This window comes from Miniopterus natalensis, chromosome 8 (assembly GCF_054644295.1).
Source record: "Miniopterus natalensis isolate mMinNat1 chromosome 8, mMinNat1.hap1, whole genome shotgun sequence".
Taxonomy (NCBI): domain Eukaryota; kingdom Metazoa; phylum Chordata; class Mammalia; order Chiroptera; family Miniopteridae; genus Miniopterus; species Miniopterus natalensis.
In genome coordinates, this window is record NC_142088.1 from 76,428 (window position 1) to 354,928 (window position 278,501).

Consider the following 278,501-nt stretch of genomic DNA (forward strand, 5'->3'; position numbering starts at 1 on the left):
ACACTGGGGCTGGTGCCTTGGAAACACTAAAGTGCCTGCCTGTCCCCAAAGGGGAAGGCTGGGGGTCCCATGGGTACTCTTTCAGCCCCAGGACCCTACTGCAAGAGGGAAGGGTGCTGCCCTGCAGAGAGCAGAGCGCCTCGGCCCCTTGCTTCCCTCGCTTCCTGCACTTCGTCAGTGGGTCCCGCAGGTGGCAGCCACAGTTACCGGATAAAGTGGGTTCACCACAAGTACAGGAACATGCACACCACAGCACCAGCGCCCAGGGGACCACTCCCGGGATAAAGGCTGACAGTAATACTTACACCACACCCAGGCATGGTCACTAAAACTCAACAGAAAGGGCCAGGCAGCCATTCAGCCACCCAGAGCTCTGCTCTCCTGAAAGGGGCCCACAGGGACACGTGCTCAGGGATAAAGGCCACGTGGCCCATCCCAACAGGCTACACTCAAGTCATTCATTTATATGCAGAAACAGAGAAAGTCATAGAGGTGGAAGACAGAGGAGACAGATGGCCACAGGGACTCTGGGCAGGAGGAACTCTGTGGTGATGGAGCCTGCACATGGCTGACACTGTACAGCAAACACACACACAAATTAAGTCCCTAAAACAGGCTCTGAATAGATCAGGGGGTCATGCCCATGCCAGCATTCTGACTGATAGGGACGGTGCTTGCACAAAGGGGTCACTGAAGACACTGAGATGAGGGTGCAGGGTCGGCTCTGTCAGTTCTTACACCCACACGAACCCAAGATGACCTGCTAACAACATGCACCCTTCTCTGGGGGACACCCCACAGAGCTGGGGTCCTGGGCTGTCTCTGACGACCCTGCCCAGGATCTGCTTATTGGAGAGGGTCAGAGGTGAAGGAAAGAGATGGGCCAGCCTATCTGTGACCCCAGATGCAACCTTCCAAACCTGAGGGGTGAAGCCAGGACACAAGGCAGGGAGGAGAGGCCAGCAAGCGGGGTACACAGGAGCAGGGCCAAGGAGCCCCTGATCTTCCCACCTTTCTTCAACCAGGGACCCTGTCCTGCCCCTAATAAGGGATGGTGACGGAAGAGGACAGTGCATGTTTGGGGGAACAGTGTGCTGATCAGCTGTGGGGAGCTCACCTTGGGCATGCATCATTCCAAGATTCCCTGGGCCTCTTGTCCCTGTCCTGCCTGTGCCAGGCCCCTCCCCAGGCTCTGATCCACTCATCCTGCTGGTCCTGCCCACCCCAGGTGGGCGTGAGGCTCTTCCAGGCCCTGTGTCCCCACCTCCTTTCACAGTCTCTGGGTCCCCCCGGAATTTGCCTGCCAATCTAGAACCTCCCAGCACCCAAGTGCCCCTTTCAGCTTCCTGTGTCCCCCACCCAGATCCACCTTTTGGAGGTGGGGAGGATTATAGGGAAGGCAGAGGGATAAATCAGGGGAGGAGGGGAGGGGAAGGGGTGAATAGGGGGGAGAAGAGTGAAGGGAGAGGGGACAAGAAGGAGGGGGAGGGGAAAACAAATCGGAGACCAGGGAGGTGGGCAGGAGAGACTCACTCATCCCTGACTTTCGGCCCCTGTGGACAAACGCCCAAGCTCTTGCAGAGAAAGTCACAGGAAGGGGGCTGCTGGGGTGGGGAGAAGTCCTACAACCCCATGGATCTGACTGTCTCTTCCACCCAGAGCACAGCCCCACCCTCCCCCACAATCCCCTCAGCACAAGTCCTGGGAGGACAGCTTGTCCCTAGCACAGGGCCCAGCCCCATGGGAAAAAACCATTCTGTCCTGGACAGAGGGTAGACAGAACTGAAGTCCCTGGTCCCCTGCCGACTGGACACCTGGTGACCCTTAACCTGACCTAGCTCTACCCCCAGCCCCCGGCTAAGCCCCATCCCATCTCCAGAGTGCCAGTCCTCTGAGGGGGGCACAGGGTAGCTCATCCTGGCTCGCAGGGCCTCCTCGCCCTCCAGCCACCCACTCAGGGAGTGGCCCTTTGTTCTAGACTGAAGCCTCCTGCTCGCTCCGCCTGCAGACATCATCTTTGATGCTGTTTCCACCGTTTCTGTTCTTTAATGTTTCCCTTCACAGCGAACCCTGATCGGCTGAGCCGGGCTGTGGCGCCAGCTGCCAGGCGGTTTCTGGGTTTCTGTCTGGTTATTTTAAGCAGGTGAGACCTACGCATTGCATCACTAATATCAGCAGTTTCTTTTGCCCTGTTTTCCGTTCATTATCATAAAATGCTTAGAGCAAAACTATCTCACAAAAGTCTCGCTGTCTGGTTGGGCAACCAGACCAGAGCCCCCTGCAGACACCAGGACCCCCACCCCCAACCTGAGGGAGCTCTGGGGGCCGCGAGGGGATTGTGACAAGGTCAGGCCTGGATGGCAGGTCTGTCTCACAGACAGCCCCAGACAGGTCAGGCTGTCAGGAAGCTGCTGACAGTGGAAAGATTTAGAAATGGGGGTCCCCAGCCTGGCATGGGGCCCCCTGAAAGCCTGAGCTGAGAGGGGGATGCTAGGCACCCAATGTCCTTCAGTAGAGTGCCAGCAGCAAGGCCACCATGGAGGCGGAGAGGGCAAGGGGGAGGACAGGATAAGGGTCTCAGGTGAGCCTGGCAGAAATGCCCCTGACCCAGGCCATGGTGCCCCCCTGCTGCTGGCTTACAGCAGGGGATGGGGATGTGGTGGGGGTGTCTCTCCAGGAGCAGGAGGGCCAGGCAAGCCCTTGGCAGGATCAGTCCATGCTGCCCACTGCCCACTGCCCAGAGGGAAGGTGGCTGGGTAAGGGCAGCAGAGCTCTGGCCAGGCACTCCCCTGGGGCCCCAGTAGTGGCAGAGCTGTTGGGTTCAAACACTGCAGCCCTCAGGGCACCACAGAGGAGCTAGTGGGCTGTGAGCATTGGGCCGAGTCTGTCCTTCACTGTTGCCTGGTGGACCTCAGCCTGGAGTGGGTGGCCCACCTTCCCAGGGACAGGAGGATGGCTGGGAGGGGAGGAAGGAGCCACCCCCTCCATCCTGTGGAAAGAGAAAGAGGCAACCACAGATAAAGAAAAAAAATTACCCTGGATAGCCAAAATTTACACTGTATTTATTATTTCAGTCATTCCCAGAACAGGAAGAAATGAGAACACGGTTCCGCAGCCAGACCCTCCAGTTGCAGGTGCCATTAGCCTGTGTCTTGGGTGAGATTTTCAAACTCAGTGTGCCTCAGTTTCCCCACCTGCGACCCAGGCTCAACAGCACTGCCGTGTCCCATGTGGTGTCCTCCTCAAGCTCCCATCCAGACTCGGGTGCTCTGGGCCCAGGGGACCTTCTATTCCATGTCTTCTTCCTTCCTAATTCATTCACTGTATTTCTTATTTTAGTCATTCCCTTGGAAAACCCCTCTTTATGTACATGTGTTTCTTGCATTTTATGAAATATCCCAAACCCAGCAGTAGGCCGCACCCACCTTGCCCTGTGCTAGTGACGGCGGAGAGTAACCAGGACAAATGACAGTCTGGAGCCACACGAGAGCTCAGAGGAGCTTCCTGACCTTCCTCAAGCCACTTACCCTCTCTGGGGGAGAGTAACCAGGACAAATGACAGCCTGGAGTCACATGAGAGCCTCAGAGAAGCTTCCTGACCTTCCTCGAGCCACTTACCCTCTCTGAGCCGAGGGTTTTGGGGAGAGAAGCACCCAAACACCCCTTCCCTCTCCCCCCCCCTTCCCCTCTCTCCCTCTCTCGGTATTTCTCTCTCCACCCCCCACCCCCACCCCGCCCCGTGTGGAGGAGGAAGAGTGGGCGGGGCGGGTCCCTTCAGCCTGAGGGAAACAGTTTCCTTCCTTCAGGCACCTCTGCTAGAGCAGAGGAGAGGAGGTCGACAGTGCACCGGTGCTTGGGGCATGGGGACCCCGTGGGCTCCATGGCCACTCATCTGGGCAGTGCTGCAGCTGGGCTGGTGGCCAGGATGGCTCCTAGGTACGTGGGTCACTGGGTCCCAGTTGGGTGGCGGGGTCAGGGCTGGGAACGATCTCCCGCCCTCGGCCTCTGGTAGGTGGGGAGGGGACTGTGTGGCAGTGTGCTGTGTGGCTTTGGGCAAGGGAAGTGCCCTCTCTGGGCTCACCTGGTGGCAAGTCCCCTGAGCAGGCAGGAGTGTCCCAGCTCTTTCTCTGCGTCCAGCGGGATGGCGAGCCTGTACCCTCTCTGTAGGATGACTGGGCCGGGCTGGTCAGAGCCTCAAACCTGGGCCCAGCTGCCCCAACTTGTGTTTTCCTGAGATGGACCAGCCTCACAGGGGGCTGACTGGCTCCTGAGGTGACAGGCTGTATGGCCCAGAGACTTACTCTAGTTATATCCAAAGTAACCTTGCAAGTAAAGACTGTTCCCCCAACCCCCTGGGGGGCCTGGGGCTAGCCCACCTGAGGTCTCTGGATGAGATTGCCGGGTGTAGAGTCTGGGTATGACCACAGCGTCCACAGCAGGTTCTGGGGAGGGGGCCCTGGCTCTGAGACCCCTGTAGGAGTGTCCACTGGACAGCCCTGCAGGCCCGTGGCCAAAGTGTGATGGTCAGGGAACGGGGCTCCTCCTGGCTATCCCATCCTCAGCCAGCACTGCACGGGGGAATGGGGGGAGGTAGATCACCCACGTCTGCCCAAGGGCCTTTCCTCTGGACCTCTCTGGGATGGGGGGGTGAGGACACCTGGAAGGACCAAAACGAGGTGGGGGTGCCCTGGCACCTGGGGTCCCGGTGCCTGAGGGCTCTTGGTTGCTCTGCCCCTGCAGGGTCTGCTTGGCGACAATGGGGGTACCAGGCAGCCCAGCTTCTCCTCCTGGGCATAGGTCAACAGAGAAACTCAAAGCTGGAGTCAGTGGTCCACGGACCTGTGGCTGAAAGGTGCTTGGTGGAGGGCCTTGTGGGGACTCCAGGCATGGGAGCAGAAGGGGTGCCCTTTACCTGGGAGGAGGAACTGAGGCATCAAGGAGGCTGTGCCATGGCCTAGTCCCCGCCAGGACCCCTTCCCAGAGCAGGGAGCAATGCAAACACGGTTCCGCAGCCAGACCCTCCAGTTGCAGGTGCCATTAGCCTGTGTCTTGGGTGAGATTTTCAAACTCAGTGTGCCTCAGTTTCCCCACCTGCGACCCAGGCTCAACAGCACTGCTGTGTCCCATGTGGTGTCCTCCTCAAGCTCCCATCCAGACTCGGGTGCTCTGGGCCCAGGGGACCTTCTATTCCATGTCTTCTTCCTTCCTAATTCATTCACTGTGTTTCTTATTTTAGTCATTCCCTTGGAAAACCCCCTCTTTACGTACATGTGTTTCTTGCATTTTATGAAATATCCCAAACCCAGCAGTAGGCCGCACCCACCTCACCCTGTGCTAGTGATGGGGGAGAGTAACAGGGACAGATGACAGTCTGGAGCCACAAGAGAGCCTCAGAGGAGCTTCCTGACCTTCCTCGAGCCACTTACCCTCTCTGAGCCGAGGGTTTTTAAATTTTTTTTTTTTCTAATCCTCACCTGAGGATATTTTTTTCCATTGCTTTTCAGAGAGAGTGGGAGAGAGAGAGAGAAACATTGATGCAAGAGCGACACATGGACTGGTTGCCTTCCGCACCCACCCCAAGCAGGGCCGGGGATCAAGTCTGCAACTGAGGTCCATGACTTTGGCCAGAATCAAACCCGGGACCCTTCAGTCTGCAAAGCCGATGCTCTACCACTGAGCAAAACCAGCTAGGGCTGAGCCAAAGCTTTGAACCTACAGTTTGGGGACAATAATGCCTTCCCTATAGGGTCATGAGAATTAAATCATTTATAAAAACTGTCTAGCACAACCCGTGACACAATTAAGTCGCATTGTTTTATTTATTTTTTCAAATTACAGTTTTGAAAAATATTTGAAACATAAAGAATAGTTACAAAACCATCAGTGAACACCCTTTACCCAGAGGTGCCAGTTGATAATATTGGCACATTTGCTGTGTGTATCAGCAGCCGTGACAAATGCCACAGACCAGGCAGTCTCACAACTCAGAGGCTGGAAGCCAGGATCCAGGAGGCGGCTGAGCTGGCCCATTGGGAGGCAGGTGGAGAATCGAGCCCAGAGCTCAGCTCCTGGTGGTGGCCATCTGTCCTTCTTGTCCCCTGGTCCCCTGGCTTGTAAATCACCCCATCGCTGCCTCTGTCTTCACATAGTCTCTCCTGTGTGTCTGTCCAGATGTCCCTCATTCTTATAAGGACACGGTCATGTTGAATGAGGGCCACCCTCTCGACCTCATTGTGGACAATTATATGCACAAACACCTGTTTCCAAGTAAGGCCACCCTGAGGTGCTGAGTTAGGACTTAGAGTGTTAGCCTGGGCCCATGTCCTATCTGTGCATGTTCCCGAGATTTGGGCTGAGCCACAGAGGGTTGTTGCTCTGATCACGCTGCAGACGCCCCCTCCTCCCGGGACAACAGTTCTCTGTGTCCAAGCTGAGCGTTGCCTGCTTGTTTGGAGATCACGGTCCTCAGCTCCCTCTGACCAGCGCAGGCCCCGCCTCTCTGTCTTTGCAGTCCCTGGAGTTCTTTTTCCTTTAATTCAAATCTCAATCTTATTTCACACATGGGACCCTAATGGAATATTTCTATTGAGGTATAACTGGCACAACGCTGAATTTGTCCCAGGTGCACAACGTAACGATTCAGTATTTGTCCATACTGTGAAGTCATGAGCCTATTAACGGCCATCACCAAACATAAAGATTTTTTTCTTGTGATGAAAACTTTTGAGATCCACTCTCTTGGCTGCTTTCAAATGTGCAGTGGTGGTGCCTCAGTGTCCATGGGGATGGGTTCCAGGACGCCCTGGAATTCCGGTCAAGTCCCTTATATTGCAGATGTACTATAGTTTGGTTAGTGAAGGTGTTTCCTACCGAGATGTGAGGCAGCAATTCTGAACCTGCTTGTATGTACTAAGATTGAACAAAAAAGTCATGTATTGTAAACTCTGAGATCCAGTTTTCTAACCGTCAAAGAGCAATAAACCTGTGGTATAGGGCTAGAATTGGATCAGGACTTGAAACTCGTGGTTTTTAACCAGCTCTCACAGCAGCCATACTTGCCAGGATGTCATCACTCCCGTGGCCACTTAGGGTCACACCACTATTCCTGCGCAGTCGAACAGGACTATCATCAGATCTTGAACATTTCTGGTGTTCTTTCCTTTCCTTGCAGCCACCACCTGGAGAGCACTTACTGACTCACACCTAAGACATGATCACATTTTCCTAACTAGTCTCAAGATTTCCGGAGGCAGAGAAAGGAGTCAGAGGTGGGCAGACTGTTGGGTGGGGACTGGGTGTCCTGGCAGGTGCCTGCTCTCCTGGAAGGGGCAGCTTCGACTTGGCCCCAGAGGTGGGAAATTGTTGCAGATTTTCTGACATTTAAGGAGAGGTCAGAAATTCAAATTTTTATGTGACATCTTCTGCGTTTTATGTGCTAATTCTAGGCTGTTTTGTTTTGGTTTTTAAAAGTTCTATGTGAGGTAAATGGAAAAATCATATCTGGAGGTCAAATGTACCCACCACAGACATTTTGCTAGCTCTGGCCAAAAGCTTATGAGAGGAGATGACATTTAAATAAATAACTATACACATTACTCTGTACTAAAATCCGAGGATGCTCAGCATCCTTATATTGAACGACGTGGCATTTGCATATAACATCAGTGGGTTCGCCCACACATCACTTGTTTCCCGTGGATTCAGCAAATGCTCAACATGTGGCAAATTCACGTTTTGCGTCTTGGAATTTTCTGGGATTTTTGGTTCTTTTGAATATTTTGACCCGAGATTGGTTAAGTCCATGGATGCAGAACCCATGGATGCGAAGGGCTGACTGTTCAGTGCTATTAAGTATAGTTGCCGTGCTGTACACGACACTCCTAGGAACCGTTCATCTTATAACTGGAAGTTTCTATCTTTTTTTTTAACCCTCAGCCAAGGATATTTTTCCACTGATTTTTTAGAGAGTGGAAGGGGAGAGAGAGAAACATTAACCAGGCCAGGGACAAACCTGCAACCCAGGTACGTGCCCGTGACCGGGAATCGGGCCCTCGACCCTTAGATCTCTCGGCTGACACTCTGAGCAATGCCTGCCCAGGCTGGAAGTTTCTATCTTTTGACCCCCTTCACCCACCCACCCCCACCTCTGGCAACCACCTCACTTTTCATTTTGTTTTGTGTTTGCATTTTAGAATCCACATATAAGTGACATTATGTGGTATTTGACTTATTTCACTTAGCATAATGCCCTCAAGATCTATCCAGGTTGTCAAAAATGGTAGATTCTATTCTTTTTTATTGCTGAGTAACACCCCGTCGTATGTATGCACACACCTTCTTTATCCCTCTGTGTCTGCGGGCACTGAGGTGCTCCCATGGCTTGGCTCTGCAAATGCTGCCACAGTGAGCGTGAGGGTGCACGTGTTTTTTGTTGGTGGTTTTGTTTTCTTCAGATAAATACCCAGACATGGGATTGCTGGACCATATGCTCTATGTTTAATTTTTTGAGGAAACTCCACAGTTTTCCACAGTGGCTGCACCAACTTACATTCCCACCAGCAGTGCTTGAGGGCTCCCTCTCTCCATGTCCTCACAGCACTTGTTTGTTGATTTACTGAACAAATGATGATTAGCGGTGACGAGCATCTTTTCATATGTCTGTGGGCAAGTTGCATGTCCCCCTTGAAAAAAATGCCTATTCAAGCGCTTTGTCCATGTGGTAATCAGATTGTTTTCTTTGTTTTTGAGTTATATAGGTTCTTCATACATTCTGGATTTTAACTCCTTATCAGATATGTGATTTACAAATATTTTCTCCCATTCGGTAGGCTGTCTTTTCACTTTGTTGACATTTCTTTGCTGTGCAGAAGCTTTCAGTCTGTATCGCGTCTAATTGTGCTTGTTGCCAGCCCTGGCACTCTGGAAGACTCCAGGCTGGGTGTGCAGCTGCCCACCCCTGGGTGTCTCTGATGTTTGGTCATGGAAGATCACAAATGTGTTGGTCCTTCTTGGGGCACCCACTGGCGACCCCACAACGGGGACATCCTCTCTGAGCCCACAGCAAAAAAGGTGAAGGCACCCTGTCCCTTTGCAATGAGTGAGACTCACGGGGGCAGCTGGACAGAGACCCGCCTCGTCAAGGTCAGATTCCCCGAGAGGCGCCACAAAGAGCCAACAGACAAGTGACTAAATTGGTCACAAATTAAGGTTGGGGGTGGGGCCAATGAGATCCAAAACTGAAGAGAAACAGCACCCCCCTCCACACAGGGCCAGGACAGGGTCCCCGGACCCATTAGCAGTGTCCACTGGGCTAGGCCTGCTAGAGGGACCCGTGCAGGAAGGGGAGGGGGCTCCATGCACTGTGTGGGCTCCCAGGGGAGCTTCTTGGGCTGCCTCGGCCATGAGAGGGGGTTCTGCTTGGAGGCCATGGCAGGGTTGACCCAGGTGGAGGCATGGATTTGGGGAAGGGGTGGGACAGTGACCTCAGGTGGCGCTGTCCAGAGGGGGCCTTCCTGGGGCATTTGTGAGGGGGGCACTAAACCACCACTTGGGGAAGAAATGGGGGAGCAAGGGCAGGGGTCAGAGCCAGAGGCAGCCCAGCCCCAGGTCTCTGGACACAATCAATGGACAAGATCCCACCATGGTATCACCTGGTGAGAGGTGAGCTCCCCGTCCCTGGGAGTGTGCTAGGAGGAGCTGCAAGGCTCCATGGCAGAGGCTCTGCAGAGGGGACCACAGCATGGGCTGGGCCTCCCAGAACCTTCCTATCTGACAGACCCCATGTGGGAAAATGGGAGAGGGGTCTCGGTGGGCTGTCATACACCCCTTCCTCAAGGCCCGCTGTTCTCTCTCCACCACCCCCCAGAAACCCCCGACAAGCCCTGGAGTTCTCTCACCTTCAACCCGCCCCAGCTCACTGTGGCTGAAGGGGAGACTGCCACCTTCACCTGCAGCTTCTCCAACACGTCTGAACGCTTCGTGCTCAACTGGTACCGTATGAGCCCCAGCAACCAGACAGACAAGCTGGCTGCCTTCCCTGAGGACAGCAAGCAGGCCCACAGGGACCAGCGCTTCCACGTAACTCGGCTCCCCAACGGGCGGGACTTCGAAATGAGTGTCCTCACCACCCAGCGCAACGACAGTGGCATCTACCTCTGTGGGGCCATCTACCTGCCCCCCGAGACACAGATCCACGAGAGCCCCCACGCAGAGCTCACGGTGACAGGTGCAGGGGCAAGATCTGAGGACAAGGGTGAAGAAGGGGTCAGGGGTGAGCAGGGCAGGGAAGGTGAGGCATAGTGGGCAGGGATTCTCCAGGCTTCACTCCAGGACTCTGTCTCATGCCCAGGACCACAATGACCAATGGCTACAGGCCTCTGTGCTCAGAAACATCCCAGACCCACTTGTCCTGGGGGAGGGGCAGGGGACCCTGTGTCCCCATTCCTGAGTCTCTGTCCTCTGTGTCTCCAGAGAGAGTCCTGGAACTGCCCACTAAGAGCCCCAGCCCCCTGCCCAGGCCGGTAGGTCACCTACAGGGCCTGGTCATCGGTGTCACAAGTGTCCTGGTGGGCGTCCTGCTGCTTCTGCTGCTGACCTGGGTCCTGGCCACTCGAGGTAATGCCCCAGCCAGCCCCCACTGCTGTCCCAGCCAGGCAGAGCCCGAGGCACTGCCAGAGGCCTCTCCTGGGAAACCCGGGCCATGCTCCCAGGAGGGTCTGAGGTAAAGGCAGCTGTCAAGGTCACACAGAAGGCAAGGGGAGTCCCCCCAAGGCTGAGGTAGCTGTGTGGCTGCCCAAGGCCGCCCCCAAGCCTCAGGCTGCACCTTAGGCTGCAACACACTGTGACCATGCTTCTAGCAGCCACTGGGGCCTGTGATGACAGCCACAGCCACCTCTTACCACCAGAAAGAAGGCTGTGGGTGTCTCATTCCACGCACATACCCTGACAGGTGGTCCCAGGCAGCTGGTCCTCAGTCACTCTGATGATAGGTGGACATCTTTGGGGCTGAGAAAAGGGACCGCTACCCAGAGGGGACCCAGCCCAGGGTTAGGTCAGTTCCTCTGCAGGCCCTGCACACCAGAGGCTCTGGTCATGCTCTCCCAGGGCAGGCACCTAGGGGTAATGTGGCAACAGCAGGAGGCCACACGAGGGCCTGGACAAGGGCAAGCACCCGCTTCCCCACCCTTCCCCTGAGCAGTTCGGGGCAGCGGCTGCTCTAACCTGCCAGGACAGGCCCTGTGGGGTTCATCTCTCCAGGGATCACATTTCTCTCCTTCAGATATTTTTGAGCTGTGTGCCCCAGGCGCTGACACTAGTGGAGATACATGTGGCGTTCCTGTGGGGCACGGACCAGGGAGATGCTGCCACAGCATCACTGACTATGGGTCTGCTGTGTGCTTTATGGCGCCAGCTGGGGACCCAGGGTGGGTGTGGTGCCCTGCAGTGGGCGCCAGGCTCTGCCAGGTTTGTAACCAGCAGGAACCCTAGGCCTGGAAGCCAGGAGGTCCTATATGGATGTGTACCCATATAACTCACGTCCAGACAAGACCCTTGGAGATGAGCAGGGGCTCAGGTGGTTGCACAGGGGGTGGGGGCAGGCAGGGAGGATGCTTGGCCACCCAGGCCTGAAGACTTAAGGCCCTTCCCATGGCCAGAGGCCTTCCCAACCCCACTCTCTGCTGAGACCCCCCTGAGACCCACCCCTGCGTAGGCCTCCTGGGCTCCCTGACCCCCATGTGTTTCTCTGCAGGGGCCTGTGCCTGCTGGAGTGAGAACCAGCCTCTGGTGAGTTTCCTTCCCCTTCTGGCAATGGTGCTGGGGGCACTGCAGGGAAGGAGGGGGGACAGGATACTCTGCCCCAGGGGTGGGTGGCCTCAGGAGTGGCCACACCCATCCCCAACCATGACGGGTTATGGGGCTCAGGCCCTGCCCCACTGTGTATGTGTGTATGTGCACACTTGTGTGTGCGTGTGCGTGCATCTGTGTTTTTCACCAGCCACTCAGAGAGTGCTGACTCCTTTCTCCCTCTCCGCTAAGAAGGAGGGCCCCTCCCCAGGGCCTGTTTTCTCCGTGGACTATGGGGAGCTGGACTTCCAGTGGCGGGAGAAGACCCCGGAGCCCCCTGCCCCTTGTGTCCCGGAACAGACGGAGTACGCCACCATTGTCTTCCCTGGAAAACCAGGCTCCCCCAGCCGCAGGGCCTCTGCCAACAGCCCACAGGGGCCCTGGCCTGTGAGACACGAGGATGGACACTGCTCTTGGCCCCTCTGATAGCTCCTCGGCCGCCATGACCTTCAGGCCCTGCAATAGTAGGGTGGCCACCCGGGGCTGAACCCTGTGAGGGTCACACCCCTGTGAGCCCTGCCTGGCTCTCCTTTTAATCCTCAAGGGATCTGGGAACGGGAGAGACCACTGTCCCATCTGGGTGAGGAAAGGAGACTCACCCAGGACTCCAGGCACAGACGCGCTGAGCTGGCGAGGTCACTGTCCTGAACTGCTGCTCTGTGCCTCCTATACACCCTCCCTGGGTGTCTGGGGGCTTTGGGAGTCACTGTGACCCGCTGCCTCTTGGGGAGACTGGTGCCTGGACTGGGGCAAGGGGGTCCTGGCTGGAGATGCTGCTGGGGCGCCAGGTGAGGTGCCTCCATAACAAGGAAATCCATCTCACACCTGAAGGACACAGGGGGACATGCAAGAGCCTGATTCTCCCCAGGCCTGGCAAGAGCTCCTGGCCGTGCAGAAGTGGCTTCCTCCTTGGCACCCTGTCATGGTGCTATTTAAAGGCGCCTTGGAGGCTCCTGCCTGGGATGCTGGGTGGGCGCCCTCCAGCCAGGCCTGCCACTCCTCGCCCACCACACACAGAGCACTGGCTGCCTGGCAGGGTGATCTGTGGACACCTGGGCATGGGGGCTCAGAAGCAGGTGCCCTCGTGGGCTCCACATACATGTGAGAGGCCCTTTCCCTTTTCTATTATATTATAATTAAATAATGATGGAAGCTCAAAGAAAGGCCTGGGTTCTGTGCTGCTCACAAAGTCATGGGGGAGGGGAGGGAGGCGCTGCTGTTGCTGGGCAGATGGAGGGCTCTGGCTCTCTACATCACTATTCCAGAAAGAGGCAGTCCCCCTGAGGCCCCTCATCTCTGCTCCCCCCTCACTCACTCAGCCTCTGACTTCAAGGAGCTGCTGGACATCACCCCTTAGAAGCCCTTTCTGGGCTTCACAGTCCAGGGTCCCACAACACCATGCCCCCAGCCCACCTCAGCCTGGCACAGGGCATCCCTGAGCAGTTGTGCCTGTATCTGCCACACTGCAGACCCTATGAGTCCCCATACCTCAGGGTCCCTCCCAGGCAGGGTCGGTGCCCCTTGCTGGGGCCAGGCCAGGCCAGGCAGTGGGTGGGCTGCACCAGGCTACCAGCAAGCAGGTTAGGGTACAGCAAAGAGAATACCTGATCAGTCCTCTAGAGGGGACAGGACATCACCACACCGGTTCCCTGACTGTAATGACAGAGGCCCCCAACCTGCCGCCTCCCAGTGTGCCCCATCCAGGACCAGCCAGCTCCCCAGCCCTCTGAACTCACAACCTGTGCCTGGCACCCTGGAGTCCTGTCCTAGGTGGGGCGGGAGGTGGAGCCACCTGTCCAGGCCAAGGCAGGGATGCCAGACAAGGTGGCACACCCGAGGGAACACCGCCCAGGAAGTCTGCAGTGATGCAGGAGCCTGGAAGACCCAGTAGGTTTCCTGGGAAAGTACTACAGCAACAAGCAAATCCAGGCAAGGAGCAGATGTAAACTTAAGAGGGCTGTCAGAGTCTAACATTAACCAGCTGGCAGAAAGTGTGGAGAGTGTTCCGTCTACAGCAGAACAGCGGAGATCAAATGCCTGAGGCGTAATTTATCGAGAAATGAGCAAACCCGCAAGAGAGCTGGTGTGGGCCTGGCTGACGGGAACACGCACCCTGGTTAGGATGACTCGACACCACTGAGGTGTCAGCTCTTCCTGGGTTACTTTATAAATCTAACAGGATCCCAACAAAACCCCACACATCTGACCTATGAAGTTCACATGGAAAAATGAGCAAGTAACAGCCCAGAACCGTGAAGAGAAAGCGAAAGACCTGCTTTCTCAGGTCTAAACTTACGGTGAGAGCAGTGGGATCAGCCCACGAAGAGACAGGAATGGACACCCCGGGCAGAAGGCAGACCTTCTGACGACCGGTGCAGGGGCCACACCGTTACCTGGAAAAGCATCCAGGTAGACTCACCTTATGCTGAGCACCTGCAGAAATCCTCATGAAGCAGGGACATGAGTATGGAAGAGAAACCCTACAAGGCAGAAGCCCATGCGGTGAACTGTTCCTTACCAAGGCGCCAGGAAAGAGGGCGGGACACAGCCTGGCAGCAGCAGCACAGGCCGGCGGGGGCAGAGTGCGCAATGTCACGGACCTAGGAACACGGGGAGCAGCTCGCAGGTGTCACGGGAAGGTGAGGAGGAGGTGCGGCAGGCAGTGCACACATGTACACACGCACGCACACACGTGCACACAAGGCGCCTGCCACAGGTGCACACACCACAAACACATGTGTGCACACTGGCACATATATATGATATGTATGTGTGCTGTGTGCGCACTCCTTAAACAATGAAAGCATGTTCAGTTTTACTCATAATGAGAAAGGTGCAGGTTACACTGAAAGCTCCCACCAGGCCGCCGGCAGGGCCGCCGGGGCTCCGGCGCACCAAGCGCCAAACGGAGGCGCGCGGGCGACATCCAGCAGTCAGCAAAGCGCCTGGCCTGGGCCCGGGGCCCGCCTGGAACGCCTCCCGGCGGCTGGCGACAATACGAACCGCGCTTGGGGTCACTGTGCTGGGTCTGGGGTCACAGAGGACTGGGGGCAGGGCAGCAGCAGACGCAGGGGGCCTGGCCGGACCCTGGGAGACCGCTCCTCGGCCGAGGACAGTGCGGGCGGGCGGGGCGGGGGCAGGAGGGGCGCAAAGGGAACGAGCAGCTCGCTGCCCGAAGACGAGGCCGAGGATGCGAGCATCACGACGCCCAGAGCTGAATCACCCGTCGAGCGCCGGGCTCGGAGGACGGTTGGGAGGCCGAGGCGCGGCCGCCGGAGGCGGGGACGTCAGCACTTCCCGGCCGCCTTCCGGGACGCCGCCGCCACTCACTTTTTCCGCTCCGCTCCCCAGCCGCAGGTGCCGGCCGGCGGGCAGCGCGCCCGCCCCGCCCACGGCCCGCGGGTCTGTCCCTGCGCCTCCCGCCGGCTCGGGAGGTTGTGGCGGGCCTGCCCCCCCCCCCCCCCGGGGGCCTGGGCTTCCTGAGGCGCGGCCGGCGGGCAGGGCAGGCGGGCAGGGCGGGCAGGGCCGGCGGGCAGGGCCGGCGGGCAGGGCGGGCAGGGGGGCACGGCCGGCGGGCAGGGCCGGCGGGCAGGGCGGGCAGGGCCGGCGGGCAGGGCGGGCAGGGCGGGCAGGGCCGGCGGGCAGGGCGGGCAGGGCGGGCAGGGCGGGCGGGCAGGGCGGGCAGGGCGGGCAGGGCCGGCGGGCAGGGCGGGCAGGGAGGGCAGGGCCGGCGGCAGGGACGAGGGGCGCCCGCACCGCCCCCCTCCGGGCGCGCCCCAGACCCCCGCCCTGCAGCCCCTCTGCCGGAGACCCGCCCGCCAGCCGCTGGGAGGGGCTGGACACCTGGGCGAGGAGGGAGCCCGAGGTCCCGCGGAGCAGAAAAAAAGGGGACCGGGTGAGGCCGGTAGGGCCGGGTGAGGGCTGCGGCCAAGGTCTCCCGGAAGGAGGAAGGCTTGGACCTCAAAGGGAACCCAAGGCTGCTGGCCCGCGTGGGAGCTCTGGGGTCTCAGCCCTAGTGGGTCAGCGGTCCAGTGTGAAGGGATCCCCTTTACACGTGGGTGAGGTTCCTGAGTTTTGAGGACTTTAGGATGTGGGGCCCCCTCCTGAGGGTGATCAAGGCAGTGTGGCCAGCACAGTATTCACCCCAACCACTGGAGCACCCTGACTTGGCTCAATCGAACCATTTCTGGGGGTCCTGTACCCTCTAACCCCAGCCAGGCTGCCCTGCCTGCCTGCCTGCCTGTATTGGGGCTCCTGAGCCGACTGACTCTGTGGACAGGGGTGTGTGGCCCCCTTCTGCCTTCAGCTCCCTCACCCTGGGGTGCCCTGAGCTCACCATGTGTCAGGGGCACCTCCAAGAGCCACTCAAGCAGAAGGGTGAGTGGCTGAGGTGTTGGCCCTCAGGCAGGAAGAGACTCTGGGCAGAGGCGGCCATGTGTCCACTATGTGGCCTTGAACCTTCATGTCTGCCATGGGGTAGCTGATCCCCCTACCCCAGGAGCCACTTCCCAACCTCTCCCATACCTTTGGCCCCAGCCAGAGGTCCTGGCATGGCCACATATCCCCAGGACTCAGCTCTTGCTGGTCTTTGGGCAAAATGAAGCCAGCCTGGGGGGGGGGGGGGGGGGGGCCTGGATGGCAGGAGTTGCTTGGGGCTCAAGTTCCCCAGGCTTCTGCCTTGGGCACAAATCAATGGTTGTTTTTTGTTATGTTTTTACCTCAATCTGAATTCCAAAAATAAATTTACATGGAATATTATTCACCTGTTAAAATAATTTTTGATGTTTGTTCATCAATGCACAAAACATCAATCCACAATAGCCAACAGACGGAAGCAGCCCCAGGGTCCCCGGAGGGATGAAAGGACCGACAAATGGGGTCCATCCACACAGCCCAGTAAGATTGAGCCTGAAAAGGGAGCACAGTCTCACACTTACTACACATGATAGGACCTTGAGGACTGACACTCAGTGCAATAAGCCAGGCAGAAGGACAAACACTGTGTGATTCCACTGATCTGAGATCTCTGGAGGAGTCAGGCTCAGAGACAGAGAGTAGACGGTGGGGGACAGGGTGGGGGGAGGAGGGGAGTGAGTGTTTAATAGGGACAGTAGGTCAGTTGGGGAAGAGGACATCTGGGCTAGGAAGTCAACCTCTGAGCCACAGGGACTGGTCAGAGCACCTGCCTGCCCTCAGAAGGCTGGCCCCTAGACCAGGTGCAGTGCTGGAAGGCCCGTAGGTGGGCCTGCAGTTCAGAAGGGGACTGATGTACAGAAGGGGGCACGAGGCCCAGGGAGAGGTTCCTGAGTCAGTTGGGGTTCTCAAGGAAACTGAACCCACAGGATGGGTGCACAGAGATTTATTTTAAGGAACTGGCTCATGTAATTGAGGAACTGGAGACCCAGGGAGGAGTTGATGTTGCAGCTCGAGTCTGAAGGCCATCTGGAGGCAGTTCCTCTTTCTCATGAGACCTCAGTCTCTTCTCCTAAATCTCACATGACTGGATGAGACCCACCACATCACGGGCTGGGGGGGGGTGGGGGGGGTGGTATTTGCTTTACTCAAAGTCTGCTGATTTAAATGTTAATCTCACCTTTAAAAAAAAAAAACACCTTCCCAGAAACATCTAGACTAGCATTTGACCAAATGTCTGGGTACCGTGGCCTAGCCAAGTTGACACATAAAATTAACCACCACAGCATCTACAGGCCAAGGTAAGTGTAGGCAGACAAGCGTGAAACCCAGATTGCCATGCATCCCCAAATCCGCAGGGTTATGGGGGCAGCTGGGCCTCCCCACAGCCAGAGCAGGGCCCAGAGGTCCAGCTGAGTAGTCAATACCAGGTCCACAGACTGAAGGACATGACATCTTGGTTTCTTCTAAGTTTTGGCAATTATGAACAAAGCTGCTATAAACATACGTGGGCAGATTTCCATGTGAACGTAAGTCTTCAATTCCTTTGGGTAAACGCCAAGGAGCACGATGCTGGATCATATGGTGAGAGTCTGTAAGAAACCACCAGTGTGCACTCCCACCAGCATGAGTAAGGTTCCTGCTGCTCCATGTCCTCCCAGCACTGGGTGTGGCCAGTGATCGGGATTTTGGCCACTCTGATAGATGTGCAGTGGCATCTCACTGCTGTTTTATTCTGGGTGTCCCTGATGACATGATGTGAGGCATCTTTTCACATGTTTGCTTGCCATCATATGCAAATGATTTTTAAAACTCAACACTATGAAAACAAGCAACCCAGCTAAAACATAGCCAAAGATCTGGACAAACACCTCACCAAAGAAGATACACAGACGGTATGGCCACTGTGGAAGACAGTCTGGCACTTTCTTATCAAATACGAGTTTTGCAACAATTTTCTCCCAGTCTGTGGCTTGTCTTTTCATTCTCTTAACGTGTCAACTTTTCTCATCACATTTTCCTTCATGGATTGTGCTTTGGGTGTTGTGCTAGTGTACTTTAAGAACTTTGCTTCTTAAAATGTACCTAATTCCTTAGCTCTTTGATGGTTTCTCCTCCAGGAGCAGCGCCTATAGCGTCAGCCCCGCGCTCTCCACAGGAACACATGATGCACAAAGATCCTTAGTGTTTGACAGGATTCACTAGGAAAGCCACCTGGAGTGTTCTTAGTGTGCAGATTTTAAATTGTGGATTCAATTTCTTTAACAGGATTCTCCAGATTTCCCCTTTCATCTTGTATCAGTTCTAATAAGTCATATTTTTCCAAAAATTGTCCATTTCATCTAAATTTTCAAGTTTATTGGCATAAAGTTGCTCTTGGTGAGCATCTGTAGGATCCCATGTTTCCTCTCTCATTCCTGGCATTGATTATTTGCATTTTCTTTTTTCTTTTTTTAATCTTCACCCGAGGACATGCCGGGGGGGGGGGCGGGGGGGGCATGGATGTGCCTCCTGTACACTCCTGACTGGGAATCAAACCCGCAACCCAGGTGTGTGCCCTGACCAGAATCAGGCCAGCACCCTTTCCGTGCATGGGATGACGCCCAGCCCACTGAGCCCCTTTGGCTGGGCTGTTCCTCCTTTTGTTCATGATCAGCCTCAACAGGGGTTTGTTGATTTTATTAGTTTTTCCAAAACCCAACCTTTGGCTTTATTCCCTCTCTGTAGGATTTTTCTATCCCACTGACTCTGCTGTTTGTCACTCTCTTCCTTCTGCCCTGGACCCAACTTGCTGTTCTTTCTCTCCAGAGAGCAGGACTGTCACCTTTCTCCTAATATATTCGTTTCCCTCTATCCCGGCTTCAGCATCATCCTACAAGTTTTATGTAATGTTTGCATAATTAATTTCAAAATCTTTTATAATCACCACTGTGACTTCTTTGAACCATGAGCTATTTAGTGTTTCTAAATTCTTGAACATAGGAGGATGTTTAATTATCCTTTGTTTAATTTCTGGCTCAATTTCACTATGGCTTTTCAAGCCTCTGAAGTCTGTGGGGACTTGGTTTTAAGATCCGACATAAGTCAATCTTTGTATCTGGGTGTGTTTGGAAAGACAGCACCTCCTGTGGGTGTTTTGGGCCGAGTCTGAAGGTGTCAATATAGTTGAGCTTGTTAGGCAAGTTGGCCAAAACAGCCCTCTGCCTACCGGTTTTATTTTTGTCTGCTACCCCTCAGTTACTGAGAGACTCATGTCTAAAACTTGCTATTATCATGAGTCTATTTTCCCCAATAGATCTGTCCCTTTTTGTCCCACTTTTTGAGGCATAATATCAGGTACACACAATTTTAATTGTTATAATTTTCTGTTGAACCAAATGTTTGTGATTTTGAAATGTGTCCCTTTATACTAGTGATGCTTCTTTGGCTGTAAGGTCCTTGCCTGGTAGAAACACAGCGCCACCAGCTGTTCATCTACATGTTTCACGGGCTATTTAACCTCAGCCTCCAGCCTTTCTCGTATATATTCCGGGTGCTGTCAAGGGGCTATAGCTGGGTTTGGGGGAGGGTTTGTCGCTATTGCTTTGCTTTCTGCCATGACCATTTTGTCTCTTAATAGGAATATTAGTGAATTTACATTAATGTAATTCTGGTATGTTTCGACTGGCTTAATATTTGCTTTCTCTTTTTCTTACCAGCTGGATGTGTATTTTCTCTCATTCCTTGCCTCTTTTGAATTGATCACCTTCTATTTTATTTTTCCATTTGTCACCTACATTAATTTGGTGATTATGCAGTTTTGCTATTTGTTTGTATTTGCCCTGGAGATTCCAGAGGCCAGCCTTGGCCAACATGCATGGGTGTATGTCCCTCTCCTTGGACAAGGTTCTCCAAGCTCTTCTGTCCCATTTGTCACCCCCTCAGCTTAATGCTTCTCTTACTATGTATTTAAGTCTATACCCAGCTGAAACCCCATGAGGAATCATTATCGCTTCACACAGTCAGGATGCGTCCAAATTTACCAACAGAGTGCATTGCCGATACCATCCCACTGACATTCCACTGAAACAGCGAGTTTTCACGCTTCCCTTAGTAGGTCTGCTGGTGACAAACTAATTCATTTATATTTATGGGAGAATGTCCACTATTCTTCCTTCATTCCTGAAGGATAGTTTTGCTGGGCATAGAATTCCAGGGTGGTGGCTATTTTCTCTCAACACTTTCGGAAGGGATCAGGCCATTGTTTTCCAGTTTCCATGGTTTCTGGTGAGAAGTCAAATTCTATCTAAGCCTTGCCATGAACTGGACACTTAAACAACAGGTGGTCATTTTCTCCCAGTTCTGGAGGCCAGAAGTCTGAAACCAAGGTGTGGCCAGGTGCACTCCTAAGAGACAGTCCTTCCTGCCACCTCAGTATCCAGGGCCCCATATGCTCCTCCAAGTCTCTGCCCCCATCTTCAGTGCCTTTTCCCAAGTGTCCTTTTCTGTCTCTTATAAGGACACTCCCATAGAACTTAGGACTCATCTTCATCCAGGGTGATCTCATCTCAATCCTCATCTTAACCACAACTACAAAGAACTTATTTCCAAATAAGTCACAATCTGAGGTTCTGGGTGGACATGAACTTGGGGGACATTACTCACCCAGTCCAGAGCTGAATGAGAGGACATGGGCCGTATACACCTGTGAGTTCTATACCTCAGACTGGCTATCCCCCCCCCCCCGGGATGGGTGGAAGGGGTGGTCGGCCTGAGGTGGGGGTCCCTGGGTAAGTGCAGGCAGCCTAGAGGCTCTGAGGGGCCCTGGATCCAGGCTCCTGTCCTGCCACTGTCTGGAGCCCAGAGGTGACTCCAGAAAGGTGGCCACCCTTACAGGGGGCTGAGAATGAAGGTAAGCGATGAGGGAGTCACCCTGCTCTCATGGGGACAGGCTGCTCTGAGTTCCCTAGGCAGCCGTGGGCCCTGGGCAGCCCCAAGGCTTCCTGGACATCACCCAGTAGAGGCCTTATGAAAACATTACATCCAGGCTGGGTTGGGGGGCACAAACGGTAGCTGACTGGAGTGTGACAGTCAGGAAAGCATCTGTGCTAAAACATAGTTGAATTTTTTAAAAAAAGAAAAACTCAGGAGAAATGGAAAGATGGTGGCTGAGTGGGAGCCACACGGACACTCTCCCGGGACCCAACTGGAATTACAACTAAAACAGAGAATAAACCATCCTGAATAACCAACTGCAGCTGAAGACGAGCTGGAGGCACCCTCATAACCAAGGAGGAAAAGGGGAGACTGCACAGAGACAAGTAGAAAGGGCAGAGGCACGAGAGGGCTGCCTGGGCTTCCACAGGCGGCAGCTGAAGGTCCGGAGGGAGATCTCAGCTGTGGGGGGTTCCCACTGAGGACTCTGGGGCCTAAACCCCAGGCTGGGCTCCCCAGCCCAGAGCACCAGACCTGAGACAGGTGCCCACATAACCTCTGGTTGTGAAAAGCAGCCGCGTTTCTATCTGCCAGGGAGAGACGGCTGGAAATGCAGACACCCCTTTAAAAAGCCAATGCACAAAGTTTTGTGTGCAGCCACTCACCCTGGGCTCCAGCGGAGGGAGGGCAGAGTGAACTGGAGCTGTGTGAGGCGGGTCCATGATGCTGGCTGGGAGAAGTAGAGCTCAGAGGGCAGCCATCTGGATTCCTGTGCCAAGTCATTCCCCCAGACTGCAGAGGACGTCTTTCTCAGGCAGGCATTTAGCATCCAAGCAGAATTTGTTTGCTGGGGAAGCAATTGCCCCACCCCCTGAGAAACCTCTTGACCCGCCCAGTGGAGTTTCTACAGCCTGAGGCTCATTAAGAGACTGAATAACAATCATCTTCCCCACCCGTGGAGTTTCTACAGCCTGAGGCTCATAAAGAGACTGAATAACATTCAGTCTCTTGGTGCTTTGAGTCTTTGTCTGATCTGCTTCTGGACCCAAGGCTTAGAAAAGCAGACCTTGGTGGGCATCTTGGTCCTTTCTAAACGCACCCAGTCCCAGCAGAGGAAACCACAAGCTATGGAGCATGGTAAGCTTCTAACAGGGTACTCAAGGCCAGTCACAAACAGCATCTGACATTGACCTGCACCAGAGACCCTCCAAAAAGACTGGGAGTCCTAGCAGATCTACCTAATACATAGAAACAAATCCAAACAGGCAACCAAAATGGGAAGACAAAAAAAAACACAAGCCACTGAGAGAACAAAAGAATTCTCCAGAAGAGGAGCTAAATGAAATGGAGGGAAGCAATCTATCAGATATAGAGTTCAGAATACTGATCATAAGGGTGCTCAACAACATGAGAAAAGAAATGGAAACTATGAAGGAAATGAAGAATGACATAGAAATAAAGAAGGAATAAACAGCAGATTAGAGGAAGCTGAGGATCAGATCAGCAAATTAGAAGGCAGGGTAGAAAAAATCACTCAATCAGAGAACCAAAAAGAAAAAACAATTAAAAAACAGGAGGACAGCTTAAAGGAGCTATAGGACAACATGAAATGTAACAATATTTGCATTACAGGAGTAGCAGAGGAGGTCAAAAGTAAGTACGGGTTAGAGAACCTGTTTGAAGAAATAATGGCAGAAAACTTCCCTAACCTGGTGAAGGGAAAAGTCACACAAGTTCAGGAGGCACAGAGAGTCCCAAGCAGAAGAACCCAAAGAGGCCCATCCAGACACATCATAATTAAAATGCCAAGAATTCAAGACAAAGAGAGAATCTTAAAGGCAACAAGAGAAAAGCAATGTGTTGCCTACAAAGGAACTCCCATAAGGCTGTTAGCTGACTTCTCATCAGAAACCCTACAGGCCAGAAGGGAATGACATGAAGTATACAAGGTAATGCAAAACAAGGATCTGAAACCAAGACTACTCTGTCCACCCAGGCTATCATTCAAAATAGATGGTGAAATAAAGAGCTTCCCAGATTAAAAAAAAAAAAAAAAAAGAGGCTAAAGAAGTTTATCACCACCAAACCAGCATTGCAAGAAATGTTAAAGGGACTGCTATAATAAGAAGTAGAAAGAGAGGGAGAGAAACATAGGCATAAAGAAATAAAATGGCAATAGATAAGTATCTTATCAATAATAATCTTAAATATCAATGGATTAAATGCTACAATCAAAATGGATAAGAAAACAAAGCCCAAATATATGGTGTCTACAAGAGACCCCCCCCTCAGAACAAAAGACTTACACAGGCTGAAAAATAAAAACTTCTCAAGGACATTAAAGGAGAGACTGACAGCAATACAATCATAGCACTTTATTGGATAGATCTTTCAGACAAAAAATCAACAAGGAAACAGTGACTCTAAATGACACACTAGATCAGATGGATTTAATTGACATTTACAGAACATTTCACCCCAAAGCTGCAGAATACGCATTCTCTTCAAGTGCACATGGGACATTCAAGTTAGGACTAAAATAAGTCTCTACAAGTTCAAGAAGATTGAAATCATATCAAGCATCTTCTCAGACATTTACACCATGGAATACTATGCAGCTGTTAAAAAGGATCCTTTACCCTTTGAGACAGTGTGGTGGGACCTGGAAGTATTATACTAAGCGAAATAAGTCAATCAGAGAAAGACAAGTGTCACATGATCTCACTCATATGTGGAATCTAATGAACAAAATAAACCGATGAACAAAATAGATCCAGAGACATAGAAGCATGGAACAGGCTGATGAATCTCAGCGGGAAAGCAGGGGTGGGTAGGTGAGTGGGTGGGGAGAGATTAACCTAAGAACTTGTATGCATGTATGCATGACCCATGGACACAGACAATAGTGTGGTGAAGGCCTGGAGGGAGGGATCCAGGGAGAAGGGGGTCAATGGGAGGCAAAGGGGGACACTTGTAATACTTTCAACAATAAAGATAAATTAAAACATTAAAAAAATAAAGTTAGTTGTACACCTGAAATTGATATATTATTAATCAATGTTATCCCAATAAATTTAATTTAAAAATTTTTTGAAAAGTCAGAAACACCATAAGGATCGTCATGGTTATGGCCTGGGGAGGGGTCCATGTGGGGTCATTTCTATTTATTTATTTTTTATTTTTAATTGATTTCAGAGAGAAACATCGATTTGTTGTTCCCTTTACTGATGTATCATTGGTTGATTCCTGTATGTGCCCTAACCAGGGATCGAACCCGCAACCTTGGCATGTGGGGACGACACTAACCAACTGAGCTACCCAGCCAGGGCACGCTTCTATTTTGTCTTTACAGTTTCCTACATATCCAAAATTTGCTACTATGAGCATATTTCACTTTTATAACCAGAAATGAAGAAGAAGAGGGGATCAAAAGGTGCTCCCAGGGGCCCTGCTCACTACAGTCCAGTGGGAAATCCAGACAGGCAGGGCAGCCCATTTGCAGACAGCACAGGTCTGGGGCTGCCATGCTAAGACCTGTTTCCTGCCCTCATCCTGCTCCCACCTCTGATGCCCCAGGCTTTGGAGAACTTGGCCAAGGGGTTGGGGGTGGGGGGTAGACAGTGCAATGAGACTGGGGGAGCAGTGGTCAGAGAAGTGAGCTAGAGAACTGGGTGCTCTCCTTGGGGTTTTGACAGGGAAATAAGAGAAACATCCCTGGACCCAAATGCACAACCTCTTTATTTCCCATCCAGAAGCCAGAAAGCAGAGCAAGACTTAAGAGCCAAAGACCAGGGCAGTGTAGCACCTGTGCTAGTCTAAGGGCCCCCGAGTCACCCTTGGCCATGGTCCACCACCCACCCCTACGAGGCTGAGCCCACCTCCCTTGGCTTCCAGCTGCACGCACCCTTCTCAAACACCAGCTCGGCTTGTTTAAAAGTATTAAAACTGAACTTCTGTGTCACTGCAGAGGGTCCTTCATGGAGACCCACCCTCACGACTCTGTGAAGAAGCCAAGGGTCAAAGGCGCCTCTCCAGGAGGCACCCAGAGCTCCATCCAGGCCCCTGGCCCCCTTCCCCCTCATCTTGGGTGCACCTGGACAGGCCTGGTCAGAGGACTCTTCAGGAGGGCCAGCACGGCTCCCGAGGCTTGCTCCCCAGGCTGGTTGGACTGGGGCCGGGAAGTACGTTCTCCAGGACCTCGCGCAGGGAGAAAACACAAAAGGAGATCTCCTCGTAGGACACCCTGGCTCCATTCTCATACAGACAGGCGAAGGTCAGGGAGCCCTCAGCAGTGGGCCCAATGGATGCCAGGTCAGAGTAGCCACTAGGGCCCTGGTAGATCACCCAGGGCTCCGTCCAGCTATGGGGGTCCAGGGGGAACCTGCTCAGATGGATACCCATATGGAGCCGAGCCCTGCGCCCTGCTGGGTGGGAATACAGCAGCCATGTGGGGCTCTGATACAAGGCAGCTGGGAGCCTGGTGAGCTGTGGGGTACAGGCTCTCCAGTCCCCACCGAGCCCTGGCCCTGGGCTAGGTTCCCTGGGGCCAGGGCCCCATGGACCATCCCCATGTCCCTCTGTCCCTCCCAGACCCCCACCCCCTTGGGTGTCTCCAGCGCCCTCCTCTGGGGATTCCTGGACTTCAGGACAGAGGTTTGGAAGAAAGGGGGTCTTCCTGGAGCCCAATGACCATCCCTTATCACTGGATCTACTAGAGGGTGGGGCCGGGAAACCCAGGATGCTGCCCTGGCAGCCCCGGGCAGTCTCAGCCAGGGTGGGCACCAGCTCTCCTGGCAGGAAGGAGGTGCCCTGGTCTGTGCTGAGGGCCTGCACACGGCTGCCCAAGGGGCTGCGGGCGTTGCAGTAGAGGACACTGCCCGCCTGCCCTCTGTCCACCACAGCCAGCTGGCACTCGCCCGAGCGTAGGTTGGACACGAGGCCTCCATGGTGCCAAGTCTGGCCATGGTCATCGCTGTAGAAGGCAAAGGCGTGGGGGCTGGTCCTGCAGATCTTGCCAAAGCACTCCCGCCGGTCCACACGATAGGTGTAGGCTGGCACCAGCAGGCGGCCAGAGCGCAGCTGGATGCCATGGCCAGGGCCCACGGCAAAGGTGGCCCAGTCTGCAGATGGGAGGGGCTGCTGGTTACCTCAGAGGGGGACAGCCACAGCCGCAGGGGTTGGGGAGGATGGGGGGCAGCGCCTCAGATCAGGGGGCAATTTGTGAGAGACCCACCACTGACTGTGCCTCCTCCACCCTTCACTCCTGGCCACCCTGAGTCCTTTGGGGCTGGTCAAACCTCCTAAGGACATCAGCAGGGGTGGGGAGCCCAGGTAGGCCACCTGGCCAGGTTAGCAGCATGTGAGCAGGTGGCCAGTCCCCAGACACAGGTGGATAGTTAACAACTGTGCGCAGGGTGAGTGCTTTCAGACAGGGGCGGCCAGGAGAGTGGGGCGCGGAGCTTCATGGCTGGGTAGCCCTCCTGGCCCTGGCTCAGCTCCCCTGGGGTGGGGTCCACACCCACAGGAGGCTCTGTAATAGATTCAGGTCTCAGAGCCGCCGCCAGCCGCGGTTGGGGTGGCCCCGCGGCAGTGGGGGGTTAGGCTCTTGGGGAGGGGCAGCTGGACAGGAGGAAAAGCTCTGCGGTAAAATCAACCTACCCACAACCCTGGGGTGACACCCGCCCCCCCCCTCCCGCTCCCGCGAGAGGCTGAGGAGGAGGAAGTGGAAAGAGGGAGGCCTTGGGGTTTGGGGGCGCAGATTAAGACGCAGCTCAGGAATAAGAAGAGCCTGCTCCTGCAGGTGCGACCAACACCGTCCCCGGACTCAGGGCTGGCGGACCGACAGCCCAGCAAGCTGCGGACAGGGCCCTTGGCTGGGGCCGAGGCTGGGGCGGGCAGCCCAGGGACCTGGCGCCAGACCCGCCCCACCCGCGGAGAGGCGGCGCCCCGCGCCGTGCAGACGCTGCGCCCCCCCCGCAGACTCTGCCCCCCCCGCAGACGCTGCGCCCCCCCCCGCAGACGCTGCGCCCCCCCCGCAGACGCTGCCCCCCCCCGCAGACGCTGCGCCCCCCCCGCAGACGCTGCGCCCCCCCGCAGACGCTGCCCCCCCCGCGCCGTGCAGACGCTGCCCCCCCGCAGACGCTGCCCCCCCCCGCAGACGCTACACCCCCCCCCAGACGCTACACCCCCCCAGACGCTGCCCCCCCCGCAGACGCTGCGCCCCCCCCGCAGACGCTGCCCCCCCCGCAGACGCTGCGCCCCCCCCGCAGACGCTGCCCCCCCCGCAGACGCTGCCCCCCCCCGCAGACGCTACACCCCCCCCAGACGCTACACCCCCCCCAGACGCTGCCCCCCCCCCCCCCCCCCCCCCCCCCCCGCGCCGTGCAGACGCTGCCCCAAGGCCTAGACCCGGCCCGGCCCCGCCTACCGGGCTCCGCGGCGCCCACCGCCTCCGCCGTGAGGTCCCGCGCGCGGCTCCAGGTGCGTCCCGCGTCCCGGCTGGTCACGCAGCAGAGGCGCGCGGCGTTCCTGCCGGTGGAGATCTGCGCGGCCTCGGGGGTTTGGCCGCGCACGGCCACGAAGAAGAGGAAGACGGTGCCCGTGCGCGCGTCGAGCACGGGGCAGGGGTTCATGGACCGGTGCTCCTCCAGGGCCGCGGCGCCCAGCACTCGGGCGGCGCCCCACTGCCGGGGGAGGGCAGCCTCAGTTTCCCGTCCGCACGGGGCCCCCCCCGCCCCCGTCCCCCCTCACCTGCACGGAGCCCCCCGCCAGCGTGCCGCGCCTCTGCACCAGGCGGTGGGCGTGCGCGTCGTTGGGGCTGAGCCGCTGCTCCGCGAAGGCCAGCAGGGTGGGCCCGGGGCCCACGGGCAGCAGCGCGGGCACGCGGTAGGTCAGGCCACTCCTCTCGCTCCGGAAGAGCACGGTCCGCACGGGGACACGGGGGGTCCCCATGTTCTGTGAGCCGGGGGCCAGCGGGTCAGGGGCAGAGTTCAGGCAGCCGCCTCTCCCAGTCGGATGGGAGAGGGAGCTCCGTAGGCGCAACCACGCCCAGCTGCCTCCTTATACCCACCTCGGACCACCCTGCCCCGGGCTCCCTACCCACCCCTTCTTCATGTCCACTACGCCCCCAAATGTCTGGGCCCAGCCCCTTCCATCCTGTCAACACAGCCGACGGAGGGAGAGCAGGGAGTCTGACCCTATACACCCTTGTGCCTGGGAGAGATCAGAGCCTGCCCAGGAGGCCAGGGCAGCCACAATCAGCATCCAACGTTTTGGACAAGGGTGGTTCAGTGACCCCAAACAGGGGCCCCACAATCTCGGGAGCCAAGCCACACAAACACAGAGAGGCACAGAAACAGACACACTAGACGCAGAAAAAAGACAGACTTACACACAAAACAGACCCATGGGAGGTGCGCACACATTCACACAGACATGCACCTGGGGACAGCATATACACTCACGTTCCACACACAGGAGGAAGGCACCCTAGCTTCGGCCACCACCTTCTCAGACCTGCAGAGTCACCAGGGTCAGGTGATTCTGGGAAGTAACCAGGAGAGATGGACGGTCACCTGCTGAAACCAAGGTGGCCCCAGAAGGTCTGCAGAGAAGGGGCCCAAACTCCAGGCCCCAGAGGGATGTACATCTGCAGGGGCAGGTGACCTGCCACCCTGTCCCTCAGGCTCCTGAGGCTGGGGGGCCTGGGGAGGTCCAGCAGAGTCACCACCACCCACAGCATGCCCCTCAATAGCTCCCCCATGTGCCTCAGAGACCTAGGATCTGTGTAGGCCAGAGGGGCAGTGAGAGGGACCCCAAAGCAGCCAGAGAGGCCACCACCCCACGGTCCTGCCCCTGCCCATCCCGGCAGAGAGGAGCCAGTGTATTGAACTTGAAAGCAGTTGCCCCCACACAGTAAAGGGAGGAAGATGAGCACCCCCTGCATCTGAGCCCTCCCCTGGCTGAGCCCCCCCAACTGGTGCGCACACAGGAGAGGAGCCCTGCTGGGGGAGAGTGTGTGGGAGGCTGAGTGGGTTTCCTAGAGTGAAGAGCTAAGGTGGAGGAGCTGAGTGGAGGCAACATTCCAGGCACCAGGGGAGCCCTGGTAAGGGATCACCCAGTGATGCAGCAAGGGTTAGAGGCCCCTCCCCCACAGCCTTCCCCCACAGTCAGGCCTGTCTCCCACAGCCCCCCCCCCCCCCCCCCCCCCCCCCCGCCCCTGGTCCAGGGCCCCTGCCCAACACAGCCCAGTTCCCTAAACCTTGCTGGGCTCCCGCAGGGGTGACAGAGTGGGCCTGGGCAGCCTTTCTGGGGGCAGCCTACTCCTGGACACATGGTCCTGAGGGGGGCTCAAGGGCAGGGCCTCAGTGGGGGTGAATTTGGAGCACATGTGGGGTTGGCAATCCAGATAGCCCTCGGCCAGGGGGCATCTTTCTCTGATCTGTTGGCCTCAGGGAGGGAGAGAGATAAGCTGAGACCGGCAGTGGGGGGCCAGGGGCTGCAGACAGTAAGAAGAGGTGGTGCCTGGGCACTGAAGGGAGGAGGAGGGACTCAAGTGGAACCCCTGTGCACAGCACATTGGAGGTGACAGTTGGGATGCAGAGCAGGGTGACAGGAATGAACACACAGCAGGACAGAGGGCCCTAACTAGAGGTGCCTCACTCAGGCACACGGGAGGGTGTATCCCCTGCCTGAGGTCCCCAACACAGACACCTCAGCCTCCGGCAACCTTTGCCAAAACCACCTGCTCCTGGAACCACCTGCCCAGCAGACTCCCTGTCAAACCCCAGGTCTGCCATCCCACCGCAGCCTCTGGGGGTTCAGAGACCGCTTCCCATGTCCTAGAAGCCCTGCCCCCCCATCATGTGCATCCAAAGGGCGGCTGTGCCCAAGCAGGAAGCAGGTGTGGGTCCCACGTGTCGGTCGGGGAGTGAATGGACACAGAAGGACATTCTCTCCACTTGGCTCACTCCCCAGGGCCTGGGACCACCCCAAATGATGTCAGCAGAAACAGGGGGTACAGGCCCACATCCGGCCTGGGGACAGAGCAGCTGACATTTCTGCTTGCTGCACAGAGCAGGACAGGGCTGCCAGGTACTTGGAGCACCCTTGTCCAGACCAGAGCCCCAAAGTTCTGGGGAGGTCCCCATTGTAGGAGGAGGAACCAGACCTCCCAGGCAGGCGGCCCTACCCAATGTGGCCAGCTGAGCAGGTTCTGGGGCTTTGATTTGATCAGTTGGCTACATCTGAACATGAACTGGAGCCTGAACCTTTAAGTCTGGGTGCCCAACCACCCTCCCCAACAGGGGGTGGCACATCACAGAAGAGGAAGCTGAGGCCCAGAGAGGCCATGGGACCTCCAAGAGAACTTGGTCCCCTGACCCTGGACCCCGGGCAAGCCATTGGGCTTATTCTGCCTCTGCAGGGGCTTGCCCCAGACCTACCTGCAGCCTGTCCTGTCCAGGCTCCGCCCTGGAGCACTGGGGCCAGCCCAGGTCATCCGCTAGACACCCTCCCTCCTTTGGACGTTTGGACCTGTTACTGCTGGGCCAGCTCAGCCTGCTGAAATGCCGAATGTAAACAGCCAAGATCCTTTGCATAGAAATCAGGCAGAAAGACTGTGGCTCTGTCACCCCCGGTGAGGGCTCCAGTCTAACCTGTCTGCCCTGTGCTCTGTGTGGACAACAACTCAATTACAGACCCTTCTGCCTAGTGGAGCGTCACTCACAGGCCCTCTGGTCCTGCAGACTAGACACCCAGTCTGCATCCATCCCATCCTCTGAATCTACCTCCAGGGCCCTTTGGTGCCACACCTGCACCCTGAGCCATTGGGGATCCATGCGCCCATGGCCCTCAGCCCGAAGAGGGGCAGCCAGAGAGGACCAGAGGAGTCGGGTCCTAGCCCTGGGTGGCTGGGAAGCAGGGAGGGGACTCACCGGGCACCGCAGGGAAGCAGCAGAGTGGGCTGTGGGGCGGCCACAGGACTGCCTGCCTGCCTGCCTGCCCTTCGGACACAGCGAGCTATGCAGAGACAAGGGCCCACTGTATGGGAGGGAGGCGGGAGCTGGCCTTGTCCCAGGGCTGCGTCAGGACCCAGGACCCTCCTTCCAGCTGTGCGGCTGTGGTGCAGTAGAGCAGTCAGGGGATGCAGAACGGTACCCAGGGTGGGGGCCACACAGGGCTCCTCTCTTCTGGATGACCTGCTCCACCCTAGGGTGCTGGGATCTGAGGGCACGGGGGCCACAGCTGCACCCAGGCCTCCTGCAGAGATACCTCAAACTACATGAAACTCTGTACCCTTCCATTGCCCACAGAATGTGGGTGGCCTCTTGGCCCTCACTGGGCTCCCATGTCTGTGCTCAGGACCCTGGCTCCAAGCAGGCAGGCCAGCATCCCACCCCCTCCCCAGCACCAGCCACCTCCCAGGGCTCCCTCCTGCCAACTGGCCCCATTCACCCTCATCTGCTCCCCACTGCTATCCCCACGGTGGCTTTGTGGGTGACTGCTACTTGGGTCACCACTGTCCAGGTGACCACTACCCAGTGACCACTGCCTAGGTGACTGCCAGCCCACTTACCTCTGCCCAGGCCAGGGCCTCAGGGGAGGTGCTGTCAGTGAAAGGGGCCCTCGGAGGGGCCAGCCTCCTTAGGCACACCCTGAGCCCAGCACCTCTCCTTTTCCTGCCCCTCCCTCCAACGTGAGGGAACTTCAGAGGGAGAAATGGGCTCTGGGAAAATTAAACCATCATATGATGTCCACACGGAGATGACAAACCTGCTGTGTCCCTTCAGGTCCTCAGCCACCAGCCACTCAACACCCAGCACAAGCACAGCCCCAGGAGGACTGTCCGCCCATCCTGCAGAGGCAGCTGGACCGGCACCCATCACCTCTGCCCACCTCCGTGAGCCCCAGGGCCATCCTTAGCCAGCAGCCGGTACCCAGACCAAAGCCCAGGGGTTTGATGTGAAAGGAGAGGGGAAGTTAACACACCTTTCACTCAGAGCCCCACCCAAGCCCATCTCCACCCCCTGTCCCCCAAGCCTAGGCCTGGTACAGTCTGATGGAGCCCAGGGGAAATGGGGCCTACAAGCCCCTGATCACCTGTGTGAAGCCCCCAAGTCCAGGCAGAGCCATCTAACCAGGGTGCCCCCCAGAGCCCCGGAAGGAGCCCAGGTGGCCCACACGCTGCTCAGGGTTTTGTTGTTCTAGTTGGAGCAGTTTCTTTAAACATGGAGATTCCACATAAAGACCTGTATTTTCAGCTTCTCTGAAAAAAATCAGAGGGTCTGCCTCCCGGGCTTCCCGCCCTCCCCCTGTTACGAGCACATGTCCTATGGCCGCCGGCAACCCCTCACCTGCTCCCAAAAGGAGGGTCAGGCAGAGTCTGCTCCCAGCTCTCACTGGCCTCACTCCCCTGCTGTGTCCCAAGGGATTCGGCTCTGCCTGTCCCCAGGTGAGGGTGGGCGGTCCCCAGCTCACCCTGGCTCCCTGCAGTTCCTCTTCCTCCCTGTCTCTATTCGGTTTTCTGGAGGTCACTTTTTCAGAGTTCAAATATATATTGTCTTTTATTTTCAAATTGGTTGCAATATATCCTCTAATATTTGGGGGGGGAGGTTGAGAGCACATTCATTAAAGCTGGGGACAGTGAAACGAGGAAGGGCTTAGGGTAGAAGCAGCAACAGGAGAGAGACTAGTTGGGGCCACTTTAGCTCTCTAGGAACTTTACGGGAAATCCGTGAGCCAAGGCGGGGCGGCTGTCAGCTCAGGGGAACCTCAGAGGAAAGGGGCCTTGGAGACGGGTTCGGGGTTAGCCCAGGATGAGCTGCTGCTGCCCGTTGCTGCCCTGGTGGCAAGTCTCATGGGGACCCTTGGGGGGGCCTGCCGGTGGCCGAGGAAGAAGAGGGTAAGGCGTGGGCTCCCAGGAAGAAAAGCTCACACAGTTCTTTGTCTCAGGTGTTTTAAAGGCTGGGAGTTTAGGGGAGGATCTCTTTGTTTTTATTAAATTGAGAGAGAGAGAGAGAGGGAATTAGAGAAACGTGGATTTGTTGCTCCACCTACTCATGCACCATTGGTTGCTTCTTGTATGTGCCCTGGCCAGGAATCGAACCCACAACTTTGGCGTATTGAGACAATGCTCTAGCCATCTGAGCTACCCGGCGAGGGCCTAGGAGAGGATTTCAATGGAATATTCATCAGATTTATGCTGATGCACCAAAATGAGATTTATTTCTTTAACTGCGTCCATCCTTGGGTGTGGCTGGTAAAGATTGTACTGATGATTTCTGCTCTCTCTGAGTCTAGTCTTTTAAGCTGTTTACCCTCTGGTCAGGAAGACGTGTAAACCATTTACTCTCAGGTGTCGTTAGTTACGGAAGATAGGATTTTGTGTTTTACTAGCTGGCTGTAAACTGCTTGGTTATTTAAATATTTGTCTCAATTTTCCTGTTCTACTTTCCCTGGCTTACTTGCCTGTCTTAACTGGACCAGGGTTTTCCTGAAGAGACAAAGTCACCTAGTGGTATTGCCGTGTAGAGTGTCCTCCTAACAGAAGCCATGGCACTAAAAAACCTTAAATGTTGCTTCAAAGGCAACTCTGTCGTTTACCCTGCTGTGTGGGTTAAAACACTTTAAAAAGGTTTGCCCCTATGTATGGTTGCAAACACACTCCTGTGTTTCCCCTTTACTTTCACACGACTCTCACCACACGTTTGTGTGGGTTCCGTTCACACCAAGCAGCTCCGCAGCAACAGCTGGGTGTCCTACAGTTCAGTTAATTCTGGCACTAACTGCAACTAGTGAGAACCCTCAGGGTGAGGCTCAGTTCCACAAGACTGCTCCCCACGTCAAGCTCCAGGCACAGTCAGTGGGTCCCCGGGTCTTCTCCGGTGTTGTTCTACTGAGCGAGGAAATAAAACATTTCCACCACATTTAAAGCTTTTCTCCAGGGTGAATTCTCCGGTGTTCAATGAGGTGAAATTATCAGCGACAGCATTTCCCACAATCACTACATTCACACGCTTTCTCCCACGTGAAGGCTCCTTTTGAATGAGAACAGCTTTGTCCCACATTCTCAACACTCATAACCCTCTCCTCCAGGGCAGGCACCCTGACATCGAGCACACTTATGGTTGTGGCTGGCAGCCAACTGGTGATGCCTTTTTCCACCATGAAAAACCTGCCTGCTCTCATTGCCACTGTTGGAGTGGCCTGGTGCTGGAGAAGGCCTGAGATGGCTGGAAAGTGCTCCCCAACCTTTCTACCGATGAAAGGTGCCCGATACATAGAAGCTGCACCTGGTCACAAACGAGGCCCTGACCATATCTCCCTTCCAGGGCTCCTCTCCACTGGCATCCCTCTGTTGCTGGTGAGGGTTTGCACAGGACAGAAGCCTCTCATGCATGCGTCACTGACAAAGGCTTTCTGCTCAAGGTTTGCTGCTCGGCCCTCAATCAGGTGCAAAATATATTTCAAGACAGAGGCACACTGCTCACAGGATGGGTCTTCTGGGTGGCTGGAGCTGTCCTAGAAACCCCAAATTGTGACTCCCCTTCTACAGACACACTCTGCTCATCTGTGTTATACCAACAGCCCACGACGCAACAGTGCAAAGATCTCCAGCATCACATCACAGTACAGACGTCTCTGAGCCTCATCAAGGAGCCCCCACCCCTCCTGGGAGAGGCAATGGCCACGTCCTCAAAATTCGTATCTTACAGTTCCCAGTGTCCAAGGGAGCTCCTGCCTGTTCTGATCCTTTGGGGGTTTCCCCTTCTTTGAAATGCTGATTCACCTGAAAAGTGCGGACACACCTACACACAGGAATACCCACAGCAAGTGCCCGGCACAGCTGCCAGAGTCTTCTGAACTGCGGGCCCTGAGGTGAAGGGAAGGGGTCCCCCAACACCAGGCAGGCAGGCCAGGCTGAGCATGTGAGAACAGCCCTGTTTTTCCAGTACTCCAGGCACCCCACTTTTTGAAGGGTGCAGGACATATGACACTGAGTGTGTGCACCCCACTCTAACCGCTGGGCCCCCAAGCAACCAGGGATCATGTCCTGCCAAGCAGGGCATCCTAAGTCCCTCCCCATGAACAACAAACAAGGGTACCTGCAGGCTGCCCTCTTCTGGAACTGCATTCAACTCGATCTATACGGCAGCCAAGGGTGAGCTCCTGTTGCAGGTGTTTTCCCTCAATGGACACTGGGGGTGGGGGTGGGGGGAGGTAATCCCAACTAGGGCTGCAGCACTGACCCTCCACCATTTATCTTGCAAGCAATCTGAACATTTCTCAACCTAAAACCATTCTTTGGTAGGAAATAAGCCTCCTACCACCAAAGATGGGAAGCTCAGCGTTCCAGACCCTTGCCCCCAATCCCAGCTCCCCGGTGCCAGCGCCATCTTCAAAACATTGCCCCTGGTGCTGTGCCAGCTTCTCAGCGACTAGCCTGTGTCCCCATGGCTGGTGGATGCAGGGGAGCCACTCCAGCTCCATCAGGAGCCCACAGCCACACCGCCCAGGCCCCTCCACATTCCCTGGGCTTGTCCTGCTGACCAGTGTTGAGTCCACAGGTGTTCTCTCCAGTGGGCATTGTGCTGACATGTAGTTAAATATTCCTCACGTCCCTGCCTTGTAAGACTTTTCCTATTTGATGAATGTGTTCACATCCTCACACGCCATGTGCGCCTTTTGTCCTAGACTTGGGGCCCTCACCACGAGGGCAGATCACTGGTGAGTGTCTTTATAGATGCTCACCCAGAAGACCCGGGTCCAGCAGGGCTGGGTCTCCTGATGCCCCAGGAGCCCAAGTAGGAGCGTGAGGCCCAGGGCCTCCCAGGATGACGGCAAAGGGACTGGTGTCAAAAGGAAGGGCTACGCCTCCAGGAAGGGGATGTTCTTGGGGGGCTTTTCGGGGAACTGCAGGGTGTACAAGCGGGCCATGTACTGGAGCTCTGGCATGACCATCCTCTGACACATGCACAGGGTCTCGTTGTCCAAGTTGGTCCTAAGGTTGTAGCCCAGGATGTCGGCCTCCCCCGACTGGAAGGGCTGCAGCCTGCGGTCAGTGATCTGCGTCTTGTTCTTGGGCGCGCTATCCTGAAGGCACAGAGCTGTGAGCTCCCGCCGCCGCGCCCGCAGCTGGGCCACCTCTGAGTGCAGCCGCCCTTGGCCGAGCTGGGTGAGCAACGAGGCCCAGAAGGTGCGGTTGAAGTGCTGGTAGAGGAGCCAGTCCAGGGCACACCACCGCTTGGCGCGCTCCTGGCCTTCCGGCGTCAGGCTGGTGACGCTGTGCTGGCTGCGCGAGTTGAGCTTGAAGGAGACAACGTCGTCCAGCCGCCAGCGAAGCCGGTGCCTCAGCAGCACCATGGACTCGTCGAAGTGCTCAGCGATGAGCACCAGCTGGAAGCGCTGCTCCACCTCGGCCAGGCGCGCGCTGACGTAGCTCTCCTCCACCGGCGCGTTGGGGTCAAAGCCCAGGTCGAACCACATGTGGTTCCTGGCGTAGGCGTTGCTCAGGCCCAGGCTCTGGTTGTAGTAGGTGTGCGGGGCAGCGAGGAAGGCATCCAGGCTCGCCGCGGCCTTGAAGGCGGGTGCGGCCCTTCTGTAGTAGCTGAAGGAGGACTCCAGCTGGAACACGGGGTTTCTGAGGATAGTAAAGTAGAAAGTGTCGTTGGGCATCACTTTCTGCACCTGTGTGGAGATGGAATGAAGGCTGGTGACGCTCCTGGCTTCTTCCAGACACTCAGGGGGCAGGTGTCCTCTTCTCCCCCCAGCCCCCAGCCCACTGCACCCTACCCACCGACTCTCCCACTGGCTTCCCTGCACCCTGTCCATGCCACCTTGCTCCCCTGACTGCCACTTTCCACCAGTATCCAAAATGATCCTAAAACACCTGAACCTGGCCACTCCCTTCCCCCAAACTCTCTCCACTTCCTCCTCTCCCTCCTGGAAGGGAAGTCAGGGAAGCCTCCTCGGAGGAGGAGGTGACTTCTAAGCTGAGACCCAATGACCCACAGGAGGGGGTGTGAAGAGCATCACACCAAAGGGGATGGTATGTGCAAATGTCCTGGGGTGGGAAGACTGAGCAGTTTGGGAGCCAAGAGGAAGCTGGAGAAGGAGAGGGTGGCAGACTTGGGGCACCCACATCTGTTCCAAGAACAACCGCAGGCCCCTGGAAGTGGAGGGTGCGGGTGGCAGGATCTTCCGATGGACCGCTACCAGCCCCCTTCAGCCAGGTCCCTGTACACCCCCGCACAGCCTTAGTCTCTCCAGTGGCCAGGCCGTGACCCCTCCCTCCAGGGTCATTTCCCTAATGGTTGTATTTCCCTAATGACTAATGACTAATGATGTTGACTATCTTCTTTAGATAAATGTCTCAGTCATTTGCCCAGTTTTTAATTGGGGTGTTTCTTATTGTTGATTTGTAGAAGTTTTTTATAGATTCTGGATGTTGGTCCCTTTATCAGATAAATGATTTGCAAATAAAAATTTTAAAAAGCCACAAAGTAATCCGAGGCCTGGGGCTGAGCCCTGCCTCTCCATTACGCCTAATCACCCACCTGCAGAGGGCCCGCCCCCCTCACCTCTGTTGGGTTAAACCTCAGGTGGTTGCACATGATGTTGAATTGCCTGAATTGCTGCTGCGGGCCGTCCTGCTGTGCGCCCTCCACATAGCGGGTCTGGAAGAGCCAGGGGTAGCCCAGGTGGAAGCTCGAGCTGGCTGGCAGCGCCACCGACAGGTTGTGCGCCTCGGCGAAGCGGAAGAGCATGTTGAGCACCGTGCTGCTGGCGGTCTTGTGCGTCTTGAGGAACATGACGTTGGTGATGGGCGGCCCCTCAGCTTGGCCCCTGAGCAGGCTGGGCGGAGAGCATGCTGCCCTCAGTGAGGGACACCACCCCTCCCAACCGGAAACCCACTCAGAGAGCCCAACCCAGCAACCCCAACCTGCTCCCCTAACTGCATGACCCCCAGCCCAGCAACTCCCCAACCCACATTCCCCATAGTGGTGACACACCCCAACCCTATAGCCCCAGCCCCATCACTGTGGTCCTCCTAACCTAGAGACACCCCCAACCCTGCAGCCCCCGAGGACCCACTGGCACAAAGAAGATTCTTCCTAAGTGGTTGCACCATCTGGCCCCCATGTACCACAGGCTGGGCCCCCAGGCCCGGGCACCCCTCTTGGCCTCCAACTTCTTGTCTAGCTCCCAGGGCACCTGGCATGGCTCTGGCCCTGTGGTATGGGCCACATGTCTAGCATTTCTTGGCTGACCCTTAGTATCAGGATGGGCTGACCTGACCACAGGGCCAGAGTGGAGGCTGGTGCCCACCCAGCTGTGGACTCCAGTCTGGAGCAGCAGGGCCCCAAAGCAGGGCCAGTAAGAGTGACCCAGGGTGGGGGTACAGGGTCTAGAACCTACACTGGCCCTGGGGACAGTGAGGAGGTGGGGTTGGCAAAGAGACCCGGGGACTTTGGCAACCCCCCATCTCCCATGGAGATCCAATCAGAGGGGTGGGGACAAAGGGAGGTGGCCTGGGGCCACAAAACCCTCCCAGCAGCCAGGCTAAAGTGCTGGGCCTGTGTGGCCATCCAGGTAGACCCTGGGCCTCACAGAGGACACACCACTGGCAGGCAAGTAGCAGGAGTCCTGATCTCTCCAGACCCACCATGGGCCCCAGCCCTGCCTCCCAGCACAAGGTCTCCCTCTGGACACAGCAGCTCTCCCCCCAAGACACCCCCAGCCCTGGCCCAGTCTCCACCCTCCCAGAGCCCTCCTCACTGCCCACAGGACTCACTGGGAGGACCTCAGGAAGCTAATGAGTCCCCAAAAGGAAGGGCCCACCCAACCAGGCAGTGTGACCCACCAGGTCACAGGCCAATGCTTGGAGGTAGGCAGGCTGGGGCCCTGCACTGGTCTGGGAGGGAGCACCTAATGCAGCACTCACGGTGTGAACATTTTGATGTCCACGTGCAGGAGGCCGGCCAGCAGGAACAGGATCAGGGTCAGGAGGAGGAGGCTCCAGAAGCACCTGTGGATAAGGGAACCAGTGAGCCCCCCAGTTAGGGGCACAGGAGGGACCAGTGCTGCCCAGCCCACCCACCTCCACTCAGCAACCTTCCAGGTAGCAGCTCCTACAGTGTGTGGCCTATGCTGGCCCTGGGTGGATGGATCATCAGACTCCACTGCCCCTCAGCCCCCCTGTCACACCACCCACTGCCCAAAGCCAGGAAAAGCCAAGAGGCATATCCATTCCCAGGAAAGTGGTCAGGAATCCGACAGATTGAGATGAGAGCAGGTCATGGGGTGCCCAGAGACTGGCCTGACTAAGACCCCTGAGCTCACACGCCAGAGGCACATCTGGGGTGGGGGCCGAAAGGAGGTATATCCTGACATCCCACTCCCGCAGAAGGGAGGAGCCCCACAAAAGGGGACACTTAGCGGGACTGCCTGGGTGCCAGGAACTCAGCAGGTGGGGTTCAGGCAATGGTCCCTGGGCTGGGACACCCAAGGGAGACACTGACTAGATCAGGGAAGAGACAGGCTAAGACAGGGGTGCCCCATGGTATACGGCTGTTCCTCCCTGTCACTGGTGTTCTGATTGACACTTCTCGCGACCTCTTAGTCAACGTGCACAGAGCCTTTGTCCAGAGAGAATGTGTCCAGGGATTTGTCCTGCAGTCACCAAGTACCCCTGTATCTCGATACCCAACCTGCTCTACCCCCTGGAGTCCCAAGAGGTCACTGGTACCCAGTGGGCACAGGAAGACCATATGCCTCGCCGGAAGGCGCACACTGGAGAAGAGGGTTATGGCCCAGAGCCACATTAACCAGCAGGCTGTCCTGTCCCCACCCGCACAGCATCGGTGTCCTTCCCTGTCCTTCCCCACGGGCAGGTGGGGAAGCCTCCTGGAGGGCTGGAAGAGCCAAGACACATCCAGCAAAGCACGTCCGGTGGAAAGAATCAGGTCAGGACAGAGTGGCACCATTGTGGGGAGGGGCAAGCTCGAGTTGATGCCAGAGACCCTGAGGGTTTGCCCCAGGAAGGGAAATGAGGGGGTGTTGGTGGGAGCTGGAGAGACTGGACTTGGTTACATTGTTGCCTTTTCGTGGGAAATGCTGTCTCTGTGTGTCCAGGGTCTGTTTCTCTTGATAGCCAGATTGTCTTTTGTTACATAGGTCCTGTGCCTCTCCTCGTATTTATTTTGATTTGCTAGCTTTTGTTGCCCTTGTAAATGAAATATTTATCCAAGTTCCAGTTCTATCACTAGAACAGAAAAACATTTTTTAATGTACACTATATCCAGTCACTTTACCAGGCCACCTGTCACCTTTTATTTCAGAATCTGATGCCTCTGTCTTGGTGGCGCCCTTGCTGCCTGGTATGACAAGGTGTTCCAGGCTTGTCTTGTTCACTCCCTAGCCCCGGCCTGGACCAGCCACGTCTTCTAGAAGCCCTGAGTCCTGTTGGTAGGGACCATGATCGGTGGCGGGGGGTGCTCACTGCTCTGGGTCCTCTCGGTCACAGAGCTGAGAACTACACACACCAAGGCAGAGTCCTGCATGATTTGCACCCACATATCCAGCTCTAATTCAAGACTGTGGCTTTTAAAAAAAGAACTTGAAATTTTATTTTTCAATTACAGTTTACAGTCAATATTGTTCTGTATTAGTTTCAGGTGTACAGCATAGTGATTAGACAATCATATACTTTACAAAGTGGTCCCCCTGATAGTTACAGTACCCACCTGGCACCATACACAGTTAGCACAATGTTATTCCCTGTGCTGGACTTTACATTCTGTGACTATTTTGTAACTGCCAATTTTTAAAAAGCCTAACCTGAGGATATGTTTTTTTAATTGATTTTAGAGACAGAGGAAGGGAGAGAAAGAGAAACATTGATGCGAGAAAGCAACATCAACCAGTAGCCTCCCTACCCACTTATCTGGGGATCAAACCCGAACCCTAGGTACGTGCCCTGACGAGAAATCAAACCGTCAACCTTTTGGTATACAGGACCAGGCTCCAACTAAATGGGCCTCCCAGCCAGGGCATAACTGCCAATTTATATTTCTGAATGCCTTCACTTTTTCACCCAAGACTGTGGTCTCAAAGACACAGGGGTGTAGACGCAGAGCACCCAATAATTATCCCTGCCTCATCCACACTGAGCACACTGGGACACCACACACACTGTAGACACTGCACACACTGTGGACAGTATGCACACAAAGCACACGCGCTGCACACACTGTGGACACTGCACACACAATAATATGGACACTCGATACGCTTTTCCTCCCTCACCTCAGCCTTGTTCTCCAAGTAATTCCCTCCCCAACTCCCCCCCACCGTCCTTATGACAAGTGGGAATAGCTGGTCCTTAATAAGCAATGGAACAGCAGTGGGTGGGGCCCAAGTCAGCTGGCAGCAGTGACCTGTGGGCAGTAGCACAGGGACCCCTTGAGGTGCAGAAGTGAACAGAAGGAGCAGGTGGGGGGCTGCGGAGAAGAGGAGCCCCAATAAGGTGTACAGGCCTGGGGGCCCAGTAGCCTGTGCCAGGCTGAGAAGGGACAAGTTTCTAAACCCCAAAGGGTTGCCCTTCTGGAAGGTCACACTGTGGCCACAGGGTCATGCATAGGGTCACAGGGTTTCTGTGCTAGTCATTTCCACTGAACCCAGGAGACCCTCCCAGGGAAGCGCTGTGCTGTCCCCTGGTGCCTGAGCGCCTCGGAGCCGCATGGTCTACGGCCCTGCTGGGACGTTCGCCAGGCTGGTCCCTTCTGATCCCACCCAGGCGTCACTTTGTTCCACCATAAAACTCCCTCCCACAGACACTGCAGGTTTCCGGGTTTCCTGGCTCCTTGCAGAGGAGTTTAATAAGATTCTGCCCACACTGACCATCTGTTTGAAACTTGCAATAACCCCTTTGGCCTTGAGGCAGCACGAATATGTCTCAGTTCTTCGCAGCTGCCCAGTGAGAACCATAAACTCTGCCAGAGAACCCCCCCCCGTTTCTAAAGAGGCTCTTCCTTTACCAAAAGACCCCTGGTCCCAATGCCCGCCCATGGGATAAGTAGGGCCACAGAGGCTGGAGCAACTGGGGAACATGGCAGCTGTGTGGGGACCGGTGGTCAGCCCAGAGGAGCCTGTGTGCTTGACCAACCCTCAGGGCCGAGGAAGGGAGTCCCTCTCAGGCCTGTCCTGATACCGGGAGTTACTCACAGACGGTCAGTATTGAACAAGAGCCTAGGGGTTGCACAACGTTAAATGGATGAATTGTTTGGTATGTGAATTACATGTCAATAAAGCTGTTTAAAAAAGTAAATTTTTAAAATATTCTAAATTACTTCAGCTGCTAAAAAATTTGAAAGCCAATAATTGTGCTTCCAAGTGCTTTCAGCTGGAAGGGGCCACCTCAAACCCCAAGAACCTCGCCACTCAAACCGACACTTCTCTGTGGCACCCCCTTCCCTTTGGGAGGTGGCCTGCATCCTCAGGAGCCTCAAACTCCCTGCCTTTGGAACCGAGAACCGGATGTGGCGTTGGTCCAGTTCCACTGGGGGCCAGGAGTAAGTGTAAGGCCCCCAGGCCCAGGCCCCAGTGAGCCGCAGGCTGACAGGTGAGTGTACCCAGGGTGCGTCTACTCCCAGGTCATTCAGGAAGAATTGCTGGGCATCTGATTGATACCAACCAATAAAATATATAAAGCTGAGAGCAATAAAGTCAAGACAGCCAGCTTCTGAGCAAGGTTCACAGTGGTTTTATAGCCAGGATTCCACATACCCCTGCGGGCCCATCAGACCAGCTCCGTAGGGCTGAAAAAGGGCATAGAACCAAGTGTCTGACCATCATTCAGTGGTCAGTCAATTTTAGCTGGAATCTAGAAAAACAGCTGCCTAATCTCTGGAGCTTACAAGTCACCCCCCAAAATCCAGCACCACAGGTAGAAGGATCCAGGAGGCCCCAGGCCACACCTGGTCACCTGCCCCACCCTCTCTCAGCAGCCTCTCTCGGAAGCAGAATGGACTGGAAAGGGCTACTGCCCTCCCCCCACCACACACACAATGGTCAATCGTTATAAAGCTCTCCATCTATCCTCTGGTCTCTGGACCCAACCACAGGCTTTCTTAGAACAAATTCTTCCTCTGCTGATCCAGGGCCCCCACCTAGGGCTCATGCGTAGGATCTGACATCATCAGCTAAAGCCACCCCCCCCCCCCAACAGCAGTCACTGCTCATCTATCCACGTTTTGTCCCTTCACTGGGTCCTCACTGAGCCCCAAGCGCACTCTGGGGTCTGGGGACAAACCGAGGGCGTGAGGTCAGAGGGAGCATTTAGTTATCAGGGGCCCAGGACAAGACTGAAGAGTTTCTTAGGGCTCCCCTGTGCGCACTTGCACACACACACACTCACACACACACACACTGGTGGGAAAGGCTGCATCCTCAGGAAACAGGCATCCAGACCACTTCCCCATTCAGTGACCTGAGAAAAAGCAGTGAGGAGCTGGCCTCCAGTGCCCCCACAGATGGATCAGCTCCAGGCCAGGTGCAGGTCTCCCTGAGGCCAGGGGCAATGCCCAGCGCTGGAGACCCCATCCCTGCAGAGTGAAGGCCATGGGCCAGCAAGTTTGGAGCACAGAGCTATCTGTATAGAGGCCAAATCAGAAAGAAACAGGAACGGGGTGCCGGACATCCCTCAAATAACAGAGGGGAGAAGTGTGGGCCACCCTGCACCCAGGGGCTTCTTCTAGAAAAAAAAAAGGCCACCGTTGTCACCACCTACAGGATGTGGCAGAGGAGAAACGTGGCCACACACACCTGTCCCGCACCCACCACCTACCTTCCACCCTCCCATCAAGATAACCCCCATTTTACTGCCATTGAATCAGGAATGACAGGGTGTAGCTTTGGCAAATAGGATGTGCTAGAAGTGATGCTACGCGATCCTGAGCTCAGCCTTAAGAATCCTGCAGTGTCTGCTTCTGCTCACCTGAGACCCTGCTCAAGACAGCCACCCAGGGAAGCTATTGTACTGCTGGAAGAGAAGGGCCATGTGGGGGGAAACTGAGGCAACCTCGCGTAGAGCCAGTGAGCACAGGGCTATCCAGGGCCTTCCAGTCCCTCGACTGTCCAGCTGAACGCAGCCATTGGGGGGGGGGGGGCAGGCGGGGCCTCTGAGAAACAGCAGGCCCTCACTTCCAGCGGCTGGGTCCCGGCGGCCTTGTTAACAGACTGCTGGTGCAAGGAAAAATAGATATAGGATAGAAAATAATAATCAGAATAGATGGAAATAAATATAGGACAGAACAGGAAGTATCAGGGCTGTGGGCCTGCGGTGGCCCCTCCTTTGGCCCCACAAGTGCCGGTGCCCAGAGCTCAATCCCCCAGGGGAGGCAGCACCGTCTCCACCAGCAGGGGCAGGAAAGTTCTGCTGCCTAATCAGCAAGTGGGGTCCCATCAGGGTTGGGTGGGAGTCACCCACACAGCCCCCCACAGGGCCATAGAGCCCCCACAGATCACGCAGCCCCCACAGGTCACACAACCCCACAGGCATAGATCCTCAGGGCTCGGCTCCCAGGGTTCTTTGCTCCCCACAAAACAAACAGAAAGGCAGGTTCTCAGAGGCCCCGGCGAATATCTCAGAGCCATCACCCACTGCCAGGCAGCCAGCGAGTCCACGGCCTTGGGCTGGGGTCCCCAGCAGCCATGAGAGCCTGGGGAGATGCCCCCAAATCAGGGGTCACCCAGAACCTTAAAGTCACTGAGTAGAGTTTGGGCCTAAACCCATCACAGGCTGAGACCCCACAGCCCATCCTGCCAGAGACTCAGCTCTGCTCCTACCTCTCCTCTGACCACCCAAGGCCACTGGGCTGCCAGCCTGGCTGCCCTGACCAGGGTTATTCCCTCTCTGTCCCTCAACAAGCAAGCATGCTTGGCGGTCCATGTCAGGGTTGTGCAGACAAGGACTCAGTGTGGCTGCAGTGATTGGGGAACCCCTTCCTTCAAGGACTTTGAGCTGAACCCATGAGCCTGGGACACTCAGAGCAACCACTAAGCTGAGCTTTGTGTCAGAACAACCATCCTGCTATCCAAATGGGCAGCCGATACCCTGGGGCTCCCACGCAGCCTCACCCGCACAGGGTGCTGGAGAACTGGCAACACCCAGCTTAGGCACACTAATGGGGGGATCTCACCCCAGCCTTCAAGCCTCCTCTTCACAGTGTGGTGACAATGTCCACAGGGAGGGGGACACCTGGGACCCTTCCCCATCTCTGCTGGCCCCCAGGGCCCACAGGGAGGGGTGGGGATGGTGGAGAGGTGGGCACCAGAGGAGCTGGAATACCCCAAAAGCATGTGGGATGAGGCAGAGAAGTAAAATGCAAAGCATCTGCAGACCACGCCCACCTCCCTCCCAAGCTCAGCGTGTCTGAGACTCTGTCTCCCCTAAGAGGAACAGCCACGTCACCCGGAGCTGGGGGACCCACTCTCGGGCACTCAGCCCCTCAGCAAGCATCCTAAGTGCAAACGCAGGTCACTGCCAACACCAGGAAGCTCGCCTGGAAGTTCTCTGCAAATACAGCGGCCCAGCCACTGGAACGTCACAGCAAAACCGGGCCGGGGGTCTCAGAGCCCAGCAGCCACCCACCAGGGCCTCCAGCATCTTCTCCTTGCCCCTGGGCCCTCGTCCGCGAGACCCAGGCCTGGGGGGCGAGTTCAGGGAAGTGTTAGTGGGAAAGCCCTCAGTGACTTCCATTTAAAGACAGACACAGAAGGGCTCCTTTCTGCCATATTCTCAGAACATTCGATGATTAAAGAAGTGAACCACCTCCCCTTGAGGACTCAGCATCCCCCCGGCCCCGCCCCACCTTACCTCCTCGTGCCGCCCAGAGGGGACGGCATGCTGGCGGGTCCTGGGCGCTGGCACAGCAGGGCAACTGGGCTTAGACTTCCTGCCGGCCCTCACCCCCTGGGCACAGGCTGCAAGTGGCACCTTGCAGAGTATGAACTTGACTCCCAGAGAAGCTCAGCTGCCAGCTCAGGTGTGAGGCCACGCCCTCCACCCTCCAATGGGAGGGATTAACACGGGGCCAAAGGAAGAGGGCCACAGGTGGGAGCTCCTTCCTCCTCCTGCCCTCCTGGCTACCTCGCCGCCCACCCCAGGGGTCAGTCGGCCCAGGGTGAGCTTGGAGGAGCTGTGGGCAGCCTCCAGGGCCTCTGGATCCAGAAGTCAGGAGGTGAAAGTACTCGCGTGTGAAATGAAGACAGTCAACAGCTTTGAGTGGGAAGAAGGGAAATATTAGACCAAGTTCAGTTTTCCTCCCTCTCCTTTTCTTCTGAAAAGCATACTTGATGCTAGGAAGAAATTTACTGTTTCTTACATCTTGGGCTGAAAAAACTTTCAATGAGGTACCATCATAGAAGTGCAACAAAATATCAGTAGATTTTGCTGCAGAACGTTTCCTTCTTCAGGAAATAAATAAATCTAATTCAAAGACAGCCAACAGATGACAGACTGGGGAAATGTTTGCAGCACTTGACTACGTGTAAAGTCCATAAAATAAAATTTTAAAGGCCCCATAGCCCATGGGCCTGCCCCACAGAGGCTCCTCCCACACCCAGCCTGCCTTTCCCTGGTCTCAGCTGTGCCTTCGTTCGAGGAGAGGTGCAGGGCTGGGGCTGCACAGCTTTCTGTGGGCCACCTTCCCCCAAGGCTCCCTCTCTGTGCCACTGAGTCTCTGCTCCCAGATTGGTCCGAGCCCACCGGTGGTCCCCTGTCCTGGCCAGTGGCAGGTGCAGTTGCCAGCTATATAGGAGGTGAGCTGAGGGCTTGGACAGGAGAGACAGCCACTGAGGACGAGTCCAGGCTCTTGGGGAGACACTGCCACACCCTTTGTAACCCTCGCCTAGCCTGGCGGGAGAGGCCACCAGTGTGGGAACGCCATCTCTACTGTGGCATTTCTCCGGCATACACAGAGCTCCAGGGGCCACGGCTCGGAGGGCAGGGAGTCTGCTCCCCAGGAGAGCCCTCAACTAAAACGGGGTGAGAAGTGTGAGGCCCTGCCTCCATCCTCGGAGGGGAGCTGGAGCCAAGCACCCTGTGTTTCAGTTCTAAAATGGGGGTGGGAGTTGAAATAAGAAAAATCAGATACCGCCAAGGACAGACGGGCAGTGCATGAGCAGGACCCACCTCGCCAGGAACCCAAGCAGCACCAACCCACAGGTTAGGACACGAACCTACACACTGGCCAGCGAGCCCCTCGCTCGTGCTGCGTGACAAACCACCGAACCGCGGAGGCTCTGCAGCAGGGGCCGCGCCTCAAGCTCACGGTCTGTGGGGCAGTGGTGGCCCTGCCATAGGTTCTGTTTCGGGCAGGGTGTTTATTCTGGGCCGGAGCGGCCACCAGGACACACTCTTTATTGGGGGATAGTCGGGAGGCTACCTGCACGTCTCACGCCCAGAGGCCAGCGAAGCCACAGGGCCAAGTCGGAGGTCAGGGGAAAGGCATGAAGCCAGGGTGAGCTCTCCTACAGGGAGCCTTTCTTGGGAGTGCCACGTTCTGGCGGAACGTTTCAGGCAAGCACTGGGTAATGGCACATGGCACCACTCTAAGAAGCTGCTGAGTTTTCAGCCCCAGCCCAGGCGAGAGACATGGCGCTGGAGATACCAGCCAGCCCATGGCCCCAGGGAGGGTGCTCACTGCTCACTGACCAGTGGGAGGTGGGGCCAGGCCCTAGGCAGTCTGTGGGTGGTCCTCCCCTCTGTCCCCCGTCCCCATCCAACGTCCAGTCCCCACCACTGTGCCCACCTCCCTCATCTCCTCCCAGAGGCAGGAGCCCCAGGGTGCAGGATGTAGGGCTTCCAATGCTTTCTCAGGGCCAGCCCTCCCTGGGCCCGATGCAGGCACCAGCCTAGCTCCTGGGGGAGTTCCAGTGGGGCAAGTGAGTCAGGGAAAACCGCAGCAGTTACTGGTTACGAAATGCATTCCTCTGAGTCATCGGGGCACACTTGTGGCGCTGGGCTGGAGAAAAGGGTAGTCGTTCTGACCAAGCCACCGACGGACTGACCAGCCAGCCAGACCCAGGGCAGCCAACTGTCCACCTGTTCAAAGACGGGAGGGAGTCCCCAGGGTCGGGGGGGGGACACTAAGTGCAACATGTGGGGACATCTCAGGACAGAAGTGCCGAGGCCCCACCTCCCACCCTCTGGGGCCTCAGACTTTGTTGTTGTTACAAATGTTTACTTTCCTCCAAATTTGTTGTATTTTTCTGTAACCCCAACTCTAACCCAACACCCTGGTGTAGACAGTGACCACAGCCCACAAGGTCAAATTCTCCCAAGGTATTGGCACAGTTGGTGATGGGCTGGGCCCAAGGAGTGGAGCCTCTGGAGAAAGACCGCAGCTGCATGCTGGGTCCAGGGCGAGGCCTGGGTGGAGGCCATGGCCTCAGCACCTGGTGTCCAAAGCTAGGAGTCCCCAGGAGGGCCCCTCGGGAGCAGCCAGCAGGGGAGAGAAGGAGTCCAAGGGCCCAGCCTCAGCTGGTGGGGGCTGGGAGGCTGGAGGGGAGGAGGCAGCAGCTAAGGACACCGAGGCTGAAGGATCTGGGGAGTCAGCTGTCAGGCAGGTGAGGAACAAGGAGGGGAACAGGTGAAGGGGGAGCGAGGCCCCACCGGTGGCTGCTCGGCAGTAGGGGCTGGGGCTCCAGGAAAGGAACTGACTTAAAACCCTGTAGGCAGGGAGGGGAGCTGGGTGCCAGGGTTGGGGTGGCAGGGACTCGGCCCTCCCATGGCGACCAGGGCTGGGGAGCAGCCATGGGCAGCCTGGTCTGTACCAGCGAGCGCAACCCCCCTCCTGGCTGGACCCTCCCACCCACCACCTGAAGAAGGCTGCGCACCCAGGCGGCCTGGCTCGCTGACTGAGCAACCTCGCCTTGCTCACACCCCAGTCAGGGCTGCAGAAGGCAGGGAATGGAGGGCCAGGAGCCATGCCGTCCCCTTTCCATCCTTCCACCCCCATCAAGAGCCCTCCTTGGACCCCCTGAACCCCACCTCCTCCCTTCCTACCCCAAGGGGCTCAATGCCCCTTTCTGACCCTCCAAGTTGGGGGGGGGTTGGGAGACGAGCGGAGGGACGGGAGAGGGCCCTTGGGTGGCCTGAGCCCCGGGACACCCCTACAGAGGGTGATGGGCTCGGTGACAGAGCAAAGAGGAGTTCCTTGCGTAGCACCCGCAGAGGTCTCTTGTGGGGCCTACGTCTCCCTGTGTCCTCTACCCTGGGAGGTGGGGGGTCCTGTAGTCAGGGTGGGGACAGCCACTCACCTTCGATGCATCCCGGATCTGGGCATCACAGAGGAGGGGTCTGGCTGGAAGATAGCCAGGTCATCCACCAGAGGCCAGCCCCGGGGGGCATCCAGAGGGCTGTGTGGACATGGGCTCCAGGAGACACTCAGGCCTGGCCTCCCTGGCCTCAGAGGCCCTTGGCAGGCACACAGCCCCTCACACCTCACCCACAGCATCCGACTAGGGTGGGAAGTCCATCGTCCCTGCTTCCCTCCACCTGCACCCTGAGGTCATGGTGTGGACTCCAGCCTGGGCAGCTCTCCACCTCAACGCTCCCTGCCCCCTCCGCATTCCAACCTCTAAGAAGGTCCGGGGGCTGCCTTGCTCCATCTTTAAAGGGAACGCTCTCTTTCCACCCAGCAGCCCGCACCTCAAGCGTCGTCATGACTCGGATCCCTTGCAGGTGCTGGGGCCTAGGGACACCCCACTCCAGTTGGGTCCCAGGTCCCGAGATCCAGGCAGGAAGAGTGAGTTGAGGCAGGAGGCCCAGAGCCTTTGCTGCCAGCCAGCTCAGACAGAGCCCATGACATGGACTTTTGAGGTCCAACTGCCCAGGTGACCCAGGGAAGGAGGGAGAGGTCCCCTGTGACCTGTGTGTTCCAGCTGGAGCCCCCATAAGACCAGGGCCAGAGGTGTAGATGGAGCACGGAGAAGCCACGAGTGAAGTCTGGGGGCTGGCGGTACCCCTGCAGGCAGGGCCAGAGCCGAGGACACAGGGTCACCTCCAAGCCCACCCTGCCACCTGCTTGCGAGGAGGGACCTTGACCGTGGGCAGGGCTGCCTCTAGCCACTCATGCTCACACTTGTGCCAGGTGTGTGGCCTGGATCCCGTGGGGATGGACAGCCTCTGGGGCCGACCCAAGGTGGGAGGGGAGGCCAGCCAGGCTAAGTGCTTCCTCCTCCCCTGGGTGTGGGTGGCCATGGGCAAGGAGCTGGCAGGACCCATGGGTGGGAGGGGCTTCCATCCACAGAATCAGAAGTCACCTCTTTGCCAGGAAAGCGGGCACCAGGAATCCAGCTGGCGACATGCGAGAGGACCCTCCAGGCAGCAGCCCCTCCGGGCCCTGGCTTTGGCCAGAGCACATGAACTGACCCCAAGGCCTGAGTCAGGAGTAGGTCCAGAGCCCAGACCTCTGCCTCAGACCAAATGAGCTGGAATGTGAGCAACCAGGTCCAACATTCCACCCCTCACACCAGTCTCCCTCAGACCCACATGACCCATCCCTCTCTGCGAGGCTCAGGTTGCTGCAAACTCCGCCCAGAAACAAGGGCATATCACGCACTTCCCAGCCCCGTCCACGGACACCTATTTGCACACGTCTGGACCAGGGCCAGGGCCTGTCCCAGAAGCCCCTTCCTCATGCACCCCTGCACCAGGAACTGATCCAGAAACTTTGGTGACTCAGTTGTCCCCACTCCCCATGTGGCCTTCATGGCCTGAACTTTTGCTGGAAGAGCCTGCCCTCCCCTGGGCCCCTGAGTCCAAGGGGCCTCGAGCTGAGGATGGTGGGTGGTGTCCTAGGTGGAGGTGGGGTGGTGAAGCCAGCTGAGCCACCCTAGTCCTCATGGGGATCAGGGAGGAGTTGGAGGGATGGCCTGGGACTGCGTCCAGTGTGAGGTCAGCGGGGTCGAGGTCAGGGGTCAGGCACATTGCGCTGTGACTTGTCATCGCCCCTCTCCATAGAGCAGCATTCCAGTGGCTGCCCTCAGGAGCCCTGTGGGCAACACGACCCCTAGACTCTTCCTCAGAGCCCTCTGGATCCAGTCATGGAACACCCCAAGTCCTGAGCTAACAGGAAGCCTGCTGTCCCCAGGGACTCCGTTCCCTACAGGCCTGGGCAGGGCTTCCCATCCCCAACCACATCCCTGGGGTTGAGGGGCAGACGCCTTGCCCCCTACACTTTCCCAACCTGCTCCCCGGGCTGAGACCACAGACACACCCTCCCTCCCTCGCCACTCCCTGGGCTCCTCCAGGGAGTGTCTCCACAAGGGCCCCTCTTATATAACCTCTTCTCACATTGCACAATTTAGAGGTTTTAAAGCAAAAATCATAAGCTTTTCCTCATCCAAACCCAATGGCCACCCCTCTCCACCTCCGGCACACTCGAGATTATCCTCAGCAGAAGTCAGGCCTGGTGGAGATGGCTTCTGGAGGGGAGTTGTCTCTCCACCCTACAGGCTAGGGGGCTAGGCTCAGGGTTCAGGGCTCGGGCCTTGGGGTTCGGGGACTGGAAGGCAGGTTTTGGTTTGCTGACATTCCCGACTGAACTGCTCGGCTTCCTCTTTCCACGTGACACTGAGTGTGCAGCGTGGCCAGGATGGTGTGGGATTCACTGTGCTGTTCTCGTGGACACTGCACCAGCTTTCATGAGATCGCGGCCACGGAGTGCGTTCCCCGTGGGACAAGGGCATGCTGCCTGCGCCCAGTGGGTCTGCGGTGTCATCCAGACAGAAGTCTAGTCAGTGTTTCCCGCTGGTTCCAATAGGATTTCCTGGGTATGTGAACATTCGAGACCTCCCTGTCTTTAGGGTGCACATTTTATGATCATAAACATACTTTGCCCCTCACTTCCTGTCCCAAGTCCACTTTGCTAGGCTGTGTTGTTTCACTGACTCTGAGCCACTGACTTTCAGCGGCACAAAAAAAAGCCAGATGAGTAATTGGAGGGAGGGGTCTAAAAGACACCCGGCTCCCCAGTGTCAAATAAACACCATGAGAGCAAACAGCTGCCCACCCCCACCCCCCAACACTGTGAGCTCCCAGAGACCCAGCCCTCACGGGCCCACTGCCCTCCAGGTCACATTGGTAGGAACTGCCTGACCTGAAACCATGTCCCATGTCCAGTAACTGCCACTGGGCGGAGCAGCCCCAGCCTCCAACCCAGAAGCAGCTGGAAAAACACCAGCCTCAAACACCTGGCTTCCAGGGGGTCAGAGGCTATGTGCCAGGAGCTGCTTGCCAACCTCGGAAGGACAGAGGACAGAGAGAGTGGCCGGTTGCCAGGCTCTGAGTGTCAGGCACCACAGGGTTTGTCCCGTGCCGTGGCCGCCTGAGGCTGCCTATGGGCACCCAGCCAGGGTCAGTGGAACAGTGGCCACAGACATGGGAGTCTGCTACTGGGGCCAGTGGGGCAGGAGGGCCCAGGGAGCTGCCACAGCAGGCCCCTACCCCACCCCACTCCACCCCACCTCACCCCAGGAGGGAAGGTGGGGGCCCTTGTTTTAAATCCTGGCAGAGTGGGAGGGAGGAGACAAAGAGGGGACAGAGAGGAGGCCGGCCACTTAGCCCAGGCAGTCACAGCCGTCCTGATGCAACCACTGCTGGGCCAGTACAGGGGCTCGAAACTGGCCCTTGACCTGCGCCCTGAAATCTAGCTGGGTCAAAACACCCCCAAGAGAACACAAGCCTCCACCAGGGTGTGGCCTATCCACAGCCTAGGACCCTGACCAGGCAGGTGGCCCCAGGGACCAGATGGGGGAGCAGGGACTCCGCTTGGGCTGCACTCCCTAGGGTATGGGGGCAGGGACCATGGGTGCACCTCCAATGAGGCCTTGCGGGCAGCCCAGCGGCAGCTGGCTCCCCTGACCCGGATCTCTCAATCAGCTTGTTGCCAGGTTTGTCCTGTGTGGGATTTTTTTTAAAGTGTACATGAGCTTGGCCAAAAAAAAAGTGCAAGTCATCCAAAAAATACAAAAACAATACCTCCTTCCTACCCTGACCTCCAGGTACCCTCCCCAAGGTGAGCCCAGCTACAGTCTCAACACACAGGAAGGTTCTGTGTGTAGCCAGCTTCCTCAAGCCACGTTCTCTCTTGGGAGCAGGTGGCTGTCCCTTTCCAGTTCTCCCTACCCCTCTGAGGATCTGAGGCAAGTCACCTCCTTTTCAAAAAGCCAGCCCCAACCTGGCCAGCAAGACCCCACATGCAGAGAGTGCTCTGTGCATGTCCCAGGAACAAGCCTGTGTATGCATGTGACCCCTTCCTGGGGTCAGAGCCCCAGGAAGGATTAGTACTCTGGGCTGTCCACGTGTCTGTGTTCAGTGTGTATCTGTGCATGTGTATGTACTGCATACATGCGCATGTGTGTGCACAGGTGGATTCTGCAGGAGTGAACTGTAGGGCACTTCACATTTTGACATTTTGGGGACCAGCTCATGCCCCAGGGAAATGGAGGTTCCTCTAGCACTTGCTCCCAGAACCCCCGTCCTTGGGCCGCCTTGACAGAGCCCTGTCACTACTCTATCAAAAATGCCTCAAAATTCTTAGCCGTTTAATATTTCATGCAGTTTTAATTCTCAAAAATAAACAATCTGACTTAGTCGTAAAACTATTATTGAGAGTCATTGCAAACATGAACTGACCTGCCTGACATGAGCCTAAGCCTTAGGGGCCCCATGAGACAGGGCTCCAAGCAACAGGGTGGGGCCAAAGCTGGGACAGAATAGGGTCTGGGAGAGGGCCAGGCTGGTCACTCTGGCAACCCTATGTCTGGTGCTTAGGGAACGTGGCACACAGGCACTTCTCCACGGGCTGTTGAGATTACTTTTCTAGTAACAGAAGCAAGGAACGTGTCCTGATTGATTCTACTTTTACTGGAAGTTCACAACAGCCAGAAAGGGAAAGTGCGTCCCACCTCCCAGACAGTCACCACAGCCCAGAAGCTGCCCAGGGGCCACAAGTCCACAGGGACAACCAAGCTGGGGGGTCACTGAAGCAGGAACACAGGAAGGCTGTGTGGTGAGCATGTACATGTGCCTGTCGGGGCCTCGCCACGGATGGCCCATCTGTCTGGACTCATCACAGCAGACAGCCAAGTGCAAGAGACAGAGGCCTGAGCTCTGACTACTGTGGAGGGAAATAACACGTTCCAGGGCCCAGCAGTCACTCATTCCACGTCACCGATGAAGCCCCTGGTGAGCCAGGCTCTGGGGTTAGAGCCTCAGGAAGGATTGGTGCTCTACGTTGTCCATGTGAAGTCATCACCACCGCCCAGGCAGCTGGGCTCGCACTGTCCCACATGGGGGGTGGGGGAGCAGGACCACAGTGCTCTTCCCAGGGCTGCGGTCCTCAAACAAAGGCAGGTGCTCCTTGGTCTATTTCTGAGTGGGCAGAACCACTCATCCACCGACCTGTCCAGGATGTTCCGGCAGGAGACCCCCTCCCTATATGTGAAGGGAAAGGAAGTGTCCATCTATAGGCTGGGCAGAGCAGCCAGGGCAGCACACAGCAGCTCCCTCCTCTCTGCTCACAGGACGGTTCCTGCCCCAAGAGTGAGTCCCAGCTCCCTGGAGCCATCTCCCAGCCCCTCCAACCAGGAGGCTCCATGGGACAGAGGCCCGAGCCCACACCAGCCCTGTGCGCTCATCCCAATGGGCAAAACCAAGACTGGACCAAGGCCACTCCCACTGACCCCGACGCCCATCAGGCCCGGGCAGGCAGTGTCTTGTAGGGGTTCAGGATGCCCTTGGGGTCCAGGAGGGCCTTGAGCTGCTGCATGAGTGACAGGGCCGTGGGCGGCTTGCTGTACCCAAGGACGCTCTGCTTCCTGAAGCCGACACCGTGCTCGGCGCTGACGCTGCCCCGCTGCCCTGCCGTCCATGTGTACACGTAAGGCTCCAGGTCACCCAGCAGCGATGCACTGAAGGCCTCTGCTGTGATGTTGAGGTGCAGGTTGCCGTCCCCTGGGGGGACAGGGACCCACGGGTTAGGCTGCGCAGGGCCAAGAGCCCCCTCCCTGTACTCTGTCTGGTTCCAACTCTTCAAGCCACTGGCCACTGACCTGCAGTGATAAAAGCAGCCTCTTCCAGGGGCCCAGCTCCCTGGGCTTCTGCTCACTTCTCTCTCCAGTTCTCCCCACCCCACCCTCCACCAGCTCGACACATTCCGAGGGCTCCCAACTGAGAGCCCCCAAAGCCTCACCTACTGAGAGCCCAGGGGTCTGACCACACTGTCAGCTGTCACCAGACTCACATCACCAACAATGCCCAGGATGGCCCCATCCCCACCAGAGGCCCCCATGGGCAGCATGGAGGCCTCCCCCCACCCCCAGGATGCCTCCTCCGTCCCCGAGGCTGCCCATCCAACACCCACTGCAAACAAAGTCCTGGTTCCCCAGCTGCCTCCTCTCAGGTCTGCTTGGCCCCACTGCTCTCTGGCCTCGGGCCCCCTCACTAAGACCCCCAGGGCCCTGGCTTTCCAGAATCATCCAAACACATGCTGGCTCTGGCCCTGGGGACGGCGGGCTCACTGCCCACATGCACCCTCTCTCAGGGGTTCCAGAGCACCGACAAGACACAAGATTAACCCAGATGGATCCAAGTCAATGCAACCAATGAGCTGGGTGGGGCTGTGAGCTGGATGGACCCTGGCTGGAGGGAGCCCAGGGAGTACCTGGGGTCATGAGAGCAGGCAGTGGAGTTACCATGGACCGGGAGGAGGGATGCCCTAGGGAGCAGGCAGGAGAGAGGCAGGAATTGTGCTTGCCCTGGGAGACGTGGGAGGTAACACCCTGGAGAAGCTGGGTGTGGCCAGCATTCATGGGAGCCAGCACAAACACACAGAGAAGAGGCCCACACCCAGAGTCAGTGGTCAGGGAGGTGGAGGGGCTGAGTGGACAGTGGGCCAGGCCCAGTGAGGGCTACTGTCCACTCTGAGGGGAAGGGAGCCTCAGAGCCTGAGGAAGGGGCTCCCAGAGGCTGGAACAAACACAGCAAACCTGGGGCAAAACAGAGGGCAGAGGAGTCACAGGAGGGTGGGCCTGTGGCCTCTGATCCAGAGACCTTCGGCTTCTTATACCCCCTCCCTTCATCTGGATGTTTCAAATGTGGGGTGCATAACAGGGACCCCTCCCACCAAAAGTGGTCCCCACTGATGCACTCAGGGCCAAGGCAATTGAAGATGCCGCCGGGGCCTTGCCCAGGGAACTGCGTGTGGGAGGAGACCTACCTCCCCTGACCCCTGGATCTTCCCCACCATCAACCAGCACAAAGTCTGCAGCTGGAGTTCACACTACCTGGTGGTCCACAGACACTGAGCTCAGAATGTGAAAATGCTGAGGTTCCAGGCTGGGGGCCCAGGTCTGCACCCACCCTCCCCACCCCCTGCACAAACAAGCAAGTCACCTCCAACCCAGGCCTCAAACACTCCCACAGGCAAAGACCTCAGGTACATGAGCCAGGCCACAAATTACATCCACACAAAACGAAGCCACCAAGAGCCAGGGCAGCAGAATCGACCACAGGACTCGAGATCCTGCCATTTCCAGAAACAGAATATAAATGCTTCACGTTTAAAGAAATGAGATAAAAAATACAAAACACTGCCTGGCTGGTGTGGCTCAGTGGCTGAACGTAGTCTGGTACACCAAGAGATCAGTTGGATTCCTGGTCAGGGCACGTCCCCAGTGGCGGGGGGAGAGGCAGTTGATTGATGTTTTTCATTGATGTTTCTATGCCTCTGTCCCCCTCTCCCTTCCTCTCAAGAAATCATAAAAACATATTTTTAAAGAATACAAAACATTGGCCAGGCAAAGTTTTTAAATTTGCAAATCTATGTTCTAGAAATAAAGTATGATGCTGAAGCACATGCCTCAGCAAATAGGGTTAACAAGACACTGCGCAGAGCAAGGCGAGACGCGTGACCTGGAAGATGGCAAAACGCTCTGAATGCAGCAGGAACTGAGGCCCCGACCACAGGTACGGCGATCAGCAATGGGGCGGGGGACCATGGGCAGGGCACTGGGCTGCATTTCCAGAAACAGGGCCGGGGTAGCAGGAGCAGGAAGAACAGTGTTTGAAGACACTGTTCCCCTTGGAGACCCAGCAGAACACACGCTGTCACCCAGATGAACCAGAGGGACACAAGGTTGTAAAAGCAGTGAGAAAGGAAAAGCAGATTCCTTTACATGGAACACATGCCCTCGCAGCTAACTTTGCAGTGACACAGTCGGAAGACAGCAAAGCGAGACCTCACGCTGCAGAAAGAAAAGAACTGTCAACCCCAAACTGCTGAAATCCATTTCAGAACAAAATCAATACGTTTTCAGGCGAATAAAATCTGAGATGTTCTGTCACCTACGTCCCTAGTAGGAAACTCTGAAGATGAGACCAGGCGGAGGCTAAGAGCAGACAGAGCGGGACTAGGGGTATGCGCGGGTCTGGACCAACAATGACCACACCAATACCACAGCAGCACAGCCACGGGGGCCAAAACACAAGATCAAATTGAGATCTACTCCAGAACAGTGTACGAACCGCGGGTTATAACAATCGAAGCCACAGGGTCCCAAGGTCCTTGCCCACGTTACAGTCACGGCTCTCCAGATGAACCACCGACAGGATGTGTACAAAGGGGCGGGGGTGGGGGAGGACCAGGGAGAGGGGCGGTTTAAGGAGCTGGCTCACACAATTGTGGGGACTGGCAAGTCAGAAACTGGCAGGATAGACCGGCAGGCTGTAGACCCAGGGGCAAGCTGAAGGCTCAGGAGTCCCTCCTCTTAGGGGATGGACCCCAGTCTTCTTTCTCTTAAGGCCTCAACTGATTAGGTGAGGCCCACCTATGCTATGCAGGATCATCTGCTTTGCTCAAAGTCTCCTGATTTAAATGTTCATCCCACCTAAAAAAGACCTTCACAGCGACATCTAGACTGGTGTTTGACTAAACATCTGGGCACGACAGCCCAACCAGGAGGACCCATAAAATTACCCCACTCGTTGTTTGGAGGAGGCTAATGACACTGGTTAATGTCACACACGGCTCAGCTAAGAACACCAGCTGCACTCCAGGACTGCAACCCAAGGAGCAGATATACACATACAATCCCCTACTTGGTAAATGGAAAAACCTTAAATGAGAAAAAAACATCAACCAAAAGAAGACTGAAATAGGAAAAAAGAAATAGAGGAGAAATGGGACAGACAGAAAGTCGAAAGCAGGATGAGACAAACCGAGGGAGCGAGTGACGGGAGCACAACCACAGCCAACCGCAGGCGAAGGGAGCAAAACCACCCACACGGGCCCCCGCAGCTCGAGTCGTCTCTGAGCTGAAGGCAACTAAGCAGCACAGCTGTCCGGCCCCCCTTCACCAGAGCAGGGCGTCCACGTAAAGTGGTCCCATCGACACCCCTCCAGGACAGAGATCATCGCCAGGAACGCTGGGCCCTGCTCAGCCGGAGGCACCAAAAGGATTCAGGTAACAGCACGTGGTCCAGTTCCCCAGGGAGCTATCGACCTTCCCAGTTTGCTGCCCAGGAAGCTGCAGGTCCTTGTCCTCTTGCTGCGACTTTTCTAGGGGGCACTGTTCTCTGTTGAGATGCCCGCGCCCTGAGCCCCCTTGAGCGCCTATCACTGAGTCCTCTGCGTGCGAGTTGCATGCGTTAGTGAACTTGTTTCTCTCATGGGCTCTGTTGTGTGGATCTTATTTCCAAGGCCTCAGACGAGGAACTTAGGAGGGTAGGGGGAGAAGTTGAGCCTTCCCTGCCCAACACAAATAAACCAAATGCTGTAGTTAAAGACAGAGTGGCCACCCTGGCCGGGCGCTCAGTGGTTAGCGTGCTGGCCGCGGACTGAAGGGTCCCAGGGTCAATTCCGGCGAAGGGCACACACCTCGGCTGCAGGCTCCACCCCAGCCCAGACATGAGCAGGAGCGAACCAAATGATGTGTCTCTCTCATATTGATGTGTTTCGTTGTTGTTTTTTCTCTCTCTCTCCTCCCACTCTCTGCGGAAAGCAATGGAAAAAATATCCTCCGGCGAGGATTAAAAAATAATAATAATAAAGACAGAGTGGCCAATGATGAAGAAACCCCAGCTCTGTGCTATCTTCAAGACACAAGTCTACGTCACGGACAGAAAACAGCTAGCTGAGTCACAGGAGGAAAACCAGCAGGTCAGGCAAACCGCAAACAGGACAGCCAACGTTCCTGTGCACCAAACAAAAGAGGCTCCACGCAGAAGAAACTCTGGAGATAAAGAGGTTCATTTACAGAAGAAAACGACAGCTCTAATCTCCTATCTTCTAAATTGGCAGCTACCAGGAGAGACAGATTGGACTGTCCCCTGGGGGCTGAGGCGCCTGAGCCAGCAGGATGTGGATCTGTGCAAACACGGCCCCAGGGCCTCAGAGCAGCTCTCTCAGGCAGTCGTCACAGTTTTGGAATCCTACCGCACACTGGACCCACCAGGCCACTGACTAGTTTCAGAATGACACAGTCCCTGACTGACACAGACGAGGCATGACACAGACCAAGTGTGACACAGGCCTACCATGACATAGAGCAGGTGTAACCCAGTCCCCATGTGACATAGGCCTGGCATGACACAGGTCAGGTGTGACACAGTCCCCATGTGACACAGGCCTGGCATGACAAGGGCCAGGTGTAACACAGACCAGGTGTGACACAGTCCCCACATGACACAGGCCCAGTCTCTTGCTCCAGTGCAATTAACAGCAAGTTAACGATTTTTAATACAGCTAGAAAACTCCCCTATATTTGCAAATTAAAAACACATTTCTGCCTAACTCATGGGTCTAAGGAGAAATGACAATGGAGATGAGAAAATGACTCCTGGGAGCCTGGGGCCAAGGTCAGGGCTGCAGAAGGGCAGGGCAGGGGCATGCCAACCACAGAGGCCAGGAGACAGAGTCCCAGCGAGGGGGCTCCAAGCATCACACCCATGGACGCTCCACCCTCCCACTGCAGTCCGTAGAGAGGCCATGTGCGTTGTTCACGATGACACAGGGACCTGGAGCCACAGTGGCTAAGTGATGGCTACTCCCTGGCTGGGGCACTTCCCTGACCACACGAGCACCACGAAAGGAAACAAGACATACAATGAGCACCATTATGCCAACATATTCTAAGTTCTAAAAGAAATGGACAAGTTCTTAGAAAGAAAAATCGCCAGGACAAGCTCAGAAAAAAATGCAAACTGGACTATCCTTTAGATATTCAGGAAACTTGTCTGCAGTCAAACTTTTGGCCACTGATCTTCACTGGAAAGTTCTCCAAACACAGGAGGAGAAAACTACTGCGTACAGACTCCCAGCGACGGAAAAAGGGCGACTGCCCCAGCATCAGCCAGGACAGAATCAAGGATCCCGACAGAAAGACTCCCAAAAAGTTCCCATGCAGAATTAAATGGGATCAAACAAGATACAGAAAAGAACATGGCCAAGTGGGGCTCACCCTGGGAACACGGCCCTGTTAGCCTCAGGAGGGTCTAGTGTCATTTGGTCCCTGACTGTTACAGGACAAGTGCTCGGTCATCTTGAAGCACCGACAAACTCAGCATTCACTCCCGATTTCATGGAGGGAGAGACCTCAGCCCACTGGGACCACAATGGTGTCCTCAGCTGTGGCACAGGTTGGAGTTACTATCCCCAGAGGAGCACTCACCCAGTCTGGAGTCTAAACCCTCAGCTCCACCACACCTGTCTCAGGAGGAAGACAGTCAGTACCCCTGCGCCCACCCTCGGCCCTCTCCCCGAATGCTAAGGTTTCTAGTCCCTGGCTCTACCAGCCATCATCCCCATGAAGGTGGTTTGAGGAACAGGGTTACTCACTTTCAACGTAACCAAAGTTCCCAACCCTTACTGATGTCTCACACCGCTGTGCTGAAGCAGCCTTCCTGACTCAAGTCCCACAGACTGTCCCGTGCTGTCCTCTAACTAGGGTCACTGCTGTCCTCACTGGGGGATCTCAGTCCTGCTCAGACTCTAGGTTCAGGGTCCATGCCCTACTGCACCTAAGGAGCTCCTCATGCTCAATGGCACTCTTTCCCCAAATACCCAAAAGACTCAGGAAAATGGTTAGGAATCTCTCAACCCCATGTTTTGTCCATCACTGTTCAGAAGGTGGACATGGCTCTGAGCTAGCCCAAGGTTAACCACGGTCCGCATGCCCAACTCTGCTCACCCAGGTGGCCGTAGCCCACCACGTGCTTGGCCTTTGAGCCGAGGCGGGCGCGCAGGTCGGTCACAAGGTCGTACAGCCTGTCCACAGGCAGGGAGATGTCATACTTGTACACGTAGCCATCCCGGCTCAGTGCCTCCGTGATCCTCTCCCGCAGGGCCCACAGCGTCTGCGTGGATGGACGAGAGGAGACAGGCAAAGTCAACACCTGATGGTGATGGCGTCCACGGCAATGTGTTGTGACAGGCACTGGGCTTCCATCCAAGGGTCCATAGTCCAACAAGATCCTAGACGCGACACCGGGACAGCACTCAGTGCTAGCGACTGAGGCACCAAGTGCCCCCTTCTGGAAGGGGACAAGCAATGACGGAGGACACTCCAGGTACATCCTGTAGGTCTGGGGGATGGGGTGGGGGATGCATGGCTGGCCGGGGCTGCCTGATGGGTGAGGGGCTGGGGAGGCCCCCAAGGATAGGCCCTGGGCTGCCAGGGGGCACTCAGGGCATGGGTGGGACAGGGGTGCTGGTGGCTGGAGCAGGGACAGTGGGGGGTGTAGGGCCTGGGGACAGGGTCTGGAGGGGACTGTCTCGGCAGTGCTGCCCTTCCACACAAACCCAGCTGTGGTTTACCTGTTTGGGTTAACTTGTCACTGTGGACATTTGAAGCCCTTGTGAGGGAGCAGAGACGGTGTGCTGTGCCACTGCTGGGCCCTGCTGTCCCACCTGGGCCTCATCCCTACTCCTGCCCCCACATACCCCACCATCTCAGGAGACATCATGGCGAAATTTATAGGGTAAGGATGCCCCTTTTGTTTTTAACATAAGTATAGTGCCATGAGCACCCCTAAAAATAATGATTTCCCCATTCTTCATTGATGTTTACAGTCCCATGGGTCACGCTGCCCCCCAATTATCAGCAGGTCCTAGTGGCCCGGCCCTTCATAAACCCAGAGCCCAGCAACGTCCCCGCAGAGGTGCCAGAGCCATGAGGACCCCCAGCTCACTTGCTGTTCTACCCACTGGCTCCATGGGCCTCCATTCATGTCCGTCGTACGTGCAGGGCCACAAGATCTGCTCTGCCTACCCGCCCGCCTGTCCCACTGGCTCAGGGATATTCTGCACAAGCCTCCTGGGTGCTCCCCTCCATCCCGCATTTGCTCAATGCCCCTTCCCAAACCCCATACCTGCCATCTCCCCCTCTGGTTGGTCTACCTGGGGGGAAGCCAGCCCAGCTCCCTACCCCCAGCACTAAACCTCTGGGCACCACCATCTGAGAAAAAGGCTGTGGAGCCAGCAGTCCAGACTGGCCAGGACCAGCGCATTCCTACCTCCCCACAAAAGGACAGCAGCCATCCTCTGAGGGAGGGTCCCCACCCAGGTAACCTGCTCCCTGAGCTCCAAGCAGACACCTGGAGCACAGTGGTGTCTGCTGTCTTCTGCAGTGAGACCGATGGAGGGGGCTGTGCCTGGGCAGGGAGGACATTTGTGGGCAGAGCAGAGCTAAGGGGGGAAGCATCAAGCCTGACAGGGGCCTGGCCAGGTACTGTTGTAACTCCGTACGTGTAACATCTAACTAACGTAAAAGTAACTGTAGAGAAAAAGGTTTAATAGTAGAGACATAGAGTCAATAACCAGCCGATCACTGGGAGACAAGATCCCACTCTCCCCTCATCCCAAATCAGACCCACCTGGGCCCTGTCCTGCCACTGCCCCCTGCTGGCCACTGGCCACACTGCAGCACAGGGGACCACGAAGGGAAATGGGATGGAGGGGAGCACCCAGGAGGCCCTGTGATGGTGACATAGCTCCCCTGCCCCAGGCCCGAGCCCCTCATTGTGACCATGGCTCCCCGTCCTAGGCCCCTCACTTCCTTCCTTTGTCCTTGGAGGCCGAGTCGCTCTTGGTGCCAAGTCATACTCAGGAAAACGTCTCACCCCACGACTGGCTCAATGCCGCACTACGCCTCCCACGGCTGCACAGTTCTGTTTAAAACACTGCTGAAGTGGCCTAGACACCAAGAGTGTGTTTCCAAAGAGGTTCTTCTACCAAAGCTGGGACAGCCACTCACGTCCAGCCACAACCCACACTCAAGCGGACACGAGGCCTTCCACGTGGTCCCGGTGAGTGGGGCTGGGCAGAGGATGAGGGCACCAGGACACACACCTTGATTTTCCTCTGGTCAGTAGCCAGGGTCCCGTCAGTCACCAGGCCGGAGCCCAGCACAGATTCCAGGAAGCTGCTCAGCTTTTCAGCATCGTGCTCCCCTCTAGAGCCTGAGGTCTCGACCAAAACATAGAATGGACTTTCTGGAGGGCAGAAGGCAGGAAGGGCAGGCAGGGTGCTCAGGCTGGGTCAGGACAGCTCCGGGTCAGCACAGCCAAAATACCTCTGAGGGCTGTTGTGGTGCAGATGGGCCCAGAGCCTGCAGAGCAGCTCTACTGAGGCTGAATGTCAGATGGTTTGAAGACGGACCTTTCACTGTGACAACCACACTCACTGGAAACCCAGGAACCACCAAGGGGACACTGTGAAGCCCTCACTGTTGGCACCTGGATGGGCCAGGGGTGTCCCAGGCTATAGGAGGCCACTCTTGCCAAACCCCGGGAGACCCACAGTCTACCCAGAAGCCTGCCGTCCACTCAGGGACCCAGAGGTCCATCGCACCCAGAGGTCCATCATCTTTCCAAAGGTTTTATGTGTCTTATTTCTTTACCACTGGACATTTGCATTGTTTCCCAGTTAATAACAAAAGTAGCATTTCATTCAAAATTTATAATTTCATTCCTTATTTATAATTGTTATGGACTGAGTTGTGCCCCACCCCACCCCAATTCCCATAGTGAGGCCCTAACCTACCCCTAATGTGACTGTTTGGAGATAAGGCCTTTAAGGAGATAACTAAGGTTAGATGAGGTCAGAGGGTGGGGCCCTGATCCTGTAGGGCTGGTGCCCTGCTAAGAGGAGGAGTCGTCACCGGAGAGCTCTTTCTGGCCACCAGGTGAGGACAGTGAGAAGGCAGCCATCTGCAGGCCAGGAAGTGGGGCTCTCTGGATATCAACCTGAGGGGACCCAACCTCCAGAACCAAGAGAAATAAATTTTTTTTAAGCCACCCAGCCTGTGGGTTCTGTTAGGGCAGCTAAGACAATGATGATTTCTTTAGGGTGGATCTCAGAAATCAAATCACCAAGACCTGCACCTGAATATTTTTAACCTCTAGGCTCATAATCTCAGCAGGGACTGGGAGCGGGTGCTGCACTCATGACTTGCTCAGAGACTGGAGGGTGAGCATGTCACAGAATGGCATGTCTCTCGGTCCTGGAGACAGGACAGCATTTCTAGCAAGTGCACTTGGTTGTTTCGAAGACACCAGAGCTCTGTCCCACCCGACTGCATTAAGTGAACTGAGGACACATTTAAAATGAAAGTAAATGAGAATTCTAGGCTCATTCAGTCCTGGTGAAACCACAACTGCAGAGGAGCCAGCATCCTCCTTCCCGCCTCCCCCTCTGCACAGGATGAAGACCTAACAGCCTGAGCCATCCCATGCAAATACCTAAAAGGATCAGCGTGGGTCAGTACCTTGCACTGGGCTGGTGAGGGAGAGGTGGTGCTTGACCAGCTGCATGCACTCAGCATCCATGAACTCGTACGCTGACAGGATCTCCCCCAGCATCTCCCTGCAGGTCCTGAAAGTCTGCAAAACCTCAGCAAAGCCTGGGCAACCTGCACAGGGCACAGCACCTCAGGCACACGCCAGCACAGACCTTTGCCCAGACCCATCCAAGTCCCCTGTGAAGCAGCCTGACAACCCGACTCCCAGCTGGCGAGCAAAGTGGCCTCAGAGTGGCAGGAGCACTACCAAGGGAAATACCACCAGTCAGCCAACAAGGACATCACAGGAATGGAAGACAAAGACAGAGAGGGCTCGCTGAGGATGCCCATGGTGCGGGAGGCCATGGGAAATGAGAGGGGAGGAGACCTGGGAAAGTCTGTGCACAGGCCAGAAGCAGTCTCCTCTGGAAAAGGCTTAACTGTTCTTCTTACTAAAGCAGTGCTCAGGTTTCCTTGTGACTCGCTCAAGACACTCACAGAACACCAAGAGGCTGCCATGGTGCCTAGGGCGAGGGAGCTGACCGTCCAGCCGGGAGGCAGAAAGGACCCAGTGGATTGCTGCAGGTGGAAAGGGCCAGGGAAGGGTCAGGGATCAGAGGCCACAGAGAAATCAGGAAGAGTGTATGAGAGAGAAGGGCTTGGGCCTTCGTGGCTAGAACGTGGCTGCAGAGGGGCTCAGCTCACATGGACCACAGCGGAAGAAAGCATTCATGAACAGGTTGGAAGAAACAGGTGGAATGCAACACAGTGAAAGGGATGGAAAGGATGGGAGAGGGTGAGAGACGGGAGGGAAGACACCTTTAACCACAGGCCAAGGAGAGGAAAACGGCGATACTGCAATTGAGAGGAGGCGGGCCAGGGAGACCCAGAGAAATGTACCGAGAACCATGAAAGACCCAGTGTCCAAAGAGAGGTGGACCCCTTCAGAGCAGCCGTGGGGGCGCCCAGAGTGGCATATTTCCAACAGTGGAAGCAACGCGTGCCCGCCTGGAACTGTACACCCAGTGGCCGTGCCTCTCGAGAATGAGCATGGTTCAAAGGCATTTTCAGACAGACTGACAGTGAGAACCCGTCTGCAGCAGGCGCCCCCCACAGGACAGGAAGAAGGGAAACAGCACATTTATAAAACAACGGTGATGACGATCCAAGAAATGAAGACAAACAGGACCAAGAGTCCAGACGAGAACACGGACGTTAGGAGGGGATGGTCCTGACCGCCCAGAGTGAAGACCCTGATGGGACTGACTGGCCACACTGGTATGTTAGGGGCACAGCAGCCTCCAGAAGACTGGCGGTTTGCGCCCCTCCTGACCGAGGACAGGTGGAGATGGACCACACAGCTACCCAACGGGATGAAAGCAAGAAGGGGGGTGGATGCAGACAAAGGGTGGGGCCTGCGGGAAGCAGGTGCAAGGTTGTGATTCAAGTCCCCTGGGAAGGGAGGGCATCTGTCCAGCCCCACCGGGAAGACCGGTGCCCTCGACCTTATGCCCAGCGACCCCGTTTCCCAAAGAACCTGAGGCACATGCTCCTGAGTAACAAATGATAAGAGAGGCAAGGAAGCCGGTCTGGGTGCAGAACAAGGCTGTTCCACCCAGAGCCCGCAGGCCTGACTCCGCACCCAACTGAACACCAAGGCCAGGTCCTGGTTCCCTCTGCAAAGAACAAGAAGCCAGGAAAGCCTAGCTCCCAGTGGCAGGCACTGCACCTACCAAGGAAGGCCACATTCACAGCCCTGGGCTTGGGCGGACACAGGATGGACACGGCGGTAATGACCCCCAGGGTACCCTCTGACCCAATGAAGAGCTGCTTCAGATCATAGCCAGTGTTGTCCTTCCGCAGGGAGGTGAGGCAGTTCAGGATGGTGCCGTCGGCAAGCACCTGGCCAGAGAGTAGGAAAAAAGGGTGTTTATGCACCAGCCCACAGTCCAGGAAAGCAGGGGCCCAGGGTGGGGCCTGAAGTTACCCCATCAGGCTGAAGGAAAGACTCTTCTTCCCTGGCTGGAGTGAAATTCCTCCACCCACAACCATGAGACTCAGAGCCCAGTTCTCAAGGGAAGCTGGGCAAAGGCAGGGTCTATACCTAGAGATGCAGCAGGGCCCATACCTGGGACCTGACAGCCAAGTCCAAGGGGCCTCACTCAGAGGCCTCGTGAGCACACTGACGGCTGAGAAAAGGCCGGAAGACCCATGCCCTCAGACTGGCACGGGGACACAGGGAGCCAGGCCGGGCACCCCTGGGAGCAGAGCCCCACTTGCAAGCATGGCAGTGGCTCCAACTCACCGCTTCCAGGCCCAGGACAGTCCCACGCAGCGAGCCGTATCTCAGAAACCGCAGACCACCAGCATTGGTCGCCAGGTTCCCCCCAATGTGGCAGCTGCCCTTTGCTCCCAAATCCAGGGGCATGATGAAGTCCCGCTCTTCCACGTACCGGCTCAGCTCCTCCAGGATGCACCCCGCCTGGCAAACCAGGATCCCTATGGAGCAAGCAGAGCTACACAGTGTTCCCAGCTCCGGGTGACTCAGAGCCTCCAGTGCAACTTCCCGCTAAGGAGTGGCCACCTCAGAATTTGGCCCAGAACCCAGAAAGGAGCTTGTGCCCCATCCCTTCCCAAGAGGTTATCTCTGTGAGCACCACGAGAAAGAAACACTGGCACTGGCCAGTCTGCTCAGTGGTTAGTGTCGCCTGCAGGCTGAAGGGTCTCAGGTTCAGTTCCGGACAAGGGCATGTGCCTCAGCTGCAGGCTCGACCCCGGCCAGTCAGGGCATGCGGGAGGCAAACAACTGATGTGTGTCTCCCCCTTTCACTCTCTCTGAAAAGCAATGGGAAACACACCCTCAGGCAAGGACAGGGGAAAAAAAAGGAAAAACTAAGCTGGTCAGGCGGAAATGAGAAAACACGCATGCACACGCATGCACAAGGAAGGAGAAGAGAGGGTTGCTGTAAGGCAGTGGTCCTCAGCTAAGGGTGGTTCTGCCCCCCCAGGCACGTGACAAGTCTGGAGACATTTCTGGTTGGGGGTGCTGCTGGTGTTGAACGGGCGGAGGCCAGAGATGCTGCCAGGCACCCTACGGTGCCCAGGTGCCCCCACCACAGAGAATGATCCAGCCTGTACGTCCTGCTCGAGCAGCCAACACCATGACGCTGCCACACCGAGCAGGAAGCCCCTTCATGCCACAGGACCTCACACACCCAGACGCAGTCCTGGCCAAGAATGTCCGAGTCCAAAGGGGCCACAGTGGCAGCCCATCCGCTTCACCTCAAGCACACAGTGTAAGTCACTAAGTGGCCAACTAAATGACACCCCCTGTGAGGACATGTCCAGAGGGCCAGGCATGGACAGAGCTGGTCCTTTCTTTCCCAGGCCCAGGTCCCCCACCGCCCACCCCAGCAGCTGAAAAGGAAGAGGGTGGCACCTAGAGGAGCCAGGCTCACCAGACAGGTTGTGGAAGCTGACCACCTGGTTCATGAGGGAAGTAGACAGGATGATCTCATCAAAGACAGGAACGCTGCCCCCCACCAGGCCCGTGTTGCCCCCCTGGGTGTTCACAGCCAGGTTCCTCTCATGACAGTACCTGGGACAAGCACGGGAAGGGTATCAGTTCCCTCTTCTCCACACCCACCCAGTCCCAAGGAACACGCTCCGGGCCAACATCTGGCTAGAAGGGCAGTGATGGCAATCGAGGGCCCCCCGATGGGTAAGGATTTGGAGAAATGGGTGTGCCCACCCCTGGGAGGCAGTGTGCCCGCGAGCATCAAGTAAACCCACCCGGCAAGGTGCCAGCCTCTAGCGATGGATTCTGAGAGCAGGCGCACATGGAAGCTTGAGGGATAATGGAAACTCAAGACCACTTGGTGTGGTCCGGCAACTTTGGGGGACTGTAAACTGTAGGGCACTTGTGAGGTGGGAACCTTCCATGGGTCGAAAATGGCACAGAAGAAGAATACGCACCAAGAAACGGGCATGGATTTGCAAATGGCAAGAAAAAAACCTACAATGTCTTAAATATAATGTGACAACATTTAAAACCACCAAACGCCACCAGGGGTTATCTTTGGAGGAAAAATTAGCGGTTGCTTTTACATTTTATTTTTGGTGTTTGTTCTGTGAATCCTTGTCTGATTTTTTTTTCCATTGATTTTTAGAGTGGAAGGGAGGGAGGAAAGGGGGTGCAGAGAGAGAGAGAGAGACATCAGTTGCCTCCCACACTCACCCCGACATGGGGCAGGGATCAAACCTGCAACCCAGGTACGTGCCCTTGACCAGGAATCAAACCCTCAACCCTTTGGTGCAAGGGCTGGCTAATGCTCTTAACCACTGAGCCACACCGGCTAAGACTGTATTTTCTTCTTTATGGTTTTCTACGTTTCCCAATTTTCCTATCATGAACATGATAGTTTATTGATATAAAAAATCAAGAAACGTACAGTCCATTTCCTTGGAGTCTGCAGCCACTCCCACACCATGCTCAGTCCAGCACCCAGGTTCTGAGGTCTGAGGTTCTGAGGTTCTGGGCTCAGCCCTGCACAGGATGCTTCCTTGGGTCTGTCTGCATGTCTTCATGAGGAAACTACTCACAAACCACAGAGAGGCACGGTGGGCTTCTTACCTGAGGATGTGAGACACCTCCTCCGATGTCCTGGGCTTCAGCAGCACCTTGCTACAGCCTGAGACAGAAAAGAGCATTACACACAGGAGGGGACCTCCTGGGCCTACGCTCTGGGAGGGGAAAAGAAGGTTCTTCATAAGCACTTTCTGCTTCCTTGGTGAGGTGACCCACACAACCAAGGTCACCCGCAAACCTCAAAGGCAACAGCAGTCAGTGTGTGCACTGAGGGGAGGTGAAGAGGCCGGCAGAGGGTGCTGACTGCAGTACCGATGAAGGTGGCCGGATGTGAGGGGAGGGGCTCCTGCCTGGCTTCTCCACTGCAAGTTACCAAGCATCTTGTAGGCAGCCACTTGACACTCTGTAGATACCCTACTGCTCCTCCAAGCTCACCTGCGAATTTAGCATCTGTTGATTTTCCTGCCAGGAGTGATTCTTAGGATGGTTGCCAAACAGTGATTTTCAGCCACCCTACACTGAATACCGGACCTCGTACTGTAAGGAGGGGTCTCCTCTCTCCCCCATTTATTTACTTAGCTACTCAATCACATCAGTGCGGGCTCAGGGGATCTTCTTTTATTCACTGGGTTATAATTCTCTGCTATCATGATTTGAGGTCCAGATGTGGCAAGTGGGAGCCGGCATAACTAGTCTGTCAGTGTCCCTAACAACTGCCCCCCTTCTGCCCCAGGCATATAACTTTTTAGTAAAAGGCTTATCTTTGCCTTAAGCTAACCCTGTCAATTATTCTTGTGCAGCTACATCAGCACACTTCCTAAATAAAGGTAATAACCACTCTCAAGTGGTTGCTAACTGTCCTGTAATGCAATCCCCACCTTGCTTTCTCCCACTCTCATGTAATCTTCATTATGGTCTTTCCTTCATTTCAAATTCATGAAAGCTTCAAAAGGGTTATTTTCTGGAGCATTTGAGGTCTTGCTCCCTGGCACGTCATCGCTTGGGCTCAAATAAGCTCTTATAAAAATTCTCTACAGGTTTGGGCGTTTCTTACGTCCCATGTGATGGCAGAGGCAGAGACTGGGCAGACGCTGTCATAAGCCAAGCGCATCCCCCAGAAGTCCGGAGAGGCAGGCAGGGTCCCCCGCTCCAGAGGGAGTGCAGCCCTGCAGACACCTGATCTCAGCCCAGCCGCCTCCAGAACTGAGGGATCCATCTGCCCTCTTAAGCCCCGGCCCTGGTGCTTTGTCACACGGGAGCTGAGAGGAGCGAGCGGTAGCAGGGGGCCCCTGGAGCAGCAGGGGCTGTGCCGTCCTTGAGCGCGAAGGCGGCAGGCGCCACCCGAGTCTCCGCAAGCTCTGTCCTCGGAGCACCTGTCACCGCAGGCAGCTTTTCCTCGGCTCACCTCGCAGGGTTCGCAGCCAGTCCACGTTCGAGGCCTCCAGCTCCCCCGGGTCCGTGATGACCCTCCCGGGGACGATGCCCTCCAGGGCGGCCAGGTCTTCCTCGGACACCGAGGAGAAGGGCAGGCGCCGCACGGGGTACCGCTCGCAGGTCAGCGCCACCTCGGGGGCGCGGGGGGCCCCGGAGCTGCCTCTGCGAAGCAGGGGGCTGGTGCCCGCGAGCTCAAGGAGGCCGCCCCCCGAGGGCGTCCCGGGCGCCCCCGCCCACGTCCGCCGCGCGAAGGCTCCAGGAGCGCAGGCCACGCGCCACCGGAAGGGCCACGCAGGCCACCGGGGCGCCATAGCGCGTGCCCTAAAGAAAAGCAAGTGGCGGGGCCGTTAGGAGGCAAGTCTTTGCCCGGGAGGGGCGGGGGGGCGCGGGGCACGGTCGGCGCTCAGGTGCTGCCCCGGCAGGAGCCCCGCCGGCCCTGGGGCTGATCCCCCGGAACGGCACCGGGGAGGGATCCACGGGGAGGGATCCACGGGGAGGGCGCGGCAGCGACACCGCGCTCGGGGCGCTTCGAGCTCCAGGGAGGCGTCACCCCGAGTGCAAAGAGCGCGGACCCCAGACGGAGGGGGCTTCTCCAGCCGCCCACGTGCTGGAGGCGGGTTGCCCCAGACCCCGCACCGGTGAGGGTTAGGGGAGAGGAGGGGAGAGGGGAGAGGAGACAGGAGGGGGGCAGGGGAGAGGGGACAGGAGAGGGGGCAGGGGACAGGAGAAGGAGAGAGGGGACAGGAGAGGGGAAGAGGGGACAGGAGAGGGGGAGGGAAGAGGGGAAGAGGAGGGGGGAGAGGGGAGAGGAGAAGGTGGGAGGGGAGAGGAGAGGGGGGAGGGGGGAGAAGAGGGAGGGGGGAGAGGGGGGGAAGAGTGGAGTGGGGGGAGGGAAGAGGAGAGGTGGAGAGCGGGGAGGGGGGAGGGGGAGGGGGAGAGGGGGAGGGGAGAGGGGAAGAGGGGACAGGAGGGGGGAGGGAAAAGGGGAAGAGGAGGGGGGAGAGGGGAGAGGAGCAGGTGGGAGGGGAGAGGAGAGGGGGGAGGGGGGAGAAGAGGGAGGGGGAGAGGGGGGGAAGAGTGGAGTGGGGGGAGGGAAGAGGAGAGGTGGAGAGCGGGGGAGGGGGGAGGGGGAGGGGGGAGAGGGGGAGGGGAGAGGTGAATACCTGCCCCACCCGGCGCTCTGACCGCCTGGTCCGCCCCCGGCGTGACCTCGGGGATGTGGGCGGGCCCTGCGCCCCGCCCCGCCCCCCGGGCCTGCCGCGGTCACGTAACGGCGCAGCCCGGAAGGGTCGGCCCGCGGGCGGCACCTGCGCCCGCTGCCCCCGCCCCCGCGGCCCCTCCGCCCCGACCCCCGGCGGCCGCGCGCACTCACGCCCGCGTCCCCGACCCGGCGCAGCGCCCGCCGCGGTCCTCCAGCCGCCCGAGCCAGTGGGCGGGGCGGGCAGGACTGAGCGTGCGCACCACCGCCCCGCCCCTCCCGCAAACCCCGCCTCCAGGCCCCGCCCCTGCCCGCCAGCCCCGAGGGGCCTCCCATGCGCCCTGGAGCGTGGCGGCGTCCACAGCCCCCCACTGCGAGGGCCGGGGGGGGGGGGGGGGGGGGGGGGGAGGGGCGCGCCTCGGGGGGGAAGGGGGGGCCTGGGGGGCCTCGACCCGCGTCAGGCACCGCCCAGCAGGGGTCTCCGCACACACTCCCTCTGCTCCCCGAGGGCCGGTGCCACCGGCCACGTAGCACCCACTCCCCGGGCGGCTGAGTCCCAGCTGCAGGCACCTTCCCCACAGGCTGTGCCCAGCCCTGCGGGACCCAGAAACTCCAGCTTCCTCCCTCGGCCTCCAGGCTCGGGGGGTGGCAGGTGCCTCCTGCAGCTGCTGTTCCCTGGGCCCGCCAGTTCCACTTTCCTGACTGCTCCAGTCCTGGTACCAGAGTAGGGTTCACCTCCCGCCCTCTGGCTCCCATGGGTCCTGCCGCGGCATCTCCAGTTCTCAGCGTCCTCCGTGAGGCTCACAGGAGGGGTACTCTGTGGTGTCCCGACGATGGGGCGCTGTGGCCAGCTGACGACAGACAGCAAGAGTGTTCACAGCATCCTGACTCGAGGGGCACTGACGGCATTGCCCAGAACAGCAGGGCCCTTGCCAGGGGTCCAAGAGTGCCCCTGTGCTCGGGCAACACTGCTGCAGCTGTAAATTGGGGGTGTTAAGTACATCCCATGGCACCTTCCTGCCAAGGATGTGTTTGCTTTTGCCTCGAGGTCTGGGCAGGGAGAAGACAGGGTGACCCGGAGACTTCCACCTAGCCCTTGCTGCCCTCAGGGCCCCTGCTCACAGGTCAGTCACTGCAGGAATCCTGTCAGCGATCAGGTGTTTCAGTGATGCAGGCAGGCCCTGGGAAGACAGCCACTCAGACTAACCTGACTTCCCACCCTATGACCCTACCCCGTAGGCCCTCACTCTGACCAGTCGACCAGGGGCATCTGGGACCTCTGGGGACTAGTAATGTTGGGAGCAGAAATATGAATCATGCTCTGTTAACCATGATTGTTAGCTGTGGTTACAAGAAACATTAATGTTTTGTTAACTGATTGTTCTAATTAGAAAAAGCACTTTCTAACCTGGCAGGGAGTTGTGCACCCCAGGACATGGGAGTTTACCTTGGTCCATTCTCTCCTTTTCTTGGAAAGATAACCTCCCCCCACCCAAAGGGTACCTGGAGGTGCCCCACCCTTTTGCAAACCCCCAGCCCCCACTACCTGTAACCTGGGACCATTATACCTTGCCTACTTCCCCATGCCTGTTAACTCCTACTTCTTACTTTCCCATGTGATCTTTGTCCTTCTGCCCAATATAAGCAACTGGCGTATGGGGGGCAGGTTAGTGCAGATTTTCATGGATGACCCCCTGCTCTCCCATATTGCTGGCAATATTGGAATAAACGCTCATATACCATTCAACCCTGTCTCTGCTTAAATGGCTCAAGTGGTGACAGGCAGCCAGGACCCATTACTGTCCGGTTTCAGTACCAGTTCAGAAACACTGAGGATTGCCACCCCTACCCCAAAACAAAGAGCTGGTGTTTCCTCTAACCAGGGTCACCCAAAGGAATGGCTGCAGGTGCCCTTGGAGTGCTTGGAAAGGGACAGCCTGGTAGACTCCAAATCTGTGAATGGTTTTCACCTGGAAAGTGAGGCTGTGCCTTTCCATTGTGGTGACCACGTTGGGTTTCTGGACCCTGACTGTTGTGGGGGAAAAGGGGCTACATACTAAACCTGAAAAGCGAGCGCAGGGCAGGCTTGCGTGGAGACTTAAAATAACCACAAAGGATGGTCTGAAATTAAAACTTTTTAAACTTAAGCAGTTTATGGAGGGTAGTCATGTCCTAAGGCAGTATTTTTCCTTCACAAAGGTTAATTTTCACCCCAACTAGGCCCCTCAGCTTGTATTTGCATCTGAGATAACATACCTGATTAACACAGGCCTTTGCAAAACAAAGTAACTTACCCTTTTTCTGGGCCCTCTGCACCAGGGCATAGACCAGGAATCTTCTCATTGTTATTATTATCTAGTTAACTGTTGACTGTTAACTATCCTGCACCCACCTAAGTAAAAGAAGGGTCTATCATTTTACTTTCTATCCAATCCCAGAGGTTTCCTCTCTTTGTTTTCTCCCACCTCCCTAATCTATCACCAGTGGATTTCCTGTAACCCACTTGTGTCTTCTCCTTTGATTGTAACCTATAAAGCCAGGTGCAGAACTGCCATTCTCAGGAGCAACCTGTTGAGATTCTGCTTGCCAGCAATTGTCCATAGTTCAGCTCAAATAAACTCACCAAAAAAATTCTTCACAGGTCTGAATGTTTCTTACATTAACACTGTTAACTCTCAGGGAATGTCCTAAGAAATAGTTGGTCCCCAAAGGGGCCCTGACACCCCCGCAGGTCTTGATGGCAAACTTGTTCCAGACAAAGCACATCAAGTCTCCATACAGCAGCTCACAGCACTCTTATCCACATGTCTTTCTGTGAGCCTGGGAACCAGCTTCTGACTCTACAACACAGCTAGGGCCCACAGCTGGTCACTGGTGGAGGTGAGGCCAGGGACCTACCCAGGCTCACGGCAAGCAAACAACTCTCCTCCAGTTCACCTCACGTCCCCTTCAAAATTCAACGCAGGATGTACTCATCACCTCTGGACACAACGCTGGAGTGTATCATTTCCCAAAATGATGTGTTCTCTAATGTTTGTTCCAAAAAATACTTTATTTATTAAACAATATATCCATAATCTATAACATGATCCAAAAATACAGATATACATCTTTACATTATTTAATAAAAAGATTTACAATATCTTTCCTTTACAAAGGGAACATAGATAATAATTCCTTGAAAATAAAAGGTAACATTCACGTTAAAGCTGCATCATCTTTTTGGATGAAATGTGGTAAAAGTAACCACCACAGAACACATACGTAGGGAGAAAGACACTTCAGAGGACTGTATCCTGAATGAGAACATTTCTTCCCATTTTAAATGCCTCTCACACAGGTAATGACAACTAATCACTGTTCACTAAGAACTGAGGAAAACCTTAACTCTGCAATGCCCATGAGAAGTTTCTGAATCCTACGACGGGGCAGGCCCTGGCTATGGCATGTGGACAGTGTTATTGCTCAAAGCAGCCCCTGCCAAGGGCTGCCAGGAACAGGGCAGGAGGCAAGTGCAGGTGGCAGCCTGGAACAGCACCGACACACAGCTGGCTGCTGTCCCCACGCACCCCAGCACACCAAGCCATTACGGTGCACACAGCTGCGCACCCAGCTTCCAGAGCCCTGGCCAGTCTGTCTCACACCCACCTGCCTGGGGCCCAGCCTGCACAGTGGAGACAGTCACACAGGCAGCCCCAGCCAACAGCTCCACTAGCACAGCCAGAGATGTGAGACTCAGCTTAACGAACTGTCTGTGCAGATGTGTCCTGTTGGGCAGGTCTCTCAAGCGCTGGCTGAGCACACAGCACCGAGAACAAGAAAAAACGGTTCAGCTTCTCCTCCAAGCAAGATACTTCTTCCTTTACCAGTAAACCCTGGCCATAGGGGCCGCACCCTCACCCGCTGGGCCCAGCCCAGATCCTGCAACCGAAGGGACGAGGTTGGCGCCACAGCTGTCCCCAGGATCAGATGTGGGCAGTCAGGCCGTGGGGAATACAGCTCTGTGTGCTCCACTCGTCCTTGTGGGGCCAGAGCTGGCCAGGGGGCATGACATTCTCTCCCAACCAGACAGCCACTCTTCCGTCGTTCTGACTTGGATGGTATTAAAGGTCAGGAATGGCGTCCAGTCATCATCCAAACAACATCCTCAGGGATCTATCATGCTCGCATTTTCCATTTTCTTCAAAGCTGTCTGCATATTATTTTGGTGATATTATTGTAACTGGCAAAAGTAAACACTAGAAACCGATAAGCACAGTAACTTACAAAAAATCGACACACAGGATGCTACACAGTGACAAGCAGAATGACAACACTGAATTTTAAACAAAAGCTTAAGACCAATGCTGGTCGTCATTCCTGGGAAATATGCGCGGCCTCAGAAAACCAGGTGATCATCAAAACTAGCCAGCCACCAACCTGCACCCACAAACCACTGTGTTCGGTAGCAAGTGGGTGTGCTCAAAAATGACATGCAAACATTCAATCAGCTCCCAAAGAACCACCACAAGCTTACTGTACTTACCCATCCCCTCCGCAAAAACTAGTGAAAGAGTGAAGAAAAAATTTCCACAATTGATTCCCCACAACCTTTGAACACCTGTAACATAGAGCTAAGTAACTAAATACAAGTGGGCCTCGTGTTCCCGAGTCTGAGTCTCAGGTGCGCTCCCAACTTCTTCCTGAGCAGCAGGAAGACATGGGTTCTAAGAAAGCGCATCAGGCCTGGACCCACCAGGGACAGGCCAAGGCAGCTGCTGACCCCCACTCTAACCACCAGCCCGAGACTGGAAGGGGCACACAGGCTGGAGTGACCCGCCTGCAGTCATTTGGAAGCAAGTCCTGCTCCCTTGGGTGGCTCTGGAAAGGACAGCAGTCTGGACACAACCTGCACAGGATAAGACTCGCTGAGAACCGCAGATTCCAGTGGACCCTCCTGCCCTCTGACATCTGCTCTCGTTAGCTGAATATTAACTCATTTGCCGGCAGTGGCCGGTCTAGGACGCAGCTTCACCAGTTCCTCTGCCCCGTTCCCTCTCCTTGGTGAAATACTGGAAGCCAAGAGAGGACGTGGTACACGAGGCCATTGGAGGAAGCAGACGGACCACTCCAGAAGACTCTCTTCACCCCAGAGAAGAGACGCTTCGGATGCTGGTCACTTCACACCTCAATCCCATCTCCCAGGTTTCTTTTTCTAGCAAGAGGAACCCTGACTTGTCTGAACCGCGCGGGGTGGGTCTCGGAGAGTCCAGGGGCACTCCCAGAGGTCACACTGCAGGTACCGTCACAAGTGGATCTCAACATACCAAATGTATGCGATGTCCCCGAGTACCAAAGAGACGGTTCAAAATCGGTTTGAACACTGGTTAAACAGAAAGCACACTCTAGTTTCCTAGCATCATTCCAGAACTTCAATGTGGCACAAGAAATTCACAAATCACATCACATAATTGTATCCCCTGGGAGACAAGGTGCTGGCCCAGTGTCACAGAAACAGGTTCAAAATCGGCTCTCAGTAGACTGGACTCACTTCACACACAGACCCACTGTCTTCATGCAATTACAATAATTTTGTCTTCACAGTAAAAACATCCGGAATTCCCAGAGAAACGGAACATCAGCCAGTCTGTCATGCCATCACCCACTGGTGCTGGTTGTGGCACTGACGGCCGTCTACCAATCCAGAGCTGTTTACTCCAGACAGTAAAACCTTAGGAGCTGGCAGTTCAGATTAAAGGGCAGTGCACAGCCAAGTAGAGCTCCTCCTGGGGAGTGCAGCCCTTTCTGCGCAGCTGCCGCTCAGAGCGCAGGAGGGCGCCTTCCGGCAATGTCCACCAGACTACAGACCGTGTACACGGCGTGGACGATGTACACCAGTGGCGTGGGCTCTCCGGGGGAAGCCCAGGAAACTGCAGACCACGCAAGGCTCACACCTCTAGCTGCAAAGTGATGGCAGTGTCTGCTCCCAGCTGGCAGGTCCCACTGCACCCAGCATGCCGCACGCACACACCCACGGAGCCACACGGGTTCCTTGTGGGACCGCCGTGCTCAGTGCCGGGGTCTGTACAACAGTCACGAGAACAAGTCACTGGCAAGTGCCCTGAGATCCTCCTCGGTGCAAACAGGGCTCAGGTGGGTTCTTGTTGATTTTAGGAAATATCCAGAATTACAACTGGCCACTGAGTTATTAAATATTCAAAACAAGGTAGTTTTAAGGTGAAGGTAAAACACTGCAGCGTGACCAGAGGAGTGTTTCAGCTCGCTCTCCTGCCGGCTCCGCCTCTTCCTTACTTCCTCCTCCTGCGCTCCTGGACACACCGGGGACAGAACCTGCGTCGAGAGAGGCGCAGCATCAGCCCTTTGCAGGTTTCTGTCAGCACTCGGGAGGCCCAGTCCTGCTCCCAGTGAAACAGCCCCAGAAGAGTTCCGGAGCCTCAGACCGAGAGCGCTCTCGGTCACTCCTGGACCATGGCACCGCACGGACACAGGGACCGTCCATGCTGCTCTCCCTAGCAGCCCTCCCGAGCTCCCTATCAGATGGCAGCTGATTCCTGTGTGGCTGAGCTCACCCAGGCCAAGTGTGTGCTAGTGAGTGGGCCCTGAGGAAGCCTCTGTCCCTGCTCCTGCCCCTGCCCCCTGCCCCTACCCCTGCCCTCTGGCCCATGCCCGCCAGCTGCCCTTGCCCTGGCTGAGCCCTGGAGAGAGAGCAGCAGTGCCCAGCATCATGCTCACACACAGCACACACAGCAAGAGCATGACGGTCGACTCACATCTCACCTACAAGAAGAAGTCTCCATACTCGGGGATCAGGACAGCCAAGATGGGGCCCCACCCTGCCTCAGGGTTCTGCCTGCCCTCCCAAAGGCAAAACTAGTTTCCAAGCCTGCTAGACTCCTTCCACCAGGAGCCCACAAACACCTCAAATACAGCAAGTCCAGAATCAAACCCCTCCCGCCTCACATCCCTTCTAAAGGCTCAGGAGCTCCCCACCTCATAGGCAAGCCTGCCCATCGGTCGGCCTCCTCAGCCCAATGGGCCGCCTAATTTGCCAGGGCTTTGCCTGCGGCCCCGTCACAGTCCCGCCACCCACGCCAAAAGGCTGTCAGGGCTGCTGCTTCTGACTCACTGCCATCCACTGAGGACCCAGGATAAGTCCTGTCTGCACAAGAGCAAATGCACCATCACACCCAGGCACACCCAGGGAGGGCGACATCCCCACAAATGCAGCCTAGAACACGTGTCAGTCTTTAGCACAAGTAAATAAAACCGGGTTTTTACTTAAATGACATCACAGGGACACCTGAATTCCAGGATGGATATGAGCACTGTCCTCCTGGGCACGTACACCCCTGAGCAGGAGCCTGACACTTGGTCCCATCCCTTTGATACTGTCCTCGCAAACTTCCCCAGCAGAAAAGAACCCCCCACTTCTCATTTTTATTTAGGGTTATTGCTACCTGACTCAAGATTCAGAATGGCCATTCTACGGAAAAGTAGGTATTATGCAAGTATAACAAAAGATGCCCCAGGTGAGGTAGGCAGCAGATGGTCCTCACCAACTTGGCTGGGGACACAGGACTGGCATGTGACACAGCCAAGTCCCCGCAACCATCCCCAGAGCACCGGGGGCCCGAGCAGGGACAGTCTCACTAGGCCCAGCCACCCCCACCCCCACCCTCACCCCGTTGTCTCAGAGGAGACAGAGCAGTGCCCCATACTGACCATTTTCCTTTGGGCTTCGTGGTCAGGTCTACACAGGCAAAGTGAAACCACTCGATGGGACACTGCAAGGTGGGGGTGGGGGGAGAGCCACAGTGAGCACTTGGCTTGCTGTGTGCCGCCAACCCCACCCCACCTGATACAGGACCCAGCCTGGGGTTCCTCCCATAGGGGGATGCCACAGTGTCCCGCTTCCCATCTCAAGGCCCCCGAGTCCTGTGGCAGAACCCCGCCACAGCATGCCCAACACTCACGTCTGGATTGTCACAGCCGATCATCTCCCCGTAGGACACCTGGTGGCAGAGGCAGTAGGTGGGCTCGTTGGGGTCCACGGGCATGTCCAGCACATCGGAAGGATGAACGGACAAGATAGTGTCAGTGAACTCGGACCTAAAGGGACACAACAGCACTAAGCAGCAGGTAATGGGGCCGCATCGCCCCTGTGGTACCTGACAGGTAGGGAGGCAAAGGCGCAGAGACCTGTGAAGGGAAAAGCACTCGTCTCTGGGCATCAGGGTCCAGGCTACTCGGGCACATGGAGCCATCTTGTCTTGGTCCCTCCACCTGGATAGGACCTGCTCCCGGGACTTGCCCTCACCCCAGGTCGACCCTCCCCAGTCTCCCGGGGAGCCTCTTCCCCCACCCCAGGGGAGGCACCCTAGAACCCTGCCTGGATCCCACCAGACAGGTCCAGGGGTCTGAGCAGGCTTCCCCTCACCAGCTCTCTCCCCATCCCTCCCACGACAATGGCTGGCACCTTCCCACCCGCATCTGCACACACCTTCTCCACCCCAAAACCCACAGAACCCACCATCTCCTTCACCCTCCCCGGAGATCTAAATCTCAGGAGCTCCCCTCTGCTCACCCAGCTGCCCACTCATCAGCAGGGACACTTCTAGCCACAGCGAACTTCTCCACCCACCTGGGAAGCAGGTCTGTCGCCGACCACCCTCAGCTCCCCTTGAGGTTTCTAACCAAAGGCCCAGCCAGGCCCCCGCTGTGCCCACACTGCCCTCCCTCCAACCACTGCCCACAGCTCTGCAGCGGGGCAGGTGGGACAGTTGTCCACCTGTTACAGAGAAGGGATTAGGGCATTTACTCTTAACATGTTTCAGTATTCTTGAAATAAAACGACAAGCTGCAGGACACAGTATGTTCCCGTCAGTGCAGAGACCCATCCCCAGAATACACGTGTACACGGGCACATGGGTGCTATGTGTACTATTTCACAGGGCAACGGGGCAGAGGGGTAGCTGAGCAACAGCCACAGACCAGGGCAACACCGACATCGTGACGTGGGAGCCATGTTTCAGAAGGTTCCATGTCTTTGAGTCACATACCAGGCCCCATATGCCCCAGGGCGCCACACAGTAACCCCATACATGCTGCCCACCCCCCAGCATGAGTGCCCCCATGCAGGCTCCAGGCCCGCCTGAGTCTCCTCCCTCTGCTCTGTCTCTGGGGATAGGATTTTCTATTTAGAGAAGACGCATAAATGTCACAAGAGCCTGACCCATCCACATGCGTTAACCCTGCTTCGGGGAGCAAGCACGGTAGATCTCAAACTCGGACGCTGGTTCCTTGCTACATCAAAACCTCGGTTTGTCACCAAGGCCCATGACACTGTCACACCCACTTGCTGGCTCTGTCCTGCCTCCCAGGTGCTCGCCTGAGCAACCACACATACTTGGCACGCTCCCGCTCTCTCTCTGGCACTCTCCACACTTCTGCACTGACTTCATATCAGCTGCCACCTGAGCCTCGCCTGTCACCCTGTGTTCAAGGGTGGCAGCAAGAGAGGCTGGAGGGGCTTAGGGGGCAGTCTGGTGAGCCACCACCTCGCCAGGGGTGGGGATCGCTCCTGAGCCACCTCCTTTCAAGTCTCACCAGAGGGGGCTCCAGGGCAGTGGGCGCTCATGCTACCCCTAGGGGGAGGCACGCAGGAGGTTGCCAAGCCTGACCCTCGGGCAGGCTGCGAGAACCCGCTATCTATGGTGCTGCTCTGTTTCAACATCTGTAACCCGAGACAGTAACAGCACCACCACTCAGGGTGGCCATGGAGGAAATGGATTCACACAGATGTGCAAGGTCCAGCCTGTCGTCCCCTCCCCCCCGTCCCCCCCCCCCCCCCCCCCCCGGAGCTCCGCAAATGTCTCCACCCACGGATTCCCCTTATCACCTGCACAGGGGCAGCCAGCCCAGCAGAAAGGTGAAGCCACACACTCCCTCAGAGCTGTTAGCGGTCACCATGCACACGCCATTAGGACTCAGGAAAGCTGCAGCCCTGCCATCCCAAGTGCCAGCAGAGACATGTGGGTCACACTAAGGTCTCTGTAGCTCAACCAGTGCACCCTGTCAGGGAGGCTCCCACTGCACCAGGCAGCTGGGGTCTTGTCCCCTCCGAGGGGACCCTCTGGTGAGGAAGAGACAAATGGGAGCACCTGTCCTTCCCCAGAAATGGCAGAGTACCTTCAGGTTCTGAGCAGCTGCTGCTACTACAAGTTAAAAAACCCAAACCCAACAAATTGCTAACACCACATTTTAAAGACAATAGAAAACAGGAGTAACAAATGCTGGATGCCCTAAGGCCAGGGAGAGGCAGCAGCCAAGGGGGCAGGCCATCCATCTCCTGGGCTTGGCCAAGGCCCTGCAGCCCACAGGGCCACACAGAGCTAGCACGGCCACCAACCCTATAGGACCCTACACCCACAGCAGCTGTGACCCCAGTCTATTTACTGAACCCAGGGACCACGCAGAGGCTGCTCAGTGATAGCAAGGCAAAGTGAAGGTTCCCATCACATCCTCGGGGAAGGGGCCAGCTCTCCCAGACCTGCACTGACTGTGGAAGGAGGTTTACCTCTGTACAAGAGATGAGAAAGGTACACAGCCAAAGTGCTGAGGGCCCTCCAGGCAGCCTTTCACGAGGCAGAAGAGATCTCTGGGTTCTCAATCAGGAACCAGAGGGCTTCCCCTCAGGACCAACCCTGACACCAGAGGGGACTGGGTCTCAGTGAGGGGCAACCTGCCTCCACCCTGCTCAGTTTGCCTGGACCAAGTAGCAAACGCCATAGGAAGGAGCAGAAATCTCACTCCCTAGGCTCCTCTATCTCTAAAGTCAGACGACAACAAACTATATGATGTGAAAGAAACAGGAAAACACGACTGATGACCAAGAGAAACGCTGGCCGGTAGAAGCAGATACACACGTCCCGATGTTAACATCAGCAGACAAGGTCTTTAAACCGCTATCAGAGCCCGGCCAGTGTGGCTTAGTGGTTGAGCATCGACCTAGGGTCCAGGAGATCACAGTTTGTTCCTGGTCAGGGCACAGGCTCAGGCTGCGGGCTCGATGCCCAGTCGAGGGGCGTGCAGGAAGCAGCTGATCGATGACAACTCTCTCATCACTGATGTTTCCATCTCTCTCTCCCCCTCCCTTCCTCTCTCTGAAATCAATAAAGACATTTAAAAATATAAAAATAAAACAGCTATTAGGAAGAAAATATGAAAAACGGATACAAATCTGGAGACTTTTCAAAACCGAACTAAAAATGTATTCAAAAAAGGAATCAAATGGGTGTTCTAGTACCAAAAATACAATATATGAAATTAAAGACGATCCCACCACCTGTAACTGACGCAGCCTCGCTGTTCACAGGAGTAACAAAAACGTCCACCCAAAGGCAGATGCCTTTTCTGAAGCAAGTTTCACAGCCCAGTGTTAATGTCCTGCCACATGTACAAAACTTTGGCTTCACAAGAACACGTGCAGACTATCATGTCCAGTCAAAGGTCAAACTGAACTCCAGTGAGTGTAAGGAGGACAAGTGCACTCTGAGCTTCAGTAAAGATGCTCTCGCCAGGTTTCACGTCCTATCAGCAAATCCCGGCTCTGGAAACAGCAAGTCAAACAGTCCTTCAAAAGGAAAGGCACAGGAGAGAGGCCCAGGAAAACTTAGGCACTAAAGAGAAAGAAGAAAAAGAGACTTCTACTTCCGACCGTGACACAGTAACAGGTACCGATCCTGCCCTCCTACTGTGAGCAACGAGAAAACTAGAAACTATACAAAACAACTTTTCCAGACACTGGACAGACGGCACACAACACTGCAATCCTGAGAAGGGGAAAAACAAGGGGAAGACTGCAATCATCTCGGCACCTTCCACACTCCAGTCCAGAGAGAGAAACCAAACAGCACAAGTCAAGAATCAGGGACGGCAAGGCTGCTGGAATTTGGGGGCAGGGTGCTGGAAAGCAGGATTTAGAGAGAATATGATCCAGAAATCTACACAGGAACTTTTTTTTGAGTTCTTAGCTAAAAACTAAGTTTTCTGTGCACAGGCTGAGTATGCCCAAGACCAGGCAGGGTACTGGGCAGCTGTGCGCAGCACAATCCCCAGAGCTCATGTGCAGGCCGGACGACATTCGAGTTCCAGCCTCAAATGGAGACCAGGTTAAACAGCCAGGGCATTCAGAACAGAATGCAGAAGAGTCACACCTTAGCAGTAGGGCTTAACCAACCCTAGAGTCAAGGCCACCCTAACCTGCGGGTTAGCAAAATACAGCCTGTAGCTGGCTGCCTGTTTCTGTCAACAGAGCTTCACTGAAACACAATTTCACATAAGACAGCAGAGTTGAGTGATCACAACATAAACAATATGGCCCACAAGCCTAATATTTACTATCTGGACCTTTAAAAAAAAGTTTTTTGCAAAGTTTAAAAACAAGCCTGCAAAGGATAAGGTAAGATCCACGGACGATTTTACTACTGACCAAAATTTTAAAAAAATAAAAATTCAACGCCTATTAAGTGAAGGCAACAAGATCCAGATATTCAACAACATAAAAATCACACTGTCTGGCATCCAATCAGACTTACTAGACGTGTGAAGAGGTAGGACAACGTGCCCTGTAGCCAGGAGAAGAGCCGGTCGATGGAAAAAGACCTGCCAACCTCACCAGCAAATCCTATGTTAAATGTGTACAGCTTCTGGCAGTTCAACGACACCTTACTAAAGTGGTTTTTAGATAGAACTAGACCTGGAAATGACACAGATAGGATCAGTAGTTTATAAAATGCCACTGTAAATACACATATTCAAAGATATATTGAGAAAAATATGAATGTAATATGACAAGTAGGAGGTATAAAAAAAGAAACAAACCGAAATTCTTGAGAAGAAAATCTCTTAGATGAATGATTCACACTAAGGATACGATGATTAAATTAGACACAAAGGGGAAAAAACTTGAAGACAAAGTAACAGAAACTATCCAAACTAAGCACGGAAAGAAAAACGCAGATAAGAAAATACTCAGGGCCTCGGTGATCTGTGGGAAGAGACCAAGCTAACAGACATACATGTCAATGGGGTCCCACAGAAAAGAGAAAGAGCAGAAACACGTATTTGAAGAACTGCCTGAAAATTTTCCAGATTTGATGCAAATGAGAAATCAACAGTTCCAAGAAGCTCAAAAACCCACAGCAGTAATTATAATTCATCATAATTCAGCTGTTAAAAGTTGCTCAAAAAAACCCTTAGAAGCCGCAAAACCAAATAAAGCCACTCATATAAAGAACCCAGGTAAGAGTCAGCACTAACTTGTTATCAGGATCACACACGACGGAAGACAGTGGAATAATGTCTTCAGTGCTGGGAGAAAAAGTCAACCTACACTTCTGTTTCCTCCGAAAACATCCTTCAAAAGTGGAGGTAAGACAGTCTCAGGGAAATAAAAGCCAAGAGCCGACGTGCACTGTAAAAACCTTAAAGGGAGTTCTCTAGGCAGATGTGAAACGACACCAGATGGAAATTTGCATCGACATAAAAAATAAAGGGCACTGGAAATGGAAAATAGGTGGTGTGACTGTAACACTTTTTCTTACATTTTAAAATGTGTTTAAGATAATCAATGGTTTGACCTAAAGTAGTAACACTAATATATTGTGAGGCTCATCCCATGTAGAAGAATCTTGACAATCGCACCAAGGCCAGGAGCAGGAAGGGAGAACAGGTGTGTAGGCTCTTATGCTAAACATCTGAATAGCCTAAGCTTTACAATGAAAAGGCAGAGATGGTCAGACTAGATGAAAAAGTAAAACTCAGCTATTTGCCACCTTCAAGAAACTCACTCTAAATACAAAAATACACACATGCTGGAAGTTAAAGAACGGAAAAAGAAGCTGCTGCCATCAAAACTCACCCGCAGACAGCGGGAGGGGGCTGCGGGACCATCAGGCAGAGTAGACTTCAAAACAAAGACTGTTACAAGGAATAAAGAAATTTCATAATGAAAAAGGAGTCGGTTACTTTTCTTTACGCATGCGTAGAACCAAATAACAGAACTTCAAAATACATGAAGCAAAAACTGACAGAACAGCACGGCCGGCGTGGCTCAGTGGCTGAGCATCGACCTAGAATCCAGGAGATCGTGGTTCGATTCCCAGTCAGGGCACATGCCCAGGGTTTAGGGCTCGATCCCCAGCAGGGGGCGTGCAGGAGGCAGCTGATTAATGACTTTCATCATCGATGTTTCTCTCAGCCTCCCTTCCTCTCTCTGAAATCAATAAAGACATGTTTTTAAAAAACAAAAACTACAGAACAGAAAGGGGAATCAGACAAAATCACAACGAGAGTTGGAGATTTCAACAATCCTCTCCCAGCCAGAGAGAACACTTGCCTGGCTGTGGGATTCACACTCACAGAGCATGACACCCAACCACAGGGGAACACACATTCTTTTCAAGCACGTACGAAACTTTCAGCACACAGACCATAACCTGTAACACAAGTCTTAATCGACAATAAAGGATTTCAATCACAGAATGTTCTCTGATCACAACAAAACTAAAATAGAAATTGAAAACATAAAGTTACATGGAAAACCCAAGATTACTTTGAAACTGAGAAACCTACTTATACATAAACTATGGGTCAAAGAAAAACTACCAAGAAAATTTCAAAATATTTTGAATGGAATAAAAAATATATATATATCAAAATTTGTGGGATGTAGCTAAAACCAAAATTAGATGAAAACTTATAGCTTTAAATGCTTGTCAGAAAAGAAAGGTATGAAAATCAATGATCTAAATTACTTCTTAAAAAGCGAAAAGAAAAAGCAAAGTAAATCCAAGTAAAGAGGGAGGAAGGAAATAGTAAAAATAAGAGCAGAAATAAATGCAACAGAAAACGGGGGGGAAAAAAAAATCAATGAAACCAAACGCTAGTTCTCTGAGACAATCAAGACAAAGCGAGAGAAGACATAAATGACCCGTGTCAGGTCTGAAAGAGTGGTCATCTGTACAAATCCTACGTCAAGAGGATCACATGATGCTATAAACAATCTGATGTCAACAAATCAGGAAACTTACATGAAACAACAAATCTTTGTAGACACATTACCAAAACTGACTCAAGAAGAAATGGAAAGCCCAAATGGTTCCATAACCTTAAGAAACTGGAGGCAGCATCAACCGGTGTACTTAACATGGGGACATCTTACTGCGTGTAAGTCATTCCTTAATAAAGTCCAACTCAAAGGTTAGCATCCAGGAGTGCACTCGTGGGAGACAAAACTAGAAAGAACGAGTGGCCACATGCTATGTAAGCGTTGGGTCGTGCTGCTCCGGGGCAGACGGAGGGGGTCATGGCACCAACAGGCTTGTCGAAGGGCTCCTGCAGCTGTGGGTCACCACGAGGCCCCGGTTACAAGGACGCGCCTCTCACCGCAGTTCATTCAACTACAAGTTCTGTGTCGTGTTCTGCATCCTTGTAGTGCTTTACAACGCAAAGGCTGGCATCTTGGTGTTTTTAAAAGGTAAAAGTTGCCCGGCTGGACATGGCTCAGCAGTTGAGTATTGACCTGGGATCCAGGCGATTGGGGTTCGATTCCCGGTGAGGGCACACGCCTGGGTTGCGGGCTCGATCAATGACTCTCTCATCATTGATGTTTCTATCTCTCTCTCTCCCTCTCCTTTCCTCTCTTTGAAATCAATAAAGATATATTTTTTAAAATAAATAAATAAATGGTAAAAGTTTAAACGGCAGGTTTAATAACCAAAACTTTTCCATTTTTTGTCAAGACCTAACTCTTCTGACCTCGCCCCAAAACTGTCAAATTCGTCTCCACAGAAGCCAGCTGACATTTTATCATTTTCTCTTTAGTCTAAATATCACTTCTGAGAAGCGACGCTCCAGCACGGGGAAGGGGGTCAGGTGGGAGGCTTTACATGAAACATCCTCAAGGTCAAGTGAAATGACGTGTGTTTAATAAATGCAACCACACAACAGTGACCGTATACAAAACGACATTTACATATGAAACGATCAACTGATACACAGGCAGCTGCTGAAGGGCGGCTTAGCCCCAACTGTGAAGAGTTACATCTCTCGAGAGGCAGGCGCACGCTCAGAGAAGGGGCTGTGGTGCCAGGCCGATGCTCCCGCACGCGGGCAGGCGGGCAGGAGCAGGGGCCCTCCCTGGAGTCATCGCCTACCCTGCCGCTCACCCAGGGTGCATCGATGACTGAGGACTGACGGGAAAAGCCCTCGAGCCACAGCCACGCTGGGCGTGTAAGCGCTTCCTCCAGGGCGGCTGCTACCCTGCTCTTTGAGGAAAAAGAGAAAGAAAAAGGCGTCTCACCCTCCTTTGTGCTTCTTTTTCTTCGGAGTGTCTTCTTCTGAGGTCCTCCTGCCTCGCCCCCGGGAGCTCCTCTTCTCCTTCTGGCTTCGACCTTCTGAAAGACAACGAAGACCCAACTACTGTCACAGAATTCACTAGAGAAGGACACGATGCACCCAAATGTGATCTTCACCACCAGGTTCCTAACACTTATCAGACAATTCTTCAAGTCACCGTAGTTGAAAGTAACGGAATAACGAGAAACGAGACTTGCTTTTTAGCCCCCGTCCTGCAGAGCTCTCAAAGTCGCTGCCCTCCAGCTTGTCCTTCAGGTCTGCTTCAAAGCGCGCCAGGTCCGCATCAAGCCTCCGAATGTGTTTATCCACCTGCACAGAGGATCTCACACGTTGCATTTAACATGAATGCAAACAGCTGGAGTCACAGCCCAGCACCAGCCCACCAGTCCCACTGCCCAAGCCTCTGCCAAGCCTTCCGTCATCAAAGCTCTGCTAAGGCGAGGCCTCCGTGCCAAAGCTTTGAGGGTCCTCTTGAGACCTCAACCAAACAAATCCTGCTCAGGAAAAACCACAGGTCAGCAGCACCATGACATAGCTGCGAAACGCAGTGCACTAGGGGTGAGGACATGTGAGACCAAGTCCTAACTTAAAAACCTGAGGAACGCAGATCTTACACAGAACAACAAAAAAAATGAAAACAAGATTCCTCTAGTGCTTTGCTATGGTACGAGCTGGGAGGGAGAGGGCACTGCGGTCAGGGAGGCAGACGGCCGCGCTTGCTCCCCAAGTCACAGCCCGCCAGGGAGGAGCCACGGTACCTCCGTGCAAGGTAGGCCACAACCTCAAGCTCATTTTGCATCAAAGAGAAAACCTGACTCAAGGAACTGATCAGCCCGGCCGGGCGTGGCTCATCGACCTAGGATCCAGGAGATCAGGGTTCAATTCCCGGTCAGGGCACATGCCCAGGTTGCGGGCTGCAGCCGATTAATGACTCTCTCATCATTGATGTTTCTACCTCTCCCTCTCCCTTCCTCTCTCTGAAATCAATAAAGACATATTTAAAATAAAATAAAAAGACAACTGATCAAACACAATATTTCAGGAAACAGGCTGCTTACTCTAAAGATGCAGCAGTTGGGGCATCACAATCCCAAATACAAGCGTTAAGGTCTCCTTCTAGAGTATTCTTTCCTGAAAACACATTACTTCAGGTTTTTAAGAAATCACTGTCGTTTGTCTGGGGAGGTGGGGAAGGGCATTCAGAGATGTCACACAACGTGCCTCATGGCTCCGGCCGTGTGAGCTCTGAGTGAAGCTTACTTGAGAGGAAACAGGACACAAATTGTAGGACTCTTCCTAAAGCTGATCAAAAAGATGACTAGAAATCTCTATATAAAAATGGACGGTTTCTGCAGCCAAATAAATAAGCAAAAGGGCAGAGAAAACAAGACGCAATCAAGGTCTGGGGTGAGTGACGCCTGTCTGTACGCCTGTGGAAACATCGCACTGCCAGAGCCTGAGCTGCCCCATCCCCAGCCGCCCCTCCACCATCTCCTAGGTGTGCATGGCCAGCTGCACCTGGGTCTCTGAGCAGCTCGCCCCCACCCCCCAACCCCCTGGCCCCTCACCATCTCGTAGGTCTGCATGGCGAGCTGCACTTTGTCGTCGCTGTACTCCTTGCACTTGCTGTATGCACTCTGGATCTTCTGCAGGTGCTCTACCCGCTGCTCTGCGGACAGCGTCTTCACTGTGGAGATGTACTCCGCAGCCAGGATGTCGATCTCCGCTTTCTTATCTGAGAAAGAAATGGCTGAAAGCTAGTCCCTGCACAAGATGCCAGAACATGTTCACCAGATGGGCAACAAATGAAGCCTGACAATACCAAGTGTTGGCAAAGTGACTGACACGCACCCCGAGGCACTGTGGGTGGGGACACAGTGGACACAGCCCTCCACAGGCAGCGTGTCCACAGGCAGCATGGCATCACAGAGCTGGGCAGACGCTCCAGCCAGGACAAGGTGCCCAGGCAGTGCTGTGTACGACTGCTGTCCCAGGAGCATGCATTGTGCCTGCTCTGACTTTCAAGAGTTCCTGTTTGAACAATGAAGTGTGTGTTCACCTTACCTACAACCTGGCATACTACTCTTAGGTACCCACTCTAAAGATTTAGATGCCAGGATACACATGGGAAAACATCCATAACTGCAGGAAACAAGCAACAACCCAAATGTCCAGTCCTCAAAAAGAACCAGCTGCTGCTACACGGAGCAGCACCGATTAATCCACAAAAGGTGACCATGAGCAAGAAAAGGGACACACAAAGGACACCCTGTGTGGCTCATCAACGTCCAGGTGGGACAGACACAACTCTTAACTCTGGTTTTGAGGTGGGAGAATGCCTGCTGCAGGTGGGACTCAGGGTGGTGGCCCTGGGGGAGGGTCACACAGATCTTTTAAAAGAAAGGTAACAAATATTTTGACTGCATGGAGAGGATGATGCTTACAGATGTGACTTGAAGATGTTGGAGAACCCAAGGAACTAAGTTTGGTTTAAAGTATCAGCACTCTAAGATACCTCCCGAAGCCACAGCCTAGGGCTGGTCCACAGCCCACTGCACTGGGTCCCCTGGTCACCCAGTGCTACCCCAGGGTGCCTCCTCTTCCCGGCTGTACTGAAGGCCTGAGCCCACCTTCTGTCCTCTGGTCCAGCTCTCGCATCAGCTGGAAGTTCCTCTGAAGCTCACAAGGAAGGTTCTCGATACCTGAAACACAGGGACGTGGGCTTCTCAGGAGCAGCACACAAGTCTGCCTGCTGGGCCTTGAACCTGCAGACATAGCCAGCCTACTGCCTTCTCTCCGTTAGGGTTTGAGGAGGACGAGCATTAAGGTGTCCCCACCTATCAACACTGGTAATGGGCTCACACACTCCAGAAGCTGCCAGAAGCTAGAGGGCTCAGAGGTGCACTTAGAAACATGCTTCCAGTAGTCAGGAAAGAAGGCCGCAGGACTCCCCCGCCCAGACACTCCGTCTAGATTACCCCACCACAGCCGCCCAGTCCAAGCCCGGCGGTCCTCTTTGATCTTTCCCTCCTTACTCTGAAGTCCACGCCCTGGGTAGTGCAAACCAGCATGCAGTAGGACTTTATGGAGAGATGAAAGGGTTCTCTGAGCTGCCTCAAAATTCGGGCACTGGCCACACAGGGCTACTGGGCACGTGAAATGCGCTAGTACCGCTGAGGGACTGAGCTTCTAATTTCACTCAGGTTTAATTCATTTAAAGTTAAACAGGCCGTGCTGGACCTCACAGGTGGAGGACCCTACGCCATGCTGCTAACCTGTGCCCGCTGCCATCCTCCTAGTCCAGGCCAACGTCCCCACACACCTACACAGCCACAACAGGACTCCTGCGTCCAGTCTTGGCCCCCCTCTACTCTCCATGTGCAGTGATCATTTCAAGAGCTCAATCTAATCTTTAGAAGCTGATGCTTAAAGCCCCAGTGCTCCCCAGCTCCCCAGAGAGCCGTGAAAACTCCCTGAACAGCCCCCAGGCTCACCGTGCCCTCCCCAGACCTTCCTGCTCTGTCTTACTACCCAGGGCTCTGCAGGACAGGGCCACCCCCCCTGCTTTTGAGACCTGCTGGGCTCCTTCATGGCCCTTAATCTTCTATAAACTTTAAAAGAACCCACCTGCCCATGTGATAGTAAGTTCCAGCAAAATGGAGCTGTCTGCTTTCCAGGAGGTGCTCAAGGAGCAAGCAGGTGCCTCCTTTCTCAGCCTTCACATTCATGTTCCTCAGACCCTCCCACAGGGCCCACTAGACAGGTGGTGGGACAAAGAAGGGCAAACCCCCGTGCTCCCTAGCAGACACCTGGGTGCAGGCCTCTAGTGACAATGGGGGGCTCCCCTCCATGCGCTCTCCCACCAAACCAGTGCTCAGGATGGGCGAGGAGAGCAGAGCTAATGACCAGGATTGGCTGACCCACCTGGGGAGAGCTGACCCCACTGTCTCCCCAGATCCCTACTCAGCACCTCAGGTGCGGTGCTCAGGCCATGAAAATCCCCAGTGCAACACGGCCCCACGCCCCAGCCAGAGCTAGGCAGACCCAAACTGCGGGTGACCTTGACAAGCTACTCCGCCTCTGTGAAATGCGGGGATAGCCATCTGCTCAGGAGTGGTCAGGAGGGGCCACCTGAGCTACAGACGGACAGAAGGCGCCCTGCTGGAGGAGCCTCAGCCCTGAACACCTTAATCAGTCCCGGAAGTACCCCTGAAAAGGCAGGCACCCCGGGAGGCCCTGCAGCCAGCACCGCCTCCCCATCTTCCAGATGCACGAGGTGAGGCTTGGCGCCCGGAGCCCCCAGACCTGGGCCACCTCCTGGACCCGAGCGGGCGGCAGGCTGAGACCGAGTCGCCGCGGGGCGCGGGAGCAGGGCTGCGGAGGGCGGGGCCTGCGCAGGGGGCGGGGCCCGCGCAGGGGCGGGGCCTGGCCGGGCGGGGCCGCCGCGGGCGGGGCCTGTGCGAGAGCCGGGCCGGGCCGAGAGGCGGACCGCGCGCTGGCCCCGCCCCGCCGTGACGCACCGAGAATTGGCGCGGCCCTGTCGGCGGACCCGGCGCCGCACCCCCCGCGCCCGACCCTTGTACCCGCCCCGCCTCGCGTGCGCCCCGCCGCCCCCGGGCCGTCCCGCAGCCCCCACGAGCCCCGGGGGCCGCGCGCGGGCCTTGGCGCTCGGGGGGAGGCGGCGGCGGGCAGCACGGGGCGCTTACTGTCCAGGTAGTGCTCCAAGTACATGGCGGTCGCCATCTTCGTCCGCGGCCGCGCTCCGGGTCTGCGCGGGCGGGCGGAGCGCCAGGCGGAGGGCGGGGCGGGTCCTCACTATTAATGAGCTGCGCCTGCGGATTGGCCCGCGGGCGGGGCGGCCGGCGGCGGGGCCCGCCCCCTGGCTTCCGGTCGGCGGAGTGCGTGCGCGGTCTCGGGGAGCGAGGGCGGGCCGGGGGCGCTGGGCGCCGGCGGCGGGGTCGGGCCTGGGCCGCCGGATGCCCCCTGGGCCCGGGGGGCGCCGAGCAGGTGCGCGGAGGGGTGACGGACGTGGTCCAGCGGACGGAGGGTCCCCGGAGCGCCGCGGGTGCGCGCAGAAAAACGGGGTTCACGGGCTCAGCAGGTGTCGGTGGGGGTCAGGGAGATGCGCGCTGGCGCCGGCCGCCGGGAGGCCCTTCGTGGGGGTGGGAGAGGGGGCTCTGCGCCACCCCGCCGGCCCCCCAAGCCCGAGGGATGGGAGGAGCCTGGGCCCGCAGCCCCGCCCCCTCCGCGCGCGATGTGGGGGTAGCCTGTGGGCACCCACGGCGACCGGAGCAGGAGCCCCTCTGGATGCCCGTTGGGAGAGGCGCCCCGCCCGCGTGGCCCAGCTGGTTGAGCGCCCTCCGCTCTAACCCGACGTGGGTTCGGCGCCCCCGACAGGGCACGTGCCTGGCTCCTGGGCCCTCCCCGGGGGGCGTGCCGCGGGCGCCGAAGGATGTCTCTCTCGCATCAATGTTTTCTCCCTTCCTCTCGCTCTAAAATCATTCAATAAAAAAGTGTACCCCCTTCCTTTCTTCCCAGTATGGAGGAAAAGGGCCCACATACTAAACCTGACAAGCTCAGGGAAGGCCTGCTGCATGGTGGCCTTAAACTCAATTCAGCTAAACCACAAAGGATGGTCTGAGATTAAAGCTTTTTATTTACGTAAAAGCAGTTTATGGTGGATAGTCATGCCCTAGGCTAGAATCTTCCCCAGCAAAGGTCAATTTTCACCTTATTTAAGCCTGTCGTCTTTTTGCATCTGTGATAACGTTCGTTTGGCATGTCAAAGCAATTTTCCGGACCCATCAAAGCACAGGCACTGCAACAGAGCAAAGACCACAAATTCCCTCGCTGTTACTGAGTTAACTGTTGACTGTTAACTATCCTGCACCCACCTATGTAAAAATATGTTTCTATCACTTTTTTGTCCAGTCGCAGAGGTTTCCCCGCTTTGCCTTCTCTTGCCTCCCTAATCTATCACCAATGGAGCTCATGTAACCCATGTACATCTTCTCTTTTTATTGTAATGTATAAAATTAGGTGCAAAATTGGCATTCTCTCAAGCCATTGAGTTTTTTTGTTTTTCGGCAATTGCCGACAGTTTGGCTCAAATAAACCGACAAAAATTCCCTACAGGTTTGAATGTTTATGTTGATACCTAAACTCCAAATTTCAAAAAGTGGAAACATTTTTGTCAATTTTACTTTCATTATAAAAATTCAAACTATCCAGGAACTTAGGAGTTTTTCCGCCTCTGGAAGGTGCAGGACTGTGATTATCTTGTTTGCCTTTGAATCCAAATGGTAGCAGTTTTGCTGTGTTCTTTTTGGCCCCATTTAATGCTTGATGGGAAGACGCCCACACACATGCATACATAACTAAATACTACCCGTATTTTTTATTGTCTTAAGTGGCTTTTTCTTAAATTAACAGACTTTATTTTTTAGAGCAGTCTTGGGTTCACAGAAAAACTGAGAAGACAGAGTTCTTGTACACTCCACAGAAACATGAACACACTTCCCCCTAATAATATTTTGTATTGGTATAGTACAGTTATTACAATTAATGAAACAATATCGATACATTACTAATTAAAGCCTGTAGTTTACATTAAGGTTCACTCTGTTGTACAATTTTGTTAAGTATCCATCATTACACTATCATACAGAAGTTTCTCTGCCCTAAAAATCCCCTGTACTCCACCTGTTCATCCCTCCTCCCCACAACCCATAGCAAACACTGTCTCTATAGTTTTGCCTTTTCCAGAATGTCATATAGTTGGAATTATTCAGTATGTAACCTTTCAGAGTTTCTTTCCCTTAGTAATATGTACATAAGTTTCCTCCATGCTCTTTCCTGGCTTTATAACTTCTTTCTTCCTAATGGTCAAATATTTCATTTTCTGTATGTACCACAGTTTATTCATTCACCTACTGAAGAACATCTAGTTTGCTTCCAGGTTTTGTCAGTTATGAATGAAGCTGCTTTACTCATGCATGTACAGGTTTATAATATTTCTTAATTGACTTTTTAGAGGAAGGGAGAGAGAAACATCAATCGGTTGCCTCCTGCACGCACCCTGAAAAGGAATTGAACTTGTCACCTTTTGGTGTACGTCACAGTGCTCCAACCAACTGAGCCACACCAGCCAGGGCTACAGGTTTTTGTTTAGACATCATTTCAATTCCTTTGGGTAAATACCAAGAAGTGTGATGCTGGAAAATACTTTAAGATTACATATAATTTTATAACTTCCAAAGTGGCTGCCCAATTTTGCATTCCCACCAACAATGAATGCAAGTTCCTGCTGCTCCACATCCTCACCAGCATTTGGTGCTGTCGGTGTTCCGGACTGTGGCCATTCTAATAGATGTGTAGAGGTACCTTTTATTTCCAATTCCCTAACCACGTGATGTTGAGCACCTTTCCACATGCGTATTTGCCATCTGTATTTGTTCCCTGGTGAGGTATGTGTTCAGATCGTTCGCGCATTTTTCAACCGGGCTATTTGTTTTCTTCTAGATGAGTAATACTACCCACTTTTCCACTATGTACATTTTTTACTTAATATGCTTCATGAATTCTGGCCACATTTTGCTCAATTCTGCATCATCCTGTTTACCAGATCTATTTCATTGTGGTGTACCACCCTTTAACTAAAGTTCCTTGCAGACGTACAATATTCATATAGCTGTATTTGTCACAGTTACCTATTGCACATAATAGATTACCTGAATAGTGTTTTAAAAACACCATTTTATTTTAGCCCACAATGTTTGTAAGTCAAGCATTCCAGCAGGGCTCTGCTGGATGATTCGTCTGTGATACCATAGAGATGACTTGGTGGCTAGAAGGCTGCATTCAGTTTGCACCGTGGGTCAGAGCGCCTACATGTGGCCTCTCTAGGCCAGGGGTCCCAGGTGGCCGGTGGGGGCTTCCAAAAAGTTCTGGGAGGCCCTAGTAAAAGCTACAGGACCCTTGTGACCTCACCTTGGTTGTCCCAAGAGATTACCTCACAATATTCTATTGCTCAAGCAAGTCTTTGGGGCCATCCCACATATAAGGGGAGGGAAAATTAGACCCCGCCTCTCAATGGCAGGGGTAGCAAGTGCCGTGGCTATCTCAATCTACCACATTGTCTTATTAGTTCTTTGGCATAAATGCTTAGGAATATTGCTGACTCAAAGAGTTTTTTGGTTTTATGTTTTTATTGATTTTAGAGAGGGAAAAATGGGAAAGGGAGAGAAGGAAACATCAATGAGAAACATGGGTCAATTGCCTCCTGCACATCCCCTACTGGGGTTTGAGCCTGCAACCAGTGCATGGGATGGCGCTCAACCAATTGAGCAACACAAGCCAGGTCTCAAAGAGCATTGTAGCGTGAAGAGACCCTACTTGGACTGCTCTGGGAAGACTGTTCTAGGTCAGGCTGAGACCAGTCAGGGTGGCAGGGCACAAAGGAAACTGAGTATGCAGGTGCAAGGGCTCGTATTGCCCATTTTAGGGCCACGAGGTCAGGACTGGTGGCCTGGAGATGCTGCAGAGAGACCAGGAAGGAAAAGCTAAGAACTGCTAAGGTGCTGACATCATTTGACAACATTTGCCATCACTGAGCAGCAGCAGCTCTTGGCTGACTCATCTGGACTTTTTGTTAAGGGAGATAATTAAATACCACAGTTAGACTGATATTCTGGGCGGTGCAGTTAAAGGCATCGTGATAAAAAAAAAAAGAAAAAGGCATGACATGTTGGAAGAGGTGGAAGCAAAGTTGCTTGTTGTAGTTTAATAACAAACTTTACTTGTGCTGGCTTAATTTCTGCAATCAAAAGGGCGCCCCAGCTCCAGCATGGCTCAGTGGTTGAGCATCAACCTAGGATCCAGGAGATGGTAGTTCGATTCCCAGTCAAGGCACAGGCTCAGGTTGCAGGCTCTGTCCCCAGTGGGGGGCGTGCAGGAGGCAGCCAGTCACTGACTCATCATTGATGTTTCTCTCTCTCCCGCCTCCCTTCCTCTCTCTGAAATCAACAAAGACATTTTTTTTTTTAAAAGGGCCCCCCATCCCCACCCAGTATGCAAGGCCCCCTCCATTTTCATGGGTGACTAGGCCGGCTGTGTATTCGCAAATGCTCCTGGGACACTGCTTACCTACGCGGCTGTATCCCACTCCGGGATCCAGGGTGGAAGAGCAGCCCTGGTCGTGCACGAGACGCTCGCGGGCAGTCGAGGGGAGGGCGAGCCCAGCTGCTTTCAGGCTTCTGCCTGCGGTTACTTTATAGCAGAGCCTGGAAGTCACGTGGCCACGCTCGCCACCAGGGGAGGAAGTAATTGGAAACAGTGTAACCTGTCACCCTTCCCACGCTCGGAGCGAGTCCGGGGGAGGGCCCGCCCGGAAGGCAGTGCGTCACCGGGGGTGGCGCAGCCACTGAACCGGGAGGAAAGCGCGGAATGGCGCCGAGGGCCCGGCCGGGTGCCGAGCGGCGGGCGGCAGCCGCTGCCATTCTCAACCCTGGAGGCGGGCCTCGCGGGCCTCAGCAGCGCGCTAGGGAACAGCCGGGGATTTCGCGTCCACCCCATTTCTGCGGCGCCCACCTCCCCAGAACTTTGGAGTTTGTACCAGCGGCCTAACCCGGCGCGACACGGAAATTCTGGAAAAAGCAGTTCCTGGTCTGAATGTTTGTGCCCGGACAGTGTGACGGGCCTCCGGGTGACAGGGTTTAGACGGGTCCGAGGGCCCGACCCTCACGTGCGGACCGCGCGCTAGTTAGGAGAAAGGCAGCACCCCAACTGCACAGCGCCGCCCGGAAAAGTGCCGCGCAGCCCGACGTCCCTGCGGCCAGCGCAGCAAACACTGCCGAGCGCCTCCTAGAGGCCGGGGCTCGTCTCAACCGGGCGAGTCGCCTCCTCCGGCACGGACTGCCCGCCCCCTCCTGGCCGGTGCCCGCACGTCGCAGAGCGAGCCACACAAACGGCGCCCTCCTCTGTCTCCGAGAGTTCGCACACTGCGTCTTCGCAAGGGGCAGTCTAGGGGCTCCCCAGGCCCGTGCGCCAGGGCCGCCAGCGACCACGCGCGTTCCCTAGGGCTGTCGCGCGCCTGCGCACGCCGGACCCCGTCGGGCGCGTCGCCGGCAACGTCCGGCTCCCGAGCCCCGCCTGCGGCCCGAGCGGCCCTTCCGCGGCCCCGCGCAGCGCGCCCGCCCCGCCCCGCCCCGCCCCGCCTCCTGGCCGCCCCGCCCCCTGGCCTTCCCGCCCGACCGCGGAGGGAAGTAGCCAATTCCAGGCGCGGGTGGCGCCAGCCAATGGAAGCGCCGGACGGGGGTCTCGGCGGGCGCCGGCGGCGCGGAGATGGCGGGCCGGCGCGGGGCGCTCATCGTGCTGGAAGGCTTGGACCGCGCGGGGAAGAGCACGCAGAGCCGCAAGCTGGTGGCCGCGCTGTGCGCCGCGGGCCACCGCGCTGAGCTGCTGCGCTTCCCGGGTGCGTGGGGCGCGCGGGGGGCCTGGCGGGCGGCGGGCGGGGCGGGCACGCGCGAGTGGGGCTGCGCACCGCGGAGCCGGGCGGGGGTCCGGGGACCGGAGCGCCCGCCCCGCCGGGTTCTGCCCCAGCCCCGCAGCGCTTGTGGTTGCGGGCGGGTGGGGGTCGCCGCGCCCGGAGCGGAGACTGAAGCGGCCGAACCTCGTGCCCGCCGTGCCTCGTGCGGGGGCGGTTTCCCTGGAGCCGCGGCCCCCGTCCGTGTGGTCGCTCGTTATTCCTGTGGTCCCCGAGTCCGTCCCGCTTTGATGCGTCTGTGCTCCTGGTCTGCACGGCTCTGCTGGTCTGCGGTTGACGCGCAGTAGCGGGACGTGGGGCTGGTGCGCTTCGACACAGCTGCGCACCCTGAAGCTGTCTCCGCCACCGCGGCTCTGTCATCCCCAGAAGTTTGCTGGCCCTGTTTAGTAATCCGTCTCAGGTTTCCGTTTTGTTTTGCTTTGTGCCCCCTGAAGGGTTTTGTGGCATATTTTTTAGTTTTTGAAGTGAAACATTGATCTTGAAAGTGCTTATAAAAATATCAATATTCAGAGAGTCAAGAGACAGCTTAAGGCTTACAAAACCAGGTAAGGAAAGCGGGAAATGCTGTTTTGAATATCGTTTTAGCCTTTAGGCCAGACGTTCTACAAATGGTAGAGACTTCGAGGTAACTGCTTCTGCCGAGCTCGGTTTCCCTAAAGCGTGTTCGCCCAGATGCCCGCATTCCTCAGGGACACTCCCATGGCTTCAGGGGAAAGTCTGGACCTATTTAGCAATGTGGTAAAATAAAACTCGGACTTGAATCCAGGACCAGAAGTTCAACCCAAACTATTCTAATTGAGATGAAAAGCCTCACCTTTGTGTATTTCTCTTTTTTAGAAAGATCAACTGAAATTGGCAAACTTCTGAGTTCTTACTTGGAAAAGAAGCGGGAGGTGGAGGACCACACAGTGCACCTGCTTTTCTCTGCGAACCGCTGGGAACAAGTGTAAAAGCATTGCCCTTCCACCCCTGTGCTCTGCTCCCTCCTGGGACTGGGGGGGGCAGCTCTCGACTCTGAGTGGCACTGACGGTGATGCCGGAGGCTGTACCTTTACAAGGCTCTTATTCACCAGTCCTGTGGCCAGGGTCTGACTGCTGTCGTCCCAAAGAGCCCTGATTGATGCTTTTTCTGTCTCCTGCCCACCCCCCTTTATAATTAATTTTACTTAGATAGCTTTAGGCATACAGAAAGGCTCAGAAAGGACGGAATTGCCTCATACCCATCCCTTCCTCCTGTTCCCCACAGTTTACCTGTTTATATCTTTGGTTAACTGAAGCTTACAGTTTAGGTTGGTATTTCACCCTCTCTCACCCCTTTTTGTTTTACATCATCTTAGTAGAGTCCTCTCAACATTTAACTGTTTACTGAACAATATGGTTGTGCTCTCAGAGGGTCGTTTCCTTTTACACACTTTCAGTTAACACGTCACTGGAAGTTGTTTTGTTGTAAATAAGTGGGGTCCTACCATACAAATCATTTCGCAGCTGCTTTCTCGCTGCCTTGCAGACCTCTGACATTGAAGGAGGCTGCTCTCCCTCACTCTGCTCTCTAGAAGGGCTTACAGCCGGTGGTGATGGCCCTTCAGGGGTTTGCACTGTCCCTCCTGTAAGCAAGCCCACTCTCCTCTCCTCTCTTAACTGGCTGTCTTGCTTGGAAAGGCCTTCCCCACTCTTAGGACACCGAGACCATTTTTATAATTTCATATCTGCAACCTACGGACATAATTGTTCTGATTTTGCTTTTCATGGCTTTGCAGAGTGTAATGTAGGCCCAATTCAGAACGCTAAGTAATGCTGACTGCTTCCTAAATAGCAGTCTTGTCCCCAGAACGGAAGACTGCATATGGGTTGTCCCTGTGTTCTGCCACAACACCCACAGTCCCCCCTGCAGATCATTCAAGCCACTGACGTCAGATTGGCATTCCTGATACTTGAAAGTCCTTGGGGGATAGGTCAGGTGCCAAGTTCACAAGGGGCACCGTTGCCCATCTGCTGTGTGACCTTGGTCTCGCTCAGCCCACACCACAGCATCATTGGCACAGTAGTGCCCCTTTAGGTCTGGTGTGACGGTCACCTGAAGTCAGCCAGGCAGGCTGGGAGCAAGTGCTTGGTAAGCCTCGGCTGTTTTGAATTCACCCTGGTATTTGAAGCACGTTGTGAGGAAGCTAATTGCTTCCTCCAGCCATTTAATTTTCACCCTTAGCTTTGCTTCATCTGAACTGGGTCCCTGCAGGTGTCTCACACACAGTGGGGGTAACACCTTCCAGGTCCCTCACTATCTCCTTTTACCAAAACCTGCCGACCCTCCACGCCCTTAAATACCTCTGTGCGGGAGCTCACTGCTACTTCCCATAGCAATTGAGCGATTTTCTACTCTGTTTTTAAACTTTATTCTGAAGTAATTTCAGTCAGCTGGAAAAATTGTAAGAATAGTACCAAGAATTCCCATATGCCCTTCACCAACCTCTGCCTAAGATTAACATTTCCCACATTTATCATTCGCTCACTCTAAAAAGTTAAAACCATTTAAAAGTGCTGCATTTGTCTGATGTTTCCTCACATGTAGACTTAAGTTTGCAGTTTTGGCAGGAATACCACAGTCATTAGCACAAGGGCCAGAGTGCGGTGTTCAAGTCCAGGGCAGATTTTCCCTTCCCTATGTGTTCATGTGGGATAGCTAGGTTCACTCAGCTGTATACAATTTTAGGGTTGCTTCATCTTTGTTACTTAAGTTTTTGAATACATAAAACATTAAATGGTTCTAAAAGTTAAAACCACACAAAATATGTCACTGCCCTGCCCATCCCGTCTGATACCTGCCCTCCACCATGGGGAACAGTGTCCCCTATTTATTTACAAAATAAGCAGATCCCTATGTGTCATCCTGACTCACCTTTCTAATAGAAAAGGTAGCCAACCATAGGTACCTGCTTTATTATTGACGCATTAGGAAACTGGCCTACATCTCCTTATGGTCATCTCATTGTTTATACTCTTGCATCACCTCTGTTGTGCATGCTCCATGCTTCCTGTTTGCAGGTTAGGTGGGTTTTTAACGGCTTGTGATCACAAGTGAAACCTGAGAACTGCATCGTGCTGTTGTGCGTCTGGTTCCCCCACCCCCACTCTTCTATGGGCCTCTCTAGGTCCCAAGTGTTGAAAATCCTTCTGTTCCCCAAAGTGGCTGATGTCAGACCTTTGTTTTTGCACACTGTCTGCAGCGTCCCGTCCAGGCTGGAGGATACCTCCTGGCCGAGTCCACTGCTCCATTCTTGCTGCAGGCCTCCCTGCCGTCTTTGTCAGTGGTGCATGTGGTTCACGTTGGCCTTTAATGGGAGTGCCTGTGTGGTGTCTTCTAAGGGGAGATCCAGCTTTTTTTTTTTTTTAAATATTTAAATAAGAGTAAGTTCACAGTCACTGGCCATAATCCCTGCCAGGTTACTGAACTGAACTGTCATCAGGATGACTAGTGTGACAGTTGTGGGGCTGTGGAGCCAGGTCCGTGGCTCAGAAGCACTTTCTGTTTTCCAGGCCATTGATTAAGGAGAAGTTGCGCCAGGGCATTACCCTCGTCGTGGACAGATACGCATTTTCTGGTGTTGCCTTCACCAGCGCCAAGGGGGTGAGTGCGGCCCCACCTGGTGGGACACCGTCAGGTGTGACTGTCCAGAGCAATGGTCGGAGCATGTGCACCGTGACATCACACTACAAGTCCCATGGTCCTTATGTCCATCCACTGGAATCTGGTCTTTATTAGAAGGAACAGTGAACACTGGTGTAGCTGCTGCTAGTTTTCACATCTCATGTTTCCAAGACGGTCTATCTGCAGGGCTTTCATTCCAGCCTTGTGTCCAGACCAGATGGCAAGAGCTCTGTGTATATTTTCCTGACCTCCTGTCCCAAGTAGAACAGCAGTGACTGTATCTCCCCCTTTATCTGCTTTTTATTTGGGAAGTTTCAAATACCTGTCAGCAGAGGAAATGGTGAACAACCCCACACTGTGACCCACCCAGTGCAGCATAATTTCTTCATAACTGTTTGGTGCGCATCCCCCAAATAACTTTCTTTTTTAAAATCCTTACCCAAGGATATGTTTATTGATTTTTAAAGAGAGAGACAGAAACATCAATGTGAGAGATACATTGATTGCCTCCTGATGCCCACTACCAGGGATCAAGCCCGCAACCTGGGCACATGCCCTGACTGGGATTTGAGCCAGAAACATTTCCATGCATGGGATGCCACCCAACTGAACCACCCTGGCCAGGGCTCTGTCCACTTTGTCTAGAAAGTCAAACCAGGAGGTGGCATGGGAGACAGTAAAACGTTCACAATCTAAAAACTCAGAACCCACTACTAGGTGAGAATCCTCACTTCATAGTGTCTCAAAAAATGGTAGCTCGTTTTTCCCCCCTTTTTATGGATTTTAAAACAACACATTAGACCCCATTCAGCTTCTTTTTCTGATCATTGGTTTCTTTGCTGCAGAACTTCTCCCTGCACTGGTGTAAGCAGCCAGACGTGGGCCTCCCCAAACCAGACCTGGTCGTGTTCCTTAAGCTGAGGTTGGCGGAGGCTGTGGAGCGGGGTGGGTTTGGCCAAGAGCGCTATGAGGACGGGGCCTTTCAGGAGCGGGCGCTGCGATGCTTCCACCAGCTTATGGAGGACAGGACCCTGAACTGGAAGGTGAGTCACCCACGGTGCCAGAGCTGCACACAGGAGTGTGGCCACCCTTGGGGTCCCAGTACCAGCAAATCCTGATCCTCAATGGCTTCTCATAGCATGGAAATTGGGTGCTTTGTGGGTGGGTCAGGGGACAGTTTGACAGGCCCACAGCAGCAATCCCGCCTGGTGGGTCTTTTCCAGAGCTGACCACCCAGAGGGTTCCTGTCCTCTGCCGGGCATTAGCCATGCAACCTTGCCATCTAGAACATGAAATCCCTGAGTCACTCCTCACGCCACTTTCCATGCTTTGAGCAATACTTTAACTTGCAGTCTGTGCTTAGGTCCTCACACTGGAAGTCGGATATTGCCCATTTCGGGGGGTCAGCCCTCAGTCTACCCCCTTGAAGCTGCTGGGGACAGGGACTGCCTCCCTCCTGCCCCTCATCCTGCATAGTTCCAGCGCTAGGGCTCCTTGTGGGGGGGGTACACCTGTCTCCACACTAGCTCCTGACTCTGCTGGCCTGGCCTTGGGGGCTCGATTCCCAACACGCCCCCCTCCATGGCCCGCTCAGCCATCTCCCTCATGCTGAGGCTCTCCCTCATCTTGGCACCCATCACCCAGGGTCCTGGCCTCAGTCCCAGGCGTCAGCCTCCCTCCTCCCTCCTGCAGGTGAGCTACTGACCTGCCAGAAACACCAAACTAGATGCCACCACCGCTGTCTCTCAGGCACACCAAGTGCCTGGGCCCCAGGGGTCAGGTGGTGCTACAGGTACCATCTAGGCTTGAGAGAGCCGCTTTTCTTCTGTTGACCAGGTCCACTGCTGGTCACACACTGTGTCCTGCCACTCTGGAAGGCTAAGCTGTTGGCCCTCACCTGGTGTGTGCTTTCCCACCTCCCTCTGGAGCAGAGCCTGCTGTGGGTATGCTCGGGTTGGTGCGGAGCTGTGTGGCATCTGGGGCGAGTAGGAGCCCTTCCTCCCCACGAGGGCCGGCAGCATGGAGCCTCACACAGCCTTCGCTCATAACTGGTGGAGTCTCACACTAAAGCCGGGAGTCAGTTCCACATGGTTTAAACGACTCTCACTTGCAACACATTTCAACATCTGCAAGGAATAAGCCAAGAACGTAGATAACTAGGAGTGTGAATCAGGAAAGACAGAAAACTTTCCTACTGTCCCGCACCGGTGCTCATCTATCCTTCCAAGTTTCCATTGCCTTTCATCTCCCTCAGCCTTAAGAACTTCCTTTTCTTGTAGGGCAGATCTCCTGGCATAGAATTCTCAGCTTTTGTTTACCTGAAAGATTTCTTTTTAGCAGTCTCTCTTAAAAATTTTAAGCAACAAGACACCCAGAAAAGTTGCACATACAGGACCAGAGATCTTCCCCAGGACCATTTGGGAATAAATCACTGCCTCATGCCCCTCACACTGTCCAGTGCCAGCTGTCTGGGCAGACTCTGTGCCAGAGCTCTGTGGCTGGAGAGGTGGCCACGAGGTGACCTTCGGGGCACACTCGTTTGGGGTCTCAGGGATCTGGAGGAAGTTGTTCTCATTTCTGCTTAGTCACACTTCATGAAATGGGTAGATTTTCTGTGTCTCTACTCCCCCACCACCCCCAGGACCTTTTCCAGAATTGGATGTTCTTGGCCTAGACCTAGATCAATGGCTAGAGAAGGACTCAAGTCCCCATCTCCCCCCATCCCGATGGTGACCAGTTTCTCCTGGGCTGGCTCCCTTAGTACAGAAGGTCATGCTTTTTGTGTCATTCGAGGAAGCACATTTAATGTGTGAATGTGTGGCCAAGGGTGTGCAGAGTGTGGCCTAGGGCAGGCATTACCCTCTCTGGCTCCTCAGCCAGATCTGAGCTTACAGCTTGGGGTGGGGAAGGAGCTGGTGTGTGGGTACCTTGTGGATGTGTGTCCCAGGGAGTCACAGGGAGGAAGGGATCAGGAACAGGATGGGGGTGTTTCTCCCGCATCTGGGCTACAGCAGGTTTGCAGGACAGTTTCGTCCCAAGGACACAAGAAGCCCTGGCTGGATTGGCTCTGGTTAGAGTGTCGGCCTGCAGACTAAAGGGCCCCAGGTTTAATTCCGGCCAAAGGCATGTACCTCTGTTGCAGGAGGCAACCAATTGATGTGTCTCTCTTACATTGATGTTTCCCTCCCTCCCTCCCACTTTCTCTAAAAAGCAACGGAAAAAAATAACCTCAGATGAGGATTTTTTAAAAATCAAGGACACAAGTAAAGCCCTCCCTGCCCAGCTGGGGCTGAGGGTCAGAAAGGTGTGGGGTCAAGGATCCCAAGGGGCCTATGCTATGCCCTTCCAGAACCCAGCCCTGTTTGAAATCCCCATGCTCACGGAGAATAGTTTAAAAGCAGCAGCCATCCTCTTTTTCTCCTAATACCCCTGTGGGAACAGATGGTCGACGCTTCCAAAAGCATCGAAGACGTCCACAAGGAGATCCGCACACTGTCTGAGGACACCATGAAGGCCGCTGCGAAGAGGCCCCTGGAGGAGCTATGGATGTAGACATGGAGGGACTGTCCCCTCCCTGGGTCCTGCGAGGTGGGAGTGTGTGGGTTTGACCTGCAGACCGAGTGTTCACATTGCACAACATGGGGGGCTGTGCACAAGCCAACGACAGAGCTGGCTGCAGGTGGCCCTTGAGAGCTGCGGCCGCAGGGACCTCAAGGTATATCCCTCAGCCTTCATCTGCCCTCTTTCACCCTGAGGATGTAGATAAGGTATTAAACTTCGTACTGAAGCTAAATGATAACCATATCCAAGCAGTTTCAAGATCACTGACAGTTTGAAATTTGAGTTTCTTACAAGCACAAGTAAAAATTAATTTGAAAATGCATTGTGGAAGGCCTCCCTCTCTTCAGAGTCTCAGGTATGACGTCCTGCCTCATCTGAACACAGCGGTTAGCTTTGCTGTTCTTTCCACTGTGGTCCTAAATGCCAGGAAGGCAACTTCATTCCGTCCCGTCCTGAACTGCTTGCTCTGAGGTAGGATGGTTCCTGGTCCCTTCCTAGGAGAACCCACTGGGGGCTGCACAGGGACCCTGTCTGCACAGACAGCAGCTATGGTACTTGCTTAACCCCCAACTTGTAAGTGGTCACAAGACAGTTCTGACCGGCTGGGGTAGAGCCTGCGTGTGGCCAGGGGGGTCCTGCACAGCGGCAGCAGTTAGGCCCCATCTCCTCCAAACCAGGCAGGATCCATGCTTGTCCAGGCTCTGCAGACAAGGCTGCCCATCGTGTTCACGTGGGTATGGGCAGAATGCACCAGGCTGCCTCGCCCTCTCCTGGTCACCACATACCACCTTGAGGACACAAGACCCAGCAGATAAGGATGGCTAGTGTCTGCATGCTCAGTCCTGGGGTGTGGTTCTGTTGTTTGCTCACAGGGGTTCAAGTTGCTCACTGCAGCCCTGCTGATGGAAGCAGGTTGGCCCCCCAGCTTGTCCACCCAGACCATGCTGTATATGCTCAAGGTCAGAATTCGAGCTATGACTAACATTCAACTATTTCAAAGACAGTCCCAGGGTCCACCGCTGAGATGGCCCTGCGACAGTCCTATCATCTGCTTGGTTAACTTGTCACATAACCAGATCCCATCTATAATGAAAAGGAAACTGGGTTGACTTCTTGAGAAGACCTGACACCGGTAGCTCACCTACCTTTGTGGCCACATCAGGGTCACCGTGGGTTGAGCCAGGCCAGTGCTCAGTGAGGGCATGGCTGTCAGGAAGGGTTGGTGTTGGCCGTAGACATGGGTGAGATGACCAGAGGGAGCTGGGTGGGTCCAGGCCGTGCCCCAAGCATCCAGCACTGGCTGGGATGAGGGCTGAGAGTGGACCCCTCAGCTGGAGCTGGGGAAGGCTGGAAACTGGACTAGAACTTTCTCTGGCCTGGGTCAGGATGTAGGGTCAAGGTGGAGGTTGCAGTACAGACCACCCTCAGGGCTGTGGGGTCCGAGGTGGGCAGACTCAGCAAGAGGCTGGAGCCCAGCAGAGTCCCACAGGTGCTGAGCAGCACAGCTGGGGTGGGGGCAGAAACGGGCTGACCTCTGAATCAACAAGGCCACTCAAACTTTCTTCAATAAATACAGCACGTGTTGTCAAACATCCCGGCCAGAGTTGTGGCAGCAGGTGTGGCTGGGGGGCTGCATGCCCCCGAGTACCCTAAAGCCTGTGGGACACTATGGGCAGAATAACAGCCCCCAAAGACATCCATGCTCTCCCCAGAGCCTGTGAACAGCACCTTCCATCCTAGGCTGTCTGGGAAGAAAGGGTCTCTGAAGGAGGGAAGCAGGAGGGGCTGAGCCAGGGGTGCAAAGGCACCTCCGCTGGTTCTGAGGGTGGAGGGAAGGAGGGTGGCTTTGGAAGCTGGGTAGGGCAAGGAAACCTCCCTGGAGGTGCAGGGGGGAACCTGCCCTGTGGACATCTTGGTTTGACCTCTGCCCTCAGGATCCTGAGTGTCTGCTGTTTGAAGCCACTGGGTGAGACCTGTCCTGGCACAGACACAGAAGCCACAGCTCGGGTTCCTGGGCCACCTCGCCTAGGGACCAGCAGAGAGCTTCCTACTTTGTCTGGCTTTGACCCCCTTGCACCTAAACCAAGGGCAGGCAGGAGGAAGGGGGGAGCAGAGCATGTTGGTCACCCCCTGCACTGTCCCGCCAGGAAGTCTTGGGCACAGTGAGGGAACTGGCTGAGGCACCAGCACCTGCCTGCAGTCAGTGGTCTCAGCTCACTGGAGGGACATCAGACTAGGCCAACCCCTCTGGCTGAAGAACCAGTTACAATGTTTTCCTCACACTTTTTGCTTTAGGCCCACAGGAGGCCAGTGTCACAGCTGGCAGAGCCGTGTCAGAGGGGGGCTCCGTCTACATCACAACTCCTAACTTGAGAAAAGGGCAAGACAGAGACAACAGATTTTGTTTTCTACTGAAACTGTTATTTGCCATGAAGAACTGCAAACTAGACTAAGAATGGACAACACTCTCTTGGTGAGGCTTTTCAAATCACTAGACAGGGTGCCCCTTTGGTCAAGTCGCCACCCGCTTCCACCATTCAAACCACTGCGGGGGCTGCAGCGAGACCTGGCCCAGCAGGCAGGGCAGCGCATTTCCAAGATGCAGCGGGAGGAATGGAGACCGCCCAGCCTTCCTCCTTCCCTGGGGAAGGAGGGAGAGATAGGAAAAGAACAAATTAACTTACATCGGCAACACTCAGGGGCTAGGATGTCCTCTGCTATCAGATGGGCCCCCACCCGCTGTCCCCACAAATGCAGTCACCGAGGGAGGGAAGGGGCTCTGCAAGGCAGGCCCCGGGAAGGCGGCGGCCACCTCCCTGAGTTCTCCAGGCTCCTGTTCACAGGTCCCGCGGAGGCCACTCTTCAGGGTGGGAGCCATGCTCTCTGGGCCCAACCAGGGTTCAGGGCTGCAGGTGCTGCCGTCAGTGCTGAGAAGGATCTGGAAATGTCTCCGAGTAACGTGATGAGCGATGGGGCGCCTGTCTTGCACCATAAACAGGGTTTCACCCTCTGGCCCCAAACCACCTGAAGCTTTGGTGACGGGAGGGCAGTTCAGCCTCTGCCCACCAGGCTTGCCATGCCCCTGACGTCCTACATGGGCCTGAGGGTCACAGGCCAGGGCAGCTCCCCACCCACTGTGCACCCAGGGGAAGCCAGCGTGACAAGCAAGCAGCAGCAAGTGGGATCTCAAAATGCCGGCACCAGGAGGTGAGGAAGGTGAACCCACTCAGGCGCTACCTGCAGCTCTGTCCTGGCAAGTCACAAGCACAGTGGTCTCTGGTTTGCTCCACCCCTCTGCTATTTATCTCCCAAAGCCAGGAGATGCCAGACAGTCACTCCTTCCTGTCGCCACTAGGCAGCCCTGGAGGAGCCATGGGCAGGGAGGGCTGCAGGCAGAGGGCGCGCAGGCCCAGTCCCCGGGCCGCTCCTCACTCGGCCTCCAGTCTTCTTGGACTCAGAACAGGCCCAACAGAAATGCATGTCTGTGTCGAGGAACTTCAAACAGGACTTTAATTCCAAAGAAAACCCAGAACTGAGTCTGGAGGAAGCAGGACGAAGGTGGCATGGACAGTTGGCCCCGCCGCTGTGCAGCTCCCTACAGTGTCTGCTTCTCCCCAGTGGCCCGCAAGTGTCTGGGCCGAGCAGTCCCACTCCTGCAGCAAGGCCTTGAGCACAGTGCAGTCCCCATCGAGGGTAGAGGCAGTCGGGGCACGGCGGCAGGCAGCGGGCAGGATGGATGAAACGCAGTGGCACCAAGTGCCCTGAGGCCGGGCGAGGCTCTCGGAGGCACCCCCAGCAAGGGCCAGTCGAGATGTCCCTGACTAGGATTTTCAAAGGGACAAGATTTCAAAGTCCTCATCTTCTGAGTCAAAGAATCTTTCCAGTCGTTCTACATCAGAAGAATCTAGAAGAAATGAGACAAAATCCATCAGACACCTGCCTGGGTTACTCGGGTGTAGGGAGGAGACAAGCAGCTGTCTGTGCACCAACCACACCTCACTCTGGAGCTAGTCCCGGCCCTGTGCCAATAGGCAAGGGTGCTTGCTGGGGGTGGCCGAGGTGTGGCGGGCGGCAAGAAGACACCAGGACTGCAGAGGGTGTTGCCTTCAGGTCTGAGTTGGCCAGGGACCTCACTGGCAGGGATGGGGGCAGGAAAGAGATGCCAGAGACTCTTACCAAGAGGAGCAGACACACCTCTCACCAGAGCCCAGGAGTATGTGACGGGGCTGAGGGCGAGGGCCACCAGTCCCAAGAGGAGTGCTAACCCTGTACCATCTGCGATGATGGGGCACCTGTCCTGAGTCTCCGTGCCAGCACCGACTCCCACGTGGTTTCTATCAGGCAGTGGGCTCTACGTTCCTCAGACTCGTCGGAGAGATGACGAGACAGTGGCTCCACTGTCTTCAGTGATCTTCACAGAAACAAGGGACAGTGGCTCCATCATCCTTGTCCTCAGTGATTTTCAGAGACGGACAGTAGCTCCCTCGTCACTGTCCTCAGTGACCTTCAACACACAGTTCACAGGCTCATCGTGGTCCTCACAGTGGTCATCCCAGAGACAGATGGAGGTGCTCCCAGCCTCAGTGCCCAGCCTGTTTTCCGTGGGCCACATGCTCAGTTCACTTGGAGGGAGCTGAGGGGATGTTCGAGGGAGGAGGCCCCTGGCCCCAGAATCATGGAGTAGTGGAATGCAAAGCTCGCCTGCAGCCATGGTCATCCAGACCAGGACTGGGTCCCATGGTGGACTGTGAGGGGAGCTTGTGCCATCACAGAAAGCCCAGCATATTCTGGATCATACGAAACCTAGGACTTGTGAGGAACACGTCCAGATCCACAGGCACGGGGCCAGGTGAGCACACGTGGTCAGACTGCTGCTGCTATGCTCAGGGCGAGGAGGGGGACGTCCAGCAGTGTCCCTGGTTCCGTGCTGCACACATAAATCACCAAGTGACCACATCTGGGGTTCATACAAATCTTTTTTTTTTAATTGGGTTTTTTTTTTTTTTTTTAGGTAGAAGAATCCATTTGTTGTCCCACTTACTTATGCATTCGTTGGTTATTCTTGTATGTGGTCACTGGGGATCAAACCCGCAACCTCGGCATATTGGGACAACACTAACCAACTAAGCTACCTGGACACGGCACACACAAATCTTAAAGGTCAAAAGCAATGGGACCCAGGGGGAAACGAGGGGGAGGACAGAAGCATTACACAGACCACACCAGAGCAACAAAACAGGCAGCACCAATCTCCACCTAAGATACGGAGGTGCAGCCTCAGACTCACCTAAGGACAGGTTCAGGACGTCGGGGCAGGCCAGGTGGGAAGGCTGCTGCTCCACCAGCTCAAACATGGGCAGGGCGCCTCCAAGCAGTGACAGCTGTCAGCAAGACACAGCATTAGAGGAGCCCACAAGGGCACGTCCCCCTACCCCCACCCCCAAATCGCCACTGCAAGCAGGGAAACACTGACGAGAGCAAAGGTGGAGGCTCTTCACCCTGGGCTGAGATGGAAACCCAACAAGATGTCTGCCTACAGGCAACCCATCCTGTGGAAACAGCACTGGAGGCAACCCTACCTCCCACCACCCATCCACAAAAGGCTGATTCTAAAGTTCCTAAACAGCCCAGCCAGGCGTGGCTCAGCAGTTGAGCATCGACCTGGGATCCAGGTGATCGGGGTTCGATTTCCGGTCAGGGCACATGCCTGGGTTGTGGGCTCGATCAATGACTCTCTCATCATTGACGTTTCTATCTCTCTCTCTCTCCCCTTTCCTCTCTCTGAAATCAATAAAGATATATTTAAAAACAATAAAGTTCCTAAACAGTGTCAGTCCCCACATCCTAAAATCATGACAAGACGATGCCAGAAGCAGCAGCCATGCGAGGCCACGGGACGCTCGCTGCACAGGTGCACCCGTGAGGAATGAGTAGGAAGCAGGTGCCAAACCAGAGACCCCACCCATGCAGACAGGGGAGTTGCTACCAACCTTTTTTACTTGCTGGCACCAGTCATTAAAGTCGTCCTCAGTCTTACAGAAAAAACCCTGAAAGGAAAAACAGTGGTAAAAAGAGAACAGCATAAGCAGTACCAGGCCAAACTTGGCCGTGACGAACAGTGACCTCAAGAGGCCAGATTTCTATTCCCAGTGCCACTGCAGGGACCCTGGGGCACCTCCTGCCATCCATACTTCTCCAGCTTCTGCCCCTCACCACGGGCTCCATCCACACTCTATCTACAGTTGACCCTCTGCCCTGACTGCCCCAGGGTGTTTTTAATGATGAAACGCCAGGGGTGCTGGCAGTGGAAGCTGCCTGGGAATGAGGCAGGTTTAATTATGAGGTAGGGTACACAGGTCCCCTCCCCGTGCCCCTGGGGCTAGGCTGGTGGGTTTGAGGCTTGGCCTCAACCAGCATCTCCCAAGCAGCTCAGCAGCAAGGCCACCCAGGACCAAGGTGCCTACAAGCTCCCGCCTGCAGTCACAGGGGACGGTGGGATGGAGTGGGGAACACACCACAGCGATGGATGGGTCGAGCTCTCCGATGCTCATTCTGCTCGGGGGGTGCTGGCAGTGGAAGCTTTCATCTGGGATCAAGCAGCTGTCAGTAAATTCCACTGCTGGCTGCGTGGTATGGGGATCCAGGTAGATAAGCTCCTCCCCTGAGCAAGATGACATAGAAGTAAGCAGAAAGGGAGCAGACCTGCCACACCACAACCCGGATGACTAGGTGAGCCAGGCTGGGCAAGACTGCAGGTAGATGGGGTGGGGAAAGGCAGGCACACAGGAGGCACCACTGCCCAGGTGGGGACATACTGCCTTTCCACTGGTGGCCCTGGGTCAAGCCGCCTCTAGGTGTGTGGGGGGGAGAGAGGGGGCAGCACTGCTCCACTGGACATGTCTCCCCCCCCTTGCCTTCTGGTTGACTGGGGCATCACAGGCATCACTGGGGACCCACCACTCACCCACATAGCCGATGAAGTAGTGGGCACTGTTGGGCTTCCCTCCAATCACTCCCAGGGACTGAGGCATCATGAAACAGCCCTGCAGGAGGGAAGGAAGGCTGCTGAGCACACGAGAGGAGGAGGCCTGCACCCCTGAACAGGAGGCCCGAGGAGAAGGAGCCCCCAAAAGCTTAGGAAGGAGGACAAGAAACACGTGCCGTGGGCTCAGGCGCTCTGTGCAGGGGGTGAGCCTGAGGAAGGTGGACGGGAGGGCCCTGGAAGGAGGGCAGGCAGGCCCGTAGAGTAGGCCTACACACTGAGGCCGGGTGGAGTCAGGTGGCCAATGGGACCACCAAGTCAGGAGGAGGAGCAAGGATAGGGAAGAGCGCAGGGGCCAGTGGAAGGGCAGCCAGGACTGCCCAGGTAGAGGCCAAGAGTCCACAGGGTAGTCAGAAGGCTGGAGGACGGGGCCAAGATGATGACACAGAACGGTTTTAATGTAAAACACTCTTTCCCCACTGGTCAGTGAGGACAGACCCACCTTCAGCGTTTCCACATAGGCCTCGTTGATGTCCGTGAGTCCCAGGCGCAGGGGGATGAGAAGCACCAGGGGTCTCCACAGTGATGGCCTGCTGGTGACCTCGGCTCCCGCAGGGAGTCCGTTACAGTGCCCTTCAGACTCTGCAGGAAACGCACTGGCCTCCGCACATGGAAGGCTGCTCCTGCACAACCTTCCTGAAAAACAGAGATGTGTTTTTATGGGCTAAGTAGGTAGGTACAAGTTCACCCAAAAGAAACAGGTACATAAACAGGGTATACAAAACACACCTCGAACTTGGGAAATAAAGCATAACACTAACCCTGCCGCACACAGAGAAAAAAGAACCAAACATTTTCTGTGTGTTCGATTTAACATTTTCATTATGAAATAGAGCATACACAGGAAACAGTGCGAGAACACATCTGCGTGCACCTTAGAGAGCCACCCTAAAACAGGCGCCCCGTAGCCACCAGCCTGGCCAATGCAGCACTGACCAGGTCCCCAACTCCTGTGACCACACCTCCAGCAAGGACACCAAGGAACAGCTATTCTTCTATTAAATGTTTAGGCAACTTCTAAGCACACTGGGAAATACTCCAACAAATATGTGAACTAGGGGGTTTGGTGGCAAGAACAGACACTCCACTGGCCTTGAGCACACCTAGCACCCAGTGTGGTTTCTAAACACCTTTCCTGCTGAAAGGAACCAGGCTCCTTAGGGAGGTTGATTCCAGGATGGGGCAGGGGAAATACCAGGAGAGCCTTGATCTAGTTAATGCCAAAAAGGGGATGCTGACCAATGAAAATGACAGGAACTGACAGAAGACAGAGCCAGCCTGCAGGGATGCCCACCAGCCAAACCTGGGACGATTAATGACCATAGTGGACAACACACTGAATTTAAAGTTTTCAAATGTAAATAAGAGGGTGGAGGGAAGAGGGCTCTTCCTTGAAGGGTTCCCTTGGAGAAGCCTCCCTGCAGACACGTGTTACTCCTCAGGCCATCTATCAATCAAAGGGAAACAGAGACACTGCCCTCACCAGGTGGCCCAGGAAACACTGCTGACCAACAGCAGCCTCCTCCTGTGATGCCCAGGACACAGGCACCAGGTGGCGCCCTTGGTCAAGGTGCTTAGTCCAAATGTGACTGCGAGGAAACCTTAGGTGGAGTGTGGGACATTCTTCAGAGAACCAGGAAAAAGAAAACAGGAGGACTTCTGGACTAAAGGAAACTCAGCCGGCCTGGGCGACAGTGAGGCCCATGGTTGGGAAGGAGCAGCTTATCTGTGACCTGGTGGCCATGAAGTTCACACAAAGTGCCGACCATGGTGAGTCACAGCTGAGGCTCAGGAGAGGACTGGAATCTCAATGTGGATGGTTGGGGAAAAAGGAACTGGGAGTGAGACTGTACCTTTTTTTTTTTTTTATCTCTGACTACTTAATCTTTCTGTGATACTGTGATTTATAAGAAATATATATTTTGTCTGCCTCCCACTGCTGGCACAGAGCTCTGACCTTTGGAATTTCTTAAATGAGAGCAAACAGGTCTTTGGTTATGTTAGCAAGACTTTTGGGAAGCTCCAAGGGTGGAGACTGTCTCGGGAACCAACCTGAATTAGAGGTTAGAACTTTCAGTCCCACCTCAACCTGTGGGGAGGAGAGAGGAGCTGAGGAAGCTCCAAATGTAATGGCTAATGATTTCATCGATCTCGCCTATGTAATGCAGCCTCCATAAAAACTTAGGAAGGGTTCAGAGAGCATCTGGGTTGGTGGACCATGGAGATGCCAAGAGAGTTACCCTGGAGAGGGCAGGAAGCGCTTCCATGTGGCTGTTCCGGAGTTGTATCCTTCAGAATAAACATGTGATCCAGTGAGTACATGTCTCTCTGAGTTTTGTGAGCTGCTCTAGCAAAGAATCCAACCGGAGGTGGTGGTGGGAACCTTCAATCTATAGCACTGGTCAGAAGGCAGGTGTAGGACTGAGGCCCTAACCTGTGGGGTCTGATGCCATCTCCAGGTAGATGGTGTCAGAACTGGGTTGAACTGTAGGCCACTAAGCTGGTGTCAAGAACATGTGCCAGCATCTTACCTTCTAATTTCTAGACAGAGACCTCCTGACCTTCCTCTCCCCGTTGCGGTGGTCGTCTGGTGATCTGCATGTTGTTTCAAGGGGCCAGTCCTGGTAGTTATTAGTTCTAGCGTGTCTTCCTTGAAATTACCCGTCTCTGCAACTGGTGCCATCCACACAGCTCCCTGGGAGACTCTTCCGCTAATCTTGTTCCTTTCCCAACTTCATTTTCCCCTTTTACTCTGACCACCAGTGACGGTACAGGGTTTTCTCCTGGGTTCAGTATATGTCAAATTCTGATATATAGTCTGTTAACTTGACTTCCTTTGATCCAAAAGCTAAGAGAGAGGTTTAAAACTTTGAGGCAGTCACATTCGATTCATGGTCAGGCCACATGCCTGGGTTGTGGGCTCAACCCCCAGATGGGCAGGAGGCAGCCCATCAGTGATTCTCTCATCATGGATGTTTCTCTCTCTCTCTCCCCCCTCACTTCCTCTCTGAAATCAATAAAGACATTAAAAATAATAACAATAAAAACACTTTGAGGTAGTAGAGTTTCGTCCTGTTTCCTATGTATTCTACATTAGTTTATATAAACGTTTAAGAGATACATTCTGCCCTAGAGCCTGAGCCTAGAGGGGCATCTGTGGTTTCAATAACTTGGTTTTTACCTATTTGACCTGTCCTGGTCTCTGATGTATGTTTCGCTTGTGTTTTGTGATGAGAGCATTCTCTTGCTGACTTGATTCCACCACAAGCACAGACCTCGTCTCTGGAATCACACCAGACACATGGATCGGGGCTCAGGATAGGGCAGGGCCTGTCACAGCTACACCTGGGACTCGCGAGCCTGCGTGTGGCCTGTTACATCACAAGTGTCCTGCTAATAAACAGGTTTTCCTTTGTCCCAGGTGCCCAACTGTACTTTTCTAGTGCTCCCCTAACATTTTTAACTTTAAGTTCTCTATTTTTTTTTTTTTTTTAATCAATGACAACTAAATAATACATTTGCCTTCCCAACCTCGCGAACCCAGGCCTTTCAGAACTCTGAGCATTTTCTGGGGATTGGTGGCAGGAAGATGAGGCTGCAGTGCCAGTGAGCAGTTTTCTTTTCAGGAAGATTATTGTCACTACTATCATTTGGATGTTTATAAAAGTTTCTGTTTTTGCAATTTGGAAATGTTACCAAGAACATGCATATTTTACATGTTCTTGATTTTAAAAATGTGGGGTTCGTTAGCTCTACAGACTCAACCCTTCTTCCAGCCCCAGTTCCTTCACTGCCACTGTCCTCTCTCCTGCTGTTCCAATCCCCACACTCGCCTGTTTTGCTCTATTTCTACTTCTGCCATCGGATTCTTCACCCACACCTTTTCTGATTATACTTGTATTAGTCTGTTTCCATCTGTGTCACCTGTACTCAGTGCCAGACTACCTTTCCAGTCTATTTTTCCCTGGGTTCCGTGACTTCCCACGGCCCACTGGGCTTCCAAAGGTGTGGCTCTATCAACATCTAACACTGTCCAGGCCTGTTCTGGATGTCCTGATAGGCCCTCAGAGGGTGGGTGGGCAGAGACACCATGGAGCAAAGTGTCCCCTCAGCTGGCATACTTCCTGTAAAACCTGAGCAGGAATGTTGTAAGCCACCTTTCTCTAGAGAAGGCCTTGTAGGATTTCTGACATCAGCAGGCTTTTCTTAGAATCCCGGCACTGTTTCTCCACCTCTGCTTTGCTGAACCAAAGCCTCCCTGCCCGTCCTGCTGCCCTGGGTGACTCAGCAGCGCCCCAGAAAAGCAGCTGACCTGTCTCTACAGAAGCCTGGGCTCTTCTCCCCTGGGCTCTTGACGAGCCACTCAGAATCACCTTTGCTCACCCCGCACCTCACTACACTATGTTCAGTCCCAGTGTCCTTGCTGGTCATGTTCTGATGCTCCTCTTCCTAAATTCCGGTACAGGACATTCTCCATTTGTCCCTGTGATATGCAAACGTAACTCCTGACCGGTGGAAGGGAAGGACGATGTAGTGAGACTGGGCCCTGATCATGGCCAGGCAGCCACACACAGCCCACTTGGGAGCCTGTTAAAAATGCAGGGTCAGACTCTCCCCAGAACCAGACCCATGAGCTCCTCAGACAAGCCCGGGGTCACCTCTCATCACAGTTCTAGCACAGCTTCTCTGAATGACCGAGAAGAGACAGGAGAGGGCCCCACCAGCATCACCCCCCCCACACCCCAGGCGGATGGAGGTTCTGGAAAGCCGCTTGCCCCTGCCCCCTCCTGGTCACTCCCCTGGAGCAACCAGCCTGGAGCCAGGGGTTGGACGAGTAGCTGGGCTGGACCCTGAGGAGAATGAAGGATGATCCCCAACACTGGGGGGAAAAGAAACTAACGTGTAAGGGAGCACTGTGTAGCCAAACAAGTTATGTAGCCATAACATTTTTACTGACAGGAGAAAATGCTATGATACTATGTATTTTTTTGAAAAAACAAAAAAACACTGGAACTGTGTCTACGTATTAGTATGAGCTATTTCTGAGAAGTAAAAGCAAGTGATTCCCCTTCTCTGCATATTTCCTAAGTTTCCAATGTTTCAGAAAATGGAATGTGGAGAAGAGGCAGGAGGAAGAAATATACACCCTTCTGCTAAGGTCCCAAGTTCATCCCCTCTAGGGGAACAGAACAGAACAGTTAAGGGGCGAAGGATATGCTCGGACCGGCAGAAACCAGTGTTGCTTTTTATTAAGAAGTCACATCCCTGGCTCCAAAATCCTATACTGATAGTGTCCTGGAATGGGGCTCACTGCCTGGCAGGCAAGCAACACCCCTGTGAGCTGACAGGCACACTTGTGGCTGAGCTCCACACCACAGTCACATGCGTAAGACCTGCCTCTGAACATCCACATCGACTTGCAAATCTGCACACATCCAAGAACGTAGCTCAAAGTTCTCTCTGTAAAATTGGATTCAAGGCAACAACTTACACCTGGAACTTCAGTAACGTTGGGGTTTAGGCTGCTCTGGGAAATTTGTCAGGAATCGGTGCTGCTGAGTAAAAACTTAGGCATTAAACAGAACAGAGCTCTGTCAGCTTGAGTGCAAAATAAAATGTAAAACATGGATTCAAACCTCACTCATGACAGGCTATTTGCCAAACCGAGCTCTCATTCTGCTCTGGACCAAACTTGCGCATGCCAGATTCCTTCAGGTGTCCAGGGAATCTGTCCGGAAAGCGGCAGAGCTGTGTCCCTGCTTCTTGTTACACCGAGGCTTGAGAGGATGGGGTTGGAAAGTCAGCTGTTCCCGCCTTCCTTGGTGGTACATAATGCACACAAACATCTGCACAAACGCAGCTCAACCCAGCACGCCTTAAACCATGGGGGGGTTCCTAACCAACCCAGCTCTGGAGAAAATCCAGGCCCTTCCCCTTCACCTGGTCCTCTCTGTAAAGAAACCTGGGAGCCCCTGGCCTCTGTTCAGGGCACCCAGCTGCTGTGCAGGACTCACAGTCGCCGCATTCAGGCAAGTAAGCCCGGGAGGGACATGTGCTCAGCTGCTGCTCCCTAAGTCCCGTCAGTCCCGAGCCTGCATTCTTGTCACTTACTGATGTCCTCCATCACCACCGTGTTGTCCATTGCTATGTGGACAGCCAGAGCGCTCCACGTGTCGAAGACAGCAAGTTTCCTACCAGAAAGGGGGAGGACACCCAATAAGCTTTCACAAGTCAAGGACGGTTCAGCTCTACAGGATCCCAAGGGAACAGCATTTCTCAGATGAGAAAAGCTGAGGTTCCGAAACGTCAGTGCCAAAAGTGGGAATGAAGTTGAGGCTGGAACCTGTTTCTTCCCCCAGGGCGCAGTGCTCCTACCTTGACCCCCAGCTGACCTTTGCAAAGAGGAAGTCCCTGCACAGAAGCCTCAGGGGCGTCATGTCCTGATCTACTTGGCATGGGGAGGTGGGAACCAGAATGTGAGCCAGGGGCCAGATACCACAGCTTCGCCAACCTGAGGCAGGCCCAGCCCCACTTCACTGTGCTCCCCCAACCTGCCCAGACATGCTGAGCTGAGGTTCCCAGCTGTGAACAACTGAGGAGCGGGCCACAGGATTCTGGCTCTGGAAGAAGGGCAGACTGCCACCAGAAGTATAATGGGGGGTGGGAGGCATGTGAACTACTCTCAGGTGCAGTGGAGGTAGGCTCCCATGTGAGAGGGAGGACCTGCTGCATCTGGGGACACGGGTATCCACACAGAGCTCCTCTGGGGTGGAAGGCCAGGTGAGATGCCAGGAGAGCACCTGCAGTACTGCACCGACCATTTCCCTCCTGTGCTGAGGGCCAGGTGCCATGCTGAGGCCACAGTAACACGTGTGAGACAAACCCTGAGAGGCTGACATTGCAGGGGGCAGCAGCAAGAAAGAAGCAACCCTCTGAGGTAGTAAGTGCCCCAGAGAACAAAGCAGAGGCAGGAGGGGGCGACCAATGTAGTACAGGAAGGCCCTAATAAAAAGGGCACAGCATGTGCAAAGGGCCCAAGGTGGTGTGTTCTCTGAGAAGCATAGGTACTATGTGCCAGGGAGGAGTGCAGGGCAGCAGGCCCGCACCTGCAGCTTCCCTGCAGTCACCTGGGAGCCCGGGGTGTGCTGAGCAGAAGAGGAATGGGTAGCTGACTTATCATGTGAAAATGACTTTTGCTGCTGTTTGGAGCGACTCTAGAATGGCAAAGAGAAGGAAGACCAACAAAAAGGCAAGGGACGGAGCTCAGACCAGGGTGAGGACAGTGAGATGAGACACACTGGTCAGTTAGGACACACTGGATGGGTGTGTTGAGAGCAGAGAGTCCAGCATGATCCCAGTGTCTGGCCTGAGTGCCAGGAAGGAAGGGCTGCCCTTACTGTAGGAGAAGCAGGCTGGGGGGATCAGCTTTGGGTTCTGGCTGTTAGATCAACATGCCCCTCAGATGTCCAAGGTGCAGAGTGAACATTTTTATTTTTTTTAATATGTCTTTATTGATTTCAGAAAGACGGAGAGGGAGAGAAACATCAATGACGAGAGAGTTGTCACTGATCGGCTGCCTCCTGCACGCCTCCGACTGGGAACCTGGGCACGTGCCCTGACCGGGACTCCAAGCACAATCTCTTGGATCCTAGGTTGATGCTCAGCTGCTGAGCCATGCCTGGCTGGGCATGAGTGAACATCTTGATGTGACAAGTTGGCACTGGGGATGTGACTCTGGGAGCTGAGTGTGAGCAGGCAACAGCTAAAGCTGGCATGGACAGTGCAGAGAAGCGACCATAGGCGCAAGACAAGACCGCAGAGCTCACAGGTGGGGAGGACCAGCAACAGAGGCTGAGGTGCACAGAGGGACAGAAGGACTGGAGAGCAAAGACAGCAACAGCCTGCGCCAAGGGCTGCTTGTCAGACAGCTGAGTAGGAGCAGAAACTCAGCCTTCAGACGTGACATGGTTGATGGTGACCCCAATGGGGCTGCTTCAAGGTGGCAGCAGGGAGGAGCTATCAGACAGGAACAAGACAGGAAGAGCTCACACAGACCACGCTTCCAAGGCATGCAGGGACTCTAAGGGGCACATGGGAGGGCTGAGTAATAGAGGGGGCTGGGTAAGGAGACAGAGAGACAGTGGCAGACTTGAACCAGCTGGAAGTTAGACATATAAGAGAAAAAAGTGCCCTGGAGGATCCCAAGGAACCTGCTAAGGGCAGCTGGGTGGAGGTGGCAGGTGGGTGCAGACGGCAGCCATCCACCACAAGGAGGGAAGAGAAGGGCAATTCCAGGAAGGCACACAGGGGTGTCTATGGGAGCCTCCCACAGGGAGAAGGAGCAGGCCAGCAGACAGAGAGGCAAGGGGCAGAGGAGAAGCTGAGACTAGAGACAGATTTTAAGCAGGGGGAGACAGAACAGAGCCAGAGCCCCACAGAGCCTGCACGGAGGGCCGCCTTCCCCACACAGAGCTGTCATTCCCAACCAGTTCCAACCTCCCTGACCACTGTGATGGATGATCCATGGATAGACACAGAACAAAGGCCCAAGACAATGGGCGAAACCTGGATGAAGGTACTCATTCTATTAGAAAACTGAATTCTGATTCACAAGACCACATGGATGGTCATCTCTGAGGACCCTCCTGAAGGCCCTGAAGAATAAGAGACTCCTTATGCCCTTGAGCAACAGGCCTCAGGAGAGTATGAACACCCCAGCTACATATATGCACATCATGTTCCCCAAAGAAACAGGAGGGACGGAGCTTAGTACATACTTGAGAACCTGGGCGACTGTGTTGGGCCCGTACCACTGGCCGATAGACTTGCCCTCGCCAACTCCCATTTGTGCTGCAGGAAACAGATCTGATTAGTGATATGCACTCCCCGACCACCAACATCCCTCCCCCCACCTCTTAGAAAAGGCTGGTCCTGGCAGCAGGAGGACACTTTACAGGAAGTCTGGACACGTGCACCCAAACCCGCCTCCAGCATGAGCTGATGGAAATGGACACCAGGGCGCCTCGTCCAAAATGGACAAATGCCGTCTCAAGGTTTGTCCTTCACTATGAGCCAGGATTCCAGTCCTTCAGTGAGGAGCAGGGTTAGGAAGGAAGACGACCCACTGAATTCAGAGTTGTAGTCTTACTTTCTTCTACAACTGGGAGCTTGATGCTCAAAAGTTGGACTTGTTTAAAACAAAGGACCATTCAGACTCCCTGACAGAACTGGATTTTCACGGACGCTGTGATGAGCAGCCTGGCCCACCCCCAGCAGTCTGCGGTGGTGACAGGCCTCATGCCACACACACAATACAGCAAAGCTCTCGGGAACCCCGGGACTTGCTGCCCGTCTAAACAGCCAGGACTGGGGCACCCTGCCCTGCCCACCTATCTGGTGGATAGAGTAGTAACTGTCCTTCCTGTCGATGAAGGCGTTGAGGACGTGGAAGTAGCTGTCTGGCTGCCTCTTCCGCTGTGTCCACCTCCAATCTAGTGGAGACAGGTGCAGAAGTGCAGTTTTACCAAGTGTGAGGAAGAAGCCTTTGCATCAGGAAACACTCAAGACACAGGTGGCACCCAAAATGCCCAAGTCCCCAGGATTCCAAAGATGCCAACCCATCAACACAAATCCATACAGAAAACAACAATGGTTTCAGGCATTAGAAAATTTCTGAAAGACAAACACTTGGCAGCATACTTTAAAGTTGCCTTTTTAAATCAATGAAACCCAGTGGGTCATTACTGAAAAAGCCCCTGAATCCCTACCTGTGTTTTTCACAACCTCACCCACGGTCCTTGCTTCCTGAGAGCTTCCCTGTCCCTGGGGTGACTCACCTCGGCCTAAGTGCTGGCACAGCAGGGCCTGGGCGAAGATCATCTGTCCACAGCGGAGCATGCAGCCCCAGCCCGTGTCCGAGGTGGGGCCGGTCCCCCCTGTGGTGGCGCAGAGAGAGCAGACTCGTGGTCAGGTCACTCTACACTGCAGGCGTCAGTCAGCTCAGCAACACCCAGGACCTAGAACCTGGTCATGCCAACAACCCACTGCTGGGGAGTGAACTGTCCTAACAACCCTCTCCACTGGGCAAAATACCCAAGCAAGTCACAGAGAAGGACGAGTGTCTGGAAAACACAAGGAGACGCTGCACCGGTGAGTCACCAGGCACGCAGACAGCGGAGCAGGAAGGTGGTCAACACTGGGAGGGGCAGGCCTCGGGGTCAGCACTGAAGGTGCACGTGCCCTGGGCCTGTCCTCATCCTGTCCACTCACTAGTGCGCAGACTCTGACACTGAACATGTGATACCACGTACGGTGAGACAGGCCTGGACATACAAGAAATGCCCTGAAGTCCCAGCCGTCAGCAAGGCCCAGGGTAGCTGACACTAAATGAGCAGACTCAGGAGCCAGGCCACATGGGCTGCAGTCTCACCTCCAAACCTCAGGGGCCCTGCCCAAGCATGCAGGGACAAAGCCCAACTCCTGGGGCAGGGGTGAGACCAAAGAAGGTGCTCAGCATGGTACCTGTCACCCCCCACCCCACCTTCCATACCAACAAGCCATGTCCAAGAGGCAAAGGAAGGAAACACCACACTGGCCTTCAGAACCAGGGCAGCCCACCTCCTCCTCAATGACTGTGTCACACAGCACAAGGCTCCTCTCTAGCCTGTCCTCCTTCCCTGCGTTCAGGCGTCAGACCTGCAGGACAGCACTGTCCGTCCTGGCGCCACACAGCACACCTCAACTGGTGGGAGGGCAACTGCACCCCCTGTACCCACGGCCAAGTGACAGCCTCAGAGCAGGTATGGAACCAGAAAAGAGTACACCTGACAAACCACATCATTAAATATTAACCTGGGGGACACCGGTATCATTTCCCTACATTTCAGTGCTCTCTATATCAAGCACTGTGGCCGTTTTACGCCCACCTCACTTCTGAAGCACAGAAGAAACCACATCTTGGAGAGGCACCGAATCGAGACTAGGCACTGAGGAGGTGTAGCCTCCTGGCCCCAAATCTCTGATCTCAGGTCTTCTGACTGGCAAAGGCCAGGCCAAGCTGGTCCTCAACTTCTGTCCGTCCCCAGGGCACAACGACGAGGAATCACTTTTAACGAAATGTACTTTAGTGTCACGGGAAAGCAGGTCCCAGCCACCCTGCCCTCCAGCTCTCCCACAGTAAGTGTGGAACATATTAGGAAAGACGACGGTGCAGAGCAGGGCCTCCAGCCACCCTGGACCTGCAGCCCTGACCCAGAAAAAGACTCAAATATATAATCCCACTGAGCCTCTCAGCACTTGCTGCTCCACAGCCCAGTTTCCTCCGTTTTCACTGCTGTTGGGGACTCCGTACCCTGACTTTAGGTCCTAGTAACAAATGGTGACTTACAGTTGGAAGCCACTGCCAGGAGTCCTGGTTTGGAATCTAGCTCCGCCACAACTCGGGGCGAGACTCGCCAGCTCACTGCCCTGGGGTTGCCATGAGGACTAACAAGAAGTGACACGCACTGGGCATAGCCAAGTTAACCTACTTATCAACCTGTCTTCCTCCTTCTGAAGAGTGCACATTGCATTGCACTGCACGTTGCACCCCACACTGAGACAAGCATACTCACCGATGGCTGGGAAGTTCTTCCTATATGTAAACCAGAGTCTGGAGGCCACATCAGATAAGATCTCGTCCTTTTCTAGAGAATGTTTAAGGGAAGAACACGCACACACAAGGCCGTAATCAGTACCAGGTCATAGGTCAGAGTTAGCAGACAACGATTATTACCACAAAATGGACTTGGAGACTGAGCATTAAGAGCACAGGGGGCTCCAACACTGCTGATACCTGTGAAGACGCTATATTTTCTACCCAGTATCCAAACAGGCTCCGAGGTCTCCGGGAAATCTTCAAACTCGGCAAATCGGAGAGTGTCATAGGTCAGAGTAGCTATTAAAACCAAAGATACACACTGATCAAATTTTTATAATTTCATAAAATAGTATCAGAATATCACATTTCCATATTTAAAAACCTGTGTGGAATTCTGTGTCTGAGGGCCGCCCAACAATTGATGCCAGCAAATGCATGTGACTGGGTAGGGGCTCTGTGATGTGTAGGGACATGTGGCGATGAGGTGGTGGGACCTGCCACCCCACTTACTGAGCCTTTCAGATTTGAAGCCAGAGTCAGTACCCACAGAAACAAGGATGAGAGAACAACTGGGGGCCAAGCCCAGGGTAGAGAAAGTAAAAACAAAACAAAAACAAAGCCACCCAATTTAAACACTTTAGACTTAAAAATGACAGCCCAGCCGGTGTGGCTCAGTGGTTGAGCATCGACCTGTGATCCAGGAGATCGGGGTTGGATTCCAGGTTAGGGCACATGCCTGGGGTTGTAGGCTCGATCCCGAGTTGGGGGCGTGCAGGAGGCAGCCGATCAATGACTCTCATCATAGATGTTTCTCTCTCTCTCCCTCCCTCTCTCTGAAATCAATAAACACAGATCAATAAAGGACAAAAGCAAATAAAACCACATCCATCATCTTTGCGTACAAGGGAGGCCAGACTGACAAACGTTACAGGAAGCTTTCACAGCCGTCACTAGACGTCACATGGGAACACGTGCCCTGAAGCCATGCTGTAGGCGGGTGCATCAGGGGCAAGAAACCAGAGCCCTCCCAGATGACTGGGGTCCAGCCCACCACAGATTTCTTGGTGAGGGGCACTTAGCTATAGAGGGGCAGAGTGCCAACGCCTGGGTGGGACACTAGGCTCTAGAAGTGCAGAGAAAAGTCCCCTAAAGCCCCAGGTGCCAAGAGGCCTGGAGAGCAAGGCCTGGAGCCTGCTTTCACTTCAACGATGATACCAGAGGGGCACAGCCACCAGCTTCCACCTGCAAAGCCCCACTTCCTAATGAGGTCGCTATGTGCAGAGCACGGGGTCTACCCTACTGAACTAACAAGACCGTAATCTCTTCTTATTTTGTGTTGCTTCCATGAGAAACAAAACAGGCCCAGGGTCCCTCCTGTCTACAGAACCCTGGCTGAGGGAACCCTGCCTCCACACCAGGTCCCCACGCCTACAAGGCGAGGTGCATGTGTGCTCTGAGTGCCCCATCTCTGCAGCTGCTCTTCAGAGAACCTTGAACACACGACTCTCACCTGCTGCCTCTCAAGCTCACACAGGGCCCAGTCACATCCATCACCTGCAACTTCACAGAAGTCTTTGGGAAATCAATGCTATTATATGAGTTTCTCTCATATCTTTATTTTTTGAAAACAGCTCCACCATTTGGTAAAAATGATGTACGCTATTTATTTTAAAAAAAACAAACTACAAAAATCTTGTAAGAAATCATCTGCAGCCCGGCTGGGTGGCTCAGTGGGTTGGAGTGTCACCAGAAGGTGACAGGTTCAATTCCCAGTCAGGGCACATGCCCAGGTTGCGGGTTAGATCCCGGGTCAGGGCATGTGGGGAGGTCATTGATCAATGTTCTTCTCACACATCAATGTTTCTCCCCTGCCTCTAAAATCAATTTTTTAAAAATGTTAAAAGAAAAAGACTACAAAATCACCTGCAGGTGCACGCCCAGCAGTGACTTCCTTCCAGCAGCTGTCTGCATACCCATGAACAAGGCCATGGCACCACCTGTCGCTTCCTCATCTTACTCTCGAGGAGGAGGTCAACGCCCAGAGTCACAGCTCCACCAGTGTCTCGTGTCTCACCGTTCTGTGGCATGAACGACCACACCATAACAGACTCAGGGCCCTGTGGGGTACGCCAGTTTCCTGCTAGTACCCTGCTCATCTTTCTGTGTTGTACACAACCCCAAGGAGAGGCAGAGGCAGAGTGCTAGCTCTGGCGCTCACAGGCTACAGGTTCCTGAGGCGTGTACGTGACCTCTCAAAGTGAAAATCCCCTCACCCATAGAATGGGGAAAATAAAAGGACGCCCTCACTGCGTGGCCATGAAGTGTCCAGGGACCCTCCCCAGGAGGTTGTGAACAGAAAGCTCCGAGGTCAGCGGTGTCAACAGGGACAAGCACTGCACACTCAAAGGCAAGCACCTCACTACACCAGAAGCTAAACCAATGCACAGCTGAGTGCCCATCACAGGGCCTGACCAGGAAGGCAGCAAACTGGGCCATCAGATCCACAGCCACAGGCCAGTGTGCACGACACAGAGTTTTCAGGCTTTCATAAGCCCAGGCCCAGCTCTGTCTTTCAGGGTCCCAGGAGTCCTGTTCTTCCAGAGCAGGCCCTGCTGCCGAGGGCCATGGAGGGATGGCAGGTGCCCGGGCCTCAATCCTCTGCTCTCACCTGTCTCCTGTGTCCATGCATCCACAGGTAAGTCAACCAGGCCGCTTAGTGACGAGAATGCACAATGTAACATCGAGTTTGTTTCCCCTTTTTTACATAAGATTATTTGTTCCTATATGTGATTGTAAAAACTGAGTTGGGATAAACAAAAAGTCCATCTTTTCAAGGAGCCAGAAACACCACACGTCTCTGCTGTTCCTAAGACACCTCCACATCCTCAGGAACAACCATCTGCTGTGACCCCTGGGCCTTCACCAGCACGTAACTCTAAGCCAGTTTACTATCAAGAAAGAAAGGTGCCAACGGCACCTGCCCGATGGCCATCAACCGCAATTCTCATCCTGCTGGAGCTGGAACATTCTACTAATGTAGGAGGCCTTTGGGGGCAGCAGCTGAGAACTAAAGATGCACACACGCATCTCCTAAAATGCTGGAGAGCTCTGAGCTTTGGCAAGTAGCTCCTCTGTGGACAGTGACACATGTGCAAAGACCACAACACCATCACTGAGTCTGCAGTGTCGCTCTAGACACTGAGACACTCCTCAGACACCTACCTTCCCAAATGACAAAAAGGAGGGGAAAGGCTCATTCTGAATGGGGGAAACAAGGCCTAGGGCAGCTCTGAAGTTGAGGGGTTTCATCACTGGAGTGGCAAAATGCAAAGCAGGCATATTTCTTAGGTTTATGAGCAAACTTTATAGGCAACGAAGCTAACTTCAGAGGGAAGGCAGTGAGAGGTCATCTATTAAGTTAAAATACATCACCAAGTTTCCTAGCATAACTAAGAAAATTATGGGTTGTGTAGCCTCAGATTCTTTACTGCATGAGCCAAATGCCAGCGAGAAGACAAGACACTTGCAGGAAAAAACTACAAGGAAGCAACCCCAGCTCTTGCCAGCTAAGTGGGAGTCACGCAGTGACAGCACCCATATCTACGGGGTCCCTAAGAAGGCTCCCATCCCCGTCCCCCTGCACGTCACTGCTCTTCCTGTCTATGCGCCTAGGCCTCTGCCCCCCAGCTGAACACATGTCATGTCTGCCTCTGGAACTGACATTCACGTGTCCCAATGCACGTAGCTTCCTCAGGAAGGGGACCATCATGGGCTCTGTGCCCTAGCGGACAAAACCTGCTGAACAGTCCCCCGGTGTGGAGCCAGATGCATTGGCACTCTGCTCAGTCTCGTCACCCCCACAAGTCTGTGACCTTCCTGTGCCTTGGTTTCCTCACTGGTGAAATGGGAACAGCTGCGGTTTCCTCAAGGCTTGTGTGAGGAAAGCAAGCTAACAGATGTGAAAAGCTGTGGCCTGCGCTGGGTGACAGCAAGCACGTCTCCACATGGGCCCCCTGGGACTCCCTGAAACAGGTGAGACAGGATGACATTCCATGACCAAACTGAGCTGCAACACCTCACACAACGTACACAGGAGACCCACCACACTGAATTCCTTCACGACCACTGCATCCAGGTAACAACACACTGTCCTCACACGGACAGGCCAGGAGCAGAGGCCAGCAGCCCTGTCACTGCACAGGCTCATTCCAATCTGCAAGCTTTCACTTGGAAAATGAGCATGAGGAGCACCAGGATCTGCAACAATTTTGACCAAAAACGCAAGTGAAGCACTTCGCATCCCTGAGCAGCCACCAGAAGTCTTGACTGGCGTCCATGGTGGCTCTGACTATCCCACCTGCACTGGAGGACAGGACCAAAATGTCCTGCCTGACGCCTGAAATGCCACAGGCCGGGCACCTTCACAGGTCCCTCTGCACTATAGAGGCACCTAGACCCCCAAGCTCCTAGACCTTCTGGATCCGACTCTCTAACAGAGGAAGAAGAAATTTTCTAAGTAACACTTACTTCTAATGCTCAACTTTCTAATTTCTGTGAAGATTGGTTTTGAAGACAAAGACCACTTGCCAGCTGTGTGAAACTTAACTTCTCTGAGCCTCAGTCTCCTCAGCTATCAAATGAGGCAAAACTCAGCCCAGTGGGGACAGCACAGATGAGTGTAAGGCTCCAGCGACGTGCATGGCAGCCAGCAGCAGTTTTGAGCACCTCCACTCTCCACTATTTGTATTACTTCAGGCCTCCTGAAAACTCTGCTCTGACACAGGCCTGTGGCCTCCAGCTGCCTCCCAGAGCTAGCCCCTCATCTCAATCCACAGCCGCATTAAGATGTCCCCCTCTTCCCACGCAATGTCCTATTGTTTATGAAGCAGTCCCATACCTCCCGAGTTAAAAGGACTCCAACCTCGAAAAGCATGCCAGTCTCCAGAGCCCCTGGTCTTGACCTGACTTTGGAATAAGACGGCGCCAGGAGAAGCCAGAAGGAGAGGCGCCGTCCGTCTCACCAAGGGACTCTCTGAGAAGCACTTTCCCCACGTGGTCACCCGGGCCCCAGACACCCGGTTTCCCACATTCACGCCCCCCCAGGATACCCCTAACCACCCTGGAAGAGGGCGTGGGGAGCCCTTTAACAGCACGGTCACTGCTTAGAAAAAAGCTTCTGTTCAATGTTATTAATCTGACAAAATTGGGGAATTGTGCTCAAGGAATGTAACTAACTTCTCTACACTTAGCACCAATCACACTGTCATTCAAATTCAACCAGGGAGAACCACAAAACATGTCGCAGTTAGATTTGAGAGCATGTTTCAAGGATATTTCCCCCAAACACTCCTGTATTCTGGAAGATTGTCCTTTATAAATAAAATCACGTGAAGGGGTCTACCTTCCCTTTAGAAAACATTTAAGATAATGTGTTTGCAAGTAGTTATTTTTTAAAATCTAAAATACTTCATATGAAGATGCTAGTGGTTCAGTTCTGAATGAAAAGACGGATGAGGGGGAAGGGAGGGGGGACGGGATACATGGTACGGGACACAGGACAAGACAGAACTGGGAACATTAGCAACACCAGGAACCTGGAAAGCACTGCTTCAGTGAACAGAGGGGACAGAATGTCCATGTTACTCTCACTGCCCTGCTGTGGGGAGCCCTTCTCATTCACCGACACCTTACACCAACAGACTGGATCCGTGCTCCACACAAGCTCCACAACCAAAGTTCTTATAGCACAGGAATGTGCAGGTTATTAATTCAAAGTCTGCTTCTTCAATCACCAACCACGTACGTGCCAGACACAATGTGAAGACTAGAGATGCAAGCATGAGACCCTGCTCTGTCTTCAAGGAAGGACAGTGAGGCCATCTGAACGCTGGGCCTGCCAGGTCCTTGAACCAGGAGTGTGTTCTGATGGACAGTGCTGGAGGTTCAGTGGAGAAGACAGACAGCCTGCAGTCTGCCTGGTACCTTTGGAACTCTAAGCACTGGCAGCCCTGGGTGACCCCGCCCCTGCCCCCTGGTTCCTCCTCTTTTTTCTCCCACACTCAAGACGCTCAGTGACCTCACCCAAAGTGGCCTTCTGCACACTTGTACCTCTAGACCAGGTCTACTCCCTCAGCTCCAGGCCCATGGACCCAACGCTCCCCAGATATCACAACATGAATGTCTAACAGGCACCCCACAGTCAACACATACAAAACCGACTTGAAGAGCTCCCCACCAGGCAGGATATCCCCAAGTGTTCCCCATCTACTTTTTTTTAATTTTTATTTTTATTTAAAATATTATAAATGTCCCTTTATCTCCCCAATGACCCATTCCACACACACCCCACCCCATCTACTTTTTGAGCTCAGGCCATACACTGCTTCACCATCTCAACTCCTTTCTCTCCATCCCCACCCCTCACCACTTCCCATCTGCACACAGCCCTACCATCTCAACCTTCCACACACCCAGAATTCAGCCTCCTCTCTGACCCTGACCCAGCCTCCCAGACTTTTCCCTGGCTTCCTGCTGCTGCCCTGCCCTCTGCAGCATGTTCTCAGCAGAGCAGCCAGAGTGAGTCTGCTACACATACCTCCAGTATGGTTACTCTCAAGCCTTCCAGAAGGTCACTGTCTCCTTCAGGATGAGCATACCATGACCCAGCAAGGCCCCATCCTCGAGCCCAAGTTGCCTCTCGGCCTCCAGCTTCTGCTCCTCAGCCCACTCGCTGCACCCTGGCCACACTGGCCTACTTGCTGCTCCTTCATGCCACCTGCCCTTCCTTCTGCACTGCTTCTAGGTCTTGGTAAAACTTACCTCTGCAGTGAGACCTTCCCTGGCCATCCTGGCGCACACTCCAACCCCCCTGCCCTGCTTGACCCACATCACGCTTCCACATGACCCATGCCACTGGTGTCACGTCTGGAATGTGAGGAGCGCATGGTTATCATGTATTCTGTTCACTTCTCCAGCCCCAGCGTCTGTAACAATGCCCAGCACAAACCTCCCGCACAATAACAAATGTAGTTTACTGAATGGATGACTGAAAACCACCAGAAATCTCGTAACACTTGGTCAAGGAAGGCAGACTCTAGGACAGCCAGGATCAGGGGAGGGTGGGCCATTAATCATCCCTAAAAGGATGTAAGCATCAGGTCAGAAGAAAACTCTCCACCACACCCTACAAACATCACGTATGTTTTTATCAGCATCAACATAGGCCTTCGAACGCAAACACCTTTTCTACTTTGAAGCAGCCTTGAGTGTCCCATTAGGAATATCATCATGTGGCTACTCCTAACTTTATAATTTTTTTTTAATACTCACCAGAAAATATGTTTACTGGTTTCAGAGAGACAAGGGGGGGGGGGGAGATACATCGATGGGAGAGGGAAACCTTGATCAGCTGCCTCCTGCACCCCCCTGACGGGAGAGCGAGCCCAGCCGCCAGCCGCCAGCCGCCAGCCACCCAGCCACCCAGCCGCCCAGCCAGGGTGGCTACTCCTAACTTCAACATGACGGTTTTCACGCTTCAGGTAATGTGGCCAACGTGAAACTGTCTTCCACCTTAACCAAGTCCCTCACATGAACAACTTTAGGCATCACAAGTAATTCTATTACTTCCCCACCCCATGTCCCAGGAAACAGTACCACAGTGTATGGTACTTTTTTGTTTCTAAAGGAACTTCACACAAAAAAACCCGCGTGGGTAACAGGCTCCTTTGGGAGTCGGGGCTCCGGTTCCCCCCAGCCACCCACCCCGTGAGTGAGGAAACGCCCAAGTCACTGGAATGCTGGCCGCACGTCGACTTCAGTTTCCAAACGGAGAGCGCAGTAGGCGCGTTGCAGCTGCCGGAAGGGTGGCCGCGGCAGGGGCGACGCTGCGGCGAGCGGGCCCGGGGCAGCTCCCTCCCCGGGGCCGGCGGGACCCACGGAGGCCGCCGCCCGCGGAGCCAACACGCCCGCCGGCAGAACCGAGGGGAGAACCCGCCGCGCCCGCGGAGCCCCGCCCCCGCCCCGCCCGGCCTCGGGACCCCGGGAGTTCAGGCCGACGAGCCGGCTGCGACTCCCACGCTCGGCCACAGAAACACCCCCCAGGGGTGGCGCCGACCGTCAAACCCCGAACAAGGGGCGCCGGGAGTGCTGAGCACGTGTCCTGACTCCAACCCACCCACAGAACTCCACAGAAGGGAAAGCGCTTCCCCCGTCGCTCCGAGCGGGGCGGCGGCAACAGCTCCCACGGCCGCCGCTTCGGGACCCGCGCCGCCCGAGCCCCGGCGCCGCGCTGCCCCTTCCCGTCCCCGCTGGCCTGGGGCCTGCCAGGCCGGTCACCCGGGTGCCGCGGGCGAACCGGAGAAGCGCGAGACCCGCAAACACAGGACTGTCAGACCCGAGCCGGCCTCCCCGCAGACGCCGCCCCGCCCGCTCCGCCCGGGGCCACACCCCGCCCACTGCCGCCCCGCGCCCAGGCCGCGCCGGGAGCGGCCGAGGGGCCGGGCGAGCGGCGTCCGCGGGTCCCCATCGCCCCGGCAGGCCCTCACCTGCGTCCATCTTCCCTCTCCGGCCGCCGACTGAGCGCCGCGTCGCTCCGACGGGTCCGCAGCGCGACGCGACGGGCCGCCGCCAGGGCCAATCCGGGGCACGGGCGGGGCCGGAAGTGCGCGCGGGAGGGCGCCGGCCGCCATCTTGACGTACGGCGGAGGCCCGCACGGGGGGCCCGACTCTTGCGCTCCGCACCCCGGCGGCCTTAGGCGCGCGCTCCGAGGAGCCCACCCGCGCGCCCGCCGGCACGGTGGGAGTGGGGGCAGGGGGCAGTGAGGCCTCGGGGCGAGCGCGTCAGCCCGCCGTCCGTCCGCACCCGCAGGCGCGGCCATCTTGCCGTACGGACGGGTGGGAGCGCCATGTCTCCGTACGGACCACCGGCCCGGGCGCCTCTGCCCACCCCCGACGCCGCGAGCCGAGGGCAGAGTGCCGCCGGGTGCTTGAGATCCCGGGCGCGCCGAGGGCGGACGGGCGGCGGCGGTCAGGCGGGCGCAGCCATCTTGCCGTACGGCGCCGCGGGGGCCGACTCCCACGTCCCGCAGCCGTGTCACCGCGCGCCTCCCCTCGGGGCGGTCCCGGTCCGGGCTCGGCGCGACTAGGCGAGGGCCGGAGCCTGGCGGCGGCCCGAGGCCCGAGATGGTGATCTGCTGCGCGGCCGCGAACTGCTCCAACCGGCAGGGCAAAGGGGAGAAGCGCGCCGTCTCCTTCCACAGGTAACCGGGCCCGGCCCGCCGCCCGCTCGGCCCGGCCACGCCCCCGCCCGGCCCGGCTCGGCGCCGGGGAAACTGAGGCCGCGCGGCCCGGCCCGAGGGGGCACTTTCCGCGCCGGGCCTCGGGCCGGTCCTGCGAGTGAGTCAGCGCCGGGCGCTGTGTGACCTTGGCCGGGGCCAACGTCTCTGGGCCGGGCGCCTCGGCCACCGCGGCCAGCGGCGCCCATCCCGCAGCCACCGGCGCCCGCCGGGGACCACCTCGCGGCCAGCGGCGCCCATCCCTCGCGCACCCTAAGGCCACTTGGAGGCCGCCCCACGGCCGGCGGGAGGCCGTCCCACGTCCACCGGCGCCCACTCGCGGCCTCTCCTCCCTCGCCCCCACCCCGCGGCCGCCGCGCTCCATTGATTCGAGTTGGCGCCGCAGGTTTCCAGAAGCCGCGTATTCTGGAAACCTCTCCCTTAGGTCAGTTGTCCCCTGCGTGGGCTTTGACCTGTCTCCCGGTTTGATCGCGGGGGAGGCTGCCTCGAGCCCTGCCTTCGGGAATGTGGCGGAGCAAATGCGTCGCGTCCTCATGGATTAACACGCGCTCCGGGCGCTCTTGCTGGAAGGGCCCTCAGTCCCGGGGACAGACAGGTAGCCGAGCCCGGCAGTGAGGTGAGTCCCGTCCGGGCCCGACAGCCTCCTGCCGCGGAGTGGGTGGCACTTCCCCGCCGGCTTCCTCCTCGAGGCTGCAGGGGCTCCGGCCCTGGGCCTGCCTTGGGCCCACGCAGGGCGAGGGTCTCACCTTCCCGCGCGCGGCGGGTCAGGCGGCCGCGCAGCAGTGAGCCGAGTGGGGATACTTGTACGTTAGTATTTAATTCTTAAAGCCAGAGTGACACTTGTTACTTGTAGTCTTCCTGAAAGTTTGCCTGTGCGCACTAAATCTTAAGTTGTTACAATCTATCAAGAGTAATATTAGGCTGTTTTAGAGCAGCCACTGTTGCTTTCCTCAGTTTCCTTCTGAGCCTCTGGTCCCAAAAGCTTTGTTACCGTTTTGAAAACGAGGCAAAGCCTTGCAGAGGAGGCTGCTCCTGGCAGTCACCTGGTCTGAGGCGGTGAGGGGCAGAGGACTTGGGAAGTTTAGGTCCGGTCCAGAGCCTCCTGAGTCTGCGGGTCCTGGTCCACAGCGGCAGGTGCGTGACATGACCTCAGGGAGCAAATGGCCCACGTGCACAGCTTGGTCAGAGTTTCTAAGTGCAGATCTTGTCTGAATGGGAAGAAATGATTGTGTGTCTCATTCAGCATCTTCCATGGGTGGGAATGTAGCGGGAACTCAGAACTACACGTTTGAGTCTGACATCCTATGAGAGCTAGTCTCCCATCCTCAGCTGCTAGAGTCACAGGGCCAGGCATAGGGCTGGGCTGCTGGGATGCTCTGCTGGCCTCTGGCTCCCATCTCTGCTCGCCCACACCTCCTCTGGCTTCTAAATAGGGCAGCCAGCCCGGCCGGGCGTGGCTCAGACCTAGGATTCAGGCATTCGGGGTTCAATTCCCAGTCGGGGCACATGCCCAGGTTGTAGGCTCTATCTCTAGGTGGGGGCGTGCAAGAGGCAGCCAATCAATGACTCTCTCATCATTGATGTTTCTATCTCTGTCTCTCCTCCTTTCCTCTCTCTGAAATCAATAAAGATATATTAAAAAAAAAAAAAAGGGGGCAACCAGCTCTAGCTGGTTTGGCTCAGTGATTAGAGCATCAGCCTGTGGACTGAAGGGTCCTGGGTTCGATTCCGGCCTTAGGGCATATACCTTGGTTGCAGGATGGATCTCCAGCCCTGGTCATGGTACATGCTGGAGGCAATCAGTTGGTATGCCTCTCTCCCCCACCGCCCCTTCTACTCTCGCCAAAAAGAAATGGAAAAAATATCCTCGGGTGAGGATTATAAAATAAACAGGGCGACCAGCCATCCCACTTTTAGCACCCAGAGTCCTGCATCCCAGGCACACTGGCAGGGTTGCTCAGCTGTGACCTTCTAGGAACTATTTCCCGGGCTTCCTGGAGATTTTCCTGTTGTCTGGACTCTGTCCTGTGCTTCTGCTGGCATTCTGGGAGGCATTATCTACCTTCATTCCTATGTACCCTGAGACTGTAAGCTCCTTTAGGGTAAAAACAGGTCTTCCATCTTCCCATTCCAGTAGTAATCTATAAATAGAATGTGTTCCTTAAATGTTTACCAAATTTTTAAATGGGTTAAGTCAATACAGATTTGGGTGTTTGCAAAAATACTTGTTTTGCTTTTGTATTTTATAGTTAGGTGGAGACATATAATTATTTCTTTCTAATTCCTTTATTATTTGTCCTTCAGGTTCCCCCTAAAGGACTCAAAGCGTTTGATCCAGTGGTTAAAAGCTGTTCAGAGGGACAACTGGACCCCTACTAAGTATTCTTTCCTCTGTAGTGAACATTTCACCAAAGACAGTTTCTCCAAAAGGCTGGAGGATCAGCACCGCCTGCTCAAGCCCACGGCTGTGCCCTCCATCTTCCACCTGACTGAAAAGAAGAGGGGGTCTGGGGGCCATGGCCGCAGCAGGAGAAAGGACACCAGAAAGGCCTCAGGGGGCCTGAGGGGACGTGCAAGTGAAGCCGACGGGAAAGGGGCTGCAGGTTCACCATCGTCCTCGAGTGAGAACCTGATGGCCAAGCCAGAGTCCCGCAAGTTGAAGCGAGCTGCCCTGCAGAGTGAAGCTGCCAATCAGGAGCAGGCACAACAGGCTATGCAGGGACCTCCAGGCAACTCTCTGGCCACAACAGCATCAGGCAGCCTGGCAGAAGCAAACAGGCCTACATGCGACACTGGGGACGAGAGCAGCACCACCCCTGACGAGGACCTGGTGGATAAGAGTGGCATTTCCATGGATGACTTTACCCCCCCAGGATCTGGGGCCTGCAAATTCATTGGCTCACTTCATTCTTACAGTTTCTCCTCCAGGCACACCCGAGAAAGGCCATCTGTCCCTCGGGAGCCTGTGGACCGGAAGAGGCCGAAGAGAGACACAGAGCCTGGCTGCAGTGGGACCAGCCTGGGGCCTGACAAGGGCCTGGCCCAGAGCCCCCCGAGTTCATCTCTGACCGCAACACCGCAGAAGCCCTCCCAAAGCCCCTCTGCACCCCCAACAGATGTCACCCCGAAGCCGGCCGCGGAGGCTGTGCAGAGCGAGCACAGCGATGCCAGCCCCATGTCCATCAATGAGGTCATTCTGTCGGCGTCGGGGGCCTGCAAGCTCATCGACTCGCTGCACTCCTACTGCTTCTCTGCAAGGCAGAACCGGAGCCGGGCCTGCTGCCTGCGGGAGCAGGTGGAGAGGAAGAACGGGGAGCTCAGGAGCCTGCGCCAGCGCGTCAGCCGCTCCGACAGCCAGGTGCGCAAGCTGCAGGAGAAGCTGGACGAGCTGCAGAGAGGAGGCATGCCATACCCGAGCAGCCTGCCTGCCCCCAGCTGCGGTCAGTACCCACCTCGGGCTCCCATGGCCTGTCCCTTAGCGGGTCTTGCTCCGCTGAGGCTCTGGTAGTAGCTGGACCCTGTGGACGGGCCCAGGTAGAGAGCTTACGCTTGGCAGCAGGGAAGCCTCTAGTTGTGAGGTCAGCTACTCTGAATGGGGCCCCAACACTTGATTTTCCCCCTTGCACAGGGTAAGGTCAGCGTCTGTGGCATACCTCACACAAACATAAATTGCAAATGGGTTAGGATCTAAGTGTAAAATCAAATAGATGTAGAACATTATTAGGTTCTTTCCATTTATGTTTTCATCAATATCTTTTTTTTAATATATTTTTATTGATTTCAGAGGGGGGGGTGAGAGAAACATCAATGATGAGAGTCATTGATCAGCTGCCTCCTGCACACCCCCTGCTGGGGATCAAGCCCGCAACCGTTGGCATGTGCCCTGACTGGGAATCAAACTCCGATCTCCTGGATCGTAGGTTGATGCTCAACCGCTGAGCCATACTGGCCAGGCTGAATATCCTTGAGGTTAAAGCATTTTGAACACTAACAGTAACTAAGATTTTAAACATCTCTTCAAGTAGAATTCATTGTCTTCTGTAAAAATTAAAACAGTACAGAACTATATAGGCTGAAAAGTGGTAAAAATTCCCTTCTCACCCACCTCCCGACTTTTATCCCTGCTGCTGTAAATTTGGTTTGTTATCTTTTAGATTACTTTTTATGCTCTGCCCTCCATTTTTTTGGATCTGTACAAATAGACTGGGTATATTTTTGTGTTTATTGGCTGCTTCTGCTTTCCCCCTATTTTACTGTTTAGTACTTACAAAAATTGGTTTTTAGATATTCTTTACATATTGAGGATAGGATCTTTTTGCTTGTTATAGATACATGAAAACATTTTCCTGCCACGTTCACTTAATCAGATCAGAGTTTGTCTTTGGAGGTGTTATTAACACTTCAGGAGGCTCTTGTGTGACAGGCTGTTCAGGACTTCCTGGACCTCCAGGAAAACCACCATGAGCACAACCAAAAACAAAAGCAAAAACCAAAACCTATCCTGTGTGTTTCCAGATGCACCTGGGGAAGGAGCACTTCCACCTGAGGACCAACGACGTCCTGGTCAGAGTGAAACTATTCTCCTGGCATTTTTAAGTTGTTTTTTGTAGTTTCTCTGTGTTACTTTTTGGTCACTTTTTCTGTTCATCTTGGTCAGATGTCCTAAAGTTTGTCACTATTACAGATCTTTCCAAACAGCCAGCTCTCCACTCCATTGATTAAGCCGGCCTTGTTTCTACCTCATTAATCCTCGCTGCTTTCTACTCTCTTTAGTTTCATTTTATCTCAGTTTCATTTTGTGGTGGTTCTGGCTCCTGGACGGAGGAGCTTAGCTTATTCTTGTACATGTATATTTCCTGATACCTGCAGTTGAGGCCCAACCCTTCTTCTGTCCCTTTGCCTGCTCAGTGTGTATTTGCTTCATGCTGCTCTCATTGCTACTCACTTCTAAACCGCCTCTGACTTCAGTCTTGATGCCCTCTTTAACACAATTTATTTAGAAGGATAATTACAGTTTTTCAAGTGCGTAGATTGGGGGAGTGGAGCTAATTTATTTGTAAATGCTTTAAATTTTATTGCTTTAAGTTCCAGTTATGTGGCACTTAGTTGCTTTTTGGAATCTTGAGATTTCACTGTGGCTTAATCAGTCTGTTTCTGTGCTTCATTGTGGTTTGAGAAGATGTACCCTCTCCACAAGTCAGTTACATTTCTCCCGGTGGATCTGCTTATTTGTATTAGTCAACAGATCTGTTTCCTTCTCTGCCCAGTTTTGCTTTTTATTTCGAGACCATGTTGTTAGAGGTATATGTCCCTGTTACAGAAAAACCCTTTTTGTCCCATTTAAAGTTTTATTTCTTTATCTCCTTATTTTTAACCCTCTTATATCCTCTCTCCCTCTCTCTTTTTTAGACAGAGAGGAAGGGAGATTGAGAGAGAGAGAGAGACATCAATCAGTTGCCTTCAGTATGCGTCCCAACCAGGGACAGAACAAGCAACCTGGGCATGTGCCCTGACCGGGAATCAAACCTGCCACCTTCTGATGTGCAGGATGAAGGCTCCAACCAACTGACCACACTGACCAGGGCTCCCTTTATTTTATAGTATATTTGAACTCAGTCTGAGAGCCTTTGTCTTTTTATAGAGTAATTTAATCCATTTATAGTTGTGATTATTGGTAAGTTGGAATTTGGCCCTGATGTTTTATTTTTCAATTTGGTAAGCTTTTCCTGTTCTTCTGGTGGATGTCTTTCAGCTTTTAAAACAACCACTGAAACCTTTCTTTTAGTAACTGCTTCAGTTGATCAGTCCCTGAGTTCTACTCTCCCAGCTCCTTACCTTCTGCTCCCAGGGCCAGACCCTCCTTTTTCCCCTCCAAGCAACCATAATTAGTTGTAAGTATATATTTTATTGGTTACTTTATTCATCATTATGTATTGTATCCAAAATTTTCCTCCTTTTTGGAGATATTTATTTTTTTGGAACGCATATGACAGTAAAGTTTTGAGAGGAATTGAGGATGAAGGAGTCCCTAGGTGCTGGTGCCGGGGAGCCAGCACCCAGCCTGTTAAAGTTTTGGTTGTGTCTGCAGTGTGCTCTTGTGTGCTCACAGTGTGTGTGTGTCTGCTGTGTTGGATGAGGTAAGAAAAGCCATGAAGTTGAATAACGTTACATGGAGAAGCTGTGTAGCTGGAGAAGGGGCCAGGGCTCAGCCCAGGAGCAGGCCGTGTTTATAGAGGCACAGCTGCAGAGGATACAGGAAAGGAGATGGGAAAGGGGGAGCATGGGGCCACGGCGGGGTGGGGGCGTCCAGACAGGTAGGAGTGCTCAGAGTCATGGGAGCCAGAGGGGAAAGGGTATTCAGACAGCAGGGGTGCTTGGCCGGGTTGAATACAGCTTTGAACAGAATGGAGAAAAGATGGCTGGACTCAGCCACATGGGGTCACTGGTGACCACAGTCTCCTTGAAGTGGTGGGAATGGAGCTGGATGGGGGTGGGGGAAGCAATAAGGCTTTTAAGAGGTTTAGCCATGAAGGGGAGTTGCAAAAGTAGATGGTAGCCAAAAGGGAGCATGGCTGCAATGGAGAGTTTTATCTGTAAGGTGGAGACAAACCAGCAGGTGTCTGTGCTGAGGGGGCACAGGTGTGAGCCAGGATGGAGAGGCTGGGGAGGAGCATGCTGGGCCCTGGTGCAGTGCTGAGCTGGGCTCCAGGGCCTGGGGAGGGGTGGAGAGCAAGGGGACAGGGGCTGCCTGAACCTATGCTGTATTCCCTGGGGTCTGAGGCTGGGCACTAGCTGGAGTGGAGGGGAGGGTGCAGGATTCCGGCAGCAGTGTGGAGAGTGGGAGGAAGAGGGGGTGCCTGGCTTGATTTCCATGGCCTGCCTGGAGCTCCAGTTGGATCTCTGGTTACCACCTGCTCTCTGTCTTCCTCAAAATGTCTACTCTCGGTGGTTTCCAGTGCTGTTAAGAATTTGTTCATCAATAGGGGAATCTTTTTTTTTTTAGCAATAGTTACAGTAGATTTTTTTTTTTTAAACATATCTTTATTGATTTCAGAGAGAGGAAAGGAGGGGCGGAGAGAGAGAGAGAAACATCAATGATGAGAGAGTCATTGATCGGCTGCCTAGCCCACAACCCAGGCATGTGCCCTGACCTGGAATTGAACCCCGATTTCCTGGATCCTAGGTGGATGCTCAACTGCTGAGCCACACGCAGCCAGGCAATAGGGGAATCTTTTGATCGTTGTGTACAGGTTTCATGACCAAGGGGCTATACATGTGTTTATTTAGTCCATTATCTTTAGTCAGGCCCTTGATTTTTGGACAGAGCAGCTAGGCCAGTGGGCTGTGGTTTCTAGGGTTCAGGGGATGGTCCCAGTTGCGCTCTGGAAATCTGGTGCTGATTGTCCTCACAGGACATGGTGATCTGTCCTTAAGTCAGCTCTAACTTCAGGTATCATGGCGTTTTAAAACCTGGGACAGTTGTGTCAGGGAACCAGTGAGGGGGAACGTATTTCCCTCCCTGTTATTTCTTTGTTGCTTCCCTGTCTGCACCAACGCCCACCTTGCTCACGGAGGGATGGGTGTTCCTGAGATAACAAGGGTATTCGCTCTCTATCAAGTATGAGTCAACCATGCCCTCAGATTAATAATTAAATACTTGCATTTAAAAAAAAAAACACCTGTTTATTTCTCTTGTTTTATACATATAATTCTTGAATTAATCTGGAGTTTTTAAAACTTTATTGTGGAAAGTCTCAAACTTAGAAAAGTATAACCCCCCCATGTACTGATCCCCAAGTTTCCAACATTTATCAATATTTGATATTATTTTACCTATATTTCTACTTACTCTCTACTTTCTTTGATTGTAATTAACAGATTGGTTTCATAGGAAAATTTTATATTTCCAGAAAAATTCAGCAAACAGTGCAGACCCCCCCCCCCGTCTGCTATTGCTCACATAGTGCCTCACACCTGTATTGGTGGGCTTCTCATTGATTATAAGTGGGGAACCAATATGGATGCATCTTTTTTAACTGAGTCCATAGTTACATTATCACTAGTTTGTAGTTGGATTTTGACAAATGCATAAACTTTCGTATCTACCATTCTAGTACTGGATCATAGAGAACAGTTGGATCACCCCCAAAATCCCAGTTCTCCACCCATTCATCCCTCCCAGCCCCAGCAACCACTGATCTTTTTACTGTTTTTATGGTTGTGCCTTTTCTCAAATGTCATATAATTGGAATATATGGATACTGTGGACTAGGATCTGTAGTGTTTCCAGGTTGGCTTCTTTCACTTAGCAATATGTCTCTGTGGTGTGATAGCTCATTTCATTTTTTTAAAAATATTGAATCAAAATACATGTAACAAAGAGTTTGTTGTCTTAGTCATTTTCAAGTGTCCCCATCAGTGGTTTTTACATTCACATTGTTGTGTAGCCAATCACCCCCATCCATGCCTGTAGCTCTTGTAAATCTGAAACTCTATCTATTAAACTATAACTCACCCTTCTCCCCTCCCCCAGCCCCTAGCAGCCACTACCTACTTTCTTTTTTTTTTTTTTAATGTCTTTATTGATTTCAGGGAGAGGGAGAGAGAAACATCAATGAAAGAGTCATCAATTGGCTGCCTCCTGCACGCCCCCTACTGGGGATCAAGCCCACAACCCAGGCATGTGCCCTGACCGGGAACTGAACCACCATCTCCTGGATCCCAGGTCAATGCTCAACCGCTGAGCCACGCCGGCCGGGCGCCATTGTCTACTTTCTGTCTGTGATTTTGACAACTCTAAGTACTTCCTATACGTGGAATCATACAGTATTTATCTTTTAATGACGGGCTTATTTTACTCAGCATAATGTTCTCAAAGTTTATTCATGTTGTCACGTATGGCAGGATTTTCTTCCTTTTTAAGACTAATGCTCCCTTGTTTGGATGGACCACGTCTTGTCCGTGGACACTGGGGTTGCCTTCATGCTTTAGCTATTGTGATGCTGCCGTGACCATGAGTGTGTAAATATCTTTTGAGACCCTGCTTTATTCTTTTGGGTGGATACCCAGAAGTGGAATTGCTGGGTCATATGGGAATTCTGCATTTAATTTTTTTTTTAGAAACTGTCATACTATTTTTCAGTGGCTGCACCATTTCCCATTCCCATCACTAGTGCACAGGGTTCCAGTTCTTCTGCACCCTCATCAGCACTTGTTTTCTTGTTATTTTGATAAACCATCCTAATGAGTGTGGGGTGTATCTCATTATGGTTTTGATTTGCATTTCCCTAATGTTTGGTGATGTTGAGCAGCTTTTCATGTGCTTATTGGCTATTCATGGATCTTCTTTGGGGAATGTCTGTTTCAGGTCCTTTGCCCATTTTTTAATCAGTCCATTGTTTTTTTGTTCTTTAGTTTTAGGAGTTCTCCAAGTATTCTGGGTATCGATCTCACAGAAATATGATTTTGCAAATATTTTCTCCCATTCTTCCCTTTTTATTCTGTGGATAGTGCCTTTTTTAAAAATATATATATATGTTTTTATTGATTTATTTAGAGAGGAAGGGAGGTGGAAAGATGGAAACATGGGTGAGAGAAAAACATCAATAGGCTGCCTCCTGCATTCCCCCCACTGGGGATCGAGCCCAAAACCTGGGCATGTGCCCGGACCAGGAATTGAATCAGTGACCTCTTGGTGCACAGGACAGTGCTCAATCCATGGAGCTACACGGGCTGGGCTGGATAGTCCCTTTTGATGTAAATAAATGTTTTCATGAAGTCTAATTTGTCTACTTTTTTATTTGTTACCTGTGCCTTTGGTGTCATAGCCAAGAAATCATTGCCAAATCCAATGTTAGGAAGCTTTTGTCTGAGTTTTATTTTTTTATGTTTTATATTTAGGTCTTTGATCCATTTCGAGTTCATTTTTGTATATGGTGTTAGGTAAGGGTCCCTACCTAAGGGTCATTATTTTACCTGTGAATCTCCTTTTTTCCCAGCACCATTTGTTGAAAAGACTGTCCTTTATCCATTGAAAGGTGTTGGAACCCTTGTCAAAAATCATCTGACCAGCCTTGGCCAGGTAGCTCAGTTGGTTAGAGCATCGTTTACAGGTTCAATCCCTGGTCAGGGCACATACAAGAATCAACCGCTGAAAGCTTAAATAAGTGGAACAACAAATTGATGTTTCTCCCCACCTAAAATTAATAAATAAAAATTTTAAAAGTCATTTGACGGTATATGCAAGGCTTTATTTCTGGGCTCTCTATGTCTTTAATTTCTTTCTGAAATGTTTTATAGTTTTCATTGTACAAGTCTTTCACTTCCTTGGCTAATTCCTAAGTAATTATGCTTTTTGGTGTTATTATAAATGGAATTGTTTTTGTAATCTTTTCAGGTTAGTGTACAGAAATGCAATTGGTTTTTGTGTGTTGACTTTGTGTCCTATTTTTCCTGAGTTTATTCATTAGATATAACAAAAATTTTTTGTAGTCTCTAGGATTTTCTACATATGAGACCATATCATCTGTAAACAGAGATAATTTTACTTTTTTCTAAGGTCAGTGTCTTTTATTTCTTTGTTCTGTCTGATGGCTCTGGCTAGAACTCCCAGTACCATATTGAATAGGGGTGGTGAGAGTGGGCATCCTTGTCTTGTTCCTGATCTTAGAGGAAAAGCTTTCAGTGTTTCACCGTTAGGTATGATGTGTACTGTGGGTTTTCCATACATGGCTTTTATTATGATGAGGCTGTTTCCTTCTATTCCTGTTTTGTTGAGTGTATCATGAAGGTGTTGAATTTTGTCAAGTGCTTTTTCTACATCAATTGAGACTGTAGTTTTCCCCTTCATTTTGTTGCTGTGGCATATTACAGCGATCCATATCCGTATGTTGAATGGATTCCTTGCATTCCAGGTGTATAATCCCTTTAATACGCTGCTGAATCCTGTTTGCTAGTGTTTTAAGTATTTTCACATCAATGTTCATAGGGAATATTGGTCTATGACTTTCTTTTCTTTTAGCCTCTTTGCTGGCCTCACAGAACGAGTTAGGAAGTGTTTCCTCTATTTTGGGGGGAGGTCAGAGGGGGATTGGTATTAGTTCTTCTTTTAAATGCTTGTTACTGTCACCAGTGAAGTTGTCAGGTCCAGGGCTTTTCTTTGGTGGGAGATTTTTTTATTACTATTCAGTCTTTTTACTAGTTATAGGTCTATTTCTATTTTCTGTTTCTTTGTGATTTAGTCTTGGTAGGTTTTGTGTTTCTAGGAATTTGTCCATTTCATTCAGGTTATCCAGTCTTTGACATAGAGTTGCTCACAGAACTCTTGTAATCCTTTTTATTTCTATAGAATCAGCAATGTCCTCCTCTCGTTTCTGTTTTTGGTAATTTAAGTATTCTCTCTCTCGTAGTCCATTAGGCAGAGGTTTTTCAATTTTGTTCATCTTTTTGAAGCTGTGTGGCCTATTTTTTAATTATGTCGTTTATTATCATTGAGTTTTAATTCTTTGTGTTTTTGGATACAAGTTCTTTTTTATTTTAATTCATCAGGTAATAATATCACAGTCTGTTTTACAAATTAAGTGGATGAAGTAGAAAGAACGGTCAGGAGCATACGTTTGCCTTGTGCGTCTCGCTGCCATCAGTGCACAGACCTCGAGGGTCAGGGCCTCTTCTTGGAGAGTTGACACCTCTGTTGTTAGGTAATTCCCCTCTTTACCCCAGTAAGTTTCTTGTCCTGATGTCAGCTTCGTCTGAGACTACTCAGGCTACTCCAGCTTTCTTTCTATTGGAGTTCACATGATACATCTTTTTCTGTATTTACTTTAATCTATGTCTTTATAGTTAAAATGAATTTCTTATAGACAACAGAATGATGGGTCTTTTTAATCTACCCTGACAGCCTCCGTCCTTTAATTGGTATCCTGAGACCATTCATTTTAAAGTGATGATTGCTGCAGTGGGATTAACGTCTGTTGTATTTGTAACTACTTTCTATTTCTTTTGTTTGCTTCCTTTCCTTTCTTCCTTCTCTGGTTTTAATTGAGCATTTTATTTTATTTTAATTTCTCCCCTTTCTTAGCATATTGATTATACTTCTTTTTAAAACTTTTTGTGGTTTTCCTAGAGTTTGCACTAAACATCTACAATTAAGTCCACTTTCAAAGAGCACTGTACTGCTTTGTGGGTAGTGACCGTCCCTTGTGACAGTATTCCCAACCCTCCCTCTTGTCCCTTATGAAATTGCTCATTCATTTCCCCACACACATGCTGTAATCGCACCATTACTATTATTAATTTGAACAAACATTTATTTATTAGGGCAATAAGAAAAAGAAAAGCCTGGCCTGTGTGGCTCAGCAGTTGAGTGTCAACCCAGGAACCAAGAGGTCGCAGGTTCGATTCACGGTCGGGCACATGCCTGGGTTGTAGGCTTGATCCCCAGTAAGGGGCATGCAGGAGGCAGCCGATCAGTGACTCTCATCAATGCTTCTCTCTCTCCCTTCCTCTCTCTCTCAAAAAAAAGGAACAGAGGATTTTATTTTACTTGTTTCCCTTCTCCGATGCTCTTCACGTGGATCCTCATTTCTGACTTGTGGGACACTCCTTCTCCAAAGAGCTTCTGTGCCGTGCATGGCCTGTCTCCTGGCAGTGCGTTCCCTCCGTTTTTGTCTGAAGGAGTCTTTATTTCTTCTACTTTTGAAAGATAGTTTCACTGGACATAGAATTCTGCTCTTGCTTGTCTGTCTCCTAAGGAGAAGTCCACTGTGATTCTTACATGTTTGCTCGAATGGTAAGCAAACCTCTCCTCTGGCTTCTTTCTCTGTCTTTGGTTTTCTGCAGTTTGAGTAGGAATGCCTAGAGGTAGGTTTTTTGGTGTTTATCGTGTTCAGAGTCCTCTGTGCTTCCTAGATCTGTGGTTTGGTGTCTGTCATGAGTTTTGAAAAATTCTCAGCTGTTATTCTTCACCCGTTTCTTCTCCTTTCTCTCTTTCCCTTCTTTCTGTAGTCCATTATGTGTGCGGCACTTCGGTAATTGTCCACAATTTCCAGGGGGTTTTCATCCTTTTTGCTCTTTGCATTTCAGTTGGGGAGGTTTCTATGGGCAGATCTTCAAATCACTGATTCGTTCCCCAGCCTTGTCCATCATTTCTGTCACTGTGTTTCAATTTGTAGCATTTCCTCTCCCCTCTTGCATTACTTATCTGTTCTTGCATATTGTCCATTTTCTGCAGGAGAGCCCTTAGCATATTAATTATAGTTATTTTAAGTTCCAAATCTGATCATTCCAGAGTCTCTGCCATGTCTGGGTCAGGTTCTGAAGCTTGTTCTGTCTCTTCAAACCCTTTTTCTTGCCTTTTAGTGTGCCTTGAAATTTTTTTGGAAAGGTGGACTTGATTTATCAGATAACAGAAACTAAGGTAAGTGGGCCTTTAGCTTGAGGTAACATGTTAACCTGGCCAGTGGTTGGCTGTGTCTCATCTCCTGCAGCTGTAGCTTAGGTGCCGGGGGCTCCCAACCCTCTAATGTCCTTATTTTTGTCCCCCTGTTGTCTTTGGGCTCTGGATTCATGCACTCTACACCGTGGGGCTTTCCCACTATAATTTCTGTTGTGCTGGAGCCCTGAGGAGTGGTGTGGGGGAAGGGAGCATTCTATAATCTTACGATTAAGTTTTAGCCTCTTAGTGGCCTGTGTTCCTGGGCTGTGACCTTTGCAAATGTTTCTTTTCTTTCCCCCTTGGGCTGAGACAAGAAGACTAGAGGTGCTGGAGGGTGAGGTTGCCCCTCACCCAGGGGAGAAGCAGCTCTGGTAAAGTCATCTTCACTGCGGAGCAGCCCTTTCTTTCAGAGAATGCTCTGGGCTCGTTTCAAAATGTCCTCTTCCCACCCTGGCCAGTGTGGATCAGTTGGTTGAGCATTGAACCATGCACCAAAGGTCACTGGTTCGATTTCCTGGAAGTAAAACCCGTGAAGGCATGGGCTGCCCAGGACTTCAAGCCCCCAGGAGAGTCTCACTCAATGCTTGTCCACACAGCCTCCAGCATTCTGTCCACTTTACCATCAAGAGTTCTTACCAGTTTGTATGTCCAGTGGTTTCTGCTCTGCATGAGCATATCTTGGCCGATTCTGTGTTAGCATGTCTCTCTAGATTTCGGGGAGACATCTGTGATCCCACCTCTCTGATGGATCCAAGAAGAGTCATTGATTTTCAGTTTGTTCAGGTTTTTCTTGTAAAGACAGGAATTATGACTTGTAAGCTCTGACTTGTAAGTTGTGATGTCAGCAATGCATGTCAGCATCGAAACTGTCAGTCCCCTCCCTGTTTCTTTTAATTTGGTTATTGCTGCCAATTTTAATAATTAAGCATCTTATCAAAGTCACTTAATTCTGATACTTTTTCAGTAGAGACTTTTGGATTAACTCGGTAACCAACCATAATGTCAGCACGTAACCCCGTTTAGCCTGGTCCCCTTGTGTGGTTCTGTTTTCTGTTTGCCCCTTTCCCCCGTGTGCTCGTGATCCTTCCCACTTGGCAGGTGGTGCAGCCAGGGCCTTGCTGTCACTTTAAAAAACAGCCTCCCCTGGGTGCATGCCATCGGGACCCAAACAGACCTCCAGTGCAGGTAGTGTCCTCTCCGCTGGGGCAGTCTTGGCTCTCCCTGCACTGCTGTGCTGTATAGTTAGCGTCATTTCCAGTGTGCAATGGCGGGAAACAGTGTTGTCACTAACAGCTCTGTGAGGGTGGGAGGTGCCAGGAAGGAGACTGTCCTTAGGTTTCCTGTCATTGAGTCCAGGGCCCGTCTGCTGACACGTTTGCCAAGACACACAGCAGTCTCTGAGCGTCCACTTAAAAAGCCAGGGGGAGTGGGCAGCTGGCGCTCTGGGAGACAGATAGAAAGGGACGCGTTTCCAGAGTGACTGTTCGGAAGGAGGCAGCTCTGCTGTGTGCCTGGTTGCATGACCTTTTCCCTGTTCCTGGTTTCCTCTGTCCTCAGTGGAAGTAGCCGAGGGTGGAGGACCCCTCCTTACCCCGCACAAGACATGGGACCTCTCTGGGCCAAACTGGCCTTCATAAAATTCAGCTGGACCTCTCCTCCCAGCAGTAAGGCTGGTCACCTCCAGGTCTGTCTTTGCCTCCCACTTTTTTCTGAGGCGTTCTTTTATAAGGAACTACAGTTCCCAGAATGCATTCTTCAGGCTTGGCATTCACTTCCTGCTGCGCTCTTAACAGCCAGGTGCAAACATTTCCCGTCAATGGGCAGAAAACAACCTTGACGAGCCTTGCCTGTGTCCGGAGTTTAGAAAATTTAGGGATGGGTAAGCCTTCTTTCACTGCCTTGAGCCAAAAAATGAAAATTTAAATTTTTTGGAAAAATTTTAATTCTTTTTTTTTTTTTGCATTTTGGTTAAGATTTTAATAAAAGAAAAATGAAACAGGAAAATGCATAGAAAAGCCTGTCGAATTTACTTGAAGAGGTTGAAAGTGGCAATAGACTAGATCCCTTATCATTATACTTTTTATTTGTTTGACTTTTAAATTTTTTTTTTTGTAATGAAGTATAATTTATGTAGGTAAAATACACAGATCTTAAAGATATAGTTTAATGAAATTTGACTGGGTAAGCTAACATTTGGATTTTAGAATTATATTGTTGGTCATTCTCCTCGCTCAAAGCTTTAGTGAAAACAAGGAGACACACAGCCAGGGAGCTGCCGGCAGTCGCGGGCAGTCAGGTTGGAACAGTGGAGGAACCTGTGGGCGCTGCTGGCGAGGGGCATGGAGCCCACCTGCCAGCCCTGGTGTCTGTCCACATTTAAATTCCTTACAGACAACAGCAAATAACAGCAAGCCAGGAGGGCCAAATGGGCAGTGCTTCTCAGAGAAGACGTACCGGTGCCGAAGTGGACACCTGCCTGGGTGTGCGGCCCGTGTGCTGGTCATTAAACCTTGGCCTCATGTCCAGTCAGTTACTCTGTCTACTCAGGATGTCTCTTCTTACTTTGAAACAAGGGTCATTGTAGGATTTTCTGGTCTTTCTGTTGTTGTTGTTGTTAATCCTCACCTAAGGATATTTTTTTCCATTGATTTCCTTTTTTTTTTTAGAGGGAAAGGTGGGGGAGAGATACATTGATTGGTTGCCTCCCACACGTGCCCCAACTGGGGCCAGGGATCGAACCTGAAACCCAGGCATGTGCCCTTAACCAGGAATCAAACCCTTGACCCTTCAGTGCCTGGGCCAATGCTCTAACCACTGAGCCACACCAGCCAGGGCAAGTATTTTTCTAGTCTTTTTAAATAGATTGCCCAATAAACACTGCTTCTTCCCTTTATTTCTTTCATGTAATGCAACAGGGTGTTTATAGAGTCCACCCAGGGAGCTCTGTGGCCTCAGAGACAGGTGGTACCTGACAGGCTGCTCTGTGTCTAGAGGCACGTGCTGAACTTGGACTCTTATAGGCCCCACACCACCTGACAAACGTTCTGGCCACTGCAGAGTTGATTCACAGGTGCACATGATTGGATGGGCTCCGAACCAAACCCACTGGTGTGTTTCTGTGGACTGTATTCAGTACTTACTGTGATTCCTCTGCCATCATTTCTCGTCATCTCTTGGTAAAGTCCGCCTTCTAGTGATGTCCTCAGGGACAGTTCACAGGAACAGTGTTCCCTGAGTGTTGAGACTGTCCGTAGCGTGAGCTCATATGTAACTTAAAATTTCCTAAGAGCTGCATTAAAAAGGTAGAGAAAAGCAGGTGAAGTTAATGTTCATAATATATTTTGTTCAACCCAGTATTATCTAAAACATCATTTCCACATGTAACCCACCAATACTTAAAATTGCTAAGGTATTTGGAGTTCTTTTTTTGCACTGTGTTTTAAAAACCCGGTGTGCCGTATACTTAAAGAGCACCTCAGTGGACCAGCCACACGTCCAATGCTCACGTGTGTCCGCCAGCAGTTGTGTTGGGTAGCACAGATCTGTAGCCTGCCTGACGGAAAGATGTGGCAGCTGTAGAACCCGTGGCTCACTTTCTACCACTGTATCTTGTAAGTGTGGCACTGCTGTATTCTGCCACTGAAATCAGTGTGGAGAAACCGCTGGCCTGCTTTCTGCCTCTGCGGCCTCACCTGTTCTGACTTTCACATGAACGGAAGTCGGGCCATGTGCGCTCTTTAATGCCTGGCTTCTTTCCCTTTGCACAGCGTTTCCAAGCCTTACCCATGTCTTTGCGAGTGTCCATGCTTTGTGCCTCTCTATGGCCGACACTCTGTTGTCTAGATGGCCCTTCGTTTATCCATCCAATGAGGGCTTCAGGTTGTTTCCGTGTTTTGGCTGCTGTAAACACTTGTGCACAGTGTTGTGTGTGGATGTTTTTCTGGTCTCGGGTGGGCTTGTTGTGGATTCCTGGCTCCGTCTCAGCCTGGGGAACCGCCAAACTCTTCCCACCAGCGGGGTGTACAGGTCTCTAATCCTTATAACTTTGTTTTCATGTCTTTTACCTTTTCTCCCCTTTTGAACTTGTTTTCTCCGTTTCCGTGCCGTGTTCGCCATTCCCCTTTTGGCTTCATTTGGTGGTGCTCTGACTAATGCTTTTTCTTTGTCTTTGGGGATTCTTCAGCTTCTCCCACTTTCCCCATTCACGTGTGGGGTCTGCCAGTGCAGCTGCGTGGTTCCACGCTAGAGGGCGGCCTGGCTCATCCCAAGGTCTTGGGGCTTTGCCCAGGTGAAAGGACAACACTCAGAAAGCCTCCTAAGAGAAGAACACAGCTTCACACAAACAGGACTATTTTCACATGAGTGGTCACTCAGACCCTCCGGGCCAGAACGACTGACCGCCGGCCCTGAGATCCAAAGACTGAAATCAGTGTCATCCCCCTTTTACCACCACCCCTCCCCTTGTTACACTGGTACCCAGGGAGGGGCTCCTGGACATCCTTCCTAATTTCTCCCGGAGAGGGAGACACCTTTAATGTGTGCATTGAAGGTCTCAGATGTGCATGTTGGGGGTCAAGGGGGTTTCAATTCACAGCTCCAGGTAGAGCAGCAGATTGGATTCTGGACCACTCTGTGTCACATGCCCCTGCACCGAGGGTGCTGAGCTGGCCAGGCTCATGCCAGCCCCACCTTGGCTGAGCCCCCTGAGCTGCAGGGTTGGGATCATGGGCTGCTCTGTGCCTGGCTTCTGGCTCTCTGGTCAAACTAGGCCATGCTTCATGTGTGCTGGCCAGGACCCAATGTCAGGAGCAGAGCAGGCAGTGACCACGGGCTCTGACTGCTCTGCTCTGCACTTGCCAAAGGCAGCCTCACCCCTACAAAGCGTGAGGCCTGCAAAGATGTTTTCAGGGCTGCACTGAGCCTGGCAGAAGCCTGCCAGGTGGGGAGAGTCTCAGGCCACAGCTGTATGTGTACAGCATAATGATTTCCATTTATTCTGAGAGTTCAGGGCTTGGACTGTCCTGCTCACCAACTGTTGCCATTAGAGCTTCAGGCCTCCAACCACCCAACCCCTCTCTGTCTGCATGTCAGTCAGTGGCAGCTTGTCTTCTCTGTTGAGGCTATAAACCTCCCACTGACCTCCCTCCCTCGTGGCCTACATCTGAGCCATCAGCAAGTCCAGCCTGCTGTACCTTCAGATCAGATCCAGAATCTGGCCCTTTCCACCATCTCCACCCACCCAGGCTGCCCCCCTCTGCCGCCAGGTGCTTCCTGCAGCCGCACCTCGATGCTCAGGCAGACCTCTGCCCCATCAGGCCTTTCAGAGTCCAGGCCATAGCCCTCCCCAGCAAGGCCAGCCTGCCCAGCCCAGGGCCTTCATTTCTGTGCCGTGTTTGCCTGGTCCACTCTTCCTGCGTGGTCTCTGGGAGCCTGGCTTTCTTAAGTAAGATCTCAAAATGCCCATAGCCCCTCAGTTCCCTTTCCTTCTCATCACTTAATGACAGTTAGTTCTTCCTCTTCCTTATTTCTTTGTGTTGTGTGTGTTCCCTCACTGGAATGTAGCGCCACCGGGTGGAGAGGGAAATTTGTTTTTCATTAGCTTTTGTTAGCTTAGCTGTTTGCCTCTTGCAGGAATGAGAAAACAGGCAACTCACAAACAGCAGCAGCAGCTTCTTCTAGTCTAGGCTCTTGATTCTGAAGCCTTTATTTCTTACCTACGTCAAAGACTAACTGATGTCCTGATTTAAATTTTTGTTGTCTATGTAAGTTCCTGTAGGCAATTTGAAAAGGAAACGCTAAAAGGGAAAGCTAGGTTGGAAAGGAATGGCTTTTTACCCCCCTTCCTGTTCAGGCTGCCACTTTGCCTCTTGTGGGCCCAGAAGTTGTATAATTTCAGAGGCTGAGGTGCTTCTGGAATTCCTTTCTCTTCTCTACACATATTCTGTGTAGGAACTGCCACTCTGACACTGATCTGCAAGATGACGTTGGCTCATTGGGCTTTTTCTCCCCCTCTTGACAGGTGGCTGGTGGCATGTTCAGTCAACTGCTGTAAATTACAAAGCTTGTGCCGATCAACTGGGTTTCCACACAAAGCTCAGCAGGGCTCCATCAGGAGACCAGTGGACACAGAGCCACTAACTGTCCTTTCCATTTGTCCTCAGAGCCCCCCAAGATGAACCCAGTGGTGGAGCCCCTGTCCTGGATGCTGGGCACCTGGCTGTCAGACCCTCCGGGAGCCGGGACCTTTCCAACACTGCAGCCTTTCCAGTATCTGGAGGAGGTTCACATCTCCCACGTGGGCCAGCCCATGCTCAACTTCTCGTAAGTGTGCAGGTCTCGGGAGAACGCCGGGGGGAAGGGTGCGTCCCAGAGAGTGTCATCCTCCTTTCCAGCCGAGGTGCACGGTGGGCAGGACAGGGCATTCGGCTCCTGTGTATGTATGGTGCTGGGCTGGCAAGGTCTCGGGTGTGTTTCCCCAACACGAGTAAGTGTTCAGCTACACCCCTTACCCAATATACTGAACAGGAGAGGACTTGGCCTCCTTTTAGACTTACCCCTGAGCTGGTGAGGTCACAAAGGAGCTGTTAGTATTGTGGTTCTCAGGTTCTTACTAGGCAGCAACGCAGAAGTCCCCCACCTGTGTGTGTCACCCCAGCCCCATCCACAGGAGGCAGGTCCTAGTGTTGGGTGGCTGAGTATAGGGGGATCAGGGGATGTGGCTGAGAATATTTTTAATTTCAGAAATAACACACAGTTTTAAAGGTTAGGCAAGGAAGAAATTTACTTATGTAAATAAAAAGTAAAACTCTACCCTTTTCTAATCTCCGTTGTACATTTAACTGTATTAAGAATCTTATTAAATTAATTGGTACTCTGTCATGCCTAGCAGCTTCAGAAGGATTTAGAAGACCTTGTTTTTAAAGATATTGTCTCGTACATTTTTGTGTTATTCTTGGCTGAATGGGTGCGGACAACATAACATTCTGCACATAACTCCAAAGGGGAAATTCTGGATCAGAGAATAACCCACAGCGTAAGCAGTCTTGTTAAGCAGTGGCTATGACCCAAAGAGAGTTTTATGGACTAGCATTAAAAGTAAAATAGTAAAAACCACTGGCCGGTTTGCTCAGTGGTTAGAGCGTTGGCCCTCAGACTGAAGGGTCCCGGGTTTGAGTCCAGCCAAGGGCACGTACCTCGGTTGCAGGCTTGATCCCTGGGATCTGGTCAGGTCACATGCAGCAGGCAGCCAATCAGTGTGTCTCTCTCACATCGATGCCCCTCTCTCTCCCCCTTCCACTCTCTCTAAAAAGCAATGGAAAAAAGTATCCTTGGGTGAGGATTTAAAAAAAAAAAAAAAAAAAGGTAAAGTAGAATACAGTAGACAGTGCCTGAAGTGTCTGTTTTGGTGAACAGCATGGTGTGTGTTGTAGAGAGAGGGTGTGTGCTAAGACCACCAGCACTGCCCTGTTCAGGAATTCTGACGGCAGCTTGCGGTGCTGGCGAAGTTCTGTTAGAGTTAGGTGCTGTTAGCACAGCTGTCTCATCCACCACGATGAACTTGCATCATGGCGCAGGCTGATTGATAAGAAGCTGAGTCCTGACTCGGGGCCTGTTCTGCTCCCCACCCTATAGATGAGTGGATGTCCGAGGCAAGATGACAGCTCTCGGGAGGGCAGGCCTGCCTGGTGTGAGGGTGGGATTTTACCCATTGGTGCTGAGGCCCGGAGCATGTCAGGTGTGGGGCTGAAAGGGCCTTGGGAAGGGTACCCCAAATTATGAAGAACACGCTGCTGTCCTCAAGGTGGCGCCAAGCACAGCCAAGTGAGCTGGAAGGGTGTCCAGGGGGTGCTTCCAGGCTAGAGGTAGAAGCCCCAAGCACTTGGCGGCCACACGCATGGTTGCCTAAGTGTCTGTTTCCACGTGAGCAAGAAGCATATTCATTACCTTGTGCTCAGTGGGGGCTTTAGAGTGTGGGAGAGTGGCCACAAAGCCTGCACTGGGGGCCCCTTGTCCCTGCTCTCACTTCTGTCCTGCCCTCACCCCCGGTCTCTGTGCAGGTTCAACGCCTTCCACCCGGACACGCGGAAGCCCATGCACAGGGAGTGCGGCTTCATCAGGCTGGAACCCGACACCAACAAGGTGGCCTTCGTCAGCGCTCAGAACACAGGTACCTCTTGTGGGCCAGCCAGGTGGCCCCTGGGTGAGGTGGCCTCTGCTTCTGCTCTCAAGTCACTCCAGTGTCCCTCTCACACACATGTTTGTGGGGGTTACTTGGGACACAGACCTGATCCTGTGGGTGCCTTTCAGGGCAGAAGGCATCAGGACAAGTGCAGTGGGGTTGGCAGGTGGGGAGTCAGCCGGTGGGGCCCTGTCTGCAGTCTCTGGGGGTCCCCAGGAGGTGGGTGGGCTGTAGGAGCGTCTCTGTGAGAACAGGCTGATTTTTTTTCCACCTGAGTTCCTTCAGTGACAGCACACTCCCTGGCTCCTATCCCCCTGCTACATCCAGGTGTTTCCTGTGGGGATGCAGCTATAGGGAGAGCTAGACCAGGGAGGCTCAGTGTCTATCTGAAAGCTTTGTCCGGAAGTCTGGTTTGCCTCCAGAGGGAGGTCATCCTAAAATAGCTTACCAGGTTCAATTAGAAATTACTCAGAACCCACCTGTTGACCTTTAGCTGCTCCCTGGCTCAGGTGAGTCTTACTTCCTGCAAGCAGGTGGACAGCTAGGACCAGTCCAGTCTGGAATGGAGCCCAGGGCATTGGTGGGCTGGAAGTCAGTGGGCAGCCAGAGGGGTGTTCATTCCCCTGGCTACCTTTCCATCCTCTCAGATCCCAGGGACCTGTTTGATGGGGGTGAGGGGGTGGAAGTTGGAGTCAGGGCACCCCACCTGTTGAATTTGAGAATGCAAAGGTGGTCCTAAGAGCTGGGCAGCCAAGAGCCCGCGGGCAGGCTATGTGGACTGACGCCCTCCCTCGCAGGCATCGTGGAGGTGGAGGAGGGCGAGGTGAACGGGCAGGAGCTGTGCGTCGCATCCCACTCCATCGCCAGGATCTCCTTCGCCAAGGAGCCCCACGTGGAGCAGGTGAGCCATCTGTGCAGCCCTCCCTCCCAGATGTGGCTGCGTGGTGCGCATTTTTCATCACAGGCAGGACCATGCATCGTTCCGGCTTCCCACTCTGTCAGGGCCCCCTGTCTTCATGGTCCCTCACTCTTCCTCCTACACATCCTGGAGGGGCAGGGAGGCTCCTGGGCTCCTTGCTGTTCTTCTGTCACAGACTTCCTTTTTCATCCGTGTGGTCCACTTTGCAGATACAGCCACATCTGTTGGATAAATTTCTCCCAGGTAAATTCCTGGATCAAAGGATAGGCACGTTTTAAACTTTGATAGATACGGTTAAATTCCTTTTCCTAACTCTTGCGTTCCTGCCAGCTTGCTGAGTGCCTGGTCCCCTGCTCCCTCCAACAACGTGCCTGTTTTCAGACTTACAGTGCTGTCAAGTCTGATTAAGTAAAGTAAGACAGTTTAGCTGACGAGTGAGAGGAAGTGCTCCCCACACTGGTTGGACATTTGTGTCTCCTGTTCTGTGTGCTTGATGTTCAGGGTCATTGATGGGTTTTCCTTTTCTTGCTGACTTATGAGAGCTTTTTGTGGATATTAACCAGTTGTCTGCTGTGCATGTGACAAACATCTCTCCGTTGGTTTACTACGTGTTCTACCCACAGCTCATAAGCTTTGCAGCAGTTGCCTCTGGGGCCCTTTTTCTTTGTGGTGTGTGGATTTGGGTTCATGCTCAGGAAGGTGTTTTCTCCAAAAGGATAAAATTCTTCTTCCATTTTCTTGTGCTCCTATAGCTTTCCTCTTCACATTCAAACCTTGAGTCTCTCTCAGACTTGTTTTTACAGGATGCAACATACGGTTCTGACTTTCCCCAGAGGGGTGACAGTGACCCCACAGATTTGAAAAGTCATGCCTATCTCAGGCCACATCCCCATAAGTAGGGGGAGGGGCCTGTTTCTTTTTGTCTGTCTACTTCACTAGTAATTTAAAATCATCTGATAATTTAGGTTACCATAGTTTATGTTACATTTTCATGTCTGGAGAAAGTTCTTGATTCTTTAAATTTTCTTGGTTGGCCCTGCCAGGGTGGCCAGTTGGTTGGAGTGACATCCCATAAACTGAAAGGTCCCGAGTTCAGTTCCTGGTCAGAGCACATACCTAGGCTGCAGGTTCGATCCCTGGTTGGGGTGCGTGTGGGAGGCAACCAATCAATGTCTCTCTCTCAAATTGATGTTTCTATTTCTCCCTTCCTCTCTCTCTAAAAATTAATTTAAAAAAACAGATACTTGGGTGAGGATTTAAATTTTAAAAAAGCTACATTTTCCTGGTTAATTCTTAAGCATTTCCTCATCTGGATGACCTGTTCAGTGAACTTGTCCAGGTCCATAAAATTTGCATGAGAATTGGGTGAATACATGAATTAACTGGAGAGAACCGGTGTCTCTGTGGGTGGTGCACACGGCAGCAGGGTGGGGCGCAGCAGTGATTCCAGGTCCTGTGTGGAGTGTTTGTAGATACCAAAGTGTATTCATTTCCTTATCACTTTAATCACATAGGTAGGGTGATGCCTTAAGTGCCGTAGTTTTTGTTGCTCTGTGCATAGAATGTTGTTTCCATTTCATCTTCTGACTGTTGGTGGTTATGCGGAGGCCTCTGGTTTCTGTGTGTTTCTGTCCACTCGGGTCATATCTGTCTGTCTTAACTGCTGGGTCTCAGCAGGGCACTGCCAGGACCACAGGGGAGCACAGTGACCTCAGGCCTGACTTCCTTAGGTCCTCCTGTGTCTCAGCTCCATTGGCCACTTGCTGTATGCTGCTCCCCATAGACCACATTGCTGGTCAAGGAGATCCTGTTTCTAGTGTGCTAAGAATTGTTTTCAGGAAAGGGTTTTGAGTTTCTTCAAATGCTTTGCAGCCTCTTTGGGGAAGATTCTGTGTTTTTTCCACTTGAAGCTATGAGTGCAGTGAATAATATTAATAACTCCAAACACTGAGTCATGTTTGCTTTTGAAGATCACCCCTACTAGTCACAATGAATTAAGTAATTCTGTTCAGATGCTATGCTCTTTGGTATCAGTTATTCATAGAATGAGCTGGGAGCTCCTTAGCTGTTTCTGCCCCCTGCAAAGGGCAGCCCCCACAGGACTTAGTGGTGACCCCCTCGGAAGGTGTCTGGGCCGGCACCGGGGTGCAGAGGGGCCCAGACCTGGACGCTGCTTCTGTCTCCACGCTTGTTCATCTCCAGTCCCCCACCTCACTTCACTTGAAAATTCTTGGTTCCCCGGAAAAGTACTCTTTTCATCAAGGTTTTCAGAGTTTGGGGAAGTGACACATACGTCCCCTGGTTCTTCTGTGTCTTCTCTTTTATTAAACAAAAAAGTGGCTCTTCTGCAAAAAAAGGGAGTAAGCAGAGGAGAGGCCTGTGGGCAGCAGCGCCAAAGGGACAGCTCCACTCTGCAAAGTGACGTGGCTGACCAATGGCTAGACTCACATGCCTGGTTGACCTTCCCCCCTGGGTTGACCCTTACTATGTTCTCTTGGGTTAAATATCCTTAGCATTGTGTTTTATTTCTTTTACTAGCTTCTTAGCTATATCTCTTTTTTCCTAAACTTATAACTAGTGTGCAGTTATGTTCCCGCTTCCCACCTGGTCTCGGGTAACCCTGTGCTCACCTTGCATCTGAACTTGCTGCTTCCCACCTCGCACGCCTTAACCTCACAGCTCTGCATCTCCATCCACCCGCCTCCTGTGCAGCTGCCACCACACTGGGTCCCTGTGGAAGGTGGACGCACATGGACACACTCCACTAGGAACTTCATAGTATTGTTACTTTTGCTTTAAATAGTCTGTTGACTTTCAAAGAAATTACAGTGGGGGGATATAATCTCAGCATTACCCACTTACGCTCTCTGTGTCCCCCGTCTCCTCCTGTTGCTCTGAGTTTCTGTGGTCCTTTCATCCTGAAGACCTGCATGAGCAACACTCCTCGTAGCACAGGTCTGCTGGCAGCCATGCCCTTGAGTTTATTTCACACCCAACTTTTTTTTCTTTTTCAATATTTTTGTATTGAGTCAAAATATGTCATAACAAAAAATTTATCATCTTAGCCATTTTCAAGTGTCCCCTTCAGTGGTTTTTACATTCACATTGTTGTACAGCCATCACCCCCATCCATGCCTATAGCTCTTATAAATCTGCAGCTCTGTCTATTAAACCATAACTTGCCCTTCTCCCCTCCCCTACCCCCTGGCAGCCATCGTTTACTTTCTGTCTCTGTAATTTTGATGACTCTAAGTACCTCCTATAAGTGGAATCATACAGTATTTGTCTTTTTATGACTGGCTTATTTTACTCAAGGTTCATCCATGTTGTCACATATGCCAGGATTTCCTTCCTTTGTGAGGCTAATACTCCCTTGTGTGGAGGGATGACATCTTGTCCATCCTTCCGTGCGTCCATGGACACGGGTTGCTTCCGTGGGTGTGCAGGTATTTCTGAGACACTGATTTCAGTTCTTTCAGCCTGTACCCAGGAGTGAAAGGGCTGGGTCCTATGGTAACTCTGGTTTAATTGTTTGAGGAACGATCCTGCTTTTCACGGAGGCTGCAGCATTTTCCACTCCCATCACTGGTGCACAGGGTTCCCGTTTCTCCATAGCCTTATCAGCACTTGATATTTTCTGGGGTTTGAAAGCAGCTATCCTGATGGGTGAGGAGGTATCACTGTGGTGTCATTTGTGTTTCCCATGATCAGTGCTGTTGAGCATCTTCTCATGGGCTTGTTCGCCATTCACGTGTCTGCAGAAATGTCTGTTCAAGTCTTTTGTCCATGTTTGAGTTGGGTAGCTTGGGTTTTTTGATGTTGAGTCATAAGAGTTCTTGATGTACTCTGGACATTAGCTCTAATATTAGAGCTAACGGCAAATATTTTCTTTCTGTGGGCTGCTGTTTCACACTCTCGATAGTGCCTTTTGATGTAGAAATTTTTAAAATATTCCAATTGGTCTATTTTTTCCTTTGTTGACTGTGTGTTTGGTGTTATATCCAAGAAACCTTCACCAAGTCCAGTGTCATGGAGCTTTTGCTCATGTTTTCTTTTAAGAGGTTTATAAATTTAGCTTTTATGTGCAAGTCTCTGACCTATTTTGAGTTACTGTCTTACATACACTGTTAGATAAGGGTCCAGAGTCATTCTTTTGCGTGTGAATATCCAGTTTTCCCAGCACCATTAGTTGAAAAGACTGTTCTTTCTGCATTGAATGGTCTTGGCAACTCTGTTGAAAACCAATTGGGACAGCTAGGAATGTCTTAAAAATAAGGACCATCTCCGTTTAATTAAACAGCGAAACCAGCCTGGGGTCTTGAACACAGAATTAGAGCTGAGGGACTAGGGCTCATAGCCCTGCTGCCTCCCACATTCCACGAGTCACAGAGAATCTCCTTCCTCAGCGATACCAGGCCACACCCGCACTGCCCAACCACTGCCAGGTCCCCGTGGCCACAACCTTTGATCTCTTGCCCGATGCAGTTTTTTAAATAAACACTGTGTTCATTACTCCACCCAGGAATCTTCAGAAATGCCCTTTTGGTCGTATTGCGATCACCACACATTAAGCAAATTAACTGCTCGTCACTCATACCAGTTCTCACACTTCATCATGCCAGTGAATCTAGGGGTTTTGTTGAAATGCAGACTCTGATCCAGTCAAAAGAGCTGGACTGTCTTTCTGTAGTATCAGAGGCTCGGAGCTGCCCTTGTCTGAGGAGTGGAGCTCCCACTGCGTGGGCCTCCAGAACATGGACTCACAGCCGCTCAGCAAGCTCCCCTTTACAGTCAACAAGCCAGTAGTTGCTTCCGGCCCCACCTTACTGACACGAGGACCAATCTGCGGCTCAGATGGATCTCTGGCAGCCTCAGAATACCCAGTTATTAGTGACCTCTCCAGGTTGCTAGTTGGCACCAGAGGCCCAGCACCAGAAGAGGTCTATTGGGCCTAAGCAATGTAGTACATCTGCCTCAACTTAAATCTTTCCCAATAACTTTAATTTGAAGAGGAAAATAGCACAAGAAAGTTCAAGGGCCCCAAGAACCTGACAGGTAGCTCTTGGGGAGCCTGTGCACGGCTCTGCCACTGCTGTGGGGCTTTGGCGCTGAGCCAGCCACTGTGACAGCCAACTGTCATCCCTGAGATGGGGTGACAGTGCTCTGGAGGCCACACCCTGTGAGTGTGTACACCTGGCGCGGTGGACACAGGGCAGCCCTTACCCATTTTTCCCACCACTGCCTCCTTCCTGGTACCCGGGGAGAGGTCCTCAGTGGCCCAGCCACAGTGACTCGGTGCCTCCCAAGCTGTCTCCCATTTCTCGCTCACCTGCTTCTTGCTGCCAAGTTGCTTATTCTGGAGCAGGGTGGCTGCTCAGCAGTTGTCGTGGTTCCTCACTCTATTCACAGACATCCCAGCAGAGAAGGTTTTCCCACAGGTTGCTCACTGCAGGCTTCCTTGTTGGAAACAGCCACCATAGTTTGTTCCCAAAGTGCCACTACGTGAGGAACACGTTTGCCATCAGTTCAAGCTGTAAAGTGGAGAGGTCAGCTTTTGTCTAATCAAGTGTATAATTTACAGACAGAAAAAAGAAGATGGCTTCTAAATACCCTAAGATGGGAGGGACCAAGTCGCATGATCATCTGTTAGTCTTCTGGGGACAGGAAAAGGCGAGGGCCAGGGCTCAGGACACCTGGATCTTGGCAAGTGCTGTAGCTCTGTGGGCAGAGTGTCAGTCATCTGACTCACAAGTGAGGTGACATGTCACAGCCCCTGCAGGAACACTGGGCCTGTGGCGGGACCTCAAGCATTTGTTGTATCTTTGGAAAATAAAACTAAGGTGTTTTGTATTTGTTTTGTTCTGCTCAGATTACCCGAAAATTCAGGCTGAATTCCGAAGGCAAACTTGAGCAGACAGTTTCCATGGCAACCACTACCCAGCCCATGACTCAGCATCTTCACATCACCTACAAGAAGGTGACCCCGTGACCCACAGCAGAGCTTCATCCTGGCCTTGTGTCGAGCTGTGACACCCTGCTTCTCACAGACTCCACAGCAGCAGGTGTGGGTGTTGCCCCGTGTTCCTGTAATGGCATAGAAAAACCAAATAAAAGGCCTTTATTTTTATGGCTGAGCACTTTGATATTATCATGTGTGCGGACTGTCCCTCTCCTCATCTGCTGGTGACTGTTTTCCAGTCTCTTCCCTAAAAAACTAAGAAAGGTGACTCTCTCTTACTCTCTCTTTTTCTTTCTGCATTTTTTACAAGATCTGAAATATTTACAAACCTTAAGTAGAGTGGCCAAATAATCAGCTGGAGACAAAGACAGGACAGACTGGGACCAAAAGGGTTGCTGTGATTTTTAACTCTGTAAGGACAGAGGGTGTTCCCAAGGCAAGACGGCAGCTGTGAACTTAGGGTCATTGTGTGGATCTTATTTTATTTCTCTGTAATGTAATATTACTTTGTTTTCTGTCTTTGTTGAGAGTTTGCAGACATACACTAACCCTGTACCCGTCTCCCAGCTTTAGCACGTTAGCATTTCCATCCTATTGGTTTCACCTGTTCTTTAAGTCCTCTTGCAGCCTCTTTGGGGAGGATTCTGTGTTTTTTCCACTTGAGGCTATCAATGCAACATAGAGCTGAAGGCAGAGGAGCAGGCTCACTGGGTCCCTGAGCAGGGAGACTGGGGTGAGTGCCCGTGGTGTGTGCAGAAGCCACTCCAGCTGTGCAGAGACAACTGACATGGCAGGTGATACAGCCACATTGGGTCTCCCGGCTGCACTCCTTTCTGGGACCTTGGTCCTTGTAGCCTTGGTGACTCTAATGCCTTTGACTGTTTAAAATCTGGCTTCTCTGGCTTTTTCTCTGCCAGAGGGTTGGTTAGTTACAGCGCAGTTGTCTGCAACACGAACCCCACCTCCTGCCCCTGCATCCACCCCTACACCCTGACCCTGAGTCCCACATCCTGTCCCTGAACCCAAATCCCACCCCAGCACTTGCCCCTCTATCCCACCTCTGCATCTCACCCCTGCACTGAGCGGGAAGGGGTGCTGGGAGGGCAGCACCCAGAGCATAGCCAAAAAATGAGAAGCAATTAACTGACCAGTCATCTTCCCCCACCAACTCCTGCCACTGGCTTGTTGGGAAGATGGTCACTACTCCTCAAGGGGTCCCCAGGCTGTGGTCCGGGTTCTCCTGGGCTTCTTGTAGTATCTGCCGTGTTCCTTTGTCCCGTTTCCTGTAGTCTGGACACTGGATGGAGAGTTCTGGTTGGACACACTCCCTGTGGGTGCCTAGTCCTCAGTCTTCTGGTCTCACTTGAGGCTCGGATGGTGACAGCCTTTCATGTGAAAGGTTCGCCAGCCGAGGCAACGTCACCCGAAGCACCTCCTTGATAAGAGTGGGGGCTCGGTTGTCATTACTCTTGCATTCTGGGCTGGGACTCACTTGGAAAACTTCCCTTCACCTGTTAGGCTAAGTTTGGTTTCCCTGAAATGTTCACACCAGAAAGCCAGTATAAAAGCATAACTCCTTCAATCATCAATTAGAGAAATATTCAAACCTATAAAACGCCTTTAATAAGAATTTATTTGAGCCAGGAATTGAGGACATGCCTGGAAGTAAGATCTCCATGGGTTGAGACAACTCCAGAGAAGGTGCTTTTACAGCTCCTCTATATGTTTAGGGTCAAAGGAGAGGGCTGAAGGAAGTCACATGAAGTCACTGGTGGCAGATTGAGGAGGCGGGAAATCTCTGGGCTTGGATAGAGAGGAAATGAGGACATAAGCACTTGCTTTACGTTGGTGAGTATAGGATGGTTCACACAATCGGGACAGCGCTCAACCACTGAACCACACTGGCCAGCAGATCCCAGGACTTCTGTATATTTGATGGGATTCTAGGCCCGTGCGGCCTTTTCCTCTTCGACAGAGGTGTTCCAATGATCCCATAGTTGGCCTGATGGAGCCCCCCAGCCCCGATGGCTCTACGCCAAAGCGCCATCACTGCCCCCCACGTCTCCTGCCCCAGCGCCCATTCTCCTTACTGGGGGTGGGGGAGTGGAGAGGGGAACTCAGAGACCACAGGCAGCTGCTCTGCTTCCAGGCCTCTTCCATGGGCAGAACTGGAAAATCATTTAATAATTGATTTATTTTCACTGAACTACATGAGATGAAGGCACTGAGATCATGGCCCATCACCGTTACTGCCTCTGCAGGGGGCATACACATTTTTTAAGAAAGGGGGGAAAAAAAGGTGTGTCCACACTGTTTACAATTCAAAATTTAAGATTATAAATTGTTTTACTTAAATTTTTTCATTGTACATCTTAAGATGAAAATCTTCGTTCTCTGCAACATTAAAACTGCTTTATTCTATAGGACACACAATTATTTGGTATAATTATACTCTTAATAGTGAGATTGCTGATTAATTTCTTGTTACTGTTTTTATACCTTTCTCATTGAAAATATAGTTAAAATATAGTTGGAGCCCTGGCCAGTGTAGCTTAGCTGGTTCAGCATAGTCCTGTGTACCCACCAAAAGGTCGCAGGTCCAATTCCTGGTCAGGGCACATGCCCAGGTTGCAGGTTCAGTCCCCAGTCAGGGCGTGTATGGGAGGCAATTGATCAGTTTTCTCCTATCAGTACTCCTCTCTCACATCGACGTTTCTCTCTCTCCCTCTCCCTTCCTCTCTCTCTAAAATCAATAAAAACATATATATATATATATAATTGGAATAAGCAATTTGTCTGGTTGCTTATGTCAACTTGATACATGCGCTCATTTATTTTAACTTCCACAGACTGAGTGTACTCTAAGATACATTTTGCCCCGCACAGGTACACAGCCCAGCTGCAGGGTGCCCCCTGGAAGCCATGTGCCATTGAATCCAGCAGGTCCCTCATGGTGGGCATTTGCCTTGTTTCCAGGCTGTGCTAACAGAATGTCAGAGTGAATGACCTGGTTTTGTATTTTTGCCAGTGCACCTTTGGGATGGATTTCTAGCCGTGCCATTCCCGGTCTCGGGGTAAATGCGATCTGCTGTGTCTAGCTGCTGCCCCTCCCCCACAGGGATGCTGCCACTTTGCCTCCCAGGGTGTGTGGGTTGCCTGCCCACCCCTACCCCCACCACAAGTCAGTTGTCGGGTCAGGATCTGGGCCAGTCTGATTGGGGAGACATGGGATCTTGGGGTAGTTTGGGTTTGCGCTTTTTTGTCTTTTTCTTCTTGATTTTTGGAGGTGCTGAGCTCTTCTGAATTAGAACTATTACTCCTAACATCCCTAATTTAAATTACAACTTTTTATGGAGGTAAAATGCATTTATAAAGTTCATCATTTTACCCATTTTAGGGTATCCAAAAACTACATAGTTCAGTGTGCTTTGATGTTTGCAATATCGTGTAACGATTACCTACTTCAAAACGTTTGTCACCCCCCCAAAACCCTGTACCCACCCATTAAGACAGTCAGTCCCAAACCACTACTGGTTTGTCTCAAGTTATATATAATTTTTTTTTTTTTTTTTTTTTTTTTTAGAGAAAAGGAGGAAAGGGAGAGAAAGAAATACTGGTTTGTTGTTCCACTTATTTATGCTTCACTGGTTGTTTCTTGTATGTGCCCTGACAGGATCAAACCCCCAACCTCAGTGTATCAGGACGACACTCTAAGTCAACTGAGCTCCCTGGCCAGGGCCTCATATTTTTGAAAATGTTAAATGTTATAAACACTTCCTTCCAGTATATATTTTGTCTTTTATCATTCCTGGAGGGGGAAAGTTTTGCCTGCTCCTCTGTTTCAAAGAAATTCATTTTTTCTAGCAGTTTTTCATTTTTTATACTTAGCTCTTGGGTCCACTTGGAGTTTATCTGCTGTGTGGTGGGACGCACAGGTAGGACTTAGTCTTTCCCCAGGTGGCTCACAGTGAGGCAACACGCGGTGACAAGCCCATCGTTCCCTGCTGCCTGAGCTGCCACCACCCCGTTTGTCCTCAGGCTGGGCCCGAGTCCGGGTCCCTGCCCGTCTGCACCTGGCCTGCGCCTGGCGCACGGTCCATCCAGGTGGCTCAGCCTCCTCCTCAGCCTTCTAAGGGTTTTCCTGTCTTTGCATTTTTTGTTTCTCTCATGGGAACTTTATAACTAGCTTTAGATCCAGGGAAAAACATTCTGGTCTTTTTTGTTGGGATTAAATTTATAAATGTACGGAGAACAGCCTCCTCGCGCAGGTTTTCCTCTTGGGAAGCTGGTGTTTGCTCGTCCACTTGGATCTTTGCGGCCCTGGTTGTCCTCCCAGAGGCCTCACACCCCTTGTCTGGCTCGGGCCTAGAGCTTTGCTGTTGGAAAGAGGGCACTTCCCCTGGTGCCCCTTCTACCTGCATGTAGAGACCGCTGATCTGTCACTTCACCCTGCTGCTCTTCTGAGTGCTCTCAGCGTCTGAAATACCAGCGCCTCTGATCCAAGCGAATGACAGGAAGCAGGGGCAGGCAGGGTGGCCGTACCTTCCTCTCCACCCCCATCCCTGTCTCCTGCCAGCTCCCTTCCTTCTCTCCACTGCAAGGCCCCTGGGGAGGGGGTGCTGGGCAGAGGCTGGGGAGCCGGGAGGGGCGATGGGGGCAGCTGAGGGAAGCTGCACCTTCGGGACCCCTGCTTCATCTGGAGGCTGCAAGGGAGGCAGGGCTAGACCTAAGCGGTTGTCCAGCTCAACCTGCCTTGTACAGAAAGGGGAAACTGAGGCTGAGGCCACGTCATAGCCCTCCTGTGCCATATGCCTATGGCCTAAGCAGGAGTTGGATGGGCTGCTGGGGGCAGGCCCTACTGGGAACAGACCAGGGCCAGGCTCAGGGCTGAGGGGAGGCTGCAATGACAAAATGGGCTGTCAGCTAAGCAAAGAGATGGGAATGGCCAGAATGGATGGGTCATGGGGAGCAGGGGGCCTGGGCACCCTGCTCTTGTCCACCTATGTGTGCACAGAGTGGGACACGTGCATGTGCAGGTGTGTGTGCCCAGGTGGGAGTGTGGGTGCATGAGCTGCTTGTGGAGCAGGGGAGCAAAAGACAGACAATCAGGGAAGATGGCCTATCACAATGGATTCACCTGCCGCCTGTCTAGTCCAGGACGGGCACTCGGAACGCAGGCGGGGTCACCCTCCACTCTTGTGACACTTTATTGGAATCAAACACACACCCCATCCTTGTAGGTGGGTCAGGAGCTCATGCATCCACAGGACAGGTACACCGACCTGGAGCCCCACTCCCTGGTCCCTGCCACACAAGGACACAGCCACAGCTGAGGACATTGTCCCTCCAGACATGGATTAAGCAACAGCACACGAGCCTTACACTCAGTTTGTGGGATCAGTAAGACCCACCGCTCCTCTAGCCTTGGCCAGGCCCAGGTCACCTTCAGCCGAATGTCCTGACATGGTCGCCCTTCGTGGATGGGACCCTGGCATCAGGCGAGAGTGTGGTGTTTCTAGCTGCCTTCCTTTAGGGTCTGGGAGGTAACCCTGATCTTCTGGCTCCAGGAGAAGGGGCACAACAGGATGGGGCCACAGGTCAACACCAAAGGCCAGTTCCAGGCCCAGGGGAGCCCTGTGCTCCCATGTCCCGAGGGCCTGGGTGTAGGAGAGGGGCTCTGAGGGAGGAGGGCGATGTTTTGGCAGGGGGCGGGGCGGGGGCTTCTGGATCCAGGGCCAGGCTCATCTCTCAGGCAACAGCACAAAGAAGGCAGCCTTCAGGAAGCGGCCGAAGCTGCACAGCGTGGTCACAAGCCAATGGGAGCGGAAGCCAGGGTCGCTGCTGACCACACACTTGAGGACGTCGGTCTGCGGGGAGGAAGGGACCTTTAAGAGCAGAGCTGGGAGCAGAGGCCCACCACACCTTCCACCTGTCAGCCAAGTGGACAGGGAGCACACAGCCATGAATGGAAGGTCTGCAGTCTGGGTGGGAGTGAAGTCTCCACAAGGACCAAACCCTCCATGAGGATTCAAATGGTGAGAAGGGCAGGGAAGAGCTCAGAGGGGAGAGGAGGCAGCTGGGTCCAGGAAGCCGCCGTGTCCAGCCCCAGCGGGGCTCCATGGGGAGAGGTGAAGAGGTGGCAGAGGCCTCAAAGGCCCTGTGCTGGGGGTGCCACAGCCACGGGAATCACCTGGAGGCAACACCTCCCCACCCAGTACCACCTTCAGATGAGACCACAGCCCTTGGCTGCAATCTCGGTGGAGGGCTGAGCTCGGCACCCCTCCCAGTGTGCCCCACACCACCCACTTTACAGAGAAATCAGATCTCCCATGGGTGGGGCCAGCCCCACATGCCCAGGGCCCAGAAGCCCCCAAGGTCTGGCCAGGCCAGGTGAGCAGGGTAGCCCTGGCCTTTCCCCTTCAGGGCCTGGGTTTGCCTCCCAGGCAGCAGGTCTTTAGTGTTGGAGTTGGGGGGAGGGAGGAGAGGTCAACACTGAAGTAGGCAACAGGGCCAGCCTTAGACCCAGCAGCCCAACCCTCACCCCCTCCTCCCACCCCTGCACCCTATGACCCCACTCACCCATCCACCGCGTCTCCGCAGCCAGGTCACCAGGGTCTTGCGCACAAACTCCCCAAGGCAGTCGACGAGAGCATGGACCATGGCGGGCTGGGCCTGCCGCACACAGTCCACAGCCAGCCCCGCAGCCACGGAGTACAGGGACACCACCTTGCCCCATGTGATGCCTGCAGGGAGAAAACACTGGTCAGAAGGCTGCCAAGCCCCGCTCCAGTCAGGGCCGTGAGGTCATGTGAAGAGGCTGAGCAGCGCCCCTGCCGTTCTGCGGGTGGCAAAACACAGAGGGCCAGCCCCTACCTGCAGCACCCACCCAAACAGGTGCCGGCCATCCTCTGCTGCAGGCCAGTCCTGCCCACCCTCATGGGTAGTTCTCTTAGGTGATTTCTTGGGTCTCCATTACACACCTGCACACCTGTGCCAGAGCCCAGGACAACCGTTCCCAGACCCCATCTTCTGGAAGAGGCAATGGAACAGCAGCAGGCAGCCGGTGAGGAGGAAGCTGGGGGGTGGGGGTGCTAGCTGACTTGCAGCTGCACACAATGGACAGTACGCAGCTCTGAGATGCACCTGCCCATCTGTCTGTCCCACTGAGGAGCCCTCTCTGTGGGGCAGCAGGAGGTTCCACAGGAGGAAGGGCCTCCCCAGACCCCCAAGCTGTGGGGGCAGAGCTGAGAAGAGCCACCCAGAGAAGAGCTTGTACGTTATACATTACGAATTCCCTTAATGTAGAGAGATTTTATAAATCAATGAGAAAAAAGCAAAACCTCTCAAAAGAAATGAGCACAGAGCACAAACAGCCAATTCACAAAAGGAAAAATAGAAATAATACATCAGACACGAAAAGTGCTCACTGATAACCAGAGGGGCATTACAACGGGCCGCAGTCCATGAGATCAGAAACTCAGACAGTGCCCCAGGTATTGCAGCCTCACACCTGACGCACAGCACCTGCAGGCTGAGGACATGGCGGGGGACACAGGGCAGAGACAAAGCCCTCCGTCCACCTCACACAGCAGCACAGAGGTTGGAATCAGCAGAGGAAATGCTTGTTCATGAATGTTCACAGCAGTCTATTCACAGTCGCCGAACGCACTGGGGTCGCCCAGACAGCGGAGTGCGGCCCAGCCCAGGAGCGAGGCTCGGACACTCTGGGCTGGGACACACTTCGGACGTCCGCTCAATAAGCAGCGACACCAAGGTGGTGCGTGTGAGCCCAGGAAGCAGGTCCGCATTGCCAGGGACGGGGGCAGGGGAGGCACAGCTCGTGGGCACAGGTGAAAATCTCAGCAGCAGTGGGTACTCATTGTGAACCCACTAAGTGCCACAGACTTGCACACTTGAAACGGTTAACTGTAAGACCCCCATGGCGTCTTCTGCAGTTTGCACGGATTTCCCTGGTCAGAACTGGGCAACTGTGCTCACACCTGAGCAAGGCCCTGTGTCCCTCCGAAGCAGTTGTATTCCAACTCCAGGCCCAAAAATGCAGCATAACCAGCCACAGCTGACCTCAGGACCAGCTGCCCTGGTGCCAACCAATCAATCAGTGGAGACCACGGCCCTGAAAGGACACACCTGGAAAGCTGCTGAATATTACAATGAGCTCTTCCCCTGGGAGCTGCCCTAAGATCTCCTCCCTCCAAAGCCTTAGGAAGGAGGGCCCAGTGTCTCCTTCCGGCGCCTTTCCCTCCCTTCCCCAGGCGCCACCATTACCTCCCTCACTCCCAAGCTCCAAGGGCCCTTCCTTTGACTCTATAACTTGTTTCCAAAGCCCATGTCTTCTACGAAGTACTTTTTCTACCTCTGTGATTAACTAAATAAATGTTCTCAAAAAAAAAAGTTAACTGTATGTGAATTTCACCTCAATAAAAGCCCCATAAATCAGACATGTCACTCCCCTGCTTACAACCCTCCTGTCACTGTTACTTCCTTCTGTGAAAATAGGCCCAAGTCTGAAATCCCACTGAGCTGGGCCGTCCCTCTCCGGCCACATTTCCGCTGCCTGCAGCACCCCCACCCCCGGGACTCTGATCAAGGTCCCCCCTTCAAGCGCCACCGGGCCCTCATGTTATGCTTCCCATATACCAGCTGCCAGGGCGCACCCGGCCTGGCCCCCTTCTGCTCACAGCTGTGCTTTGGGCACCCCCAGGCGCTCAACATAGGGCAGATGAAGGCTCAGTGTGGGAGGAGGCGACAGGAGCCTGCGCCTGGGCTACCAGCCTGGGACCCAAGAGTGGCCGCAGGTCCTGGGTGCCACGTGCAGAGAGCTGCTCGCTGTCCCGTGGAGAACAGTGAGTTCCAGGTACGTCCTGTCTCCCCTGAGGTCTTCTGTTTTTACCGTTTATGGAGACATAACATTACCGCAAATTCATCCTTCTACAATGAGATGTCCGTGTTTTAGTACATTCCCAAAGTTGCGCAGCCATCACCACGGCCTAGTTCCAGAACATTCTCATCACCCCAGAAAGCGCCCTGCGCCCATGAGCACCTGTTCTGTGGACTCGCCTGTGGTGGACACGTCACATGTGGAATCCCAGCATGTCCCAGAGTGTCTGCCTCCTTCCATGCACCAGGCTGTCCAGGCTCCTCCAGGTGGGGGCGCGTCCTCTCGTGGCTGAGTAACATTCCATCCCACGGATGGACCACACTCTGCTTGCCCACTGCTCAGGTGATGCACACGCAGATCATTGCACCTTCCCGGCTCTTAGGGATCTTGCTGCTCTGAACATCCACGCGCCAGTTTCCGTGGCACGTGTTCTCGTTTCTCCGGCTCTCATGGTTACCACCTTGCAGGCGCCTGCACTCGTCCAAGCAGTGGCCCCCTCCCACTCCCGCCAGCAGCTTACGGGGCTTCCAACTCTTCCAACCCTCACCAACAGGTGTGCTACTGGACACTGACCTGAGCCGTCCCCGTGTCCAGAGTGTCTAGGGTGGTTTTGGTGTTTGTCACCCTAACGACTGACAAAAACTGAGATTTCATGGGTTTACTGGCCACTTGTACATCTTCCGTGGAAAAATGTCCGTTCAGATCCTTTGCCCATTTAAAAACTGGGCTGTCTTTTTAGTATTATTTAAGAGTTTTTATTTTCTGATCTTTCTGTGGTAAAATAATTTGCTCTTGTGATAAGGGGGGAAAAATGAAAACTCTTGCCAACTTTTAATCTGGGAGGAAGAATTGGTTTTTCCACTGAAGTGAACTGAGAAGCCCAAAGTGGGAATGCAGCCAGGAGCAGCATCCATTGCCTCTGCCTTGGAGGGGACTCGGCCACTGCAGCCACCGCGGAAACCTGCCCTGCCGTCCTGGAGCTGCCCACAGCGCCAGCACAGCCCCCGCCCGGGCCACAGCCAGAGGCGGCCTGGCCTGGCAGACAAAGAGGGGGACGAAGGCCCCAGTATGGGGGGGTCCGGGGGCAGAGGGACAAGGGCTGGCATCTGCCTGATGGCTTGGCTCAGCCTGTGGCCAAAGGGTCCAAGAACCAAGCACTGGGATGGACAAGGGGTGAAAGGGAGTCCACGGGCAGCAACGGGAAGGCACCGCTCAGGCCTGTCCCCAGTGGGCAAGGCTGGGCAGGCGAGGGTAGGATGCTCTGTCCTGGTCCTGTCCTCTGCCCCTGTACACGCCCCCCCCCACCCAGGGCCAGGCCCTGCCTCCCAGCTCAGTCCCCACCAGCAGCCAGAGCTGCCTTCTCACAGACCAGCCTTCCTTTTAAAGCCAGCCTTGGGCTCATAAACTAGCTGTCTGACAGCCGGGAGACAGACACAGGCGGCCACCCACGCGCCGGCATCAGGCCAGGGACATGGGAGTCCAGAAAGGGCTGAGGGCAGGCGTCTGCCCAGGACACCCACCTCGGCCTCTGAGTCCTGCTTTCTCCACAGCCCCACCCACCATGTCCTCCACACGGTGCCTGACGGGTCACAGTCCCTCACCCCCTGGGTCTTCCCAGGACGCAGGTCAGCACTAGGAGGACATTCTGGAGGAGCCCACCACAGCCCTGCCCACCCAGGCACCCCCTCTTGACATCTGAGCCATGGTAACTTCTGCCCAGGGAGGTGAGCACTGGCCCCCGCCCGGTGGCAGCCCTGGAGGAGGCTGGATTCTGCAGCCGGCAGCCCCCAGTCCCAGCCAGTTCGGTGTCCCATGTCCCGCCACCGTGCTGGCGACAACTAGGAGAGGCCTACAACTGGGGACCTGCTCTGTCCCCGGTCATCTGGCCGTGAGAAGCCCAAGTTCCTCAGGACACGTGCAGGGCTCCCTGGCCCCACTCCAGCCAGCAGCCTGGGATGTGCAGCCCAGCCGGGACTTCAGGTCACTGCAACCCCGGCAGGAACCACGTGAGGCTCCCCGCTGGCTGCCTGGCAGGCCCTGTCTTCACCTCGAGGCAGCACAGCCCCAGCCCCTACCCCAGACACCTGGTCATGCCGGCACTGTGGGCTTCCTGGGGTGGACGTGCAGACCTACCTGCGGCAAAGATCTGGGCAGCCACGGCCAGGAAGGCGTCAGTCACCACAGTCTCAGAGTGCAGCGAGATGTTCAGCTGGCGGGCCACATTGCGGTAGATGCTGGGTCGAATCAGCTCCAGCTCGTCTCCTGCAGTCACACGGGTGGGTGAGAGGGGCCCACACCTGCCTGAGCACCACCCCATTACACGAGCCTGGGGCCAGCCCACTCCTCAGCCCCATAGCCACAGTGGGCTTGAAGACCCTTCCTGCACTGACTGGCCTATACCTGACCCCTACTCAACCCCCACATAGCCCCTGAGGACACGGAGACCGGAGCAGTGCGGTGGGCACCCCCGAACCTTCCCCTGTGGCCCGTCCCTTCTGACGTGCCAGCCCCACCACCTGGGGCAAAGCTGGCTGGGCCGGTAGGGCGGGAATCCCAGGAGGAGCATGGGCCGTGCCTGATGGGTGACTCACGGCTCACAGGGAGCTGCCCGGGCGGCAGACAGGGCAGGCGGCCAGACGCAACAAGGGCAGGGACTTCGACCCACACAGGTGGGCAGCCCTGGCCGCTGCTTCAGAGGCCATCCCCACTCAGGCCCCAGCACCACTCGGTGAACCAAGAAACTGAGCCATCACCCGGGCTCCCAGCACTGCCAGGGCTCCAACCTGTGCCTGTGCCAAGTGGGTGTGTGCGTGGGCGCCACCCTGAAGAGGACGGGCCCTGTCACCAGCCCTGTCTGCTGCCGGCACTCCCTGCAGAGCCCCTGGCAGTGATGTGCCGGGAATTCCACAACCCTCGGACTGGGTGTCCCTCAGCCCAGCCACCTCTCCAGCCAAAGCAAACAGGGAAATGCCGACTGGACAGTCCTGGCTGATAAGGGCGCCAGCTGCACACCATCTAATTAATTAAGATCTGGAACTGAGCGGAACTGAGGCGGGGCAATGAGGGGGCATGGAAATTCCCAGGGATGGCCTGGCTGTTCCCACACAGACCTTGGGGGCTGCTGGGGACTGGTCCCAAGAGACTGACCATGGGACGTGACCAGCTTCTTCCTGTGTGCGCTGTCTCCAGAGCTGGGCGTCTGCTGAGGAAGGGCTGGGAGCATGCTGGGGGCAGGGAGGCAGCGCCAGGCCCCGGGCAGGGTGCAGGGCCCCTCAGCCATCTGGCAGGGGCTGTGCCCCAGGGACTGGACATGGCCAGGGCTGCACACTGGGAAAGGGCCTTGAAGGCCCAGTTTCTGAGAGGGCCAGTGCAGCTACCCAGGCCCAGGCCCGAAGCGTGGGGCTCTCGGGGTGGAACAGAAGACTAAAGGGACAGAATCAGGCCTGTCAGATCCGAAGAGTCCAAAGCAGGACTTCTCAGACGAGCTTGAACAGCAGGGACACATGGCCCAGGGTAGAGGCAGGCCTCCTCCGGGCAGCGCCAGGGGTCCTCTAGAAGGAAGACCCCCCCCCCAGTGTGGTCCCCACAGCCCAGCTGGAAGGAACAGCAGTGGGCAGCTGACCTCACAGGAGTCCAGGCGCTCTGGACCCCTGGCTGATCCCCAAACCCCACTTACTCTCCACACCTAGAAACCTCTCCCCTCTCCCAAGGCCGAGGTGGGACACCGCCTCCTGCAGCCCTCAGCACAGGGCCCCGTGGAATCTGTGTCTCTCATACACATTCCTGGAAGGCCAGGTACCCATACAGCCCCGCTCCCAGGGGCCACACAAAGCAGACAAGCAGACACGCGTGTCCACCTCTCCCCACACTCGACCTCGAGGGGACTGGTCAGGGTCCATCTTTGCTGCCTCCTACTCTCCAAGTGCCCGTTCCAAGAACTGATAATGGCTGGAGGTCAGGACCTCAGTCCCCTTGGTGAGGTAGACTGACTGACTGGGGTAAGGGGTCCAGACCCTGGAGAAGGTGGAGACAGTTACTGGGCAGTGTGACCCCAGAAACAAGTGCGGCCCATCCCCACTGCGGCACCGGCTGTCCTTGGCATCCAGCTGATTTGGCCTCTGAATGGAGACCCAACGGAGAGGAAAGAGCAGCAGGGAACAGGATTTCAGTCAGTAACTGAAAGGACCTATTTTCCAAAACAAACACAGGGATGTGGTCCGACAAAGGATATCTGTGCCCCGCTGAGTACAAGGGTCACTGGAAATGTAGCCACCAAAACATTTTTCCTCCTGCAGCTTTCTGTCCTTCGTGGCCAGACTGTCTGCAGTCTGGGCTGAGCAGACAAGTCGGGGGAGGTCTGTGGGAGGCCTGCAGAGCCAGGGAGCCCGAGGCGGCAAGCACAGGGCGGTGGGGGGAGCATCGCCTGGGTGGCCGGCCTTGCGCGCGTGGCTATTCCGGGCACCCCCAGGCCAGCCCCCTCTCTGCCCCAGAGGGAGACTGAGGCCCAGAAGCGGAGGGTGCTTGTCAGGTCGCCTGTGTGCCAGCCAGTGCTGATGCGGCTGTCCCCCGAGGCGCAGCGAGCCCTGCCCAGCCGCCCGGCCCGGGAGGGGCAGCCTGCAGACCCGTCCGCCCGAGCCCGCACTCACCCAGGCGCAGCAGCACCGCGCACACCTCGGCCAGGCGGCCGCCCGGGGCCAGCGCGGCGCGCTCGGGCGCGCTCCAGGCCAGGCCGGCGCGCAGCAGCCGCGCGTGCACGAACTCCCGGCCCAGCGCCTTGGCCTGGGCCACCAGCTCCTTGTCGGTGGGCGAGCGGTCAAAGGCGTCCATGATCTCCGCGGCGAAAACCGAGGAGCGCCGCAGCACCTCCATGGCGGGGACGCGGGCGGGGGGCGCCGCACCTGCGGGCAGACAGCGCTCAGCCGCGCGCCCGGCTGCGGGGCGGCCGCCCGAGCGGGAGGAGGGGGCTCGGGCGCGCCCAGGTCGAGTCCGCGCGCGGGGCCGGGGCGCACGGAGAGGGAAGGGCTGCGGCCAGCGGCGGGCAGCCGTACGCTTCTGTGCCCCGAGTGTTTAAAAACACGGAGTCACAGACTTTCAGATCCCGGATTCAGTCGCAAAGATCCCCGCGGCTGCCAGGGACAGGAGGGCCGCGGGGAAGGGGCTCTGCTCGGGGGCCGCCGCGCCCGCGAGGACCCCGGCGCGGCCGGCGGAGGCGCGGGCGGAGCCCAGCCCAGCCTGCCCGCAGCCCCCGGCCCCGGCCCGCGCGGTCCTAGCGGCTTGTCCCCAGGCCGGCGGTTCCCGCGGCGCGTCCGCCAGGGGATGGACGCCGCGCGCGCCCTGCTCACCTCTCCCGCCGCATGGCGCGGGCGCGGGCGCGGGGGCCGGGGAGGAGCTCTGGCTTCAGGATCTGCTCGCCGCCGTCTCGGCCGATCTAGATCCAAACATTCAAACCCCGGAGGACGCGCGCCCGCCCCGGCGCCCGCCCCGTCCGCGCTGAGCCCGGATGGAGCGCGGCGTGCGCGGGGCCTCGCGCGCTCCTGGGGCTCCCGCGGCGGCGTCGGGGGCGAGGGGAGCGCGGGGCGCACCGCGCGAATCTCCGCGGCCGAAAGGCGAGGCTTGGGGCTTCGCCTTCTAAGGAAAAGGCAACCCCGGGGCGGAGCCGCGCCGGAGCTTCCCCGCCGCCTCCCGGCTTAAGGAGGCCCGAGCGAGTTCCCGGGGCGCGCTGGGGAGGGGCGGCCGGCGAAGCGGCCCCCACATGGCACAGTCATCAGGGCCTAGCTGGGGCCCCGGCTACCTGGGTTCACACCCGGCTCATTTGCATTGATTTCTAGAGGTTCTTTATATATTCTGGATACGTGGGTTTGTGTTGGAGATGGACCCGTGGGTTTGCGTTGTATTCAAGGGAGTGCAGATACTTTGCGCCACACTCTGTGGTTGCTGCCGCTTCTAACGAACAGGAGTTACTCTCGGTGAATTCCGACTTACCAGTCTTTTCTCTTATGGTTAATGCATTTTCATGAAATTCTATGTTTTCTTTTAGAAGTGTAATTTTTTCACGTTTGCATGGTGATGGATCACATTAGTTCTTGCGAATGGTGTGGTAAGGGGTCAGAGCTCATGTATTTTCCGTGTGGGTATCCAGTTGACCCAGCATCATTTATTGAAAAGACCATCATTTCCCCACTGAATTGGAAAAGCGTTCCCATAATAAATCAAGTGATGTATGTGTGAGGATCTGTTCTGAGCTCTTCTATCCCACTGGTTATTTCTCTTGAACCAACACAGCACAGTTCAAACAACAGGATTGACCAACTTGCCCCAGTTCACACATATACAACCAATAGAAGACATGTTCTTTCCCTGTGCACATAGGATGTTAACCAAAATAAACCAAACCCTGGGCCATAAAGTTGCAGCAGATTTCAAAGGATTGAAATCATACATGTTCTCTGTATTAATTTAAAACAATTTACAGTAAAACTACTAGAAAGCCCCCAAGTGCTTGGAAATTAAACATCACCCTTGTAAATAATCAGTGGGCCAAACAGTAAAGCACAAGGAAAGTTGCAAAATATTTTGAAGTGGACAACAGTGAAAATGTGTGGGATGCAGGCAAAGCAGTGCCTAGAGGAAAATGTATAGCTTTAGAAGAAAGGTTAAAAATTAATGGTCTAGCCGGGCCAGTGTGTCTCAGTGGTTGAGCATTGACCTAGGAAGCAGGAGGTCACCATTGGATTCCCATTCAGGGCACATGCCAGGGTTTCGGGTTTGATCCCCAGTCGGGGGTGTGCAGGAGGCAGCCGATCAATGACTCTCTCATCATTAATGTTTCTCTCTCCCCCATCATTTTTGATTTATTAATTAAAAATTAATTGAAAATCTGTATAGTCTTATACCAATGAAATAAATTTAATGTATCATTTAACATTTTCCTACAAAGAAAATTCTAGGTTCAGATGGTTTCATTGATGAAGTCTTCTAAACAGTTGAAGAAATACCATCAACTGTATACAACCTGTCCAAAGAATCGAAAACAAGGGAGCCTTTCCCAACTTATTTTGTAAGGCCAACTTATTTTGTAAGGCCAACATTGACTCCCAAACCTGTCAAGAACATTACAAGACTCTAGGAATGCTATCAAACCTCTGTCTGCCTTGGCATCCCCACCCATGGAACACAGAACAACAACATGTATCTCCTGTGGTTGTTGAGAGGACTGAATTAGTGAATCCATGTAAAAAATTGCTTGTGGTGTACCAAGTGCTCAGTAATTTTTAGCTGTTTTTGCTGAACAGCCACAGAACTCTAAAATGTGAGCATACACTCTCCTGTTCTCTCTCTTTTTAAAAATATATCTTTATTGATTTCAGAAAGAGGAAGGGAGGGAGAGAGAGAGAAACAACAATGATGAGAGTCGCCATTGATCAGCTGCCTCCTGCATGGCCCCAACCAAGGACCTAGCCTGTAACCCGGACATGTGCCCTGACCAGGAATCGAATCTCGATCTCCTGGATGTTAGGTGGATGCTCAACCGCTGAGCCACGCCTGGCCGGGCTCTCCTGTTCTCTTTAAGGCAGAGCCCGGGGCACTCAGGCTGAGGGTTCCTTGTGTTTTATAGATGCAAATATGGAAGCCCAAGGAGTGGCTGCAGGATTGGGCATAACCAGACTGTGAGCTTGAGTCTGATCCCAGAGCTCCAGGAACACACCTCTGGCAGAAGAAGAATCTATGCCTATGGACCCCTGATGACCCTGCCTCCACCCTGTATGTGGGAGGTGTGGCCTCAGGGAACTTCCCACCCCACTCACAACCTCAGTTTTCCCCCAGACAAAATGAGATCTGGCTGTGCTTCCCCTGCCCTGGGGCATGGATGGGTGTAGAAAGGCTTCCTGGGCTCTGATGGGTAAATGAGAAATCACTGGGAGTAACAGATAGTGGCAGGGCCCCTTCAGTCCAGGAGCCGCCCCGCCAGAGACCACTCAGGCCTGAAACCAGTGGGCGTCTTCCTGGACATTCCAAGTCAGATAAAGCTGTGTCTCAGGACATTCAATGTTGAATATTGACAGCAGTGAGGAACTCACAGGTCCCAACTATTAAGGGGGGCAGGAGTTAAACCCACATCTGGAGTACTTTAAAAGCCCAGGCCTTTAAAAGCCCAGGCCCTGCTGGAATCAGTTGAGGTCTTCCTGCCCCTGGAGGCCTGGAGGAGGCTGGCATGACCCGCCCAGCTCCAGCCCCCAAGTCCCTGCGGGTGCTTTGACATTCTGCCAATTACCTTGGCCCTGATTTCCTGCCTTGTAGAATCTTAGAATTCCCGCTCTCCACTCCTATCTGGCATCTGACCCCTCTGCCCACCCCAGGGTTGATCCAGTGTGGAACTTGGTCCCTGGTTGGTGAGGAGCCTTCTCAGTGCCCACAGCCCAAACTGGCTTGAGCGGAGGGAGGTGTGTGGAATTGTGTGACTGAAATGTCCAGGGAGCGGTCCCCTGGTTGCGGGCATGGCTGGATCCAGGAGTCTCTCTTTCCATCTTCAGGCCTGTCTGTGCTCCTTCCTGATGGCTTTGCTCTCAGGCAGCTTGTCCCCAAGGAATGGCAGACTGATGCCTACAGCTCCCTGTCTACAATCCAGCCTTTCCCAGTGGAAAAAAATGCACTCTTTCTAGGTAGCTCCTGGGGTGCCCTGGGGCCAGTAGCTTCTGTCCTTTGCCCATCGCTGAACCAGCTGTGGCTGGAAGCAAGAAAGGTGCCCTGTTGTCAGCCCTGGTCACAAACCTGGGCCTGGAGGGGACACAGGGGCCCTTCAGTGCCCCCATCAGCATGGATGAAGGTGGGGCTCCTGAGCTCCTATAGGAGGTGACAGGAGAAGGATCCTGGCTTTCTGTAAAAACCTGCTCAAGGCTATTGTGTGGGTCACAGAGGGGTCCATAACCCAGTAATGCCAGATTTGTAAAGTGAGTGGCAATACTTATCTCTGATGTGGTCGGGGGTCCCTGCCTGCTCCCCCTATGGCCATTGAGAAGGCCCGGCGCATCCCCCAGAGCAAACGCTCAGGCCCCGGAACACCCTGTTACTCCCCCTGTCTGCACCACTGCAGCCTCTTCCTGAGCCCCACCCTGGAGGGAAGTGAGTGGCCAGAGTTTGCAGAGGTGTGGATGGGCGTGGATAGGCGTGGACATGTGGGGCTCATGTGAGAGAGAAAGCTGAGTGCAGGGCTTGCTGTGGGTGGAGGAGAAGGTTTGGGCCAGGCTCCTCGTAGGAGCCAGGGCCTCTGGATCAGGTCCCCACCTTCCAGGCCATTATGCAGCCGGCTTGTCCAGGGCAAGTCCTCATGCTTCTTGGAGCACTGTGTGCAGGCTGGGGACAGGACGCCCACTGCCCAGGGCCCCACAGCTGGGTGGGCCATCAGCACAGCATTCTCACTCTCCTTCAAAATCCACTCTAAGAGCTGCTTCTCCTCCTTTCCTGCTGGCATCCAGGCCAGCCCACCACCCCTCTCCTCTGGATGGCCTCCCTCTGCCACCACCCCTCTAGTCCACCAGTGCATGGGGACAGTTTTCTGGATTTATCCTCCGAGTGAAACTAGAGCCCCCCCCCTCCACCTCGGGGGCCTCCTCTCCCCTCCCTGCCTTTTGGTCTCAGACCTCCAGCCACGAACCTCCTTGCAGATTATCAGAGATGCTGAGTACCTTGGGGCCTTTGCACACGCTGTTCCTTCTTCCCTAGATCTGCTCATGAGTCATTTCCTCAGAGAGGCCCCTCCTACCCTCTGCTGCTCCCTCGAACCACACACCATCTCCTATGCAGAGCAGGTCCCCACAGGGGTGGCTGAGGAGAAGGTGGGCTAGTGGGCATGAGGTGGAGTCCCTAGGTCTGCCCTCGGGAGCCCAGACCTCACTGACGCTGGACAGTCTTAGTTCACGCTGTTTTGTGTCACCAGCATGTGGTGCTCCCAATGTGCCAGGACAGCACCCCAACATGGGCTTCAAGGAGCCCGTCCAGCCATCCCAGGGATGGGTGACCTCCCTGTGCACCCAGGGAGGCTGAGGTGGCCACATGGTCCCCTTCCCTGGCCTGTCCATTTGTCTCTTTGCTGAACGTTCATGAGGTGCCCACTCTGCAGGGCCTCACTGGACACGGAGGCATGGTGGCCCGCACACAGTGGACACTCCCCCAGGTTGCACAGCTCCCTAGGAAAGGGAAGGGTGCTGAGGTCTGCTGGGGGAAGGCAACAGTGCCTGGACGTCCCGTGCAGGGCAGGGCCTGAGGCTTCCGTGAGTTCTGAGGAAACGAGGGTGGGCACAAGGCTACCAAACCCTCCAGAGCAGCACTGTCCTCAGCATCAGGCTCCGCAGGGAGACACTGAGGCGGGGATCTGAGGGGAGGCAGGCAGGGAGGGAGGGCTGGGGAGGGGGAGGAGGCGGCATGGGCGGCAGGTGGGCGGAGAAGGCGGGGCCCGGCCTGGGGAGGGCAGCACTGACCCACGGGGCAAATACCCCTTCCTGGGACTGGAGACCTCTGGGCACCCACCTGCCCTCCGGTGCTGGCTGCAGTGTGGAAAGGGCCCTGGTCTGGGCCCCATAGCCCCTGGCTCCCCGTCCACAAGGCCATAAAAACCATACAGGTTTTCCCCTCGGCTGCAATCACAGATCCCCAATCAACCTGAGGAGTGCCACTAGTGCTCCTGGTCTGTCACAGGTGTGGACCTGCCAGCCAGGTGCTGCAGAGGGGACCCAGACTGCGGCAGCTGCAGTCTGTGTCCCAAGCTCACAAAGCTGTGGTCCGCATGGTGGAAGCCTGAGGATCCACCTGAGGCTGAACTGGGCACCCAGGGCTCACCTCCCAGGCGGCGGGACTACTTGCAGACCCTGGACAGGAGCCGGGCAGGGTCCTGGGCCACGGCAGGCCCGGTTCAGGGACAGAGCCGGCCAGCCGGCCCTTTTCCTCCTGTGGGGACGGTTGTTTTCCCCCACAGGAGTCCTTCTTCTGCAGCCTTTTCCCCCTTCCTGAGATTCGGAGGCCTTCGTTATGCACAAATATGTTGTTTTGAAACACTCTGTATTGTTCTGAGGTTTCAAAGTCATGGCCAGCAGCCAAAGACAACCTATTTTTGTGGCTATAACAGTGAAACCTGGTCACTAAAGCAGGTTTCTCACGTACTTGCAACGTGAGAAAAGCCTGCAGGGAAAATGTTGTGGCCACAGAGCTGTGCAGAGATAAGGGCAGTGAGTGTTGGGCTATTTCCCCTCAGCTCAAAACAACATACATGTTTATCAAAGAGAAAAACAGCGTATACATTTATGTAGAGCTCGTGAGCAGCTCTGAACCCTGGTTTCCAAGGAGCCTGACACTCGCAGTGGCTGTGGGGGGAGCCCCCCCAATTCCACCCAAAGCAGTTCAACCTTATCCACAGGACGCTCCTGACACCCCACACCCCACACGCCATTGCCTGGTTCAGGGTCTAAGGGTCCTGGGGATGTCCCTCAGGGGTCCACTCCTGGGGAAGGTGAGGCCCCCGCCAGGGTGTACTCCTGACCCCCAAGGTGAATTGGTTCCACCCCAGCATTGGCTGGGAGAACCCTCACCCGGGCAGAGGCTTCCAGGCTGCCTCACCCCAACCGCAGGTCCCAAACCGGGGTTCCAGCAGAGTTCCAACCCCAACACCAGGGTCACTGTGCGACTGGGATCATTAAAAGCCACAGAAAGCAGGACAGGCCTGGAGGGAGTGGCAGGGAGAGGAAACACTTGAGTCTCACTTGGGGCCACTGGGCCTGCAGACGCCCAGTGGCAGAGCAGCCCCTCCAAGGGGGTCAGCTCCAAGCCTCCGCCCATCTGGTGGAGAGAGGCCTGGGGGGTGCCCCAGCCTCTGAAGTTCAGACGGCCCCCAGGTTCCCCTCAGGCATCTTTTCTTCCCCACCCAGCACTCAGAACCTGATTCTTTGGCTCTTCCCACCCCTCACCCTGCACCGAAGGGGCCTCTGTGCTGCGGCCCCCCCCCAGCCTGGGTCTGCTGCTGGCCCCTCATGAGGACCTGTCTGTGTCCCCCAACCCCTGGGTGCCACTCTGCCCAACACTCCAGTCTCAGGGCCCTCCTCACCTCTGACCTGGCGGCCCTGTGGAAGGCGGTGGGAGGACTCCTCCCTCGTCCTCCCTGCAGTTGTTACCTGTGAACCTGCGCTCATCAAAACCCAATCAGTCAAGAAAATGAAGGTGCCACGCCCGAGGGCGTGACAGAGTCTCGAGTGAGCTCCTGCTTGAGGACCCGGCCCCGATGGCTTCCAGGGAGGGTGATAGGGGGTGAAATCATTAATCATGGCGATTGAGGGAGTCAGGGCAGTGGTTTCTACCTTCTGCACCACCTCAGGGAGGGCTTCTTGGCCTGGAGCCTGGCGCACCCTGGGCAGTGCAGGGGGGGCTGGGCGCCCGCTGAGAGTCTTCGCCCCTGGGTTTCAGGACTTTCCAGGAAGACATGCTGCTGTCCCCCATTTGGGGGGTGCGAGGTCTGATAAGGTCACCTGGGCCTCATCCCGGAAACAATGGAGCCTCGAGTCCAGCTGTATCGTCAAGGGTTAGGGGTTTGAACCAGCATGGGGAAGGGGGAGAGGCTTAAGGGGTGTGGGGGCCTATCTGCAAAGCTCAGTCTGGGACCCTCCACAGGACAGGTGGGGATTTCTTCAGCACCTAAACGGCAAGGGGAAACAGAGACAAGCCAACCAACGGTGTGACACATGGATCTTACTGGGATCTTGATCTGAACAAGCTGTGTGCAGTCATGTAAGTGAAATCGTAGGTCTGTGTACATGCACAGGTGTGTGAGAGTGGAATGGAGGAATTATTGTTATTTTTAAATTTTTTATATTAAAAATACAGTGAACCGGGCCGAGCGTGGCTCAGTGGTTGAGCATCGACCTAGGATCCAGGAGGTCAAGGTTCGATTCCCGGTCAGGGCACATGCCCGAGTTGTGGGCTCGATCCCCAGTGCGGGGCGTACAGGAGGCAGCCGATCAATGACTCTCTCATCATGGATGTTTCTCTCTCTCTCTCGCTCCCCCTTCCTCTCTGAAAGCAATAAAGATATATTAAAAATAAAAATAAAAATACAGTGAAATTGCCTTTTTCAGTGTTCAGTTCCGAGTTCAATGTACAAATAGCTTTGTGGGACCCCCACCATCACCAGGATGCAGAGCAGCTCCACCCCAGAAGCTCCCTCTCCAACCCTTGGACGGGTCAGTTCTCCCTCACAGCTGTTTGTTTTCTCTCTTTTTAAAAATTGATTTCAGAGAGAGGAAAGGAGAGAGAGAGGGAGATAGAAACATCAATGTGAGAAAGAAACATCCATCGGCTGCCGACTGCACGTCCCCTACTGGGGATCGAGCCCACAACCTAGGTATGTTCCCTGGCCGGAAATTGAACTGTGAACTCCAGGTTCATGGGTCAAAGCTCACCCACTGAGCCACGCCGGCCAGGCTGTTTGTTCTCTTGGCAATATCCGCTCTATGGAATTACACACTGTGTGACCTTCCAGACTGGTCTCTTTCTCTCACACGTGTCTCTCAGGTTACCCCAAGTGGCTGCATCAGTGGCCGATTCCAGGCACCGAATCTCAGGTTACCCACTCACGGCTGAAGGCCCTCCAGGAGGTCCCTGGCTTGGCGCTCTGATGATAGACATGCTGTGGGCATTCATGTACAGGCTCCTGTGTGGAAACCAGTTTTCTTTCCTCTGGGGTGACTCCCCAGGATTGGGAATGCTGGCTCACATGTCAGGTGTGTAGTTTGACTTTTTAAAAACTGCCAAGCTGGATAAAAAAGAAGGATCTCTTACCCTTTGAGACAGTATGAAAGGATCTGGAGACTATTATGCTGAGTGAAATGAGCCGGACAGAGAAAGCCACGCTATCACATGATCTCACTAATGAACAAAATAAACTGACGAACAAAATAGGTCCAGAGGCTTAGAGGCATGGAACAGGCTGACAAATCTCAGAAGGGAGGGAGGTGGGGGGATGGGAAGAGATTAACCAAAGAATATATACTCATGTATGCAAAATCCATGGACACAGACAATAGTGTGGTGAAGGCCTAGGGTGGGATTTGGGCTGGGTAGAAGGGGCCGGGGGGGGGGGAGAATGGGGGACCTCTGTAATACTATCAACAATAAATAAACAGAAAAAACCAAAAAACCCCTGCTAAGCTGGAGTTTAGAGTGGCTGCACCACTTAGCATTCGCACAATTTACAATGCATGAGAGTCCAGGCTCGGTCTTCTTCCCTAGAGTAACCAAGTGACCCACCACCTGCTTAGCCCTGGACTGACTGGGGGGTGCGGGGACTTCCTGGGATGTGGAACTTTCAGTGTTAAAAATGGGAAACTTCTAGGAAATCTAGAATGGTTGGTCACCCTATCCTTGTCAACACTTGCTAGTGTATTTTTTATTTTAGCCACTCTAACGTGTGTATCTATTACATTCTAATATAATTAGTATCTCATCATTTTAATTTGCATCTCCCTGAGAGCTGACAAAGTCGAGCATCTGTTCATGCACTGTTTGCCATCCATATGTCCTCTTTGGTGAACTCTTTAAAAAAAAAAAAAAAAAAAGTCTTTATTGATTTCAGAGAAAGGAAGGGAGAGGGAGAGAGAGAGAAACGTCAATGATGAGAGTCACTGATCAGCTGCCTCCTGCCTGCCCCCTACTGGGGATCAAGCCCACAACCCGGGCAGGTGCCCTGACCAGGAATCGAACCTCGATCTCCTGGATCCTAGGTCGAGGCTCAAGTGCTGAGCCACGCCCAGGGGGATGGTGAACTGTCTCCTTAAGTCTAGTCTCAATTTTTGTTTATTGGGTTGTCCTCTAACCGTTGAGTTTTGAGAGCTTTTTATATATTCTCTCTCTATAGTTGGATACGTGATTTCCACATTTTTTCTCCCAGTCTATAGCTTATGTTTTCATTCTGTTCAGCAGTGTCTTTGTGAAAGCAAAATCTAAATATTTTGATGACGCCGTTTTCCTTTGGTTTTCTTTATTTGCGGTAAGATTTAAGTAACATAAAATTTACCATTTGAAATGTTTTTAAGTGTGCCGTTCAGTGGCGCTATGTCCAGTGCCCTGTAAGCATCGTCACTACTTCCAGGGCTTTTCGTCACTCCAGACAGAAGCTCTGCACCCGCCAAGTGGTGTCACCCCCCAGCCCCTGGGAACCTCTGTCCTGCGTCCTGTCTCTGGAATGGGCCGCGTAAGGGGACCTGCACGCTGTTCGTCGGGCTTCCTCCCTTAGCACGATGTCCTCGAGGTTCCTGCACGTCTCTCTCCCCCTCCCCCTTCCACTCTCTCTGAAAACGAAAAATCAATGTGACAGACACGTCGATTTGTTGCGCCCCCAATGCCCCGCACCCCGCGTGCGGGAGCGGGTGGGGGGGCTGGCCCTGCACCCCGGGCACATGCCCTTGACCAGGCATCGAACCCCGGGCCCCTCAGCGCTCGGGCGACGCTCCAACGACTGCCCCACGCCGGCCAGGCCTAACTGTCTTTCTCTTTTTAAGTTTTACCGCCTCTCAGAGCGAGGAAGGGAGAGAGAAACGCGGCCGGGAGAGAGGCGGACGGGCCGCCTCCGCGGGCCCCAGCGGGGCTCGCACCCGCCACCCTGGGCGCGGCCGGCGGAGCGCAGGCCCGCGCTCCCCCCCCGCTCGCTCCTCGGCCGGGACGCGCGGCCCTCAGCGCCCGTCGCCCCCGCCCCGCACCCTCCTCGTTTCGCAAAACCGACCCGCGGTCCGCACTGACCCCCCCGCCGCCCCCGGGACCCGCCCCCGGGACCTCAGACGGCGGGATCCCGCGCCGTCCGTCCCGCCGGCCCGCTCACGGCGCCGCCGCCGGCCCGGGGTCCCGGTCCCGGCCCGTGTGGCGGGTGACTCCGCGCTCCCGCCTCGGGCTCAGCCCCTCGGGCCGCGCACCGACCCTCTCGCCGCCCCTTTCACCCCTCGGGGCCGCCGCGGGCCCACGGCCTCCACGCGGGGGGCTGGGCCAGGAGGCGGGGCGCGCGGGGCGGGGCTACCGCGGCTCCCGGCCCCGCCCCCCGCCCCGCCCCCGCCCCGCGGCCTGCCGGGAGACGTAGTCCAGGGTGTCTTAGGAAGCCCGACTCGGAGTCCCAGCGAGCCCCGCGGCGGGCCCGCGGCCCGCGACACCGCCCCGCCCCGCGACCTGTCGGGATTTGTAGTCCAGCGCGGGCGGACGCCCAGGGGCGGAGCAAGCGGCGGGACTCGGTGTCCCAGAGAGCCCCGCGCTGGGCCACGACGCCGCGCCCCGCCCTCGCCGTCGCCGCCGCCGCCGCCGCCGGCCTTTCTCCGGCCGTCGCCGCTGCCGCTGCTTCGTGGGTCGGTGGGCCCGGTGTCCCGGGCGAGCCGAGGCTGCGGGTGGGAGCCCGCGCGGGCGCTGCGGAGCGGGCCGGGGGAGGCCGGGATGGAGCCCCCCGGAGGTGGGCGCGCTGTCGGGCGAGCCCGCGCCTGGGGCGGTTGGGGAGGGGGCCGAGCGCGGGGCGGGGGCCGGGCGGGCGGGCACCGGGGGCGGGCCCAGCGGGGACGCGGCCTGAGGCGGCGCCCGGGCCGAGGCCGAGGGGGACGGCCTCAGGGGTGCCCGGGGTCGGCGGCGCCCTCGGGGGCCGGGCCCGGCGGGCCGCAGCGGGGGTCCCGGGGTCTGCGCGCCCCCGCCCCCCGCTTGTCCCCGGACGGTCGGGGGGGGGGACGGCCGCCCGCCCGGGGAGCCCGAGCGCCCCGAGCCGGGCACCGAGCCGCCTGCTCCCCCCACAGTGGACTGAGGCGGGCGAGTCGGGTTCCGGAGCCTCCAGGCGGATCCAGGGCCCGCGGGCTGCCGATGGTCGTCGGCGCGGACATGGCTCACCTCCGGGGCCTCGCCGGCCAGGTGAGGGGCGGGGCGCCGGCCGGGCCCGCGGGCGCCCAGGGGCCCTCGCACCGCGTCCCGGGGTCGCAGGGGCGCCCGGGCGTGCGGGACGGAGGGGCCTCGAGGGGAGCTCGGCGGAGCCCGCGAGCGGCCGCGCTGCTGGCCCGGGGCCGACGGCGGGCGGGGCGGGGCTCGCCCCCGGGGCCGTGGGGGCCGCTGCGGGGACTCGGCGGCCGACCCGAGGGCGAGGGGCGGGACCGCGGGGCCCCCGGGAGCCCCGCCGAGGGCGGGGTGCGGCCGGCGGCACCTGGCGCCCCGGGAGCGCCCCCCGGGCCTCTGCGCCCCGCGGCCTCTTCCTCTGGTTGCCGGGCTGTCGCCCGCGACCCCGGCTGGCTCGGGGACCCTCTGTAGTGCCCCCAGAGTCGCCTGGGACAAGGACCGGCTGCTGGCGCCGGGAGGGGGCGCGGTGGGGCCTGCGGTCTGCGCTTCCCTCCTTTCGTTTGGAGGCGAGTGTCACGCGACGCCGAGGGGACCCGAGGAAGGCCCCTGGCGGCAGGCGGCCCCCCAGGCTCCCGCTGGGCGGACTCGGGGCGACGCCGCTGCCCTGCCGCCGGCTGTCCACGTGCGGCCGCGAGGGGCCGGGGCCGGGGGTCAGCTCCGTCCAGCCGCCGCCTGGAGAAACCCGGGGCGCGGCTGTCCGGAGGGCCCGGGACCAGCCGTGGCCACAGACGGGGACCGGGCTCGCCGACAGGTTTTTTCGCTCATCTGACATCGTGTGCCTGGCAAATGACGTGGCTGAGATGCTGGGAGAAAAGTCTGCCTCCAGCTTATTTTAAGGGCTGTGGGAATGGCTCTCGTGCGTCCCCCAGTGAGAAACGGGAGCTGCGAGCCACCCCAGCCGGGTGCTGACGGTGCTCGGTGCTGGGCCTGGGCTGTCCGGTCAGAGGGGGAGGGACCCCAAAGGAAGGAAGCCCCCTGTGCCCTTCACGGGGAAGAGACTGTGCCTTTGTCAGTGGCAGGAAGCCTGACAAGACCGTGCCTTCCCCTGAGGTGGTCGTCCCTGGCCCTGAGGGGAGGTCCCCACGGCCTGTGCTCCTGCACTGCTGTCTCCCCTCCGCCTGGTTGGTGCCCACCCCGCCCGAGGGGCCGTAGTGGCTACGAGCACTCATGGGGACAACTTGGCTCCTCTTACTTCGTGGGGTGATACTAATGGCAGGCGCATTGCCACGTGGTGTACCCAGATGTGGCAGTGACAGGGTGGGTTCGGGGAACCAATGTCTTTACCGCCAGAGCCAGCTGAATGGCCTGAGTGATGTGCAGACCGTGTGCATCGCCGAGAAGGGCGGCCGGGCCCTGCTTGCCTTTCCTTCCCCGGGGGGCATGGGGCGGGAGTGGGTTGTCCCTGTGGTGGCGTGTAGGTCAGTGTCATAGCCAGGACTGTTTCTGTTACACCCTGTGTGCTCAGTTGACTGACCTGCAGAGGTGGGGATCCAAAGAGTGTGGGAATTGAGAGTTGGGGTCTCCCTTCCCTGTCGAGCTTGGACTCTGGCTCAGGGGTGCTCTGTGTGCTCTCGAGGTGGTGGGATCTGAGCATGCTGCCTGGGGTTTTCCTTAGGTGGCTGTGGTGGACCTGATTTGGCTCTGGCTCTGTGTGCAGAGCAACACTGAGCTCTCAGCAGAGCCAAGAGGGAGGGTGTGTCAGCAGCAGAGGCCTGAGAGTGGTTGGGGCGGGTACCCCTGAGAGCTGGAAGGGCATTGGTGACAAGGGTGCTGCCAGGCCTCAGTTCCACCTCCTCTGAGTCTTAGGCCACCTTAGGAGGAGAGGGACTGCCCTTGCAGTGACAGAGGACACAAGGTCAGGGGCCAGCTGGACTGGAGCCACGGGACAGCTGGGTGTCTTGCAGGACTGCCCCAACACGAGCTGGGGCTGGGGGCAGGCCTGTGGGGCACCCACTAAGCACTGTGGGAAGGTGCTGTTTGGGCCCGTGGGGGAGGAGCTGGCAGGACCCTCTCCAGGCCACATTCCACGCGTGGCCAAGGCTGAGCAGGGAGCAGCGAGGTTCCCACCCAGGTCGAGGTTCCCCACCCAGGTTTGAGCAGCTGTCTGCAGCGGGAAGGTGTGTCTGTACATTCGTGTGTTACATTTGTTACAGTGGAGTCAGTGTGGATACATTATTAGCCAGGCCCCTGGTTTTCATGTGGTGCTGGATCCTACAGGATGGTCTCCGCCCTCCACCTACTTGTCCCTTTTAACCCGTCGCTGCCCCTCGCTTGGTCCTCCCCACGGGTGGGGGTGGGCAGCAGGTGTGACCTGCACCTCTGCCTGCTCCGCGCCCCCACCCTTGGCTGGAGCAGGGCCTCTGCACTCTGAGGATCTCCCTGGTGTGGAGGCTACATTTCAGTTTCCTCAACTAAAAGGGATGAGAGAAGAAACCCTAGAAGAACCTGGTGCATGCGCTCCTGGCTGCACCTGGTTGCTCCTGGCCTGTGGAATCCACACGTCCCCGCTGGGCTGCCCTCTGACGGGGCTGCCGCCCTGTGTCCTGCAGCACTCACGTGTGGACCCCGAGGAGCTCTTCACGAAGCTGGACCGCATTGGCAAGGGCTCCTTCGGAGAGGTGTTCAAGGGCATCGACAACCGCACCAAGGAGGTGGTGGCCATCAAGATCATCGACCTGGAGGAGGCTGAGGACGAGATCGAGGACATCCAGCAGGAGATCACTGTGCTCAGCCAGTGCGACAGCCCCTACATCACCCGATACTTTGGCTCCTACCTGAAGGTGCTTGGGGGCGGGGCCTCTGCTCAGGTGGATGCCCAGGGTTCTCTGGGCCTGGGGCTGAACCCAGCAGTCCGTGCACCTTCCTCTGTATTGGAACAGTGGGGAGGAGAGGCGTGATCTGAGGCAAGGGGTCCCCCAAAACTGAGCATGCACACAGCTTCACAGTGGAGTGGGTCCCCAAAATAGCAGCCCTGAGGGCCAGGCAGGTGTGCGGGAGGCCCCTGTCTCATCCTGAGGGGCCCTGGGAGAGACAGCACGAGCAGGGTCTGAATGGGCTGCACGATCCATCATCATGGGCGACGTTTATGAGTCCTCTGGGAGCAACCTGGGACTCCTGCAGCAGAGCCCAGCGCCAGCTTGGGGGCTGCCCAGGGCACATGGTGTGGGTGCATCAAGGCTGAGTGCAGGCTAGGCAGCCATCTTCCCAGCCTGGTATTTGATGGGCTCTTGCAGAGTAGACTTGGCTACTGGTCTGAGCATGTGGTCTGCCTGCAGAGCTGCTGTCATAGGCGTGTGACGGGAGGGGACCCTTTCTTGGAGGGCTCCCTTCAGATCAGAGCCCTGTCGGGGAGTGTGTGTTACAGGGCCCGGGGAGCCCCGGCTCCCTGCCATGTACTTACAGGCATTTCTCTGGTCCCAGAGCACGAAGCTGTGGATTATCATGGAGTACCTGGGCGGCGGCTCTGCGCTGGACCTGGTGAGGTGTAGACCGCAACAGTGGGCAGCTTGCCAGGGGCAGGACCAGACATAAGGTTGCTGTGGGGTTGTCCCAGCTGTGTCCCTGTGCTCCCAGGGACCTCCTCTGTTCCGTGGTCTTGGTGCATTACGTGTCAGTCAGGAGCCGGCTAAGCCCAAGAGAAGTGCTGTTTTTAGTCCCCCTGGGTGGGTGCTGAGGGTTTTGGGCCTCTGCTGGCCTGTGGGCAGTGGGGGGCAGGAAGGTTAGTGCCCCCAATTGTACAGGCTTAGGGGTATGGCTGGGACCCCATGTTCATCTGTTGCCTTCATAGTGGTGAAGGTAGTGTGTGTTCTCTAAAAAAGTCTCCTGACCCACATCTGAAACTTCGTTTTATTTCCAAAGTAGTTGATAGAGTAGGGAGCCCCGCCATCCACAGGTCACCCTCCCCTGGTGGAGAGGTGGTTGAGCCCAGGCCTTGGTGACTGACTGGGTGATGGGAAGGAAGGGTGGGTCGGCCTGTGGAGGGAGCCTGAGGCCCTGCTATCCCTGTGCAGCTGAAGCCGGGCCCCCTGGAGGAGACCTACATTGCTACCATCCTGCGGGAGATCCTGAAAGGCCTGGACTACCTGCACTCGGAGCGCAAGATCCACAGAGACATCAAAGGTCCCTCGGGCGTGGCACCTGCCTGGACCCCCTGACCCTAGAAAGGCCAGGGCACGAGGCGGCAGCTTGCTGTGGACACGAGGCTGGTGGTGCCAGGCGTCTGGGATGTGGGGACCCTTTAGTGCAGTGCCCACTGGCCCCAAGCACAGCCATCAGCTCTGTTGCCAGAATACCTGGCCAGTAACTGGTAGAACATTCTTAGCACCATACCCCCGTATGGCAAAAACACCTACTATGCGCCTAGTGTAAGAAGGGACCCTATTTTAGCCAAAAGTGTACATCCTTCTTTGTGTCAGGTGTGGGCTGGCCCTGCTGAGTGTCCCCGGGAGGGACATGGCTGAGGGGCTGACTGGAGACACAGGCGTAGTGAGGGGAAGGGTCAGGGTCCCCTGCCTGTGGGGGCAGTTGGGAGAACAGGGTAGTTGCTGTGTTCTTGGGATGTGTCATAAAAGGCAAACCGTGGCTGGGCCCTGGAGCTCAGGCTTGGGGGCTGCACAGGGTGGGCCTCTGGTGCTTGCTGGCACTGCCCTGTGGCCTTAGGTCTGAGGGTGGACAGACCTGGCCCCATTTTTGGTCTGCTGGATGGAGGAGAGACAAGCCAAGGTCAGGAATAGCTCTGCTAGTGTCTGCAGGAGGCCAGGTGGCTGCCAGCAGGCATCCATAGCTGCACAAGGGGTGGGGGTCCTAGTGGCTCCAAGGATAACACCCTGCCTTCCTGTTTCGAGCAGCTGCCAACGTGCTGCTCTCAGAGCAGGGTGATGTAAAGCTGGCGGACTTCGGGGTGGCAGGGCAGCTCACAGATACGCAGATCAAGAGGAACACATTTGTGGGCACTCCCTTCTGGATGGCACCTGAAGTCATCAAGCAGTCGGCCTACGACTTCAAGGTGGGCATGGCAGGCGTGAGGGTGGCTGTGCATGGCTCAGGGTGCCTCTGGTGGCAAATGTCCTGTGTGGCTCCGTCCAGGCCGACATCTGGTCGCTGGGGATCACAGCCATCGAGCTGGCCAAGGGCGAGCCTCCGAACTCTGACCTCCACCCCATGCGTGTCCTGTTCCTGATTCCCAAGAACAGCCCCCCCACGCTGGAGGGCCACCATAGCAAGCCCTTCAAGGAGTTTGTGGAGGCCTGCCTCAACAAGGACCCCCGATTCGTAAGCCTTCAGGCCCCTGGGCTCTGGGGGTGGGAGGCTAGGATAGTTCCCGCCTTCTGGGGGGTGGTAGGAGCTGAGAGGCGACAGGACCCAAGGACCCTCCCATCCCGGGTCCCACCTGGGGCCCTCCTAGCCCACGGTCTGGGGAAACTTGGAGAGGGGTTTGGCCTGGGATAGAAAGCGTGGAGTCCAGCCCTAGCCTCCTGGTTGCCTCCCCTAGAACCTCTCACTGAGTCCTGCCAGAGAGCCTGGTGGATGCCCATCCCCAGCCTGGTTGGCTGTAGTCCGAACTCCAGGAGTTTGAAGGGCGAGCCTAGCTGTCCCTCGCCCAGTGACGCGTGTGCATTCCCCGCAGCGGCCCACTGCCAAGGAGCTCCTGAAACACAAGTTCATCACGCGCTACACCAGGAAGACCTCCTTCCTGACTGAGCTCATTGACCGCTACAAGCGCTGGAAGTCCGAGGGCCACGGCGAGGAGTCCAGCTCCGAGGACTCCGACATGTAGGCCTGCTTGTCCTGTGGGGCTCCTGCCCTGGGCTGTGACACGAGGGGTCCCTGTGCCAGGGCAGGGACTTAGATGCTGGTTGCTGGGGACCTGTGTGGTTACCTGGCTCCTGCAGCCCGGGCAGGGTCCTGCCTAGCATTTAGGGCTGTGAAGCTGCCTCAGAAGTAGCAGGGTGGGGGGGTTGCTGAGAGGCATGTGCTTGGGACCCCCTGGATGCTGGCCCCAGGGTCCTCCTGACTCCTGACCCTCCTCTGCAGTGATGGAGATGCTGAGGATGGAGAACAGGGCCCCATATGGACGTTCCCCCCCACCATCCGGCCAAGCCCGCACAGCAAGCTGCACAAGGGGACGGCTCTGCACGGCCCCCAGAAGGTGTGGTCCCCCAGACCCTGGCCCCGCATGTGCTGGAGGGTGCCTTGTGCTCCCCACAGGCTGCACCTCTCAAAGAGGCCAGAAGTGGGGTGGGAGGTGGAGTGTGCCTGCCCCGGGCACCCACATGCTTCTCAGCCCTGCTCACCCCGCTGTGTCCTTGCTTTTGCAGGCTGCGGAGCCAGTCAAGAGGCAGCCGCGGTCCCAGTGCCTGTCCACACTTGTCCGGCCTGTCTTCGGAGAGGTGAGGGCAAGGCTGGGGGTGTTGTGAGGCAGGGGGCTGTAGCACCCCTTAGGGTTTCCAGGTCTCTGGGAGTTCACGTGGTTTGACCCGTGAGTCGGGCTTTATAGCAGAAGGACTGGAAACAACTGGGACAGGCTGCCCTGACCGGCTCTCCCAAGCTCCCTGGCCTGCCTGGGTTTCCTGGGGTCCCAGGATGGCTGTGAACTGTAAACACACCAGTGACCAGAAGCATCCGGAGGCCTAGTTCTTGCTTCAGGGTGACACACTCTCCCGTGTCTGTGTTATCTGCTGATGGGCGGTCGGTAGCACCCCAGGAGTACAATGCAGCCAGGAGCCCCCACACCCTGGACTCGGGCCGGCAATGTCATGTGACCAGTTCCCACCCCAGAGTGACACTAGCACCTGGATTCCAGGGGAGGGGGACAGGATTCAGCAGAGCCTCCCCAAGGAAGGTGGGGGCATCTGCGCATGGCAGACACCCTTCGAGTCGCGGGAGCCTGGAATTCGGGGGGAGGTTGGATGGAGCTGGTGGTCACAGGGGCCCTGCAGGAACTTGTACGCTCAGGTTGAGCACTTGGATCGGAGGCTGAGCCCCACGTGGGTAAGGGCCTGGGGGTGGCAGGTGTTGGGGAGGAGGGCCTGACTGTCATCTCCCAGGCTGCTTGTGGGTTGGCTGGATTTCTAACCAGAACCCTCAGGTACTCAGTGGGACCCAGCCATCCTAGCTTTGTGGTGGAAGGACCGCTGCGGGGGGGGGGGGGGGGCCACAAATGCAAATCACAGGAGAGGGGCTAAGAAGCCTGTAGTGTGAGCCTCTGACCAGGCGCACGTGGTCTGTCCACAGCTCAAAGAGAAGCACAGGCAGAGCGGCGGGGGCGTGGGGGCCCTGGAGGAGCTGGAGAATGCTTTCAGCCTGGCCGAGGAGTCCTGCCCTGGCATCTCCGACAAGCTGATGGCTCACCTGGTGGAGCGGGTGCAGAGGTGAGGGGCGCTGGGAGGGCCCAGGGGTCACTCTTCGCCCCGGCCTCTCTTCCTTTCTGCCTTCTAGCCTCGGGGTTGGACTGGGGAGGACGGTGATTCCTGCCAGCAGTGGGCTGCAATGGGAGATGCCCTGTCCCCTCCCAGGCTCTGTGTTGCTGACCCCTGCCCGAGCCACCTGGTGGCTTTCTGCAGGGCCAGCACTGGAGCTGGGGCAGTGACAGGGCCTCTCTTCTCCAGGTTTTCACACAACAGAAATCACCTGCCGTCCACCCGCTAAAGCTGCTGTTTGTGCAGAGGGGAGAGAGGGGCCTTGTTTTGAGCTCTGTACAGATGCACTGACTTGGAACCCCTTGTGGGACAAGCCCCCCACCTGTGCCGAGGGCTGTCCCGCTTCCACTTCCCTTCCCGCTGGGCTGAGGTCACCTGGCAGCAAAGACTCATGGAGGACTGTGCAGCCCTGGGGGTGGCCGGCGCAGCCTCCTCCACTCCCCTTGGCACGGCCGTCCCCTCCTTGGGCTTGCGGCCACTGGAACTGAGGCGGGGAGGCTGTCGGGCAGATCAGCCTTCTCTGCTCGCCCTTCCTTCCCACCCGGGGCCCACGCTGGCCCACAGTGGTTGTAGATTTGCCTTGTGGTGTTGGATCAGGTACCGTGTCTTCTTGTAAGTACGCGTCAGCCAGAATGTTTAAGAAAACCCAACTTCCTTGCTTCCCCTATACTCTCGAGGTTAAGGTGTTAGTTTTCATAGGACATTGAGAAGCTCCTGCCACTTTCAATAAAGACCTGAATTGAAGGCGTGCTGGTGGTGGGTGGGGACCTGACCCAGGCGAGGTCCCAACAGCCCTGTCTCCCTCTTGGAGTGCCCAGTGCCTGGCTTCTGAGTCGTCACAGCACAGGGTGACCTTGGAGGGACCCAAGACTGCAGAGAGCAGCAGGCAGGCGCAGAAACATGCCCTTTATTTTCATACACACGCACTGGGTGCTAATAAATTAGAGGCCCTTGCCCTCCAGGGCTGCACAGAACTTTGGTTTCCACGTCTCTAGAGGTATGTGGGCATCAGAGTGGCTTCTGCTGGACTTTTGTGCAGCTGTGACTCGAGGCCTGTGCCCCACCCCTGGTTGGTCCCGACTGAAGGACAGCAGCCAGTCCTGTGCACAGCTGCAGTGGGTGATGTGGGGCCACCCGGGTCCTGCTCGCAGCAGGTTCTCGGGGCCCTGTTCTCCAAGAGGAGAGGGCAGGGGAGCACCAGCTTGGCTGCCACCTGCAGCCAGGACCACATTTCCACTGTGCTCTTCCCAGGGCCCCACAGGGCCAAGGGACTGCACTGGGTCTTCAAGGGGACAGCGTCCCTCCCAGATGTTACTGTGAGGCCCACCACTGCTGGTCATTGTGGGGAAGGTCTGGGGTGAGCCGTCGTGGGGCCTGTGCTGACTGCTTTGCTTCCTGGGCTGTCCTTGTCCAGGCAGGACAGGCTTCATGCCTCTTCCGCGGGGGCCCCGGCCTTCCCCGGCGAGCTGCTGGCACGCTCAATCACCTCCATCCACCTGTACGAGAGGCTGGCCCGTCAGAATGCCCAGGATGCTCCCTTGGGGAGCGGGGCACTTTCTGGCCTGACAGTGGGCTGTGTTCAAGTATCTTCCCAAGAATGACCCAAAATATGTGGTGAATGGGATGAGACAGGGCCGGGGAGAACCTGGGAGGCTGTGTACAGCTCTCCCTTCCCAGGACGGGGAACTTGGCTCCAGCCCCCACGGGGAGCAGGAGAGCCGGGCGGCCCACCACAGTTACCTCCCAAACGTGTACTGGCTCTCGGCCCGGAAGAAGTAGACGTGGGATTTGAACTGCAGCTTGAAGACATTCTCCTTTTGGATGCCATCGGCCTCCCTGGGGACACTCACACTGTAGCCCAGCAGGGGGAGGCTGGCCAGGGGGTAGTCGTCCTGGAAGGGGTACAGCAGGGTTCTGAGGGTGCTCCCTGCCCCGCCCCCCCCTCCCCCCATGGCAGCAGGGTCCTGGGAGAGGGTAAGATTCAGGAGCTGGACAGAAGCGTGTGGTGGGCAGGTGTCCTCCAGTACCCGGGCACGGTCCCCCGGCCGGTCAGCACCCTACCTGGTGTGTTTTGTAGAAGAACAGGCAGAAGTTAGTGAAGACCACCCAGAGCCTCTGCCAGCCGCTGCTGTTCTTGAACTTTCTTAGCAGATACCCTGAGAGCTGGTTCTGAGAGGAAAACAGAGTGTGCTACAGTCTCCAGGCCCCGCCCACCAGGGCCGTCACCCTCCAGCTCCACCTTCCGGGTCTCCTGGGAGCAGGTGTGCTCCCCAAGAATACACCCTCCCTCCTTACAACCGTCACAAACATCCTGGTGTGAGGAGAGGAGCTGTAACATCACAGGGAGCAAAGTCTGGAAGGTTCTTTCACATGCTGGGTGGGGGCAGGGATGTGACTGGCCCGAGCATGGCCTTAGGACTGAGCCACTCTGGTGCTGAGACAAGGTGAGAGGCCTGGCCCGGGGCAGACCACTCTCTGCAGAGCCCCCTCCTCTCGCCCCTCCCACCCTCCTGTGCCCTTGCCTGGGGTGACACAGTCCTGAGCACATCCGTGGGCCTCTCCACCACCAGGTAGGCACCCAGACAGGGCAGCACAGATGGCTGAGGTGTCCAGGCCCATTTCCCCGGCTCGGGGCAGACACCCTGGCTCTCATGCGCCCCGTGTCAGGCCCCACCTGATAGGTGAGCCGGGGCTCTGAACACCTGCGCTGGACTCCGCTCCCGGTGATGGAGGTGGGGAAGCAGCACCCCTGGTGACAGGCCCTTTTGAGAGCACTGGGGACACCAGTCTCCTGGTTCTTCCCAGCACATGCTCTGAGTTTTCCTCACTGGGTTGCACATGTCCAGAGGGTGACTGTCACCCCACAGTTCTGGCAAAACCCTTGGGCTGCTGGGCCCCAAGAGACTCCAAACCAACTTCCTGCCCAAAGGGAGAGGCAGCTCCCTGTGGCCTGGCCCAGCCCAGCCACCTGGGACCCCCAGGGTCCCTACCCCCTGCCAGCGCGGGCAGAGGGTGCTCGTGCCAGCTGCCCCTGGTACCTCGACGGCCGCGCTGTGGTCGGCTCTGGAGACGCTGGTGTTGCGGTACCAGCACACGTGCACCGTGGTGTTGGCCCGGTGCTGGTGCTGGCCCTGCCCCTGCCCCTCCGAGGAGCCCTGGGCACCGCGGGGGTCTTCTTCCGAATCCTGCTCCAGAGAGGCCTCGTCGGAGAGCCCTGGGGGAAGAGCCAGCCCTCAGAGGAGGGGACCACCTGGTGCGCGGGCGCTGGGAGCAGGGGAGCTGTGCCTTCCTGCCCAGGTGGAGGGCAGGCGGAGAGCAAAACCGTAGGGGCTTCAGCCAGAAGAGCTGACCTCCCACCCGGAGCCAGGAGCCTTCCTAGTGAAAGAGCCTGAGGGCTTAGCTGGCCGACAGTGACCATGACCAAGGAAACCAGTTTATAAGAAAGCTTCCTTAGCGCAGGGGTCTCCAGGGGCTCTCGGCCAGAACTCACTGCGGGGAGGAGCGGGCACCGCGCTGCCTGGCAGAGCCAGGGTTGTGTCCCCGCTGCCCTTGGCGGCCTCGATGGCGCTGCTGAGGTCATGCATCCACTTCTCCCTTTCCAGCCGAGTGCTGCGGGGGGGGGCGAGGCTCAGAGCTGGCCCACAGGCCCACACAATCTCTCAGAAGGGACAGAAGTTTGGGGTGCCTGTCTCGTGGGTCCAGAGGGCATCCCTCTGGAGGCTCAGGGCAGGATGGCGGGGCAGCACCTTCATGTGGACTGGGGCTCTCTACGGGGTAGTTTGTTCCTGAAACAGATTTTTAGTGTCTCAGCTACAAGACTGGTTGGTTCATGGGTCATTATTTCCTGGGGAGAGCAGGATGCCTGCCAGAGAGGAGAAACTGGCTGGGGACACCTGGCCCCTCCCGAGGAGGGGACGGCACAGCCAGTGCTGATGACCAAGGCAGGGCAGCCCTGTTGCCTTTGAGCTCAGCCCTCCATTCATCTGATGTGGAATAGGGGAGAGTGGTCATTTGCTTCTGAGCTGTGGCCCGTCAGCCTCACACTGCCCAGCTGGAGACTGGGAGGCAGGTGAGGAGGAGCCATGGCATGAGTGCCCTGTCCGGCTCTTCCTGCTAGCCTGCTGGCACTGCCCCTCGACTTGAGTGTGCCAAAGAGCTTGTTCCCTGGTGGCCAGTCGTCCTCGCAGGCCCGTTCTTGTCATATGCTATGAACCTGAGGCGCAGGAAGTGCCACGGCCAGTCTCTGTGGGGACGTTCTCAAAGTCAAGCTTCCCCCCAGCTCCCCACCACTGCAGAAGCAGCGCTCAAGGGCACCCGTCACTCCTACAACTGTGGGAACGACACTCCCACCCCTCGGAGGGGACTCATTGGGATTCAGACGTGGAAGGGGCTTACCTGGCTGCCACCACGATTGTTTTCTGAGCTGCATAGATAGTGAAACAGTGTGGAACAGACCACTCACTCTCGCTTTCTTCTACCTGTGGGTGGGAGAAGAGGTAGAAGACTGGGCCAGGAGCAGGGCTGGCCGACATCAGCTTGAAGCACACACAGGTGACATAGAAGGTCTGCTGTCCAAGTCTACGCTGACTCTACGAGGGGCTACGGGAGCACGAGGGGTCCCCACTCCATGGCACCTGCCACCCAGGAGGGTGAGTTGTGGGCCACAGGGCACCCAACTACTCACCGGTGGGTCCAGCACTATTAGCTGAAAGTCAAGCACAGGAGAAAGTGTTGAATACTATCATTGTTAACAAAGAAGTTGGAAAATTCATTTTATAAACTTGGCCCCCAAACCTAACAAAGTTAGATTCAAAGGAAAACCTATACAGAGTAATCTTGATTATAAATATCTAAACAAGATAGCTTCAAAATGAAATATTACCTAGTCAAACCTAAAAGCAGGCAGGAAATGGTCCTGCGACCTAGTGCAGTTCTGGGAATGCAAGGACGGTTTGACCTCAGGAGGCTGGTAACAGAAATAACCTTGTCACCACGTCAAAGGGAAGACTGATCATTTCTCTAAATGCTGAAAACAACTTTGCTGAATTCCAACATGTTGTTTCTGAAAGTATCTCTTAGACAGAATCGGAAGGAAACTGTTAACGGGATAAAGGTTATCTTTCTCGAGCCCAGAGTCCTTGACCTTCCTCAGGATCAGCCAGTTACAGAGCAGACAGCTTCCCTGTGCAGGGCCCATGGGATGCCGACCACTGGCCTCACTGGACATAAAAAGCCAAACAGGAGCAATGGCCAGCAGGAGAAGGTTGTCCAGACGTTAGTATTCCCCCAAGTTAATGTGTAATTTTAGTTAATTGCTGTATAACATTTCGGTCAACAACAGACTGCACAGATGACGTCGGCCACACGAGATTATAAAGGAGCTGAAACCCCTTATCGCCGAGTGACTCAGTGTTGTGTCAGCACAACACAGGGCTCAGGTCTGCCGACGCTGGTGTAAACAACCCCGCCCGCCGCGTACCCAGCACTGCGATTACCTACAGCACGTAGTGCTGAGTAATGACTGTCGTTGGCTTAGGTACTGACTATGTTTCCCATCGTCGTTTTAGACGGTTCCCTTTCTAGGATTAAACTGTAAAACAGCAGCTGTGTTACGTCGGCAGCAGCCTCATACATCTCGTGCTTGCCATGTCTCTTGATGTCGTCATTTTCTCGAGCTTGATTTAATTTCCTGCGTGTAGCCTCCACGTGGGGGGTTTACAAGGTCTACAGTGGTGGGCAGTGGTGTCCCAGCCTCAGGCTCAGTCGCCGCCCACAGACTCAGAGCAACCTGCAGCCCTACAGTCTCCATTCATGGTAAGTGCCCTATTCAGGTGAACCATTTTTTGTTGTTTTGTTGTTAATCTTCACCTGAGGATATTCTTTCCACTGACGTTTAGAGAGAGTGGAAGGGAGGAGGGAGAGGGAGGGAGAAACATCGATGTGAGATGTGAGAGACACATCGATCAGTTGCTTCCTGCACATGTTCCGACGGGCCGGGGATCAAACCTGCAACCCAGGTACATGCCCTTGACTGGGAATCGAACCTGCAATGCTCCGGTCCGTGGGCTGATGCTCTGAACACTGAGTGACACCAGAAAGGGCCAGGTGTACCATTTTTTATCTTTTTTCCACTTTTATCTTTTACGCTGTATTTTTATAGTACCTTTTCTACGTGTGGATATACAAATAACACCGTGTCGCAGTTGCCTACAGTGTTGAGTACAGTAACATGCTGTACGGGCCTGTAGCCCAGGAGCAGTGGGCTGCACCCCACAGCCATGGTGAGCAGTGGGCTGAGCCGTCCAGGTTGTGCAGGTGCTCTGACATCCGCACGACCCAACCACAGTGACACACGTCCCAAACACATATCCCAGCCTCAAGTGGCACAAGCCCGCAATGCAATTTCAGTAGAAATCTCAATGCTGTTTGTTGAAGGAATTTGTCAGAATGATTCAAAAGTTTCCTGGAAGAATTAAATATCTAAGAATGGCGAAACACTTTTTAAAGAGGGGGACAAATAAGGGGTGAAACTTAATCCCCCAGACAGTGCCTCTCCCGTAAAACACCTCGAACCAGAAGAGTGTGGCTTGATGAGAAACACACTGATGCCCAGAAAGAGCCCAGGTGTGAAAACAAGGGCTGTTTCTATGGTCAAGGCAGCAGAGTGGCCCTCCTGGGTCTTTCATCACATCTCCCACCAAAGGCTCCCTGGGGGCAGCAGGTGGACAAGGTGAGTTGGAGGCTTGTCCCGCAGATGCTGGTGGTAGCCCCAGGGCTGAGTCTGGAGGGGTTATAGGGGGAGCTGTCTGAGCACCAAGAACAGTCACCATAGCAGGTAGACACAGACCAGCAGGAGCTTTTCGGGTAGCCGGGTGTTGGATCCCAATCCCCAGCCTGTTGGTTCCCCAGCACTCACCAGCATGCCGCGCAGCGGGAGGAGGCCCCGGATCCGGAAGTGGCTGGTTCCCGAGACACCTCTGCTCGTGTACAGCAACATATCTGAGAACTGAACCAGGCAGCTTTAAGTAAATGCATTTTAAAATCAAGTAACAGGGTTTTAACATCTTAACTGCCAGACCAGCTTCAACTCCAAGGGCTCCTATGGGGTTATCAGATCTATTCAGCTTGCTGGAGATTTTTGGCAAAAAGGGGATTTTTATTTCATTCGTATAATTGTTTTTGACCAGAGGTAACTAGTAACCACAGGGACCAGGAGACACCTCGGCCAGTCACCCTGTATCCAGGAGGCTGAGGTCTGGGTCTACTACCTGGATGTGAGGAAGGAGTGATGACAGGAAAGCTGGGGGCAGCAGGGACTTGCTAGGAGGGCCTCAGCTCCCGGAGTCAGAGCCAGAGAGCAAGGCCCAGCGAGGGGGCAGCTCGGCAGGAGTGGACGTCTCTGTGGCCACAGGCACATGGGATTTTCTGTCCACTGACTTTGCTCATCTGCAGACAGTGCCCACAGCCCAGAAAGGAAGGGGCTGGCCCGGCGTGTGTCCTGGGACTCTGGCTTGGCTCCTGTCTTCTTGGAGGCCGCCCACCAGCCCAAAGCCCCGGCACAGCCGCCTACACCTACCAGGAAGAACATCCTCTGCTGCAGGCCCCTCCTGGTGAGCTTGTGCAGGCAGCCCTCGCGGACGAACTCCTGGAAGACACAACGGATCCTACAGGGTGTGCGGCCCAGGGCCACCGTGGTGGCGGGTTGCAGGGCCAGGCCGCTGATGTCACACATACACTTCTCTGAGCTCCCGGACGAGCCCCTCACTGTCCAGCCCTTCACTGGCACTCTCCTGCCCAGATGCCCATGGACCCTCCATGCCTGTCTCCCTTCCTCCTTCCTGCCTCTCCTCTTGGTCACCCCGTCCTGTCTGGGCACCAATTAACTCAGTCCCCAACCGTCTGCTGAGCACCTGGCCTCATCTCACGGCAGACCAGCTATGCTAAGGGCTGTTGTGCAAAGCAAAGCCTACTGCTCTTATTGGGGAGGAGTTTCTGGAAGGTTCAGCCTTGGAAATGACATGAGTTTAACTGCGAAAAACTGGGTGGGAGCAGCTTGAGGATGGGAGGGAAGAGGTGGGCACGCCTGGTGCCCCCTGAACATGGGCTCCTGTTAGCTGTGCATCGCATTTTACAAAGGCTTTCCGGCTGCAGAAAGGAGGCACTGGTGGGGCTGAAGCTGCTGTAGGACCGTCCAGCTGTGACCCAGAGACTCCAGGACCCCCAGCAGCAGCGCCTCTGCAGCACCCCTGCCCCAGGGGAGTGCATCCCAGACCCACAGGCATCTCCCCTGGCTGGGCCCCTTCTAGCCCTCGTGGGACCTGCTTCAGTTAGCCCCCTGGATACTTGATGCTTCTTCTATACCTTTGTACCTGGTTATCCACTTTCTACCTGGCTGACAACCCTCTGAAATTCTTCTGCTGAAATACCTGGTAGGGTCTGTCTCTGACCGACACACATATTTAACTCAGGAGCCCAGGAGCCCTGGGTTACACAGAGAGGACTTCAGAGGTCTAACAACCATCATGGCAGCAAACGTCTGTGCAGCACCTACCTCCCGCAAGGCACTGGCTGAGCAGGTGAAACTGGTCCTGTCAACCCCAGGACCCCCTCTCAGAGAGATGGAGCCCAGTCCCTGTGGCCATAGGCAGCCTGGACTCCAGCCTTGGCCCCAGAGCCCACTGACCTCTGCTCTATGCGGCTGCTCCTGTTTATCAGTTCCTTTGATGACGGTCCCCTGGGGCCACCATCTCTAAGGCACTGTGTGGGGCACTGGGAGAAACAAGGTGCAACGAGCCCTGCCGACCTCCAAGGGCTCCCAGCCAGCAGCACCGCCAGGTGGAGCCACATGGAGCCACACGGTCAAGGAGAGACAGGAAACAAAGCTGTCCTGGTCAGCAGTGCAGACCTCCTGGATATTTTAGTCCTAGTTCGCTTCTTTGAGCATGTGGCCTCACGTTCTCACGAGGCTAATGCAGAAACGGATTTGCACCCCCATACAGGCATGTTTGGGTTGAGACAGGAAACATCCCCAAGCAACTCATCAAACACGTTTCTTTTGCTGGCAGTGCTGAGTTCAAAGCAAAAGGCGGAGTGACAGAAAGTAAGCAGCCCGGCAGACACAGGCACATCGGGCAGAACTGAGATTCAGAAATAAACTCAAGTGGTGCTGGGACAACTGGACGTCCATGTGGAAAAGAGTGAAGCTGGGCCCCGACCTCCTACCACACACAAAAATGAACTCCAAACGGAACAAATCCAAATGTAAGAGCCAAAACATATAAAACTTTTAGAAGAAAACATGGGGGTAAAGTTTGCACCTTGGATTAGGCAATGGTTTCTTAGCTATGATGCCTAAAGCACAACCACCAAAGCAAAAACAGATAAATTGGACTTCATCAAAATTAAAAACTTTTGTGTTGTAAATGATCCCATCAAGAAAGTGGGAAGACAACCCACAAAAACGGGAGGACATTTCCACATCACATTCTGGTATCCGCAGTAGAGGAAGAACCCACAACTCAGAGGAAAAGGGCCGACATCACAGTGAAAAGGTAAGCCAAGGGTCCGAACAGGCATTTCTCCAAAAAGAAACACGTGGCCAATAAACGCAAGCATGCCCGGCACCAGCCATCAGGGAAACACGGACAACCACAAGATGCCGTGACACCATCGTGGCTAGAACTGGAAAGCAGAAAATATGGAGAAAGTGGGACCCTCGTCACTCCCGGTGGGAACGTAAAGCAGGGCAGTCACTGGAGAACTACGGCAGTTCCTCAAAACGTTAAACCCGGTATTACCCCCAACCTAGGAATCCCACTCCCACATCCAGGAGAACTGGAAACACTTGTCCACACAGGACCTGTACACGGTGTTCGCAGCAGCATTAGTGACAATAAACAGAAAGTGACAGCCACCCGATGCCTGTCAACAGATGAAGGACAAGCAGAATGCGGTATGTCCAGAGAGCGGAGTACTACGCAGCCAGAAAAAGGAACGAAGCACTGACATGCTCCAGGGTGGATGCACCCTGAAGACAGGACGTTGAGTAAAAGAAGCTGGACACAAAGGCCACGTACTTTAAGGTTCTATTATAAGAAATGTCTAGAAAAGGTAAATCCAGAGACAGAAAGTAGGTTAGCAGCTACTAGCCCAGGGAGCGGGAGGGGGAGCGACTGCTAACAGGTTTGGGGGTCCTTTTTGGAGGGACAAAATGTTCTGGAGTTAGACAGAGGTGATGGTGGCACAACCTTGTAAATACACTAAAAACCACTGGATCGCACACTTTGAAAGGGTGAATTCTGTGGTATGTGAATTATATCTCAACCAAATCAATGAAGTAACCAGCTCAGTAAACATTCTCAGTCACTCACCCTGCCCGGAGCGATGAGGTTCTCGATGCCGACCAAGTCCCGCTGCAGCTCCGTCAGCTTCTGGAGGTTCTCCAGCCGGACAAGGCTGTGCTGTAGCGTGGAGGTCACCTCCGTGATGACCGTGAGGGCGTCTGTGCGAAGAGACCCCTCGGTACAGGTACCCAGGCAGGTGGCCGGGGGTGGCACAGACCACTCCCCCCCAACCAGGACTACTTTGTGATAGGAACTGGCATTTTTTATTTTTAAAATCCTCAGCCAAGGACACGCTCCCATTGATTTTAGGTGAGAGGGAGAGAGGGAGAGAGAAACATCGATTGGTTGCCCCCGACGCATGCCCTGACAGGGGATCGAGCCAAAACCTGGGCATGTGCCCTGACCGGTACAGGACGACACTCCAACCCCGAGCCACGCCGGCCAGGGCGGAACTGGCATTTTAAAAAGCACTTTTAATTCAAGGAACGTTCTACTCAAACTTCAGCTGCAGTTCCTGACTGCCAGGCACAGCAGGTGCGGGTTCCTGCAGATGGCTCGAAACGTGGATTTGTTCAGCCCAAACGACTGCGTAGCCGGCACTCAGGTGTGGTCAAGAGAAAGAACAGTCTTTCTCTGTAAAGAACAAATCTCGGGCAAAGCAGCACTTGTTCTTTACGGAAAATCACTTACTGTGGTTTACAGTCTAAATAATCCGCACCTTCAAAGCATCTGTAAATTTGCTCCTTCAATGGAGCAGACACGAACCTTACAGTTCAAGCCGTTATGAAAATTTAGAATCAGGAAGGAAAACGTATTCCCACGAAACACAAAATCAGACATTGAGAGTGGTCTTCAGAGACCAGGCCACGCGGGAGCAGCTGCTTGGCCAGTGCCCCCTGAGGTCCCAAGAACCACTGGAGACGTCCACCCCAGCCAACACGGCGAGTCTGGAAAGTGAGGTCTGTGACCGCTGGCCCGGCCCCTTCGGGGGAGGGCACACCGCCCGCCCCAGAGCTTCAGGAGGACGGGTTGGGATTAGGAAGCTCGTGGAGCTGAGCTGCTCCTTCATAAGTGACACCTCACAGGAGCCCCGGTGATGCTCCCACAGGCCGCACACCTGGGGGTGGCTCTGTACAGACTCCCGAGCGCTGGCGCCTCTCTGGCCTTGCCGCCCTCAGGGCCCAGCTCAAGTCCCAGGGTCATGCTGTCGGCAGAAACCCTTCGCTCTGCTCGTTCATGGGGGCTGCCTGGCCCCCCGTGTCTGCCCTGGACGGTACCCAGAGCCGCCCGCCCTTGGACGCCGTGTGTGCGTGGAGCGCAGGGCGCAAGGCCTGGCTGTGGGCTCCACGCTGCCCTTGGGCGGGCACTGGAGGGTGCCGGGTGCTGGGCATGCACTTCGGACCTGGCGCAGGGCTGCTGCATGCAGTACCCCCCGCGCCTGGGTCTCCCGGAACCAGCACGGTGTTGAAAGCCATCCACACACACGCAGCCCCTGTCCAGCCCGGGCACAGCCCTTGGGAAACCCCTACGGAATGAAGGGTGAAATTAGGGTGCAAAGCCAACCTCTCCAAGCCCCAACCCAAAGGTGCCTCCGTGTCAACAGGTTCAAGCTCAACTCCTGGGAAGAACAAGGGGCTGGTCACACCTGCACCCCAAGGGGCCTTCCCTCCTGGCCCTATGGGTGTGGGGTCAGGTGGGAAGGGGCTCCCACGGCTGTGGTTGGCTGAGACCTCAAGACGGCGGAGCAAACCCATCCAGCTGCCAGTTATCAGCCCCACGTGGCGTCAACAATTCACAGAGCGCTTTCAGAAGTGCAGCCTCGTTTCGCTTCTGGGCCAGCCCTTGAGGTGGCTTCACGATGGAGCCTGAGCAGTGAGTGCACCCTGCTGGGCATGGCCTCCCTGTGACCTGGCGAGGGGCCACCCGCCCCTCCCAGCCCTGCCCCTGGTGCGGGAGAGGCTGACGGTGGGCAGCATGGCAGCATTTTAAATGGGCTGCACTTTCTTATTTCCCTGAAAAGGCTTGGAAGTGTTTTTGACAATTTTGTCTTTTCCTTTTTAGCAAACAGGAAACACTTGCTTTGAGAATGAAGCAGCCTGGCCGGCGTGGCTCAGGGGTTGAGTGTCGACCTGTGAACCAGGAGATCGGGGTTTGATTCCCGGTCAGGGCACAGGCCCGGGTTACGGGCTCCATCCCCAGCTGGGAGCGAGCAGGAGGCAGCCGATCCGTGACTCTCATCATTGATGTTTCTCTCTCTCTCTCTCTGAGATAAAAAAAATATATATTAAAAAATAGAAAGGAGCTGTCAATATCGTTATGACCCATTTTGCTTCTCGTATGTCAGAAAGCGTCTCATTTAGACCCATTTATGACGATGGGAGACCAGCTAGGAGGAAGTGCTAGTCTTGCATCTTTTACTTTTAATGACGACGGTGAATTCACTTGTAAAAACCTTCCGATAGACAGTCATTTCCTGCACGAAATTTAACAGACTAGAGGGGATACTGTGCGTTAAAATGTCAGGATTATTCCTTTGTTCCTTTAACACAAAAATGACAAAGTCCATCTATGTCAGAAACTTCTAACAGGCCACCCAGGACCAAAGGTTTGAGTTTTAGAGTCATGGCTTCCAGGGCAGCATGCCTCCAGGTAGCGGTCAGTCTGGGGCTCACTCCAGCCCCCGAGCATTGTGGGGGCTCTGCCTTGGTCACAGCGTCCACCCCCTGGAACCCCCAGGACACTACGCTGTTCAGATCTGGAGCGGATCAGGGCATTGCCTGGGACGGAAGAGCTGCTCGGACTCAAAGCTGCTGGCCTCCGTCCGCCGGAGGGGAGGAGTGGGCAGTGGCCAGCTCTGCCCCCTGCAGCCTCGGCCCTTCTGGTGGAGCCCACACGCCCTGCGCTTCCCAGGGAAGGGAGCCAGCGGGGTGGCCTACTCACCGCGGCAGTCGGCGTAGTCGGGGTGCCCGGGCGCGTAGAACCCACACAGCCGTCTCAGCAGCAGGCGGTAGTGCACCAGCCGCTGGATGGGCTTCAGCAGGAACGTGTTGAGGGGCAAGTAGCAGACCTTCTGGAGCTCGAACTCTCTGTACACCGTCTCCAGCTTCTTGAGGCGCTTGGTTGCCTTTTCCAGCTCCGTCAGGACCTCGTCGTGCCTTTGGAAGCAGCCGGTAAACTGCTGTTGAGGCACAAAGGGGCCCTCGGGTTAGGAGGCCGGGCAGAGGGCGCAGGCGGCGAGTGGCCCGTCGGGGTGGCATTCCCAGCGTGGCCCTTGCACACCAGCTGGAAACCCCAATGGGGCAGAACAGAGAAAAGTGGCCCAGGGAGTGTCGGCCGGGGCTCCTCCGCCTCCACGGAGGCCGCACTGCCCCACCTGAGGCTCTACCCAACCGGAGGGCGCAGGGCTGGCCCACAGCCGCCCTCGCCGCTGACCCGCCTCCAGTCCTGTGAGGTGAGTGGACAAAGGGCGTTACCTGCGCTTTACGAATGAGGAACCGAGGTGGAGAGTCTGCAACTCGCCTCCGGTGACAGAGCAAGTGAGCTCCGGGCAGGGAGTAAACGGGCCGCGAGCAGGCCCTGCCCCGGCCCCTGGAGGCCGCTGCTGGCCACGGGCCACACTCCAGAGCAGGCAGAGCGGCCGGTCAGCCACCCAGAGAGGGGGCTGGTTATCCCTGGCCTTTCAGAGCACAGGTCACAGTGCACATGGACTTGGAGCGTTTCACCATCACATCAAACCCAACTAGTCCCTGCCTTCTAGGTTTCTAATATTCAGTCGGTTTGTTTTAATGAACATTACAGGTGACCTGTGTGGCATGAGCTCAATCCAACAGATTTAGGAGTATTTTGATTTAAAATTTTTGTAAGTGCTTTTGGGATCGGTAGCACTTACTAATGAACCTGGCTCAGAAAACCAACAGTGTCAGGGTGGAACACGGCTCTGAGCGGAACCGCGCTCTCCGAGCTGGGCCCTCTGGAGACAGAAGCAAGGGGCCCTGCAGTCCCTCAGGTTTCCATGGATGGACTGGGGCCTGGACGTCCGGCTGGACTGGGCAGGACGTGGGACAGGCCTGGGGCGCAGGTGCCGCAGAGGCTGGGGAACCTGGAGAGATGCGCGCGGGTCGGAGATGGCGGTGGAGGGACTCGGGGTCTCAGGGTGATGCCAGGGAGCTTCCAGGACTGGCCGTGGGCAGGAAAGGCCAGTCCCTGGTCTGTTTAGCAAGAGTAAGACCCCTGGGCGGCGAAAGCACAGCCTGTCGGTTCCAACACCTGCGATACCCAGTCCTCAGGAGAAGTCCTCCCGCCCCCACGCTGCCGACGGGAGCCACTCCGTCTGCACCTTCCTCGCACGTTTTCTTCATGACGCTCCAAAGCCTCTGAGGAAAAGACCTGAACCACGAGCCCAGAAAGAGTGGAAACCAACCCCCAAAACCCCGACAGGCTCTGAGCGGCCGCTCCAGGCTGGTGAGCTGAGCAAGGGCCACGGCCCTGCCCGTGGCTGGGGGCTGGCGGCCAGTCCTGAGTCACAGCCGGGCCTCGGGAGCAAAGCCCAGCACAGGCGTCCCCGCGAAGGCCTTGAGGGCACAGCGTCCTGAGGACAACTGTGCTTAGAAATCAGCTCTCCGGGGGAGCAGGGTCCCCGGGGGATGACACTGAGGGTCGTCACTGCTCCCACTCGAGCGCTGTCCTGAGGAAAATGCATTTAAAAACACTTATTTTTAATCCTCGCCTGAGGATTATTTTCCGTTGCTTTTCAGAGAGTGGACGGGGGGGGGGGGGGGCATCGATGTGAGAGAGACACGCATGGGCCCGACCAGGGCCAGGGATCGGGCCGCAACCGAGGGAGGAGCTGTCCTCGGCCCGACTCGAGCCCAGGGCCCTTCGGTCGGGCAGGTGCTCTATCCGCTGGCCCCACGCCTGAGGCTAAAGACGCACTTAGAGGGCGCTGTCTGGAGGGGAGGCTGCAGTGACGGGAATGGGGGTGCCCTCAGGGGGCCTGGTCAGAGGGGGACAGTCCTGAGGGGGACGCTGGTGCCGCAGGGGTGGCTGGTAGGCCTGGAGTCACACAGGAGCCCTGGTACCTTTAGCTGAAGCATGTTCCTGAGCAGGACGTCCCCGATTCGCTGCTGACCACCTGTGACATGGGCACTGGAAGGTCCTTCCCTGGAGCAGAGATGGACAAACAGGATCAGAACCGTGCGGAAGCTCAGGAGACCCCCAGTGACCCGGTGTGACCGGCGCCCCCGTCACGGCCAGAACAGCCCAGATGCTTCAAGGTGGACGGTTCCTACTCAGCGAAACCATCATTAGGTGCTGGCCACTCTCCAAAGACAGTGATCGGGAGAAAATCAGAACCACCCACTTCAACTCGCTGTCTTCATTCTCCCGAGACAGGATGAATGACGGTGACTGTCACACGTCCCACAAGTTTTAAAAATGCATTTTGATGAAATGATGGTTCTTGTGGATTAGTTTCTGGAGCTGGGAAGTTCCCAAAAGAGTGGTGCTGATGGGGGGGGGCTGCGGGGTGGGGGTGCAGGGCCCGCGTGGGGGCCGAGGGGGTTACCAGAGCGCCAGCCTCTGCTCCACCTCGCGCAGGAAGCCTCTGTGGAGCTCATAGATGGGGTCTATGTTGGCGAAGAGCAGGGTCGCCAGGTCCGCGGGCAGGGCGTCTTCCTTGACCACCGCGCTGCGGAACCACTGCGGGAGAGCTCAGGGTGACCGACCACCTCACCCCCAAGGGCCTGCGGTCACGGGACACCCAGCGCTGACGCAAGGCCCCATGGGGACAGCTGCTCTTGATGGGCCACCAGCGTTTCCCAGCATGAGAACAATTCTGGCTGAAAAGCTTCACGTGGGAATGTTCCCCGTTTAGAAAACAGACCCACTGTTCTGACCCGGCTTGGAAATGCTCCGAGGCAAGTGTTTTGCGGAACATACAGCGCGGGTCTCGCGGCGGCTGAGAGGCGCTGCTTAGAGGGCTCTTCCGCCTCCGGCTTAGGATTGAGCAGCATTAAGAAAATCAGAGTGAAAAAGGGCTGAGTTTTCATACCACGGTAATAACTTCTAAATCCTTCAGGTACGTCCGTTCTGTGGCGAGAATCTCCCTCGCTATGAAGTAGGCCTCGTCCGCGCCCGGGCCCTGCAAGAAGCCGACAGCGAGCCGTGAGCACGTCCCCGAGGCCTACGCGCCCTTCTGCTCGTTTACACTGTGGCTCGGTTTTCGTCCGTAATTCCTGAGGGGATTTCCTTCTGCTGAAAATACAAGCCCAGTTCTTTCTCCCTCACGCGATTTTCTCATTTTATGTTGCTCTTTTTGAGAAAAGAACTGCTGTTCAAACACCAACGTGTATGGAAGCTTACTGTTGGTCCTGCGATAAAAGCATTGCTCAGACACCACCACCAGGCCTGCAGCCGGCACGGCCAGGTGCGTGTGCGTGATCACAACCATCAAGCCCAACTCTCAGAAAGTCATTCAAACTGCCCAACAGTGTGCGCTCTGTGGCCTGTTAGCGCACGAGGCGGCCAGCACGCCGCGCGGCCGGAGGAGGTGGGCCCTGGAGCAGTCACATCCCCCCAGGGCCTCTGCCTGACTCGGGCGCTGGCAGTGATGGGACCCTCGGCAGCAGGAAGGGTGGCCCCACGTGCCCGGCTCCCGGCTCCCGGCAAAGCACGGGCCTCACGCTCGGGCTCGAGGGCCCCTTCGCCACCCTTCTCCAGCTGGAAGACGCCCGCCACTCGAACCCTGCCCTTCCAGTTGTCGCTCCCGCACCAGGCTGATACTTCAGAGGCCAACTGTCCCCACGTCTGCCGCGCAACACGCCTAGAAGCACACGCCAGCCCAGACGGCACCTGGATGGGCCCAGGGGAGAGGCCCTGCCCTTGAGGGACAGCCTCCCGCAGGGGAGAGGAGCAGCCAAGCAGCAGGGCCGGGGCGGGGGCCAGGGCCTTCGGCACTCAAAGCGCCCTGGGCAGGGCAGGGCAGGGGGGCGGGGCGGGGCCGGCGGCTGGGTGTGGGAGCCCGCCAGAGGTCGGGGGGAGGGGGCCAAGGTGCAAGAGCCGGTTGCTGGCAGGGGAGACAGGGAGGGGTCTTGGGTGGCACAGGCTGGGCCCCTCGGGCGGCCTCTCCCCACCCGGCCTGCAGCAGGGGAGGGGCCGCAGGATGAGGTGGGGCCCTGGGCGCTCGGAGGGTCCAGTTCTGGCGGGAGAGGGTGGGAGGGAAGGAGGCAAGGACACGGCAGTGCTGGGCTCAAGTCAGAGGAAAGGCCACTGAACCCGCAGGTGAAGGTCTGAGGAGGGCCAGGGGTCAGGCTTGCACCCGGGGAGTCGGTGCTTCGAAGCCTGTGGGGAGCAGGCTTGGGGTCTGCGGCCAAGGAGGGGAGGCTGGGCCCGAGGGTGACGCTGGGGGGACACACCTTCTCTCCTGTGCCCCCCCCGGACGGCGGTAAGGAGAGGGGACAGCGGCACATTCTTCCCATGGGCCCAGGAGCCAGCCTGCGACGCCAACAGCCTGCCCTTGGGTGCAGCCTTCGCCCCGGGACACCCCACTCGCTCGGCCCCCTCGGAGCCTGTGTCCTGCTGTCCTGCCTCTGGCTCTGCCTGTGGAAGGTCGGCTGGCTGCCCCCCACGCTGGCTCTTCCCAAACCACTGCCAGCCGCTCAGCTGGCGCCGCCCGGGGAGCCTGCTGTGCGGTCAGGGGATGCTCCCTCCTGGCGGCATCTCCCGGGCGTCCAGGCCTCTGGTCCTCGGGTTCGGCCCTGCTCCCCGTAGAGCAGCGGGGTCGCCTTTCCAACCTGCATGTTCTCCCATTCTTTCTTTTTGGGTTTCATGCTATTAAAAGTGACTTTCTCAAACCCAGGCTGAGTAAGACCTCTTTACAACGCTGTCTCTCACCTGAGCTAATGGCCCAGTGAACTCGGTGGGGTCAGAGCTGGCCCCGAGGGGCCTGTCAGGGAGGCTCGGCCCCGTGTGGCCTAGCAGCCTCACTCTGGACGTCCAGGCCAGCAATGGTGAGCCTGGGGCTTCCTAACAGCCCGCACTTGGCTGGGGTCCTCCTCCGACCCTGGTGCCAGCCTCAGAAACAGGTCGCAGAGGCTCTAGACCAGGTCCTCCCTCTGGGCGGGGGTGGAGGTGCCCAGAACCACCACAACCTCGGCACCACCGATGGGATGGTGGCAACGGCACAGGCACCACCAGGAGGGAAAGGGAGGCACTGGGAGTGGGCACTTGGCTATGGACGGCCTGCCTGTGGAGCTGGGCTGGCCCCATTCCCAGGGCAAAGAAACCTCTTGGGAAACAGTGGAGAGCAGGCAAAGTGGCCCACCCACAGCTCCGCACGGCCAGGCTGGTGGTGGGAGGTGGCGCGCGGGAGAGGACCCTGCTCTCTGCCCAGCTCTGCCACCTGTGCCCATGGAAGCAGCCGCGGGCGCGAGGTGGTGCCGTGGCCACTCTCTCAGCCCCACACGAGGATCTGGGAAGAGGCACCGGCCACCTTCAGCTTTCGTACCTTCCGAACGCTGTGGGTCCTCACCAGTTTCTATCAGAGAGAGGAGAAACGGCGCTACGTGGGAGACGCTGGTGAGGAGGGGGCTCTGGGAACAACCCACACGGGTGCTTCTGACGAGGTGGGTGCTCCCCGAGGGACAGGTGCTCCTGAGGGACGGGTGCCCCTGACGGAGGGTCGCAGCCCCACCTCTCCGCACCGCTGGGCAGCCAGACACGAACGCCTGGCACACCCAGGATTCCAACCCCTGCATCTGTTCGATTGTGGGGCTAAGGAATCCCAAGGCTGCCCAGGTCCCGCGGGGGGGTCATCAGTGAACCTGGGGGCTGGGGGCCTTGCTGGGCGCCTGGTTCACAAAGCCAGCACAGAGCACAGCGGTCACTCAGGGCTGGCTCGGGGGGCCCAAGAGGCAGAGGTGAAGACAGTGCTGTCCCACCGCCCGGAGCTCACTGAGCTCGACACCGGCTTTTACGGGTAGCCTGGGACACACAGCATCTCGTAACCACACGGCCAGAAATTAGGAGGCGGTGGGGGGGGGAGAGGGGTCCCTCCCCGAGAGGAGGCAGCACTGTGACCACCAGGTCCCTGCTCTGAGGCCTGGCCTGGATGATGAAGGCCACAGCCACCAACCGTTAGCCCAGTCACCCTCAAGCGTCAGGGGTCAGAGGTCATCACCCTACCGAACCACCTAAAGATCAGGTATTTTATTAACACAGACAGTAACAAATTAAAACTCAGTTTTTTAAACAGCTTTCCTCAAAGCCATTTTTGTTATGGCACCAAAGCAGCAGGGTAGAGATGGAGCCTGAGGACTGGGGGCTGGCAGACGGCTGCAGAGCCCTGGCCACAAGGGGGCGCCCTAGGCTGGAAGCCCGCGGCACACACGCCTGACGCAACAGCCGGCCTCCCATGCCAGGGCCGGGCCTCAGACGGGGCCCAGGGGCCAGGCACAGCGGGTGCTGCCGAGGCCTGCCGCCCACCGCTGAGGAATCCCGTGGGTCCAGCCCAGGTGGCCCTGGACCTACACGCTCTGTGGCCAGTTCGGGAGGAAACACAACAGAGGGTTAAGGTGGTCGCGACGACAGCGCCCACGTGACAGGCACCTGTGAGGCGGGGGTCCCCCCACTCAAGGCCCAGGCCAGCCCAGCTTCCTTCAGGTGGGCACCTTGGGGCCTCCGCTCCGAGCAGGCAAACAGACAGGTGGTTCCTGGCTTTTCCCTCTCCATGGCCCCCCAGGGCCCACACAGTCCATGGCCTGTTACTTTAATCACTCTTATCCCCAAACGCCACATTCCCAGGGTCCTTCGCCCTTCCTCAGGTGCCCACCCACCGAGCCACCTGCCCGGACTGCTTTGACCATGACATGCAGCCCAGGCCACACGAGTGGAAGCAGCCACGAGGCCATGGGTGCCACTGCCTCTGGCCAGCGCCTTGTCCTGGAGCCCCGCGCTCTCTCCCTGACCTCTCAGCACCTGCCCCACTCCTACCCCTGGGGATCACTCCCCCTTTCCACCAAAACCCACCCCCACTCATCCCCTCCTCTTGCAACGACACTCCAGGACCCCTCACCCATTGCCGGTGCCTCCCGATCCCAGATGAGACTGGTCCCCAGCAAACCCTTTCTTCTCACCAGACCTTCTCCCGGTTATGGGGCTGAGGGCTCCCCCAGGGCCGGCCCCTTCCTGCTACATCCCCAGGACCCAGCCCAGCACTCGGAGCCCACAGGCGCCAGGCAGGGCTACGAAGGCCCCAGAAGTGTCCCCGAGAGTGACCTGAGGGTGTTGGGATGACATTTCTCTAGGGAAGCCAGCCCACCATCTCTTTTCGCTGGCAGGCCCAGGGGCGGGTGGGGCGTGTGGGCACAGAGCCCAGCCCTGCTCTGCCCGCGGGCTGTGTAGCCCAGAAGGAAGTTCGCATGCCCAGGCCCACCAGCACCGAGTCCTCCGCCTGGGGTGGTGCCCACCTTGTGTTTCGGCTCCAACTCGTCTATCCTGGTTCCGCCAGCGTCGCTGAGGACGGGGCTCAGGAGCGGCAAGGAGCCCTGCTCGGCTGGGCCCAGAGCCTCCTGAAACACGGGGCTCAGGCTCAGCGGGCTCTTCCGGGTAGAGGGAGCAGGCTGAGGACCGTCCGGGGGAAGGCCTGGAAGTGAACAGGGCGGGGATGGGTGAGATGGGAGCAAGTGCCAGGCTGTGGCACCACGCTTCTCCGGGCGCCAGCCAGCACTCGCCTCACACCCGGGAGGCGCTTTCTGGAAACTGTCAATAAAGCTGCTACCACATGCAGTTCTCAACGTGACACAAAGTGAGCATGAGGACAGGAGGATGGCTGACCCATCTGATGCGCAGACGCCAACCACGGGCGCCTGGGCCCCGGGGCTCTGGGCTTCTAGGGGCTTTTCTCTGCTCTAGAGAAGAGGGAACTGCTAAAATGAGCACAGACGGGAGGAGCACCTTCTGCACGGGAGTCAGAGACACGTGGAACTGATGCTAACATATCTGGGGGGAAAAAGTCTATTTTAAGGCCAAACTCGTTCATCATTCATTAAAAAAACTGGGTCATATAAAATTACAACTCATTATACGGTTTCCTACTTCCTTGAATTTTTCATTAACAAAGATTTTATTTTGGTTTTCTAGAATTATACCACAAAAGTAATTAATAGTTCATTTTTTCCCTTCTTAAAACAATGTTTGCTTTTGACTAGGCCAAGGGTGGGGAACGTCGGGCCCGCAGGCCACATACGGCTGCAAAACCAAGGCAACCACGAGCGGGACTTGAAATTCAATACATCAAGGAGCTTCTTTCATAGCTAGTTTTTAAGTTGATAACTTCGTATGGTCCGCGAGTGATGTTATAAATATCCAATGGTCCTTGGCAGAAAATAGGCTCCCCATCCCTGGACTAGACAGAAGCCAAAATGTTGGCCTAGTTCTAAGAAGGCTAATGAGCTATATTCCGTCAGACATCCTGTAATTAAGAAATTCTCTTCTCCATTCTTTTTAAAAAATTCTCAAAGGTTTCTTTCTAATGTTTTTCTGTAGGAAATCATTGACTATGAAGTGCTGAATTTTAAAAACAACATTGAAGCGGAGTTTTATGAAACTTAACTGTTTAAAAGCTCCTTAAGATAGAAATTTACCTTTGGTTTCCAGATGTAGTGACTTAACACCTGAACCCTAACCCTAACCACTATCCCTAACTATGACTAAGTCAGCTTACAAGTTGCTTGACTCGAGCCCGTGGTGGCTGCTGGCTCCCTACCACGGCTCCAAAGCGAGACCCTCCACCACCACGGCGACGCCACGTGTCGTCACCCACAGCGATCAGCTTATAAACGCAAAGCGTGGCCCGGCTGCTGTGACTCAGCGGTTGAGCACTGACCTAGGATCCAGGAGATCGAGGTTCCATTCCCAGTTGGGGCATAAGCCTGAGTTTTGGGCTCAATCCCCAGTAGGAGGTGTACAGGAGGCAGCCAATCAGCGACTCATCCCTGATGTTTCTCTCTCCCCCCCTCCCTGAAATCAATAAAAGCACATTTAAAAAAACCGAACAAAGCCCAAAGTGTGTTAATGTGTGGGCAAGCTGGCGTAGAGTTTTGTGAACACCCGACCCCGTTTCCTGCTCCCTGGATGGGCACTGGCCACTGAACTCCTTAGTTAGCTCTCCAAGGTGGCCTGAGGACCGGAGGGGCCCTTGTTTTCACATTGACAAATCTGGAGCTCGGATGCCATTGAGGAGCTTACGGAGATGAACTAGCCAGGACCGCAGTCCCCTCTGGAATTTCTCACAACAGACAGACTTAAAAAACATGACGACCCACTCGCATTAGAAAACCTGGACAAAGTAAGATATGAAATCATTAACGATCAGTTTATTAGGATATGCTTTTATTACACATTTAGAATATGCTAAGTCACGTTAAAATGACATAAAGTTCCTACACCCCTCCTCCCACCCCAGGCGGGAGGAAGCCCCCAGGGAGGGCTCCCTGCTCGCCCCAGCACGGCTCCTTCCCACGTGCAGGCACGAGTCCAAAGGCGAGCTGCTTGGGGTCTGCGCTCCAAAGTCCTTTTTGTCCCTAATCAGCCCCAGCTTGCATGATGAGATACCTTCACACACTGAAAATCCAGGAAAAAGCCTAGAGGTGACCAGTAACTCATCTGTTCATGCTCCACAACTGCACTGTTGGGGAGGCTTTATACTCATTGGTCGAGAGGAAGCACAAGGTCAGGGTCTACTCCTGCGCCCTCCGGCACCGCACACGGCACCTGCCCTGGCGTTGGGCAGCCCATAGCAAGTTACTAGTGGACAGTCCACCAGTCGCTGCAACACTCGACTTCATTTTTCTTTCTTTTTTAAATATATCTTTATTGACTTCAGAGAGAGGAAAGGAGGAGGAGAGAGGGAAATAGAAACATCCATGATGAGAGAGTCACTGATCAGCTGCAGCCCACAACCCGGGCCTGTGCCCTGACCGGGAATCGAACCCCGACCGCCTGGATCCTAGGTCAATGCTCAACCGCTGAGCCACGCCCGGCCGGGCTCGACTTCATTTTTCAACAGCAGGCGGTGGGCGCTGAGGAGGTGGTGTGAGGAGCCCTCACGCTGGTGGCCAGTGTGGCCAGCAAAGCCGCGGGACTAGAGGATGCGGCGCAGCGAGCAGCCCCCGGTGAGCGCGTAAAGGAGAGGGAGCCCTTTCAGGACGGGCCGCTCTTCTGGAGCTTAAGTCATTCATCATTTGATGTCGGCACTGTGGACACCTACTATTGCTTCACAAAAACTGTCAACTCACGGTTTAGTGAACAGATTAAAAAGTACCACAAACCGCCATCGAACACGTTTTTATTAAGCCTGTCGGCTGCAGCACAATGCCGCAAGTCATACCTCCTTCGAATTCTATAAACACAGCCCGGCCGGCGTGGCTCAGTGGTTGAGCGTCGGCCCCTGAACCAGGTCGGGGCTCATCCCGGGTTGCAGGCTCCTTGACCCCCATCAGGAGGCGCGCGGGAGGTGGCCGACCCATAACCTCACCATGGATGCTTCTCTCCCCCTCCCTCTCTCCCCGAAATCGATAAAACACTTTAAAAAGCAGTGCTGTTCTCCGCGCCTACCTGCCTTCACTTTCTTCATGTAACTCGGATGGAAGCCCCTTTCCACGCTCAGAGCAAAGCTAAGCTTACTTTTATTTCCCACCTTTAAACCGTCTTCATCAAACCTCTACGATAAACCACCTTGAAACGTCTGCCTGGCGGTGGAGGCGGCGCCAGCTCACTCGGAGGCCCACGGGCGGCAGGAGGGTGAGATCCGGAAGCCCCTCCATGAGCCTGGACGGGGCACAGGGATCCCACAGGAAAGGCAAAGGCCGACTGGCCCAGAGGATCCAGGTCAAGGTGAGCTTCCTGCTGAGTTAGCAGAAAACCATCTCTGGCTCCATTTTTGGACTAGGATGTCCTGAGTCACTTCTCACAAAATCTGGCTCAAAAACAAGAGTGGGCGGCAGAAAACAGCTCCCGAGGGGCCCAGCTGTCAGTTCCACTCACTCTCTGTGTTCCCCAAAGATCACCTCCCTGCTCCTCTCCATCTACAATACAGCAGGCGACACCCTGACACGTGCTGGGGTCCCTCCATGGGGCCGTGAAGCCCACACAAGGCGACACCCACGAGGGTAGGGTGGGGCGGGCGCCTGGCACAAGGGCCCACGTGACAGACGTGACGTGGCTGTGGTGGCCTGAACTTCAGAGGGCGACATCAACAGGTACAGTGGTCCCGGGAAGCATTTTTCAGTTTTTTCTTTTGTTTTGTTCAAAATAATCAAGATGCTTGTTAATGAACACAGGCGCCCCAACCTACACCCATTTGTCTGGCTTGGTGCCCGCCAGGCGTGGGGTCTCTGCTGTGCGTGCACACAGATGGGTGGCCCAGGGAGCCCCGTGTCTTTATTCTAATACATATTGACATCTTTGTCTCAAACTCTGAAAAGCTGTGACTTATGGATCCTCTGAACTACGGGATCAACGACAGCAAGGTCTCCAAAGCAAATTATTCAGTAAACTAAAAAAACATAGGTGACTTTTATTAGGAAAGAAATGTACTCTGAAGTAACATGCTTTAAATATAAAGGCCATACAGCGGTATCCTCCTATGGGGGGACCCACAGAGCCAGCAGAGTGCTTTTGCGCAGTTTCTTAACATCGGGATCTGTCACAGAGGCGCCTGAGGATCCACTGGCTTCTGTCACTGCCTCTCCCTGAGCTTAGGGCAGGGGTGGCCTCAGTCAGGGTGCAGGGCCAGCCCGACGTGGGAGGGAAATGACGCTCTGTGACTCACCACCCTCTTCTCTCAGGGGGAGTGACCGCCCACCCCGGGTTTCGGGAGTTTGTGCCAACAGGGGCCACTGGCGTGTGCCCGGCACCCTGAAAGCCAGGGAAGAGACTGGCGCCCTCCCCCGGGGCATCTGAGCAGCTCGGAGCAGCCCAGAAGGAGCGAGGCTGCTGCCCAGGAAGTGGGGGGCGGGGTATCACCAACCCCAGGATCCAAGTGGGCCGGGGCCTGGGCAGGGACGGCTCTGGGAGGCAGCAGAAAGCGTGCTGGCCGAGTGGGAAACAAGTTCAGAGCTGGAGTAAAGCCTGTGCAGAACCTGAGCCCGGCCACGCTCCAGGTCAGGGATCTTACAGGGTGGGCTCCACGCGATGGGGGGAAGGCGGTAATGTCCTTTTCGGAATTAAGAAGCCAAGAGCATGTGCTCTGTGCACAGGACCAGCCCAGGGACCACCTGGTTACCCCTAAGGCTGCACACAGCGATGCCCTTGGCCAGAGCCACAGGCTCAGAGCAGGCGCCCGCCACCCACCTGTGCCCCCGACCACGCGGGCTACACGGCCGCCGAACAAGGGCTAAGGCTGAGAAAAGCAGGCCCCCTCCCCGCCCCGCTGGCCTCAGGGGACGCTGCCCCCCTCCGAACCAGGCAAGGCCTGCTTGCTGCTCAAAAGCCTAAGCGAAGATGTAAAATCTGTAGCTGTTTCAGGGAGTTAAGATGCGAAATAGCCTTTAATTATGTAAATCAAGCCTGTGAGCAAGAGGAGGGAAAGCTAAAAAGCCCACTTAAGATTTCATGGTAAATATTTGCTCATTTTATTGAGTAAACAAATTTTAAAATTCCGATTAGTACATGTCTGCAAATGTATAAATGGAAAACAAGCTTTGTAAGCACCACAAGCCAGGCCACAGCGTCTCTCTAAAGAGTGACTGAGGTCAAACGCTAACAGAACGCCAGCTCCTTCCCCATTCCCAGGGGAACACTGATGGTTCCTGCGGACAACAGCACCTGGGACCCTCAGGCACAGTGTGTGACCGGGACTGGTAGGGGCCACCCCACAAGCTGGAACAAGCTCTGTACCTTCGGGACGAGTAAACCCCGGGAAGTAGGACCATGGCTTTGAGGACAGACAGGAAAACCCTCCATTTCAATGCCTGAGAAACATTTCGTCTGTGAAGTAATTGTTCTGGTGACGGATTTAAGTTCCGTGAACCAGGAGGGAATGACCGTACCGTGAGACGTGGGAATTGGCACCAAGTGTCACCTACACACGATGCGCAGGGACGCATGTGGTTCATGCTGTGCGGGCACCGGGTGCTTCCGGTCACCTGCGAGGCAGCGGGAGCCAAGCCGGAGCAGGGAGCAGAATGTCCCGGGACACAGAAGCCATCAAGAAGCCTTTGCAGGACGACAGTGACAGGCGTCACGTAACCAACAGGTCCAAGGGTGTTTCATATCAAACCTTCCCGGTTGCTGCTTTTACTGCCCATCTGTCACCACTATTTTTAAAACGTGCGTTCAGTGGAAAAGGGAGCCTAACCTGACTCCGCACTGAGAGGAAAAGATGCTGCATGGCTGGAGGTGCCCCCGAGCACCACGTGGTCTGGGCGCTTCCCCCTAACTGGGAGCCAGCTGCTGTTTGACGTCAACATCCACAGACTGGCTTATGTAGAGCACCTGGGTTTAAAAGCTTAAATACGAAAATAGACTTGGTAACTAGTAAAAATAAATATTCTACCTGAAGCAGGTGCATTATTAGAGGTGGGCACAGTGGGGGCGACAGGCACAGTCTGCAGGGCCTGGCAGAGTGGGATGGGCAGGACTGTGGGAAGCTGGCTATGCCAGCCCACTGGGCCCTCCTGTTGGGGGCAAGGCCCTGGGTTGAGCTGAGATTGACCGGTGGAAAGGGAGAACTGTCAATATCTCCCAGGCACTTTTCAACCACACTCTTAGCCCCTAGCTGCCGAAAAAGTGAGGCTCTGAGTCTACATATTTCACTCAAGTCTGAACAACTGTCCCGTCATTCAGGTACACGGGGCCGCCCTCCCCAGGTGGCGTTGCTGGACGACACACAGGCCTCTCACTATTGACAGCCGTCAGCGGGCTCGGCCCTGCGGTCCTCGCCCTGGGCTGCTCTGGATGTCGGAGTATCTGCTACAAACCACCTCTCATTAAGATCAGATATGAGGCCAAGCTTTGGGACACTGAGTGGTGGACACAGGGGTTCGGTCCTTATATTCCTGCTCTCGATTTTGTAAATCTTGAAAACTTTCTAAACAAAAAGCTAAAATATCTCCAGAAAATAGTTTCATTGAAGAAACTAAACCAAACCATTTTATGGGAGGGGCCCTACCAGTAGCTCAAAGATGTGATGCTCGACCCTGGTTAAGCTTCCAGAAAGGATAGGGGACCACTTAACAGATGGTTGAACCTATAGGATATGGGATCCTGGGTGACGTCTAGGCCTGATCAGAGCAGCAGTCCTAAGGCACCTGCTGGAAGGGAGGTGGCCAGTGTTCCGGGCTATGGGCCACAGGTCACGGAGGGGCGCACAGCGCTGGGCAGCCAGAGCCACCTGAATGATTCCTTGGCTCCCTCAAGGGAGGAGGGTGCTGAGGGCCGGCCCTGGCCTGTCACTGTGTCCTTCTACCAGGAGGAGGTGTGGACCTCCCGGACCTGTATCCAGAGGCCTGGGGCTCCGAGAAGGCTGGAGGAAACACGCTGGTTCCGGCCTCAGGCAGAGCCCACCAGCTTTGCTGATTCTGAGCAGTGATTCCTGCCAGCTCCTCCCCAGCCGAGCTCTGCTCCCGGTTAAGGTGGGTCAGTGGGGTGCTTGGCCCCATTTTGCCAGAGGGAAGGAAACTCTACCTGATTGGTGTGTCTGGTTCAGAGGACAGTTGGCCACAGGCAACAAGGGCCTGAGGCTGAAGGAGAGTGGAGCCACTGACTCCTCCCTGATGGCACCAGCAAGGTGGGGCTGCGCTGGACCAGGGTCTCTCTGGGGTGTCTCTCCAGGAAAGTGAGCTCCCTCACCTGCTGCAGGACTCTGGGTGGCTCAGCCCACAGCGCCTGCATTGCCAACACTGCCCCTGAGTGATGCTCCTACCTGGACACAACCTCTGCACTCAATGTTGCTGCCAGGTCCAAAGAGGTGAGCAATTGACCTTTTACCAATGAGAGCCTACAGCTTCGTGTCTTGGCACTTGTTAAATTGTCTCAGAAAGAACTGGTGGGCCCTTCAGAGGCAAAGAGAGCCCAAGGCCCCAAGGAAGAGGAGACTGGGAATCCCAAGCCCCTGGCACCTCCAGCCTCTGCTTCCCAGAAAGTCAGCCCCTTCAGAAGCTAAAGAGCGTGGATCTGGCCATGCTGGAGCACCTCCTGAGCTAGGACCACCTGCTGGGGACCCAGGGGCTCCCTCTGCTGAATACCCCAAAGTGAGAGTGAACGGTGCTCATGAAGACAGTGCAGGAGGATTCGGAGACTGAAAGGCTTAAGATAAAGCAAAAAGAACTGGAAGCCAAGGTGAGGGCCCAGGAAATTGTGGACCCAAAAGAGAAAGAGAATTGCTCACCCACACTGCTCCCCCACCCCTTGCCCGTCGCACAGCTGCAGAGGCTAAGCCCCTCAAAAAGGCTGTGGAGCCCGGCCAGCGTGGTTCAGCATTTGAACATTAGCCCATGAACCTGGAGGTCAGGGCTCGATCCCCAGGCGGGGGCGTGCAGGAGGCAGCCGATCGATGGCTTTCATCATGTTTCTATCTCCCTCTCCCTTCCTCTCCTTGAAATCAATTTGAAAAACCGTATTTAAAAAAAGAAACAAAGGACACCCTGCTAGTTGAGAGCATCGTTGGGCAGATGAAGACTGGGCAGCTCTCACACGGCTGCTGAGGCCCAGGAAATGCATTCCAGGTGTAACACCTTTGTGGTTTTCACCACAAAAACCCAAGGTTTGCTTTCTGAGTGACACAAAGGGGAAAAATGTCCAGAACACACTATTCTGATGAGCAATTCCTGACAACATCACCTTTCCCATCAGTCTATTCTCAGAGGTCAGCCAGCCCCCTTGGAATCGGCCCAGCACCCTAAGGTGCACAGAAGGTGGTCTGGAGCTGCAGAGGACGAGCAGCCGTCACACACCTCAAGACACCAGTCCAGAGACCCGGGCGAAGGTGAGACTTCAGTGTAGGTTTAAGGCAGCTACAAAAACGGGAAATTTCTCAATACATTCAGCCCAGACCCTGCGGGTGGACCGATGAGAAGAGAAAGACTGGCCCTGGCAAGAGGCCCCGGGCAGCTCTGAGCCCCAAGCGTGGGTGTCACACAGCAAACCCCCCCAGACAGGCACAGTCCCGCACAGGAGCGGAGGCTGAGGGACTCAATCACCACAGGGCTCGGGAGGAAAATGAACCTTAAATGTGGCATTGCCACGCAGGAAGAGCAGGTGGCTAAACAACAAAGACCCAAAACACAAAACCCAATCCGTGGGTGTGACAAGTTGAACAGTGCGTCACCAAGGCTGGAGCGCAGGCACCTGCAGGTGGGCTGCACAGCAGAGGTTTCCCCCAACGCCCAGACTACGCATCCAGTGCGGCCATAGCGCCCGCCCACCTTCTGGGGGCGTAGATGGGTGGTGCACCGCGGGGAAGGAGGTCAGGACGGGGCCATGAGAGACGGTCAGGGACTGTGTTACACAGCCCTGGCCAACAAGAAACAACACTAAGGAAACGAGGCCCCTCAACGCTCAGGGGTTCCTGGCGCCTGTTCATTTTAGCAGACAACCGACTCTGTTGTGTCTGGTTCCACTTTTCTGTTATACCCCCAATTAAGGTACATAAGAGGAAAGAGTCCAATTGCATTTTAAACCAATGCCTCTCCAAGTCCACTATCTAAACAGCACTTTCTGGGTCTCAGGTCATTAATGGGACAATGCCCTTGGCACTGAGACACCTAGGCAGCCCCAGGGAGCCTTTCCCAGGGTGTGGCTCACGCAGGACCTCGTGCAGTGGCTGGACAAGCAGGCAAAGCCTCCGTCCTAATGACTCTGGGCCGCATGCCTCATCTTAGACTGCAGCCTCAACAGGCAGACTACACACATTCTGTTACAGACCTGCGTGAGTTGGGCAATGGGACATTCGGAGTGGACAACACCAGCTTCCAGCTGAACCAGAGAGCAGAACAATGAAGCTGCAAGACCAATTCACCAGTTCCCGGGGCCTCGCTGCAAACTCATCTACTTTAAACTTGCATAGTTTTAAACATCATCCCAAGTAAAAGTTCTGATTCTGTGACATTCAAACAGAACAATCAGAGAACTAGGAGAAGAAAGAATCCCTCGCCGTGGACAGACACAGCCAGCAATCTGAGCTCGCTGCTTGAGCAGGTGCGGGCCAGCCTGTGGACCGGGCATGGTCAGCACGGGCTCTGGTCCACCTGCTCTCCTGGACTCACACTCTTTACATTATTCTGCAAATCGAAAAGGATTCTCTCTCCACTGGTCTGTGCAAAAGGGCTGCTGAAGAAAAGGCTCACGTCCAGGGGGGCCTCGGCCTCGGAGCCCCAGGAGTCGGTGTCTGTGCTGCTCGAGTCCTCGGCCGTTGTGGGTGGGTAGCTGAGCTGCTCTAACTGGTCCAGGATGTCAGAAAACTGAAAGGCCGAGCTGGCCTCTGAGCGCACTGAGCAGGCGGGGAAGTTGGCCATGGAGCTGGCCTCGGACTGGTTGGCGGAGCTGGGTGTGTGCAAGGACTGGCTGAGCATCGGGAGGTGGCTGAGGGAGCTGCTCTGGGACGGGCTCAGCAGGCTCTGCATCAGGCTGGCCTGGGCCTTCACCTCCAGCAACTCTGAGGTGTCAGAGGGGTGCACGCCGCCAAAGCAACTCCCCCCACCAAACTCAAAGCCACGCTCTACACTCGTGGGCGCTGCCTCAGGGGAGTACCTGCCTGGGCTGGACTGGGCAGAGCCTGGGTGACCACACAGAGGGGCCTGCAGGGCCAAACTGCCATATGGGCAAGAAAATGCCTCGGAGCCTCCGGCAAAGAAAGAGATGTCTGCCGGGTCGTCATCTATGAACTCCTCAGACACCTGCAGCTGGGCGTTTGTCAATGTGAAAACAGGCCCCCCCCCACCGCCCTGCCGGCCACATGGGGGCTCCCCTGTGGAAGGGAGCGAACCCACAGTCGAGTCTCCCTCGCCACGGTCATTTCTACCAGCAGCTCTGCACTCCCTGCCGGCACCCCCTGCACCCAGGTCTAAGGCACTGTGACTCTGCCCCCCAGGACTGCTGGGGCTGCAGCTCCTTACAACATGACAAACCCCAACACCTTGACAAGGCTGGAGCGCAGGGGGCCCAGGGGGCTGGGCCTGCCTCGCGTCGGGGCCCTCCACGGCTCCGCTGCTCCTCTCTGCAGCCGGCCTCTTGGTGTGGGGAGCCTGGGGCTCCATCAGAGAGACACTGCCGTCCTTGACCTCAGGCCAGCTGGGAGGGGCCACAGGGGAGGTAGGGACCGAATAGAAGGAGGCGTGTGCTGACAGTGGGGACGCGGAAGTCATCATGCCCTCGGTGAAGGAGATGCTCTGGGGGTCGAAATTAAGAAAACAAACAATAGGATCATTTTACAAATCACCATTGGAAAGTCGCAAAGCTAACTGGGCCAGACTAGACAGTCCACACACATCTACTGTGGCTTCCAGAGAGATGGGCTGAGGGTCAGACTTTCCTGATCCCAAAGACCAGCCGTGCAGAAGGGAGTCCAGAGGGCCAGGGTCGTCTGGGTACAGCCCCACCCTCCCACTTCTTCCCACAATGTAGGAGACCCCCATCCCGGAAGGCAAATGGCTGGAGCGACTGGAAGTGGTCTTGGAATCCCGTCGCTTGAGGTGATGGACGACAAGTTGAGGTTCATGCCCCCAGCCTTGGCCTCTGGCATCTACTTGTCTTACTTTTTAATCAAAACGTGGGTCATGTGACAGGCTGCTTTGCGACCTGCTGGTTTCATTTAGTGACATATTTTGAATGTGCCCCTGGTCACACTATTTTCTTAAAATGAGACTTTTAATGGTTCTAGAGCAAAATGATGTTAGTGGAAAGGGGTGGCTCTGGTGCTACAAGCGACACTGTGACATACGTCCCACCCACAAAGCCTTCTCCTCACTCAGGACTCCTTTCTGCAGATGGGGTCCCAGGACTGGAATTGCTGGGTGAAAGACACAACTGGCTTTGAGACTCGTTACAACACTACCAGGTCATTTCCCATCTGAGTGCGGGTGACGGACATGGTGTCCATTGTAACCAGAGGACTCACCTGCTTTGGCAGGTCTGCAGTCAGAGTGCGGCCGGACGTCCGCGTCCTGCTGTGTCTCCTGCAAACAGAACCAGCTGTGAGCCCAGGTTCCTGTCTGACAGGAGCCCCCACTGTGCCCACGAGGAGCTAACGGAAATGTGGCCAAGACCCTGATAACTCGCCAGAAGGCACCTAACTGGAAATGGGCAGAATGGGGAATAAGCCGAGGAAACAGAAAACAAGAGGCCCCGAGAGGGCGAGTCCCCCACGAAGGGAAAGGCCCACAGGGAGAGAGGCAGGTGCATGTGCAGACGCAGAGCTTACCGCACCACGTGCACACAAGAAGCTAAACGTGACATCGTGTCTGTAAACAGTAATTGACCAAGGGTGTGACATTCGTCATCTTAAAAATACACAACTCAAGGGGCAAATGCATGTTTACATGTTTGAAAGGACTTATTCAAATAAGGGTTCAAACACAGTGCTAATTTTAACAGCACACACTTTACCTCCTAGAGGCCACAGAGCTCACCTTTCATACGGAGTCCTCCTCACGGCACCGTCTTTGATGTATTCTACCAGTTGCTTCTGAGTTCTCCCACTGTAGACGAAGGTTTGGACATTGAGGAAAAGAGGCCACAGTAATTCACAGCATCGATTTTTCAATGAAGTCCAAGGACAGTGAGCCCTGCCCACCCTTTCTTGTAAATCTACACACAGGTTAAAGCTGTGCTCTGCAATAAGCACCACCAATTTTCTAAACAAAGTTTTTATTGAATCTGTTTTTCTCACTATTTTATTTGATATACTTTCTCCAGCTGGACAGCAGCTGCCTTCTGCGTGTAACTCCCTGAAACGCTGTACGACATTTCCAGGACTAGGGATATCTTTGTCTTCAGCTCTATCACCAGCCGGACCCCCGTGGCCGTGGCTGCCCACCTGTATCTGAAGGAGGAGCCCCTGCTGAAGAGGACGGCCTTGGCCTTCGGCTGCGGCTGATCACAGAGTCTAAAGAAGGTGTGATACTCCACGCAGATCTTCCAGAAGTTCTTACACTCATCTCTACTGCCCAGCAAGAACTCCAGGGTGTCCTGGTAAGGCCCCTGGAAACAGATGCAGAGGTTCAAGTAACTACTCCAAGCACAACACTCAGGGAGTTCAGGGAACGGCTGTTCTGCAGTGAATGTTAGAAGACTTTTTCTTCTGAAAATTGTAGATGGAGATTCCTGGTTCCCTTTACATTTAAGAAGCACGCAGTGTACACACATTCACTGTGTACCCATCAGAACGTGCGGCCACCCAGTCACCCCAGTGTGAACATCCTGGAGCGTGTCCCTGTCACCTTCCCCACAGAGACGAGCGCACCTCCTGTGCCGGTGGACAAGCTGATGGGTTACCACTGAGCCGCTTTCCTGTGGGGCTGCGAGGGCCCTGGACGTCCAGGCCCACAGACACCACCATGGAGAGAGTGCTGCTGCGCCTCCCAGGGTTATCCCTGGAAATGCTACACTGAGCTCATCCACAGCCCAGCTTCACCCCAGGACACACGACCAAACTGCCGCCCAGAGGCGCTGGTGCTTTGGCCCCTAGAGCTGCTCCGGCCCTGAGCGCCTGGGGACTACCAGGCAGCGGTGCCAGCGCGCCCGCCGACTGCCAGTGGCTGCGCTACGCGACCTGCAAGCCTCTCCTTTCCTGTCTTTTCAGAGTAACTGCCGGAAACGTTTTTTTTACTTACAGAAAACAAGCAGCCTTTCGCTTGCACTTTGTCTGTCTGTGGCATTCCTTACGCTCCCTTTCAGCTAGGGAAGAGGGGTCTGAACAATAACCGGTCAGGCCCCTCTCACGGCCGTGCCCGTGGCTCTGGCGGCCCCTCCGCGGCACTGCCGGGCTCCGAGTCCACCGCAAGCTGCTAACCCCACAGCCCCTCAGCGGCCGCCGCAGGTGGCTCAGCCCATCCGCTGTCACCTCCTGACTCCCTCTGCACCTGTGCGTGTGGCGGTCTGAACGTGTCCGAATCACTTTAAGTACCAGACTTCTGCCAACTATCGGACACTTCTTCCACGTCGCTCCTTTCAGTCAGTTCACAGCCAATTGTTACTTTACTGACCGAAAGTGAAGCTCCTTCAATTGGAGCCACTGAAGGGCCAGCATCTGAGTCCGACAGGAGGCCGGGGGACGCCCCTCAGTTCGCTCCCACGGAAGCTCCATGGGATCTGCCGCGGGGCCGTCACGCTCACCCCCTGCTCCAGCCTCGCCGCCGAGAGCGCAGAGGCCGTGACAACCCGCAGCTCCGGCAGCCCGGGGGCTCGTCAGGCCCATTCTCAGGGCCACCCCGCCCCGCCGGACCTGGACCCCCATGTCGCACCTCCCTGCAGAACTGCTGGGTGGGCTGCGGGGAGCCCCGCCAGACCCCAGTCCAAGCCCTGGCCTTAACCGCCTCTGTGCCTTACGCCGAGATGGCGCAGAGGGCGCCAGGGAACTCACCCTCCCCGCGGCGCACAGCGACACTCACGTGGACCTCAGGGTGGAGCTTGACCAGGAACCTCTTCCTCTTGAAGCTGAGTTTCCGGACCCGGGACCAGTTGAAAGTGTTGATTTTGGTGGAGCGCTGGAAGCCAAGGGCAGGTGCTTAGCCACCACTGCCAGCCCGGCAAGGCACGCACGTGGCCCAGCATGCAAGAGGGTCAGCGCGCACGTGGCCCAGCACGTGGCCCGTGAGCGCCCATGGGGTCCAGCACATGACCCAGCATGCACGGGGCCTAGCACATGGCCTGTGAGCATGCACGGGGCCCTGCATGTGGCCCAGCACCCATGGGGTCTACCACATGGCCCGTGAGCACGCACGTGGCCTGTGGAGCAGGGGCCCAGCACATGGCCCGTGAGCACGCACGGGGCCCAGCACGTGGCCCGTGGAGCACGGGGCCCAGCACGTGGCCCGTGAGCACGCACGGGGCCCAGCACGTGGCCCGTGAGCACGCACGGGGCCCAGCACGTGGCCCGTGGAGCACGGGGCCCAGCAACATGGCCCGTGAGCACGCACGGGGCCGGGCGTGCACGGGGCTCAGGCACCAGAGAACATGTACATCACAGTCTTGCCAGACAGTACAGCCGGGCACACTTAGTTTGGGAATGACTCTGAATTAAAACTACACACTAACTTATCTGTTTTAGAAAGGTAACTTAATGTCTTTGATAGGGCTTTATCACACGTTATTTTTTATTAGTGTTACTATTAAGCATTTTTGAAGCACACCCTGCAGGGAGGCTCAGGGAGGGGTAATGGTGAGGGCCCGCAGGGCTGCTTTCTCTGAGCCACGTTTCTCAGAAGGGAAGTCGGGCCCTGACACTTAGGACCTGAGCTCTGGCCCTCAGCTCACCTCTGCCTGGACCTGGTCTCCGACCACTGCCCTCCACTAGGAAGAGTGGGGCTCTGTGGTCATCCAGGGTGAGGCTGGCAAAACAGAAAATGGACCCGGAATATTTCACGTGTAAGAAAGGGGACATTACGATGGGGGAAGGTCAGGGGAGCCAGCTCGCAGGGCCGAACGTGGGACAACATAGAGATCAAAGTAAAGATGATGAAAACAGATGGTCAAGTACCAGATTATGACCACGTGAACTTAATGTGATCATAACCAAATCCGTAAGTCCCCAGGAAAACACATGGAAACAAAACACATGGAGAACCCCCCCCCCCCCCGGGAGCACAGAAAAGGGAATTCAGGGCTGTCATTCGGCAGCCACCAGACTCCAAAGGGGAGGCAGAGGGAGGAGGGCTCAGTGTCCCCCACAAGATGCTGACTCATTACAAAGGATGGACAGTGACGTTCAGCAGAGAAGCCTGGGGACACCATCGGACCAAGAGATCGATGCTGATTCCATGCGATGGGACAAGTGGACGCCATGGGCCACATCGCAGGCTGTGCCAGGCACATCCTGCCCTCTGTGACTTCTTGCCCAAGAAGCTGAACCTTGGCTGACCACCAGCAAGTACTGGGCATGCCCATATTGTGGTCATTCTACAAAATGACCAGCCTAGAATCTCTGAAACCTCAGGGTCAATGAGAATCGTGGGGAGAGGAAGACAGTCCTCGACTGGAGACTAGGGAGACACAGTGACTGGGCGACTGGTGAAATCTGGGTGGGTGAGGGGGAAGGGGCTCTTCTTACCGCATTTGTAACTTTTCCGTAAGCTTGGAATTGTTTCAACATAAAAAATTTAAATGTATTAAAATATTCTCCTGTCATTTTCTACTCTTGACCATCATGGCCTAAAATTTATTCTTCCCTGCAAATCTGAGGTGGGGGACAGTAAGACAAGGAGTGTTTTCAGAGGGACTGAAAAAAACCTCAGCCAGGAAAGGGAGGCAGCCCTGATCCGCGGCACAACGCGGACCGACTGTGAGGACAAGGGAGAGGCCGGGACACGTGGCCAAACACCGCACAGTCCCGTTCTGTGAACTGACCAGAGGAGACGCAGACAGATGCCGGTCAGAGGTGGCTGGGGCTACAGTGGCTGCGAGGGGCTGCTGCCGCGGCTGTGGGGTGACTAAACGTCTGGAATCAGGTAGGGGTGTACACTTTAAAGTGGTGAATTTTACGGCATGTGGATTACATCTCAGCAAGATGCCTGATTTAGGAGACATCCTCAAAGCCAAGACATACACGCCGGGGTCCAAATGAGACCGGAAGCTTCCCAGCCCCCAAAACATGGCCTGGACACTAAACTACTCTAATTCCTATTCGAGGTAACATATTGGACAATTTTCAAAGATGGTCTCAAAAAGGAAATAAAACCACCCAAACACAAAACAGCAGCAACACAGAGGAGCTGTGTCAGCCGCCCGCTGGCCTTCCCAGTTCCCTCTGCTCAGGATAAACAGTGGCGAAGGCACTTTCAGCCTGAAGTTCATGCCTCAGGTTCTGGGTTTTCCTCTCGTAAAGCCCAACCACTTCCCCTGCGTTGTCTGGCTCCTGCCTCTAGTTTACTGTGCGGCTTTCTGGCTTTACGTTAACAACGTTTGAATTCCAAAGGTACCGAGAGGCCTGCCAGCTGCCGCGCCTGCCTAGAGGCGACCAGGGCCACCTGCTTGCTCTGTGAGAAATAGTGTGTGTGGATAATTCCCTTTCTTTTCCCCACAAGCAAACAGCACACACGGTTTTGAGTCTTTGCGTAACGATCCGTCTTGACAGTCGTGTCCTGAGTCAGGACAGAGCTTCCGCATCTTCGTACAGCTGCCCAGGTCCCAGCACTTCCCTAGTGCAAACGAGGCCAGAACAAAGAATGAAGAGAGGGGAGTTTTACGTGCGGGATGAAGCCGCTACCAGGTCCTCATGAGCAGACACAGCACCAAGCTTCTGTCTGCTGACCCGACAGGCGATGCAACCGCGTCCTCTGAGGATGGTGCAGGGTTTGTTTTTATTGTTTTTTCTTTTTTCCCCTCCTGGCACTGCTTCTGCTTCCGAGTCTCTCGTCCTCCAAGAGCAAGGCCACACGGCTGCCCGCCGTGTTTGGAAGCGGGCCACTGAGGGCTGGAGCTGTGAGCATGCGGAGAACACAGGCTCAGCATCACCCCTGGGTGCTGGTCTGGGGAACCAGACAAGGGACAGGACACCCGGTGTCCACTCCTGCACATGCTGGTCTGCTCCCAGCTTTTCCCCTGCAGGCCACTGGATTCCAGTCTTCTCCACAATCTACCCATTTCCCAACTTCCAAAATTTTGCTGATACACCTCATCTTCTGGATTCCCTTTTCTAAATTTTTTCTTACTGATTTAAACTAAAAAGAAGAAAAAATTCCTTCACTGTCATTCTGGGGGAGGGTGTCTGAGGGGGCAGAAATAAATTCAATCCGCCCTCTCGACTCTGGAGTCTCCACTCCCTGCCCTTCCGACTTCCCCTGGTTACGATGGTAAAAAGCGACAACAGCCGGACTTGGATGGACATGCGATGAGAACCTGTGCAGTGAAGGGACAGTGACCAGAGGGAGCCGGTGTGGCGCCTGGACCCCCCACATGCAGGGTGTGGTAGCTAGAGTCTCTGGGGCGAATTTTATTGTTCTTGTCACATCTAGCCCAGGATGTAACACAATTAACATTCTAAATTCAAAATTACTTTTTTTTTTCTGACAGGACACTGAAATTGACGCTAGGTAAAGAGAAAGAAAGCCAGCCTGAGCAGAAGCCCAGACAGACCAGTCGCTGCAGCGACCACAGGCTGAGAGGCCCCCAGAGGAAAGAGCCGAGAGTCAGGTTCCCAGAACGAGATTGCCAACCGCCACCATGCAGGGCGAATGGCCTTGGGGTCACTCACTCTACCAGAGGTGCACAGCTGTGCAAGGGCCAGTGACCAGAGAGCTCCCAAGAGGGGACCTCTGCCAGAGGTGGACAGTCACCTCGGTGGACAGGATGGGAAGCCCAACCACTGTCTCTGACCCTTGAGGGGCCTGTGTGTAGCTATCAGACCCAGGACACCACAGACCCCAGGACACATTAACTTACCTGCAAACAGAATTCAGTGGTCATTTACGTAACTGTTTATGCAAACACAAGGGATGCAAAAATGCTGTAAGACCCTCCTGCTACCCCATGTGCACCTCCCAGTGTCTTCTAGGGTGTTCCATCTCATTAACTTAAATGATGACTGTGTCCACCCAGAGGCCTGCACCCAAGGCCTGGAGGCTGCTCAGGGAAGGGCCAGCTCTGGGTAGTTCTAAGGGCTGGCCTTTGCTAACATTAGAAGGAACAGTGGGACGGGCTGGATGCCCCGAGGGGAGTGGGCTCTGAGACAGGGAGGTCGAGGACCAGACAACTTCCCTGCTGGATGAGTGAGAGGTCAGATGGGATGACATGCTCAGCGCCCCCTCCAAGGCCAAACCTTACTCATCAGAACAAAATTTACCAATGTAAAAAAAAAACCAACGTATGTAAACCCCTCGCCCCCACCGCACGGAGACATCCCTGCCCCTACCTGGAACACGAGGACTCCCATGTGAGACACGGCCAGGTTAATCTTGGCGCCCTCCCTGTCGGAAGCCCTGTGAAACCTGATGCCATACATTTCCAACTTCCGGGCAACCTCAAGCACCTGGAAATCCGACTCAGCTGGCGTCTGACCCCTGGGATAAGACAGCAGGATCTCAGCACTGAGACCAGCCTGGGTTTGAGAACCCACACGTCACAGAAGCCACCAGGGCAGCAAAGTAAACTAATGGGTACAGGAGGCTGGTGTCATGGGCACCTCCACCTCGGCCAGTTGCTGCCTGGCTCTGCCTTCTCTGCCCATCCCCGCATCCCGGCCCTGCTCCCTCCAGGTGCCCTCACTTCAGTCCAGAAAATTTGCCAGGGACCAGTATGGAGAACCCAGCACCTCAGCACCCCTGAGCTCACTGCAGGGCCGCCTTTACCACCAACGAATAGGAAAGCCATGCCGGCCACTGGTGCTCTGGCCACGAGTGTCCTGGGCCCTCATGTCCTCTCCAGCCTTTTCTAAATTGGCCTACTTTGCAGCGTGGTGACTGCACCCCAGGGAGCTGTGGTGGGTCCTGGCTTCAGTCAGAGCCTCAGCACAGGCTCCCTGATGCACTATTTAGTCACATCCGTAATGACAGCAGGACAGTGGCTGATTCTGACAGACTCACATGTGCTTCCGATGGAATTCCAGGATCTTCTCCAGAGAGCGCTCCTGGTGGGGCAGGTACTTGTTGACTTTGAGGTGCTCGCGATCCAGGGTTTCATCGTAATCCCCTATTTCCGCTGAGATAATAATGGACAGTAATTTTTTTTTTTTTTTTTTAATATGTCTTTATTGATTTCAGAGAGAAGAGATGATGAGAGAGAGTCGCTGATCGGCTGCCTCCTACACCACCCCCCACTGGAGATCGAGCCTACAACCTGGGCATGTGCCCTGACCGGGAATCGAACCCTGACCTCCTGGATCCTAGGTCGATGCTCTGCCTCTGAGCCACACTGGCCGGGCAGCAATTTTACTTTTCAAATAAAGAAAAATATAAGCTCTATTATTTTACTACAGATTTAGGATAACTCTCTCTACTTTTATTTATGCATTTGGGTGTACAAGGCTTAAGCTAAAAGTAGAAAAAGTTATCCTAAATCTGTAGTAAAAAGAGTTTATATGAAAGAACAGTATCAATGAACGAGATTTGTAGTCTATTTTTCCAAATGTTTTATGCTAAAATGCAAATATAAAGACAGGTGAGGAGAGTTTTCTGCGTTTTGAAGATGCAGTGAGTGGTCAGGGAGGCAAACGCTAGGCCGCAGCTCGGCGTGTGTTAAGTTTACACCATGCTCCACCCGGAAGCTGTCTCAAGACCACTATGACCAGGATAAGGTATTTTACTTGTTTCAAGATAATGTATTTTAAATCATTTTTTCCTTCAGGGCCTCTCAAATTCTTTCAGAAGTTTCTTTCTAAACTCATGTATTTTCAAGCTATAGATATTTTAAAAATAGTAGTTAAAATCTGATAATTTTAAGGAATATGCTTCTTTTTCTGTTTCAAGACCATTTCAGATTCACAGGAGAATTGCATGTGTAGATTACCCTTTAGAACGGATTTTCTACAAACCCGACATTCTCACCCACAACCCCACGCAGCACCCACGTCAGGACGGGACCGGGACCTGCTGTGGGGCTGAGCTTGGCCCCGTTCACGCTTTACCAGCTACCGACTGTGTCTAATGGGTAAAGGCCCAGTTCAGAACCATGCACTGCAGGAGGCTTTCACTCTCAGCAGCACACTTCTAAGTGAAAATCACAGTATGACAAGTTATTCTGACATCTCTGAGCTGTCCCCACAGCCCTCAAGCAAGTGGCCACGCAAGTTTGCACTGAAGCCATCTGTCTGCCTGAGAAGACTTCAGGCCAAAAAAAAACCCACAACTAAGTCACTTTGAAAGCCTATGTTAATGCAAATCAACAAGCCCCATTGCTCAGGAGAACCACTGGTAAAATCTGCTCTTTGCCCTGGGCTGGTGGCTCAGTTGGTCGGAGCGTCATCCCAGACACCAAAAGCGTGCGGGTTCAATTCCCGGTTGGGGCATGTATGGGAGGCAACCGATCGATGTTTCTCTCCCACATTGGTGTTTCTCTCCCTTTCTCTCTCTCTAAAGTAACTAAAAATATCCTTAGGTGAAAATTAAAAAAAAAAATTTCACTATTTGAAGGTATACCGGGGAAGAACCAAGTAAATTACAAACTAACCCACAGACTCACTAATTTCTAAAACTTCTGCAACTTTCTACAGCATCCTTCCTGCGTTCAGCTTTCAGAAACACCAGCTCTGCCAGGAAGATGGGACTTGGCCTCCGTGGGCATTTCCCTCCTCCTGTCCCACGAGGAGCCTGGAAAAGCCCTGGGAGAGCCCACACCTGTTCGCCAGAACCTCTCCTTACCTTCCTCTGCCTGTTTTGAGGTGACTAGTTCTGCACATACTGCGGAACCTCCTCTTGCTCTGCGCAAGACACTGAGGAAACCTGTTCTCTTTCCTTCAGGGCTTCATGCCTAACCCATCACCAGGGGAGCTGTGACCTTCACCCCAAGGAGGGCTCTTTCTTGGGGTGCCGAGTCCAGGTTACTGTCTGGCTTCTAGACTGAAGAGGTTTTTGGTAAAATGTGGGAGGCACAAATGAGGGACAACTAGAAAGAATGCATGTGGGACTGTGTCCTTGAGCCTGTTCCCTGGGGTGAGGAGCGACTGTCTACGTTGAGTTCTATGGCAGAAGTTAGTTTATTATGGAACGTGGGAACCGAAAGGCCCGTTCTCTGTCTGCTCACAAGCCCCACAGGAGTGTGACCTGCGACCCCGCCTCCTGCCACGTGGCAGATACTCACACTGCAGAAGGTGGGACGCGAGGAGGGCCGCGGTGGTGTCTGTGCAGGTCAGGCGCTCTTCCAGCAGATCTCTCTTAAGTTGCAAGGCAAATAGGTACCTGCAAGGGAGACGTCAGCGAGATCAGCTCCAAGGTTCCAAAGCACACTCCTCATGTCTGTCGCAGGAGAGCACAAAGATATGCAGACAAGGATGTTTATTTGCAGGGTTATGACAGAAACTGGAAATAGCCTAAGTATGCCCCACCTTATGAGAGAACGGTTAAATAAACTGGGCTGCAGCCACATACACACCGACAGGGAAAGATGCCCATGAGGCTGTGGTCGGGAGGCAACAATAGCCCACCGAGTTCCGTGGGCACAGTCTGCCGCTGCCCTGGGTCTGCTGTGCACTGCTGGGAACTCACCTGGAACACGCCCTGGTCAGTGCTCTGGGCAGATTGTGGTGCAGGGATGAGGGGCTACTGTTACTTGACACAGCTTCACGTCAACGGTTTTCTTCTGTTGTTTCAAAAGAGCACTTTTTTATGAATAAAATAAGGACCTTCGGCATGAACATGGCTTGGGCCCAGGACGCTGGGTTAGGTGACACTTCCTGTTACTCGTCTCTCTCCAGGTATAAATAAATTTAGAAGCTAATCCCTTTTTAAAAGCGATTTTCTGGGTGTCAGGTACTTAAAATGCCATTGACATACATTGTGTTCACCATAAAAACTCTGCCTTCCTGCCCTGGCCGGTTCGGTTCAGTGGTTAGGGCGTCAGCCCAAGGACTGAAGGGCTCTGGTTCAATTCAGGCCAAGGGCACGCACCTGGGTTGCAGGCTCGGTCCCCTGGTCCCAGACGGGGCGCAAGCGGGAGGCAGCCCATGGATGTCTCTCTCACGTCCATGTCTCTCTCTCTCTTTGAAAAGCAATAAAAAAATATCCTCCGGTGAGGTTAAAAAACAGAACAAAAGCTCTGCCATCCTTGGGGCCATTTCCTCAGCACCTACAGTGAGAGGTGAACCAGTAAGAGGTCTCGACATTTCCATAGGGACAGCGACAGTTTCTGATGGTGCAGGAAGGCAAGAGCGGTGCGAAGCCCCTGCGGCGCCCGGCGCCACCCCGCGGCCCCGCCCTCGGTTCACTGCCTCCACGAGCTGAACAGTTTTTACGCTGTTGCTTTATCCTGATCATAAATTGGAACCTCCATAGTCCTACTGCCCCGAAGAAACAACTGTTACATGTTTCTTTCCACTATTTTGCAGAGTCCATGTGACTTCGGAGCAGCGGGGAGGTCACCCCAGTGTCTGCCGCACCCGCGCGGGGGCTCGTGCGCCTGGCACTTCTGATGAAGCGTGTTTTGTTGCTAAAAAGTAAATATACGGGCAAAATCCCTAAGAACTTTATGCACTTGTACAAATGTATGCTCATTTACCCTAACACCCCACTTTTTATTCTGAAATTTGCCCACACCCCTTTCTCCCAAGTCCCACTGGGCCTGTGTAAGGGTTAAGTGTCGACGCCTGTGCTCGCTGCCACACACGGGACACAACCTTTACGAGAATCCTGGGTCGTTCGTTCTTTGAGCAAACGTGCCCCGAGCACCTAATGACCGGGCAGGGGGAGGCACAGGTGAGCGCGGGCCCTGATGGCCGTGCGCGTGCAGGGCAGGCTTCTCACCGCGTGTATTCCTCCTGCAGCTGACCTGGGTCGGGCGGGAAAAACTTCACGGCCAGGCGAAGCACTGCGCTCTTCGGCCCTGTGGAAAAGTTTAAACATCACAGATGAGGCCAGGCTCTATCGTATCTGTTGTCCTTCCATGAATTACGATGTAACCGAGCTAGGATTTCAAGTGGACTGTCAGAGCAAACCTTTCCAAGGAATCTCCTGTGCGTGAAATTACGAGTCCCAAGTACCAGTCACGAGTATCAAAGAAAAATGTAGAACTTGTGTGTTAAACGGAGATTACTCAGGGAAACCCTAAAAACATGCAGCAAATTGCACATTAACATTTTAAAATATATTTGTATGTTAAAAAGTTAAGATGTTTACACAATTAAGTAGTCATAATAAATCATTTTCTAATTCCTTGTGAATGCTGTCACTCTGCACTGAACTGGAGCAACCTGAGCACTGGAAAGAAAAAGCTGAAGACATCAGCTCATCTAGGGATCTCAGCTTTATTGAAATGTTGTAACAACACGGCCATGTGAGTTTCATCAAAAAGGAAAGAGGAGCTCTTTTGCTAAAATGCTAGGGCAAAGGAGAGGCCTCAGCTCATCAGCGAGTAACAGGGTTGGTTACTCCCCACAGCCCTTCCTCCTCAGCTCAGTCCTAAGGCAGCTCCAGGTGAACCCATCCTGTGCGATCACCTGAGGACAAGAGGCATCACCACATACCTTACATTGTCGAAATCTGATACAGAGGCTAACAAAAATAATTATGTTTACAATTACAATTATATTTATAATTACAAAACAGTATTAACTAGTTTATTAAGAATACCAGTTAGCCCAGCTGGAGTGGCTCAGTGGTTGAGCGACGGCCCATGAATCAGGAGGTTGCCGGTTCGATTCCCCGTCGGGGCGCATGCCTAGGCTGTAGGCTTGATCCCCAGCAGGGGATGTGCAGGAGGCAGCCAAATGGTGACTCTCGTCGACGTTTCTCTCCGTAACTCAGTTTCGTAACTTAGGAAACTGCATACTTACTTTTGCACACTGCTTCCAAGTGGAAGGCAAGTACCCTAGAACCGGCGTGAAAGCGCTGCCCACCCCGACTGCTCTAAAAGGCACCGTGGCCTCCAGCTCCCCCTGCCGCCAGTGCTCCCTGCACAGCTGCCCAAGGTAGTCAGGGAGCATCTGATCAGGCCTCCGACTTGAACAGTCGAGAACACAGAGCACCCTGAGCGGACAGAAGTTTAAGGGGTTAAGGAAAGGACTTACTTCGTACTTGCCTACTGATGGGTTTCATAGGTTCAAGCCAAACCTAAAGAGGGTTTAAGAAAAGAGCAAACCCGTTAAACACTTTCTCTATACACTAAGTATGCTACAAACAAGAAATACCTAGTCATCCTCAGAGGCTTCTGGTGACCCATGGGTGTCGGGACGATTCTCCAACACACCAGAGCCTCTTCCAAACGCATGAGAAACACCTACCCAGCAGGACGGGACGTTCTGAAACTCCAGCCCGAAGTAGTCGCATTCTATCAGGTTCAAACGCCTCCACACGTGTGTCAGCAAAACCTGGCCGTCACACTTGGGCTGCGGGAGACAGGTGAGAAAGACCGGAGGATTATACAACTACACAACAAAGGTTTACGAGCACTGTGCCGCATAAGGCGACTCCCTGCTCGCAGACTTTATTCCAGTTAATTTCTCGTTTCACGTTCCTTCCAAGACTTACGATCTGTCACAAAGCAAATAAAATGAGCCTGGGGCTCTTCGTGCTCAGAAATGGACATCAAATGAAGCTAAAAAAGTTCCTTCAGTTTTACATTCTCTGTGTCTTAGTCATATTTCTTTGTAACTCAGGGCTATAGAAGCCATTTTTAGTCTAGGTAAACATTTTATCAAATTCTGATATTTACTAGAAAGGTGGGTCTCAGAGTCCATGTTTGCACAAGATCCCAGTGAGTACGTCATTATTTGGCGGCATTTCGCGCTCGTGAGGAGAACAGGGGCCATTCTCAAATGAGGTGGGCAGTGAGCCCTGAATTCCAGTGGAGTAAAGACCAGAACAAAACCAAGGGGGATATCTCTATAATCCTGGGGTAAGTAAAGTCTTCCTAAGCACAGCACAAAGCAAGGCTGATAAATTTGATTAAATAAAAATGAAACACCCCTGAATGGAAAGACACTGAACAAAGTTACACTCCACAATCACACCGAAAATAAAATGATAGTTTCTCTCATGCGGCTCCTGGGAGTCGGGTGAGGAGACGGCACTCGGCCCTCCAACCACAAATGAAGTAAAACGGCGGGGAGATGGCCACTGCTGCACTGCGGGCTCACAGTTCACAGCACCTTCCGGGCTCGTCTGAAAACACCTTAAAATCTGAAGTGTCCACAATACCTTTGCCTCTGCAATCCGCTTTTAGAACTTTCTCCTACAGATATTCTCACGCGGCTGTACAGACCTAAACGCGCAAGGACAGACTCAGTGACGAGTCACAACAGTGCAACCACAGTGGAAAATGGTGCAGCCCTTAAAATGAACACAGACCCCTGCCTGTGCCGTCACGGAACAAAGTCCAAGACTACAGTTTAGTCAAGAAAAGGGTCTCCCTGTCGACACGGCATAAATAATACGATTCCGTTCAGAGAACACCCCCGTCTGCATACTACAGGAACACGTCTGGAAGGCTGGACCCGGCATCCTCACAGGTGACCACGGCCGAGGTGGGCATTGGTCAGGGGCTTTCCCTTTCACCTTATCTATGAACTTCTGTAATGTCTGCGTTTTCTCCAACAGGCATGTCAGTTTTGCAATTAAAAAATACTGTATGCAAGTGTGTGTTGTTCCCAAGGACATTACGCTCCTTTGGGGTTAACCACCCAGCTTTCTGTCTGTGCCCAAGAAGTGCTTATGCTCCTGAAATGAGAACTCTCATTTGAAGGACTGACGCCTGCGTCCGTTGGAACAAAGACGCAGAGAGACACAGCACAGTGAGCACCTCAGGGGAACAAGCTGAGCTGCGAGGTGACCTCATATGGAAAATACAACACAAAGACCGAAGAGCAAATCTTCTGGGTTCAGGATCCTCTAATGTCACCTCTTACAGGTGTCACATGGGAGCCCCTATGATGTGCTGGGTGACGGGAAGAGGGGTGGTCACATTCCATGCAGTCTCCGTGCCATCAATGCACCACACCTAGCGTCTAAGACCCCTGCGGGGGAGGCGAGTGGTCAGAAACCACGGAGATCGTGGTGTTCGCTGCACCCAGCCCCTGCTAAACCTCAACAACCCTGGGCTGTGAGGCCACCCTGGAAAGTTCTCTCGGAGCCACATGTCCTCACCATGCCTTTACCCTGTCACCGGGGCAGCCATGCAGTCCCTCCTCTCTTCCCCCTGACAGAGCTGACTGTGTCGCTGCAGGACTGGAGGAGGGGTGTGGGGCTCCCCAGGATCACCCCAAACCCCTCCCCACAGAGATGCCAGGCCTCGAACAATCTACTGTCTTAATAAGAGTATCGACAGGACTCTTTGGGGAACCTGACAGGCTGATTCTACAGTTGATATACTTTTTTTAAAAAATGCAAAAATGTCCAAGAAAATTCTGAAAAAAGAAAAGTAGGGGAGGACTGGCCTTATCAGACATTTCATGGTGGAAAATCATAATTAGGATGCTTGATACTAGGCACGTCTACAAAGACAAATCATCGGAAGAGATCAGAAGGCGAAGAAATACATCCAAATATGTAAGATACTGGAGAGTCTGGTACGAGTCAATCAGTGGGAGAAACAGATTTGTTCAAGGAATACTATTGGGTGCCCACCTAGAGATAGTAAGGCTGTAGCCTGACCTTACATCACAGTTTCAAGATGAGCAAAACATCTAGACACAAACACATCCATTCCCCCAAGCGGTCCAGCGAGATAACTCTGTTTCATGCCCTGGGCGGGGAGGCTGTTCTCACCACACTCCAGAAACCAGGGCCATAACAGGAGGCCTGAGAGACTGGAAAACTCGAACATCAAGAACGTCTGCCAAGAAAGCAGCTTGGGGAACTCAAAAGACTTTTTCAAAGACAAATAGGAAAAAACATGTATGGCTCCTACTCCAGACAAAGGCTCATTTCCTTAAAACACAGCAAACTTCAAAAATCAGTAACAAGATTAGAGCTGAACAGAAAAATGGGCAAAAGAACAGGCTGCTCACAAAAACAGAAACCTAACTGATGTTTACACACAAACGGGTTCCCTGCCCTCCCGAGAAAAGAAAATCAATCGAAGCTGGATTCCAGGTTGTGTCCATCAGGCTGGCAGAACTCATCTGGACCCATGTGCTGGGTGGTGTGGGAAGTGCGCTCGCTTGCCCACAGGGCTGGCAGGAGCAAACCTGGTGGAGGCCGGGCTGGAACTACCTAAGTGTCCAGGGCCTCACCATTCTCCTAGAAGCCCCGCCTCTGACAAGGACCTCACAGGTGGGAAACCATGCCCATAAGTGAGACCTGTTCCAGTAATGCCTCCAAGGGCAAGCGATCAAACACACCCTGAGCCCACCAGGTAACGAAGGCGCCACACCCAATGCCACGAACAGCGGTGAGGCCAAGGCTGCTCCGTGACTAAGGAGAAAAACAGCAGGGTGCAGAGCAGTGCCCACACGTACCCCTAACCCCAACCATCAGTTATCGCTAACCCGGCCCTGACTTTAACCTCCGAGTGGGGGATAGAAACACAGGCAGAGGTGTCGAAGTGCCTGTGGGAAGTGCAGAGGCTCCGAGGGAGACAGGGCCTGGAATGCAGCTGATTCAGAGACCTGAACCCTGTGACTGCATGTCCTATATTTTGTATCATGAGCATGTACTAACCTATTTTTTAAGTCTACACATTTTTTAAAATAAAAAATTAGCCCTGGCTGGTGTGGCGCAGTTGGTTGAGTGTCATTCCGAGCACTGAGAGGTCGCTGGTTCAATTCTGATCAGTGCACATACCCAGGCTGCGGATTCCATCCCTGGGTGGGATGCGTACGGCAGATAGCCGATCGATGTTTCTCTCTGCCCCCCTTCCCTTCTGCTCTAAAAAAAATCAATGGAGCCCGGCCGGGCATGGCTCAGCGGCTGAGCGTCGACCTGGGATCCAGGCGATCGGGGTTCGATTCCCGGTCAGGGCACATGCCCGGGTTGTGGGCTGCAGCGATCAATGACTCTCTCATCATTGATGTTTCTATCCCTCCCTCTCCCTCTCCCTTCCTCCCTCTGAAGTCAATAAAGATATATTAAAAAAAAAAAAAAAATCAATGGAAAAAATATCCTCAGGTGAAGATTAACAAAAAATGAATAAATAAATAAAAACGGCCTGACATAAGGTGTTACTGACAGGCAGCAACACGGACAGTTCACAGAGCACATGCTCTGATGACATTTATATGAAACTCAAGGTCTGGTAAAACCGTTCTGTGGTAGCAGAGACAGAAACAGTGGCGACTTCCGGGGTATCATACCTGATGGGTCAGCAGGGAGCCCGTGCACCCCAACCTGGGTGGTGGAACCAGTGTGGGCACAGTTGCAAATCCACTCACTGCTCTGGGAAGGTGTGCACTTACTTCACTGTGGAAGCTGCACCTCGACCAGAAAGTCGTTACGAGGAAAACAGGGTAAGGAGGCCTGGAGTTTGTGGAAACCGACCTCTACTTTCACGTTAATCTGAGGTGTCACTGAACTGCAGCTAGAGAACCCCACAGCTCACTCGTCACGGGGCAGCCGGTCCTCTCATCAACGGTTCTGCTTGACAGGACACCCGCCTTGGGCCAATAGGCCTCTCCAACCTCCACCTGCCCAAATCCCACCTGTTCAATCCTTCGACACAGTCCAGCCTGTCAAGGTCCCTTCAACACGGTCACCCAGGACATACCCTGAAACACAGGTCGGTCCAGTGCCTACACAGTGGCACAGTTGAGTGGCTGGACGTGGGTCACTGCACGTAACTCAGTTTTCCAGAGAACAGAGCTGCTCTCTACCACCTACCATCCCAGATGCACATCCACCCAGTTTACTTTATAGGCAAGTCATTTTTCAAAGGACTGAACACAAAACAAAGAGAGAGTTTCCTAGACCATGTTCTTGGACAGCAGGCACCCTATTTTGGATTTTGTCCAATAGTTAACAAATCTCCACACACATGGTGACTTTCAACATGTTTTCCTTGAGAACAAAATGCTAGGTGGTTGACACTTCGACTCAAATTATAAAAAGGTCAGAGCTGTTTACACAGCAGCACTCAGATTAGTGAGTAAACAAGCCACCTAATAACTGGGACAAAGCCTCCGGTTATGGCCATAAATAATGAAGCCCAATCGGACGTAACTTATAATGGCAATTCATCAAGAACAGTTGTGACCGCAATGAGGCAGGATGCTGGCTGCAGGCCAAGAGTTCTCCAAACAGGCCCTGTCCCTGCAGTGACATTAGCACAGTGTCCACATACTAAAGAATCTGAGGAAGATGCTGACCAGTTATTTCCAAGCCTAAAGAAGGCTAAAGTAGAAGAAACAGTTTAATTTTATCAGCACGTTTTAGCTAAACATAAGGAAGCACTGGTGGCCAAGGTGGTGAAATCACCTCCAAAGTTGCAGAGACAACCACCTGACCGGGGGTGAGTCCTCTGCTTAGAGAGGAGAGTGAGGAGGCACTTTCTCCAGGTGCCTTCTGCTTGCTGGTCCCATCCCCAGGCACGGGGTCCGTCCGTGGAGCTATCACAGAGCAGATGGCATCCTGGTTGCCCACGTGGTGGGGATGCTGAGCTGAGTTTTCCTCATTTGGAAAATAAACACAATTCTTACCCTGAAAGGATGTATGGGGTGTAATGGACTAGTGCTCTGCACGTCTGGCCAGGCTGGTTTCCGAGTCCAGAGCTGGGTGCCCTCTCTGCACACTCAGCGCAGACCTCTGACCTGCGGAGAGTGACACTCTCCTGGGCCCCTCATCCAGGACCCCAAGCTCATCTGGCGTCTACAATGGGAAGGAAGCAGACGAGATGGGCCCCTGTGTGCCGTGACGGGCATGTCACTCAGAATGGCAAGTGGTGACTAATTTCTCCTGCCAAGACGTGTGCAAACGCATGAAAACTCACTGTCTTTTCTGCAATGAAATTAATTTCTATGGGGAATCACAACTGCCGCTCATTAAGTGTCTCAACAGTTCTGTTCTCAGTGTCCCCTGTTCTGTCACTTGCCCACTTCTACCCACTCAAATCTATATCTAACGTTTACCTTTTCTTCCTAAAAGTGCAGAAATTCACATCAGTTGGACTGTTGTGCCCCCTGTATGTCCCCAAAGTAGCAAACAGTCGGATGACACAAGACCGTCCCTGAATGGGATGCAAAGTCCTCACAGAGACCAGAGGCGCTGGCATAACCAGCAGGCCCCACAAACGGAGCCCAGCTGCCCACAGCCGTCACCCAGCGAAGCGGCGGCTGCCAGGTCAGCACTGGGCAGCGAGGGCCGGCTGCAGGAGAGCACCAGGAGCGTCACGTACGAAACACAGGTTAAAACCAGGGCTCTGTGTCCAGTGTTTCCATTTCCCTGTTGGTCAGCTTAGACATAAAGCATATTGTTCAAGGTTTACATCCACAGAAGTACCATTAAAGATTGTGTCTGGATGGTACCGGGTGACAAAGCTCAGCCAACAAAGCTCTTCTTTGTCCTTTGTCTTGGGTTCTGTGGGAAAATTCCTCTGAGAAAGCTTGGTTTCTTCCTTCCCCTTGTTTCATGTGCCTGTTTAGTTCATTTGCCAAATCACAGCATCTCCGTCCAGATGCCCACCCATTATAGAACGCACGTCTCTACTGTTCGTCTCCCTGCCTAAGATGTTTCTTGTCGAATAATTAAATCGCCCAAATTTCCTTTCATAATGTTGCACTGTGCAAGGAAAATAAGCCCGAGAGCTCGCGGGACACTGTAGCTACATTCATTCTGGATTCTTTGAAAGGTCACCAGCATTTCTGATGGGCGTCTCATTCTCTCTGGCACACTTTCAACTCTTAGGCTCTCCCATCCCTGAAACGCTGCAGCCAGAGACCTGTGCTGAATTTGCGGGCACGACTGTGAGTGCTGCTGTCTGCTGGGGGTTCCGTGTCTGGGCAGGAGAGACGTACTCCACTGAGATTCACACGCACACAGATCACCTCTCCCGTATGTGTGGGCCTAAGACAGGCTTCTCATCGGTGGGTCCGTGGCTCTTCCACGTGGTTTCTCTTCAATGACTCTGGGAATCAGGACAGTGAAAGCCCCCACACCTGAACCTGTGAATGTGGGTAAGCCCGCATTCTAGGTGTTGCGTCTGTCCTGAGCCCATCACCCAGCCTTGCTTTGGGAGCCTGGGGTCCACAAAAATAAGCCTTCCTCCAGGTCTGCGGCTCTCGGCTCCTGCTGTGGTGGCACAGCTGCCAGCAGGTCACCAGCCGAGTTCAGGAGCCCTGGTGTCCCCCACCCCCGTGACTTTCCCTGAACTACAGTCTTGTTAGGGCCCCAACCACAATGGTCTCTACCTCTTTGGTCAGAACAGGCCCCAGGTTCCTCAGTGCTCTCCCTCCCCCTCAGCCATTCATCCCATTCATTTCCCAGTTCACATACAGGCGTATTTGTCTCCTGACCAGTCTGGGGAAAGTGCCCTTGGTCTTCAAGCCTCAACAGCTTTACCCCGAAAGAAGAGTCCTGAAACCGGGGAGAAGAAACCTGAATCTCTAGGCCAGCCACCTGCCAGGTGCCAGCTCGGGCAGCCAGCACCCGGAACGATACAGAGCTTGGCACGGCCCTGAGGTGTGAGAGCGGAAGAGGTCCCGTGGGCACCTGTCCGCTAGCTCCCTCCTGAAGCCCCCGAGCTCACTAAGCTCTCGCAGTGGCATCGTCGGTAATGAGCCTCCTAGACCCAGCGAGTGTAGAGGGAATGGGGACGTGAGTGCAGAAGGGACACAGGAGTTGCTCTGGCTGTGAGGCAGGGCCAGCGGGGCCTCCTGGCACCAGGGCAAAGGCAAGAACAAAAGGAATAGGACACGCATGCATCAACGGGCCCGGGTCCCCACCACATTTGTACATGGGACACATCAGATGCCTGCACCAAACACGTAGCCTGCTATTTCTAGTAAGTTTTAGGAACTGGGGGAGAACCCACTTTTTATTTATTGTCTTTAACAGGGCCTCAGGGACAAAGCAAAACAGGGGGTGTCAGCCCAGTATCTGCCTCCTGGACAGTCCCTTCCCGCCTCCTCCCTCATCCACGAAGGGCTTTGGTCGGCCGGCCTGTCCCTGCTTGTGGACACACCCACGGAAAGGAAACCTGTCTGCCCGCGTGCCCCACCCACTCACCCGCCAGGGCCCTGCGGCCAGGCGGCTGCCACTTTCACAGGGAAAGCCTGCCTGGGAAAATCACTTATAAAACGGCCAATGATCACTTCTCAGCCTTCTGGCTAAGATCAAGCGTTTACATCTGTTTTCATCTGTTGAAAAACGGTCAATGAAACCAGTACTGGTCAATCTGGAACCTCCTTCGCAAATGTACACAGACAACCGGAGGGACCAGACCCTGAAAACCACACTCCTGACACAGAGACAGCAACCAAGTCACAGAGAAACTAACTCCCAGTGAGCACAGTGAATGGGCTTCACTAAAGAAAAATCAATTTAAAACATTAAGATCCTTGAAAAGGTCATGCACTGTGTTCATAAAATGAGGAGACTTTGGGGGGAAGCAACCGAAAAACAAAGAGGGAAACAGTAAGAGGTAATGGGTAGGCCTGGCCAGCGTGGCTCGGCTGGTCAGAGTGAGGCCCGTGCACCGGAAGGTGGGGGCTTTGGGCCCCGGTCAGGGCCTGTACAGGAGCCAACTGACCGCTGTTCCCCTCTCTCCCTGCCCCTTTCTTCCCCCCTCACTCTTCTTCTCTCTCTAAAATCAATAAAAGTATATTTTTAAAGACGGATGGAAAGGGCAAAAGGGAGGGTTAATTTGATCTTATAAATAAACACATCAGTGGACTGTACTTTAATTAGAATTTTATTGTGCTTGGAAATTTACAATTACCTTTATAATTATACTGGGAAGGAGGAAGGCCTCTCTGGATTATTCCCCTTGGAATTTTTTCTTCTATAAATAGTTTAATTAAAAATCTCCAGGTGATTAAGAGCTATTTGAAACTCTTTTTATGGTTTATAACTATAGATTTCCCCTTCAAAAAATCAGCAGGAAGGAGAGAGAGAAACATCGATTTGTTGTTCCACTTATTTATACATGTATTGGTTGTTGTTTTTTGTGATATATTTTATTGATTTCGGAGACAGGAAGGAGGGGGAAGAGAGAGAAACATCAATGATGAGAGTCACTGACTGGCTGCCTCCCGCACGCCCCCCACTGGTGATCGAGGCCACAACCCGGGCATGTGCCCTGACCGGGAATCGAACCCCAATCTCCTGGATCATAGGTTGGTGCTCAACTGCTGAGCCACACGGGCAGGGCTCACTGGTTGGTTTTTATGTGTCCTGACCAGGGAGCGAACCTGCAACCTTGGTGTATCGGGAGGACGCTCTAACCAACTGAGCTACCCGGCCAGGGATGCATTAATTTTACAATTTGAAAAAATATATTACAGACATCTTTTAGAGTGGAAAATACAAAAAGATCCCACAGGACACTTATTTTAATAACTGATTTGAATAACTAAAAGTAATAGTATTAATTTCTAAACTGTGAAAAATTTACAGCAACAAAAAACTCTCTTGTTTTTTCAGAACTTGATAGCAACAATTCTCCAAAACAAACCTGCCCCCCACCGAGGGCTTAGTTCTCTGAGCCAGAGCCCACTGACTAAGAAACGACCGACGGGAAACGAGCCCTCGGGAAAACCTGTGTCCTCAGCAAGCTCACCAGGCTCCGAGACCTCTGTCTATATTCTTTATGCTAATACGACAAGTTCAATTCTATATGGTTAGTACTTATCTAAAATTCAGAATTTCACTTCATAATACAACTTGCCTTAACTACATGGAGGGGACATTTCTACTATTTTATATGGTTTTAAAAGATGCAAGATTGATGTTAAAGCCAGAAGCAAACAGCTATAGGCTGACCATCCTGGATTGGAGATAAGTTTGATTTACAAGAGCTTGCTCTCTATTTTTAACATGTATGTTGCAAAGTACTTTCCAGAAGGACAGCAGTGCCCAGAGCCTCAAGGTCACTCTGCGTTGTCTTCACTGAAATCACTTTACCAGGGAAAAGCGGCTTTTCTTCTGCTACAAAACTCTGACTTCACCAGTTTCGAATGTCAACACGTGCAGGAAGGCATATACCACATACTAGGAAGGACCAAACAAAAAAACTATAATTATGAGAAACATGACAAATACCTGAAAACAGGACACTAAGAAAAATGCATTTTCTATGATCAGAAACATCAGATCATTTTGGAAAGGGTATTTCAGGTTTGTGAGTGCCCTGTGAGGGGAGACTGACCTGGAGCTCGTGAGGAGGCTGGAGTCCCAGCGGGGGCATCAGCCGGGTGCGGGCGCCTCTCCTGGCTCCCACTGCGGCAGAGAAAGCCCCTGAGGACGGGCTGGGACCCTCTCTGCCATTGTGGCAAACGTGTTCTATAAACGATAAAATTAGGCACAAAAGAGCACAACCCATGTGCACAGACCATTCCAGCAACAGCATCTGGAAGCACCTACATGTTTCTATTTAACGACTAGTCAGACTCTAAAAAACAAACGCTGGCAATGACGGGGCCGGGAGTCGGGGACGAGGAGCCCGCGGCTGCCCCCTCAGCCGGGGGTGCGGGGTCCACACCGGGTGCAGCATCGGCTCCTGCGAGCGTGAGGACAGCATCACAGAGGCAACACAGGCACCCGTGGGAGGTCACAGCAGTGGCCACCTGCCCTTGTGCAGGAGACCCAGACTCCCGAGAACAAGGCCAGGCCCCTCCACGTGCCCACACAGCCCTGATCTTGCTCCCATGGGTGACTCAGGACCAGCCTGCAGCATCTCAGGTTCCTAAGCCCACATCTCCTTCACCTGTGAACCTGGCAGTGGCAGCTTCCGCACACTTCCAGGACCCGCTGATTCTCACCGCCCCCCTCACTCCTGTCCACACCAGTCCTGGCCAGCTTGGCCCAGAGTCATGCCCTTGGGGCACTTCTGTGTGAACACCCTTCCTGAGAAGAGGCCCTCCCGCCCGCTCTCCTACCCACGTTCCTGCCCTGTGTGACCTCCCCTGAGCACAAAGGGCTCTGCTGGGCCTCGCTCACCATCCAGCTCCCGTTGCAGAATAAGGGGGTGCTCAGTGTCCATCCTGCTGACCCCTGTACCCCAGCTTCTGAAACTGCCTAGTGCCACCCCAGTCAGGAAACCCAACTGGCAAGTCTCATTTCCATGCCCTCTGCTGAGATCCTAGAGAGACTTCTCACTACACACAGCTGTGCTGGTAGGACTGACTGGCATGGAGAGCCGCAGGATGAGGCTTCCCTAGTCTTTCCCGGTGCCAGACAGACTTCCTCGTCACGGTCACCTAACAGACTGTGCACCAGCCTCGTGTGTGTGTGCGTGCATGTGCATGTGCGTGCCTGTGTGTGCGTGGGTGGGAAGCTGGCGCTGGGAGCCTCGGTACCACAGCTGGGTAACTAGGAGTAACAGCATCCACATCTCCATCTTGTGCCACGTTCCTGGGCACTAGGGTCAAAGAAACAGACCAACTGCCCAGGACAAATGACAGGTTTCAGAGGCCAGGGCGGAGGCACATAATAGTTGTGGGCACTAGACACACAGAGCTTCTGTGGAGAGCCTGTATTATCCCAAGTCCCAGAGGCTGAATTACTGACTTCTCCTGAGATCAGACCAAAATAAGTCGAGGCGGTTTACTGCCATATTTAGGATGCTCGTGTGGGAGCAACGAGAAACATCTGGCGATGATGCTCGCTGGAATCCTGGCTATTTTTTCCTGGCCAGAAGAAAACATGAAGTTCTTACTGGAATAGCAACGTAGTCTCCTAGCACGGAGCCCCCACGGCTGAGAACCTGCCCTCCCACGAGCCACAGGCTCAAGTTAAGGCGCCTGCGGTTCTTAAAAAGGAAGGCGGAAAGCCCACTCTAAAAATGTTGAGTATTTTAAGGAAAAGAGACCATGAACAAACAGTAAGTAGCAAAGGCATGGGTGCTCACAGCCTGGGTGCAGTCTCACACCCGAACTATGCCCCAGACTATTTTTTTAACCACCAAATAGCACTTTTCCACAGCACTAACTTCCAGATAAGATAATACAAACGCTGCAACTCCCATCAATTCCTGACCCTGATCATCACGAAGGGTTCTAGATACCTTGCACTCTAAGCCAAGGAGAAGATCCCCCCTCTTGTGTGCCAGCGTGGACTTCACCCCCCCACACACCTGACAGGCTGGAGCTGAAAGCATTTCTGCTCTACGACTGCACACGGGCCGTGGCAGGCGACACATGGCTTCCACGTGGCTTCTTTTACAGCTCAGGAAAAGGTCTTTCCAGAGCAGAGGCCAGATTTCTATTTTCTTTATTTTTCCAGAATTATACTTGCAAAGGCACAGGATTCATTTATCAACTGAAAACACATCAAGATTTTACTAGATCAAAAAGCTGACCACTGACTGACCTTTGGCAGCTTAAAATCCCATCAGTGAGTGTCAAGAGTCACACAGCGAGGCCCACACCACGGGCTCCACCATGGACTCACAGACTTCTCTCCTTTCTCTGCACTACAGCCCTGCCCTTCCACGCAGAAGTGCTTTAGTCTAACTAGTGACCAACAGGAGGAACCACAGAGTGCATCTCACGTTGTCAGCTCACAACCCAAGCTCATGCACATCTGTTGTACCAGTGATTCCAACGGTTGAGATAATCAGACACTGGTAGCTATTTCCTATAAAAGAGATAAATGCTGATTTTAAACACAGTGTCAATTAAAATTCCAGTTCCGTAAATTTACAAGACAACTCTAAGCGAAACTCTGAGCCTCCGCTGTCCGCAGCTTCCCATCCCCAGGCTCGCTGTGGGCCCCCAGCCCTGCTTTCTCTGTGGTCCTCACAACCGGGAGAAGTAGACAGTTCATTCCTATGTGGGAACTGGCTCAGCAGGGGTTAACGTCACTGTTACAATCTCTCCAAGGAACCACCCCTGAGGGTAACTTCTTAATGGTACAATTCTCATACTTTTGGCTCAAAACCTCCCTTCGTTAGCCATTAAAAATAACATTTAGCCCTGGCCAGTATGACTCAGCTGGTTGGGCATCGTCTGTGCACCGAAAGGTTGCCGGTTGGATTCCAGGTCAGCGCACATGCCCATGTTGAGGGCGCTATCCCTGGCAGGGGGCGTGCAGAAGGGATTAAACAAGCCCATGCTCTAAGACCCAGGCAGAAAGCGGGGCAAACGCACTTGTGCGCCGCTGACAAGGGAGGAGGTGATCCCGTGCTGTGTGAACACCACTTCTGAGAAGGCAGAGTAACTGCTATCTCTCCCCTGGGTGAGAGCAGTGTGGCTCTGCACCCACATGCACTACGGGGGCGGTCTGCATGGATGGCAAAGTTCGTTCCCGCACACGGGGGGACGGGAGGTGTGACAAGAACCGGGTCTCGCAGAACCCATGTCTGGAGCAAGTATGAAGCAGCAGCAGCAGGGCTGCCTCACTGGCCAGACTCCATGAGGAAAGACAGACATGACCACAGGAGGTCTTCAGGCCAAGCTACTCTGTATTTTCACTAATGCAAAATATAGGCCTTTCAAAAATAACTAAATGTCACATTCTTCCCTAAGTTAAAAAGGTCCCTTAAGTAAAAACCTCCGACATCAAGTAGGGGGTTCTACTCAGCTCCACACAAGGCTGGTGCTTTGTCACCACCTATGCGCAGAAGCCAGTGCAGTGGTCTGCAAGGTGCCATCAGCACATCCGACCTGCTAGTCACAGACTCCGCGGGCCACAGACTCTGCTGCTTAAGACTTAAGTGAAAAATAAACCAAACAAGCAGACAGATGGGCATAGACGCCAAAAACCCAGAACACATGAAATGAAACACTCGGATCTGAGGCTGGAAAACTCAGCTGTGAGGGAAGAGCTCACGGCCCCTTGAATTAAGCATTTAATCCAACACAGCTTCTGGCTTGTCCCTTCAACGCATGTCTACAGAACAGGCCCTGTCCAGACACTGAGGACACAGCAGTGGATGGAACAAAGCCTGGCCCCCGGAACCACCTACCAGGAGACAGACCACAGGCCAATCTGGGACAAGGAGTGTCCTCTCTGTAGCCAGAGGCTCACCCGGTCGAGGCCCGCCCTGCTCTGTCGCCCACACCCCGCACTGCAGGCCATCATCTCAGCCATCCAAAAGCAAATGCCACTTGACCATAATCTGTGTCTCTCAGTTCAAATATAAAGGGGGGCTCTCTCTCTCTCTAAAAAAGTCAATTAAAAAAAAAAAAAGCCCTGGCTGGTGTGGCTTAGTTGGCTGGAGAGTCGTCCTGTGCACCAAAAAATGTTGGGTTCAGTTCATGGTCAGGGCACATACCCAGGTTTTGGGTTAGATCCTAGCTAGGGGTACATATGAGAGGCAATCAATTGATGTCTCTCTCTCTCTCCCCCTTCCTCTCTCTAATACAATCAAATATAAAGGAGCAGGAGTGGGGACACAGGTGACCAGTGAGGAGTAACAGTGGAGCAGGGAAGGGAAGCCCAGGCAGGCGACCAGCCTTGACCTCAGGATCTTTGGAGCTGTGACCCCCAGGAGACACGGGGTCAGAAAGGAGCAGGGCACACCTGCCTTCTCAGGGCAGCCCCTTCCGGAGGACTGTGGGGAAGCACTTCAGGGGCAGGACAAGGAAGCATGTCTATTGCCTGGCAAACCAGCCCAGCCCACTGCCATCAGGCTCTGAGCTTCACAGGACTGCATCCCTGATCCACTGGCAACAGCTGCTGTGCTGGCCGCCAAAGGCCACAGCTTCCTTGGCCCACCCCACCACCACGGTGGCTCTGCCTCCCCACCCTGGGAATCCGGGTTGGCCTGGGGACTTGCTTTGATCAGTAAAACCTGGCGGAAGTGACAACGCTCGAATTTCAAGCCCAGAACCCAAGGGACCTGACAGTTTCACTGAGTCACCAGGCGCTGCCGCTGAAGGGAGAGAGTCTGCAAGGAGGGAGGTGCCTGCTGAGGCAGGGACCTGTGAGTAAGGCCATCCTAGACCACCCAGCCCTCAGAGCCAGCCAGGCCAAAAACCCTCCAAGTGAACACTCGGATATGCAGGCAATACACAGTAATGTCTGCTTCAAGCACTAAGTTCGGGGTGTGTGTTACTCGGCAGGGCCAGCTGGCGGCTGCAGAGGACAGAGCCCTTGGAAGCAGGATCCGACTAATGTACCAAAGTCGGTTTTAACTGCTCCTGAAAGGGGCACACCAGCAAGTAGCCACAGTCAAAAAGCACCCTCTCCCCCAGGATGTGCAACAGCAACGTGGTTCTTTAATCTCTGGTAACTCTCCAGGTGCATCAAAACATCACACACGATGATTGTATTTGACTAATACAAACAACAATCTCAATTTATTAAAACATTTACAAGCTCTAAATATTTTGAAACCTTTACAAGATGCCACCTGTAATTTCCTTACGTGTAAAATGACCCAGATGCTTAGTAGGAGTGAATTTCTCAGAAAAGGACTACACCCTGCTTATGACTCAACAGTAAATGTGAGATGACTTCTTTTTGGGCCTAGTTTCAGCTGATAAAGCCCATTAAGCAGGACCAAAGAAAGATGCACCAAAGTGAACCGTGGTGCAGTTCTTTCCTTCCTTCCTTCACCTTTTAAAAATGTTGACCTGTTAGAAGCCGGGACCACAGGAAATGTGTTTAGCTCAGGATGGCTACATGGTGAAGATTCTCCCAAACGTTTGCCTGGAAGAGGTGTGGGAGCCCAATCAGCTCCCAGACCCTTAACCTGCTTCCTATAAGCGCTTCACAAGGGAGCCCTGGTGAGCCTGAGCCAGAAATGCGGTCACAGAACCAACAGCCACCCCCTAGCTCCCGGGGTCAAAGGTTGCCTATGCCAGACTATCCACCCTGCAGAGGTGCCTCTTGCACCACAGGAGTGACTGGAGGCTGGACAGACAGGTCCTGCTGGTTTCAGCTACCACTGCCCCAGTGAAATGTCTGACATCTTCCTCAAGTAAGACCTTAAGAGAAGCGTTAGGGGTCGGAGTTCAAACACTATGAATCTGGACGCTAAGCACAGGCTGGTGTGCCCAGGCTCCAAGCGAGAGGCAGCCCCCTCCATGCAGCCCCTTTCTCAACTCACTGTGCTCACCTCTCCCTCCCTCGCCTTTCTCCTGCAACGCACCTACGGGGGTGTCCTCCAGGCCCCTTCACAGCCTGGCCCGCAGCTCAATAATCATTTTACTTTCTGTGTAGCATCTTGACTTCTTGACAGAAAACCGAAGTATAAATAAACCCGCAAGGGTTTAAGTTCACACTCCTGTACTTGCTGCTGTGACATTAGAGCAGGAAAAGCTTCCAAAGATACTACTGTGAGTCAGTGTGAAAGATTTAAGAAAGATAATATACTTACGCATTACATTTGAAAGTTAATGCATAACTTTTAAATAATATATTAATTTTAAATAAAAGTTAATAACTTTTTAAAAATATATTCATTCTAATGTCATTTAGAAAATAAGAAAAAATGATTTCCAATGTGTTATGTGAGTCTAAAACTGTTCTTTAAAAATAGTGTCCCCAAATAAGTGTATACACACTTTAACAGCTAACAGTTCAATTTTGAAAATGAAACGTATTTTAATAAACACTGCTTTTATAATTAGTCAGTGTATACGTTTTTTGGGACGCCCTATAAATATGTATATACATGGATATGTACATACATGTAATTACTTTTGCCAACATTATCAGTTCAATCTAATAGTAGGGAATTTTCAAAATACAGATGTTATTATGGCTGACCCAGAAAAACCAGTTCTATGCTAAGACTGAGTGGCACCCTGAGCTAGGGGCCCGCAGTCACCCTCAGGAAGCTGACACGCAATGAGGCTAAGAAACCCCCACCCAGGCAGCCAGGGACTGAGCCGAAGAAGCTGGGTGGAGGCCCCCGGGTTCCAGTCTGTGCTCTACGGCAGCAGGCCAGCTTCCAAGAGAAGAACGTGGGGACAACAAGGTCGGAATTTTAGAGGACAGACAGGAGGGTCCCACTCTCCAAACTGTAGGGAGAGGGGCCGGCTCACCATCTGCAAGGATTTTACTGGATGTTACCAAAGCCACTCATGGTCAACTTCATAAACGAGTGAAACCTAACGGGCGAAACGTAATCTGGGACGTAACAGTTCACTTTCAGAAAATGTAAGGAACCGTGCCTCCAAACACCGCGCTTCTTACCTCAATGTCAAACATCTCCACGGAGTTGTCCAGCAGCTTTACCCTGAGGGGAGAGCGCGTCTCCTGTGTTCTGGCCGCCATCCGTGCCATCCCAGCCGAGGGAGCCTGCCCGGGCTCCAGGGTGCTCACACCCGTGAGGGGCTGGGCGCCCAGGCGAGCCCCTGGGGTCTGCAGGGCTCTGTATGTCCCTTCTATCTCGCCCATTCTTCACCAGCTACGAGTAGGGATACGCTACAGCAAAACAAACGCAAAGAATCATCACCAGCTATTTAGATATTAAAACACTGAAAAAAATGATCAGGTACACAGGAATCCTCTGCATGATTTTTGCAACTCCAATAAGTCTTAAATTACATAAAAATACAGACTTGCCTGGCCGAGTGGCTCAGTTGGTTGGAGTGTCGTCCCCTATACCAAAAGGTTGCAGGTTCGATCCCTGGTCGGGGGTGTACGAGAGGCAACTGACTGATGTTTTCCTCTCTCGCTCTCCCTTCCTCTCTCTAAAGAAAAATCAGTAAAAAACATCCTCAAGTGAGGATTAAAAAAAGATTAAAAAAAAACTTAAAAAAAGACTATCTTTGCCCGGCCGGCGTGGCTCAGCGGTTGAGCATCGACCTAGGATCCAGGAGATTGCGATTCGATTCCCAATCAGGGTTGTGGCTCGATCCCCAGTCGGGGGCGTGCAGGAGGCAGCCAATCAATGACTCTAATCGTTGATTTTTTTTTGTTTTTTGTTTTTTAATATATCTTTATTGATTTCAGAGAGAGGAAAGGAAAGGGAGAGAGAGAGAGATAGAAACATCAATGATGAGAGAGTCATTGATCAAGCCTGCAACCCGGGCACGTGCCCTGGCCGGGAATCGAACCCCGGTCGCCTGGATCCTAGGTCGATGCTCAATCGCTGAGCCACGCCTGGCCGAGCATTGATGTTTTTGTCTCTCTCCCTCTCCCTTCCTGTGTCTGAAATCAATAAAGGTATATTGAAGAAAAAAAAAAAGCTATCTTCTACTCATACCTGGTTGGTGGAACAGAAAATGTAACAAGCACCCCCAATAACAATACTTCCCAGGTGCTTCTGCAGCCAGGGCACCAGAACACACCAACCCCACAGAAGCTCCTATGCGAGCCCCGTGCCATCACTCCCATCACTCGGTGGGCAGAGGGCATGAGGCTGGCAGGGCTGGTCCTTCTCAGGCTCCACCAGCCACAGGTAATGGGTCCCAGGCAGCACAGCACCAGCGTGTGTCAGGTGGCGCTCAGCAGGCCCCTCATCTCGGCTGATGGGTGGGGAAATTCCAAGGACAGGAGCTCAAGACACCAGGCCTGTCCCTGCCAGCTTTGCAGTCCTTGGTTTTTCTAGGCTGTGTCTCACCAGGCTGGGTGGGTGCTACCGGTGGCACGGGGAGTCATTTCAGACATGGCACGGAGAAGAGCCTGGGTGAGTGTCTCACAGGGACCACACACCTGGGGTTGGAAGGCACCTGCCTTACCCATCCTCACAATAACCATCCACCGCCCACTTAACAGATGACAACACTGAGGTCCAGCAGGGCCAAGCAGCTGGGGCACACTGAGTGCCCTTTCCACTCCTCCTTGTGCCCCAGGGATGGTCTCTGCTGTTAAGCTGTTGAGTTGAACAGGGCAAATCACTTCAGTTTTTTAACAAAGAACAGGCTACGTACCAGCCAGAATCTATTAAGACTGCTTGCTCTGAATTGTAGCTATTAATCCAGTTACCTTCTATTTATGGCAAATTTCCTTCTTAAATATACGTATTTATATGTTTGAAAGTCAACTTAAAGAAATATACTTAATAGTAAAATACAGTATGGCAAAACAAATGCCAGATGTATAACCAAGAAAGAACACAGTTGCTGCCAAAGTGTTTATTTCACGTGACCCTGCTCAAAAACTCTTCTACGCGTCTGCAGCAAACGCTTTAGAGGAGTGATCTCACTGACTTCTCGGCCCAGTCCCTTGCGTGCCTGATACATTGCTCAGTCCTCTGGCCCTTTCCTTTTTTTCATGCTTATTTTATTATCAAGACAAACTCATGAACTTCTTAGCTCTTGAATTAAATCCAAAAAGCTTCTCAGTAACCAGGTGCCAGGCAACCACCTCTGTCCACTTAAAACCTACCCAGCAGAGACGGCCTGCCCAGCCCACCAGGGTGGGGACTTCCACACATGTCTGGTTTATCAGACAGCAAGGAGAAGGTGGGGAATCAAACCTGGGGAAGTGGAAGGTGAGCAGCAAGGGTGCAGGACGAGGCAGGGTGCCGCTCCACCAGGCACCCTCCCCCGTCCCAGTTCCTGCACACAGAACGGACCGTAGCCCTGGGCGCCACGTTTGGGCCAGGGTAGCAGCTGCCTATCATCTTCAGAATCCTCTCTCCAGATTGTGTGCCAGAGAGCAGGAACTAAACGCTTGGTGTAAGTGTCTGCTAAGTATTTGCTCAACGTCACAGGCATCAAAGAACCCGAACCGCACGCCTCATCATGCAGCACCTGGTGCAGAGTCCTGAAGCAATGGCAGGGCTGCTGACAAACAGACCAATGCTCCAGGAAACCACTGTTTTCATGTCACTAAAAGTAGACCTGAGACATCCAGGTTCCGAGAACCACAAAGGCGAGCTTTCCCTTCAATTTCACACGCCAGAGTAGTCAGTGCAGGCCTGAGGGGCTGTCCACAGGACCCCACCTTAAAGGCGTCCCCCGTGTGAAACAGGTAAGTTTTCGGTCAGCCCACGACAGCTGTGAACTCTGAACCACCAGCGCAGGTTCTTTGGAGACAAGCTGGGGTGTTTGACTTTGGGTACCAAAGGTACCCTCCCAGCTCAAGTAAAGCACAATTCTGAAAACACCCACGACCAGAGTGGATTGTTAGAAGTGACTCTCTTTCTTACTCCACTTTATAATTCTCATTTGTATCTGTTCCTAATAATCTTAGATGGAAAAATGTCTTCGGGCTTTCTCTCTTCTACTCATTATAAGAAAGTCATGCCTACACCCCCCCCTAAGAAAACAGCAAGAAAGACCCACCCATGGTGTCCAGAGGGCACATGGGGGAGGAAACACTAAGGAGAACATGCAAGGAGGCTATTACGAGAAGGGTCGGGGTAGGGGTCCCTCGGGGTCGGGGGGCCTGTCACTGGGATACATTACAGGAAGGGAGCTCAGTTCTATTACTTCCCCAGGACAGCGTTCACTTTATAACTCATTAAGCCATGCACTTGATTCAGGTGGTTTTTCTGTATCTGTGTTTATCATGAAAACCTATTTAAAATAGCACACCATTTACCACTGCCTCACCTGTCAGAGGAAAGAAAGACCCCTCAGACACACGAAAAAGCTCTTCTTAGTTCAAGGGAAACTAACATAGGCCTCCCAGGAGGAAACCGGTCGGAACAGCAAACTTACATCCAGTCCACCATGAACATCGGCTCGGCTGACTCTGAGACTCAGGCCACAGACACACATCCAGAGGGTCATCTGAGGAAGACAGATCCACGGAGAGTTAGTGCCCCGGGAGGCACTAACCTTCCAAAGAAAAATCTACCTGTGACACAGTGATGTGGCACAAACTACCCACTGAAGAGTTATGCAGCTTTAAGTTCAAGAAACCCCAGTGCTGCGAACGTCAGCTACGTCACTCTTGGAGTCTGTCGTCTACTTCAGAAGGAGCGTGTAACTGGACACTTCCTGTAGGAAGGAGGCTGCCCATTCAAGGCACTTTTTACGGCTGATGACTTCCTCCCGTCAACAACGGGAAAATGCACGGAACCGTTGGTGCGAGTCACGACATACAGAAGCTACTGTGCTCCGTTTTGTGTGCTTGTAAACCAACATCGCAAAGGCAAGACTATGCGAGTCAGACTAGGAAACACCAAGGTCACACCCAGGGTCCTGCAGCCCCTGCTCCTGTCCCTGCTGCTGCCAGTGACCCTTCCCCGAAAGCCAGGGGGAGCGACGTGAAAACCACCAGCGACCTCTGAAGACTGTGGCTCCTTTCCCGCCCTCCTCCCACCAGGCCGAAGCGCTTTGTGGTCTTCATCCCTAAAAACACTGCTGGCGGCTGGGTACAGCTTCCACTGCTGACACTGAGTGCTCCCTCCTGTGCAGACTCATTTCATAAAAACTTAAAATCCACCTCGAGTCAGATTTCCACCTTGAAGCTGGAAGACTGGTTCAGAAGTCTGGCGAGGCTTTGGCTGATGACGTGTCAATGCAGGTTTGTAACAAATGCTGCCTCCGGGGGGCGGGGGGTTGACATCCGGGGAGCCCGCGCCAGGGTGGGGACCAGGTCATGTGGGAAACCTCTGTAGCTTCACTCAGTTTTGCTGCAAACTAAAAACTGCTCTAAAAAATAGAGTCTAGTAAAAACAAAGTCTGCCACGGAAACATAACTCAGGAGTGACAGAGCCGGGACTCGAGCCCAGCCAGACTTGGCCACAGCGCGCCGGCCCTGCTGGAAACCCGGCTCCTGCTCCCAGCACAGCAGCCGTCACCGCGTAGGGAGCTGGCTCACACTCCTCTTGTGCAAAAATCCACCTTCCGGGAAGTATTTTTGGTTGCTTCTCTTAGAAGCAGAAAACACAGCAGGTCCTCAAATAACTCCATTTTGTTCACGGTCGTTTCCTTATAATGTTGATAAAAAATCGATTCCCGTGGGGCCACTGTCTGTGTGGAGGGTGCATGGTCTCCATGTCCACATGGGTTTCCTCCAGGGACTCTCGGTTTCTCCTGGATCCCAAAGGTGTGCATGGGATGGGACTGCCCATGACATGGTCCCCATTCTTGTGAGTGTGGTTGGCCTTGCGATGGAAGGGCCCCTGTCCAGGTGGGTCCCACTTTGTACCCTGAGCTGCCAGGAGAGGCCCCAGCCACCCAAGACTCTGAACTGAAACCAGTGGGTTAGAAAATCATGACCTTACTTGTTTTTAGTATTAATCTTTCTCAAATGTATGTGTAGCTCATGTTTATTTCAATGTCTAATATTAGAAGTGTTTGGGGTCTTCATTTATAAGTTTGGTGATGTCTGTATGACCAGAAATATGTGGGAGGGACTAAACTTTGGTTCGTATCATTAGCCGTTGGTAAAACTGGCTTCGTTTATGTTGTTTCTGTTAATGTCAGTTTCCAAGAACCTATCGACTGAGTGAGGACCCGCTGTGCTTCCAGTGACCAGCGAGGACCCAGGGTGTGGCACTTACTCCAACGTATGACCGATGTGCCTAAACCCGTTCCATGCTGGGAACAAGCTTCTGGTGCTGACACTCAAATGGGGTTGTCACCTGGTTCGCCACCGGGGGTGCATTACCCCTTTGACACAGTGCAACAGATGGGCGCTTTTCATTCCCTGTCCAGCAGCAAGGCTGACAGGCTTTAGAGTGAGCAACTGAGTAATTCAATCGACATAAGGAACTGGAGGAAACCGTCAGAGCCTGCACTGCCAGGCAAGGCCTCAAGAGCTGATGAGGAATGGACACTGGCCAGTGGAGGGCAGGAGGGCATCCCACCCACGGGAACAGGGCCGGCTGTGAAGACAGTCCCTCCCCAGGACACAGCCCGTCTGCTGAATGACACAGAAACCACGCCTGGCGCTTGAAAACCTGGGGAGAAGGGTGCTGGGGAACTCACCTGCACACCTGCCCCAGCAGGTGCTTCGGGATCAACGTCACGTATGTGAAGCCTAAGGAACGATCAGAATCCACGTCCTGGGCAGTGCTCTGTCCCTCAAGTACCAGGAAGGGCAGCCGCAGTCGCCAGCCTCAAAAACCTCCGGTGTTGAAGGGCAGCTCACGCAAACAGAAAGGTGTCCCCAGGCTGTGACAAAAGAGGCCAAATAATCAGGCAGATGGACACTCGGGCACTCGTGGGACACAAGGACAGAGCAGGAGCCAGGGGGCGGGAGCCAGGAGGCAGCGCACAGGGATCCAAGTCCAGCTGGGCCATGAACAGCTCTGTCACTGCCCCACGCCCAGCCCCACCCTCATTCTGGATGATGAAAGGGGAGGGACGGGAGTCAGATTCTTTTTGACTCTAAGGTCCCGTGATTCTGTGCTAAGGCAGCTCCAGGTGAAAAAAATGAAAGATGCATTCTAGACTCCACGCAATTTATAGAATTTAGCAGCCAAAAGTGAACTAAACCTTATAAAATCAGGTGAGCCCATTCTTCCTCCCCCAGCATATGAAATAGTGGCTACGCATCTGCAGGAAAAGGGAGGTTGCTTTCAGGCAAATTCACCACCACGATGTGAATACAGGTTACGGTCCAAAGAGATGACTTTAGACATAACCAGTATTTGCAAACCATACAATTCTACTTTCACCCCCTAGGTTTTTAAAAGAATTGCCTGGACACTAAGCAGATGTCAGTCATTTTGACCTACCATCAGGTAGTCTCACTTAAAGCTAAATAAAGTTCTATTAACTAAAAAATAAAGTTAAAACATTTTTTACTGATTGATTTTAGAGAGAGGGAGGAAGGGGGGAGGGAGGGAAGAAAGGGAGGGGGAGAGAGAAACACTGATTTGTTGTTCCACTTATTTATGCGTTCGTGGGATGCCCTGGCCTGGGATGGACCTCCCAGCCGTGGGGTACAGGTACGCCCTCTAACCATCCGGTACCCAGCCAGGGCACGAAAAATAAAGCTTTAAGAGCTGAAATGAATCTGGATACCTGACTCTCGACAGTTCTTGTTTTGATATGAAGTCGCCCAATTTACCATCAGAATCGTCACATAGGTGGGGACCCGATGTGTACACACTGCTTTAGTGTGAGAGCAGGTGTCGGACTAGAGGAGCAGCACGAACAGGAGCATCTGCTTATATTCAGATGAGACGATGAACCAGGAGCTAACGAGACCGGTTCCCACGGGTTGGGGGGAGTGTGGGGAGGCGGCGGGGGAACCACTTCTAACACACGATGTGAGTCGGGTTGACTTGGGAACCTTGTAAATGTTCTTATGTGATTAGGGAACAAAATTAAATCAGTGTTTTAGAAAAGCGAGTCTTAAAAGCTCAAAAATGAAACAAATGATCCTAATGGTACATTAAAACCATGGCTAAACTACAGAAAATTTGTTCAGGTGACTTTAAAACTCAGTAACTTCATTACGCATCGCTAGTGAAATGTATCCTAATGATTCAAAGATTGACTACAAGAGAAACCAGAATGTGGCGTATTTATTCCACAGAAAAATGACCTAATTTCTTCAAAAAATGGCCAGAAAAGTGGGGAGGGGGGAATAGAAACCGTTAAAAGACGTTACCTGCCAAACATGGACCTTGAGCCAAATATTTATGGGACAGTCAGGGAGATCTGAACCCTAACTGGGTGCTGTATGTTGTGAAGAACTGTTAATTCTCCAGGTGTCTGAATGGTACTGTGTATATACGAAAGACAGGACAGAATACTGTCTAGGATTTACTTTAAAATAACCTAGTGAGGTGGAGGGGACCACAGACCAGACTCACAAAACACCCCTCCCGGCCCCAAGCTACTGCCCATTCGGTGACTACGGAGCTGGGTTTGGTATGTCTTCTCTACTTTTGTGAATGTTTGGAATTTTCCATAAGTTAAAAATGAACAGGTCTAGCAACAATTTTCAATGTATAGAGGGTCCCAGGATCCCCTGGAACAGTGCATAGCTGAGGGTGTGTGTGTAAGGGTCCTACACAGTGAGACACTGGCCCAGGCACTCTGTCCACCAGAACTCAGAGCCAGAGAATCAAGCCGCTTGCTGTGGCCACAGATCCAATCTGGGGAGAGGAGAGACCAGCAGCCAGGACCCTGGCTCCCAGCCAATATAACATAAGGCAAATTCTTCAAGATTAAAAAAACAAACAAAAAAAATGTGACTTAAGAAAATGTACACCATGCATTATAAATTCACGGTTTCCTGTGTCACCTCCATTTTACTGCAGTGACCCTACTTTTCAGCTCTAAAATTCCGACTTGTTTTTCTTTACATATTTTCATTTTTTGGCCAAGACGTTCTATCTGTCCACTTGTTTCAAGAGTACCCTAACTTCTCGGAGCATTTTAATAACAGCTGCTTTAAAGCGTGTTTTAGTTTTTTATTGCAACCATAACAACTCACCACAAACGTAGCAGCTTAAAATAACAGCCATTATTATCTCCGTTTCTGTGGGCTGGCAGTGTGGGTGCATGTGGACCAGCAGAGTTCTCTGCTGAGGGTCCCATAGGTCTAAGTCAAGGTGTCAACTGGCTGGGGTCCTGTGTGGATGCTCTGGGGAGATGGCACTTCAGACCTGTTCAGTTCTGCTTGGATACAGGACTGAGGCCCCCAGTCCGTGCTGGCCGCCAGCTTCTGGAGGCCACCTGCACCCCGTGGCTTCCTCCTTCAAAAGCACGCTGAAGCGTCCTCTCTCCCGCCATCCCTTCTGCTGCAGCTGGGGCACCAGCTCTGCTTTAAGGGGCTTGTGGGAATAGATGAGGCCCAGCTGGATGATCCAGGACACCTCACTCTTTTTAAGATTAGCTGGTCGGGACCCTAAATTACACCTGCAAAGTGCTTTTGTAGTGTAACATAACATATCCCCAGAAATGATGCCAGTGGGTGAAGGTCACGAGGGCCGTTTCTGCCTAACCCCAAGTCTTTCTCAGGTAATCCCGACATCTGCAGCATTTCGGCTTCCAGTCTGTATTTTCTCTCGTGAGGTGGCTTGTCCTGGTTCTGTGTATGCTGGGTGATTTTGGATTGTATCCTGGATATTTAAAAAACTGTGCTGAGACCTTGGGTCTTGTTTGAATCTGTGGAGAATGCTGGTACTTTTGCTCTGGCAGGCATGGGCCTGGCCGGGTTCAGGCTGCGAGTCCCGGCCAGCCTTCCCTGCGGGCTGTGGTCACGCCAGCTCACCCTCAGGGGCTGTCCGGATGGCTAGCGTGGTTCCTGTTATTTGAGTTGCCAACATCCCTGGCAACCTGCTCAGGGTCAAACTCGTGCGTGCACAGCTCAGCGCTGAGCCCTGAGGTTCATAAGCCACTTTAGGGGTCACTTTCCAAGCTCTTCCCTCTGCAGTCTCCCTGGTGTACCTTCCAGCTGCCTGGAGCTCTCCTCTGTCCTCCAGCCAGAAGTTAGGGCTTTAGTCTCCCTGTTCCACCGTGTTCTTCCTGCGACCCCACCCGTCTCAGGCCAAGCCCCATGAGGAGAGACAGAGACAAAGCAACAGGGCTCCCCCCACTCCATCCGAGCTTCAGGCATCTACAGGCTCCTGCGGCCACAGGACTGCGTGGAGGGCAGGGCGGAGACAGGTGTGGCTTCCCTCACCCGCCCTCTTCTCCTGCAGCTTTCCGTGCTCGCACCTGTGCCCACCTCTGGGTTTCAGATACCCAGTGACCAGGCTGGGGATGCTGGAAGAAAAACAGGAACCTCCTTGCTGGTGCAGTGGGACTCCAAATTCTGGCCTTTGTCCCCAATCCGCCTGTCACCATTTACTTATCAGAGTCCTTCAACAGCTCCACACAGCTGTCCAGGCTCTCTGGCCACAGTTAGTGGGGGAGACAGGTGGAGTGTGAGCACTCCACCTTCCGGAACCAGCCCGGCATCACGCACACTAAACCATGTCTACAGGGTTCTCTCTGGGAGAAGGTTAGGGGTGATTTCTGTTTCCTTCTTCCCATTACTTTTGAAATCAGATGGCTTTTCTGCAGGCTCCTGCGTGATTACGACCTGCTTTAGAAGTCTTCACTGGCAGGGTTACTTATACTGTGCTCACCTGCCAAGAGAAAGTGGAAGAACCACTCCGTCTCTCCTCTGGTTGTGCTTGCTCTCCCTTCTAGAACAGTTCACTTAATCCTGGCCCGTGTGGCTCAGTTGGCTGGAGCATCATACACCAAAAGGTTCAATTCCCCGTCAGGGCACATACCCAGGCTGCCAGTTCCACCCAGGTTGGGGTGTGCATGAAAGGCAACCGATCGATGTTTCTCTCTCACATTGATGTTTCTCGTCCCCACCCCCTCCTCTCTTTAAAATAAATAAATAAAGTAGGTCACTTAAATGAAAATTAATATTTTCAAACACCCTGGACTTGATTTCTTGTTCAGATAGTCATGTGAGGTTAATGACTGGGATACATTCTTTTTTTTTTTTAATATCTTTATTGATTTCAGAGAGAGGAAAGGAGAGGGAGAGAGACAGAAACATCAATGATGAGAGAGTCACTGACTGAGCCCACAACCTGGGTATGGCCTGACCGGGAATCGAACCCCGATCGCCTGGACGACTGGGATACATTCTAAGAAATGAGTCATCAGGCGATTCGTCGCGGTGCGAACACCACAGAGCACTGAACACAGGCCTACGTGCGACAGCCCATTGCTCACGCACTAGCAACCTGGACAGCAAGTTACTGGACAAAACACCATGAGACCGAACCAAGCACGAGAGGCAATGATGCCATCGAGAGACAGCAGACACAGGTGTGTGAGACTGCCGCTGGGGTAACACAGCTGCTGCTTCACAGCAAACTTTTTTTTCTTATAAGTAGGAAGAATACACCCTAAAATAACAATAAAAAGAACAGTACAGTAAACACATGAACCTGTAACACGAGCTTTTACTGCCATTTTCAAGTGTTGCACACTGTACGCAGCTGCACGTGCTGTGCTTTACACGGCTGGCAGGACTGTTCACACTGCCCCAGACATGCGATGTTGCCCCATGGCAGTGTGACCGCAGCAATGCCACAGGCTACGGGAATTTTTCGGGGGACTGCTGCTGTATATGAAGCCCTTCATTGGACAAAGACCCTTACGCGGCCATCACTGTACTGAGACTTGTTCCGCCAACATTCACCTGGTTAACTACCACCAAAGCCGCTGGGGTTTGAATCATGAAGGAGACAGGTGTTAATAAAGCCCAGTGATTTAAATGGTCCATGAAACTGCTTAGTGTGCTTCCTCCTCCCCAACACATTCCCTTGGCGGCTGGAGGATGCTCAGAGCTCCCTCACCCCATGGGCTCTACTATGTTGTCCGTCTGGCATCAAGCAAAGGGACAGAAACTGCCCCTGCAAAAGCAGCTATTCTGCCTCCAGTTTCTGGCCCTCACTTGCACTGGCCACTACCAAGGTCCTACGCAAAGTGTGCCTACAGTCAGAGCCTTTTGTAAAATCTGCAAAAAATACTCTAACTGCAGTGGACTGAGACTGCTGCCTTCTTGCACTCTCTCCCTCTCCCTTTACGTGAGTCACATCGCTTAGAAGGGGCTATGGGCATCTCTGAGATCCAGCTAAGGGCCCAATGAGTTAGAGACATTTATTGTGGACAGAATGGGATTCATTTATATTGTTTGGAGATACTTCTGTGTACCCTTAAGTTATGACCATCGACCTCAGTGCAGGTGCGGCCTCCAGGAGTACTGCCATAGCACTGTGCCTGCTCACCAGGTGCTGAGACCAAGGGCCAGGGGGCTGCGGCACCTGAGCTTGTGCGTCGGGGCTGCACCTGGAGGTGTGTGGGCAGAAACAAGGCTTGAAAACCTGTAGTGCTCCCATCAGAAAAATTGATAATATAGTAGAATTAGAGATTTACCATAGATTTTTCTAGTTTTTTGAATGGAATTATGCAGAACAGAATTTAAAAGAACTCCTCCTCCAAGACACAAACCTGTAGCTGTACTGGAAACAGCAAATACGGCTATGTGTGAAGTCATGTTTTCTGCACCCTAGCAATAATAAAAATTTTTGATCAACTATGCTAGAGGCATCACTAAATTCTTTCTGTTTTCTGTCACAGGAAGAGGGAGTTAAAAAGAACAGTCAAAGAAAAAGTACTACAGCATGTATCAGGTAACTAACAAATATGCCATTTTCCGGGATTTAGTGATGCTTGTGTCCTGGTCAGATGCTTCAAATCTGTCGTTTATTTGCTTTTTCTCCTTCTAAATAATTATTCACTTTCAAAATTAATCTTTATTTGTAACACTGTCTCCTTTTCTTAAAGAGGCCCTTGTTCCCCAATTGTGTAAGTTTCAGGCCCCATAAGCCTGGCATCCACCCTTGCCCCTGATGAAATCTAATTAACTTTACTGAGCACCTATCAAGCAAGTCTAAGTACTTAAGGATACGGGACTTCCTAAGAGAGAGAAAATCCCTCCCATTAAACTGGAAGAAAACAAAGAAGAGAGTATGGCAAACGGTGGTCCGTCCATGGAGAACGTCAGGTAAGGGCAGTAGACCGGATCTGATGGGGGAGAGGGAGGGAGAAGGCCCCACGAGGAGACGGCATCTGCATCAGGCCCAAACAAGGTCCTGGTGCACATTCCAACAGCCACCGCATCCTGAGTGACCCTCACTACCAGGTGCCCATGGCAGGCCCTCCTTCAGGTCATCGCATTTGACCCTCAGGATCCTGTTTACAGATCGAGGAACCCAGGCTCAGAAAGGTTAGTGACTTGCTGGTGGTCGCTCAGCTCTGCAAGTGGTCTCAGCCCCACCCTGATTCCAGGGTGTGCTGTCTCCTCTCTGCTTTGAGGGACCCTGGATGCCAAGCACACAGGCACAAAGATCTGGAAGGGGAGACAACTATGTCAGTGGCCAGGAGCACTTACCCACTGCAGTCCCAGAGAGCACAAAGTAGGAGGCAACAGAGGCTTCCCAGGCCTGACATCGGAGCTGGGCCCTGCAGGGGACAGGAGACCAGCTGGACGAGCAGTGTGTGCACAGGCATGGGACTGCTGGGCGGTGAGGGTGCCGTGGCGTAACCTAGGAGGTCTGGATGCAGCCTCACACCTACTTGGGGTCTAGAGCTGGGAAGCACTGAGGAGGAGCTGGGGAGAGAGGTGGGCTGAAGAAAGCCGCCCCTGCATCCTACAACATTGCAGGCACTTTTTGCGTTAGAATTTGAAATGGCTACAAACCAAATAGCAGCTCAGGGGAAGACAATCCTATGATTGAGCAAAACTACGGATATCATTCTAACTTCCCTCTGACCCTTGTCCACGTCCTCGCATATTTTTACAACAGTATAATTGCTGTGTACGCACTGTTTCGCCCTTTTGGTTAAGCCACGTTTTTGAACACATTTCCATGGATCCAACTGGTTCACATTTTGTTGGGAGGCAAGGACGGGCACGGGGTTGCCAGAACATGCTTACTGGCTGTGGAGCGCACACAGGGTTTGCATACTGGAGTCTGTTTTAAAACTGGGGTTCCATAATCAGTCTTTATCACATACTGCTAGTTGTTCTCCAAAAAGATTAGATCAATTTACAGAATCACCACCAATACAACCACTCCCCGGAGACCCACCAAACACTGGGACTTTTCATATTAAATTTTGTGGAATCCCCACCTTTTTCATTCTGCTGCTGAGGTAAAACCTGGAGTGACCTCGGTTTTCCAGCATCCCTAACACTGCTGTGTGCAGGAAGCTGGTGACCCCGCTGGCCAGCCGATAAGAAAGGGGGTGAGGGAAAACGCAAACCACCCTGAAAGGGGACGCAGCAACAGGAAAAACCTGCTACCGTCAGAGTGCAGAGGTGTGGATGTGGCTACGGTGGGAGCGTCGGAAAGAAGGACGGACAGGCCTCCTGGCCGCTGACGGCGGGCCGGGCGCCTGAAGAGTGGCACAGAATCATCGGGCGTCAGCCTTTGCCCTGTCGCCCGGAGGGCACCCTGCCCTGGCACGGGCACCCACTGACACCCCGCCCGCTGTCCACTCCGACAATCTTCGCCTGGGCGCGGAATGGCCGACCGTTATTAAGCTCTGACTGTGCGCCAGGCACTGCCAACAGCTTTCCCACTGGCTAGTCCTCACAGCAGCCCCGCGAGGTCAGTTTCGGCTCCTTTCATCAGCAAGGAACTGAGGCGGAGGTAAGCGGGCGGCCAGCACCCTCGCTGGGAAAGGCGTCAGACCAGAAGGGGCCTGGCGTCCACTGCGAAAAGGAGCCGGCAGGCCTGGCGGGCCCGGAGGCTGCACGTCCCCACACTGGCCACGAACGTGCGGTAAATCGGACCGGCGGGGGCTCACCCTCACCCTCACCCTCACCCCACCCTCACCCCACCGCCTCTCCTTCAACACGCCCGCACCCCGGACGCGCCTTCGCAGGTGCGGCCAGCGCCGCGCAGCCCTGAGCAGGAGGCGCCTCGCCCTCCCCGGAACCACCCTTCCAAGCAGCAGATACAGAAAACCGAACTGACACTGGGCCTACGCGTGAGTCACTCCACGCGCTGCCCCAAACCCTCCTCCACCTCCGGCACCGGGAAGAGCGGCGTCCCAGCGGCCGCAGGAACCGGGCGGGCGGGAAGGCGCCCCCTCGGGAGGCCGCCGGCGCCCCCGCGCCCCCCGCCCGCCCTCGTCCGGCGGCTCCTCGGCGGCGCAGCGCGCGCAGGTGTCCGGCGGTGACCACGCGGGTCCCACTCTTCGCGGCCCCCTCGGAAGACGCCCCCGGCCTCCGGGGTGAGCCCCTGGCACCTGGCGCGGGGCCCCCGGCCCTGAGAGGCGGTCCGGGGGAGGCGGCCCGGCCGGGTGCAGCCGGCGGCCAGCACCGCGCGCCCCTGGGCCTCCGCGGGCCGCCCCCGCCGCCCCGCCCGCCCCCGGGCCTCCACGCGGGACACTCTCCTCAGCGCTCATACCCAGACTCCACGCGCGGTACCTCCGCCCCACCGCGCACACCTGAGGCTCCACGCGGGGCACTGCCGCCCCAGGCCCACGCGGGACTCTCCCGGGCACCACGGGCCTCAGGCACTGTCTCCCACACGCGGCCGCCTCGCACGGGGCCCGCCGTCCTACAGGCCGCGCGGGCGTGGACTCCGCGCTGCACCGCCGTCCGAGGCGCCCGCGCCGCCGCGCCCCCCACGCCCGCCGCGCCCCGGCTCGCGGGCCTCGACTCCCGCCGCCCCGCGTCCGCGCCGCCCCGAGTCCTCACCGGCTAGACCGCCCGCGCCGTCCCCCGCAGCGGCCTCGGGTCCGGCGCCGGCTCCGCCCGCTCCCGACTGCCCGCGGGCCGCGCCGCGCCCCCGCCCCCGCCCCCGCGGACCCGCCGCCGATTGGCTTGCCTGGGAGCGCGGCACTGAATTCTGATTGGTGAAAGGATCGGGAGTGGGCGGGGAGGCGGGGGGACCTCGTGGCGTCGAATGCAAATCGGCAGACTCGACTGGCGGGGCGGGACTCCGTCCGGGGCGGGGCTTCGGCTGGGGGCGGGGCCTCCATGGAGGGGCGGCAACCGGCCCTGGGCGGGGCTTCGGCTGGAGGCGGGGCCTCGGCTGACAGGGAGGGAGTCCGTCCGGGGCGGGGTTTCGGCTGGAGGCGGGGCCTCGGCTGGCGGGGCGGCACCCTGCCCTGGGCGGGGCTTCGGCTGGGGGCGGAACCTCGGCTGGCCCGGCGGCACCCTGCCTTGGGCGGGGCTTCGCCTCTAGGGGCGGGGCGCGGCTGCCCGCCTTAGGGCTCCCTCCGCTGCCCCGGGTGCCAGCCACCCTTCTTCTTAAGCTCTACCCGTCGCAATCCTCGGCCTGAGGGCACCGAGCTCAGCCCGAGGCTGTGATGCGAAGGAGCCGCGACGCCCTCGGAGGCCCGCGCCCTTCAGCCTTCTGACCCCTCCAGCTTCGCGACCCCGTCCGGCCACAGAAACGCGACACCGACGCCCCCTCCCGGCTGGCAGGAGCACACGCCCCTTGTCTTTCCAGGGCCTCGGTGAGCCGCGCGCCCTCCAGGCCTCGCCCCACGCGCCCTCCGAACTGGGTGTGGTTCTGCTCCCAGCGGCCGCACAGGCCAAGGCCGCTGAGGTTAACCCAAAACCGACTGGGGTCGTCCTCCAGGAGACTTCTCCAGTGCTCCCGACCCGAGGCACGCCCGGCCCGTTTCCCAAAAGCCCAGGTGGGAGTAGGTGCCACTCCCAGTAGGGCGGCCTCACGTCCCAAGCTGGGAAGAGACCCCTCCCTCCTGTCCCCCAAGCCCTGCGCCGCCCCTCGGGATTTACATCGGCCCCGGCCACACCACCGCCGGCCCCCGCGCCAGGACCGAGCAGCTCTCCTAGCTGCCCCCAGGGTGACGCAAAGCTACCGTTAGGCCCCCGACAGGTGCACAGCGCCAGGGGGACGGCGACCTGGAGCCCGGTCAGGGGACCGGGTACCCCGCGGGGCTGCCGCGCATGCTGGCGATTGCGGGGACGGGCAGGAGGCAGCGGAGCGCAGGGCATGGGGACCGCAAGGCGCTGCAGGGAGCTTCACCGCCCAGGGATGGGAGTCCAGGCTGTCCCGGGTGGTCCGCGGCGTGGGCAGGGGGGCTCCAGACTTCCGCATCAGCCTTACAGGCCATTGTCTTAAAAATTTCTAATTGTAGAGCAACTTTCCTTACCGATCTTAGTAATATTTAGTAACGTATTTCTTCTATTTGTCATTCCAGGTATTTGTAGCTGCTGCCAGTGAGATCTTTTCCCACTAAAAATCTTTAAAACCTTTTTGACTTTAGAGAAACATCGATTAGTTGTCCCACTGACTGATGCATTCATTGGTTGACTTTTGCACTACCCCGACCAAGAATCAAGCCTGCAGCCCCCGCGCATCAGGAGGATGCTCTAACAACTGCACTACCCGGCCAGAGCGCTAGTAAAATTCCTTACTAGTGAGTCAACATCATTGAACTCTTACTAGTGCTAATTTTTTTCAGACACGCTTTCACTTTAAGTGATCGGGTCACCTGTAAATAATTCCTTTCCAGTCTTTATGGCCCTTTCCTTTGGGATGGGATCGCCAAAACAAAGTTGCTGGGTGCTGATGCTATTGGTGCAAATAACCTGACTTTAGACACGTTTGAAGGGCTTTGAACCTTTCCCAGAAGACCTGACCCCTTTCCCTAGGAAAGAACCAATAATGAGAAATACTCTCTTTAACCTCCAAACAATAGTGCTTTATTGATGAAAGGTTAGTTTCAATGGATATAAAATGGCTGTGTAAAATGTTTTCAAAGTACGTTTCTATAGGTAAAGAGTATTGCTTAGTAAAAAAAAAAAACAATTAGCAAAACTATTTAGGCTTGGGCACAAAAGAAAAAAGATTTAAAAGTGTAAAGCTGTAGGTCCACTCATCCCACATAACCATTACTAGGGGGCAGCCAGCCCCAAGGAGTTTTATTCATACACACAGGACTTACACAGACCACTTGCAAATGTCCCCCTGCCTCCCTTTACACAGCTTTTACCAGCAGTTAATAAATGCCAAAATAACCCAAGTAATTGGCCTTGGAGGTACTCTCAAACCATGGAACACTTTCTGTTAAAAACTTTGCACAATGTGCCTAAACCTAAAGCTTCTGAACTTCCACAACTGCTAACCGTGAGGGGTCAAGTTCTGTAGCACACTTCTGTAACTAACATTTTGACATGTTATTTTTTGGCCAAAACAAAAAACTCTCCTCCATCCTCGGATAAAGCATTTTCTTTATTTTAACCCCTCCTGTTAAGAGCACAATGAAAATAGTGAACGAGCACCTGCTCCCTCCAGATCTCCTTTCATCTGTCACTTTCTCAACTTCAGAAGAAATGTAGGAAAAAAGCAGGCCCTGGAGCATCAGCACCCTGAGTGCGTGCCAGACAGTGAGGGATGGAGACATGCCAGGAGGGAAGGGAAGGGTCAAGGCCACAGAGCACAGGAAACCCCCTGAAGCCACTCTGACTGGCAGCACCTGCAGCCAGCCCACGTGTACATGTGAAATGCTCTTTGCTTACACGATTGATGGGGAGATTTGTGTGACACACAATGAAGGAAACGGCGATGGCCGTGAACAGGCGAGACAGTGTGCACATAAAAAAATGAGCACTGCAATTTGCCTCCCAACAGAAAGTCATTAAAAAAAGAAACAATTAAAGGAAAGTCAAATCAGGAAAACCCGAATGGCACTTTGCTTCATGGGGCTGAGACCTCAGGGCCTGTGACAGGTCTGGGTTTGGTACCCACCCACCAAAGGATCCCAATTTCCACTCCTGAGGCAGATCTTCTACACCTGCAGTTACAGAAATATATTAAAGTGCAGTATAAAAATACAAAAGGTCAGTTTCTGAAGAGATCAACTGCTAATATTCCTGGAAAAGTTGTTTTTTAATTTAGTGGAGTAAAAAGAGTTTACCAACTCTCATTGTGTTGGTAAGAATCTTAGTTGCAATACGAAAACTGGAGCTATGGGTACTCTTTTTCCATAGCAGAGTACAACCAGTATTAGTGAGAACACTACAAAAAGTGGCTGTGGCAAGTTCTCTCTGCCCAGTGGTTTAAAAAATGACCTAGTATAAGAATCCTGAAACTTCTAAAATTTACCCCTAAAAGCCTGTTTTTAAAAGGAAGCTATTTAAGTATAAGGATATATCTCATTAGATAATTCCACTTTTTCACTTAGGAACAAGTGAGTTAACGGTGCTGTATTGTAGCAGCAATACTGGTCTTAGGTGTTGTGCTCAAACAGAAGCAAGGCAGGGAAGCACCTCCACGTGGTGCTCAGGTTAAGTAAAAGGCCCTGCTGTACCTTCTATGTCACTAGGTCCATGTCTCTATACCACTCAGGAACATCCGGGGAAAATATGAATGTTCTAGAAACAAATCAAGAGTGCTCCTCCACGACCAGCCACACCGTGTTAGCTGACTGAGCCCTGGAAATCCATTCTAACATTTGTGGTTGGTTAGTGGAAGAAAATGCAAAGTTCACGCACAAACTATAAAGTCTACCCTAGTAATGAATACAAATGCTAAAAGCACTTCATATAAAAGAACACATCAAAAGATTTTTAAAAAATTAAATTCTTGGGCCACAGGCACTGTAAGATGTGGATGGTCACCTCTCCAACAATTTCTTGAAAACACAGAGCTGTTTTACTCCTCCGGAATGTTTTATCTTGCAAAGTGTTTTCTGGAAAAACAAAACACAACACATTTAAATGGGAGGGATGCAATGCTCGCTGCTTTGACCATCAACTTTAACAGCATTATTTTTCTGTATAACAAAGAACACACATTGAGCAGAAGGTGGTTGGCCTCATTTGACCACAGAGTTAGCAAAATCAAAACATCATTTATGAGGCTCTGGGAAATTGGGAAGACTGCAAAACTGAAAAGAAACAAAACTATAAATCAGTTTTATGTACCTAAAGTAGACCCAATGAGCCACATGAGGGCAGGAGCCCTATTTGGTGACCACTGCCCCCAGTATGCTCCTCTAGGTCCATCTTTCATTACCTGTCCGTCTGTCATGGAGGATTCTGACAGGTGGACTCTGGGCTTCTTGCCTTCTACCTTATCAATTCTGCAATGTATCACCTAAGTCCGTCACTCCTGTCATCACATTCCTCCCTCTTTTCATCAACGCCCTCACACCTCTACAGGGAGGTCCCTAAAGTGCACTGCAGATGCCTGCACTCTCCCTGCCACGTCACTTCTCTCCCAGACCTGGGCCAGCTCAGACTGTGTTGTCTCTCTTCTAAGGACAGCAATTGCCTCCATCCAACTCCACGTGACTATCTCCTTTCTCTCAGGGTGATGCAGCAGCAGCCACTAAACAGCTCTGAATGCCCACCTGTCCACAGGACACAGTGATTCACAGTGACCATGGGTTGGAGCAGAGCTGTGGTGAGAACAGGGAGGCTAGCAACCTCTGTCAGGGTAACCCTGTCCACCTGGCGTAATTCACCTGTCTTGCCAACTTTGTTTTTGGCCTGCATAAGCTGTTAAACACTTTAAAAATTCTCTTTGAAGAAATGTTTTCAGCTTTAATGAACTTACAACCCTAACTAATAAAAGTTACTTTAATATACCGGTTTTCCTCTATTGTTAAATATCTTTGTAAGCTTAGAAAACAGAAAAAGTCTTTCCTAGACAGGAGAGGTGGTGGTTCCCTTCTCCTTGAGGCCAGCAACGACAGAGCTTCCACACACCAAACATAAGGCTTGAGGAGGCAGCAGCACCCGCCCTCACGTGCGGGCAGAATTAGTAACAAAGCTACTCCCAGGCTCACTACCTCACACGTGGTGCCCATGAACCGTGCCGTCCCCGTCTCCGCCCTGCATCTGCAGCTGCATCTGTGCCTGCATCCTGGCGATCATCTCCTGCATGCGG

General features: G+C 54.4%; 12 protein-coding genes across 21 annotated transcripts in view; 4 read left to right on the forward strand and 8 right to left on the reverse strand.

Annotated features, from left to right (window-relative positions):
* The first annotated feature begins 3,858 nt into the window (after window positions 1-3,858).
* PDCD1 (programmed cell death 1) lies at window positions 3,859-12,353 on the forward strand. Of its 2 annotated transcripts, XM_016203621.1 has the most exons (6): window positions 3,859-3,936; window positions 9,866-10,225; window positions 10,471-10,629; window positions 11,476-11,503; window positions 11,769-11,784; window positions 12,037-12,353. In XM_016203621.1, the coding sequence occupies exons 1-6, from the start codon at window positions 3,861-3,863 to the stop codon at window positions 12,268-12,270; spliced, it is 873 nt and encodes a 290-aa protein (XP_016059107.1). In that variant the 5' UTR covers window positions 3,859-3,860; the 3' UTR covers window positions 12,271-12,353. The 2 variants fall into 2 exon arrangements, with proteins under 2 accessions (XP_016059107.1, XP_087675467.1); XM_087819341.1 differs by lacking the exon at window positions 11,476-11,503 and having other exon boundaries at window positions 10,471-10,614; window positions 11,750-11,784.
* A 12,919-nt stretch (window positions 12,354-25,272) lies between these two features.
* On the reverse strand, window positions 25,273-28,122 carry NEU4 (neuraminidase 4). Its single transcript, XM_087819342.1, has 3 exons — window positions 27,922-28,122; window positions 27,599-27,854; window positions 25,273-26,291 (listed from the first exon to the last, which is right to left on the reverse strand). Exons 1-3 carry the CDS (start codon window positions 28,120-28,122, stop codon window positions 25,291-25,293), a joined length of 1,458 nt encoding a protein of 485 aa, XP_087675468.1. The 3' UTR covers window positions 25,273-25,290.
* A 7,917-nt stretch (window positions 28,123-36,039) lies between these two features.
* GAL3ST2 (galactose-3-O-sulfotransferase 2) lies at window positions 36,040-46,077 on the reverse strand. The gene is made up of 4 exons (XM_016203612.2): window positions 46,049-46,077; window positions 39,116-39,199; window positions 37,752-38,025; window positions 36,040-36,858 (listed from the first exon to the last, which is right to left on the reverse strand). The coding sequence occupies exons 1-4, from the start codon at window positions 46,075-46,077 to the stop codon at window positions 36,040-36,042; spliced, it is 1,206 nt and encodes a 401-aa protein (XP_016059098.2).
* Window positions 46,078-54,085: 8,008 nt separating this feature from the next.
* D2HGDH (D-2-hydroxyglutarate dehydrogenase) lies at window positions 54,086-71,359 on the reverse strand. Of its 4 annotated transcripts, none has more exons than XM_087819449.1 (10): window positions 71,010-71,359; window positions 69,650-69,707; window positions 68,475-68,614; window positions 67,322-67,515; window positions 66,750-66,918; window positions 65,005-65,148; window positions 63,588-63,730; window positions 61,429-61,594; window positions 55,042-55,165; window positions 54,086-54,676 (listed from the first exon to the last, which is right to left on the reverse strand). In XM_087819449.1, the coding sequence occupies exons 1-10, from the start codon at window positions 71,347-71,349 to the stop codon at window positions 54,472-54,474; spliced, it is 1,683 nt and encodes a 560-aa protein (XP_087675575.1). In that variant the 5' UTR covers window positions 71,350-71,359; the 3' UTR covers window positions 54,086-54,471. The 4 variants fall into 4 exon arrangements, with proteins under 4 accessions (XP_087675575.1, XP_087675574.1, XP_087675576.1 ...); XM_087819448.1 differs by having other exon boundaries at window positions 55,042-55,195; XM_087819451.1 differs by having other exon boundaries at window positions 54,588-54,676; window positions 54,925-55,195.
* A 3,393-nt stretch (window positions 71,360-74,752) lies between these two features.
* ING5 (inhibitor of growth family member 5) lies at window positions 74,753-93,430 on the reverse strand. Its single transcript, XM_087819452.1, has 8 exons — window positions 93,362-93,430; window positions 91,286-91,357; window positions 90,224-90,390; window positions 88,853-88,964; window positions 88,600-88,693; window positions 80,210-80,345; window positions 79,959-80,020; window positions 74,753-78,566 (listed from the first exon to the last, which is right to left on the reverse strand). Exons 1-8 carry the CDS (start codon window positions 93,396-93,398, stop codon window positions 78,524-78,526), a joined length of 723 nt encoding a protein of 240 aa, XP_087675578.1. The 5' UTR covers window positions 93,399-93,430; the 3' UTR covers window positions 74,753-78,523.
* Window positions 93,431-98,986: 5,556 nt separating this feature from the next.
* Window positions 98,987-109,487, forward strand: DTYMK (deoxythymidylate kinase). Of its 2 annotated transcripts, none has more exons than XM_087819457.1 (5): window positions 98,987-99,126; window positions 100,036-100,144; window positions 102,730-102,820; window positions 103,687-103,884; window positions 108,698-109,487. In XM_087819457.1, the coding sequence occupies exons 1-5, from the start codon at window positions 98,997-98,999 to the stop codon at window positions 108,773-108,775; spliced, it is 606 nt and encodes a 201-aa protein (XP_087675583.1). In that variant the 5' UTR covers window positions 98,987-98,996; the 3' UTR covers window positions 108,776-109,487. The 2 variants fall into 2 exon arrangements, with proteins under 2 accessions (XP_087675583.1, XP_087675582.1); XM_087819456.1 differs by lacking the exon at window positions 108,698-109,487 and adding an exon at window positions 106,283-106,645.
* Window positions 108,678-133,701, reverse strand: ATG4B (autophagy related 4B cysteine peptidase). Its single transcript, XM_087819455.1, has 13 exons — window positions 133,626-133,701; window positions 125,278-125,379; window positions 125,057-125,128; window positions 123,281-123,379; window positions 122,834-122,935; window positions 122,222-122,294; window positions 119,556-119,635; window positions 113,887-114,080; window positions 113,367-113,445; window positions 112,918-113,063; window positions 112,393-112,449; window positions 111,690-111,783; window positions 108,678-110,306 (listed from the first exon to the last, which is right to left on the reverse strand). Exons 1-13 carry the CDS (start codon window positions 133,633-133,635, stop codon window positions 110,233-110,235), a joined length of 1,182 nt encoding a protein of 393 aa, XP_087675581.1. The 5' UTR covers window positions 133,636-133,701; the 3' UTR covers window positions 108,678-110,232.
* A 481-nt stretch (window positions 133,702-134,182) lies between these two features.
* On the forward strand, window positions 134,183-163,051 carry THAP4 (THAP domain containing 4). 2 transcript variants are annotated; one of them, XM_087819454.1, is made up of 7 exons: window positions 134,183-134,339; window positions 136,337-136,462; window positions 136,680-137,815; window positions 153,972-154,131; window positions 155,868-155,977; window positions 156,787-156,890; window positions 162,778-163,051. In XM_087819454.1, exons 1-7 carry the CDS (start codon window positions 134,263-134,265, stop codon window positions 162,895-162,897), a joined length of 1,833 nt encoding a protein of 610 aa, XP_087675580.1. In that variant the 5' UTR covers window positions 134,183-134,262; the 3' UTR covers window positions 162,898-163,051. The 2 variants fall into 2 exon arrangements, with proteins under 2 accessions (XP_087675580.1, XP_087675579.1); XM_087819453.1 differs by lacking the exon at window positions 136,337-136,462 and having other exon boundaries at window positions 134,239-134,339.
* Window positions 163,052-167,645: 4,594 nt separating this feature from the next.
* BOK (BCL2 family apoptosis regulator BOK) lies at window positions 167,646-177,242 on the reverse strand. The gene is made up of 5 exons (XM_087819344.1): window positions 177,109-177,242; window positions 176,413-176,664; window positions 173,900-174,028; window positions 169,447-169,610; window positions 167,646-168,734 (listed from the first exon to the last, which is right to left on the reverse strand). The coding sequence occupies exons 2-5, from the start codon at window positions 176,633-176,635 to the stop codon at window positions 168,609-168,611; spliced, it is 642 nt and encodes a 213-aa protein (XP_087675470.1). The 5' UTR covers window positions 176,636-176,664; window positions 177,109-177,242; the 3' UTR covers window positions 167,646-168,608.
* A 10,907-nt stretch (window positions 177,243-188,149) lies between these two features.
* STK25 (serine/threonine kinase 25) lies at window positions 188,150-196,815 on the forward strand. 3 transcript variants are annotated; one of them, XM_087819458.1, is made up of 12 exons: window positions 188,150-188,169; window positions 188,563-188,674; window positions 191,203-191,433; window positions 192,074-192,130; window positions 192,664-192,772; window positions 193,501-193,658; window positions 193,739-193,924; window positions 194,280-194,425; window positions 194,687-194,801; window positions 194,971-195,042; window positions 195,887-196,023; window positions 196,261-196,815. In XM_087819458.1, the coding sequence occupies exons 2-12, from the start codon at window positions 188,627-188,629 to the stop codon at window positions 196,298-196,300; spliced, it is 1,299 nt and encodes a 432-aa protein (XP_087675584.1). In that variant the 5' UTR covers window positions 188,150-188,169; window positions 188,563-188,626; the 3' UTR covers window positions 196,301-196,815. The 3 variants fall into 3 exon arrangements, with proteins under 3 accessions (XP_087675584.1, XP_087675585.1, XP_016059134.1); XM_087819459.1 differs by lacking the exon at window positions 188,150-188,169 and adding an exon at window positions 188,214-188,231; XM_016203648.2 differs by lacking the exons at window positions 188,150-188,169; window positions 188,563-188,674 and having other exon boundaries at window positions 190,744-191,433.
* FARP2 (FERM, ARH/RhoGEF and pleckstrin domain protein 2) lies at window positions 196,748-273,405 on the reverse strand. Its single transcript, XM_087819460.1, has 29 exons — window positions 273,332-273,405; window positions 264,076-264,261; window positions 261,856-261,927; window positions 258,437-258,667; window positions 241,489-241,593; window positions 241,276-241,318; window positions 240,014-240,092; window positions 238,356-238,453; window positions 236,144-236,258; window positions 235,474-235,621; window positions 231,017-231,112; window positions 229,444-229,607; window positions 229,037-229,105; window positions 228,526-228,583; window positions 227,545-227,797; window positions 216,878-217,053; window positions 212,464-212,553; window positions 211,978-212,111; window positions 211,493-211,574; window positions 209,355-209,592; window positions 206,442-206,572; window positions 203,648-203,716; window positions 202,988-203,077; window positions 200,467-200,549; window positions 199,562-199,680; window positions 199,110-199,285; window positions 198,133-198,240; window positions 197,812-197,963; window positions 196,748-197,567 (listed from the first exon to the last, which is right to left on the reverse strand). Exons 4-29 carry the CDS (start codon window positions 258,638-258,640, stop codon window positions 197,498-197,500), a joined length of 3,150 nt encoding a protein of 1,049 aa, XP_087675586.1. The 5' UTR covers window positions 258,641-258,667; window positions 261,856-261,927; window positions 264,076-264,261; window positions 273,332-273,405; the 3' UTR covers window positions 196,748-197,497.
* Window positions 273,406-275,288: 1,883 nt separating this feature from the next.
* Window positions 275,289-278,501, reverse strand: part of SEPTIN2 (septin 2) — a 24,558-nt gene continuing 21,345 nt past the window's right edge. For both annotated transcript variants that reach the window (XM_016203645.2, XM_087819463.1), the window contains exons 11-12: window positions 278,404-278,501; window positions 275,289-277,299 (exon numbers count right to left, since the gene is read on the reverse strand). The exon at window positions 278,404-278,501 is cut by the window's right edge and continues 5 nt beyond it. In XM_016203645.2, the coding sequence (XP_016059131.1) occupies window positions 278,405-278,501 (97 nt within the window). In that variant the 3' untranslated portion in view covers window positions 275,289-277,299; window position 278,404. The remainder of the gene's footprint in view (window positions 277,300-278,403) is intronic.

Coding starts and splice junctions, on each gene's coding strand:
- PDCD1 (XM_016203621.1), top strand. CDS start 3,861: ATGGGGACCCCGTGGGCTCCATGGCCACTCATCTGGGCAGTGCTGCAG. Junction 3,937..9,865: donor GTGGCCAGGATGGCTCCTAG/GTACGTGGGTCA, acceptor ACCACCCCCCAG/AAACCCCCGACAAGCCCTGG. Junction 10,630..11,475: donor TCGAGGTAATGCCCCAGCCA/GCCCCCACTGCT, acceptor GTTTGTAACCAG/CAGGAACCCTAGGCCTGGAA.
- NEU4 (XM_087819342.1), bottom strand. CDS start 28,122: ATGGGGACCCCCCGTGTCCCCGTGCGGACCGTGCTCTTCCGGAGCGAG. Junction 27,855..27,921: donor TGGCGGGGGGCTCCGTGCAG/GTGAGGGGGGAC, acceptor CTCCCCCGGCAG/TGGGGCGCCGCCCGAGTGCT. Junction 26,292..27,598: donor GGTGGGCGCCGCGGAGCCCG/GTAGGCGGGGCC, acceptor TCCCATCTGCAG/ACTGGGCCACCTTTGCCGTG.
- GAL3ST2 (XM_016203612.2), bottom strand. CDS start 46,077: ATGCCGTCCCCTCTGGGCGGCACGAGGAG. Junction 39,200..46,048: donor CCTCTGGGCGGCACGAGGAG/GTAAGGTGGGGC, acceptor CCTTATCCACAG/GTGCTTCTGGAGCCTCCTCC. Junction 36,859..37,751: donor TGAGGTTTAACCCAACAGAG/GTGAGGGGGGCG, acceptor ATCTCCACACAG/GTGCAGAAAGTGATGCCCAA.
- D2HGDH (XM_087819448.1), bottom strand. CDS start 71,349: ATGGCGCCCCGGTGGCCTGCGTGGCCCTTCCGGTGGCGCGTGGCCTGC. Junction 69,708..71,009: donor CTGGCTGCGAACCCTGCGAG/GTGAGCCGAGGA, acceptor TTTCTGTCTCAG/GCTGTAGCAAGGTGCTGCTG. Junction 61,595..63,587: donor CTGACCAGAGGAAAATCAAG/GTGTGTGTCCTG, acceptor CCATCCACGCAG/ACGCTGTGGGCCCTGCGGGA.
- ING5 (XM_087819452.1), bottom strand. CDS start 93,398: ATGGCGACCGCCATGTACTTGGAGCACTACCTGGACA. Junction 91,358..93,361: donor CTTGGAGCACTACCTGGACA/GTAAGCGCCCCG, acceptor CCTGTGTTTCAG/GTATCGAGAACCTTCCTTGT. Junction 88,694..88,852: donor TGCAGGACGGGGGCTAAAAA/GCAAGTCTCGTT, acceptor GTTGTCTTTCAG/AAGGTCGAAGCCAGAAGGAG.
- DTYMK (XM_087819456.1), top strand. CDS start 98,997: ATGGCGGGCCGGCGCGGGGCGCTCATCGTGCTGGAAGGCTTGGACCGC. Junction 100,145..102,729: donor GCGAACCGCTGGGAACAAGT/GTAAAAGCATTG, acceptor TCTGTTTTCCAG/GCCATTGATTAAGGAGAAGT. Junction 102,821..103,686: donor CCTTCACCAGCGCCAAGGGG/GTGAGTGCGGCC, acceptor TCTTTGCTGCAG/AACTTCTCCCTGCACTGGTG.
- ATG4B (XM_087819455.1), bottom strand. Junction 113,446..113,886: donor CCTATGTGGAAACGCTGAAG/GTGGGTCTGTCC, acceptor TCCCTCCTGCAG/GGCTGTTTCATGATGCCTCA. Junction 110,307..111,689: donor CGTCCTGAACCTGTCCTTAG/GTGAGTCTGAGG, acceptor CATTTCTTCTAG/ATTCTTCTGATGTAGAACGA.
- THAP4 (XM_087819454.1), top strand. CDS start 134,263: ATGGTGATCTGCTGCGCGGCCGCGAACTGCTCCAACCGGCAGGGCAAA. Junction 134,340..136,336: donor CGCGCCGTCTCCTTCCACAG/GTAACCGGGCCC, acceptor AGGGTTGCTCAG/CTGTGACCTTCTAGGAACTA. Junction 136,463..136,679: donor TTCCTATGTACCCTGAGACT/GTAAGCTCCTTT, acceptor TTTGTCCTTCAG/GTTCCCCCTAAAGGACTCAA.
- BOK (XM_087819344.1), bottom strand. CDS start 176,635: ATGGAGGTGCTGCGGCGCTCCTCGGTTTTCGCCGCGGAGATCATGGAC. Junction 169,611..173,899: donor TGCCCAGATCTTTGCCGCAG/GTAGGTCTGCAC, acceptor TTCTCCCTGCAG/GCATCACATGGGGCAAGGTG. Junction 168,735..169,446: donor TGCGGAGACGCGGTGGATGG/GTGAGTGGGGTC, acceptor TCCTCCCCGCAG/ACCGACGTCCTCAAGTGTGT.
- STK25 (XM_016203648.2), top strand. CDS start 191,074: ATGAGAGAAGAAACCCTAGAAGAACCTGGTGCATGCGCTCCTGGCTGC. Junction 192,773..193,500: donor GATCCACAGAGACATCAAAG/GTCCCTCGGGCG, acceptor TGTTTCGAGCAG/CTGCCAACGTGCTGCTCTCA. Junction 194,802..194,970: donor CTCTGCACGGCCCCCAGAAG/GTGTGGTCCCCC, acceptor TTGCTTTTGCAG/GCTGCGGAGCCAGTCAAGAG.
- FARP2 (XM_087819460.1), bottom strand. CDS start 258,640: ATGGGCGAGATAGAAGGGACATACAGAGCCCTGCAGACCCCAGGGGCT. Junction 241,594..258,436: donor TGGAGATGTTTGACATTGAG/GTAAGAAGCGCG, acceptor TGTCTCCCGCAG/CCCAAGTGTGACGGCCAGGT. Junction 229,106..229,443: donor GGCTCCTCCTTCAGATACAG/GTGGGCAGCCAC, acceptor CTTCGTCTACAG/TGGGAGAACTCAGAAGCAAC.